Genomic DNA, 288,358 nt, shown 5'->3' with positions numbered 1-288,358 from the left:
GCAGCTTCTACTGGAGTTTCACTCTGTCCCTTGCAGCAACACATGTAACTCATCACAGAAATGGGCTCGATTCAGACCAGTCACCCATCTCATTGAAGTTAATCTGGCAAAACACAAGCAAAAAAAAAAAAAGGAGAATACGACCTTCACTCCACAGCTTGTGACAGCTCACTCACTGCTTATTTATTCTGCACTCCTTGCAAAAACACTCCACACATTCAATCACATCTCAAAGAAAGGGGTCAAAAGGCAAGTGTTTTTAAACTGTCTCGGTTAAAGAGTCCCTTCCCATTAAAGCTGTGCTGGTTGTGTCAGAGATAAAAGACAGTTTTCTATGAGGACTGACCACTCTGACAAATCAACAATAAATTTCTCAGAAATAGGCTCTGGCACATTCATTGCAGGGAAATGAATCTCCAGGCACCCTCCATGATTAACAGTGAACACTTCCTAATTCTGTGGATGACTTTGTGAAATGTATATGAAATTATCTAAAGCTTTCAGTGTTTATTTCATGATTAATTGTACTGCTTCTGGCCTGATCCCTGCAGTGGATGGCCAAAGATGAAGAAGTTTAAGGCAGTGATATGGGACACTTGTAGTGTAGAAAATAAATGATGAAAAAGAATTGTAAAGATATACTCTTTTGAGCTTGTAAAATTTCTGTTTTCAGTGATGTATATGGGAGATTTCAGAGTCTGTCAAGCACAGGGAGGAAGCAAACTGAACATGTTGGGAAAGATAATTTTCCTGCCAGAAAAGGGGAAAATCAACATTCAGATGTCCGTTTACTGAGGTGTTCATTGTTAGGATAAATACAGAATTTTGCCTTGAGAAGGACCTTTCTCTCCAAAACAAGCAATTTACATCTGGTTTGACTTCAGGCTAACGGAGTCCTAATCCCTGTCTGTCACTAGAAGGCTGATTTGCCTCAGCGAGGAGTTGTGAGTGCTTTTCACCAATTAATCTGAGATACATTCTTTCCATGTTTCCCCCTTTGCAGCTCCTTCCATACCACAAGCAGGCACACCTTGATCTCCTGCCTCTTGAAAGAAGGTCACTTGAAAAGTCTGGCAGTGCCCAGTGATTCATGATGTACACATGCCAGGTACATCCTCAAGGAAATACACAGTGAGGTCTCCTAAGGCCTTGGGACACTGTGATAATACGGATCCAAGTTCTTGCGAAACACAAAATAAGTCAATCAGCTCTATTAAAGTGCTTAACAATGTTCAGCATCTCTCAGCAGAGGTCTGGAAGGACCAAAACACTGGAGAATTAAGTTACACTGTTCTTGTAATTCCACATGGTCTTTTGGAGCCAGAAAACTGTATTTCAAAACTGTGGTTCTCTTTTTTTTTTTTTTGTTATGTATCAAGTAATAGCTTTTCCAGGTCTGTGCTTCAGTCCAAAAAAAGAAAAACAAAACCCAAAAAGACAGACATACAGAGAAAAAAGTATCTGTGGAATGATATCTACTTTACATTTAGTTTGATTTCTCAAACAGGTGAGGGGGATCTCAATACTTCAGAAAATAACATTTCTATATTATACCTCTGCAACCATAACTCGTCAAAGTTAGGTCAGCTGTTTTTCTGTCTAAAAAGTAATGGCCAGAAAAAAAAGAGCAAGCAAAGGAGCAATCGTGATTGTAATTCACTTCCACTGAACAACAGGGGAAATTAGCAATGCATACCTTGGCACTTAGCTGAACCAAGCTGCTTTTCCTTACTGACTCTTCTTTCAGACTTCCTGTCAAAATATTTCCTTGAAATACGTTCCTGGTGTGTGGAGGAGCTATTTATAATCTACAACACTTATTTTTGGATTAAATACATGTAGGTGGCTAGTTGCCATGAGAGCAAAGGGGGTGTTCAATGAATTACAAGAACTTGTATGAAATATTACCCTTGGGATAAAGCCTTTCCAAGCCGAGCAGCCTGCAGGAGCAATCAGACTGTCAGACATGGTGTCAGAGCAGGCACAGCACACAAACTGGCTGAGGGGTGCATCAGCATGGCCTCACCCCACCTCTGCTTTCTGCCTCTCCTTCTGAGGCATCCCTCCAGATCCTGTCCCAGCTTTCAGGCCAGCACTCAGGAGCAGCCAAGGAGCAGCTCAGGAGGGCTCCTGCTTATTCAGTACCTGCCTTGATTTTAGGCAGTGTGTCCATTGGCTGAGCTCAGCCCCATCACCAGCCAAGCACCTCTGCAGAGGAGAAGAAATGTTTGAGGATTCCCATGTGTGGCCTCTACAAGACAGCCCTGTCCTCTGTGCCATTCATTGCTGGCTTGCTGCCTTCTCCTCCAGGCATTTTTCCTCTCTGTCTTTTCACACACCCCTCCATCCCAAAATTCCCACTCCCTTCCTGAGTTGGCCTGAGTGCCTCCATGCCCTCAGCAGCACTGGTTTGGAGCTGGGGTGACAATCACCCAGCACAGCCCTGAGCTCCCACTCCAGGAGCTGATGGCATCAGCCACTCCACAGTGGACATGATTAATGTGTAACCCTGACAGCACCTTCCACCCTTAGTGATTCAGTCAGAATAGAAGGAAAAACATTTGTTGGCTAATGGTTAGATACACCAGCTGTGCTACTTGTGCTGCTCTCTAACAAAGGGTGGGTAATCATTAATAGCACAACATGCTGCTAAACTCAGCCCATATGTGGTTATTTTTCAATCACTTCTGATTGACTGCAGTCTCTAGCAATTTCAGTAAAATAATTTGGCATTCAGCATATGCCAGGCAATCCTATCTTATGCTGAGAAAACCCCTGGTATATTTAACATCCAGGTGCTGCCAAAGCTCTGGTGAGCCCTTCACAACTGAAATACAGTGAAATACATGTGCAAGCATGCCTTTCCTGACATGAAAGAAACATGACACTGGTGACAAATTATAGCTATATTGCTATCTACTCTCCTGGCCCAGTCAAAATCACTGCTCTGAATGTCCCAGATTGTTCCAGTCTGGAGTTTTTACAAGAATTGGGTCTCTTTTTGCTCTGTGGACAGTTATCTGCAGGCTGGCATTTAGCAGAAGGTTTGGGCTAACCTTTGGACCAAAAGATTGTGTGGATGTCACAGGAATATATTGTATCTCATACAAAACAGCCATCATTAGTGCAGCAAGATAGCAAATATTTCTAAGGATCAATAAACTAGATTCAATTCAATACCATTTCCCTCCCTCTATATTTATGTGTTCAAAGAAAAGCATTAAGGCTGAATAAGGTCAAAATACTGCAAAAAGCTCGTAAGGAGGAAATAACCAGCCAAATTTTAAAGATTCTGTTGATTCGAAAAAATGAACTTGAGCTGTAACTGAGTAGGGGAAGAGAAAAGCACAAGATGGTAATTTCCAGTAGTATCAGATGCCTGCTGGAGGCTCTGGGCTGCTGCCTGCTCCCATGGACATGGGTTGGGGTCACATCACATCAGTGAGAGCCTAAACCCTTGGCTGGTTACAGCCAAGCCAAGAAGGCTGAAGGGAGGGGCAAGACAAAAGGAAGGCTTCCAAGATACAGGCTCAACTGTATAACAACATAAAGCATAACACCCTGCCCTTGTGTGAGATCTGCTTTACAAGAACAACATTTCAGTAGAGTTTACTAGGTGTTAATTTGCTAGCAAATTACAAGAACATGTAACCTAAAGCTTCCTTATTAAAAAAAATTTTGATCCATGCAAATGCCTCAGTTGTACATATCTGTCTGAGCTGGAGAGAGCACAGCCAGAGCAGAGGAGAGAAAGGGAAATACCAGAAAGTTGTGCATGACAAAATTTCTGCATGAGGATGAAATACACAGGCTTAACTGGACACAATGGCAGTGGAACACTGCTCATTGTATTCAAGTATTTCTGAGGACAACAAGCCATGCAAATAAAGGGAAATATGTCTTCAAAGTCTTTTCTGTCACCACAGCAAACAAAATTTGGAATAAGAGATGAAAGCAATAAATTAGGGCTGAATGCTACATAAATGATTTCTTTTCCCTTCCACAACTCTATAAAAATATCCGTTTACCAACTGTGAATTCTTAAGGTACATTCTCCCAGCACCCTGCCTACTTCTTTGGAACCCCAAATATGAAAATCCCTATGGCAGTACTATCCTTTCTTTTGCCCCTTCAGCCAGTGGGGGTTGCCAATGAGCTGCTGGTGGCATCTGGCCTCATGAGCAGGTGGATCCCCAAGGGAAGTGAGCGTCTGCTCAGGCCTGTAAGGGAACTGCTGCACAGCCCCATGGCAAAGAAACCATCCCATGGAAAACCATCTCCTCTAGAGGATCTCCTCCTCTGCTCCAAAGCAGTTGCTTGTGACTGTGGACCAGAGGTGGGAATGGCCTCCTACCCCACACAGCTCATTCCACATCACCATATTCCAGTAGCTCAGCTTTCCACCCAAACCCCTTTTCACTCCCCCACCCATCACCATAAACACTTCAATCCCTCAAGTGCAGCAGTGGGAAGGAGACCTCTGCTTTCAGCAGCATTCACAGCCCATCAGCTTCGGACAAAGACCAAAACGGAACCAAAAGTTCTGCCAACTTTCTGACCCAGCTTGCTTTCTGGCTGTGAGGTGTGGTTGGCTCTGCTTCAGAAAGGCTCCAATGACAAAAACTACAAGGTCTTTCCCACAGTGTCTTTCTCACACCCAGAGGCATCCCAAGTTTTGCAGAAGCTCTCCTCATCTTTTCCTCACACTCATAGTTTTTTACTGACCCGTCCCATTGGTGCATTGCTGTGAAGGACCAGCTGCCAGAAACAAACAGCTGAGAAAAACATGATGACTTAATCTCACCACACGTGGATTTTAACAGCATTCCGTCCTGTAAATGCAATGGGAAAGGAGAATATACAAAGGAGAGGTGAAGACCCCATTACAGGCACTGCAGCCCCAAAGCCAGGAGTAGCTCAGATAATGTGAAAAACATGATCAAGACAAGATGAGCAAGTAGATGGGCTGTATGAACAAATTTCTGTACAAAAGGAGCACAGAGTTAAACTGGTGTGAGTTTAGTTTTAGCCTAGCTGCCTGAGGAAGGACACTGTCCAGGCCAAGAACAGCCAAGGGCTATGCTTGGGACTCCAACCTAGTAAGACAGTCATTTATAATTCATTCATCAACTTGTGAGAATTAGCAAGTGCCCATAGTGCTGCTGACACTTCTACAATGTGTGGGCGAGCACCAAGCACACAGGATGTGGTAAGAGCCAGCAGCTGTGTGTGAATCCAGAAGAGGCTGTTGAGAAGTGAATATTTTGGGTTGTAAGCATAAGTTTTGATGACTTTTGCTGAATAGAGATTTTGCTGCTGTCTGCAGTGACTCTTACACTTCACACATCTGCTGAGGGAAAAAGTGGATTTATACGAATGGGAAAACTAAGCCTGATTGCAGGAGAGGTTTTTGTATTACCTCAGGAATAGCACAGTTGGGTAGGAGGAGCAAGGACAATATACCAAGGGAGCAACAGCACTCACAGGTAGGAAAACATAGATGTTTAAACTCCATTGCATTAAATTAGGATTGGATTAAAACCTATGATCCAAAGCTTGCTACAAATGAGCTGTTAAACTGTGAAAAGGGATGGGCAGATAGGTAACATCACATTTTATTTTGTTGAGATGAAGACTTCCAAAATAATTCCTGCTGCCTTATCTCTGCAATGGATACAGAAAAGCTATTTCTCTCACCTTTCACTGTCCCTTTCACACTGGAAAAATCCCCTGGCTCTTCCTCCTGAACTAGCTTAACATCTTACTAACTGCTGTTTGTGTTGTACAAGTCCTTTAGGACAGACCTAGAAAACCTAATTACTAAACCAGCTACTGCATTTGAACAGCAGCACTGTGCTTGCTGGAATCAGCTCAGAGGAAGACCAACCTAAAAGCAATTTGAGATCCTGTTTTAAAGTTCATCTTGGGCCAAATGCATTAAACCCTAACTGATAGCTTCCTTTACAAACAATCAGTTTAAATGACTTCCTCTGACCTCCTGTTGGCAGCTGACATTTCATTCAAAATGATCAAAGTTATGTGAGATTTAACAGAATTTCATTCCTAGTGGAATTTCGGTGCTCAAGTGAAAAATTGAATTTCCCAGTTGTGTGCACACCATCCGACACAGGGACAGAGAGCTCATTTGGGTGTAGGAGGATAAATCACTCCTAAAACAACATTGTGACCATTGGGTATGCAGGGCCTAAGCCATAATGACCTTGGGTGCAAATCAATTAGGACCAGGGGTGATCCTCAGCCAGGATTACCCAACTGCAAAGCTTGAGGAAGTTGGGAAGAAATATATATGTGCAATATTGCCAGAAGCCTTTTGTCCTAGGGTTCAGCCTAGGGTTTGGGCAAGTAGGCTGGTAGGAAGAGGTCATGCCTGAGCAGTTGTCTCAGCTCACTCTTTACTGGAAACCTTGCACACACTGACAAATTGCAGTCCACACTTCTTTTTCACTGGTCCTCTTACTGCAGAGAAGAAAACCCTCCCTTTTGAACCATAACCCTTTTGTACATGCCTTTCCTAGGGCAGAGAACAGTTTTCTTTACTATATATAACTTCCCTGTGCATATTTCCAGAGTGACTTTTTTACTGCCGGCAGTTATTTCTTTGAAGGCTGTGCAGGATTTTGTTTCCCCAGAGGAACAAGCCCATAGCAGTGACCAGTCCTGGGTCTATAACATTAACCAGTGATGCAGTCTATTGAACACAGAAAAACAGAATGATCTCCAAATACTTGTGAAAGTTTCCCTCATTTTGTTAGACTCATTTGCACCCACAGAGGCCATCCTAATGCATAGTTAACCTTAGCACAATGTCATCTGTTTTTCTTAAAGAAAAGGATTTCGATAAATATATGAACTTTTTATGTCAGAGAGTTTGAATGGGAATTTGACTTTTCAAGTCTTAAGGGAGTTAAGCAAGTTAGTCTCATAGCTAGACCATTTACCCAGTTGGGCCATTTCAAAAATGCCTATTTCTGTAACTGTTGTGTTTTCATGCAGTCATACCCTTCCCACACTCCTTTACTTAAGCCTGAGATGTGAACCATAAGAGATGAGATGCAGGCAGTTTTTTAAGAGCATCTTCAGTTTATGCTTTCTGGATATCAGATATGCACATAGGACTGCCATTGATTAAAAGCAGCAGGAAAGAGAAGTTACTATTCTGCACTGCTCCTGGGGTCATCAAGGGGAAGACAAGAGGCTTAAGAATCTGCAAGCTGGCTGGACAGTTGGACTATGCTATGCATTTCAAAATCCACAGGGCTGCTGAGTGACACTCTAAGGAGACAAGTTAGTGAAAAATCATCAGTTTAAATTGATCAAGGAACAATTCAAAAAGTGAGGCCATTCCCTGGGTGGTGCAGAGTTGATGAAAAAAAACCACTGAAGCACCGCTTCAGCCACAGGGCTTCTTCTACCCCAAGATCTTTCTTAGTGCATGGCTGAGCACACACACAACAGCCCCTGTGCACTCTGGATGCTCCTGGGATGGTGGAGCAGCAGCAAGCTGCACCCAGAGCACAGCTTGTGTCAGGGACACATGGACAGGCATTGAGCAGAAAGAGCTCAGGGGAGCTGAATACAGGTCCAGTGAGACAAAGAGAGTGTGCAGGTGTGTTCAGGGCAGCTCCACAAAGAGCTGAATAGTGCAGGGGCAGAGCCAGAGCTGCAGCTGCAGAGGCAAGGGAAGGCACTCCTCACTGTTAATCATCTACCATTTTTCCTGATCAGCTACAGAAGCAGCAATCACTTTCTTATACAGACCTCAGGCAGAACCATGGTTCCCTCTCTGTGGGATTTCCAGGCAGGATCCTGGAGGGCTACCTTGAATACCAGCTGTTCTGCAGACTCTGGCCAGCTCGTGGCTCTTGAGGCTCAGGCTTCAACATGGCTAAACCATTGGCAGCAAAAAGAAATCTGTTTGCTCAGTAGAAGCATTGGTGGGAGCAGTTATTGTTTCCACACCTAGAAGAAATCATGGCAAAATGCATCAGGAAGGGTGTTGAAGAGGGAATTCTCAGCAGAGGAGTGAGAGATCATCCTGAAAAACTCCTTTTGTTCAGAGTGCCACAGGCTGCATTCATTTATTCTCTTTTACTACTAAGAGAGGTCAAGCTACAGCCAAAGGAAGACCTCTCTGAAACTGGAATGCAAAATTGTTGAAATTCTGTCTTAAGAAGCACCATTAAGTTTAATGACACAGACTCAAGAATGTTTCAAGTTATATGCCAGTAAAATACAAATGTGTCCCTTTACTTACTTGCTGACTCCCGTGGCAGACTAGAGCAGGGATATGAAACACTGCAGCACCTCAAATAGTCAGAAAATAGCCAATTCTGCATAGATTCTCTCCAGCAATATACTTTAAATACACTTTTCCACATGGCAACTGGAAAAGTTTTAACTTCTCTCTGAATCTAATAGGAGCCAAGCTTACCCTTACACTTTCGTTACTGTCAGTAAAGCCATTAGATGGCAGTACACCCCAAATTATTCTTCACAATGCCACAGTGTTTTGTTGGGGCTACAACACACTTACCATGTGTTGACAGAGTCATTGTGAACATCACAAACATTTAGCATGAAACATAATGTCCTTTTGTCCAGATAACTGCAAATAGAATGTGAATGCTAAAAAATCAACAAACAAAAACAACCAACTAAACACAAGGAAAGGAAAGAGCAGAAAAGAAGAATTTGATCAGAGAAGCATGTTTATGACAGGAGCTGTGCCCTTCAGTCTGAAAATGGAATGTAGAAAACATCCAAGCTTAAAAAAACCCAACAAACAAAAACCCCACAGTCAAGCCAAACCAATATAGAATAGCCCAGCTACCAGAGGTATTTGTAGGTATTGCCACAGAGTCTTGGACAACCAGTTACATATCAGGACACCTATTCCTTGAAGAAGCTCTCTAGCATCCCCTCTAGCACAGGATGAAGGGGTGAGCAAGCAGAATCAGGTCCTGCCCCACAGCCAGAGCCAGTCTCTGTGCAGACAGCATCCCAGCACCGCTCCCACGGGAACCCCCAGGACTGCTGCCTCGCACACATCTGTGCTTCAGGCACATTTCATCACCAGCTACTCCAATGTAAATTACAAGGATGTTTATTGCATTGCAGGGAGGAAGAATTTGACCAGCAGATTTATACCACAGTGCTGTCATAATTCTGTGGGAGGTCACCACAAGTTAAGCAGTCTGCCTTCTTAACCTATCCTTACAAAATGCACAGTGGCGTTCATCACATTTTATGTCCATAAAAATCCCCTAAGGAGTTACTAATCACAGTAAAAATGTTCTCATCCTGCCAGGCTATGAAAAGTCACTGCTAAATGTAGATTTGGTTTAGGATGTCCAGAATCTAGAAGAAAGAGACCCTTGGTCTGTTCCTGGTGCCACTGCCTCTGGGGTCATTTCAAAACTATTACTGTCAGAGAGGGAAAGGACATGGGAGAGATGACAGGGTCTTTCTGCTACTTTCCAACAGGATACACACAGACATTTCCTTGATGAGCTGTTTCACCACTAAAAACTGTAGTTTTAATTAATCTGAAATTATTCCTAAGTTTAAGCTGAATTTTCCATTTCACTGTTGAGCCTAACAGTTCATATGTACAGATATAAAGAAAGAAAGAAAAAAAAGTAATACTTTAGGTATCAATATTGAAAACACAAGCAACTAAAATTCACTGTGCTAGAGAAAGAATACTTCTCAGTGGGAGATTGGAGTCCTAGTTCTTGAAAGCCTCATCCCTGCTTTTATTAAAAATGCCTTCCTTGTCCCATATCCCAGATTCAGACTGAGCAGCTATTCACTTCTAAAATCTTCTTATAGAGTACCAATTGTTTATGATATCTCTACTTATATTAATCTGAAGGGAGGCTGAAAGACCTCCTTATGACAACTGACAAACTGGAGTCTTATCAGCACAACCAGCCACCAGCAACAGGACTTGACCCAACGTCTTTACTGGCACTGTGTAATGGCAAAATTTTCAGTACAGTCTGCCCCTTTTGGTTCTTCCCCAGGTGCACAGGAGACAGGCCATGCTTTCACACACATTGAAAAAAAAATCAGTGTGAATAATTCACTGATACACAAGGTCCATGTGGTTTATTATTGCATTAATTACTGTAATAATGTAGGGAGCCTTTGCATTTGAGACTACATACAAAAATACAATAGAAACAATGTGTCACATATATTAGGATCTCTATTATTGTAAAGGTATCAACCCTATAAAATACAGGAGGCGTTTAATAATGTACTCCTTTGCTATTAATTTAATCAGACTTTTGAAAGCACATCTACTTTGTGTCATTCCGTAACCCTGACATCCTGAGCTACATTCATCCATGTAAGTCGGGACTTTATTGCTATGTCCTTTTATTCAACATTTTCTTACCTCTTTTAAATCACAAATCTCTGAGCAAAAGCTATGTGACCAGCATCTTGAGATGCAATCCAAAGGCCAGGAAAGTCTCCATCTTGAGCTGGCTTCTAGGGGTAGATGCACTGAAAGTCAGATTTCATAAAAATATCTGCTTACACTTTGATATTTTCATACTTGGAACTGTGTCTCATTTTAAACTTAACCTCATTAATTAACCCTGCAAGGGGTGAAAATTCTCAGGGGCTAAGGAAGAAGGCAGGGATTTGAGCAGAGACTGTGCCAGAGATGCTGGACAAGATCTAGGCATGAAAGAGAATTTAAAAAAAGATAAACAGATTTAAAAAAAATTTTAAAAGGGTAGTGTTTGGAAGGAACAGTTGATGAAAGCGGATTTCTGAGTGCTATGAAACCTTTGAAATTCAACGGAATTTTTGTGGCAATGTCACAAAAATTTCTGGGCTGCAGAGAGCTGAAAGCTCTCCTTTGGGCTCATCTAAGGAGAGCTGCACTGACTAGTGCCATACAAGGAAGGGAACAGAACTCACTGCAAGAGGTCCCCAGGAGGCACTGACAGCATCCCACCCAGCAGCTCCACGCTGAGCTCCATCCTGCAGAAGGATTAGCTCTGAAGGAAGTTGGGAGGAATCAACCCAGCACTTGAACTTTGTTACAGCCTCACCACGGCTAGGGCAGAAGAGGGCTGTACGTTGTGTGGCCTGCTTCCACTGAATCACAGGGCTGAAATCAAGTCTCATCTGCTGCCCCATGGGTGCTGTGTGCCAGGCAGGATACACAAGAATTGCACAGTACCAAGCCAGCATGCAAAAAATTCGGTAAAGCAAACACTGAAGGATCAGACTTATTTTTACATCTTAAGCCATCTCCAAACAAACAGCAAAAGCAGGAAGCTGGGGGGATTTGCATTTCCCATGCTAGGTTCCCTTCTCTCCTTCTAGCACAACATTTTACATGTAGGGATGACAGACCTTATCCCCTGCACTAGCCCTGGGCAGAGCAGCAGCAAGAGCACACATTTCCACAGCAGAGTCAGGAAACATATAAATCAGCTGAAATGTCACTGGCCAGAAAGCTGGGAGCCCAGTGCACAGAAACCACCTTTTATTTTTCACCCCAGCAGGAAAACATTTAGTTTTGAGATTGAAGATGATCTGGCTGGACAGTTCTCTCCTCTGCCTGTAGCTGACATAACCTTAAACCATTATTGTATCAATGATGAACTCACCCTGCCAACACAGTGTCCTTGTAGGACCATCACCAAGAACCACGTCCATGTTTGGGCTTGTGACAAAAGCTGATCCAGGAGATTCCTCAAGAGCATGGAAGAGAACTTCCTGACACATCTGCTGAGTGAGCCTACCTGGAGTGGTGACCCACTAGACCTGCTGTTTGCAAACAGAGAAGGACTGGTGGAGATGTGGTGGTCAGAGGCCATTTTAAGCACAGTGACAATGAAATGACAGTTTTCGATTCTTAGTGAAATAAGGAAGGAGATCAACAAAAATTCTAGCCTGGGCTTCCAGAAGGCAGACTGGGGCCAGTTCAGAACACTGGTTTAGAGAATTCCTTGGGAAACAATCATTAATAAGAAAGGGATTCAGGAAGACTGGACATGCTTAAAGAAAGAAATCATGAAGGCACAGGAGCAAGCTACCTCCATGTGCAGAAAGAATAGCCATCAGGGAAGAAGACTGAACTGAACTTTTTTTTGCAGGAACTCAGGGAAAAAAGAGGATTTATGACCTTTGGAAAAAGGGGCAGGCAGCACAGGAAGAGTGCAAGAATATTGATAGGTCATGTGCAAAGAAAATTAGAAAGCCAAAATCTCAACTAGAACTCAATCTGGTTTCTGCTGTAAAAAATTAAGAAGTGTTTTATAAATACATTAACAACAAAAAGAGGGCCAAGGAAAATCTTTATTCTTGATTGGATCTGGAGCAGGAGCATTTGATCAAGAAGAGGAAAAGGCTGAGGTACTTAATGCCTTATTTGCCTCAGTCTTTATCAGAAGAACCAGTGATCCTCAAGGCAACCAGCCCTCTGAGCTGGTAGAGTGGGACCACAATTAAGCCCCTGCAATCCAGGAGGAGGGAGGTACTTATCTGCTGAGCCACTTAGACACTCACAAGTCTATGGGACTGCATGGGATTCATCCAAGGGTACCGAGGAAGCTGGTGGGAGAGCTCACTAAGCCACTCTCCATTATTTATTATCAGTCCTGGCTGGGCAGGGAGGGTCTGGAGCACAAGACTGATGAGTAGAGGCTGAGGGAGCTGGCAGGAGGGAGTAGGTGTGTGGGAATCAGCCTCTTCTCCCAGGGAACAAGTGACAGGAGAAGAAAACAAAGCCTTGAGCTGCACCAGGGGAGGTGGAAGTTGGGCATCAGGAAGAATTTCTCCACATAAAAAGTTGTTAAATGTTGGAATGGGCTGCCCAGGGAGGTGGTGAAGTCACCATTCCTGGGGGTGTTCAAGAAACCACTGCATGTGGCACTCAGTGCCATGGTCTACTTGACAAGGTGGTGTTCAGTCAAAGGCTGGACTCAATGATCTTAGAGGTCTGTTCCAAACTAAATGATTCTGCAATTCTGTAATCTGCCTTCTCCTCCTCCTGCCCTCCAGGAACTGCAGATACCTAATACAATCCCAGGACGTCATTCCCACTTCACAACCCTGCACACAAGGAGCCAGTTGCCTCCTTTTCTGAGCTCCTGATGGCAACTGCAGAGCAGGAGGGAAGGCAGAGCCTGTGCTGCAAAAGCACGGACACATTTCATACCCAGCCCAACCTCAGCTTTGCCCTGTGGCTCATGTCCAGCTGCTCACCAAAGCTCAGCTCTGTTCCAGAAAAAAGGCAATGCTGAGACCTGCTGCAGAGCCTTGACACCTTGGAAATGCTGGTGTGGGTAGGGAGGCCAAGGGATGCTTGAATTTGGCACATTCCCTGATTGAGTGCTGCCAAGAATGCTTCTAAGGTCTTCCTGCTGGCAATTAAAGCTGTTAATTCACACTCAGGAACTACCTGTGGAAATATGGCATGAAGCCCATCTTTTCCTGAAAGTAAATCTCCTGTCTAGCAAGGGTCTCCCTGGCAAAAGCTGAAACTGTTGACATATAGGAAATGAAGCCAGGCTTGGATTTAAGTGCTTTTCTTTCTTTTTCCTCTATTTTTTTAACGTAATAATAACAACAGTATTTCAAATATATGCATTCATTTGGAAATTTTTAAGCTTAACACACACTACCCGGCTCTCTGAGATTTCTACATCTGGACACTCAGGACAGAGTCAGGCCTTGTGAACAGTGTTGACATGGATCCCTGCAATATAATGTACCAGGTGACTGCTTAGAGCACCAAGAAGACCAAGGGAATGATTGGCTTTAGTTGCTAGTGAGCTTGTTCCTGATCTTGCCTAGTGCTTTTGAAATGAGATGAATATCGCAGACCCGCTTGCATTGAAGGCAACAGTGATTATGTGTTCCCTCATTTATTGCCAGGAAGTATCTGAATAACAAACACGTAGAAAGTATGCGTGAAAAAGCAAATACAGCATTAAAAGCTATCAGCTTATTACTTGAGAATGGACAATAGGATATCCACTCGCAATACCTTCCAATAATAACATTAAGCTGAGGTCAAGATTTTTGGATCTCAGCTATATTGGCATTTATTCCTGCAAGGAAGAAGGGGGAAAAAAATGTTAAGTGAGGTTCCCACAGACCTTAAAAAGCAGAAACATCTGTTGCTGTTATGAGCAGCTCAGATGCTGAGTTCAGCAGGAGAAAGTCCAGCAGTTAGGCCAGGTCTCCGCTTACCACCACATGCCTCTGTGCTCAATGGGAAATGATCAGAGACAGTTTCAAGGGATATATCAATAATTCAAAACAGCCAAAACTAGCATAAACAAATAAGAATTAGCACTCTCCTCTTTCTCCCGCCAGCAAGACTGGAAGATGTTACTGATGCCTTAAATGTGCAGTCTCAAGCACTGTTGTCAGAGCTGTCCCCAGCTGATGGGTTGCTCCACATAGTGCATTTATTTCATTTTTTAACAAACAGGTTTGATATGAAACACTGAGCAGAAATTCCAAAGTGAGTCTTGTTCTCAGCAATACAATCTTCTGTGGGGCAGGGGAAAATGATGAGTTCTCATAGACTCAGTTTTTCTGTTTGAGAAATTAAACCCCATTTCAGTGATCCATTATTTGCTCTTTCTGAACAGATCTTCATATCTTGGGTTTATGATTTTCAGCTTACACAATAAACATATCTTCTAATATTAGGTAACATGCAAATGTCAGAGATGCTGTTTTGATAGTGTACTTATGCAAACTGTGCTCTATGAAACTCTCTTTTCTAAGCAAAACCTTTTGGCAAACAGCTCTCAGCATTTGCCCAGCAAGTAGCATGGGTAAACATTCACAAAGGCAACACTGCTTCTACTTGGAAAACACCGAACTGCATCAAGGCTGTAGCAACCATGAGTCCAGACGGAAAATGCTGATGACTTGGCATTTTGTACTGCCTAATCTCTTAAATATTGCATGTGGAAGCGTCAAAGAAATAAAATCTTGTCAAAGGAAAGAACTTCTGTATGCCAGATTTCTATGTAAAAACAGATTCCCAGATAGAGTTCCTTATTTTGCTTCACATTCTTATATAAAAAACCCTCCAGTGCTGTGCACAGTTCAAAAGCAAGGGGAAATGAAGTCAAGACCTCTGGACTTGAAGGAGTGAATCTTGGCCCTGCTTTTTCCACACTCATGTGCTGGCATGGACCTGGAGATTTGCCTCCTTGTGACTGCCAGCACAAGAAACCCTTGCCCAATTTCCAGGGAGAATGGACTTAGGAGACTGGAAGAAGTGGAGTTTAAAGGAGCACAGTCTTTGGGGCATGGATTTATTCCTTAATTTAGTTATGGATGTAATGAAAATACAGAGGGCAGTAAGCAGGCAGATTTTTTGTTTTATTAACACATTGAAGGAAAGGACTTGAAGATAAGAAAACGGTGACCTGCAGTTAAGATTCGTGCCATAACATTTATGAAGACATGGGGTTAAAGACAGACATGCCAAGAAATAGAGCTACCAGATATGCAGTTTGACAGTTTGACACGTATTTCTTTTGGCAACAATGATATGGTAAGAAAAAAACCTCTTTCCTCATTCCCTCCCCTCCCTTTTATTCAGTTGTTAAAGAGCTCCTTGCACGAACAGCAGCTCACACACATCACCACACACAGCACATAGTGTGGTATAATACAGTACCAGCATATCTAAGGGCATCAGAGGCCAGAACTGAGGAGGCAGCAGCAGGCAAGGGCTGATTCAGCCACTGCTGCAGATAATCCAAGGTCATAAAAAAATTGGTTGGGGCTTCATCTTTAGGTCTTTTCCAGAAAGAAACTTTCACATTATACTGAGCCTGAGGTAATTTAAAGAAAATATGTCCTATGCCTGCCTACAGACCTGACCTTCTGACAGCATGATCTCTTGCAGGACCCTCCATCTCCACCTGGTCCATGGCTGAAGAACAGAGGATATGTTCAGTTTTGCAGAACACCTTCAAAAGAGCAACTCCAAGAGAGCAGCCCACCTACACTCCTGTGCTCAGCACTGCTTGACAACTCTGTCTTTTCACAGCTTTGAAAGACAGTGAAGACTCACAGGTTCTGCCAAGTGGTCTGGAGGCACTTATGTTCACACAGCTTGGGACTAGCCCTCTCTGAAGCAGATTGACGTGTTGATTTCTAGCAGTTGCTTTCCTCTGGGAAACATACAGGGTTCCCCTTCCTCTAAACCAACAGGTTGGGGTAGTTTGGAGTGGGAAGAGAAAGGGATAAAAAGGAGGGTCACTTAAACATCTGAATTAGTGTCAGGACTGTCTTGTACCCCACCAGTGTGCTGTTTTTTACTGTAAGTAGGGTTGTATATTGCATGCCTCCCTAGCAGTACTGAGTCAGCAGTGTCCTGGGGGAATCAGGCACAGCATCACCAGCTGGGCAAGGGAGGGGATTGTCCTGTTCTGCTCTGCTCTGGGGCAGCCTCACCTTGAGTGCTGGGGGAGTTTTGGGTGCCACAGTGTAAGAAAGACATTAAACCATCAGAGAACATCTGTAGCAAGGCCAGGAGGATGGTGAAGTGCCTTAAGGGGAAGCTGTGTGAGGAGTGGCTGAGGTCATTTGGTCTGTTCAACCTGGACAAGAGGAGACTGAGGGGAGACCTCCTTGCAGTTACAGCTTCCTCACAAGGGGAAGAGGAGGGGCAGACACTGATCTCTTCTCTGTGGTGACAGTGACAGGACCTGAGGGAACGGCCTGAAGTTGTGTCAGGGAGGTTTAGGTTGGATATCAGGGAAAGGTTCTTCACCCAGAGGGTGGTTGGGCACTGGAACAGGCTGCCCAGGGAAGGGATCACAGCACCAGCCAGAGAGAGCTCAGGAAGTGTTTGGACAATGCTCTCATGCACATGGTGTGACACTTGGGGTGTCCTGTACAGGTGCAGGACAGCCCCAAATAACAACCTAAACCTCTTCTGACACAGCTTCATGTTGTAAAAGCAACATTTTCTGTACACATATGTGGCAATCCCAGAAGAGAATTGACTAAGAAATGGGAAGCCACTGCCTAGAGATCTCAGCCCAATATTGTTCCCAGGAAACGACTCTATTCTAGGAAAAAACTTCGATCAGAGACCAAAGTGGAAAGCAAAATTCTCCCACCCTTTCCCCAACTCCCACTGCACCAGGGAGCCTTGCCTTGTCTGAAATTAGCAACACATAGGGTCAGAAGTCCTGGATAAATTAGAAGTCTTTACTTGATGTGATGTAGATACAGTAACAGTGGTCTCTTCTGGCAGGGTCTCTGCAATCTGATCAATACAGTATCTTCTGTCCTTTCCCTTTCAGTGGGGAATGGAGACATGAAGGAATGGGGTACTTCCATCTTGTTCTTTAGTGTGTGGACAGCAGACACATTCACAAGCTACTGTAGCCTCCATACAGGTATGAGTGAAACCAGAAAAAAAAACCAACAAAAGACCAAACAAAGAACAAAACAAAAATGCAAAAACCCCAAACCAAACAAACAAAAGGCAAACCAAACCAAAACCCCCAAAGAAACAAACAAAAACCCCAAAACAAACAAACAAACAAAAAACTAACTAAAAAAACCCAAACCCCAAGATCCAACCACGAAGCAAGGAACAAGCAAGCACAACAAAAGTAGCATCTTAACTGTTTATGAGCTGATCATGTGAGAATCATTGCAGTCAAGCTGATAAACTGAAGGCTGCAGATTAACCAGCTAATGAGCTAAGAGATGAAACTTAAGGAACTTCTCAGGATTGTCTTGCTCAATGCTTCCAACTTCCACTTACTCAGCTTAGCAGATTTAGCGTTTCTCAAAGTCTCTCCTCCTGGAGGCAATGATTTGAAATGGGAAGAGCAGGATGAAATGCTCTAAGATATTCCATCTGTTTTAATTTCAGAGAGACACCAGATATTGTGATCTGAGCACTACCAGATGGGAACTCTCTCAAAAAAAGTACTTTTTGCCTGTCAGGAAATGCTGACTTGTTAAAATTTAAACCCATCACAGAACTCTAAAAGTTTTGATGGAAATTCTCAGATCCAGATTAGAATCATTGGTCATCAGATAAAGGGGATTCCAAAAGCAAGTAATTGAGAAAAATTGCTTTGAGGCATGCATCTATGGTTTTGTGTTTACACAACCAGTAAGATCAAGATCCACCAGGACATGTAATTCACTTGAGTTCATCAAAAAAGGCAAAGGAAGAACTCTAGCCTGTTCACCTTTCTGGGCTGGGGCTATTTTTCCAGATTAGGCTTTGGGGAAGTCTGAAGATAGCAGATAATGTTTATTTTTGAACAGAGCCTAACACACTGGGGCTGTGACTGGAACTCAACAGGAGAAAAATAAAGTATGGGCACTTTTACATAACTAGTTTCACTTTAAGAAAACCTCACTTCTGTCATTTCCCTCCTTGACTTCCTCTAACGTTCACCCACTGCCAAAATTTCTTACTTCTGGCAAGTGTCAAAGCATTTTCCAGGCAAACTTGCTGACATACCAATTGTGTTCCATTTTGAATTCCTCTGGTTGTTTCAATAGAGATGATTACCACTTGATCTAGGCCTCTTTCTCTAGCTAATTTTCTCCCCTATGAAAATGCATATCCTGGCTTTCTCTGTCAGAACAAAGGTCACTGGAAAAGAAGGGGAGAAATTAAAAAAAAACCAGGAAAAAAAAGAACTTCACAGACATTAGTCACCATCCAACATTTAACACACACAGCCTTGCCAAGCCAGAAAATGACAAAAAATTAGAGTACAGGTCAGAAGACAGAAAAGGGATATTCCTTCCCCTTTTGGGGCCACATTTTGTAACACCAGTATGATTAAGTGGTATAGTATTTCCTGGTTAGCAGAACACTCAGAGCAATAGTCTTGCAGGACTGTGTTGAAAAATCATTCTTACAAGTTTTATAATTTGCCAGGTACTGGGAAGAGACATGTTTCTGTAGTTGAAAGTAGTGTTGGGCATCCCATTCTTGAATAGACTGTAATAATTTTTTGTGTGGTGGTTGGTATCTCAGAGGTGGAAGTAGCCATTTTGGTGAAAAAAAATTCCCTTTAAGTCCCAGCTTGCCAAAGAGGTTCTCAACCAAAACCAACATTACATATGAGCACCACAGGGAGCACAAACACTCCCACAATGATGTTGTCAGCAGCAGTCAGCATTTTTATAGCACTGGTGTCCAGACACACTTACACACACAAAGAGGTCTAGCATCAATTTAAATGGCACCAGCATTACTCTCACATCAAGTATTGCTTAGAAAACCTGTGTGAAAAGCATGATGTAATGACCAGCACATAGACTGAAATTTGAAATTTCGGCAGGTTGACAAAGTGGCATCAAGAAAATGAGAATTACCTTTGTGTGTGTGTGTGCTGAAAGGATCAGGGCAAAAAAAAGGTGGCTCTCATGAGTTCGTCATCTCTAAATGCAGAGTTATGCCTTTTTTGCCAACTGAAATAACTAATAACACCATATTTGTGCTGAACAGCCATGATAAAGCTTGAGAGGATAGAAAGAGTGGGTATAAAGGAACTGGCCAGATACAGCAAGGAATACTTGGCTATAGAAAGTCTTAGGAATCTTTGTGCAAGTGGAAAGAAAAAGGCCAAAATTAAAATAGACATGCATTCACAGTTTTATGAAATCAGTACAGAAAATGCTCTTCTCCCACTGCCAAAAAAAAGGAATCTTGTCTGGGTACTGGCAGACAGATCTCCAGAAGATCCTCATTCACTTCAGTTGAACAGACTTCAAGCACACAACACACATATAGCTGCAATCCAACAGTCATGCCAGTCCTTTAAATCCACAGCACCTAGTATAAACCAGACTACTTTAAAATAAACCATTACACCCTGGAGACACAGTCAAAGGCACACAGCTGCCATGGGAGTGCTCTTGCCTTGCCAGCAAGAGGGATCTCATTTCATTCTCATGAATTTGATTTTTACATGAAAATAGCTTTTGCACATACACATGCAGAACTCTGAACAGTTTCATGTTGATTTCTTGTTTTAAACAAATTTATTCTGTACTCATACAGTAGAATGGCTGCTGTGTTTTTTCAAGTTTTTATGAAATCTTTCAGCATCATGTATGTTAATCTGTACACTATGCAGATTGTCACTGATAAATCAGACATTAGAATCAAACATTTTGCTCATATAAATGTGGCAATTACTGCCATGGAGATGGCAGAAATTGTGAAGGAGACAGATGTCACTCATTACACACATTTCCTTTCACAGAACTTCATTATTGCTTTGTACCCTGCAGACAGGTTTGGCAACATCTCCCAGTCATTGTGGTTTGTCCATGCACAAAACCTGTGAGAAATTAGTTATTTCAGATTATCTCATTATGTAGAACTTTAAGATCAGAACAAAAATAACTCCTAGACTACAACTGCTATTCCATATGGGAAAGATTTCTCAATACAAACCCACCACAATTTTCCCTTCTCCCTCCTTCAGTTTTGTTCTTATTTGAGGCACTAAGCTTGATCCATGCCCAAGCTATGGAGCAGTCCCAAATGATGGAATCAAAACTGTCTCTCTCCCCCTGAAGTCAAGATGGGTGCAGAGATCATTTAAGAAGTTATATCATGATCACCCTAACCTTAGTATAGCTGGACCAAATCCCCTGAAGAATTCTCCATCTGCAATTGGTTGTGCTTGTAATGACCATCAAATCAATATCAAAGTGCTCATCAGTGACAGCAAGTCAATCTTTGACTCTGTCTCCTGACACAAATTAATAACAATGATATGAAAAAAGCCCAATGATTATTGGAGGAGGGAATAACAAAGTCTGGCTTTTGGCAGTGTAGAGTTTAATCACTTCCCTCCTACAGCTACCTGTATATAATTTATCACCACAATAACTTGGTGAGACAATGAATTATTGGTGTTCTTCTTTGGAGGTGTAAATTAGAAAAAAATATTAAATGACCCAACCAGTGCTGTACCAAACTCTTTGACAGATCCAGGTATTTAATATCTTTCCAGCCCTTATGCACAATGATAAAACTATTTCTGAATAAGAAAAAATGTTTTTAAGACTCAAAACATTTCCCTGAGTTTTTGACAACATTTTCAGATTTCAATGTATCAGAAAAATTCTTAGGAATCTAGATTATTCTATGTAGGAGAGTGGGTTTGCATTCGATATTCCTAAGATCTAAGATCATACTTGTAGAAGAAAAATTGAAGAGCAGAGATATTTAACCCAAAGGGAATTGTCCATAGGCAGGGAAGTGGAAAAAGTTGCACCTTTTCATGGAGAAGCCACATTGCACAGGGCTGAAAATGCTGCATCACATAAAGACAAGACATGCCACTCCTCCTAGCAGTTGTTGCAGGTTTCTTCTTTTTTCCTGTGTGCTGTAACTGAGGTTTAAATCAGACATCAGCCTTTTTGTTTACTTCTTAATTGAAAAACAAAATTATCAGAATGATAAAGTCATGCTTTTTAAATTATGAAGTGGTGAAAGGCCTTGTGAAAGACAAAGTGGGAACTTTATGTCTCTGGCAGCTCCCGTTCTCCCACTCAGGGGACTCATATCTTAAGTTCAGATTCCCCACTGTGAGGACAGGGCATGGTCAGGGAGCACCCACAATATCTTCAAGGCAAAGGTTCACTTTCAGGCACTCATATCTGCAAAAGAGCAAAAACCCCTTTGCATGTTATGCAAAATAAGCCACAGGCATCAGTGTCTGGAGACGTGTGTCTGTGACACATCCCACTAAGACAACAACCATTAGAGTTATTCAGATGAATATTTAGAATATCCATCAGGTGGATGAGAAAACTACCAGTGTCTGTCTCTTAGTGAGAAAGTTCAAACTTTTCGCAGTGAAACTCTCCCAGTCTTTCCAAAGCACAGCACAGCCTGGATGATTTGTCACCACGTCCTGACACACAGGAAACAGCTTACATGACAGCTTCCACAGCTCTCTCTTTCACTCATGAACAGACACATCTGTAAGCTGCTGGTTAACTAAGAGGTCAGTGCCTCTGCGTTCCAGATGTGCATTTAGAAACGCAGCCGACCTGACAGCCCAGGCTCTGTGAGTGTCTGATACAGAGGCTTTTGGAAGCTGTTCACTCTGCTTGTGAAAGCATGAGAAGACAGTGTGGGAACTACTCAGAATCTCAGATTTATTACAACTTGATATCCCCCAGTCAGAGAATATCCTCTAGAAAACACACATGTTCCTCTCTTGCGCTCACCAAGGCCTCCTACACAAGCAGAAATTAAAGCAGGGCATCCCAATCTGCTTTCTAATGAAGCCACAACCTTTCTGTGTTACCACAAATATAGCCTATAATTGAACTCCCTGTTGTGATTTCCTCAAAAAGATTATAGCAACACCAAGAAAAAAGCATGGGTCATTAAATTCCACACATTTATGCACAAACCACAAGAACATCTCTCTCTTTTTGGGAGACAAGCTCTGATGTAGGCCTAAGACTATCCTCTAGAAACCACATTCTTTTTTGTCCCCACCAACTACCCCTATAGAAGCAGAAAAAGAAATATAATGCAAAAAAAGAAGAATGTTTTTCAAAAAAGAGAAAAGAAGAAAAGAAGACCATGATAGTCACTCCTATCAGCCATCTACTAGTTCAATGAATGACCCAAGATCAACCTCTTGAAATAGCCACACAACAGCACACAAAATGTTCCCCTCACAAAAATGTGCTTGAAAGGAAAACATGCGGTGGAAGAGTCATTAAACCTGAATAAACTGACCCAGAGTTCAATAAACAAGCTTTAAGACATTGGTGATAAGAAGTGAAAACATCCAGTACAAACATGAATATCACTGCACAGCAAAACCCCTGAGCTGCATGTACACAGCTCCCTAGAACACAGAAGCACAGTGTCTGTTCTTCCAAATATTTGCCATTTATTCCCACTTATCTATTGTTCAGGTACAACACACTTATGTCATAGGGATAGTCTGACACATACATTTAGTGTTTGGCTCATGTTCCTGATTATACAAAGATTTTGATTACAGACTTACGCTGCTGCACTCCAATCAAGTTCTCTCATTAACTCTTGTTGGTATTAATCAGTGCTGAACATCCTTAAGCAGAGACCACATATAGTGCATTTTCAACTTTTATCTCCTGGGAGAAATAGAAGTTTTTACAGCAGCTGCTTTCTAGTAAGTCTAACAGCTGAGATCATACAGCAGTGTCCAGAGTTCAGGCGCTGAATGGACACAGCCCCAGAGAGGACACAGGAACATCACACAGAGATGAGTGGCAGAGCTAAGGCAGAGCATTTCCAGGGAGACATGGGTGCTGATGTTCCCATCAAGGCTTCTGGGTCTGTATTTTTAACCCCCTTCTGTTTTTCCTTTGTCATCCATTGCTCCATACAGACTTATTTTTCTTTATCTTTGGAAAGGAAAGAGGTCCTGAAGGATGAGCCAGGCAAAGCTGCAAGAATAAGGGATCTTTCTGCTCCAAAGCACAAGCATGAGTTAAACAACACAGCAGGCACTTACACCTGCTGCCATTAATCTGTGACCACAAAAATTAGGTGTGGGTGGTGTCTTGCACAGCTCAGCCCATTCCTGAGCAATGTTTCCAATTCATTTAACAAATTGAAGTAATTCAGTAAGGCTGATAGTCACAGGGAGGGAGGAGAAACACCAGTTCAGACTCCCTTTGTGGGTTTTTGCAGTGGCCTGTACCTGTGACCTAGAAGAGCAAGGGGAAGAGGGTGAAGAATTCCATTCCCAATACCTCAGATGGTCACTGCTGCATGTTATGGCCAGAGAACAATGGTGGTAGGGTTTGGCTCTCTTGATGCTTCCTCAAATGACTTGATACAGCAACTTCCCAACAGCCAAGACCATGCATTGAGCTTCATCCTGTTGTCCAAAGTGAATCCTGAAGGCTGAATTTGAAATCTCTCCTTTACACAAATCTCAATCTCTCCACAGTGACTGGAGACAATTTTTGCCCCAAAGGAGAGGATCCAGCACACATTAGGTGTCTGTTAGGCTGGACCACAATATGAAGACATTTTGAGAGGCAGAAGCTAGACACAGACCTCTTCACTGACACAATGTGATGGCTGTCATGGGGAAAAGGAGTCTCACATGGAGGTGACAGGGGGCAACAACTTTTCCTGCAGGACACCAGTTCCCTAATCCACCTGCACAGCACTTAGATATTATTCCTCTGTTAGTCTAAATGTGATTTGTCTAGGTCTGACTAGCTCAGTGTCTCATTTGACACATGCCTTTATAGATACCAAGGCAGAGGCAGACACCATTTCAGGAGGGTTTCTGTGACATCTTGCTATTACTCACTTCCACACTGAGGATGTCCTCACTTTCTGCCTGCTTTTCCTTGTACTTCTGAGGATTTTCCATGCTTCCATTTCCTTTTTAAGCAGCAGCTCTGTGGCAGACTCCTGGCAGAGCACGTGTTGCCCTGCGTGCCCTGCAGAGCCCAGCCCAGCATCAGCTGCTGCCTCTCCAGTCTCGCTTTTTGTCTGATGCCTCACAAGGTGAAATCCCATTACTTCCTTCAGCTTTTTCTTCCTTCTCCTCCCTCCAGGTGCATATTTTTGCGTTGTGTTTTATTGCTTTCCCGGGCACTACCCACCGCAACCAGTTGTCCTACACATTAAGATAGCCCAGGAGCATTACATTACGTTCAAAAAACCAGGAAAGCTCTTAGCTCTCCCGGTGCTCCTTGGCTGATCATCAACAACGCTGAAGAGATCGGGCGGCACTTTTTTCTCCTCTTTCTTGCAGTAACAGCACCACCTTTTGGTTCCCGAGGCGATGCTGTGATTTCACATCAGCAGCTCTGATGTCTCTGCAGAATGCTGACGGATTCCCAAAAAGACACCTTGTGTGCCTTAACTTTGCTCATATTTCATCTGCAGTGCTGTTGCCTGGAGAGGAGAGGATCCCACAAGCCACTGAAGTGAGTAGTCATCCCCTCACCCAACTGCACATCACCTGAGTACTTCTTCTAACTCTATGGCTTTTCAGATAAGATAGCTGGGTAGCAAGGAATTCCATCTCCACCCAGCTCTGAGCTCAACAAAGCAAGGTAGTGCCACAGCTCACAGCACACAGACATTTCCATCCCTGAACGTGGATAAACATACTAATCCTTTGACCCTTCCCTAACTGGCCTCTAAATATGAAGTAATCAAATGCAAAGGAATAGTGCTTATAAACCCAGCTGATGGAAACAATCAAGACATAATCATCTGTCTGGGGCTGGTGGTGCATTTCAGAGAAAAAGAAACACTGGGGAATTTTGGGGGGCAAAGGAGTAAGAATCTGACACACTAGAAGGGATATGACAACAGATACATATTTAAAGGCTCAAATGCAATGTTCAGTCATGCTTGAATAAGGGCCTGAAACCTTGGGTGTTCACCTCCTTTATTGGTGACATCAGTCCTACAGCTACAACTCTAAAACTGCCATGGTTTGAAGTAACTACTCTAACACAGCCTTTAATCACCCACCAAATTCCCCTTTCCCTTCCATCTCTGATAAATCAATCTGATTTTATTGATGTGATTCCCACCAGATGGGCTCTGATCTTCCTGCCTGCCTTCAGGGCTAGCAACAGCAGCAGAGGTGAGGATCTCCTAATCAGGGATAAAGCAGAACAGATGCACCTCTTTAATGGTGCAAATTCAATCCAGTTCCAGAATGGAAAGTGTTTTGCTCAGAATTCAGCAGAATCTGCTTTATTTCAGGGATTAACCTTTCCTTTACACTCTGTTATAAATCCCCTTTGGGAATGCCTGTGACACCAGAACTAAACCATTTCTTATAGATCAATAAATAAATGCACCTGCAGATGTCTGAGGATGCAGAGCAGCTTACTACTGTTCCTGAACTCTGAGATTAAAAACAATTATATGTTGACTCATTTTTCCTTGGACTATGACTGTGTGTCTTGATCACCGCAGTGGAAGAAAGTGAAGTAGTCAGGCATATTTAAAGATACACTCACAACTATCTACATTCTGATTTATAATGTGTTCCAGTATCTTTGCATTTCACTTAATATTTTAAATCAAATTAATGATCATTTGCAACACCTTTCAAAGTCAAAGCATAAGTATGGAGTGACTTTGCTTAACTACTTCTCTTAAGTGACTAATTTGCTTAACTACTTCTCTTAAGTGACTAATCACTTAAAGATTAGTCTAATATGACTTATTTTGTGTTACTTTTCTCTTGTGAAGCTCAGGACACTGATTCCAGAGGAGTGACACTAAAGATAAAACACCAGGGAATGCAGATACCATCATAAACTTAATGTCTTCATTGCCTCAGCTCAAATACTGTCAGTCTCAATGAAACTGGTAAAAGATAAAATGTCCTGTACACTTTTATTTTCCCCAATTCAGTCCTTCTAGGAGTCTGTTCCAAAGCATTTCTCAGTGGTTTTTCAGGGTCATAATCTGGCTAATCAACAGCCATCTCTGGAATGAAAACTTGGCTGAAAGGAGCATATTAGCCTTCTTGTCAGTGTATCTAATCTGAATCCAAATGAAAAACAAATATTCAAATACTGGAAAAATGTTTGTCTGTTAAAACAATCTAGATGACCACAACATAGGAAGGAAATAGCAAAGAGTTCAGGTATACACAATAAATTTGAGGCAGCTTTTTTTCTGGTCTCTCCCACCTACATAGCTGTACCTTGACAGGAAATTTCTAAATATCCTGCACTGCTAAACAGCTGCTCCAGAAGAAAGAAACACAGCTTTTGCAAAGGCCGTTGTTAAAGCTTGTCAAAAGTTTTCCTTTTCCTTTACTTGCAGCCTGGTCCCAAACTCTTTGAGCTGACATTAAATACTTTAGGCTTTCCTATAGATGCAAGCCCTAGTTTTCAAACAGTTCTCCTATTAAAAAACAGAGGAGAAGAGCAATTTGTCCTTCATTTAGGCACCTAATGAAGGATTTGAGTCCTGATCATAGAATCACAGAATGGTTGGAAGGAACCTCACAGATCATCTGGTTCCAACCCCACTGCTATGGACAGGGACAATTTTCACTAGACCAGGTTGCTCAGAGCCCCATCCAGCTTGGCCCCAGGGTTGGGGCATCCACAGCTTCTTTGACAAACATAATCTGTGCTGGACTTCAGACCAGCTTGTTCTGGGTCAGAGGAAATCCTTAGTAAGTTTTAATCTTATTACAGTACAACTTGGGAGTATATGGGGGTGTATTTTGCACACAAACCCTGCCGGATTTGAATCTTTTTCTGCTGATAGCTCATTTTTGCCAGCAGCTAGCTGCTTGACAACCTCTTGTGCTGATTGACCTCCTGGTTGTTCCAGCTGGAGCTAGCAGAGACCATCCAGCCCCAAAGCAGTTTAATGTGTTTTGTCCTCCTAACTTAGTGAATAGAGTTCATTTAAAGCAGATCTGGAATACTGATTGTTCTAATTCACCTGCAGTAGAAGTGAGGCTAATAACAACTCACTTTAATGCCCTGGAGATATCTTTGATAAGACACCTACTGTCACACAGTCATCAGCAGTTTGTTTTTAACTTGCCGTGGGAAGTACAACATGATCATGAGAAGGGAAAGCAACCCCTGAATGAAAATAGAAAACCAGCCAGGCTAATAATGAAACTAGCATGAAAATGTTAATAGGTAGACTAACTATCCATTAGGAGCAAACAACTCCCCTAGCAATAAGAAGCTCAAATGTACATTATTCTATAATTTTATGTCAAGTAGTTGTTTTAGCAGTGGGAAAAAAATTAAGATCTTCCCATAAGAAACTGGAAGTGTCAGTCTTCTAATAAACAGAGTTATTCTGAATGTTGGCAATGGTCTCTCTTTGCCCTGCCCTGCTCCACCCATGCTGGTGACACTGCTGGGGTGTTTGTTGGACACCACCAGCAGAAATACAGAGAGTAAGTGACAGGCTGGCATATTCTGACATAAGATTTCCTGTAATTTTTTTCTCCTGAGAGCTCCTTTTGATTTCCCTCAAAAGCCCATCCCCATCTTCCTGTCTCAGAGCAGCTCACGCGCACAGCAGAGGGAGCCAAGCCACCAGAAAATATCTCATGGCTGAGAAATGGGGTAAAACAACATCAGTTCACAGCCCTTTATCTCCGATTACTCACTACAGAAGTTCTACTGTGGTAAGATCCTCTCTTCCAACCCAAACACCTCCTGAATACACAGCTGACAATCAGGAGAGCATATGCAGTGTCTCTGATGGCATCTCTCTGATTCTGCCTTTTTTCAGGGATTTTTTTTTTAGGAGTTCTTCTACTTTAGATTTTCTTTTTACTGATTTTTTCTTTCACCAGCATGTTTTGTTCTATATGTTGTATATAAAGCCCAGTATTTTACGGCACTGCAGCAACATTCAAAACTTTCTCTTTCTGTGTTCACTCTATCCAACCCCAGGTTCCCATTATCTGGCAGCAAGCCATGGATCTCCCCTGTGAACCTGTCCACACATAGTGCTGACACTATCCTAGCCTTGGCCACACCTCTCAGAGAAGGGAATTCCACATCATAAACCGGCAATCATTGGGTAGGATGATTTGTGGAACAGCATTATTACTGCTACACTGCAAGAAATTGCTGGATAATGTTGCAGCAGTGAAAAATAATGACATGGCAGATTAATTAAAAGATGGGCAATTATGAAGTAGTAGACATGGGAGCAAAAAAAAAATCGCATCAGAAAAAAATCAGCATCCTACTCAGATGGCCAAGCCACTTCCCCAGACAATTATCTTCTCTTTGATCCTGCACAGTACTTCCTAGAAATGCCAAGTTCACTTATATGGTGAATATGAGTGTCACAGCCTCCAGAAAACTGTGAAAACACAGAAGGCATAACCCTCTGCTGTCACTGCCATCTCTAACACCACCAAATCCACTGCTGAGCAGAGTCATTCCTATCTGAGCCTGGCTGAATGTCCCCATCAGCAGTCAGTGGTGAAGACCACAAAGAGTCCTTAAACCCAACAATCCAACCTGAAGAGCCACATGCTTTATTAAAGGCCTGCAGAAGTACATCTTGCACACCATGCATTGCCCAAGTGGTGCTGGCCTTGACATACACATGTGTATAAGGACCTCCAGCCCAAAGGCCACCTACAGCAGGACAGCACCTTTATGACTTGTTAGTTTGGGTCCCAGAACCCACATTTGTCAGGATAAAAAATTAACATTTATGTACCCCATGTCAAATCAAGTTGGTTTTGTATCAGAATAGTTTGGGATGATGAACATTTCTTAGCTAGTATGAGAATGGACATCCTGTCTTTTCCACCTCCACCTCTTAAATTTTAAACCACAAAGGAGCACAGAATCACATAATCATGGAAAAGTTTGGATTTAAAGGTTATGAGCAGGGTCATCTTCAACTCAATGAGGTGGGACAGAGCCCCATCCAGCCTTACTTTGAGTGTTTCCAGGGATGGGGCATCTAGCAACTCTCTGAGCAACCTGTTCCATCTCATGTTTCACTATTCTCATTGTAAAACACTTCTTGCTTTTAACAATCTGAATCTACCCTCTTTTAGTTTAAAACCATTACCCCTTGTCCTATCGCAACAGGTCCTATTAAAATAATCTGTTCCTGTCTTTCTTATTAAATATTAATAATTGAAAGGCCACAATAAGTTCTTCCTGAAGCCTTTTCATTTCCAGGCTGAACAATCCAACTCTCTCAGCCATGCTCCATCCCCCCCATCTTTGTGTTTCTCCTCTGGACTCACTCCAGCAGGTCCATGTCCCTCCCACGCAGGGACCCCAGAGCTGATGCAGTGCTCCAGGTGGGTCTCACCAGAGCAGAGCAGAGGGGCAGAATCCCCTCCCTCCCCTGCTGCCCACAGGGCTCTGGATGCAGCCCAGGACACGTTTGGCTCTCTGGGCTGTGAGTGCCATGGCCAGATCATGTCCAGCCTCTCACCCACAGCACCCCAAGTCCTTCTGGGCAGAGTTGCTCTGATCTGTTCATGCCCAGCCTGTGCTGATACTGGGGGTTGCCCTGATGCAGGTACAGCTCCAGCACATTGAACACAGGCCTTGTTGAACCTCATGAGATTCCCATGGGCCACTCCTTGAGCTTGTCCAGGTCCCTCTGGATGCCATCCTGTCCTTCAGGTGTGTCAAAAAACCACTCAGCTTGGTGTCACCTGCAAACTTGCTGAGGTTGCAGATGTTCCCACTGTCCATGGCATTAATGAATAGTCCTGGTCCCAGTACAGACCCCTGAGGGTGACAAGTGATGAGTAACCACTTGTCACTGATCTCCATCTGAACATTTAGCCATTGAACAACACACTCTGAATGCAATCATCCAGGCAATTTCTTTTCCACCAAATAGTCCACCCACCAAATCCATCCCTCTCCAATTTAGAGAAGGATGTTGTCAGAGACCATGTCAAAAGCTTTACAGAAGTCCAGACAAATGAAATCTGAAACCCTTCCCTCATCCACTGATGTGGTCACTCCATCATAGAAGAGCACTGGGTTGGTCAGGCCAGACCTGCCCTTGGTGAAGCTGTGCTGGTTGTCTCAAATCACCTCCCTGTCCTCCATGTGCCTTAGCAGAGCTTCTAGGAGGATCTGTTCCATGATATTCCCAGGCACAGAGGGGAGGCTGACAGGTTGGTAGTCACCAAACTGCTCCTTTCTACCCCTTTTAATATGCTTGCCATCAGGGATGCTATAAGGAGCTTTAAACAGTAAGGAGTTTTAATAATTCTTCAGCTCTAAAATACAATTAAGGACTCAACAATGTGGTCTTGATGCAGCAGGGAAGAAACCGCAGAACTTCCACAATTTATGGGCAAGGGAACTGAATCACAGACACAGCGCAATATTTTCCTGAGAAATGTTAGTCTTGCCCTTAGATGTCCTGAATTTGAACTCACTTTGCTATAAATATAACAACAATGCTCCACAATGCTGTTAGAGGACAGAAATAGACTCTCAAGTCCACAAAATAGCCCAGCCATTACAGTCTTTCCCTTTAAAACACCTGTGTTTTCAGATTTGTATGTTGTAGATGGTACCGAGGTGTGTCCAGTAGGTGTCATTTCTCTCCACCCTTGCTTCCTTTACTAAAGCTTAACGGGAGTCAGAGGTATCCTTGCTTTCCTGTTTTGGAGACAAAGCTATGGCATGTGCAGAAATGATGTGTTTGACCTTCAGGCTGAACAGAAATGCTCAGAACTGGTTTAATGCCTGATTATGTCTGGATTGAACTAAAGACCTGGACAGACAGGTCCAGATTATGCTTAAAGTCCAGTTCAGCAAGGTTTGGCACTCTGAAATAAGGATTCTCCTCTATGACCTTGTCCTTTCCAGTTCTACATATCCTCAGCCATGTTGAGTCACAGCAAACCTTTTTGGTGCCTTTCCCTGTTCTGCTGAGGTATGAGATACACAGACCATCCATGGGCACTTCTGGTGAAACATTTCTTACCTCCTTCCCTTGCTACAAAGAAAACCATAAAGCACTGAAAGATAAACTTCTGCACAGGGTAATTAGGCCATGGCTGCTGGGAATGGAGTGAAACCAGCCAAAGATGGTTTCCTGTCTGTCAAATATGCCATTTCTGTATTGCACAGACCTCTGCAGCAGGACTTTAAGCACTAATTTCCACCATCATCCAGCATCAGGTCAACAACCCCAACAAGCAAAATCTGGCATGGCTCACTGAGGGCAAGTGTAAGACATTTGAATAATTTTACAATTTTTTGGTAGCTTTTATTAATTGTCCCCTTTATCTCTGTACAGGGAACTTCAATCCCACAGGACAGTTGAAGAAAACACATGCTTCCCCAGGAGCATTTTAGAGCCCAGTCTGGCACTGGCTGCTATCAAAACATTCTAGACTGAGGCACTCAACACTGGTTGGAGATGCTGGAGCTCCAGCCAGACACGAGTCTAGGTTTGCCCTTTTGGCTGACCTGATGGTAACCTCTGCCAGAGGGTCACAGCAGCCTTTGCTGCTCCCTGATCCCAAGGGAGGACACCCACAGACACGTGGGAATGGACACCACGTGCAGGAGAACTCCTTGCTGTCTCCCATGAGGCTCGCAGGTGGCACAAAGCCCAGACACAAAATTAAATCAGCAGCAGAGCTGCAGCTGTGTGGGGCCAGGAGAACTGAGCCCATCTGCTTCTCGTGGGTGGCTGGGGCCAGAGCTGGGGCTTGGGACCCCACTGGGACTGTGCCAAGGCACATGTGCCTGGCATCTTCCTCCTCTCAGTCCCTGACCTGCTTTGAACACCACAGCTACGAAAACTTCACCCTGATGCTGTGAATGACTCGAGTAAGGTCAAATGACCCAAAAAGGGCCATTTTGCACCTCCTGTCCTCTCTGGTCAAGTCAGAAAATTCATCCCTAGCTGAGTGAGCTGCAAACTACAACCACACATCTAAAATTTCGACTCAGGCACCTTCATGATGTTGAAACAGAACTTGCAGCAGTGTTGCTTTCATGCAAAACAAAACCAGCTGTCTCCAGCTCCCCACAGCTGTTCTCAGCTTCTCTACAAAGATAAGGTATCCAAAGCAAAAATTTCATTTGTGTTGCACAATAACTGAAATTATTTCTCTTATTGAGGATATCTAAATAAAATTAATGCCCTCTTCCATGAACCCACACTAGCCATGAGCCATCAGTGCAGGCTAGACAACTGGGAATTGGCCAGAAAATATAATTTTGATAGACTTAACTAGTTTCTCTGGTCATGAAGTATCCCTAAATACAACATTCTACTCTAAAATCTGTTTTTCAAATTCAAATAATTGAAGCCTGCTGCTGTTCCTTTCTTCTCTTGCAGAGATAACACACAGCTGTTTGCAAACTGCTGACCGGAATTTTTGTTTGGCTGTCTAATAGGACGGTGCTGTGCCTGCCTCCAAACTGAAGGAATTTGTGCTACACTGTGAATTTCGAAAATATAATATCAAATTATGCATCAGGAAATACTTCTGTGAAGGGGCAAGCTGAGCCTGAAGACCTCACACAGTCACTCAGTTTTCCAAGGTGGGATTCAGCCCCTCAAGTGATGTTGCCCAGACTCCAAGAGAGGTGCTAAGTTTCTGAAGGAACCTGCTGCTTTCTCACAGCTGGCTTGGAGCCCCTTCTTTCAGAGCACCTTTTTCCTCAGTAACTGCCATTGAGTAAAAGCCTGGGCCCTGAGGCAGGCAAGCCTCACCTATAGATGCTCCTTGCTTTTTCAACCGGACAGCAATGATAAAGCAAGATAAGAGACTCTTGGAGAGGTCCAAAGGCAAGTGCTTCTTTTCAGCAGCTCATTGAGTCAGATAAAATCCTGACAAGGTCTTCTTAACAGACTGCACTGATCTTTGATTGCAGCACACAATAACCACGGAAAGGAACTGCTCAGCCCACTGCGCCCAAAGGGACCTGTTACTGCAGCTGATCAGAGAAAATAGTTTTATCACCAGGCAGACAGGGCTGAACTACAAGGTGAAGAAAACCTCAGACATCAGCAACCACATTTAAATCAAAAAGATACCTACTATGGGAAGGCTTCAAGGTGAGGTCTGAGGTTTTTCACAAAGTTAAAAATAGAGAAGATTAATGTACTGGGCTTTGGGGACCTTTCAATATATGTATTTACACAAGTGTGACATAACAGGGTGACCCATTTCACTGTGTTTTAAAGCAGGGGCTTTTTCAGGATTAAGCCTTTCAACCAGCAAGTAATGTCTGAAAGGCTCGTCACAGAGTCCAAGAATTTCAATATTTATTTTCTCTCAGCCTTGAAAGAGTGTGCACTTTTTTTGTGTTTTTTGACCACAAAACTTAGTAATTTAGGGTTTGGTTTGTAAAATGAGGGTGACTGGATACACAACTCAAGCAAAGCTGGAAAATGGACACAAATTTCACAGAGCTCAGGGCTGTTTCAGGGGATGACTCACAGCTCTGCTGGGTGACTTCTGGCTGGCAGTGATGTGCTCACTCATGCGGAATAATAAATTAACTCCCTCTTGAAATGATGCAATACCTGTTTTCTAGGTTTTACAGTCTTCCTCTGAATTATCTACCACAAAGCTTTCATTCTCACAGGATTTTCAGAATGCTTGGGATTTTGTTTCCATTATTTTTTCTCTCTGCAGAACAGCCCTGTGTTTCCACTCCAAGAACACAGAACAGCCTGCCTTCCTAGGAGCTAGCCTGGGAAAATCTTTGGTAACAGCTTCCTGCTGTTGCTTTGAGCTCTGTGCACCTCCTACAGGTTTTGCTTTATGGACTGTAGGGGAGTAAGAGACCATTCAGGTTTTCATGTTTCTGTTACTCCTTCCATGGACATATGATCCCAACACACACAAACATGGCACTTTTATCCTTTACCATCTCTTGTACTTTTCCTTTCCTCCTTCATCCCAAAGCAGCTTAAAAGGCTCTGGAAACTTCAAAACTTCCACCAGAACCACCCTACCCTACCTGCTGCCATCTTCACAGCATCTTTCACACCCACATGCCCCAGGGGCAGCATAGCACTGGAGGTCATACATGGCATATAAACACATTTCTCAGAATTGAACTGGAAAACATCCTCAGTAAGCACCTGTTCTCCATCCCTTTTGAGAGCTGGGAAGGCATTTTGGAGGACTGTGATTAAGTTAGAAAGAGGCCACTTGACTCCCTTCTTCCATTTGGAGACAATATAAAGGTGTCTAAAAAAAGGCTGTGTTTGCAAACTTGTTGCATCAACATCACTGTATCAGCATCTGTCTATGCAAAGTCTGACCATCTTCCTCTGAAAATCAAGTTAATTCTGTCTCGTGTTCATTTCCCCTTTTTAAAAAATAATTTTTTCCATTTCAGCCTGACTGACCATTATTATGGCCTGGCTAGTACAAGGAAGGAAACTGATTAAATGAGTTTTACCATGCAGAGGCCAAAAGAGAGAATTTTAAAGCAGCTTCCAAAGTGCTCCTTGCTATGGCAGTGCCTTTGCTGTCCTGGATCAAACAGTTGAATAGGTTGTTCAAAGTCATGAGAGCATCTTCCTCAAACACAGGGTCAAATATGGACCATGAGTCATTTCAGGTCCTCTTCGAGTAAACCTGAATATCAGGCTTTTCAGGCCTCCTCAGTGAGCAAATAAATGAAATTTTGCCAAAAGCTGTCATCTGCTGTTCCCCCATCCTGGGGCACAGTACAAATGTTTTTTGCAGATATCTGAGCAATCCTGCAATGCAAAATGCTGAGGTTTAAAAAGGTAGTATATAAATATGTTTTCTCCAAAAAGAGAGGGAAAACGTGAAAGGAAAAGAAGAAAAAGAAAGAAAGAAAGAAAGAAAGAAAGAAAGAAAGAAAGAAAGAAAGAAAGAAAGAAAGAAAGAAAGAAAGAAAGAAAGAAAGAAAGAAAGAAAGAAAGAAAGAAAGAAAGAAAGAAAGAAAGAAAGAAAAAGAAAGAAAGAAAGAAAGAGAAAGAAAGAAAGAAAGAAAGAAAGAAAGAAAGAAAGAAAGAAAGAAAGAAAGAAAGAAAGAAAGAAAGAAAGAAAGAAAGAAAGAAAAAGAAAGAAAGAAAGAAAGAAAGAAAGAAAGAAAGAAAGAAAGAAAGAAAGAAAGAAAGAAAGAAAGAAAGAAAGAAAGAAAGAAAGAAAGAAAGAAAGAAAGGAAAGAAAGAAAGGAAGAAAGAAAAAGAAAGAGAAAGAGAAAGAAAGAGAAAGAAGAAAAAAAAAAAAAACTAAGGAAGGGAGAAAGAAGCGGGGTAAAAAGGAAGAACAGAAAAAATCAACCTGGCTCTGTAGTGAAGCCTATTTATTGGGAGCTCATGAAACTGCAAAACAGAGTCAGACACCACTGAGAGTTCCTGTGATTATTTCACTTTCCTGTGGCGGGTGGCAGAAGCCACCGCAGAGGGGAATCCACTTCTCTGAGCAAGCAGCAGTGGTTTTCACCCCACCACTCTGGGGACACAAACACACAGACAGAGGAGTGGGACCTCTCACTGCATCTTCACTCCAGTGCCTGTTATCCCAGAAACACGGATGGGGATTTGAGGCATCAGCAACCCAACAGCAGATGTTGCAAGAGGGACACATTTATGTGGTCATGCAGGTGACCCACTGGAGCAGCTCTTTGAGCATATGCAGCAGTATTTTAAGTCCAAGGGACAATTGATGCCAGTGTTAAACTGGCTAGTTGGGTTTGTGATACTGAGGCAACAAAGGAGAAGACAGTATATCCCATCCTCTGCTCATGCTTGTCACAATGCCATGAGCCTGGCTCCATTCCCAGCTCTGTGGGCCAGAGATAAGAACTTAGGGAAGGGGTACAATTATTTATCTGATTATTATGTCCTTCCCTGGGGTGGCCTCTCCTTCAATTTTTGTCCTCTGCACCAATGAAAAAAAAAGGAACTCCCATACACAGTTTGTACAAAAAATGCCAAAGGAATAAAGGAAAGAGAAAATATTACCTGTGGGGATTTCCACTGAGAGGCTGTGGTTAGTCTAAATCTCTGTGACACAATGGAGAGTAGAAAGGATCAACATTAAACAAAGACTAACCTTCCAGTGCACTACCTACCAATTTAATAATGAACAGAGCTTCTGAGCCCAGATAACAAGTGGCTACTTCTTTAGTCTTTGTAGGAGGGAGAGAGGCAAATATAATGATTCCCATAAGAAGTTCTTGGAGGCCTTTTCTTCTTTTCCTTTTTTCCCCCAGGTTTTACACTTTAAGACTCTCTGAGAACACAGTTTAATGGTCTTAATTGAGTGCAGCTTTCCCCACAGTCATGTTCATATGTATGCTTCCTCAATTATAAAGGTGTAAAGATTTTCACAGCTCCAAAACTATCTTTTAACAGGATCCTTTTTCCCCATCACTAACATGATCTTGGGCTAGTCTATACATAGAAGTAAGAATTCCTGATAATTCATTGCTAAACAATCAGAGAAACATGATAAAAAGGGATTGTGGAGAGGCCTCTTACCCTTTTTTCTCTAGCAGAGATTACTGAACTGTGGAAACATTAATTAAAACCAAAGTAAAGAAACATGAAGATATATTTTAGTTGCGCTGGATATTGGATGAAGCATATTTTAAACATGTAGCTTTAAGCTGTTCCATTTCCTCTGTTTCAGTAAATATAAGATGTGTATAGTCCATAATTACATAATTACAAGTTTTGATGACTGCTTTCCTCCTTTACAAAAAAGTTTTTCTCATTTTTGTTCTTAAAAAGACTCTCCCATCAGCTGATTTTCCATGCCAATGGACATAAATTAAACAGAATAACCAAACATCCTCAGAGACAGGACAGGCTTGGCCTAGGTTTATTTTTGTGAGCATATCTCATCATTCCTGGATTTCTGAAGTTTACTGCAGTTATCCAGCTCACGTGTCTTGCAAATGATGCAAATTAGGAATGAGTCATACTGGCAGAGCTAGAGAAAAACAATCAGGTAATAATTCAGAGCTGTGATAACCAAACTGAAGGTAAGTAACTCCTGTGCAGAATTTAGCCACACTGCCAAGCACCAGTGCCCAAGTCAAAAGTGCAAATGGGTTCAGAAGAAATTTTTTCTAGTAGGATATAGTATAGTTATATTTATTTAATATATAACTTTTAAATGTATCATCTGAATAAATGAGTCCTTATTTTTCTAGATTGCCAGAAACCAACAGAACAAAAGAAGAGAAATATTACTTCATGCCCATTCTGTTTTCAGTAGTCCAAGCATCTTCTTTCTCAGATATCCCATAGGCACCATTACAGACAAGTGTTTGAGCTGCCCTGTCTGGCAATGCTTAATGTGCTGTGCTGGCTCTCTTCAAAGCCCACAGCATGGGCTTAAACACTTTTCACCCACAGGAAAACACACAGACACAACTATCCCAGAGAACACTGCGACTTTGACCCTCAATTCCAGTAACATTACTGTCAAACACTCCTCGACTCACATCGAGAATTTTCTTCCATCACATTTCAGAGAATCACAGCATGGGTAAGGATACAAAGAAACACAGCAAGTCATCTGGTCCAACTTCCCTGCTCAAGCAGGACCATCCTAGAGCACAGCATTGCATTGAGAGGGTTCTTGACCATCTCCAGGGAGGGAGACTCCATAACCTCTCCGGGTATCTGTTCCAATGTGCAATCACCCCCACAGCAGTTATTCCTTGTGTTCAGGTGGAACTTCCTGTGCATCATTTTCTGTCCATTGTCTCTTGTCCTGTTGCTCAGCACCACTGAGCAGAGCCTGGTCCATCCTCTGACACCTCCCTGCAGACACTGACAGACATCAATGAGGTCTCTTCTCAGACATCTCTTCCCGAGGCTGAACATGCCCAGTTCCCTCAGCCTGTCCTCACAAGAGATGCTCCAGTCCCTTTATCACCTTTGTCACCCTCCACTGGATCTGCCCCAGGAGCTCCATGTCTCTCTTGCCCTGAGGAGCCCAGAACTGGACACAGCACTCCAGATGTGCCTCACCAGGGCTGAGCAGAGGGGCAGGCTCACCTCCCTTCACCTGCTGGGAATGCTCTTGCTGGTGCATCCCAGAATTCCATTGACCTTTCTGGCCACAAGGCACTGCTGGCTCAGGGACAGCTTGTTAATATCCTGGGGGATAAGGACCCCCAGGGCCTTACCTTTCTGCTTTCCAGCAGGTCACCCCCAGGCTTTACAGGTGCCAGGGGTTATTCCTCCCCAGGGACAGGACACTGCATTTGCCTTTGTTGAACTTCAGACAATTCTTCTCTGCCCAAGAAGAAGAATCATCTCTTCTTGGGCAGAGAATCAACACTTCGAGGTCCCTCTGAAGGGCTGCAGAGCCCTCTGAGGTGTTGGCCACTCTTCCCAGATTTGTGTCATCAGTGAAATCTGCTGAGGAGGTCACTGCCCCTTTCTCCAAATCACTGAGGAGTAAATTAAACAAGATGAGGCCCAGCATGGAACCTTGGGGGACACCTCTAGTGACAGGCCTCCAACTAGACCCTGTGCCACTGACTGATGACCCTTTGGGATCTGCCACTCAGCCAGATCTCAATCCATGTCACTGCCCACTCATCCAGCCCACACTTCCTGAGTTTGCCTACAAGGATGTTGTGAGACAGTGTCGAAAGCCTTGCCACTGGGTGTGACCACACCCTGCTTGTTGGTGGGGATGGAAGAGCAGCCAGATGCATCCAGCTGGAATGACCTTAGCTATTAAGAGAAAGGCACGAGAAAGTCTCTCTCTTCACGGCTGAGCGCACAGCACTTCAGCAGCAGGCTGCCTTGAGCACTCCCTCCAAAAAACTCTGATCTGAAATGCCTTAGAAGCAAACCCCTGGGACAGTGAAGGAGAGCCAAGCAGACGAAAAGAAAATAGCAGGTAGAAAATACCTTTTTTTTTGCCACAACTGCAATGCCTACTGGTTCTGCTTTAATGAAACCTCCCCTTTTAGTTGCTCTACAGACAGCACACCATATTCTGCTCCTGGGAAAAGTCTGTAACCACCAAGGTCTTGGTATCATGGAAGGTCACTGAACTTGAAATGAAGGCTCTATTTCCTGGCTGCCTATGGCTACATTTCTCAGCTCTCTTTTTCTTCCCATGCACACAGAAAGTGGGCTTACAACTTGTTGAATTTATAGGATCCTGTTCTGTTGAGAGGACATAAAAAGTAACTGAAAAATGAATCCACAAAATCATACCATGATTTGGGTTGGAAGGGACTTTAAGGATTGTTTTATTTCAAACCCCCTGCCATGGGACACCTTCCCCAGGTTGCTCAGAGCCCCATCCAACCTTGCCTTGAACACTTCCAGGCATGTGATATCCACAACTTCTCTGGGCAATGTGTGCCAGGGCCTCACCAGCCTCACAGTAAAGGATTCCTTCCTAATATCTATGCTAATTTCTTTTCTTTCAGTTTAAAGCCATTAACCCTTGCTTTATCACTAAATGCCCTTGCAAAAAGTCACTCTCCAGCTCTCTTGTACCCCTTTAGGTACTGGAAGGTGCTAGAAGATCTCCCCAGAGATTTCTCCAGATTGAAGAACCCCAACTCTCTCAGACTGTTTCCACAGGATCATCTTCCTCACCTCTCTGGGTTTATTCCAACAGGTCCAGGTCCTTATTATGGTGGGGGTCCCAAATCTGGACTCAATACTCCAGGTGGGATCACATTAGAATGAATACAGGAAATCACAGATAAGGGTGTTTGCCATCTTTCTCTAGTAATGAACCCTGCAAATGAAATGAGAAGTTCATTTGCAGCTCTGCCTTGAAGGATTTCAGCTTACAGGTCACTTTGCCTATGCATCTGTGAAAAAATTTGATCTTCCTTTAAAGTCTGGTAAGTGTCAGGTGAAATGTGCAATTTTGGTGATTGCTCCAACTACATGTATACCTCACATTTCCAAACATTACTATAAATAACCTGTAAATTAATGGTGTAATTTGATCACACATTAATGAAGTAAGTAATATCAATTAAGTGTCATGAATAACCCTCACCTCAGATATCTTACAACCTAGGATAACTACACCAAAAATAACAGCAACAACAACAGCAAATTGAAGCTATGGTTACTATTTACCAGATGTGCTTAAATTCAATTTTTTTCCTTGATATTTTTTATTTGGTTTGTTGTTAGGACATCATTTAGAAGGAAGAGACAACTGCTGTTCAAAACCCAGAAGCATTACAATTAATAAAAAGTTTTTAAAAGTGAAGGAAGGAAAAACTGGGGACAGGAAGAAAATCAGAAACAGGGCCTGTGAAGAATACCATGGATAGATGCAGTGATTATCAGAGATGCCAATACTAGATTCAGTGCATTGCTTATTGTACATGCTTTGTCATTTGGGGGATAAATTCATAAAGAGGGTTTCTAGAGATTCTTACTCATTCCCCAAAATGTTACCCAGAACTGCAATGGGTCATTTACTGGTGGTTCTTGTGAGCCATTTTACATGTAAAATATGAAGACATTTTTAACTGAGGCTTTAAAAAGCCTGACAAGGTATTTTACTTGTTGTTTTGGTGCATGATGTAGTTTTCTGATTTTTGGCAATCACTGAGATACCACAAAAAAGGTGGTTTTCATAGTGACTCAACCCTGGGCCAAAACTGAAAGTTCATGTTGTTTAATTTGAGTAAGCATCCAAACTTCTGTGGGCTTTTCTGTCCTGAGCCTTCTGGGTTTTTAGACCTGACACCATCACTGCCAATTTTATTGGCCAGATATGCAATTCTGTGAGCCTGTGAACTCCTGGCTGGAGACCCAGATGCCACCATTGCTAGATACACTGTGATTTCTGCCTGATGTGGCCTCTGCTGGGCAGCAGGAACATGAAACTCCGGGTGTAATAATTACACTGACAGTCCTGAGGCCAACTGGTCCCACACTCTGTGCTTCTGCACAACTTCCCAGTCACCTGCCCTGCAGAGCACAGAGTCACCCCAACAGGAACACCTCCCATGGGGTCACCATGGGCATCCCAGCAACCACAGGGTAAGCCAGGATGCCCTGGGGTAGCAGAGCCAGACAACCCCAGCAGGAGGTGAAGCACACCACTGGGATGCAAACCACTGGCTCCCAAAATGCCCTTGCATGGGGTGTGGGGTTTTTTGGGCAGCCTGCCCCAAGTGCCCCACAGAGTGGGCTGCTAACTTTTTCTTCCTCTCTGCCATGCTCAGTGGGACACTATAGCCCTCTTGGCATGGGACATCCTACCCAGAATCTGCTCTCTGGTGCACCTCCTGGGTCACTTGCTCCTCAGGGCACCCTGATATTTTGCTGATGTCTCCAGAGCATCTCTCAGTGACACCCCTGCCAGCAGCACTGTGGTCCAGACAAGGAAAGTACAGGTAACACCTTGTGAGCTTGTCACTGAGTACTTTGTCAGGGTTCTGTTGAGTCTGTGTTGAAAAACTGTCCTCAGCCTCCCCCAGAGCTGCAAGGAGGTGGTCAGCAGCTGGTGCCTGTCCAGGTAGGCTTCGTCACCTCTCACCCCTTCCCCAAGGTTCTCTGTCACCTCCTCAGCACAGCATTACCCTCACCTCTCCCTCTCCATCACCATGCTCTGCCATAAGCACAGGCACAGCCTGGTCACAGCAGCCCTTCCCCTGCCAGCCACCTGAAAACACCTGAAAATAAAATTGCTCTATGTTAAAACCAAAGCAACACATGGAACAAAGAAACACATAAAACATGAAATGAAAACCTTAAAACAACCAACCAACCAAAAACACAGACCAACAAAAAAACCCAACAAAAGCAACCTTGACTTCCTGTGCCTTTGCAGATTGAGAGCTCCTTCCAGAGCTGCAGCCCGTGTGCATTTTCCCCCAGCTGCACATTTTGCCCACCACAAGATGATGCAATTGGCAGGGAGGATGTCATCATAACCACAAAACATGATGTAACCCAAGATGCTGTCACGTGAAGTCGACTCCTACACCTGTGCCTGTGGGACACAACCCCCACAGTTGGTCAGAGCCACCCCTTCTGCTTCCTCCCTCTGGGCATCCACACTCCTCCACTCCTCTCCTGCCCATGTGGAGCAGGTGGGGATGGTGACAGCCCTGCTGAGGGGCACAGGGCACACACACAGCACCCAGACCCATGAGGGAGGCATGGAACAGCTGACATGGGGCCTTCCCATAACACATAGGGTCCAGAGAATAGAACATGTTTTAAAGCGCAAAAAATACTTTGTTGTTAAGTGCAACCTCTTTTTTTCTGTTTCCCCTATTTACTTCTCCTTTATTCTCCTTGGAGCCAGTCGGTGCATCTGCAGAGAGGTCTCTGGTGAGGAAGAACACGGTGTCCTTACCCTTGAAAGGAGACTTGGTATTTCTCACTTTTTTGTTTGTACTGTTAATGCCAAAGGTCAACCTCACAGCTTTCCCTCTCACATCAGTAACCAACATCCCTCAGCAGCACAACCACAGCCAAAAGTGTTTGTGCTGTGGGGAGACACACCTCGCCCAACACAAGGCTGTGGATACATGGGAGAAGCCTTTCCCCATGTTCAGAGCCAGCACGGGTATCAAAAATCAATTTTGTACTCGTTTTGCATTCCCTGATTTAACCTGGAAATAAACAAAGCGGAATGTCCAGTGTGGGGGTCACTTAGCAAAGGGGGGATTATGAGCTGCAGTTGATGGTGCTGCATGGATCTGCTCCCCACAGCAGAGCAGGGCTCTCCTGAAGCCAAGAAATGGATGGATCCAGTGGTTAAGTCAGCATGGTAACAGGCATTCAGGGAGCACAGCACTCCTGTCTGTGTCTGACCACCCTGTCCAAACACTTCCAGCATCTCCTGCTCTTCTCTGGGGGCTGCTCATACTCACAGAGAAAGCACTGGAAGCCCAAAGGGAGTCCTTTTTGACAGGAAGGGACAAGCTTCCTTCCATTTCTGTGCAAGGTCATTGCCACCAACACATTTTTTCTTGCAGCCCTTCGTGCCTAAAGCTCATGGGGCTTATCTGCAGAGCAGCTGTGGGGAACTTCCCATCTCCTGGGAGGATTTGTCTCCAGTTCAGAAGAGGCAGCAAAAGTCAGCTCCTTCTTCTTCTCTGTGTGTTTCTGAAAATGAAAAGTAAGAAAGGAAATGAGCTCATTTCAGCGTTATCAGACACAAAGTTTTAAAGTGAAACTACCTCACAACAAGGGATGTTGTCAGCACTCTCATACTAAACTGGTGTCAGACTAGTGATGAGTCAAGTCGTCCCTCTGCCTTCACAGTTGGTTGTCACCCTGACAGCTTTCACCAGACTCAGGTTCAGCCTGTGCCACTTCTCAGCCAGCACAGCCCACAAAGGGACCTCTTGTGTAGAGGTTTCACCCTGACACAATGCAGCATGCAGATCCTGAAATGGAAATGGTCCAGCCTCCCCCAGCAATGTTCTGGTGGCTGGAGGCAGGTGGAATTTACCACAATGCCCTAAAATGGATACATATTGGCAATATTTGTGTGTGCATGTGAGGGGTAGAGGAACAACCTGCTGCCATCGTCCTTCCTTCTCCTGAGGTCTGGACTGTGATGATCCACTCACAATGAAGTCTCATTCTTTTGTGCTTTTTTTTTCCTAAACAGACATTCTGAAGTGAAATCTAAAACCCATTCTCTTTTTTTCCTCTGATATAGCAAAGACATGGCCCCAGGATCCCCAGACAAACACACCTAATTGCTCATTCACATAAATCACTGGCAATTCAAATTGTAGAGGAGATCCTTTCCTTATTACATTGAACATACCACCTTCCTTTTTCAAATGTATAGTTCTAATCTTTAGAGTGAATAAAATACCAAAACACTTTTTAAAGCCCTGAAAGGTTCAAGGGGGAATGTTTCACAAAAGATACTGTATTCCACCTTGGTTCAGTCCCTGCATTCTCTTATTAAATCTTTTAACCTTTTGCTCTATGTTCTGAGAATCACAGAATCATAGAAAGGCTTGAGTTGGAAAGGACCTTAAAGATCTTGTTCCAAGGCCCCTGCCATGCAGCGGGACACCTTCCACCAGATCAGGTTGCTCAGAGCCCCATCCAACCTGGTCTTTAACACTTCCAGGGATGTGGCATCCACAGCTTCTCTGGAGAACCCAGGCCAGTGCCTCACCACCCTCACAGTAAAGAATTTCTTCCTGGTATCTCATCTAAACCCACTCTCTTTCAGTTTGAAAGCATTCTGCCTTGTCCTGTCACTACATGCCCTTGTAAAAATCTCTCTCTGTTGTTCTTGTTAGCTCCCTTCAGCTACTAGAAGGCCACAGTTAGGTCACTCCTAAACCTTCTCTGCTCCAGGCTGAACAATTCCATCTCTCTCAGCCTTTCCTCATAGGGGAGGCTCCATTTAAAACCTTTTCCACTTTAAGTCTATTTTGTGGGATTTAGGGGCACTAAGTGATTCTTTATCCAAACAGAGATTGTTCAAACAAGGCATTTCCAAAACCCAGCTCAAAGAAATCATTGTTCACAATAGTCTGAAAATCCCCCACCCATGCAAAATAGCACCTGTCCCATCTGGAGAGAATTGGAAAGGTACAGGGGAGGCACTGCAGCACGGAGGCACTGGCTCTGTGCAAGACTGGGAATGCCAGGTCACCATGCTGGTGTCCAGAAAAGCTTGCTTGGATTCTCTAATTCTCCTGTTAAACTTCACTGATTCTCAACAAGTCACCAATAATGAGCCCTGCAGTGGTTACCAGGCTGCTGCCTCAGCTGCAAGGCAGTGGCATGCCAGCAAAGCAGCAACTGTCTCACAAATGGGATTTCCCTTTTTTTTTCAACCCTACGCCTGCTGCATTGACTATACACAAAAATTATGACAAAGTGCGGGGGAGGCACAGGAAACAAGGGAACGGGGAAAACAAGGGAGACAGAACCTAAAAAAGATCTGGCAGAGCAGCAAGCAACGAAGAATTTCAGAAATGGAGCACATTCACATTCTCAGCAAAGATAGCAAGACAGAAAACAGCCGTAGTCACCATCCAAGGGAGGACCTCTGTACAAACCCAGCAGTAATGGTGCAGCTGTGCTAACACTATGCCTGGCGTTTGCACAGACACCTACACACATGGAGGAGAGCTCTTAGCAAATACCAGCCTGACAAACAGTGATCAACACCAATATTTGCTTTACTAACTCCCACTTCTGGACAGCAGTTGCAAAGACTGCCTTTTATGAGGGTGTTGTCAAATTCATGGGTGCCAAAACCCACTTAAAAAAACTACATAGTGAATCTTTCCTTCTCACAACCTTTTTAGAGATCTCTAGAAAGTGTTGGTGGCTGCCAAGGTGCTGAAATGGGAATGACCTTACAAGGACCCACCTGCTTTGCTTTCTGCTTTCACACAAAATTCAGCTTGCCAGATAATGTCCTCCACCTAATTTAGAATTGGTCACAGCCTAAGATCAGAAAAATTGTGTCAACTGAGGCTCCTCACAATTACTCCTTTTATTAAAAAACACACAGTCAATATAAACTCACTTACACTCCAGCTATATCAAGGAGTGTCTCTGCAATTCAGCCCCATCCTCAATCAAAAGTTACTGCTCTCAGCATAAGAACTGCCTGGCCCATTCTGGCTTGGACAGGCACCAGAGTAGACACATGTGAGTCATCTTTCAGCAGCATTTTGTGAGCAATAAATTAGTGCTGCCTGCTTCACACAGAGGTGGTCACAGAGGAGAAAGTGTGTGTTCATTCCTCTACCAGTGACAGAGCACTGTAATATGTGATCAACCATGCAGTACACCTTTTGCTAAGAAAATTATGTGTTTGAGTTCCAAGGGAAGCAGGCAACAAAGAAGAGCATAGGAGGGAGAGTCTCAGAATTAATTGTAGTGCAATTGTAAGTAACATTTAAACAGCAGATGAGGTCTGTGCAAGTCAGGCTATATCCCAGTAGTGGGTGGGCAGCTCTCCTTAGTTTCTTTTCCTGGGTGGTGTGGGATCATATTGTCAAATCAAAGTCAAATTAGCTGGAGTATTTCACTTAACTACTGAAAGCTGCATTAACTTTTCCCTCACCACAGTGGAGGTGTCAGCAGCACAGCAGTAGCTGCTGGAGGTCAAAGCTTTACTGCAGTTGCCACCAGAATATTGTTAACCCAGAACAAGGCATTTCCTTGAGAAGTGAGGTTGAGATTAATGCTTAAGGCTGGAGGATTTAGGAAGCTTTACTTTTAATGGTGTGAGAGATCCCTGGAGGGAAGTTGCCAGAGAAGAGCAAACCAGAGAATTAGAATGATTTAACAAGTATTGAAAAAATACCCAACCAAAAAAAAAAAAAACCAAAAAAGCCCACCACAGAAATCAAGGAAAAAATCCCTTATCCACGGCTCTCCTCACCCTCTCTCAGCATGGCCCATGGCCATACACCACTGCACTTTCCTGAAATGACCTTGGTTTGTGCTCCTGACAATAGAGCCAAATTTCCTGCTCGGGTGCAGAGACACACAAAGATCAACAGGAACTGTCGACTCTGCAGTCTGCAGAAACGGGAAAAGGGAGACAGAAAAACAAACAGCTTCTCAGTTAACACAAGAGCTGTCAACACCAGTCTTGAAAAGATGAGAAGATAAACTTCAATGAGGAAGCAGTACCAGAGATTTTTTTTAAGAACTTAGAGGGAGGCACAGAAACAGCTTGAAAATGATGCAGCACAAATAACTGAGTTAAGAGCAAAACCACCTAGTTTCCTTTCTCTCCCACTCTTGATTTCGTTTTTGCAACATTCGATTTCCTTTCAGCAAGCCTGCCCACTGTTGTTATGTGTGGTGAGAATATGTCACATGCTGTCTTTCAATGACATGTTCCTGATAAAACCAAATCACCCAGACACCGGTGAAGCTTGGAGCACATTATCTCAAGATTATTTTCTCTTCTCAGCTGTGTAATTGCAGTAACTTTAAATGCCATTAAACAGAAATAAACTGGAAGCCTTCTCCTGATGGGTAGTTCTCCTTTGGCTGCTGCTTTGCTCCCTGCCATAGCTATGCCCACCTGGGGACCCATGGTCATGTTCAGCCTGGCCACAGCCAGAAACAGCTTTTGTGGCTGCTCTGGCAGAGCAGCTTCCCAGGGGCTTGTGCTTCCCACAGACACACTTCTTTATTTAGGGGAATTGAAACAAGAAAACGTCAGAGCTCACTGGTGTCTTTTGAAACCACAATGGACTTCTTTTCGCTCGGCCCCTGTTGCGCAATCCTAAAATTAGCAGCAGCCCCACCGAGTGCTGTTCCCGCCAAAATGAGCTGTGATTTACACATCAGTAACTTCCTTGCACACCAGTGACACCCTGTGAGGATGTGGGACAGATCTAGAGCCCGAGTCAGCTCCCCTCTAAACAACACTGGGTCACAGCAATAAAAACCTGCAAGGATATGGGCCAGATCTGGAACTTGAGTCCACTCCCCTCTAAACAGTGTTTTTAAAAAACAGTTTTAGTGTCTCTCTGCACTCCACCACTGCACTCAGACACGTGGCTCTGACTGCAGGAACGGGGAGACAAGCACTTCAGGAGGTCTGGCTCACAGGCTGGTCTATTAACCCATTTTGCACACTAAAGTGGGCCCTTCACCCCATTTTTATTACCTTTATCACAACTTAAAAATAAAGAAAATAAATTAATGCCTGCAACTCGACTATCCCACTGGTTTGTGCCCAGCTGCCCTGATAGCAAAGAATCTCCTCTCCTACATACACCCAAAAGAAGGGCCCATCTCTTTTTGTGGCTGCAGGGGTATAGAGAGAAGCTGCCTTTAAAGCTTATCTGCCTTCAGGGTGAGGAAGTGTTGCTGAGAGGGACAGGATTGAGGTTAATTTGGTTTTGGCCTCACTGGAGGAAGAGTAATTTAAATAATTTGCCCCAGTATTTGATCTGTCTCCAGATTGACAAAGGAGAAAAAGCCGCAGGTCATACCTGGCTCTGTCTGAACAAGCATCATAAATGAGCAGAGTCATGCACATGTGCCAGCAGTGCAAGGGACCAGTGTGATCTTATGGCTTGAGTTTGTGGGCATTTTCCCTGCACTGGGTACTGCTGAGCACTGAGAGCAGGAGGGGCATGTGGAGGTCTCAGTAAGGGCCCCAGCCCCCTGTGCTGACATTCTGGAGAGGCTGCAGTGATTTGTGGAGCACCTGGCAAGCTGTGGCTATGAGATGCAGCCCTGGGCACCACATGCTGCAGACCACCATGCCTCCTCCACAAGGGACAGCACGTCATGCAGACATCCTCCTGACCTGCTTACCTGCCTTGCCACCATCCAAAACCCAACAAACCTGTTTTGAAGAAATAGTTTCTTATGTAACAGGAATGACGTGGTCAAAGGCCAGCTCTGCCTGAACGGGGCTGAGTTACTAACAGGGGTGTTCAGACAGTTGAAGAGACCCTAAACACATCAGGTCAAGGAAATAAGCCTACATGCCATGCAGGTTATATACCAGCTGAGAGACTAAGGCAATTCATTCTCAAAAACACCAGAAACCTCTCTGTGGCCAACCGAAGCTGCTCTGACACCAGGTCACAATCTGGCAGGGTGCTAGCAGAGTTGTGCTAACAGAGCCAGTTTACTGTTTTGGGAACGGCCTTGCAAAAGCTTCATCCAGCTGTAGCTTTCATTTAGTCATGTCACCCTGAGAAATGCCCTATCCATGAGCTGGCACCTCTGCCCCTCCCATGTGCCAGCCCTGCAGCACCACTGTGCCAGCTGCCCTCTGCCAGGCGCCAACAGGGCTGAGGTTTCCTGCAAAGCCAGAGAAACCAGCCGTGTTTCCGGTGTGCCATCATTCTGGGAAATAGCAGGGGAAAGGTATCTGTGCTGAGCTGGTGAATGTTTTCCCTTTCAACATAACTTCAAAGTCACCAGCATTTCTAGACACTTGATTTCAGAGGCTCCTACCCCATAGAACGGAGCTTTTCAACATCCTGTTGTGGGTCTGTATTACACTTATGACATCTTAAGTTGTGTTTTGATGGGAAAGGTAGTAATTTAGAGACTTTCAGCCACAAGTCAGTTCTTTGTTATGTCTGACCCATCTGTGCTTTCTTTTACATCAAGCAGTTTTCATTTTCCCCTAAAAGCAGAAGTCCATGTCATGTGTCACAACATGAAATATCAACTCTTCCAGAGACAGGAGGCAGATGAGTGAACCACATATTGCTGGCAGCCCCTCTAACATTGTGCAACAATCACAAAGACATGAGGGTGACTTTGCTCCAGCTCTTTTTTCTTGCAAAAAGCACCATCTAAAATTACAGCAAGCACAGGTAAGCATGCCCTGGTGTGTGTCAACCAGAGCCATGCCTTGCAGGCACCTCACTGCCACAGGGAGGATCCAGCAGTGGGAGGGTGACCCCAAGTTGCAAAATCGTACATGAGTATGGGCTAGGTTGTTTCCCCATGGTTGGTTTGAGGGCAAGGTCACCACCAACTTGAACAGAAAGAAAGCTTAGAGAATTGGGGTTGCTCAGCCTGAGGGTTCTTTATTTCAGTACTTGAAGGAGGCCTATATTAAGATTGGGACAGACTTTAGAAGGGCCTTTTGCAACAGGACAAAGGGTAATTTAAACTATGCGTGTATGGATTAGATTGGCTACAAGAAAGAAGGTTTTTACAAGCATGGTGAAATACTGGCTCAGGTTGCCCAGAGAGGTGGTGGATGTTCCATCCTTGGAAGCATCCAAGATCAGGTTGGATGGGACTTAGAGCAACCTAATCTATTTGAAGATCTTTCTGTCTTTGTGAAATACGCAGGGGCTGGTCGAGAGGACCATTAAGAGGTCCCCTCCAAATCAAACTATTCTGTGCTTTGGAGATAATAACACCCCCTATCCCCTTCTTCTGCTTGTCCAAGCACTCTCCATCCTTCCACCTCCTCCTCACCATGATCGCAACCCTGTCCACCTCTCCTGGACCACCACGACGACCAGCATAGCCCACCCTCCCATCTCTTTGCCTAGAGCAAGCCCACCTCTCCCCTCTGCCTCTTCTTGCCCAGATGATGCAAACACCACCCTTTCATCTCCGCTGGCCCACCACAAGCCCACCCCACGCCTCCATCCCCGTTACCCTAAGCACCCCCATCCCTCCAGCTCGTCTGCCCTGCGCACAGCCCATCCTCCCGCCCGCTCCTGCCCCGCGCACAGGACCAGCCCCGCTCCAGGGAGCGAGCGGTTTTTGACTGTCCTGACGCCGACGCGAGCTGGGATTTTGACTGTCCTGACGCCGACGCGAGCTGGGTTTTTTACTGTCCCGGCCCAACGCGAGCTGCCCGGGCACGCCACCGCCTGCCCGCCTGGCGAGGGGGCGGGATCCCCGCGCCTTTCGCTACGTCAGGACCGGGAAACCCCCGCCGGGCTCCGACGGCTCTTTTAGGGCTGCGCTCCGCCCCGTGTCGGCAGAACGCCGCTGACACCGACCGGAGCGGAACCTGGGTGCTCCGTCCTGCGCCGACCCGAGCCGCGCCGAGCCAAAGTTGGGCGCTCCGTGCCGCGCCGCGCCAAAGTTGGGCGCTCCGTGCCGCGCCGAGCCGAGCCTGGGCGCTCCGTGCCGCGCCGCGCCGAAGTTGGGCGCTCCGTGCCTCTCCCGCCGCCGCGATGATGCCAGGTCGGACACTGCGCAAAGCCGCGCCGCCCGCCGCTCCTGCAGGTACCGCAGCGTGAAGGGAGCGGGGGAGGGGACAGGACAGGACGGGACGGGACAGCGACAGCCACACAGCGTCCTGCGCTCGGCGCTGCTGCCCGGCTCCAGCACCGCCGCGGGGGCAGCGCCTGGCGAGGCTGCGGTCTGCCCTGAGGAGGTGAGAGCGGCAGAGCTGCTGCTCCCAGCGACTGGGGGCAGAAAGGGTGCGGGGTGGGGGGTGCTTCGTGTTGAGGAAAAAGTAAAAGAAATTGGACAAAAAGTACGGTATGGTGGGGATCTCATTAATGCGACAACCACGTCTGTCCGCAGGGAGCGATGCGGCGGCGGAGTGCGCCCTGGAACTGTCCCGCATCGGCGACAGGTGGGACCTGCGGCAGAGGATCCTGAACCTCCTCGCCAAGTTGTTCTGCCCGGAAATGTGGACTGCCCGCGGACACGGCGAGCGGAACTGCAGGGGAGGAAGACCTTGGCTTTGCGGGTTTGGAAGAAGAGGCTCCACAGACTCTGGGAGATGAAGAAACCTCAAATCTCGCTGCGTTGTATTTAGCTGCCCGTGGCCGCGGGAGGATGGATATCACATGATTGTTTGAAGAATGTCACAGCAATACTGGCGTATGAATGCCAGGTGGGAATAAAAGATAACAACGGGCAGAGTCCTTAAACCGTGCAGTGGTGACTTGGGGCGAGCTGGTGACATGGGGAGACTTGGGGCAAGACCGAACTTGCCCTTCACCACCGTCTGAGAAGACTTTCAGGACCCTGGTTTCCCCAGTCGCCCTCTGGTCCTCATGTCCCATAGCCAAGTTTCACCGAGGAGCTCCAGCCACCTTCAGGATGAAGTAAAAAATAAGTGTCAGTAAAAAAAAAAAGTGTCAATGTGTTTGAATTTGGGATTACACACCACACAGGAAAAGCCAGTCGCTGGGTTTTGGACTGCTCCTCTTTTCTAAAACATGGATCCTGCTGGACAGGGATCTGGTGATGGGAGTTATAATTTGTTAAAGAAAACCACTATCTCTATTGAAAGGTTATTTGTTACAGGATGTTGCTTTACAGACTAAAAGTTGTAATTCTAGTTCTAGTCTATATTCTAAATATATAGTATAAGTTTATATATATATGTATATATGTATACATAAAAGATAAATGTGTGCATTGCTAGTGTATGTCATGAGTATTTAACAGAACAGTTAATTGAAAGCTGTTTAGTCTCAAAACAAAGTATGAAATATGTTCAAAACATGACAAAACTTAATATAAAAAGGTATTATATAAACTAAAAAAAGCATATTTTCTGATGATAAAGGAAATTAATCTTGCTTCAGAGAGGGAAGCATACTTTGGCATTATATAAGATATATATCTGAATATATATTACACAAACACAGATATTGAGGTAATTGTGGTGGAAGGATTCTTTCAATATTACAAAGAATTTCTTGATAACAGTACAATCCTGCTGTGTCTTTATAAGCAAAAAAATAACTTCAATAGAAGTAGATCTTAAAGTTGAATCTCAAGTCTTGTTGACAATGTTATTTATTCAAAGAAAGCAACTACCTCTCTTTGAAGAAATAATATCAATAGAATTGAATGTTACAGCCGGTACAAGAAAGTAGCCTTAGATTTTCGAATGTTTAATTGTACTTAGAGGCAAATGTTCTTCCCTTGTACTTTACTTCCATTTCATTTCATGGCCTCCTTGTTTCAGTTCCAGAATGGTGAACCTGCTGCAGCACATCCACGGGATGGTGATGCACCTTCACCTCTGAGGGGTTATATGGGAATAACCCATCTCACTGAGGAGTTATTACCCTTGGCTGGCTTCAGACAAGCTGAATTAAATGTGTTGATTGCTGTCAAGGCAAACAGTAACTCTGCTAGTCAGTTCATGTCAGGTTCCATCCTAAACAGTATTTTTCATGGGTCCAAGTTAGCAAGAAAATGCCTGAAGCTGATCCTGTTTCATAGCTACCTCTAAGGTCACTGGTCAGAGTTCCTTCTCTTAACTAACCTTGAATGTAAGTATATTTGCATTTTATAAGGCTGTATAGTTGCAATTTCTGATATTTGTGTCTATTCAAATTACGTCTTATTCTGTAATGTGGGGGATTCTTGTCTGTATTTATAATTTATTTTTCAGTTATCTCTTTTTAATCTTTGCAAAATTGTCATTACATAACTCTGGCCACTCTCACAACCAGCCGTGTAGGGGCTGTTATATATTGACACTGACTTCTGTCACTGAGCAGAAGCTGACTGACTTTGCCTTCTTACCTCATGGAAGACTTAACACCATCCCAGTGGCATTACAGGGAGCTTTGCTGCTGGCTTGAGTCAATGCATGATTCCCTTCCCCTCTAAGCTAGCTAATTCCTTTCCAGTGAGAACATAACGTTTCAAGAATAGTTTTGTTATTTATCTTAGTACTGCAAGTGTGTTTTGCTGACATGTACACAGGTCAGTTTGTCAGGTACTAAAAACTAAATGCAAAGAGTTTCAGATAAGCAGAAGACCAGCTCCCAGGCTAGCACTGCATCCAGCTTAGCAAAATTTCATCAAAGGCAGGTCCAACTTCAGAAGAAGGGTTGCTGTTGTACATCCTGACTTGGTAGAGTCTTGGAGTCTTCATCAAGGGCACTAATCAATGACCATGCCTGTCTGAAACTCTCAGGAAAATTCAGCATTAAAATTCCCATTAGTAGCTGAAAAGTATTGAATAAAACTCTTCTGCTCAAAATATGCTACTTTGAAATTCAACAGGAAACAAGGTGTGGATTTGTAGAGCCCACACAGTTCTTCAGGCTGTAGCACATATGACTACTATGAAAAAAAGTATACTCATAAATGCATTCTCATGGGGATATCCAAGTTTAGTGTTAGCACAGTGTTTTTCTGTCTAGATATGCAAAGGCTGTTTGCTCTTTTTGAAATGTTTTAGGTTTTTGTGTGCATTGTTAAGACTGGTAGTGTTCAACAGGAACTCAGGAAAAATACATAGCTGCAAGTGGTCAGTGCCAGTATATGACCAAGCACTTGCTGATGTCCACCCTAGATTTGTTTTGTTGCTTCTGCAAAGGATCTGCTTTATGACTTTATCAACGTGAGTTTGTTTTCCGTAAGGCCTGTTCTGGATGCAGGCCAGATGTATTGCTGTATGCCTCACGCATGTATGTCTTGAATTCCTGCTAAGATAATAAATACAAAGTGTTTACGAGAAGAGTGAGTCACAAACGTTGCTACAACTCGGGTTTTCTTATGTGGATCCTGAACACATGATTGTATTATGCAAATTCCTTCCATGCTTCCATGTCAGCAGGGCAAAAGCACCAGGGCAAAAGCACCAGAGTGCCAGCAGGTATGCTTTGGGAGATTAGCTTTGCCTTCTGCCTTTAAGAGGAACAAGACATAAACCATGACCTTGAACTCCAAAATGAGACACCTAGTATTTTTTAACTACTGCCTGCAGAATAGTTGGGTGGTATCAGGGGTCCATTACTTCTACCAGGAAAGGAATTTCTCTGGGGATCAGCAAAGGATAGACATCCAAGTTAAGGGTTTTGTCTAAGATGCAGGCAGAAAGGGATACAGCATTTTGTCACTCAGATTTTTACTTTCTCCAAAGTTTGAAGCTGGAGTTCTGACGCTGCTTATCACAAGGGAATAGCAGAGGGATAGTGCAGAGCACATTCTTATTCCCTAAAGCTGGGACCCAAAGATGTGTCTGTGCAGAGGAGAGCCTGAGGTCCTCACCTGCTATGCCAAGCACATCAGCAGGCTCCCCACAGACTCACTGTGCTGCTTTCCCCAGCTTCACAGGCAGCAAGCACCATGCCTGTGACACATATTCCCACTGCAAGGACGACTAAGAGCTTCTGGGCTGAAGGCTCTTGTTTCTAATAACCAGAAAAAAAACCCAAGAGATGCAACTCCCTGTTCTTTCCCACTTAGTCACCAGCAGAAGCTTGGAAGATTTTTATTTCAGAGGGCATCAGTGAAGTGGTCCTGAGAAGGCCCATAAATCTGGTGAAAAGTGCTACTGTAGGTGCTGCACAGAGGTCTGGTTTTGCAAAACTTCACCAACAAATTATACTTGTGCGACTCATCAGACTTGTGAAAACATCCAGACACTCTCACCTGATTCCCACTGAGTCTGGCCCCTCTCCAACCCTCCAGAGCAGTGTTCAGTCACCTACATAGCATGAGGCTTGTGACCTGCTCCTCCCTAAAGGGCAGGGGGAAAAAAATAATATCACCGGAGCACGGCAATTGCAATCGGAATGCACTTGACTCACCCACAAGCACCCAATATCAGAAAAACAAAACAAACCCACCTGTCAAAGCAAACTGACTGAGTTTCCACCCACAAAAGCTCTCCATTTACCACAGCACCTGCCTGGACAACAAGTACAGCCCTGGGTTGTGTTGGCACTGTGGTCCCCAGGTGAAAACCAGCCTGGAGTCCTTGGCCAGCTCATGCCTTCACACCTGAGACCGGATGCACAAGCAGGATTTCCCAAAGAAATTGCCAGAAAAGGAGATACTTCCTGCCTCATCCGCTCATGGGATGTTTTTACAAATCAACTGAGAAACAATGTCTCATATGCTGCTGATTATTTTTAGCACACGCTGCTGGATGGGACTAAATTTTGTCACTTTCCTCCCATCAGCACAAGAGGGTGTGAGAGCATGGTGTGCATCCATGGAGGCGTAAGGAGGGTGGACAGGAAGGGCTGGGGATATGATATGCTGCCTTTCAGTCTGGCAGGGTTTCCCCTGAAGCAGGTGACTATCTGATGGTGGGACTGTCAGTGAGCAATAGTCCCAAAAGCTGTCACAGCTGTAAACAAGGGTCCTCACCCAAGTGCGTCAGGACATTGTCTGGCCCGCGTAACAAACAGGCCACACCAAGGCTGCCCTGCCTTCTCATGCATGGGCTCTTTGCAATGCAGATCTCACCAGCCCTCTAAAGCACGGGAGTTGGTGTCACTCCTTCAGCAACAGGAGACATCCCATGGAATGCCAGTGACCACAAATAAGATGGTTTCAGCCATTTCACCTTTTTGGTGGCTTTGGTGTCATTCCCTCACCCCCATGGAAGGATGGTGGCAGTGCCACGAGGCTCAGAGGCTCAGATCCTCCATGCCATGGTCATCACTTGAAGGGGCAAGGCACCCTTTTGTAGCAGACAGGCCAGCTTGAAAATCTCAGAAAACACATTTACTTTCAGCAGCACTGAATAAAGCCAATTACAGGATGCTGGCACCTCCTCCCCTCAGCTCCTGTGTCCTAGTTGGGGTCACAGTCCCCTACTGCCTGGCAGAAATTAAAATTAAAATTAAGGGCATCATTCTGCTTCCACCTTCCCCTTTCTGCTCCTGACAGGGATGGGATGAAGCTGTGACAAAGGCAGGAGGCCACAGTCATGTCTGCCCTGCTTAGGAGCAGAAATTAGGGAGGCAACTTTTGACAAGGGCAGCTGGACATTGGATATTCCCCAGCAGCACTACACCACATCAAGGAAATGGCAGGTAGAGAAAAATACAAGGAATTTCAGCACCAGGTAACTTGTTTGCTCAGTGCAACAGTATCAGACTAATTCAGCTGCACAGACGGGGGAGGCCTGTGCATGTGGAACTATCAGTGGAAAGGCAAAAAGTTCTGGGTTTAGTATTGACTAACTTCAGAAAATACCCTGACTGACAGAAAACACCCTTCTAGTCACAACTTTACACACTATGGGATGGAAGGGCAACCACTTGTTTTAGGGAACAATGTTTATTTGCATCAAATAGTCTTTCTTATGTTCATTAAAAGTGAGGGTTTTTAAAAAGGAAAACAATTATTGCAATCATCATTAATTTGTGAAGTCTTTTAGCTGGGTCAAGGGCTTTAATAAACATTGCTGCATTAAAGAGGAAGTCATGACTGGCTTTTCCTATGAACAGAGTCCAAAATGGGCTTTTGCTAAAGTCTGATGGAGACAGTCTGGTTTCATCCATGCTCCTGACAAGGAGAAACCTTAGCCTCACCTACCAGAAGTGATGGGGAGCAGTCCTAGATAATGCAGATCATTTGCTTCCCAAGCATCTGTTGTTACAAGGCTCTGAACACAGGAAGGAGGTGCTGCAAAAGCAGTTCCACAACCCAGTATTGCATAGAAAGGAAAAAAAACCAACATCCAAATGCTGGGCCAAAAATCTCCCAACACCAGGCAAGGTGAGGGCCAGGGACTGGCAGTGCACGGGCAGCAGGGTGGACATGTCACCCCTGCAGCCATGGCTGGCTGACCCTGCACGGCCGTGGACACCAGGAAGTGCAGCCCAGGGCCACGGCCTGGGAACGCTTTACTTCCTCTTGTCACTGCAGTGATGTGCTGCCCTGTGGCATCACTTCCTGCACTCATGGGCGTCATATCCACCCACCAGCTGCTCTGCCCCTGCCCAGCCACCAGCTGCTCTGCCCCTGCCCAGCCACCAGCTCCAGGGTGGCCTGTGGGAACCTCCTCCCCAGGGGCTCTCCTTCACACCATCCCTGACTGGCAACAGTGACCATTAGCCTCAGGTCAAATGTGGTTAAGTGGCACTTTTGATACACTCCTGGAAACAGAGATGAAGGAACAGACACACGAGAATCACAGATGCTATTCAGATAGCATTGAGTGGCACTAACAGGGAAGAGGAGGGCAGGAAAGCTGTAAAAAAAAAGAGAAATTAAATGGGACTTTTTAGGTAGAATCACATTTCAAGTTCCTCATTTGCCTGTGCCCTAAGGCTTTCACAACTGAGAGAAGTAAAGATTTTCTTCTACTTTACATTTTGGTGGATAAATGAAGTCACATGCACTAATCCATTTACAGATTAAGTTCATTGTGTCTCCTTGCTTTTGTATTCCTCTTTACTTAGCTACTGATGGTGGCAATTAAGATTTCAATTAAAGATATTCAAGACTAATCTTAAAAGAGCCAGGTTGCTTCGAGGTTTGAGCCCTGCTGACCCCAGCTCAGGCCACGCTTTAAGAGAAATCATAAGGACAGACAGGAAGATGGGTACAGGCAAGTCAATGAAAGAGGGCAGAAAGAGGGCTGGCCCAGCACTGGTGACAGCAGGGAGAGCGGAAACACAGAGGAAATCTTCATGACTGATAATATCTTCCTCCTTTCCCCCTGCAGCTCTGGGAGATGCCAGGCTCCAGCTGGGGACAGATGTGCTGAACCAAGCTCAAGGGGACTGCACGCACCACCCCATACCTGCCTGTCCATCTCCTTCCCACTGAACTGGTTTTACACCTTGCAGAGTCTCACTGCACAACAGCCCAGACTCTGCAGCATCCCCCCTCATCATGGCTGTGTGCAAGGAGACAAGGATGGGGGAAAAAAAGGCCCCAGGAAGATCAAAGACAGATACCACAAAACTCCTCCTCTTCCCCTGCAGCCCAGGACAGGGTCCCCGCGCCCACTGGGCAGGCTGGGAGCCAGCCACACTGGCCTTTCCCACAGGATGAGTCAGCGGAAGCTGTGGCTTCACCCCTCCTGATGAGGTACTTGCTCGCTCGCACCCTCCTAGTGGGGCACCCAGAGAAGGAAACCGAAACCAAAGGAAACGCAGTGGCTTCTGGGGCACCAACCTGGGGATGAGTGAAACGCCCTCTGTACCACTGGTACTGGATGGGAGAGCAAATGCCTTCCTTTCTCTCACAAAACCCCCACCTGGTCCTTTCAGGTAGCACAGTGCACAGGGAAAATAGTGAGGTTTTCTGGGCCTGGCACAGGACACAGTTCCACGAGCACACCAAGGTAAGGTCAGGATTGTGCTGTGCCGTGTGGGAGTGCTGCTGCAAGTGCCCAACCCAGCACTCAAACACAGAGCAAGGCATGAGCCTGCCGTGTAGATATAAACACTCAAACTCTCCAGCCCCTTTCTCAGCTCAGCCTTCCCTGCAGCCACCAGCTGACATGTCTGCGTGCTGCCAGGCAGCATGGGATTTTGGGTGCCTCTTGCACTGCCCACGTCACAGCAGCTGAGTGGAAAGCTTCTTGGGCTGGCTCATCCTTCCATGAGGAAGGCTTGCTTTGACCTGCTGTGCTGTGACTGTGAAGTCACCTGTGTCTAAAAGAGTGGCCCACTTGATGCAAAGCTTCCCAGTTTGGAGGCTGTGGTCTCCCCCTTATGAACTCCACTTCAGCCCCACTCCATCCACAGAGGATGTATCCAGCCCAGCCTGCTCTACCAGCTCGCTGTGGCTTTCAAAGGAATTTCATCCCCAGAGTAGGTGGGAAACTAGAGCAAATACCAGGTTAGGACTAGTTGTATAAAATCATTCTGTAGACACACAATCCATTCCCTTACAGCCCAGGGTTTGGGCAGAAGGTACAGTTTATAGGCAATATGCTCCAGGGACTGCTGCTTTGATGAAAACTTCACATTTTCCTAGCACAGGGACAGGAAAAAACAAGATACTGAAGCAGGCTCTATAAAACACCTTGTACCACTTCTTAAACACTTTAGTCCTCTTCACACTGAACGGCAGATCTTAACAGGCCACTATTTCACTTCTACCTTAGATGCACACCTGTGCAGCATTTACACAAAGTCTTTGACTGCTCCCCCTGGCATCCTTGTCCCTGTGATGCCAGCTCCAGCTGTGAACCAAAGAGACTCTGGCATAGCAGAATTAAATATCTAGAGGAGTACTAAGGATACCATTTATTTTCAAAATCACTAAAAAACCCAAGCAAAACAGTTTATGGTGATACAGATTCACATAGAAGAGACAAAAAATCAAAAAATGTACAATCTATTTCATGTTATTGCACTGACTTTTTTATAATATACAAGGCATATTAAACAGTTTTCATTAAAAGAAGTTTTATTTATATAAATAAAAGTGTCAATATACAATATCATACAATAAGTGTATCAGACTAACACACAAAATCTACCTACAGTGGGATCCCCATTTTTCTCATGAGCTAGTCTACTCTTCATCAATATTTTCACTTGTACATTTACATAATCTAAACATAGAAGCAGGTAAACATTCCCATCTGGGAACACTTCCTTCAGAATTTGACAAGAACCACTGCAGAACATTAACCAGGGTTAATTTTAAGTGAGGGTCATTAGGAAATATGAATCACTTAACAATTTCTTAATACTTATCTGTCCTTCTATAATTTTTTTTTAGTGAGAAAATGATCAAATGTTTTTCCCTCCCTAATCTAGAGTTTTCAATACAGATGCAGTCCCTACAGAAGCTGGAAAGAGCTTCCAGGTACAAAAGGCTGCAGAATATGCAATGGCAGCATCTCACTGCTCTAGTATCCCTGATGTGTACCTTCAGCTGCCCCAGGCCTGGATGCACCAAAGCCCTCTCCTAAATCTTCTCCTTCTAGGAGCAAATCTGCCTTGTCTGGAATGCCTTCAGCTCCCTGGTGAAGAAGTGCAGAATTTCATCTTGATTTTTTGGTCTTCTAAGATGCAGCTGCCAAGTCTCGGGGGAGTCACTGCTCTCCTAGAGCTTGGCCAACACTCCAGCAGGGTGAAGAATCACCATGGGGACTGATATGCAAACAGCAAGGCCAAAACCAGTCGTGATCCTACTGAATAATGATGAACTAATGCAACACCCTCCATCATTTTAGTGCGACCAGGCTCTCAGAAAAATAACATTTACTTTGCCAGCTGTGAAACCAAAAGTTTACTACATCTGCTTGGTCTACCCATCTTGTCTGTAATAAAGCAGACACCAATACTGCATAAATCCTGGAGCTTTTTCAGGGAATGTCATCCCAAGAGAGATGTCAGGAAATGCTACTGTAATCCTACCAATATCAGTGAAGATGTTGTTCTTTCAAAAGGAAAAAAAAAATATATTTTGAGGAACAGAAACAATCAGGGTTAAATACAATTCTTTTGCTTGCTCTAATGTTAGTAGAGAAGTGTTATCATTCTACTCATAGTAACTATTATCAGATTTAAAACATTAAACCTATCTTTTAAATTATAGCCACTACTGAATCACACACAAAAATCCCCATTTCTGTTTGCTGTTACTCAGCCAACACTTATCTACGTGCATGTAAAATAAAATACTGAACAGTATCTGATTACTGAAAAAAAAGCCTTCTAAATCACTCACAATGAACAGTACCTGCAAATAAGCATCTGAAAATATCCACCACGTATCATCTAAAGACACCTCAAATTAATTTTAATTTACAAAATGAAGACTTTACCTTTGAGCTCACACTGGTTTAGGAGTGAGGGAGACATATGCCTCCCTGCGATGGAACCTCCGGAATTTTAGACTGTGGACTGAAACAAAATGCCATTTCCTAAAACACAACTGTGATTTACCACATTAAAGTAGCAAAAAGTCAGTACTGCACTTGCACGTATTATACGTATACAGGTATGCATTCACTACGCTGCATTAAATTCCACATGCATTTTATGTATCTATTATACACTCTATTACAGTCGGATTTTGGTCATTCCTGAACAAGGCCTCACCATTCAATTGTCATTGCCAAATTGTCTCCCTGTTTTTCAGCAAATATGCAGGGGTAACCTCTTCTATCCATCACAGGCCTGGAAATCTCACTGTGGTCCTCCAGCCCTAAGAGCCTCCTCCTGGAGCCTCTTCCACCATAGAGGTGACCAGAGGCATGGACCAGTCCCAACAGAGTGGCTGAGCTTTGGGTTCACAGGGAACCCAACTCTACAGTCATCTCACAGCACTGAACCTGAATTAGTTTCAGCAGAAATCCTGCAGGCAAAGGAGCTGTAGGACTACGTACAGTATTGCCTTTCCTGTAACCAAAAGCTACATCTCTCCCTGGATTCACATGCTAATGAGTCACTGAAAAAGAAACCTATTTATTAATTTTTAGGCAAACATTGCACAGCTTTTCTGTTTGTCTGGTCTCAGGTTGCCTCACAGAACTGAATTTCCTTCTGCTCATCATGAGGTGCAGTCTAATGAAGTTGTCACAGAAATGAACCCAAGCGAGTGCTCCACTAACCTGGAAGCAATTGCTTCAAGCACTGCTGAATAAATGTAAATAAACTGAACTACAGTAAGATCTTGGGGTAGGGCCAAGAGACAAGCCCAGACCTTTTTGTAACAGCTACGCAGTGTCTTGGCTCACTAAAAACAGAGGCAGCACTTCAGACTTGGACCGGTTCCAGGCCGAGAACTCTTCACCCTGGGCATGCTGGCTGCAAGCAGTCTCCAGCCTAATGTGATGAACAACCTGAGCACTGTGGAACAAACAACTTGTTCTCAGCTGATAAGGACACTGGCCCACTTCCTCCTGTATGTATTTTATGCTGTTTAGCTATCCCAGATGTAGGAAGAGAAATAACAGAGTCTAATCTCTTGCACCCATACACTCTCCTCCCAGCACAGCAGCCTAAGCAGCATGGCCTGCTACTGATACCTCCTTCTGTGAGTAGAGGTGAGAAAATCCAAACTAAGCTCCGTTGGCATTGCAACCCTTTCTCTTTTGCTGTACCCAACACTATGGTTTTTCTCATCTATACAAACAGTTTTCAGTTTCACCACCCAGAACCCTCAGTATCAGCCCAATCCTGACACAGTTGGGTGTACTTGCATCGTCTACACACATCCTCAACCCACTCTCACACAAGCAAAAATAAATACTAGACAGGAGAAAACAAAGACCAATTAAAAGCCACCACAAATATGGCCACCTCAGATTTAATCTGTTATAATCCCCATTTTTAGATCACCACTTTTCAGCTTGAGTCTTTCAAGTTGGGCAGCCTTAAACCTCTTGAAGGCAAATAAAAGCAGCCCAGCTTGCAGACGTTCTTAGCAGTCGCTGAAGTCTGTGGGATCTGTAAGTGCTCAGCACTTGAAATTATCCCCCTTCTAAAAATATATATATTTTAAAGGTGCCTAACATTAGAAGCCTAAATTTGAAAATTCAGACCCCAATTTTCATCGCCCCCATTTTAATCACAACTAACAACTCAGTATACACCTTGGTGGACAATCACGTATTATTTGGACATTATTTTCTTAGAGATTTTTACCACATTAACGGCAAGTGCTTTCAGATACAAGTTGCACCTAGAAGTAGATTCAGTTGTGGTGGATGCTGAGTTAATTCATTAGTTTTATGAGGATTTTTCAGCTTTGCAATAAAATGCTCGTATTTTAGGCATAGAAGTTGTGCAAAATTATACTCTTTTGTCATGCACTTTTAGCAAAACTGCACTTAGAAGAATAAAGTGAGATTGTTCCAGACATTCTCTTATTACAAGAAAAAAAAAAGGACCAGACCCTAAGGAAGTGTCCTTAAGTCTTATTACAGCTAAGTGATATAGTACAGTCTAAAACCCACCCTTGTCAACAGGATGGCAACCAACAGGTTCTACTACCAACACTCTGCAGATACTAAAAATATCAGGGACAGGCACAGTGTTATTTATGTCAGTCAAAATACTTTAAATCAAACCCAGGAGAGGTCTTGAAGTTTCAATAAAACTGCCACATAATACAAAATTGTCTCTAACTTTTGGCTTCCTTCATCCCCAATCATTAGGTGAGATTTTTGAAGCTCATCACACGCTTACTCAGTGGTTCTCCAAGGCTCTTAGCACCTCTCTGTAAAGCATTAAGACACTTCTGTGTGGCTTTATAAACAAAGACAGCTTTTAGACTGTTTTAAATTGTTTGTCTTAGCAAGTGTGATTAGATGTAGTGCTTCCATCATACTGCAGTTCTGTGTTTTCTGATTAGCAACTGAACAGGCCCCTCAGGCACAGATTTAATGATGTTCCAGGCATCGTAATGCATGAGCCCAAGTAATGACTTCCCACTAACAGCAAGAATTTCATCTCCAGTTTCTATGCTTCCAGACTGCTCTGCAGCACCACCTAGAAGTAAAAGGGGGGAAAAGTCACTGTTAAAAGAAAAAAAAGTGAATCTACAAAAATCTGCTTTCCACTGAGATAATGTAAACCATTTTTTCCAACTGCAACGATTTCAATACAAATCAATTATGTTCAGCTCAGCTCTTGCAACCTACCCCACACTGCATCTCACAGAAAAGGTTATTTTAACCAAGACAAAGCCTTGTTCTCAAAAAGATGTCTGGTTTTGAAGGGAACAACAGAAGTATATGAAATATGCTGAATATTATCTCTGTAGTTGTAAGAAAACCTGGTTGATAAAATAACCATTAAGGTTGTATGTGGCATGGATGTACTTTCTTGATTTTATCAAGGTAATAAGCAGATAATGCAGCAGATTTTAAACCTGGGATGAACAAGCCTAACACTGGTAGCAAACTTTGGACAAACACCATTAATAGAAAGCTTGTAGACAGAGGCACAGCCTTCACTGCTGATGAAAGAATGTTTTCTGTAATGATAATTAAACTAACATGAGCCATCACAGGGAGAGGAAAAGGACTGCATGTAAGGATGTAAATGAATGAGCTCAAAAATTAAACATGCCCTTTACCTTAAGAAGCACTTTCTAAAGAGGGGAAAGCAAACACACACACGCACAAGATCTGATAAGTAATTCAGTAAATACCTGCTTGATTTTTTTATCTTGATGAGGGAATTAACCACTGAAATATAATTCTGTAAAAATGCTCTGCACATGCAGTTACATCAAGAGTTTCAGCTGCCTTCAGAAAGTGCCTTATTTTTCACTAAACTGACACGTGACATATGAAAACCATAGCATTGTTCTGGGATTTGTTTTCTTTCTGTATATGGTTCATGTAAGTTTAACTACTTGCTGACAAAAAAAGCATCCAAGATTGGCAGTTTTTGAATACAAATATGACATATTCTTGGCAAAAGCTAATATTAATATATAAAAAGAAAAAAAATACGGTAAAATTAATAACAGGGCACAATGCAGGTTGGTGCTTCAGTACCACACTGATTATCTGCACTCTGCCTTTCTTAGAAAAGAGAGCTGGATAAGGCATGAATGTCTCAAGGCCACTATATAGATGATTGCTGCTATAATCTAATGTCTAGAATAGTGGACAGACCCATATTTAGTAAAGCAGATTGCTCCACAAACATTTACTAGCAGATGCAATCCCTAGCCATTCCCAGGAGTGTTTTTCTTTTAATGGCCACTTTGGCCTAGTAAGTGGTAATAAATGAGAGCCACAAAACCCACCCTTGCTTCAAAAACATGCTGAGTACAATAATTGAAATGTCTGTACAATGCACAGACAAAAGGAAAACTGGGGTTACATCCACTGCATGCATGTAGTACCTTTAAATATCCTTTTTACAAGCAAGGGCTTATCTCCAGCAATGGAAGCTTTTCCACCATCAAGACTGAATCCCAAGCCAGCAGAGGTTTTCAATAATTCAACACAGATGACATCGTTCATATCCAGGTTTGGATCTGCAATTGAATATATACAGCATTTTGTTATGTAGATAACAGTGAATTGCAAGTTGTGTTTGATTGGTTTTTGCTTTTGCTGCAGTGACAAGACAATTCAGAGTTACTGCAGTGACAAGACAATACAGAGTTTGAGTCAGTTACTCAAACTAGGACAGGCCACCAAGTTTCTCCACCAAGAATGTGTTCTATTGTAGCTGTGAATGGGAGGCAGTACAAAATGCATTTAAACACAGAGACATTTTCATTTTACATGTTCAACAAAAACCTGCCAAGGCACCTTCTTCCAGCAAAATTATACCTAGCAAATTTATACCTAGCAAAATACTCTAAACATCAACAAAGTAACTGAAAAGTTACAAAAATAGGGTGTGGAGAGCATTTCTTTTTCTTTCATTTGTTTGCTTTGCTCATTCAATGAGCCACATCTTTCTAAGCAACAGTAATAAATTAAATGTTACATTAAGCAAACATGTTCCATTCTCCTAAGCAAAAATCTGTAATCACTTACTGTGGTGCAAAATGGTTTCTGGTCTCCTATCTATGTATTAAATTATAATTAACTGTAGTTGTACCATGCCTCCTACATAGCAGATATTTCTGAAATGTCCTATTGCTGTAGCTGACATAAAATATGATTTTGCTTAGAAGGAAATAAATGTACAGTTTTGGAAAACAGGATCCTCTTTGCCTTGTGCGAATATAAAAATTATGCAGTCTGCATTATCACAAATTACTGCTTCTGTTATCTCAGACAACTTTACATGTTATCTAAAACATCTGGAGGTGTCCTTTGCCTCGAAGGGTGGAAAGATGCTCTGAATAAAGCAACAGTATGTTGTTTATGAGATAATGTTGCCCTCTAGTGCCTAGAACCAGCAGACATTCTGCATTTGTCAGGGTGCAGGATGCAGGGATTTGAGGGCAGAGAGGGATTCTGAAGTAATTACTTAGATTATATCCATAGGAGCAATTCCAGAAAGGCTGATCCATTAATTAACAGAGTGATTTCTCTTTTTTTTTTTTTTAAGCTGTGTTACAAAGTCGTATCATAAAACAATAGAAACTGCTACAGGAAAAAAAGAAAAAACCCTTTGAACAGTAATGATTACAGCCAACAGATTGAAAATAATTCAGTGGCAGCTCCGTGTCCTGTTTTCAGGGTGGATAGAGCCAAGTGCCTGGTGCTGCCCTGGAAGGCAGAGGAAGCCACCTTGACAACTCTCTCAGCAGAAAGCTGCAACTGTGGCTCAGTCCCTCCCCAGAACCCTGCAGCAGTGCAGCACTGAAGAAAGTAATCGCCTTCTCCCAAACAGCACCATCCAGACAGGTGCTGAAGGGCTTTGGGTCTTAAATCTACAAAAACATTCAGTGATCTCTATCACCCCAGATGCAACCTTTACACCAAAATGCTGTGTTGCTCCCAAACAGGAACCTAATATTCCACTGATACATTCCCACTTCAACCATTTATCTCTCCTTTACTATGGGATGGTGACTTCAATATGGTTTACTTCCATTTACTGCAATATAAAAATATTTTTTCTATGTTTTTAGTAGAAACTGTATGAATTCTGCTTTTACAAAGAACAAGCTCAGTCCCTATGCATAATCAACTGCAGGGCATGGAGTTTTCTTTAAGCTTTTTCTTTATTTTTAAAATTATTTCTGGTTGTTTTCTTTCTTGCATTGACTACTGTTTATTCTGGATCAGAAGAATATGCGGAATCACTTACCTAAGTAGCAACTGGATTAGGCCCTAAATGAAGTCTTCTAAGTTTGTGCCTAGTTACAATAATTTAAAAAAAAAAAAAACAAAACCAAAACCAACCAAACCCCAAACTGTATTTAGCTTCCAAAGAGAACAAATAAAATTTAAAGGTAATTTCATTTACTCCCTTCAATCACATAAGGCACAGACACTTTTAATCTAAAACACATGGACTTTTTTCCCTTCAGTCTGCTCTGCAAGGGAATCCTTCCAAACGTTCTTGGACAAAGATCATACCTGTTCCTATTTCCATGGAAACATCCTTTCCAGACCCCACACATTTTCTGCCAGTAGCTGATATCTCAAGTCTGGAGGAATTGTTTGTTTTGTCTTTTTCCTTCTGGATGACAATGACTGCATATTTGTACAGCCTTGCGTGATGCAGAGTATTCAGGACATCCCCATGGACTGAGCTTGCCAGAGATTTGCCATTGATTGACAGAACAAGATCTCCACGATGGATAGTCCCTTCTTGAGATGCCACTCCCTTTGAAAACACTCTGTGGACCTACAATAAAGGTTTTAACAAAGATTTAACCTCATGACCACACACAGCATTCTACAGGCCAAGGTGAACAGAGACACCCCATCAAAATTTGCAGCCAGTGCCCACTCCCTGGGTATCAGGCACACAGCATTTCATGGTCCAGTGAACACCCCTAAAATGGCAGGGCTGCAGCTGGGGATGGTGGAATTCAGAGGAAAAGATACTGTTACTGTATGGTCATTTCTAAGCCAAAGATAACCAAAACCCACTATGGAACGTAATGTCACAAATCATTTATGCTTTCACTAAACTCCTCAAAGGCCTTCAATTAACATATTTCAAGTGATGCAAAGATTAAATCTCCATCCATGCTACAGCAACCACCAAGAACACTGTGGTGTATGACACCCACTCCCCCAGTTCCCACTCACTAGGACATGCATCCTGTGCTGTTTTCAAATGCACATTTCTAAACATCTGTGCACAGAAAAGCTCTGACTTACTGCAGCTGTACAAGTATTAATTGTTCGCCTCAATCTGGCTGATCAAATATCATGCAAATAGATGGAAAGGGATGACTTAGCGGCATGAAATGCATTTTTCTGGAGAAAAAAATACTCTATTCAGGGTGGAATAAACTTTGAGAAAACTTCCAGCAAGTTTGGATGTGTGTCATTTACAGAAAGGAACTGACTAAAAGATTCAAGACCCAGTATTTAAGGATTTGCCTATTAGGCACTCTAATTTTAGTAGCCAGAATATGGTTTCCCATGGAGACAGTACTGAGTCTGCCAAGCAAATGTTCAAGGCAGCAAATCTGTGGACACAATTCTGCATGGCATAATCTTCAGGAATTCATCCTCATACTCAGACCAACAGCAAGGCATCAGAAGCCTTTTGGCTCCTGTTCCATCTCATTGTAGGGCCATGCTGAGATAGGCACCTGCTACAACCCTGCAGATCCAAGGAGATAAGTTTCCAGCCAGTCTAAGCAGGCATTCAAAGCTGGAATAACAGCCTCAGTAACAGATGTAGGCATGCAAATGCAAGCAGCAAGTGGAATACAGGGGTCACGTCCAAAAAATCTGTTGCCTTCCCTCAGTTGCTCAGCTGCTCAGTACCTTGAAGCTCACTAGGCATTTCTATTCCTGCACCCATGTGTGGATGAACAGCTCATCTAAGCAGCTCAGCACCCAGTGGAAACCCTAAACTAGCTGGGATCCAGAATCCCAGTAGATCACGAATATTAAAAAGATCCCTTTACACCCACTGAACAAAAAGACAATCAAGAAAGAGCAGGAGCTGACACTCCTTTGGTCTCATGGCTAACAGAATTCAGGAAAAGGACTTCATCAGTTACTCAGTCTGAGAGAGCTCTAGATATTATTTTTTAGGTAGAGTCCCAGTCTCTAGGTGAGGAACTCTCTAAGTCAGGGGTGGGTCACTGTTGAGCCTTCCTCTTGGTCAGAGCTGCCGCTGTTTGGGCCAGAGACAGGGAAAAACTTCCATAGTGAGAGAAGTAGATGCCTGCTCTCTAGACTTTGATCATATTCTAACTTAATGACAGTTTAATATATATTTATTTATACTGGTCTTATCTAAATGCAAAACCCAGAAGATTCCTGCAAGGGCATCCACAGGACCCAAAGCTGAGGACATACCCCTCTTCTAACCTCAGCATTTAATATATCTCTCTCTTTCAGGGCAGAATTTCAGTGCATATTTTGTGTTAAAGAAACGGTCACACAGGACACCAGTTTTCCTGGATTTTTCTGACTCACTGATATGTTTTTGAACAGTCACTTTTTACACACCAGTATCTTAATATGACACTATCTTTGGTTCAGAATGCTGCTTAAGACTTAAAAAAACCCCTAACCAGACAACAACCCTCATTTATTGATCACTCACAGGTCTTACTAACTCAAAATAAACTTGTGATGTGAAATCCATAATGTTTGCTGAGGTCTGCAACAACCAGTCTCAGGATCTGAAAAATCCTTCAAAAACTTTGCTGCACAGAGTTTCCTTTCAAGGGCTGGGAATGAAAGTCTCCCCTAAAGGGCTGTGTGCACTGCAGCTGCAGGCAGAATTTTATTTACATGTATAGGATTTAGATCAGGCCCATCCCATCCAGTAACAGATTTTTAAAGCCTGAAAGCATAACTGTTATCCATCTCCAATAATAAAAATTATGCTTCCCAGACACTCTGATTTCAGTAGCAGATGGTAAGCTGCTGCTTCTGAGAGACACTGTGAATGACTTGCAGTGAGTCTTGATAAACGAGCACTTGATCTAATCACCAGCCTGCTTTAAAGTGAGCTTTGTGGAAAAATGACTTGCAGCCATCACTTACTGTGACTGATTTCTGTTCCAAGTCTATTCCTCCAGCAACACTAAATCCCAGGCCAGCTCCTTCTTCTTTGTGCAAGACTACAAAGTACGTGTCTTCTTTGCTCTAGCAGAAAAATGGAGGTGTACCGGAAAGGGAAAAAGAAACATAAAACCAAAGATCAAGACCAAGTACCCATATAAATAACAAATTCCCAGTATCCACAGACTATGGCAGGTGACAAAAGACAGCTCAAGGAATTAAAACTGAGGTATTAAATACATTTCACTTCATGCTCACATTCACACACAGAATGAAGCAGCCATCTAGGAGAACTCAGGTGACAAGAAAGGTTTCTTCAGTCAATTCAAGGCTAGCTAGCAAAGTCAAAATCAGGATAGTGAAATGGCATTAAACCTTGGGCAGCCTAATTTTCACAGGCTGTAGGCAATTTTGCATTACCCAGCATTTTGCAGTCAAAATGCAATATTGTCCATACACCTTTCTGGACCTAGCACTGAACTCTTCAGGGAATTACTAACATTTTTGTTATCCAATTTCTTCCTCCTCTTGAAAGGGTTAGAGAGATGTAATGCAGGACAGTTGCATCGACTTCTTCTCAGCAGTGCTAGACAATCTTTCAAGGGGCAGTGGCTACATACTGAAGCTTGGGAAGGTCAGATGGGACAGCAGAAAAAACTTTCACTTGGGAGATGAAAGTAAGGAGCCTATTAGTGACCTAACAGGACAAAGCTGTGCTGTTGAAGAAATGGAAGCATCCAGGAAACAGATTGGTGCAGGTTTGCATCCAACAAGTCTGGCACTGTGTCACAAGACACCACAGTTTGTGGTGTGAGGGGAACTGTAGGAAGCAATGTGGTAGAGCCAGGGGCATAGTACCTATCTCTGGGGCAGAGCATCAGATGTGGGGAGTAGAGAGCAGGTTTCTCAGCTTTTCCCCAGGATATCCCATCTAACACCAGTTATTTCCAGAAACTGCCAATACTAAAATTAATAGCAAATCATTAGAAATCAATCTCTTAATCTATTTAGTATTAAATGATATATTTAGTTCATGAAACTCAACATATTAACTCAGCATTTGCCTTTTGTTTCAAAAAGCACAGGGAACCACAGATATTTTTTGGTTTTTGTGAAATAACAATCAAATTCTTGCTCTCACTGCACGTTTTTTGCCTCATAGTGTCTGTGGAAGACTCCCTATACACTAGAAGCATCCCTGCAACATACACAGGCAATGTCAGAAACTGATGCCACCCTGCTCCACATCACTGATCCATCAGCACTCAAGGAGAGAGGAGCACGAGGGCAGAACATCTTTGCCCACAGTTTTTTGTAGATGCTAGTACCCTGCTCACCTGTACTCATTTGAGAACAGCTTTACATTTGGCTACAAAGAATAAAATCAGTTACGGAACTAGGCTAACTCCTTTCCAAGTGCAGTGAGGGCAATGGAAACAGACACATATCTTTGACTGTTAAGTACTATAGCAACCCTTTTTCTTCAAGAGGTCAGGCTCTTTCCAACCCTTGATATCTCAATTTAATTTGCTTACACTGGTGAAAGAAAAAAGTCAGATGTTCAGATGTTAGAAGAGTTATCCAAGGATCATTTGTGAAGGGCCAGTCAACAACACAGTCTGGATACTGGTTTCCCATTCCCAAGGTACATTCCCTCCCTCCCCAGCTCTCAAAGCTACGCCTTGGCAGCACACATAATACTGGGCAGAGACCTCGCTACGGATGCTTACTGCTTTACTTGGATACACAAAAGACACTCCAGTAATCACTTCTGTTTAGACTGTAAGCCAAAGCTATCAGTCATAGAGACCTAGATAAAATGCCCAATTTTTTATAATTATTATTAGTAGCATTTAATAAATGCTAGCAGTAAATTCAGCACTGTTTGGAGTAAAGGATAGTGACAAACTCTTCCCAGGAAAGCTCTCAGTCCAAATCAGGCAGTCTGTCTCAGTTTTAAGCAACTGGATAACTATGAAGAACTGTTCTATTGTACATTCAAAATCCACCTTTTGAATAGCACAAAATTTTCCAGAGTATGTGCCACACTGGGCTTAAATATGGATAAGAAACTATGCAGACAAGAAGTGCATTCCAAAAAGCATTCAGTGTTATAAATATTTGAGCTCTCAGGCTTTGAGAAGTAGCATAAATAAATAATCTCTCCAAGACCCCATGCAAAATACTTTAGAGAACACTTAATTACCTCTGTCCAGTTGTGCAATCCAATCCTAATTTTATCAGTAAACCTAGCTAACCCTCTTGGCTCACCAAACTTTTGAGACTTGCATGCTTTAGCTATGCTGTCCCCTGGAAGGAGATAAAGCTGGATATTTTGGGGAGGTCCTTTCCCCCCCTCCAGCCTGTTCTATGTTTGAAATTGCAATCTTTGTGAACAAAACTCAAGAACACTCTAGATGCAGCCCAGCCAGCAGTTATGCAGACCAGATGGCAGCTTCCCTTCCAGCACTGTCATTATTTTATCAACTTCAATTCTGATTTAAAAAGGATGTGGATGTATCCCACAAACAGAAATACCAAAAACAGGGAAGTAATGTTCTGGCAGTCATTTCACTTTGGAAGCCTCCTTTAAACACCTAGATAATGAGGCAGATTATCTTGATGTAAAAACCAGTTTCCACAGAAGAGAACAAAAAGGTCACAGGAGTCTCCTAGAAACCATTCAGGAGCAGCATTCTGGTGTTCAAGACACCAGTTCAGCATTAAACAAAATAAATTTAATTTCTGGGATTGCAGCTTCTAGTAAAAGGCAGGAGGCACAGAAAGGAGCAGAGCTTCCCTTGCATGGTGGGGAAACTGAGTTTAACCTAGATGGCTGGTGGAAAGTTAAATTCTGATGTGCAGTTACTGGGCAGCCCAGATGGAGACATACTTTTCCACTTAAAATAGCTCTAGTTATTGTGACTCAAAACTGCTTTTGAATTCTTTTATACAAAAATCCATTCAAAATTATTACAGGCTTATAGCAGGCATTCAAAAACCAGCATCAGTAAAATTAACATCAACTGCAGTTGATGGTAATAACTCATCATGGGACTACTGGAGGAGCCCTGAGACAGTCTGGAAAAGATTTTCTCTGCTCTTATGAAAACCCTCAAAAATCCACCAATAACTCAGTTTTATCTTCTGGTTTTTACCTTTACTTGTGCTTTGACTTCTTGGAGCATAGCAGCAACATCACATTTTGGTACTATCACTGACAAAACAGATTGCAGTTTTTGCTGGTCCAGGCTTGAGATGAGCAGCTGATCCAAGCTGAAATAAACATAAAAAGACAGAAGAGGTCTATATTTCTCGACTTTGTAGAGATACATTTCAGATTTACCGCGCAAGTTGTATTAGGATAAATGACAAAGAAGGAATCTTGAAAGCTGCTAAGAAATGGTGTATGCTGGTAGAACAGGAAGAGGCAGAGATTATTTAAGAATAACTCTGAAAGGCAGTCCCTGTTCTGTTCCCCTCATCCTTCCCCAACAGTTTTAGAAACAGACATTAACAGGAGACAGCTACATCTGAAGACTGCTTCTGGCAGGACAAGAAGCTCGTTTGTCACCACAGGCTGTGCTGGCAGCCAGTGCTGTGCAGCCTCCCCTCCACCACTACTGCTGCGCTGTAACATGGCCAAAAACTGACCAAAACCAGCTAGAGGGGACACATAAAATGAGCCCAGCCATGCCAGGATGAAATGTTTCATCCTGTACTGGAGCCATGACACAGCAGCACGGCAGCTCCAAGGCACCAAGGGCACCCCAGACCGTGAGGGGATGGCAACGTGGGGCCGCAGCTGAAATGTGCTTTGGGGCAGACCTGTGGCACAGCGGAAGCTTTGCCTTGGCTAGGGATGAAGCAGTTGCTACATAGCAAAGCTGACACCAACCTTATAGACCAGCTGTTTGCCCTATCCAGAGAGCTGCCGTGGGGCACATCATCATCCGAGGCGGACCCCGGCGTCCCCGAGCCGCTGTCCCGGGGGCTGCAGACTCCCACTGCCATCGCTCCCGGCTCCGCAGGGCCGCCGCGGGCTGCGGGAGCTGCCCCGCCCTGGGCAGCCGTGCCAAGGGCTCTGCGGGGCGTGATTTCCAGCTCTGTCTTGAAGCAGGCGGGCTGCGGCGGCCCCGAGAAGCCCTCTCCGCACAGCTTGTCCAGGTCAGGCATGCTGAGGGCTCTCAGCTCCCGCAGCCGGGAGCGGGACAGCAGCGGCCGCCCCAGGCCCCGGCTGCGGCGCACCGGCGAGGCCGAGGAGGGGAAGGCGATGGCATCTGCCCCAGCGCTGTCCTCCTCACTCCTCTGGGGCTTGCCGTCCCCTTTGCCAGCCTTGGCCACACACACGGGCTCTGTGCCGGAGGGAGACTTGGCCGCGGCGTTGGCTGGGCTGGGGCTACCACCGTAGGAGCTCAAGCTGCGCCGCAGTGCCCACGGTGACTCGGCAGAGCTGGATGTGGTGGCCAGCCCACCGCACGACCTCCGGGCGAGGGGCAGCCTAGCAGCCGAGCATATATCGATGGCCTTCACAATGGGCCGGTCAAAATTTGCCAGGTTTTCAAAGGATTTGATCCTCTGTTTGACAGAGAAGGATGAAATTGGCTCATGTGGCCAGTTCAGCTCATAGTAATAGTAGTTCCTCCTGAAGCTTCTCAGTTTATCAGCAGTGGGGTAGCTGATGTCACTGGCTGAAGGGGATGTGTCATGGACCTTCTGGGTGCTTTTGGAGGCATATGCTTGCTCCTTTCCACTCTGGCTGTTTGGCAGATTTAGTTGAACCATCTTTAACATCCCTGTTGCTGCCTGTGAGTATTTCTCCTCTGCAGTCTGGCCATGGGTGCCTTGCACAGGGTGACCCTCTGCAACATGGCAGTCCTCTCTCAAGTGACCTGATAGCTGGGATGGCATTGAGTAGGTCCTTGTCACAGGTTTCGACAAGCCACAGAGGTGCTTGTCTCCAGCAGTATCTGCTTTTGAGAAATAGGGCATGGTCCCCATCTCCTCAGTCAGCCGAGGCACTTCCTCATTCACCTCTTCTGTTTTCTCCAGCAATGGCAGCCGCAAAAACGATGCTGTTGAGGAAGAGGCAGAGGAGGAGGAGGAAGGGGATGAAGAGGAGGAAAGCTTCACCTCAATGAAAGTCCGTTGGATCTCCTGCCCTTCCAGCTGCTCCTGCTGAACTGAGGGGGACCCCAATGAAGAAGAGCAGGCTCCAGCAGACGCTCCTACATTTTGCAGATCTAGTTGCCTAAGGTCATCTGCACTATAGATGCTCTTGATTGTGTTCAGGCCTGTTCCAGGGTTATCAGTCCTCCCTTTCACATATTCAACTTTTGGTATGCCCTGAGGTGGTAAAGTGACTATGGACTGACTGTCTCTGGCTCTGAAATCATCCACCTTAGCACTTTTACCCTGACACCCCATAGCCTGCATGGAAACTTGCTTCTCTTTTGGCTTTCCCCATGATAGCTCCCCACAGCCACATTTCATTTCACCACTCGTGGTTGGGCTGCTGCTGCCATTCAGGAGAGGCAGAAGTGAATCTTCAGAAATTACCAGAGATGGTTTATTTTCTAGCTCTGATTTCAGAGTCTTTGAGGCTGATGAAAAGCTTTTTCCAGGATCTGAGTTTGTAGGTGAATTACGGGACAATGGTGTTTTTTTCCCCAGGAGTTTGGGGGACAGCTGTGGAGAAACAGAAGCCCTTTTCTGATCAGCCCCATTGACTTTGGTAGGATTGATGCCAGAAGAATCTGAATTTGTCTTTGTTTTGCTTTTGATGGTGAATCCTTTTAGCTTTGGTCCTGCTTTAGACTTCTGATTATTTAAAAGCGTGTCCATTATACTTTTTTGTGCCATTCCTTTAGGCTCCTGACAGGATTTTTTCTGTGAGGATGGGCTGTGCGGTACTGCAGCTCCTTTGCAGTGATTTGTGCCTGAGCTTTGGACTTTTCCGTTTGAAGTCCGTCCTGAAGTCACAGAGTTAATTTTCTCATTTTTTCCTGGCAAGTCATGAGTTGCATTAGCCTTTGGATCTTTAGATCTAGTGGGAAAGGGTGACCTGAGTGATATTCCTCTTGTTGACAATGCATTCACATGATTGCTGTCTGCTTTAGACAAGTTGGACAAACCGTTGGTTTCTTTCTTCACCAAGCAATAATTAACAGCATGATTACAGTCATCAACCACTGTTTCACTTTCAGATTTGGATCTCTGCTCATCATGACATCCTTCTTTCTCAAACAAGTTGCTCTCCAAGACACTGACATTTCTAGCAGAGCAAAAGCTTGTCTTTTTGCAGTGCAGAGACCCTTTATCTTCAACGGATTCACAGCACTTCTTATGTTCATTGCTGTTCGCCAAATCCATCCGTTCTTCTGTATGTAAGGCACCATTGTTACAGAAAGAGTAAACTTCAGGGATAGTGGCTGAATTCTTCAGGATGTCTTTTTCTGGCAGGAAAACTGAGGAAGGAGGACACAAGGATGTAGACGATGTATCTGGACATTTTGAGGGACATGTAGCGGGACCACCATGATCTTCCAAACCTAGTTTGTTGATGCTTGTCTCCAGTGACCCACACATTGCACAGCCCTCATTTTGCAAAACTTTGCCATTGTAAGGGTGCAGCGGGGGCAGTGAGGATGACCTTGTTCCAGAGGTGAGATGCAGCTCTTGTGCGGGCTTTTGCGGCTCATCGTTCATGCAACAAATCTCAATTTGCTCCTCATCTGACTCTGTTACAGTGCAGCCTGCAGGGGCAGTAGCAGCAGCACATTGCCCAAGCAACACCTCACTAGCACTGTCAAAGGCTTCTGTGATGGACTCTGTGTCCGAGTGAGAATCCTCTGCAGCCCCATACATCGACTTTGGAAATGGGTCACTTCTCTTCCCTTCCAGAGATTTTGCTGCAGGCAGTTCATCCTCATTTAAACTGCTAAAATTCCTAGAATAGTTATTTAGAGAGTTTTTATTCACAGTAAAAAGTTTGCCTGTGTTAATGGAGTCCAACACAGACAGCCCCAAAACCCCTTGTGCATTAGCCCCACAATTCACAGTTTTTTCCAGCAGCTCCTCCTTGGCTGCTCGTGGCTCAGACCCGGGACAGCCTTCATCAGTGCCACAGCAGCACATGGTGGTGTACTCGTCACGGAGGGGACTTTCTGCGCGCGACGGGGTGCGCGAGGCCCTGCTCTCGGGGGCGCCCATCTGGCTGAGCAGGTCATCAATGTCGGTAACAGGGATGGCCGTGCACTCGTCGTCACGGCTGCCCTTCCTGGTACCTCTATGTATGTCCCTGCTGGTGGCATCAGGCGGCAGTGTTGCTCTCTCCACCGCGCAGCCGCCGCCAGCAGCTTGCAGACCTGCTCTTTCTCGCTTCCCAGCACTCTGTTCTTCCTCCGTTGTGAGGATGCTGTTGACATTGGCCTGATTTTGAGTGTCGACCCCTGGAGACAGGATGAGGTTTGTAAATCTGCTGACAGCTGCATCGTGATAAAAAAAAAAGAAGAAAAAAAGAAAAATCCTGTCAAATATAAGAAGTGACACAGAAAACACCAGGCTTTATTACAAAAATAGACACCCACACAGACTACATGTTTTCATTTTGCTCTGCACTCCTCCTCTTCTGTAATGATGTTTACAACAACTCAAATTAATCATAACCCTGTGTATTTGAGTAGTGCACAGAAGGGAGCAATCCACTTATCCAAGGTGAGCAGTCATGATCTGTTTAACTCTCATCTTTGAAATTGCAGCAGTCAAGCAGCCAACTACCAAAGTGTCAGCATGCGGAAAGTCACGCTGAGCAGCACTGCTTCTCATCACTTGTTTGATCACTGAAGACTCCAACAGAGACTCCAGAGAGCACAGAAAGCCCTGACATAGCAAAGGTGACCAGAAAACACAGTGACGGTGTGTGCATAAATAACTTGGCTCTGACCCCCTCAGCACTTCTGCAGGTGTTCAATGCGACACGCATGGGTGATGTTATACACACATTAAGCACATGGGCTTTACTGCATCTTTAGCACAGACCTCTCCTTGCTTCCAGTACATGTTTAATGCACTCCTGGACACTCCTGGAGCACACCAAGCTCCCTGTCACTGCTTCAGTGACACATTCCTGCTCACCCATTTCTCCACGTCTTCAATTTTCAGCACTTCACCCTCAGCACCAGATTCTACCTCTCTACACTGCTTCAGAGACATACATCTGCATTCAAGCTGCCTTCCAGAGGCCAATTACTATGAAATGGGGCCCAGAAAGTGTATGCAGAAGGAGAGATTGTTCACAGTGACAGCGTCCTTTCCTGTTCCTTCAAATGTGCCTGCACATCTCTGTACTTCTTGCAGGATTATCCACACCCACATCACTTAACTTAGGGATCCATGTTAAGAAGTGCTGATTCCTCCTGGAGTCAACAAGGGAAAAACACCTCAGCAGAGCAATCTGAAGCTGCCAGGTTACAATTTGTAGCACTTTCCTGCTTCAGCATGGTGGATCACACACTGGAGAGACCACCTTTTCTGCCAGTGGGACAGGGCAAGGGTGAAGCAGAAGTGCCTGACAAAGTAGTACCAATGTGTCCTTACCCCAATGCTATTGGTTTGAAAAGCCACAGAAATCTAAGGAAACAAGATTCTGCCAAGCCTAGAATTCCTTAAAGAACAACTGGAAGGTATTAATAGGCACACAAAGAAGATCATAAGCTAGAACAAAGCAAAATATTATGTTCTTCCTGAATTTGAAAAGTATGCTTTTCTTTTTCAAACACTCATTTCCACATCACATAATTTGTACAGTCTGTGGGGATTCATATATTGCTGTAGCTGCATAAATCAGCCCTGAATAGAAAGCAAGGAGGTATCAAGTATTTCAACTCACACTAGATAACTTTTTGTAATGAAACACGCAAATAAACATTTTTATAAGATTTTCATTTTCTTGCATTTTCTGTTTCATCTTCCTGCACTTTAGAGAATTCTGACATATAAAAGGGAAGGAAAGAAAGAACGAAAAGTGGCTTTTTGTGTCTTACTGTCCATTCATAAAAACATTACTAGAACTTCATAAAAACATTACTAGAACTTCAGATTTAAGAGAGAGATCTGATTATAAAGGGTCAATATATTTTATGAACAGGCACAGCAATAAAATGAGTTATCAGGACAAGGGTCACTGCCATTTTAGCTCCAGGACTGCATGAAATGACTCAGACCTCTACAAACGCTGGCAGGAGGGACCTACTTTATGTGGGACCTTTGAATGTCTCACACAGGAGTAGGTTTTCTCCCCTTATCATGGTGCTAGAGAGGACCCTGAAGCCTGGTTTGGTGACAAAGTGCTTTGCTTGGCTCACCAGTGTCCCCCCCAGTTCTTCTCTTAATCCATGTGGAAAGCTAGGACAGCAGAAGGTCAGACCCAGCTGATCAAAGGACATTTTGTTCACTGGTACCCAGAATAAATGGTACAAAAGCAAAACTGCTTTCTCACCTGATGCTGCCTTCTGGATCTCCAGGGTTACGGATGTGGGAAGACACTGCATAAGCAAGCAGATTTCCTCGTACGTCATCTTACTGACAGGGATGCTGTTGATGGTAGTTATCTCATCTCCAACAGCCATCTTGCCCATTGATCCCTGATGCAATAAGAGATTCAAGGAAATTATAAATACACATCAGAAGCCCTGCCACAGGGCAAAGATTGCAGGGAAGCAATTAATTGCTTATGAGCAACATCCCCTATTTAACGTCAGTGCAGAGCACAGGTACCACTGCTGTCAGTTTGCCAGCACATAAATTAAGAGCAGACTGTGCTTTTGCCAGGAGGAGAATTAAAGAACAATTTAAAACAGGAAGGTCAAAAGAGCTGCTGGTTTCTCTGAGAGACGAGTATCAGGATGGAGCCCTCTTAGTTAAATGAAATGGGATGGATCAGCCTTAGCTTCTTCAGGACTGGAACAATGTGTTTGTTTTTTATTTCCATGCATTAACTACTTCTCAGGTGGAACTCTCTTAAACCACTAAAACAGACACGAACTGAGCTCTTAAGGTAAACGTTTAAGTGTGACACTGCAAAATAAATCTGAGAAAAAGGCAGGGAAAAATCCCAAATCCCTAGATCTCACAGCCCCATTCAAACTGCTATGCCATGTCCTCTCTTATTCTAGTGGCCACTAATGAGATTAAAAATGCTACAGCCATGTTTGTACGCCAGAGTATTATTCTTCTTTCTGCACTTCTGCATCTAGCAATTCCACAACCAGCATGAAGCATGTGTCTGTACTGGAATGGGCATGTATGAGAAGCAGAAGAGCAAGGTGTTACTGGTACTGCCACGGCTCTTGGCAAACCCAGCCAGCACCTAAAGCCTCTTAATTTCAGATCCCTGTAATACAGAGGACACATGCATATAAAATAGTCAAGCATATATTTGTTACCACCATCATCGACCACCAGCATACACTTATTTTTTCTTCGCCCATAGTTAAAAAAATAAATACAAAAATTGCATTCCCTCAAAACTGCAATTGCAAGGGGGGATTAGACCATCTCAGCGGATCTGCCTCCTGCCTCCCTTAGTTTTGAATTACCCAGGGTGCACTTCCGAATCAAAAACATTTCATTTAGCAGCAGCCCCAGAACAACATGGGGTGAGATGTTTTGCCCTGCAAGCACAAACACCTCAGTTGCCCTTACTCTCAACAGACTACTTGCATAATAATAACAACAACAACAATAATAATAATAATAATAATACCCACAATGTGGAAGCACATCACAATAATAAATTACCATTTCTGCTGGTCCACCTGGCCGCATCCCTGTGACGACAACCTTTAAGGGCATGGCTTGGATTTCCAAATCCAGGCCAAATGACTCATGCTCATTGCGAACCAGAGTGACGACTTCAACCTGGCCCTGCCCAGCTGCATCAGGTGCTTCACACTTCTTGCTGTGAGGGAGCATCCTGGCAACAGGCTTGTTGTAAGAGCCATGCTCCTCCGTCCTGTGTCTCTGAAGGCTTCGGCACTCAGTGCTCATCATGCTTTTCACTCTGGTGACTGCCCTGTGCTCCAGTTTTGGCGATCTCTTGGATTCAAGTTGTGCTTCCCGGAGCTCCCTCAAACTCAGGCTGCCAAGACGAACTTCAGGCACACTTGAGTAATCAAATGCTATGATGGGGAAAAAAGGAGATTCAATTTGCTCCAGCGTGCTGTCTGCAGACTCCACAGAATTGCTGAAGACAGGGGAAGATGTCTCCATGCCACTGTATCTCGATGACTCACTGTCCTGGCTTTCATCATCAATTTCTACAGACGAGGTTGTAACAACTATGCCAGCGTCCTCCTGGCTCTTGGCCCTCTGGCTTCTGTGCAAGTGAGAACTTTCGTCGTCATCACTGGCATCACCATCATAGAAAACAACCCTCCTCTGTCTGTGAAAGGGGCTGCGCGCAGATTTGGGGCTGTCGCTGAGGATGCCAGGTCGGACAGACTCCATGTGCTTGTTGTGATGGCCAGATGACCTCCCACTAGCTGGAGAAGCCAAACCATTTGCTTTTGTCACTCCTGCATCTCTAGCAGCTAGGAAAAAAAGAAGTTATGTTTTAACTGTACTTATAGATGGTTTTTAACACCATGCATCTCACTACAGCAGAACACATGTGGCTCTGTTTGCAGAGGAAGCTTAACTCCTCTTCACAAAGACAAAAGAAGGCTTTTCATGTCCTTCCTCTAACTATAGTAAACATAAAGCGGGACTGCAGGTAGTACTACAGTTTATGGGTAATTCCCAAAGTCAGTTCATTGGCATATCTAGTTCTATTTTCTGTTTATTTCTAAATTATGACTATGACTCAGAGAAGAAAGGGATGCAAATTCAAATGTGTATTTTAATTTAAACAGCAGATTTTTCCCATTTTGCTTAAATCTAAGCTTAGGACTCCTGCCTTAACTTACAGTGAGTAAAAATTGCTTTCAGACTGAACACTGAAGCACACAACAATCAGCTTCAAACTAATGGCTAAGAAACCCAAGAACCTTTTCCACAACCTTCTTAGACAGAGCTGCATCTTACTTCGTAGGAAGTTATTTTGTTTTGCCTTATTTGATGGCTAGCTAGAAATGTAAAAATGCTTTTAAACATTAAATAATTTCCAACGAAAATAAGCTGTAGACAAAGAAATTACTTGGGAACCACAGGAAAGGGAGAACAAATAGATCAGGTGCATGTCAGTAAGGACACATAAGGTTCTTTCAGTCAATTACTATGGAGAGAAAGACACACATGCAAAATATCTGATGTAAAATTGCACATCAGTTTGTTTTTACACTGCTGTATGTAACATTTCAAAGTTTTTGAGACAGCTACGAACACTTTTCTGTAAATGTAATAAATAAGATGATCAGTCATTTGAAAAAAATACCAAAGCCCTGCAGTGCTGTCAATCTAGTTTCATCCGGACCAATCAAAGTCATTTTCACATTATCAGAACAGCATTTTGAACAGAATACCATGGAAACGGGCATTTCTGTAGATTGCTGAAATTCCTTCAATTTCCCAGAATTTCATGCGATCAGCACTGGCTTGCACTACACTGCCTGGCATTTCTTACCAGCACAGGGACCACCAGAGCTCTCCTGTACAGGAGCCCAGCACTCAGTGACTCTCCCCCATTACCCCAATGACCAGACACATCTGCATCACTTACTCAGGTTGCCAGAGAGGAGAGAGCCATCGTCCAACAAACTGTTCCTGTTCTTCTGACGGAGCTGCTCTTCATCACACGAGCCAGGCACAGCATCAGAGAAGGGGAGATGGCTCGTCCCATCGTGGGAGAAGTACTGGGAAAGCTCTGCCTCAGAGCTGACAGATCCCTGCTGAAGAGAAGTGAGCCTGGTGACCAGCTGTCATCCATGCTTGAAGTCCCTGTCTGCATGTGAGCACCACACACTCCACTCACATTGCTGGGTCAGTAAAGGAAGCTTAAAGCCAAATTTTAAAACAGAGGACTTTTTAGTATATTGAGAGCCAAACTGTTGAAACTGGATGGCTGAAACACTGCACATCAACACATTTTTAGCCAAGACAATAAATAAAAAAGAATTCCAAATCCCACGACTTTGCATGTGTGGTTCAGTGCAGAAACAAGGGACGAAAGCATTCACTTTCACAGTTCTCTTTATACACATTCTGCACTGAGAGAAGGGAAGGCTTTTTACCTCTGGACAGGCTGTCTATGGCTTCCTTCGCTTTCCCAGGAAAAAAAAAGAGATTTTTCCACTACAATGGCTATATAGAGGGACTTAGTCTCAGCTTTCTGCCCACAGGCTCAGGTCACTCTTGCTAACTTTGTGTCCCACAAGCAGTGGTGCCTTGGAGTGGCAGGAGGTGGGACCCCACAGCCTTCTCTGCCGTGCTCTGCACATCACTCCCAAAGGCTACAGTCACACAGACCAACAGGAGCTTGCTGCTGTCACAGATGTGTAACACAAGAAATAAACCCTTTTATGAAGCCCATGATGGGGAAGGAGCATAAAGGATGGTTTTGAACCCCTTGACCAAGTAAGAGCTTCAGTAAAAGCTGAATTTGAAGCAGACTGTATTTTTATTGCATCTAATCCTTTTACCCGGCTCGCTGGCTCCAAGAAGCGTTTCATAGTCCAGCTGAGGGGAGATGAGGTCTCTCCTTGTTTGGCCTTCACACTAGGAGATGGACTCTTTTGTACAGCTCCTGTTAAACACAGGTTAGACAGATGCCAAAAATTAAAGTTGTGGCCCATACAACCAAACAAGCTTCCCATTCACCTTCTGAGCTGGTGGCTACGTTTAATCCCACTTACTTATTACGTGAATTGCTTTCCTAAAGTGAGATTAATTTAATATTTCACAACCTCTCACCGTCAGGTCAGAAGGAATGTTACCACCAACACAAGTTACGCCAGCCAGGCCCTGCTGTGAACAAGAGTTGAGCAGAAGATGGTCTTCCCCACCTGTTGGAGCGTGCTGCTGACTAGGGGCAACCTCAAAAGACAAATTAGCAGCCACTGGCAAGGTCAGCTTCAAAGTAGGTCTCAACTGACACACACATAAAGGGGATCATAACAAAGCTAACATTTTTGCTTCAGTATCACCATACTGGTCACTCTGCCATTGCCAAGAGTTTGCTTTCATCTGCCAGATTTTAGGAAGTGCTAAGTATACAGTTCAAACACATCACAGAGATGCTAGAGCATATATTTTGACATGACTTAAAAGATTAAAATGGTGTTAAAACATATAGTCCAGCGCGCAGCACCCGGACATTTTCAAATGGTCACAATATTTTGTGGGATTTTTTGCCATTGATAAGAGCAAGCGTACACAGATGGAGTAGATCACTCCTGTTCTTTCCCTACTGGAACATTGTGCTTGCTCTCATCCTGAAAAAAATTGAGAGCAACCACCTCTTGACGACCCTACTTTCAGGTCATGGCAGCCTAGTGAAACAAAGGAAATAACATAAGCTGCAGAGCTAATCCATCTGAACTGGATGTTTATGCTAAAATTTCTGCTGTGGATGGAGTGATGAGACTGTTCTGCTGTTTTGAGGGCTCTCAAAACACTAATGTTGGGGAACTTCAGAGCATGGTCTTAACTGTTCCTGCATCTGGGAAAGGACACACACTAGAGAAGAGAGCATGTTGCTACCTGTGACGTGAGAGGAGCTGACATCCTTGCTCTCTCGGTGGGTAGTACGTGCAATTGCTTCATCCATCTCCTGCTCTGAAACCTGAAGTAGGGAGGAAGACAAAGCAAAAACAGGGTACATGAAATTACAAGAGTCTTACCACTTGTCACAAGTACATGATTCATTTTGCATAAGCCACTATTTTTAAAGATGCAATAAATAAGACCTAGCTGAGGGCTTCTAAGTCCTTGTCCCCTGACTCAGATTCTCTCAGTGCCACTTTCCTGCAGAAACCAGGAAGCAGAAGCCTGCCAGCTACAGAAAGACTGCATCCAAGTGCCACACAATACCAACAAATAAAACAATCCCAGACTAAAAGAAATCAAATGAAACTATTACAGCACAATTTTAACTCAATTAAGAGCTGTGTATTGATTTGTTGAGAAAATATGACTTTAAAATAGACAAAGGCTGCTTTGTACAAGCATACATCAGAAAATTAAGCTATTCTACACTTAACCTACCGGAAGAATACCAGACTTCCTATAATATTGGCTGTCTTCTTAATTTTCATTTCTCCTTGCTTTTAAAAAGAAAACCTAAATCAGTAATTGGTAATGAATGTTTCTCTGGTTTAAGAATAAATACTGGTTTACCATACTTGCTAATTTAGTCCTAAATTACTGCCATACACTTAATTCTTATTACTGGAAAACATGTAATTTTATACAGGAACAACTAGTCTGCAGGAATATATATTTAAGAACAGAAAGCAAATTAATTCTGTCAAAAATACTTTCTATGCACATTGCTTTAAGTGAATTAAAATTCAGCATAAATAGAGATTACAAACTTGAATCTTCCTGAACCATGAAGATTTGAGAGATTCTGAAGCAAACTCAGCAGTTTAAATACAGCATAAATGCCATATTCACTCAGAATAACAAGAAGAAAGAAAGTTTTGTGGTATTTCTTTTGGAAGTACATGAAAACACCAAAGCAAACATATTCAGCAGCAGAATGTACTACGGACCTTTTGTGTTATAAAATAAGAAATTAGGTATAAAAATGTTCAAAACAACATGAACCTTTGTAAAAACACATCTGGTTCCAGCCTGTGTCACGACTTTAGAGTAAACCAAAAGTCCCTGGGCTCCTGGGAGTTACTGCAGGGAGTTACTGCACGACAGGGACCAAGTCCTTAGACTGTGATCCATGGCCTTAACACAAACCTTTTGGTAAAAAACATCCCAGGAGTAAAACCAACTCCTGGGCACACTGCAGTATTTTTTTAAAGTTAACCGAAAATCCATGCTTCTGCAAACTCTGCCAACTTTGATGTTTAGCATCCTTTATGGCTCTGACAGTTCAAAATGGAAAGGGACAAGCTAATTCCTAACTCCCATCTGCACGCTGGGGTATTATTAAGAGCAAATAAAATAAAAATAAAATACCCACACTTATCTACAGATCCTCCAGTGCTTTCAGAAAATGGGTGACAGTAACATGACAATAAATATTGGTTCCCATATGGACACTCCTCCAGAGATCCAGCTATGAGAATTATGGATTCAATACTGCCTGGATTATGGATTCAATACTGGAAAAATGCTTTAGGGTCTCTCCAGCTCAACTTTTAGCTTTTCATACATTTCTTGGCAACGACTTTGTTGTCATCTTAAATACCACTTATGGAAAACTGTAATAGGAGCCACTTAATAGTTTCCCTCTGCCAGAGGGAGTAATAGCAAGCAATTAGCTTAACTCAGTTCATCCTTTCAGCAGACACCAGGTTAGGTCACTCATCAGCTTTCAAGACCCCACCACAGCAAGAAGGACAGATGAGAAAGGGCAGGCTCTACAGCATGGTGTTTTCATTTCATGCTCTTTACAGACTCTCCAAAAAGTCTGTCTGCCTTAATAATGCAACCACATTGAACCATTGTGTTGGTTCAGCACAGCACACAGACTCACCAGAAATACTGTTGCCTTAGGCTATAAGCCCAATTCTTACCCTCTCTGTGCTTACCTTTAAGAGAACCACAGCCTCTCTCTTTCTGGCAGCACAAGTCCTTCCAGCAAAGATAATAAACTCTGGCAAATAGACCCCTATTTGTTGATTGTGTATTTGATTTAGCAGAAAATACATGATTAATTACAAAATAAGAGACCTGAGTTCTCCGAGATATGACTTTATTAAGACCTCCATTTGTAGTTATGAGTTCAAAAGTCAGAGCTTTCTGGACCCACTAATGCAAATATTTTTACAGCTTCATTCCTGTTTAAACAGGAAGGTTTTGTACACTCATGAAATTCTTTGAAATATTGAAATAAAAGAAGCTGTTATTCCCTATAGCTTGGCTAATGTGCTTTCATCTTCTATCATCAATTTTTAAAAAATGCTTGAGAACACTTACTTTGTAAATACAGCCTTATTTCCAAATTGACCTTGCATGGATTCAGTAGCAGTACACTCCAAATTCTCACGTTTTAATTCCTGAAGGAAAACTTTGATCTTTGGATAGATTTTACTTTATTATAGTTGATCAATTCAAGCTGTTGATACTTACATTCCTGGCCCTAAATGATATTCTACTCAAAGACAAAGTTACTGCAAAATAACTTCTAGGAGGAAGACGTCTTGTGCTGTATTTTTGATGTGATTTCATCCAAGTACCAAGAAAGATGGGAACACTCCATTCAAGTAGTTCCAGGAAAACTGCATTTGATCAGTGGGTGACTAAGTGAAAAGCAGCAGGGACAGTCCAGCATCACTATGACTTACAAAACTGGGAAGCATCATTACAATCCTGACATCTTGCACAATACATGCCATAGAGAGAAAAAGCCATTTTCTTCCTTTTCTGCTTTTCCGACAGCAAGACTCAAATTACAGCGTCAAATGAAAACAACCCAGATACACTCACTCATTTTCTCCTCACCTTTGGGTTAGGATGACGACTAATGATTAGGCTGACCGGTCCTGGTCCACACTCACTCAGGATTGCGTAGGCTTCACTTAACGCCGCGTGACGCAGGCTCACAGAATCCGCCTCCAGAATCTGGTCACCCCGGCTGCAGAGAGACACAGAGTCACCTAATTGCATCCACCTTTCATGCAGAAAATGTGTACTATCAACTGATGACCAAGATTTTTCAAAGATGCATTTGTTCTGGAAAAGATGTGACTTTCCAAGAAGCCAGTCTTGCTGCTGCTCCCAGTGATGTGAATGGTTTAAGTCCTGTTGAGTTCGTAAGGGAGGTTCAGAGATCCCTTCTGCACTTACTGTCAGTGCAAAAATCTCTATTAAATCAACCAAGAAAACTGGCTACATTTGGACCAGAGTGAAAGCAAGCTTTAATTCCAGTTCTGCATTCAGATACTTATTGAGCAGAGAAGAGGAAAAATTAGATTCACATGGGCTATTCCTTCACACCATATTGAATTACTTAACAGAAACACTGATAAGAAATTCATTATTTAGATATGAATTTATGAAATGATTCCAGGAAAAAATTGAGCTTGGTAAGCCTGTATTTGCTAAAAATTAACATATAGAATCCATTAAAAAGGAAAAAGAAAAAGCAAAACAAAACTCTCCTGAAAGGAAAACACACTGTGTGATTTACAAGGGCATGTAGTGATAGGACAAGGAAGTTTGGCTTTAAACTGAAAGAGGGCAGGATCAGATGAGATTTTAGGAAGAAATTCTTTACAGTCGGGGTGGTGAGGCACTGAACAGGTTGCCCAGAGAAGCTCTGGAAGTGTTTGAGGCCAGGCTGGATGGAGCTTTGAGTAACCTGACCTAGTGGAAGGTTCCCTGCCCATGGCAGTGGGTTTGAAACAAGATGATCTTTAACATCTCTTCCAACCCAAACCATTCTATGACTGTATGATTGTTTAGTTTTGTTTTCCCACTTTCTTAAGTCTTGCTTATGGTGCTCAGACATCTGGAACTATTCAAAAGAAAATATAATCAGCTAGGGATATCATTAAAGCATTCTCCATAATTCCTGAAACATTTGTTTTGAATAGACACTCTCAAAGAATCTACTACTGCTGGCTTATGTTGAGCTACTTGTGACAATAACGTGTTTACACTATGAGTACACACACCTAAGACAATGTAACGACTGCAATTCAGTATCCTGCACTTCTAGTGCAGGCTCAAGAAAGCAAAGGTGACCTATCAGCTGTGCAATTATGCCACTGCTCTGCTCATCCTTCAGACTTACACAAATGGAGTCACACAGCCACATGACTGAGAGGGGGAGCTCAGATGCAGTGGAGCTGGATTCAAACCTCCCCTGGCATTGCAAAGCCAGCATTTGATTAACAATGTTTTCAAAAAATCAAAACCATCCTGTAAGTCTTGGCCTATGAAGCCATAAATCACTGATGGGACAACAGAAGCAACATCTCAAAGAAGCAAGCTAAAAATCTGGGAAGCATGCCTGGATATAATCAATCACGTAAACCTAATACACAATACAGCTGTTATATACAGACGTAACCAGCACTGCAATGTTTTCCAAAGGGGCCTACAGGAAAGCAAGTTACCATTAAATGCTGTCTCTTACAGACATTTCTATTTGATAGGAACTTCCAAGGGTTTTGGCAGCAATGCCACCATAAAATTATCTTCTTCCTCTATTCCAAGAAATCAAATTTCTCTATTGGAGTTTTCCTAGTGAGCAAAGGAAACAGAAGGCACTCTCTAGCAATGTGAAAGCAAGGCATTTGCTCAGCCTCTCTGCAGCAGTGCTCACACCACACATTCAAAGTGGATCACACAGTCCCAGCATGTCTTCAGAATAGACTCCCCTCAGGAGCCATGCTCCCAGTGCTCACCAGCATTTATGCAGGAACACATTATGCAGGAAGGTTTCCTCAATGGTTTTCAAAGACGAAACTTCCACAAGAGGAAAAGCAAGTAAGTTTCTGTCACTTGATACAAGGTAAAGCATAAGGGAACCCTGGGAATGACTGCTTCCTAAAGACATTTCAACTCCATGACAGAGTGAGTTGGACTGGTCAGCCTGCAGCAATCCTGCCAGACCGAGAATAAGGGCAGAAAAGCACTGCTGCAGCCACAGACACAGGCAGCTGCAAGAACATCTACCCCAGCTCTTTTTAGGAGAGTTTCAGGTGACTGAGCTTTTAGCAGAGCTCTGCAAATTTCCTCCCAGTCTGGGGTCTCTGGCTCCAGCTCTCACAAAAAAGCATGAGGCTGCACTTATTGCTGCTCCCCTTTTTCAAAGGGTGCTATTAGGCTCAGCTTTCTGTATGGAGAACTTTTTTAAAAGAACAACCAAACAACCCAGAACTTAATGATCACGCTGTTTCCAGAACAGAGAATAATGTTTCTTGGGTATTTAATATGACTTTGGAATGTCTTTATTTAAATGTTTTCTTTTTGGTGAACTCTTAGGTATAAATTTCCTCCCTGCTATGTCAACTGATTGGTGAAAACAAAGTCTCAATCGATTTTATTGTAAAACCACTCCAGCATGTTTCTGCTTTAACTAACCTTAATCTTCCATCCATTTTAGCCACTGATCCTGGGGCCAGGCTGTGAATGTATATCCCGGGAGAACTGTTTTCCAGTGTGAGACAACAGGCACCAATGCCAAGCCCAACCCCTGGCTCTGTGAAAAACAAGAAGTACAAAGAAACGTGGCAGATTGCAATCACACAGGACACACAAGTGTTTGTGTTCCCACATCTCATCTGAGCTCAGGGCTCATGCTATTGTTTCAGGGCTGGCCCTAGGTGCAGTCAGTCAGGAAGCCAAGTCCAACAAGTGGAAATCAGGATTGAAAATAGCTGATCCTGACTGTTTTTTGAGATTCATCACTCTCAGAAAATACTCTTTGCGCCGTGGGAACCTCCTGGAAATGTCACACAAGGTCTGATTTGGTCCCAGGCACAAAGGAGTAGGGGCAGCAATCCAATCAAGATGTCACTTAAAATGATAGCAGAAAACATGAGCACAGAAGATCCTGCCAATTGTATTGCTCTCTTTTGTTAAATACCTGTATGGCATTCCACAACAAAGAAGCACAAAGGAAGGCAAGGCATTATCTCTGGTTTAATGATCACCTCTCTCCACATTCACCTTTGCTCTCCTTCAGGTAACAACATCCCTAAAGTAGGAATTACTGGACATATTACATTCTCTCTCAAAATTTTGAATACAACCTTTCAAATCACTATAGTTTAAGTCTTAAAAATAGGCATATTTGTCTAGCACATATAACATATGCCTCAAGTTTATAATGAGCCATTATTAATAATGACAGCAACCCTTGCAGAGGAGTTCAAACAGGTCATCTAGGAACTTTTCAACACTGTGCAGCTTTGCCTTCCCCAGAAATGCCCTTTAAGAGAAGGGCATGGCCACTTAGGCTGCCAAGAGGCTGATTTACATTTTGCCTGGTATCTCACAGCCTCCCTCTTTCAGCAGCATGGACACTGACTGCAACTTGTAAGAGGTTCAAGGTCAAAGAGGCACAGGTGTGGGGGCACCAGAATAAGAGTCTCTAGCCTATTCCCAAAAGCTTCCCTAAGAAACCGTGATTCGTTCTCCCAGACCATTTTGATGGACCCTCACCTTTGTTAAGTGTCACGTCCATGACGATCCTGTCCTTGGGGCCAGGTCCTTTGCGGCTGGAGGAGGAGCCTTCGGGCTCCTCGAGGCCGGGGACGGGCACGCTGCCGCTGGCGCTGGAGCTGGGGGAGCTGGAGCGGCTCAGCAAGGTGGGGGTGACGCAGGGCGTGAGGCTGGGGCTGCGCAGCCGTGTGCGCACCGTCAGCGTCACCACACCCTTCTTGAGTTGCTGTGGACACAGCACAGAACTCCCATGAGGTGAACAACATTTGTCACAACACAGTAACTCTTGACAGTAACTTGACAGCGCAAAAGTATCAAGAGGGGGGTATAAGATGGCAATGAATGAAGAGGAGTGTGAATCTCTCCAGCGCTACATCCACGTTACCTTAAACCTCTGGATGGCCTCCTGATGGGTCAGTCCTTGTAGAGACTCTCCATTTACTTCTAGGATTTCATCCCCTGGTAAAAAGATACAAAAAAAAAAGAATATAGAGACTGTAAAGGTTTAAAATGTCTTCCCTGAACATGATGTGACCCACTACTATGAGGATTCCAGTTAACTATTCAATAAAAAGCCTTTTATTGTTCTCAATTTATTTTCACTTGTACTAATATCTCTACAAGTTACTAGTGATGAATTACCAGAGTAAAAAATTGTTCTTCAGCAGAGATCCTTAACTTGGTATTTCACAAACAGGCTGAAAATGCTACGGATTTTAACTAAAGTCTGAAAATAGATTATTATGACATGAAGTCCAAAGGTACTATAAAACTGCCTTTCTTTTCTAAGCATTAACAGGAGAAATGAGGAACTAAGTGAAACACTATAGCACATCACTTCAAAGACTGTTCAGAGAAAACTAACCTTGCATCCATGTGCAGAAAGCAAATGTGCTCCCTTACTAAATGCCTGCGGACAGAGAAGCATGTAGCCCACACACTGTGATAGCAAATGTCTTTTTCACCTCAAGGAACATGTCCTGTCAGATTTCTACCAGCTTCCAGGCTCTGGCTCTTACTACTTACACCCAGCTGTGTTATCTACCTTCATTTTATCAAAAGGAGGGTCAGCATGATTCAGATCCACTCCCTGCAATTATAATTGTGTCTGTGCAAAATTACATGGGGCAATATCATCAGCTAAGTCTAGCCCTCCTCTCCTTTCCTAACCTCAGTAAAGAAAAAAAAGAAGAGTTTGCAAGCTATGAATAGCCTGCAGATGATTGCTGGGTTTATGGGACAGCTGCTACTTATTGGCTTCCCACGGCAAGTGCACAACCTACATGATGCAGGGATGAGAGCTTCCCCCTGGCAGCAAGTGTGAGAGTTGGCACCAAACACAGCCTCAAATACAACAAGTGTGATAAGACATAGAGAGGGGAATGATGATATGAGAAGTAACACAGGAGCAGCTTGAGAGAAGTAATACAGGAGCAGCTTTTCATAGAAGCAAAGTAATAAAACCCCTGCAGAAGGGCTGTAAACCACCACTCCAAACTCATGGTCACTTTGTATTTTCAACAGTGTGTTAAGAGTCTGTGTGTCTGACACAGCACTCAGACCAAGGTGCAGCACACACAGAGCAGGCTATGCATTCAGCTCAGAGACCAAGACTGGAAAAGCAGTAATGAAATCTAGCTACATCTCCTTCTCTAACCAAGGTGATCTTACTGCCAATCCCATCCTTTTTTTTTTTTTTTTTCTGGTTATGACTCTTATTTGTCTTGTCAAAATAATACCAGGAAGCTCAGACAGCCTCTCCCAATCACGTCCCTGTATATAACTCCTTCTCAGGCCAGCATCTTTAAGCTGGATGTTGTTTGCTGTTTATATTTCCCTGCTGTCATTGACCCTCTCCAACTGAAAAATTGCAGCTTACTGTCTGGGCAAATAAAGTTCTTGAAAGAGAGAGGGGAAAACAAAGTGGCCACCACTATGCTGTAGTTTCTCCTTCTCAACATGCAATATAATCAAGTTAAATGCTATGAATGATCTTCCACAGGATGAACAAACAGGGTATGTTACATTTTCCATAGCCTCTTGCTGCTGGCCAGGTGCCTAATAGCTGTACTTGAATTTTCCTCCTGGACTGAAATAATATCCCATTGTGGTCCTTTATGTGAAGTTGGATTCTCTCTACCATACCTTCTTTAAGCCTTCCATCAGCAGCCGCTGCTCCATTTGGGAATATAGTCTTCACAAAAATTCCCATGCGTCCACGAGCAGAATCCTGACCTCCCACAATGCTGAATCCAAGACCCTACAGAAAAGACAGGAGAAGACACAGCTGGCACCTTACTTTATTATCACCTATGTGAGAAAGACTGCCAGTAATGTACAAGACAAGGGAAAGATGAAAACCTAAAACCTTCTGATGAATTGCACTGCCATCTTACTCTGTCCTTCCATTTCCTCATTTACTTTCACTCTATTAACAGCACACTTATCAGCCCAAAAAGCAGCAGCAGGCACCCTAAGCTGATATAGCAAAAATTCTACTTGGAGATTATTTTGGGTTTTTTCAAAAGGCTGGGTCAATGGCTTTCTCATTTTAAAAACAGCAACACATTCCTTTTAAATAAGCAGACAGTAGATTCCTACCCCTGAGATCTATATCCAGGATTAACTACAGGTTTCTCTTATGCCACAGATCCTACATTTCCTCAGGAAGAAGAAAAGCTTCAGAACATGACATAAGGTCAGTGCTGCAATGTCAGGAATGTAGCTGAAAGGGGAATGGCATGTGGGGGCTACCACTCACATGTACATTTTTAATTATTCTGGAGACATATATCATGTTGTATTTAAATAAATCTACATCAAGAGATTCCCCAGGGCTCCATCCATTATCTCTTACCCCTGCACTACCCCAGCTGGCTATGGGACCATCTTGCAAAGCTGATCAGAGAACTGATGAACACAGCAGAACAAACCTCTCCCCCTTCTGCTATTTCCCAGACAAATCACTTCCTTGACCCACAACCGTTTCCCATATTTCCCCTCTTGTTACTGCTGTACATGCATTTTAGAGAATAAAGAGAAAAGCCACTACCAGGTGGACAAGGGAAGTGGAAAACTGTTGTGCTTTAGTGATCTGAAGCCATGGACATTATTATTGCCTTGGGCAGTGCTCTCCAGCTGAGGGATGCTGCCAGGGCAAGCACTGTGTTTACAATCCAATACAACAATCAGATCTTCTGTTTCACTACGTGAATATACAGCAGGCCACCACAGTTACAACCTTCTAGTAATTTGATAAGACGTAACTGATTTCTGGAAAGGAAGCAACTCAGCTCCCTTGTGCAGCACAAAGTAACTCCACTAACTGTTCAACCCTGCACAATTATCAACTGCAAATCAACCTAAAGGAAGCAGGCAGCTCCTAGTACTCCCATGCCCAGACACAGTAGTTCTCCCCAAAGCTCCATGGGTGGGTTGGAAGAAATATGTCTGCAAAAGTACAGCAGTTCCTACACTAGCTCACCTTCCCAGACAAGCTCTGCCACTCCACAGCAGGAAGCCACTCCTTGCAGATCTACCTACAGATGAAAAACTAAAGGCAAACACTTGGCTCCCAGCCACCAACACCCCAACTCTGTAGAAAAATGTTTCAAGTCCCAGGTCTGCACAGGGACAATAAAGTGAGAGCTACTGCACAAACTGTACACGGTGCAATCCCAAACAGAGGAGATCACCCAAGATGTGGGTGGAAGGCACAAAAAATGGCAGCTACTTTAGGTGGCTCATGATCACTAGAGTCTACATTCTCCCAGCTGCTTCCTAAAACCTTGGAGCTAAGTGCAGAAAGGCAGGAGAGGGTGCTTATCCCAGGGGGAGAAATAATGTAATTTTATGAGAAAAACAGAGTTAAAAAATAAGTACATGAAAAATGAGGAAATATTTGCTTGTCATGAAAGAGCTGAAGCTCCTAAACCAAAGAAAGTTAAAGCAACTGTGAGTCAGTCTACCCACAGAACTCACTAACTCTTTGCTAAACATAACGCACGACAAGGAATTAGTTTTGCATTTGAGCTTGAAAGTCAATACAAGTCTTCTTAGTCCAAAACAAATCCATCTGATGACTTTAAAGAGAATTTCACAAAAGGACATGCATATTTTTAGCATATTTAAATGACAGTGCCAATAGTAGTGTGGATTTGATTAGGGAAAACAATATACACCTAGGTTAATGCTTATCTATTTTTCCTTAGCATTCAGGCAGCTGGTTTCTAGGAAGTGTGTAAACACATTATTGGGGGAGAGGACTTTTTGACCCATGGAATTCAGTGCTCTCAGAGAAGCAATCAGCCAGGAACCTGTCTTTGAGTTTAACGCTTAATTTGCAGTAATTTATCTTTTTAAAAAACGTATCCAGATTCCACAGAAGGAAAATATGCTTGTCTATAAATATACATCTGAACAGGTACTGTTCTGTAGCTGCACCGACTTTGCATAAACATACATATTTAGAGATCCATCATTAATATTTGATATCTCAGTAATGGTAATGGCAAGATGCACCATACCAAAATGAAAGCCACCCTGTGTCAAGTGCATGACACAAACATCGCGTCCTCTGTATTTTGCAGGTGTAACTTTGGCATTTATGTTTGGAAATGGGATTTGTTTATCTTTAGCATTATTAGTGGGTACCTTGAGTGCAGCTGGAAGTACAGGAGACACCTCTTAAATGCCAGCTCTTGCTACATGTGAGAAACATGCAGAAATCCTCACCTTGCCTTGCCCTTTCATCAGGACGATGTTGGAAATGATGGACGGCTGGGTCAGTCTCCATGGAGATTCCACTTGGGCAGCACTGAAGGAACGGGTAGATTTCTTCACGATGTGATAGTCCTAACATCAACAAACAAGGATAATTGCTCTGATTGCTTGGCACAGATACTGAGGGTGTCATACTGGGAAAATTGCATGTGTTGGGGAAGACGGATGCAACATCTTATAGATACACTCAGGGAAATGTTCAAGGGATGATATCCCAGATCACTACAGTCTAAGAGAACCTTGCCACAGTAATTTTCCCACATTTCGCACAGTGGAATCACTTTGAAATGTATCAGTCACAATTTAAATTAAAAGGATTAAAGGTAACCTCATGATATACTCAAGTCCTTATTTGCTTTAAAAAAAAAAAGGAGAAAGGAAAGGAGAAGGGAAAGGCCTACATTTTAAAATAATTAAAATAAAGAGCATTAGGACTTTTTTTTTTGTTAAAGTCCTCAGATCTCTAGAACTGCAGCTCTTAAGATGAACAACCTTAGGACCTTGTGGCCACAAGCAGTACTTCCCTTCACGATGCTCAAAGAAGTTCTCCACAGGTGGCCACCACATCCGATTTTGGTGTCCAGGCCTGGTTTCAGTCCCATGGTGTCCCCATGTGATCCTGTTTCATGACCCTTGCTCACTTCTATGAGCCCCAGACAGATGCCATAGGAGCACAGTGAGGTGCTCATGGCCAGTTCTGCCTTCCCACTCACCTGTCTGGCTCCTGCTGACTCCAGCTGCTGGGGCAGAGAGTGCTTTCTTCCACCCCGGGAATATTTCACTGCTATTTCATAATTTGATTCACCATTTTCCACTGTCAGCTCATCATCTTCTCCCACAGACTCCAAGCGGGATCCAGCACCTAGGGAAAACCACAGAAACACATCCTGCAAACATCTGAGAGCTGCCTTAGCCTCTCTCACCAGCAGGCAATAATCACCTCCTGCAAATCCCAACCTAAAACGCCTTAAAACAATGCTATGAACTTCCAAGCTAGGCAGTTAGAAACCAGTTTTGATCACACCCTACCAAGACCTTTTCCTGCTGTCAGTGATACTGAACCCGTCGTATTAAGGAAAAGCAGAAGAAAATTGAATCGGTAGCTCAGGGACAGGAAAGAAATTCATCTGTTCACACCCAATGGCACTTGCCAGTGCACTAAGCTCTCAAGCTTCATGTATTTAAAATTAAAAGACCTGACACTGCAGGAGTATTCATTTCTAGAGGTGTCATGTCACTTTGAGGGAATTTTTTCTGGAATGGAAGAAGTACAAATGTGCCCAAAAAATGCTATTTTCTTTCCTTGTGGCAACAAACCTAGCTGTCTTAAAGAGAGGAGTGCAGAGTTCACATAAGAAACAGAATTACTTGTCTTGAAGGACATCCTGTAATTAGCCACAGAGTATCCAGCTCCTCACACCAGGGTTCCTCCAATTCTCATTTTCTCCAAGGTGCCTGCAGAATCCCAAGTCACAGCAGCTCCTGCACATTTATCTTTGTCATTTCCCCACCACACAGGGGAGGGCCATTAACCCCTGTTTTACAGATGAAACCCTAAGGCAGCGGCCAAATTTGCACAAGTGGGATTTCATGACAAGACTTTAAGATTACTTTAAACCAGCCTTATGTTGGAGCTGCCACAGAGAGCAACAGCCCTGACTTCCTTTCATCCTCACTGCCCTATCTATACTCCAGGAACAAGGAGTCATGGGCTGAGATAGACACTCTGCAAACTTGCCCAGGAGAGCCCCAAACATGTTTTCTGTCACCTCCTCCTTGCCTTGAGGCTGCCCAAGCATCACTGCCAGTGCCAAGGAAGGAGGGAGCACAGAGCTGGGGCAGCTGCTTTTTTTTTTTTTTTTTCACTCAGCATGAAAGCAATTCTGCTGATGCATCCATACACAGAATTTGCACCCACTGCCCAGAGTGCAATTTAAACCTGCTCCCTGCTTCGGGGTCTGAAATTACCTTGGCTTTCAACTCCCCTTCCCCCAGCACCCAGGCTGCTGCTGCTGCACACAGACAGGATAGCAATCTTGGCAGGACCCAGCATGCTGGCATTCCTTCCCTCCCTGGCACCTACAACTAACCCTCTTCCATCACTTCTCCCTCCCTACACTTCTAGAAGAACATTTGTAATTCTGTGTTTTCTGCCTGTCTCCAAATGCATCTTCCCTTCTCTGCTGCAGTCCAGGCTGGAGGATGCTCCAGGCTCACCCACAGCCCAACGGTATCAGCACCCATGGGAACAGGGTCTGGATTCCCAGTGAGCCACCAACTTACAGCCTCAGGGGCTACCGGCAGAGGAGTTCCCTGGAGGATGCTAAAAATACCTCAGTAATTGGAAATTAAGGCAAACACAGGAGGGACAGAGCCTCAGAAAGCATTAGGGGTGAGAACATGATCAAGCCCTGCACAGAGGTTACCGTTAAGACTTTGGGACAAAGGAACAGAAAATCTGGTGATTAGTCACCATAATGGGCATTTTAAGCAGAGCTATCTTAAAATACACAGACAATGCAAATGGTCAAAAAAAAAAAAAAAGAGAAAGAAGGAAACAAACAACAAGAAAAGAAAGATGTTTCCACACTTTTGCATAATACTTTTGTTCCTACAATAGTTCAGCTCAGGAGGCTGAATGCAATTATCTTATAGATGGGATTTTCCTTCCAAAATAAACTAATATGATCTCGAAGGAATCCTATCTCACTTTTAGAGAGCTAAAATAAATACACAACATTAAAAAATCTACTATTGCCATCTTCTATCAGCTCAGCTTTACCTTGGGACCGACTTCTGTATTTCAGTATGCCACTTGCCAAAGCTGAACTCTGATTGTTTCCTTTGGACACTTCTGCACAAGCTGGATCTTGAGACTTCTCTGTTTCCATCACCTAAAAAAAAAAAAAAATTCTTGTCAACTAGACATGCTGATGAAACTAAGCTGATTTTCAATATGGGACACAAAATTCCATTGCATATCATCTTTGTTTCAAAAACATGTCATTGTATTAAGTCAGCATACATTTGCTGTAAGCAATTTTTAGTAATGCCTTTGGACACTACAGCCAGGCATCTTTTGCAAGACACCAGACAAATGCCCCCAGAATGCATCCAGCACTTGTGGCATCACACTCAGGTACTTCTGCACACATTTGAACAAAATTCTAGCTTTTATTTCCATTTGCGCTGCTCTGCAGGCTTCCAGAGACATTACATCTTTACAGAGAAAACCACTTTTAAAAAGCGTTATTTTATTGTGTCTGCTGAGCACCAGTGCAAAGCTTGATGATGAAAAACTTATTTAACAGAAAGTTATGACAGCTAAGCACTTAGAGAGCCTAGAAATATGTAATTTAAGTTTACAGCTGGAATCACAACCCCCCCACCCTGAATAAATGCACCAGGACAGGAGTCTGTTTACCGACTGCGTTTGCCCAGACGCCAAGTAACAAGGTAAGCAGCACGGCCACATGTCCTCTGCCTCCTGCTCTTGTGTGGTCAGGGAGAAGCAGAGCTGCCCATGGGCAGGCTCTGCCCAGCCCCTGCATTTTGGAAGGTGCTGGTGAACTGCTGGAAGTCAGTTTTAAAAAAACCCCGCCCAAGTAACCAAACACTTGACTGTAAAAGTAATTTCTGCTTCTGCTATTCAATCTTAGAAACGTCAGTCTTTCCCACAACCTGCCTCCCATCCCCCAGTCCCTCTTACACTCCAGCCAACAAAGCCAAAGTTTATCTTTTGTGCAGAGTCTAGACTTCATGATTTCAGTTTGAACAGTAGAAACTTCAGGAAAACATAAAACTGGCAGAAAACAGGAAGCTGGAATGGAAACTGCTTTTTATTCCTCCCCCTTCAACATGAACAGCTACACTTACTTTACACATAATTTGTACATCCTAGCTAGTAGCTGTTGATTTTTCAAGGCATTGCAGCAACTACTTCAGAGTCCACTGCTAGCATCAAATGCTTAGCAGCTCACAGCTCCACATAAACTTAGAACCATCTGATTCATTCATCAGTCTGAAAAAACCCACCGCTTATGATTTGGTCATCCTCATGAAAGACTCATTCCAGAAAACATGTAAGACATCATCAGATTCAAAAACCCACCCAAGAGAACCAAACCATCAGCAATTAGACCACAGCCTAAGTATAACAAACTCTCATTCCAAGAGACACCTGGGATATCCAGAAGACACCGGAAGCATATGGAAATGAGACAGGACCCCATGGAACTCACAAAGATATGTTGAAATTTACCATACAAGTGGAAAAACTCTTTGTGAAGTGAGGATGCCCCCATTGTAGAAGGGTAGAAGTCACTTGCACAGACACAGAAATCACATAGCTGGGGGTTTTACAGGTGTACAAACCAATTGGTGCACAAAACCAGTGCTATCTCTGTGGTGGGGAGATACATGAAGCACAGGGATGAAGAAAAACAAGACAAATGTCTCCTGAAAACAGCCACTTTTGCTGGCATGCTGTTTAACGATCATAACAGACAGGGATGGGTCCAATCTGACTTTGCTGGAGGTGAGCACAACACAGCTCAAGTCTGTAGCTGTAGAGTTTGGTTTCTGCAGTCTGCATGGACATGGGCAGTTATACCTGACAAGACCACACAGCTCCCAGCCCAAAGCTACACCACTTCCTCCAGCACAGAGGACGGGGAAAAATTACTTCATTTGTAGCAGTGCACAAAGAGATGCTGAAATCATCTCTGTCAAGGCAAATTTCCACCCTGAGCCCAGGCTCAAGGGTGATATATTCAGTACATCTTGTGCCTCAACTACATGAGGATTGAGTTTGGTTTGTTGCTGACATGTTGGGGTTTTTGCTGCTTTTAGTTTTGACTGTGTCATAGGAGAAAAGTACCAATGCATTCTGCAGCTACATACATTTTCATCTAGTGGGGTGGGAAGAAAAACAGGACGCAATTTCCACTGGTATTAAAACTGTGCACCCCATGCTGTCTTCCCCTCATGGCAATCCTGGAGCCTGTGAGCCTACAGACATCCAACCCCCATGTATGATCCACGGAAGGTCACATGTGTGCAAACACCAATGCTAGGGAAAGCCTCTAGACATTCTCAGCATCTTTCTGAAATTATATTTTATCCAACTAGGCTTCAGACTACAATTAGGAAGTAAAAACATTTAAATTATCTGTGTCTGTGGGGTTTTTTTTTTATTTTAGCAGAAGTATTTTTTCTGACACTAATTATAAACACACAAGGGAAGACACACTAACATTTGCAATGAGTAGATATTCTTTAAGTTGAGTTTGCCTAATGAACCACTAGGAGTTTTATCCTATTCAGAAAACACTTAGAAATCTGATCTACAAAGCTTGCAAGAACTCCCCAAAGGCGTGTGTCTGTAATCTTTGGCTCTCTCATAACTTAGACAAGAAGAAAAACCCAACTCCACCTTATCCTTCTGGCCGTGAACATATTGCTTTACTGTCTCGAGGTGGCTGCCCAGATTTAACCATGCCATTTTAATTTTCCTCACTTTCAAGGAAATGAAGCTTATTATTTCAGTCCTGTAGGTCTCTTATTAAACTAAACCAATAAATCCTGCCCAATGCCGTCCCAGCGTTAAGGACAAGGGGAGCTTTAACATGCACAGTAGTTTGAAAGGAGATCTAAAAATAGAGCCCATTTTGCCAGTTCATTAAGTAGCTCTGGGATCAAGTGACGGTGACATCTCAATTGATTTCAAAGGAAACGGCGCTATCAGGGACACATGGTTCTGGCACTGCACCAGAACGAACAACTGCCCTCGGAGTCCTCGCCTGGGCAAAGCTCCAGCGTGACCAGGCTCTTAATTAGGCGAGATGAGGAGCAGGATTATGACAGTCTGCATTGTTTAACCGCAAACAGCTTGGCAATCCCTGCCGATCTACAAAAACAAGACGGCACGCAGAGGTTGATACAATTTAATAAGCAAACTGCTTTTCTGCTGCCCTTGCAGAGCTCCTCAGCTGCTGCCTTTCCCATCAGCGAGCTCACCCGAGTCCCCACGGCACAGCCTGGCTGGCTCTGCCGAACAGCACTAGCAGCATGCAGGCCAGCTTATCCTGGTGGTTTGGGAATGAAGCAGTGAGAATCAGGCTGAGAAGTCTGCAGCAAATTCTGCTCTACCCGCACTGGCAAAGCGAGTCCACCAGCAAGACCACTGCCCTTTCTCAGAACAGCTATGTGAAAGAGGAATGGCTGTGTCCCAGCACAAACTCCATGGGAAAATTCCACATCTTCTCTCATCCCATTCACACTCTGTCCTGGTCTCTGGCCACCACAGTTTTTCCTAAGACAGCACTACCCAAACATTTAACCATGAACTGCCCCAACACCACTTGTCTGTGGGGAAGCCACCAATGGGACTCCACCAGGAGACAGCACAGACCCTTCAGAGCAATGTCCAGAACACCCAATGCAAAACTTCACCTGCTCCCTGTACAAAATCATTCTTCCTAGTCCCTCGAGACTAGCTGATGCTTTAAAGCCTTTAGCCTTTCAAAAAATTTTCAAGATTTTCTTCCAAGATCTGGCATAATTCTAGCTGTTTCAGTTATTTGTGCAATTACGTATTGCTTTATGGGGCACAGCATGCTTTAAGCCTTAAATGTATCTGCTAGGCAGGGAACTCAACATGTCTCTTTGCCTTGCACAGAAAGTAAAATACCTTCACTTTTAAATTAGCTCTTTTTCACTTTAATTGAATCCATCTCACAGATAAATTACAAACTGCAGCACTATAATTTACGAGAATTAACATTGCAAGTGATGCAGAGGACATGGATTTTCTGATCTTGGACAGCACCGAGTTTTCCATGCCTTACTGCTCTGTTTTAGGGCATGTACACGGCTGCACAGATCCTAGAAGGAGGCTGATGAGCTGGAACACGCTGCATCAGGGGCTGCAGCACCCAGGGGCATTTTTCCAAAACACAGCACATCCTAACAGCCAGGGAGCTCCCTCAACTGAACCACGGGACTCACAAAAAGTTCACATTAGATCCAGACTTAGCAATTTTTGATGCAAGCTAGAGGACTCCCCTCTTCCAAAGGGCACTGCATTGCTGCTCTCCCCCTCTCATGACACAAAAGCAGAGAACCACTTTCTCTGTGGCTCTGGGGAACCAGGGATGGAAGAAAAGAGAAGTAACATCACTTCCATGTCAGCACTGATTCAGTGCCTTAAATTGGCACCCCAAAAAAAACCAATGTCCTGGTTTCTCCCCCGGTGCCAAGCTGACAGGGCAGACAGCAGTTTCACACATTCACCAGGGAGGCCCCAGGAGGACTCAAATTTGGCCTGTATTTAGCAGCACTGGTGACACAATGCATCCACTACCTTCCTTAGCAGCTTGCCTGGGAATTACCTGTGCTGGTACCACCAGGAGCAGCTCGTACTTCCTCCTGCCCAGCCAAAGGAGACAGGAACCCAAGGCCCCCTTTACTTAATTTTAAAGAAAGTGTTGAAAAACTCTTGGTGCAGCAAAAGATCAGGAAATCTGATAAACAGTCAAGAACTGGAGCTGCCCAGCTTTCTGAATAGGTGGAAATGCCAAATAAATAAAACAAAAGCTTTTAAAGTGTTCTCTAAGAATGTCTAGTCTTCCACTTTACCAAATGCCTGCACTCAAAACCAACCCTAAGCCTTCAGTATAATGCAGTAGTTGCTAAAGAGGGAATTACTATTCACTTCAAGAGGCACAAAACCCCAACAGTTGTTTTTGTGTCTCTTTCAAAATCTACAGAGTAGTCACACACAAACCTGCACATGAAACAAAACCTGGCATTCATCACCACAAAGCCAACAGCAATATCTGCCCATGCACACTCTGTAAGAAATGTACAATGGCTGATCTGAGCTACTTTCATCTTCCAGAACATTCTATTTATTTTTTAAAGACTCTCCAAAACCTTCTTGAATGTGTTTGATACCAGGAGCAACAATGTGTTGACCACTGTTAGAGGATGCTGGCAGGTTCTTGATGTAGCAGGATCCCAGCTGGGCTGGCCCAAATGAGTCACTGGGCAGAGCTGAAGTCAAGCAAAACAGAGTCCATTTTCAGATTTCCAAAGAGTCACTAAAATTATTAATAATGTTTTGAAGAGAAAAAACTTCCAGAAAATATCCTCTTAAATAGGAAGAAATGCAGGAAATGGCTAACACAGCCAAGTTTTCCAAGAAACACATATCACAGACAACACATGCCTTGGAAACGGTAAGATGCTCCCAGCTAAACAGTTCCCAATCCTTTTTGGACCAGATTACTCTTCTTCTGCAGTATATTATGATTGTCACTAGAAACAGCTTTTGAGTGAAAGGAAATCAAATGCACACAAACAGATTCCCTGCTGTTCTCTTTTTTATGCTGTATCCTTTTTTCCCCCAGAACATCAAAAAAAGCAGGACACATGCTTTCCATGCAGTTTAGTCACTGCCCACGAGATGTCTCTATGTGCTGCAGAGAGATCCCAGAAGACCAGTCTTAGAAAACAGCAGAGGCCTAAAGGATTCCATGATCCGGTGACAAACATGGAACTCAAGTAGTATGAAAGCTCATTCAGCTACTCCATTATTTTGTTTAATACATGCTCAGTTCGTGGCTTAGCACAAATCTGGAGCATTCACATCATGACAAACAATAAATTGCTTATGTTATTTTTCTTTCTTTTTTTTTAAATGACAATCTTCTAATTCCCAGTGAGGGACAAAACATGCAATAATCACTCCTCAAAATAAACAACCCTCCTGAGAATGAAACAAGACCTTCTTAATACTGACATCAACCAACAGCTGCAGAGAGCATTCCCATGACGCCACTGGTGGGAGCTTTGGATCTCAGCTCCAAAATGGCATTTTATACCATCCTAAGTATACAAAAAGATATGGAATATGTAGGAATTAAGTGTCTTTCACACCTGCATATTCAAGGATCTGAAGCCTCAAACATTCTAGAGGCTGCATGACACATCTCAAATGAGTTTTACCCAATCCCAACCAAGACTGGACTGTGTACATGCTCAAAAATTTGCAGATGTGGTGCTGCGACATTCACTAACTCTAAAATTCTAGAGCCTGTATCATCCTTCTGCTAATGTATGTGAATTGCATGGCTGTGACAGCATTTCTCTTGTTCCAGTGCCATGAGGGTGTTATTTTTAGCTTGTTAAAGGCAGTTCATCTCCTTCAAAACTGGGCAGTTATCCAAACAGCCAAAGGAGAGACAGGCTGTACTGTATCTGATACTTTATGGGAAAAGCCCTCATTCACAAAAACAAAGACCATGCAGAACCTGTACCGTAGATAAACTTGTGTTTCTATGACTCTGCTGACTCGGCTTTCAAATATATCACACGGGAAGAGCAAATATGTAATGCTGGGCCTTGTCTACACTGTTATTTATGGTCAAGTCAGAAAGGTTATCTTCCACCAGCCCAAGCAGCAGGAGGTATTTCACATATTGTAGACTGAATCACATCTGCAGAAAACCCTTCCAGTACTGGCCCCCGGGTAAAAGAGCTTTCTCTGGTCTTGCCTTTAAGATGGAGGCAGTGGAAAGAGGCCCCAAAGGGCTGGGAGCCAGGCACAGGGTACGACTGAGTGCTCTGAGGAGCTCCCTCCTGATGTGAAGAACACATTCATGTTAATGTCTCCTTGACAGGTGAACTTTACAATGTGTGAAAAACAGTAATTCAGTGACACTGTGCCCCTGGGGGCCTTTCAGCACTACTCCTTCTCCCCCACCTCATGCAAAGCATGCCAACACCTTCCCCCAGCCCTGACCAGTGCCACAGCACCAGCATCAGCCCATCACTGAGCAAGCCCCCCTGCAACTGCTTATTTTAATGTGACAGGGCTTCTAGAAACAGCACACACCGTGTGAACAAGATTTGGTCCCCAAGCACTTTGCCATTTCCTCTTGCCCAAATTCCTAAGTGTATTTACCCTGAAAACTTGCTTCTGGAGTCACTGTAGAACCCAGCATGTCTCATCAGCCACAGCATGAGTGAAGGGCACTGCTTGGGCACAGACCCATGGATAAGCTGGACAAGCCTGTACCTCAGAAAGGTACAGTACAGCCAGACTTCAACAAATTCAGCATTTACAGCTGAGCAGCAGCTCTGAGCCATACCAAGGTGCAGCTGGACCCTGCCCTTGCCTGCCCCTTCCAAGGGTGATGTGGCACAGGGCAGGATCTGTAAACATTGCCAGCCCTGACCACGAAAAGGAACAGTACTATTGAACCCTTCCCAGGATACAGCCAAGCCCCACATCAGGCTCTTCAATTTCTTCCCCTTCCCCCCACCCTAAGTAAAGCATTTCATTGCTAAGCAAATTTCTGCCAGGAAAATCTTTCTCTTGCTTTTCTCCCAGCCATACAGTGCTGTTTGCAGAGTGAGCCGTGTTTCTGCAGCCTGTGTAGAGAGTGCAATGGGAACAAACACACCAGTACTCCAAGTAACGAGGGCCCCTCCCCACGCTCTGCACACATTTAATTGTTGAGTTATGCTTCCTGTTCCTTCTCAATGCTAATGCTTTCTCTGAAATTCTCTCTCAGTGTTTCCAGTAGAACTTTTGACCCCAAGACTGTTTTTAAAGTTATGGCATTGTTATTCTCTTCTTCATTATGCTTGCATGGCTACAGGTAATTATGTATGGATTCCCTGGTACGACGGAAAGGCTGATGGTGGAAAACAACTAGTCAGTCCTACAGCACAGAAAAAAACCATAAAATCAGGGAAAGAGAAGAGTTAAACAAATGCATTTCTTCACATTCACCAAACATGTTTATTTATCCCCTTTCAGGTACACGTCTTGCATGAAAACCACAAGTGGGTTTTGGCAGGGATCAGGTAACCCGGATCACGCAAGGAGCCTTTACAGGGAGACATCCTGTTTCTGTTGCTGGTAGGAGGGTGAAGACCTTGCTGGGTCACAGCCGTTTTTGCGTGCAATGCACCCAGTGCTGACGTGAAGGCACAAATCACACACTTCAGGTCATCTCAAAATGGTTAAATATGAGCAGAAAGGGCCTGATGGCTCACAGCAGAGGATCATGCAGCTGGGCTGCCACAGACTGTGTCCCCAGTGCTTGCCTGCATGATAAGCTTGGGCATGGGGAGACAAATTCCCTTCCCAGTGCCCCAGCAAAAGGCAGAGATAAGGATGACCTCCTTTTCTCTCTTGTACAGTTCTATTCTGCATGGAACAGACTCAGCTCAGGGTCCTGCCTCCAGCATCACATACCAGGGGAGAACACAAGATTTAAGTACAGAGGAGCAGTCCCCAGCCTTCCATTCCTGCCTCCAGCAAATAGAGATCCAAAATTTCCAAGGCAGACACCCTCTTGCTGTGTTTACTAACTTGTTAGACTGTCAGGCCATTAATATGAAGCTGGTCACTGAAACGGAACATTTAAAAAATACTCAGACCATCAGATATTTAACCACACAAAGGCAAATAACTTTTGAAGCAACAAAGAATGGCACATGCTTCTGTCTAGGGACCAAAAGTGCCCCAAATTCATTGGACACTTTCCAAATTCTTGGCAGATGAGCTTTCCGTTTAGAGTCCACTTCCCAGGTTGCTCCACCACCCAGCCACCAGCGACAGATTCAATTTCAAACAACAGAAACACTAGTAAAAGTGAATTAGAATTCAAAATAAATTATCCAAGGCAAATACTATCATATTATCCTATTTCACACTTGGAAATAAATAGTGACATTTTAGAACAGCAGTGTCAACTGCACATGGCAAAATATGGATTGGGGTGAAGGAGTTTAAATGTCTCAGGACCATTTAGGACAATACAACCCTCTGACCCAGTGTTTCATGTCTGAAGTTAAGGAACATTTTGGCCAAACTCCTTCTGAAAGAAATGTACTTTATGGATATTAATGTAATCCTTTTTCTGCACAAGTCTTAATAAAGTTAGAACTTTAAAGCATGCTTACTGTTAAACAGGCTTTTACATAAGGAGACTGTAAAAGCAGAATGACAATTAAATTTTATTATGTGATTTTTATTAATTAAACTTAACAAGTAGACTTTCAAATAAGACTTAAAGTGATATTTCTCTTAAATTAGAGTTTTCAAGTGTAACTGAACTCTTCTGCTGTGTCCTGGGAAAGCTGGCTAGCTCAGACTCCATTTCCATTTCCATTCTGCTGGAGCAGAACTTTAAAAGAGGTGGAAACATCTTGCTCACGGAGAAATCTTTTAACCTCCACTCTCTAGAAAACATTGTTTTCATTTTTATTATTTTTTCCACAGAATTTTAAAGTAAGCCAGGTCGGAAGAGACCTTGGTTGGGTGTCCCATTTCAAAACAGTGATAACTTACATCAGTTTCCTCAAGAACCTGGTCCAGCTGAGTTCTAAGTAGCTACAAGGAAGAAGATTTGAATACATACCTTCATTCCAACTGATTGTTTTTCATGCCTGGTTCAGCCTTTAGGCAATCAAGTGCTAAAGCAGCAAGTCCATCAGGTCTGTTAATCATGGTTCTGAATACTCAGTAGTCAACTATATTCACAGAGAAGTTAATGAAATAACATCTTTGACAAACGTAGGAGCTCCTGCAAATTTTTTAGTTAATCATGGCTCTGAATACTCAGTAGTCAACTATATTCACAGAGAAGTTAATGAAATAACATCTTTGACAAACGTAGGAGCTCCTGCAAATTTTGTAGTATCTTCTACACTTGTTTAAGAATTAGATAGACATTGTTGTGGGTCAGAAAAGGGACAGTGAAGCCTCAGCTGCCAATAAAACACTCTGAATTACTCACTATGACATAACCACCCAGCACCTGACAGCATCCCTTTAAGTCCCTGCAGAGTAAACAAGAAAATCCATTAACCTCTTGTCAGAGGTGAGAAAGGTAACTCCTGGACAGAGCTGAGTTGAGAATCAGCCTCACATCTAAGACACCTGACTCTTAAGACTGAGATCACAGTCTCAGCTGGTCCAGACCTTGAGTACCACCCAGCCTGGAAGTCTAATACAATTATATTTGCACTGATTAAAAATAGTCCAGCTTAGTTCCTGCTTTAATCCTCAGTCACACTGTCATCCCTTATCTACAGTATAGATATAATGGAATATATGTGAGAGAAAGAGAAGACACATCAAAAGCATGAGAGCAGCAAAGAGCAGTGATCTCCAAAGCAATTTTGCAATAATGTATATACTATACATTTATATATATTTAAAAATAAAATCTTGTGATGCTTTGAGCTCATACTAGAATTGAAATCAGCTTTTAAGCTTTGCTATGAAAAATCTCCCCCATCCTGCCAGGTGGTAAAAAGCCACATGAATTTTATCTTTTCTATACATTTAGTTTCCTCTGTCCTGGCTGGTGATATGCAGTATTTGCACAGCCTGGTTCAGCTCAGGCTGCCCTGATCTGATGAGGATGGATGAGAATGAAGGTAAAGCTGAGAGGTTTACACTGTACAGACTGCCCACCCCAGGCTGCAGAGAGCCCTGTCTGCACTCCAAGGTTGACACAGCAATTGCAAAGGGAACACAAACAGAATGTGTGCTTTGGATCAGAAAAGCAATGATTTCATCTGTGGATCAAGCAAAAACAGAAGAGGTCCTGCGAGTCACCAATAACTTATTACATTCCTTTAAATTACATCCTTTCAACAAAAGAAATTAATAGAAGAAGAAAAAGACAATGACAAAAATCCTGCTGCTACTCTTCTAAAGTGTTTATTGTATCCAGATTTCTGTGATTTCCCCTCAACCTTCCAATGATGTATTCTGAAAGCACAGAGCCATTGGCATCAGGAGCCAGAGTGCCAGACAGGCAGGCAAACCCAACTGGCTCTGAGTCAGTGGCTACCACCACTGCCAGCTGGGGTGGCACTGGATCTGGCATTGGGGCTCTAAGCTCAGGTCTGAGCTGAAGGGTTCTGGGAGGCTCATGCAGCTGTGTCCTCATAGTCATGCACCTCAACCATCTTGAGCTTCCCTGAGCATTATGTTAATCTGGAAAGGAAACATTTGATAAAAAAGAGCCATCACTGGCAACCAGGCAGAGCTTTGCTGGAAAAGACCTGAGTAAACTAAGTGACAAATATCCCCTAGTGTGTGCTGAAAGAGTCACTGGAATGACAGGGTGCTTAATCCTGAAGCCACACATAATTAAATTTTGTCAAAATTAATTTTTATATTTAAGTGCTGATGAGACATAGCCTTATGAAAAATCACCAGAACTGGAAACATGATATGTAGAAGAATTTGAAGTATTTTGATAGTCTAAAGAATGCTTAGATGCCCACTAAAGTTAGCACACAAACACTACACCAACATCAGCGTGCTAAGCATTCCCCATTTATTTGTTTTCCCCTTCCTTCCCCCCAAAAGGCACTCTGGCACATAGAAGAGAAGACAGTGCAGAAATAACAAAATTTGTCAGAGTACTGAGATGTGTGAGAGTGAGAATTGTTATAAACATTGACTCAAAGTAAGTCAGAGATGAGAAGCAGGTAGGAAGTGAACACCAGCATCAGCCAGACTACAGCATGAGATTCATCCCGGGGAGCAACCTTTTTGCTCAGGTGTAAATGTAAAAATATAAAATCAAAACAAATCACCAAACCAGTATCACAGCTGAGCCATCCAAAGGTTTACCAGACTTATTTTAACTGTCACAGAAAACGAGGTGGGGGGGTGAGGGGGTGGGGAGGACAAGACAAGAAGGGAAGTAAGAAATATATAAAAACTTCAAGTGAATCCACCTGCCTTCCCTTGCTGGAAAACCAGTCTGCAAGCTCTTTAGATTAGGAACATCATTTTATTCTTTATCTATACAATACAAGAGAGGCCCAGAAGACCTATGAAGTTTCACAGAGCTGCTACATTACAAATAAATAACAATAACCCACTTAATCTCTTCTTAATGCAGCCCTGAAGGGAATGCAAGCGAGATTATCAACCGGCAGCATTTATTCAGCGGAACTTGGACCATGGTTCACAGCCAGAAATTCCTATCCCTCCTCCGAAGTGTCTGTTGGCTTTAGCAGGGCAAACACAGACTTCAAGACTTGGATCATAAACTGTTAAAGAAGTTTTGTTACAAAAGGAAAGGAAAAAAGAGCATGTAACTACGTAAGCACGGCGAGAGACTTTGCATCAGATGCAACAAAAGCAGTGGAGGTGGGTGGAAAACAATTGAAGAGAAAAACAAAACCACGATTGCAACATAGGCTGGAGGCCTCGAGTGCTCCTGCTCCCTGTGCCACTGCCTTGCTCCAGCGCAGAGATGGCAGGGCTGTGGTAAATGCCATCCCCATTCCAGCTTCTCACCCACATCCCGTGCAGAGAAGGGCTGGGTGGGATGGGATTGCCTTGTCCTGAGGACTTGCTCCATGTCAGGCAGATGTGAAGAATGTGACAGATGCAAATAGGCATCAAGAGAGAGAGAAAGAGAGTAAAAATGTCACACCAAAACCACACTTACAGCGACCAGTTTTTCAGGAGACACATTCACTGCTTTCATGTCTTCTTCTTCTGGCTCTTCATTTTCCTTATTGTCAGTGCAAGAGACAGAGTCTTGGACTGAGCAAGTGCTAAGCAAATCTGGCAAACTGGTAGATGGATACTTCAGAAGATCCCCTTCAGAAGATTCCTACCCGAGAGACAACATAATATATTACATCACATGCAGAAAAACACCACTGTCACAGTAAAACTGCTCCATCTCACCTGCCCAGTGAGCTCCCTCGGAATCCTGCCCTTGTTACACACTTCCATGTGCTCAAACTTTTAATGGTCTGGTTATAAAAAGCAGGCTTGGTTTGAAAGTGCATATACAGTAAACATAGGCCAATACACGTTTGAAAGATTTATATTTCATAAAGGAGAATTTAAAATAAGTGCTTCTCCAGCAGCCTATTCCGCCCCACTTTGAGTTTATTAAACATCACTGCAAGTGGACTGAGGATTTACAGACCTCATTACTCATTCCATTGCATCCCAAATCACACCCCGTGCTCCTGTTCCCTCCCAGTGGATGCTCACTTCACGTGTTTATCTACCTACACAAATAAGAATGATACACTGACAACCCTACTTAGGAGAGTAAAATGAAAACTGGCCCACCAATCCTCTGCCAACTCAGTCCTGATGCTCCAGCATCTGCTTCCCATCTTTGCCATCTCTTCTGGCAGGCCAGCATGTGCATCAGCCAAAAGCAGTGCCCAGACAGACTCACTGCTTTCGGAACTGATTCTGCGTTACTGAGCACTCACCAAGCCAAAAGGCAAAGCTGCATTCCTACACTAACAAATAATGCCCAGAGAGAGCTGCTGGGGAACACTTCACCTATCTACCCCTTTTCTGGAGCTGCCAAAAACATAGCACAGGCTGTATTCCCTATTGCTTGCCTTTCCAAGTCCCCTTTCGAGGGACATGAAAACTGTCCAAGTGCACAGAGCACAAGAAAAGCAGATTCACAGCCTGATCAAGAAAGTAAAGTTTTATGCACTAAGCTTATGCATGATGATTATTTTGATGAGGTCACCATATGAACAAGCACTTTATTTTTAAGGAGAAATACATACAGTCTACTGCCTTGGGTTTTGGCAGAGTCCAGCTGTTTAAAGGAAACACAAAATGTACCTAATTCAGATCGAAGTGTGGTGTTTCCAGAATAAACACTGGTGGTGTTAACTCCAGACTATGACCCCAAAGAAGGTCTGCAATGAACTTCAATGTCTGACGGAAATGTTAGAGAAGTTACAGGCCTTTTACTTTGAAAATAGTGGAATAGACCCTCTTCTTGAAAAACATGTGCATTCAGCATTCTGGGAAACATATCCAGAGCATCCTGACATTAAAGCCACAGAAACCTGAATTGGGATGGCTGGGGAAATCTGAAGGTGAAGCTAAGAAAAAATTTAAAAATACCGACACAGTGGCTTGATGGCACCCTGGAAATGCAAATACATGAGTGGTCTGTTTGGCCAAGATGTTCCTGTCACCACATCAAAGGCCCTGGTGACCCACACCCTGCAGGCAGGTCCTATTTTGAGACCCCTGGGTGCTTTTGGGCATTGATTGACCATCCACCAAACACCTGGGGCAACCCAAGTCAGAGGCAGCAGGATGTGATCCATGGAGAAAAGCAAACAGGGGTGGGCAGGATTTTCTTAAACAAAGAACAAAAATATTATGTAATATCCCCTCAACCTCTTCTGCCATCAAGGCAGAACGAAGAGTCCAACTGATAAATGAGTTCCACTCTCATTTCCCTGAAATTTCATGTTCCTTTATCTGAAAGAGCTCCACTCCACGCTATTAACAAGGACAAAGTAAGGAAGTCGAGCCAAGAGATCATCATTGAGAGATCTCAGGCACACAGGACAGAGATGAGAGGTACACAGGCTGTTGAGGCAGGAAGCAGAAGAGGCTCAGAACAGCCTGCTTTACTTAGCATGTAATTTTAAGAAAAAAATTTTGGCCAAAACTTAGGTAATGTCTGCGTGAATAAATACTCATCTGCACACTGACTGACAGTGACAGTACAAGCAAATCATTAATTCAGTCTATACTGTGCTGATTGGCCACAGATTTATAGCAGCTACTGATACATTTCCCCTTGCTGTGTATTAAATTTAGTGGAGCAAACATGCGTATGTGATTCCCTATCGAAAATACGCTCTTTTCATGCAGCACTTGCACAAACATTTGTGAATGTACATTTGTGAGACCACCCAGGAGACATCTGTACCTTGCTAGAGACCACCAGCTGCACCAGGCCAGCGGCCGAGCGAAGGAGGGCCACGGCGTCCTGGTGGGAGAGCCCCACCAGCGACTGCCCGTTGATCATGAGGAGCTCGTCACCAGCCATCAGCCTGCCATCCCTGCAGAAACAGAGCAGGAACATGGAGCTGCAGGGTGGTCCTCCCACAGCAGGGGCGTGTGGTGGGATGTGGAGGCATGGACAACACGTGATCTTGCTAAGCTAAGCTTGCACTGATCAGTGCGGTGTTATTTTCTTAAAAAAGGGGCTCAGAAAGGTGCTGACAGGAAATCATTGTCACAGTCGGGGCATTTCACCCTCTTTGCAGGGCTGAGACCCCAAAAGTCTTCTCTGTGACCCACTGGCTTAGGTCACGGAACAGCAAGCCCCATCACCACCCCATTAGGAGCAGGAGCAGGGCTGGCAATGAGTACCCTGGGATGCACAACCGATCCCATGGGAAAGACACATCTTTCATAAAGGGACTTGGAGGGAAAGCCCTACAAGCCATCAGGCTCCTTGGTTTTCTCTCTACCACCAACGAAGTGTTTGATCTGTCTAAAGTTTGGACTAAACCTGCTAGAAAAAGCTTCATTGATCAAACACAAAAATAAATTTTTAAGCTAAAAATGCCATATTCTCACCCTCACACAATGGGAGGGCAAAACTCCTACACTTTTCTTGTGAACCTGGCTAACAGCAATGGCCATGGATATTCCATCACACCCACCACCACGAAGGCACCACTGTCACCTCACCTGTGTGCAGAGCCGCCTTCCTCCACGTGGGTGATGATGATGCTGTGAGGAGATCGCTTCGAGCCTCTACCTCCTGTGATCTGGATTCCCAGCCCGTCCGTGCCCTTCAGGATGTGCATCTTCCATATGCGGCAACCTTCTCGCTGAGAGAAAATGTGCAGAAAGTCCTTCAATTTGGATTTGGAACACCAAGAGAGAGCTGGGAGGATGCGGGAGGGAGCTATTTAGCACCTTGCTGCCCATCACCACACACCTGTACAGCCCAAGCTATACTGGCGTTTCTGCTGAGCTTTGCTATGTTAGCTGTGGTCCAAGCAAAGGAGGCAGAAAGGAGGAGGCAGCACAGAGCAGAGTCAGCACGGAGAAGTTTCCTTGCAGGGATGTTTGCAGCTTTCCTGAGCCACGCAGAGGCACTGCTCCCAATGCCCTGATCCTTCCTGAAGCAACCAGCGGCCTCAAACCCCTTCGCCAAAACTCGAGGAGGAGCCGTGCAGGGCTGCAGAGGAGCAAGATGTGGTTCAAGGAGGACCTTGAACATCAGGTAGTACAGCTGCTATTGCAGCAGGGACCAGACTGCAGTGCTTCCCTCTCCAGAGGGGTTTGCAGGATTTGAGACATAGGAAAGAAAACACCAACTTCAAATTATCAGTTGCCAATCAAGTATTTCTTACCGGGCAGCTGTCGTACAGATTGTAAATAATAAATTTACCCACTGTGGAGAATAATTTTCAGTATGAGCAAGGTAATAAGCAATGTTCAGGACATCTTTATTGGTTTTGGTTATTTTTAATTGTTATAATGATTTATCCAAAAAGCGGTTTACAAACTCCAGAGCAATATGAAATGCAAAACAAAAAGTAGATCCCATGAGTCCTACTGGCAGGACTGGGCACAAGGAAACACAGGTGTGACAGTATCAGCAGAGCAAGAAAGGAAAGAGAAAAACAAGCAAGCAAGACAAGTAAGGCGGTTGCCAGGACGCTCTCAGAGAGGGGAAAACCAGGATTACAGAATTATGAAAAACCCTTGAAAGTTTTCAAGCTTGCAAGCCAGCAAAATGCACAATTTGGAGGCAATTTTTAAGCCATGTGTTGTAGTCACCAGGCACCAGGTCAGCTATTTCTGACTGGGTGTGTTATGCACACAAGTAACATTCTCACAGTACCCAAACACCCAAGTAGCAAAGATGATTAAAATTTCATGGCAAACTGTGAAGAGCATGCACAAATTGCTGCTTGTTTCTGAGAAGGAGAACTGCTAAATATATCGGCAAACCCAAGGGTTGTGGCAGCAACCTGCAGATTTTAGGCCAATGTTGTTTATCAGAGTATTAAATGAAGAAAATGTTTTTGGTTTTTTTTTCACTTGATCACTGAAACTTTTGAGTATTTCAGATATAGGGACAAAGAAGTCAGTATCTACAATATCTTAAAAACAAAGTGAGAAATAACAAGAATAATTATCAATACTAACATTATTAATGGGAATGTTAACATGAATATTAGTAACAACAACTATAATATTAATGAACCCCAGCGCTTAGACCACAGGTAGGAGAAACAGAAAAAACAAACTGGGTTCCTTAAGAGGTTACCCAAAAGTTTGAGCCTGAAAACATACACCTGTGGGTTGTGAACTTGAAAGCCTTGTAGATGGGCAGCATCCCAGGAGGTTTAACTGGGATCCTCAATACCTTGATAAAAGCCCAATCTCCTGCTGAGTAACAGGACATGTCAGGACAGAGGATACTTTAAAATAAATTAGAGTGACACATGAGACACTGTGTTAAATGCAGGGGCAAGAGTCAACTATATTTATCTAGTTAAAAAACAGAACTGAGCTGCAGCATGAAAATGCTCCAGAGAAGTTTTATTGCTATGAAGTGCCTTGCACACATAATGAAGACAGTACAACAGAGAAATACAATGTCTCTGCCTCTCCCAACCAAGCCCAGACTGAACGGATGACCATCCATTCTCCTCACAAAATGCCGCTTTGAATGTCCCGTTGTTAAACCCAGCTTGGAAGCAGACCTTTCAATAAAGTTTAACAATGCAGTCATAAAATTGCCTTTAATGACTTGCAAAAGCTTCTTGGAACGTAAGTTACCCCAAGGCCCATGATGTGCAGTGCCTGGCTTGCACTTCTCAGCACTCCTTACTATCACACATTTCATTACAAAAAAAATCCCAAATTTATTCTTAACTGATCCATTCTCAAATATTCATATACAGAGCCCTTAGTAAGAGCAAATGGCAAGACTCTGCTGCTCGTGTTGCAAGCACCCATCTCCTTCCCTTTGAATGCCCACTAAAACCAAAAGTCCTTGCAAAGTAATCAAAAGCACTTGCAAAGTAAAGCACTACGCAGTCCAAAAGTGGGCAGAAGAACACATCCACAATAGAAACAGCAAAACCCTCTGGCACATGCCCAAACATGTATTTCTTTCACTCCTTTTCAAATGCCCCTGTCACCAACTCCTGTGTAAGAAAAGGCTGTCCCTTCAGTCCTTGGTCAGCTGCAGGCATTTCACTGGGAATAAACAACTTAGCGTCGTCGACTGGAAATCAGAACCCCTCACTGTTCTTTCCCTTTTCTTCATAAAACATTCATAGCTCTTCACTTAACCACGCGCTGAAAGCAAACGCCCCCCACCAATACACAAGTACCTCTGAGGGATGTCACTCCGAGATTTTGAAAGCTATGAATTAAAGAGCAGACTGCCAGCCTTTGCTTGAGGCCTCTGGAGAAAGGGGGTGTACAGCAGAACCCCCTTTCCCTCCCCATTAAGCTGCCATCTCCTTTGTACAGAGCAGCATGGGATACATCACAGCTGGCTAAAAATGCTGCTGTTTTGAATGTGCATCTTATGTGAGTCCATCACTGGAAAGCCTTAACAGTAAAGCTCTGTGCCAATTCCAAGGATTTCTAAATGCCTTTAAATTTTACTTAAAGATGGTTTTGTTGAGTCTTTGGAGACTCCCAGGTTCAACTACACAAAGCTCAAATGCTTAAAAAAATAAGAAAAGAAAAAAAGAAGTAGTAATGAATGTGTTTATTTTTGAAAAATTCTTGAAGCATCATATTTTCAAGCTTTCCTTCACGAACAAAAGGACTACAAGCTCACTTAGGCTTTAAATGAAAGCTAGGATTCTGGTGCATTCACTCCACTCCAGAGACTTAAAATACCCAAAGGAAACTCCAAGTGTAGTTAGATTTGGCATTTTGCAGGTATGATGTCACTGCCCTTGGAGCCTGCTTAATCCCTGCCCAGAGGACGAGTTTAAATGCTGACCGGTCTTCTTTGATCGGCTGCGCGATTCCGGTTGCTGCTCGGCTGCTGTCAGTTCCATGTTTCTATTAACATCTGAATTTTCCCATCCTCTCAGAATAATTTTCACAGCTTCACTTACAAGTAACTCAGAACAACCTCGCCCCAGCTTTGTTCACCAGTGACACAAGAAATCTGCACACATGCGCTCACAGCTCTCAGTGCAAAAGCACCTCAAGCACAATCACAGATGTGCTCATGCCAGTCCAGTCTCAAACTCCAGAAATCCTCATCAAGGATGGAGAGTGAGACATTACCAGCTCCCCCTGAAGCCAGGGATCAGGTGATATCCAATCTTGGTTACTCCTTAGGAGATAAAATATACCCCTCAACCAAAGGCAGGTCACAAGCACTATGTGCAGCACTTGAGAACAGGCTGACGACATAAAATGGGATGAATACTTGTATATGACAATCCAAAAAATGTCATGCAATTCACCTGAGATTTTGCCAAGACGGGCACTCAGAAAGACACCCATGCTTGCTTTGAGAGTTTCAAAGGAATAAGAAGCAAAAATTTATTGTTAGAGACTTGAACCAACCTTAACTTTGCCCAGACCCACCCCATGGACTTTGCTTGTAATCCCAGGCAGCAGCAGCCCTGCCTGCATGGATTCCTCCCAACAAAGGATTTCATAGACATGACGAACCAACATTTGTCAGCCAGTCTCAGAGGAGAAGATGAGATTGGGTCATCTCTTGAAATCCCTTCCAGACTTGCATTTTTTTACTTCCCTCACACAGCAAACAGAAACACAAATGGTCAAGTCAGGCTGCAGCTGGACTAATGGCTAGTTTCTGTTCTCTGCAGTTACATCACGCTTAGTGATTCAACTTTCCTCCCAGCTTGGCTCTTTCAGGCAGGCAGCCCTTTGGACCAGATTTTTCAACTTGAATCTGATCAACTTCAAAGCGCCTAGGTTACCAATAATTAAAATATTTTAAAAGACAGTATGAATATTCTACTTGGATTAATTGCAAAGCGGGGGGCCCAAGGGGGAAGGGTCATCGTATGCAACAGACCGCAAGTGAGACTAGAGAATACAACTGGCAGCGCTCAGTGGGTCCCCACAGGCCATTTTTCTCCACCATGAAGCCATTGTACATCAGGCAGCCTCTGCTGAGAGCAAGCCTACATCTGGAATAAACTAAGAGTGCTGCAGATCAGAAAGGGAGTGCACTGCCAGCGCAACATGGGGAAGCTCGCCTTCCGCCTGCTCCGAGTGCACACCATCAAACGCTCCATTTCATAAGCACATCATTAATAAAACAAAAAGGAACGTTTTTTCTCCGAGTGTCGAGGAAAATAAATAAATAAATGAGTGAAAGACATTGGAGTCATTCTTTCCCCCCACTTCTCCTTCACTAGCTAATTGCTGGGGATTTTAAAGGGGTTTGACTTATTTTGGCTGTGCCGTGTTCAAAAAGCCGCAAATCTGTATATACAAGAGAAGAAAATATTGCTTTGAAATCTTTAAGAAAAGACAACTTGGCAGGAGCAAGGTGTAAACAAATGGAAAACAGAAACACCGTAAGTAGTTAAAAAGCCAGACAGTAAAATGCAAAATGTAAAATAGTTGTCTATGAAAAAGCACTTTCTGTCACAGCAGCAATTCAGACAAACCTGATGTAAATATGTAACAATTTTGAAACAAAAACAGAGATAAGCCCTGGTAAGAATACCAATAACCATGTGAGGTCTGTATGCTCACACTGACTGACTGACACCGACCTGAATGCAGCCCACGGGATGTCTTCCTCCCTCTGCAATTCAACGTGGGTTTTTACTGTCTGTCTACAGGGACCAGTTCCCATTTACAACCTTCACAGGGCTTCCCATTAGGAGCAGCATAAGCAAACTGCAAAATCTTCCTTACCAGCCAGGAAGCTGTTCTGGAAATGCGACACTTAAGAGAAAGTTCCAAGTTCTATGCATTATAAAAATTTACTTCAATAAGCTTCACAGCAGCTGGCAACCAGCGTGCTGATCTGAAAACCTGCACAAAATGCCCCAAACAAAAATGCATGACATTCAGACCTGTAGTGCAACATTTTCTTATGAACAGAGAGAACACTGGGATGGCCATAGCACCACATACCACTGCCCAGCATCCTTCACCAATGTGGGGTAAATAAAAAGCACTACTCCCCAGCTCCCTGCCCCACCTTGGATCACATCATGCCTCCTCCCACTATCCCCATTCCCCAGCAGGCATGTGAGACAGACAGATAGGTAGCTGGGGAATTAATTTGCACCATCACACACCAGGTGAACAGCAGCTTGAACACATCAGTCTCAAGATACAGTCAAAAGCCATCACTCTTCACATCACAGATATTAATGTGAATGACTCAGAACCAGAAAATCATGCCAAAATCTGATTTTTGCAGATTCTTAACAAAGCAATCATTTCATTAGTGGATAATGAGTGTATTTTTTGTCTGATCTTAGCCAGGTTATTTTTAAAGCTGATCTGACAGCAGGAGTCCTGCTTTCATCTACTACCCTGGGCTTTGTTTTCATTGTTGCACAAGCAAGCTAAACAACTCCAAGATAAATCAAAAGCAGGGGAGAAAAAAAAAATCCTAAATTTCTTTATTAAAAAAATATTCCAAGACAGGAGTTTTTGTCCATCCTTGCTGCCTGTGAAAGTGTCTTAACACTGAACCACTGGAAGCCTTTGGCTTCTACCTCTGGATGATGCAAGCCATACAGTGTGTGTCTCTTACACTACTTAAAAGGGGGGGAAATCCCCACACCCAACAGGAATCACACAGCATTGACTATATGAACTCTCCGTGTCCTCAAAGTAGGAGCCAGGAGCACAGACACAACTGTGATTGTGTTCAAGTGTTGGTTCCTGATCTCACAAGTCCCCTTGTTTGGACAAACAGCCGCCAGACACTTGGCATCTTTTCACTGAAATGTGAGTACTTTCCCCATGAAAAGAGAAGTGTCCTAGGGGATGAAGCCTGGGGAACAGTAAAAAGCAAAAACATACCCTCCCCCAAAGACAAACACATAATTAAAACAGACAAAACAGGGAGCACAGCAGAGTGGATGAAAATTCCACGACTTAAAGCAAGACTGTCGCCCAGGGATCCATCTCCTGAGACAGACTGCTTGTTGACATCATTTCCTTGGCAAGGGCTTTAAACATTTTATCAGCCAGTGCAAGCACCTGAACTATACCATCACCCCTTACAAAAATCTGCTGGAGTCATTTGTCATCCTGAGCCATCACCATCTGGACTGCACCTCTCTGAGCTGCTCCACTCTTGCCATCAACTGAATCCTTATTGTGAGATCAGATGAAGGATTTTCCCAACTGCCTCTGACTCTGAGGGGTTTCTGCCTGGCAATTGCCCCTGAGGAGCCCAGGCTTTTAAGGGTTATAGGTGTTTGCACTCAGTATACTGAGTACCTCACCCAGTCTCATTCTCTCACTGGGCTATTGTGAATGGCTGGTTGTTAGTGTGAAGGTTCTCAGAAAACACTGCTGCAGCCTGCAGTAGATTAAAGCCCAGCCTAGAGTAGGTCACCATACTCCAGTGTCAGCTAAATTGGGGTCTTTCATAAGGACTGGTGTTACATCTGTCCCCAACAGGAATCTTGTGGATTTGCTCAGTGCTTTCAGCACTCTGCCTCAAAAATTAAGTGTATGTAGCTTTACAATTCCAATGAATGCCTGAAACATTACAGCACCTAAGCAAAGAGCATACTCTATTTTTAGGCATGTCCACTTGGTTTCAACTACTCACACTTAATGATTAAAACATAAAACGGTGTGAACTGACATTTCAGCTAAAGGTAGTCATTTGCATTTCACTTGTGGGTTTGCTGTATCTTTAATATGGCACACAAAATATTAAAAAAAAAAAAAAAGCCAAACACCAACTTACTTTCTGTGTAGGTGGGAAATGCTTTCATAGTGGTGTTCTCACCTATAGTTTGTGATAGCTGAGTGTGGCTGAGACCTCCTGCAACATAACCTCGAACATTCCTGTGCTGCCTTTTGGGGTAGCTCATTTCCAAGAGTGAGGACCTCGTTTCAAGGTGACACAGCAAAACCAACACATTGTAACTTATCCATTTCCAGACTATCTCTACATCCTTGGAAAAGTCAGTGCAAAAACAAGATAAAAGGACAGGCTGCTACTCAAAATCTACAGCACCACAGCTGCAGCTATCACTTAAATCACAGCAAAGGCAGGCAGAACCTTAAGTCAGTTGAAAAAATCTGGCAGTAAGTGACTTAACCCCAGAAAACTGTGACAATTGCTGTTTTATGGCAAGGTGGAATATAACTGGCAGCGAAAAATATTAACTGTAATTCCACTGCTAGTTACTTCAAAGCACTTCCTAAAACCCCAAGCAAAAACAAGGCCAAGTTTTGTCAGTACTGTACATCTACAATTAAAGGACAGCCCTTGTCCCTAAGAGAGTTTACCACCCAAAACAGACAACAAAAAGGGAAGACATGCTTATCACAGTGCACATTAAAACTTCAAGACAGCAGATAGCCCCAGGATCCATGTTAATGAAAGTTGGAAGAAAATACAACAGATAAAAAGACTTTAAGAACTGAATCAGATTGTGAGGAAGGCCTTTACATGACTAAAAGTATCTACATTAACACCTAAAACCAGTGTTATTTATGTCTAAACCATGCATCATAAGAATCCCATAAATGCCTTGTTGAAATGGTAATTACTGCTTAGGTTGCCAAAAAAAATTGATGTAAAGCAACTTAGCTTCAGTAGCTTCACTGGACTACCTTGCTTATAGCAAGCTTTTCATTTTGGTACAGCAAAAGGGTGAATTTTTTTTTTCCCATCAAGTTTAACAAAATAGTAAAATGCTTAAAGCCATTACATTATCTCAAGCCTCATGTTTTCATTCCTGTAATGTGCTATTAGCCTTCCTCTTCTGCTTGGCAAGATAAGAAACATTTTCCACTAACCAAAAGTCAAGGTAATGCTGGCATTTACCAACACTAATTGGCAAGTACTGCTATAGAAAGGCTGTCAGCCTTCCCTAACTGCAAAGTAAAATGCAATTCAAATGCATTCATCCCCACCCGAGATGAGCCATGTCAGTAAGAAAGCAATAATGGGCGCAAAGAATGAAGAAAGCTGCTGATAAAATGTATGCTCCATGCAGCTGGAGCAGTATAAAAGCAAGTTCTGGCTGGTTCTCTACATACACACACGTCTGTGTTTTGTACAGGCTCACACGTTGGGACAGGGTTGAGGTCCATGCAAGCTGGGATCAGCTGGGCTGTAAGAGCAAAGCTGGCTAGGCAGGCACACTGCTCTGGTGGCTGCGACCAGAGTAACAGGGTTAACAGCAGGGAGCCAAGATCCTGAAGCAGTGCTATAACCCTAACTTCCCCAAAAACCTCCAGAAGGCAAGGCATTAGCATTCCCCTGCCTTTCCCTTTCTCTCCTTGTGTTAATAGAGGGTATGCTGACTTCAAAACAGCATCAGACACAGTTTGCAGGACCACCAGGTGCTGATCTGTTTCCATCCTGGAAAGGCATCCCACCACAGCCCCACACCACAGTGCCACCACCACCCTGAACTCCTCCCATGTCACCAATCTCCACCACTGGAGAAATACTGAAATGCACAGCCCCAGTCCCTCTAACCTGCCTCCCATCACTATTAAAGCACTTTTGCTCTGCCCAATGTCCTTGACACAGTTTCCACCAGTCACTGATAAATTTTGATCTGGATTTCAAGCCCTTAATAATTTGGATGCTTACAAAGGAGCAAAAGGATTCAAGGGCATTCTAGGGGTGTCTTGGTTTTGCTTTTAACAGTTGGGGCTTTCAGAGCATCCTGCGGGGGCTGGAGGATGCCAAGGTGGCCACTCTGTTCTGGTACAACTCATCTTTGGCCAAGCTTCCTCTGGCTTCATCAATGAAAGCCTCTCATCATGCCAGCCAGACCTGGATCAGTTTAAGTCCCCGTTGACAACGAGACTCCCACTCCTCACACTCCTAATCTGGTCTTTGCAAACCTCAGTCCTGCTTCTGATCCCTGCCCATGCCAGCTGTATCTGGCCATCTCTGGGAACTCCTTCGGGGCTGAACAGCTACAGTAGCGGTCCACAGATCTTCCAAAAACACCATGACAGAAACTGAGAACAAAATTGAGGGATTCTGTCCTACCAATCAACACAGTGAAACCACAGGACTGGTATATTGTAAGGAAATCTCACAGTGCCCTTTTCTTTATCATTTTTAGTGGATTCCAGCAACACCTTCCTATACTCCTCTTCCATCTGTGCTTGTATTATTACCTGCCTGCAAAATGACACCCTGTCTCAGTCCACTGAATAAAAGAAGTAAACTTTGGTATCTGTTTAAGCTCTCCAATCTTCCCAGGATGTGATGGATCATTACTCCAGCTCAGACACTGCCTAATCTTAAATCACTGCCCTTGACTCCCACTGCTGCCAGCCTGGGTCCTCTCCAAGGCCAGGACTGTTTTCCAGATCTTAGAGATCTTCCTGTCTTGCAGATACAGCTTTGCTGCTTTGAATCCTCACATTTTTAAAAGGCATTGAGGTTCAGCCTAAAAATATTGCAGCACAACTTAACCACCTGTAAACATTAAATGCTGCCTGCTAATTGACAGGTACAATATTTACTGAGGGTTACATACCAGCAGACAGTCTAGCAGATTTGTTTATACATAGTGATAGCAATGCCAAGTGCAGGGAGAGACAGATCAAGATCTGAGAGATGAAAGCAAGCCTGAAGAAGGGGACTGGCACATGCACACAAACCAGAAACACAGGAATCTCCTGGCAGGTTCACTTGACAAACAATATTCATCTCGACCGTCATTTCATGATCCAGCATTGCTGTTACGAGCAGCATGCACAGAGAAAATGGGAGAGAAAATGGCAGAACAGCCCCATGCTTGTGGGAAAAGCACCCTGAAAGCAAAAGGCACTGAAATGACATGTGGATGCCTCAAAAGCCCTCCCAGCACAACATCCCCTAGGCACTGGCCATAAGCTTGCCACTAGGATCAGCACAGCAGTGGCTGAAGACACACAGATTAACCTAACCTCCTATACCCTATTTTGGTTACAACTTCAAACTAACTTTCTACAGAGAGATTAAAAAAAGGTCTTTTCCTGGACTCCATAATTCAGTTTCAGTAAAGCTCCAATCTGCCTCCTGGGGTGGGAAAAGAGCAGTGGGGAGGACCAACAAGATCCTCCCACATCCATGCTGGTCGCCGAGCAGCTTCTCAGAGCCTTTCCTCCCACCTGCAGCCAGCCTCTAGTCTGCCACAGGCTGGCTCTCCCCCCTAAAAGCAGATATAGTGCTCCCCAAGGGCTGACAGCCCTGGATATTTCATTAGGCAACATATGGAGGAGAAGGCAAGCATAGGGCAGGCAGTGGGGATGGAGCTGCTTTCCCCATGGAGAAGGTGCCCTGCCAATGCACCCTGTCCCTGCTCGGGAGGAGATAACTCATCCTGCGGCTATGGGAGGTATGGCTCACACTTTGATGCCTGGAAGGAGGCTGCAACTTCTGACAGGACATCCTGGATGCCGTTTTCAAAAGGCTCCTGACACTGCTGGATCTCACATGCCTATGTGCCAGGTCACGCTTTGAAAATGGAGCTGGAAGTGAGATCTGAGGCTCCCAAGTACGTTTATTCCTTACCGTTTTTCTTTTTTTTTTTTTTAACAGGACACAAATAATTTTGAAAATTTTATTCATCGCTTCTATTCAATACTTATTAAGAAACTGAATTAAGCCACTCATTACTCTGATAGCAGCTACCCCACAGATGCTGTAAGCGATAGGCTTCTGTAAGGCCCCCCGATCTTTAAAAAGCAAAGGATGAGCTAGGCATGCTATTCAGGCTCCAGCTATTCACATTTCTCCTCATTCAAATGTCAAGAAAATGTAATTAGTACTGACACAGATGGAGGTCATATTTCTAAGCAAAATATTAAGGGGGGGAGGAAATTAAAAAAAAAAAAAAGAGAGAGAAGCAATTTTACTAAATGACACTACACCACAACCAAATAGATTATAGCTCTTGTATTTTTCCAGGGCCTCAGCTATGTTTTTACATTTTACAAAGCCATCTTGTATGTGCTTTGCATTAAAAATGTATTTACTGGTCACTTTTATACATATATGTTCTGAATTTAACAATTTACTCCTCAGATCAAAATGATTCAAAACATCAAGGTAGCACTAGCATGAGATGGCTCTGGATCAAGAGTTTCTTTTTTTATATATGTATAGTTTTGGCTTTCCACTTAAAAAAAAGTCTGATCAACTTCATTTATAACATGTGTTTAATTAGACATCTTCAGATTCAAGAAGTTTTTATATGGACCAGGGCTTTCAAAAAATCAAATTATTTATTTCTTTATTTTTAAGCTTCTAATGCTTTCTTTCAGAACAACTACAATAATGAGGCTTGCAAGAACAGTACACAAACACCCTACCCTTTCTGTTGCACCATAAAATCCAATGTGTTCCACTGATACAAAGAGCAAGTTTTTGCAATTACGCTTCTTGAAAAACCAAAACAGAGGGTTTTTTAAATTGCTTTTAGCTCCTACAATGTACTTTAAATTAAATTACTGTAACTTCTCAACCATGATCACCACTACCCTGGAGTAGTGCTGAGGAGCACTAATTCAGAGGGCACGTTTAAACCCATGTTTTTCTCAACAGAATTTAGTGATGAGATGTCCACTCAGAGCGCTTCGTTACCAGCTTTGAAGTCTTAAAACCAAAACCAGCTGCCGCAGCCAGCCCCAAGCCCAACAAAGCAGCCTTCATCTGTTTATACTATCAGTGCCTCTGGAAAGATTGGCAGACACTGCTTCTGGTGATAGATGCATACTGAAACCTGATCAAGGCTTGAGTTATTTTCCTCCATCCAGCAACGCTGCAATTCTAGACAGGCAAAAAACCCCAAGATCTCCATTAGGATGAAGAGAAAAGCAATGAAAGCCCCGATCCCACTGTCGTCCCAAACATTAACAAATTGTCCATCTCATCAACTCCGAGCAAAATCCACAATTACTTCCATGTGGTTCCCAGACACTGGCCAAATGAGTTTTGTAACACAAATACATGCAATGTGGTCTGGTGCATTAAAAGGGGAAGCTTCAATCCCAATGTTAACATGAGCTGTAAGGTGACATCAAGTCCAGGCAGAGCTAAAAATGAAGCCCCAAGGGACAAAATTACCATCTTCTACTGACACCTCCTGCTCCAGTGTTGTAGGGTCATCAGTTGTCTCAACAAAAAATTCTGAGGCCAACCCTGACAGGTCAAGAGATGGAAGGACGTTCCCCTCCATCAGAGATGGAGTATGACAGAGGTTTCCAACAATTACTATTCAGCTCTCAAATCCTCCCGCCCCCTCTCCCTGTTTTAGACCCCATCCCACAGCCGGGTGCCCTGACAGCTTGTCTTGTCACCAACAGGCTCAGCCCAATGCTAGAGCACTGAAATCAGGGAATTGCTTGAAAAATCAACTTAATTTGCTTGCACACCTGCTGCTTTCTTCTCTAGAAGAACCAAAGCAAACATACCTGGGCAGCCTGGTCCCCAATGTCTGGCATGCCACCATCTGACAGCCGGCCCCGGTACGGTCCCCCGGTGCCCTGGTGCTGCTCTTCCCCATTGCTTTCTGCTTCAGAGGTCTCTGGCTGAGCAACCTCCACCTCCATCGGGGTGCAGTGCCCGTTCCCGTGCTCCGAGCCCAGCTTCTCCTTGCTGTCCTTGCTGCCCGGTGTCCTGGTGATGACCCCAAACTTCCTGGTCCTTTTCCCATTTTGAGCGGCTCTGTCTCCGGGCTCGGGGCTGGGCTTGGCTTTGGGGTCGCAGCTGTTGCTGTTGTTGCCGTTGGAGGGAGGCAGAGGGGCTTTGCGCTTGATGCGGCGCAACATGATCAGGTAGACGAAGCCGCCATTCCAGCACTGCTCGGCCAGGTAACTGCAAGGCAAGGGATGTGTGAGGATCACTGACCACTGACCTGCACCACCCACATCCCACACCAGCATCCCAACATACTGAGCCCCATGATGTTCGTGCACCGTCTCAGCCAGCTGATTACCTGGTGTGTGGACGTGTTAGGATAACTCAAGGCATTGGCAAACACTCTTTCCTCAGTATTGGAAGACAACACCATGAATCAGTAACAGCCCTAGCAGCCACCCAGGCTCATCCCACCACAGCATAACAGGACAGCTGGCAAATGCCACCCATTCCTACGACTCTGACCTCCATATCTGCAGTGCAGTAACATGGAAATGAGGAGTAAGCAAAACAAAGCAGAGAGTGTTTCCAGCAGAGTATTAAAATAAATAAATATTTTCTAAAAAAAATTTAAAACCAGGCAGGCTTCATTTGTGCAGCAGCCCATTTGTGCATCTGCATCTGAAATGAGCCTCCTTACTAAAACTAATCTTCTGCTTCAGCATTCATACATGCTTTGAAGGCCTCAGGGGAAACAAAAAGTCAGCCACTAGGGTAAAAAGGCACAGCACCTATTGCCCCAATACAGCAAAGCATGGCACTACAAGGCATCCCAGCTGCTTTAAAGGGACATGGAAACTAGGTGGGTTTCCTTCATAACAAGCACATTCTAACCAAAACTAGGGATCAAATCATCTCAGCTGTGCAAGGAGCAGCCCCCAGGTTCTCCTACTAGAGCAAAGCATCACCTCCCCTCCCAAAGTCTCTGGACATGCCTTGGAGGAATTAACATTTCTGCTTCAAACAAACCCTCTGTGACCTTACAGAAACTGCACCCATTGATGCAAAAGGAGAATCTAACTTCATGCCTCTTTTAGGAAAGGACATACCTCAACCCAAATTCTTGAAATATTTGGGTTCTGAGCCAAGGGTGTAACCAACTAAGAGTACAAACAAGCTGGAATTTGTACGTAGCAGGTTTGCATGTGCCCTTTCACACTAATTTAGGATCCAAAACTATATTGCATTTCTCACTAGTGAAGGAAGCAGGAATTTCCCAGAGCATCAAATAAGCCTCTGCTGCAGCTGCAATGAACTCTTCACTAATACTGAGCGGTTGCTGAACCTACAGCTTTTAGATGAGATGAGAAACTAGGTGTGGAGTTGAACCACAGAATCCTAAGAGAAAACAGCACAGCACTTAGGCTTGAGAGGAGGAACTACACAGGAGTCTGCCACCAAGTTTTTTTCCCTCCCTGCTACTTGTAGGCTAATTTTCCCTTTCCCTTTCTTAAAAGCTGTTTTGCCTTAAATAAAACCCTTCAAACTTAATCCTGCACAGAGGTGACTTAATGGCAAAACAGGAAGAGCAGCTATGATAACCCCTGAAGCAAAGGAGTGAGGAAAGTACTCACAACTACTCAAAGTAATCCAGACCAGCCTGGCAGTGGCTGGAAGTAACATAATGGGTGTGTGTTTCTGTCCAGGGACAAGAGCTGATATTTTCACTCCACTTCTTACCAAAGCTTTGATGTCCCCCACAGACAACACTGGCATTCAAATCACTTATATTTAATTAGGAAGACTGATGTTCAAATGAATACCACAACTAAATAACCTTAAAAGCAGCCCTGGAGCAACAGACGGGAAGGATAAGTATGCTGGATGTGTCAAAGTTCCCAATGAATATAAACCGAACTCTAACTCCCTGGACAGTCCTTTCAGTTTTCACCAGGCAATTCTTTTTTTTCCTCCCCCTTCCCCAGACATAAAGAATATTTAAATAAAGCCCTAAACCCATCTTTTCCAAACAGCTGAAAGCAGACAGCCAACAAGCCCCAGCGGCTGAGGAGTCTCTGCAGCAAAGGTCAACTGTCTGGGTGGCCACAAGGTGACACTTGGCTCTGGGAGACACATGAAGCTGGCAGGACCTGAAGGGTTAGCCTAAAAAAATACCCTGAACTAAGATGGAAGTATTTTTGATTATCAAGTTAAAAGAAAAATTCTTTTAATCAACTGAAAAGGGGCAGTTCTGTTCCAGAAACAATATGGGCTGCCTGTTTTTCACATTTATCTTTCAACTCAAATTTCAAGGCAGCCAGTAAAGTTGATTAAAATTCATTACTTTTGCTTGCAGCAATACCACTGCACTCTGATCCATCACACATAAGCCTGATAGTGCTGCTTCTCCTGGCACAAGGAAACAGGAAAGCAGCTCCTCTTCCCATAGTCATGTGTCTTACATGGGCACTGCTCATCCTGTCTTTACGCAGAGTTGAGTCTGCCTGACTTGTTTCTGTGCAGGTGCATCTATATGGGGCTTTTTTGAAACACCAATCTCCGAACTAATTACTGATGTATTTTTTTTAGTGCCAGCAACCAAGTGCATGCATATCAACTACTTGATTTAGGAAGTAAGGGGAACAAGAGGGAACTTAGCATATGTCCAAAGAAAGTAATTCTAGAGAGGCAAAAATAATTTACTATTTCACCTCCACTCATGGCACATTTATTCTGTTCATAAAGTGTAAAGCTGTAACGAAAAAAGAAGGGTTTTTTCCTATCCACTCTTCATACACAACCATCCCTCCAGTCTGGAGCAGGGTTACAGTGAGTGGTAATAGATGCAGCTGCACTGAAGTCAGCAGAGCTGTGCTGATTTACTCCATATGTTGAAATGGCCTGCATGTTCCAGGCATGCAGCCTGTAGTAACTCTTGGGTTTATGTCTTCTTGAGTACTTCTCAGCAGTTCAAAGAACACAGTAAGTTTCCATGAAAAAGAAAAGTATTCTCTGGGTCAGTGAGCAATTACCTTTGCATGGCAGTAAGTCACTGCATACACCAGATCACGTCAGGTATTTCCGGACAGGCTGAGTCCTGCTGGGACCAGTGATGCAGTAAGTGGCATCATTATCTCAAGAGTTTGTTTCAAACCAAAGGCCAGGAAAACCAGCCCTGATATAAAACTAAACTAATACCACAAGATAGGAGACAGGAGAGGAAAATAACATACTGAGAAATTGCGGTCATTTTATTGTATTGCCCGCCCAAGACAGGGATGATAGCTGAAGTGCCTGAGCCACCTGTAATTTCTGCTAAGTACATGCCACTTACTTAGCTGGCTTCTTTTTCCTTTGCCATTTCTTTTCTCTTTAAGTAAGAAGCCAAAAAGCACAGCAAGAAAGCACAGCAAGATCTCAACACTGTGCGAAGAACATGTAAGGTTGTATCAAATGAGTGAGAACCTTCAGATTTTAAATTGCTTGCTATCAATCCCAGAGCATCCCATGCCAGAAGGGAATAGCAGGATGGACACAATAAAATGTAATTATACAGTCTCTGGACAGCAGAAAACTACAAAAAGATAGACAGGCTCCCAAATCCTTCTTCTCAGGAGGTTTAATGTATGCAATGCAGACAAGCCTATTTTTTTAGATTTGGTCCCTGTAGAGTACTCACAGAGATTTTAGCAATCAATACACCAACAGTGTCTCCGGCAGGGCAGGATCAGAGCTGATGAGCATATGCAGCAGCTCTCAGCACAGATGTGGGGAATCAGCTGCAACCTCCCAGCTGTCACTTAGTTTGAACACAAACTTCAGCTTGGATGGAAAAGGTGCATGGAAAAACAAAATCCCTAATTCAGCTTTGATTGATCCAAATTTATTGAAAAATAAGACTCTGTTTCTTACTTTGGTTTGCAGGGGATGGAATAGGTTTTGGTGAAAGTCTTGGATCATATACACCAGCTAAGACACCTTGGGCAGATACTCCAGCTGCCACCAAATCACAACACATAACAAATCCTATTATCACTGATTTTAAGAATGCAAGAGATTTTACTAGCTGATCATACATATGTTAGTATCAGTTACCAAACCAAAACATTTTACCAGCAGAACACCCATCCACACTTTCTGTTTTTCCAGTCTTTGCAAGGTCATGTCAAATCTCCCTGGTACAGCTGGGAGTCCCCTCAAACACTGCAGCATCACCTCCACAAACAGGATCTAAAATAACTCACTGAAATACTGGCTTGGAAACATTCCCCACCGGCACGCTCAGAAGGAAGGACCACCCAACTGCTCCTGCTGCTTTGATGTCCTCCTGGCACCAATGCTGGTAAAACCCCAACCCATATAAAATGTAACCCTTAAGCAGTGGGGAAGACTTGTTCTTCTCTGTAGTAGAGAAACCACGAAAATGTTAATAATCCTTAAAACCAAAGGAAAATTGTTTTACACTCAAAACAGAGCTGGAAAGCTACCTCTTGCAAAGCTCAACCACAGGCTGGAAAATGCAACCTGTAGCTGGTATCACAGGGTGTTTAATACCCTTTTTGTATCAGAGCTATAAAGACAGAAACATACGTTCACTTCCTTGGGAGACTATTTTGAGTTATTCAGCCAAATCTCATTTCTCCCCTACACAGCTGAACTGACTGCTGTGATCATAAAGACTGATAAACTCACTGAGTTTATTCCAACTTCCTTGGCACACACGTGAAGTGTCAGACTCGGAAATAGTGTCTTAGACTTAGACAGTAATTTTTTTATTTTTATATATATATATATTTGAGTGTGTGCATATATAAATATAAAGGTTTACTGACTTGACAAGAGCATACTGTGACAAGCTCTCTGTCACATCCTATCTCACTTGAACAAATGCAGACAGCCACACTGAGCCATGGAAAAACCAAAGTAGATCCAGCAGCCGTAAGCATCTGGATCCACTTTAAGGTCAGAAATATTGAAGTATGTTTATTTTACACTAATAATACCATTTAGCATTTCTCCAGAAACCTTCATCCTGATAGATCAGAAAGTGCTTTGGAAATGATTCACACAGAGCATCACTGAGATTTGGCCAGCCAGCCCATTGTGTAGCTCATCAAGACATGGAGCAGAAACCTCAGTCAAGAAGACCACTTTCAGAGCCCCTGCCTAGCCCTCCTGGGACATTTGCAGGACAGACAGACCACTAACTTTTATGCTCCTCTCTGAAAGACTTTGGCATGGTAAAATGTCTTGAAATTCAATCTTCTTTAGGCTGGAAAGATGAAGGGCAGTGCAGATCCTTGCAGAACTAAAACCTCCAGCCCCAAGGGGGATTTTAAAAGCTAAACTTAACAAACCATTTCTCCATGACACCTGCAAATGAGCTAACTCGCTTTTCAGGTAAGGCAAATTAATGACTAACAGATAGTGACTGATGGAAGGGCACATGGATCCTGATGAAACCCTCACCTCACTGCCATCACTGTGCAAGAACACCCATCCCACTGAGGACTGATTTTGGCAAGCACCAATGGGAACTTTCCACAGATTGCCACATCTTCAGCCAGGAGTCAAGCCTGCCTTAATGCCTGCAGGCAAAGGGAAACACCGACCTACAAAGTCCTGGGTAAACCTTGCCACATCCAAGCTTGCAAGAGGTTCCACCTCCTCAGAGCTGCAAGGACACCCCATGACCAGCCTTCTCATCCGCCTCCTTGGGGGACTAAGCTCTCCAGCCATAATTTATCTTAGCAGAAAGCAATGGTGTTACTGCCTGTTGCTTCAACAAAGTCCCAGGCACAGAGCTGCAGCACACCAGGGATGAGCATGATCCAATATCTCATCACCAACAAGCCCTTTCCTGCCCCAGGCTCTGCAGGCAATGGCACACACAAGGGACACAATGTTCTCTGTCTCTCTTGATAAACATGAGGCAAGGCAGAAAGGGCAAAGAAAAAATCAGTCACAGAGCTCAGCTACTAATCACACCTAGGGAGTGTGTTTAAACAGCCTAGGGAGCACAGAAGGTGCTCCCATCTCCCATTTCAGGATGAGAAACCCTCAGCTTGTGGCCAAGGTTAAGCACCAATTCTCCAAGCCTCACAGAGGCTGCAGCTCTCTATGGCACACCAGGATTTTCTCGAGATAGTCAAACTGGCAGCTTTCTGAAAAAGAAAAAGTCTGAATCCATTATTTTTGTCTATGGCATGTTTTTCACAAATTTACAGCAAAGAATGCAACTAGACTTACTGAAATTTTGAAGAAAAAACAACTTTGGAAGTTAAATTTCAAGGTATATTTGGCAAGGCTGGCAGGAGGCCTTGGGCAAGACCTCCTCGCACACTGTGAAATCCTGAACTCTCAGGAGCAGTGAAAAGGGAGTGGAGAGAGGATGGATTGCTGCTGTACTTTCGTGGACTCCCTGCCTGCCTACAGCTTTTGCTGGAAGATGGAATTGCAACACAGGACCAAGGCAAAGCCTGGTGAGACACCTCACTCCACCTGGTATCAACGCAATGATGTGGCTTTGAATATGGGAAGACTGAATTCCTTTCCTCTTCCTGTGCTGCACATCCCTCACAGCACCCCAGGCAAGTCTTTCCATGGAAAGATAGGGCCAAGGACATGGCATCCCACAGAGTTGCTGCAAGGTCTGAGGTCAGGAAACCACTGGTTTTAAACATTGCAGTTTCACAATCACCTTACATCTGGGATCAGCCTATGCCAAACAGCATCACAGCTTTCCTCCCACCCCATGTCCTGCCTGCTCAGGAGCTGGCACAGTCATATGAGCAACAATACAAATGATCACAAGGAGGGAACCAATCCAGTTTAAAACTAACTCAGCCACAGCAAACTTTCAAAAACTCCGTCCTCAAGATGGGGATTTTAAACCCAGCCCAACACCCTCATCTGGTCCCAGTGGCACAGAGGTAGGGACAGAAGAAGACTGGAAGTGTCAGGGGACTATGCTTCTGCTCCCCCCAACAGCCCCCACCCACGCAGGGCTGAGAGACACATGTGGCAACAGCCCAGGGCAAGGGAGGTGCACACACCGTGCAGACAGGAGCTGTGTCTGGCTTTGGCTGAATGGCATTCACACCTCCCATTTCTAAAACCCAAAGGATAGGCACCCTCGCCGCAGACAAGGAAGCCCAGCTGAATCACTCTCCATCACAGGTGTGGAGAGAAGACAGGCTGCATCATTTCAATTATGCTGGCACAGCACAAAACCCACACACTTCTGCCCTGCGTGTTGTTGAGATGTTTCAGAAGCATATCCAGGGCTTTGACAGAGCAACAAGCAGAGCAGGGACTTCCAAAATACACTGCACACGGACAAAGGATGTGAATGGCCACACTGATCCCTCTCCCCTCCCAGAACAAACATATGAACAGGATGACCAGAGGAGCTGAATAGCTTCTCCACACCTAAGGAACCCCCAAAACTCTGATGGACATCCTAAACCTAACAGATTTTGCAACTGCAGACATTATAAAATCATCTGGGATTTGGTGACATATGGCTGTGCCAGCAGGGCAGAGCAATGACGGTGCATTCAGACTGCAGAGATTTTTTGACCCAAGCTTTACCGAGGTCCTGATCTTACCAAACATGCAACTCCTACATCTGCATTTACAAGCCACGGTAGACAGAAACACATGGAGCTTTTTGGGTTTGGGTCCTAGAGACAGATTAATGGGTGCTATGGAGACAAATTCTCTTTGTTCCTTGGTTAGTGGCAGAGTACACAAACAGAAGCGGTCTAATACAAACCATCCAGGCACTGAATGCTCCAATTTGTTAGTTCATAGATCTGCTGCAAATGGAGGTTTATCTGGATACAATGCCATGCTCACAAATACAATTTCCAGTTACAATATACTAAGCAATTTAAAGTGGCTAGTTATCCCTTTAAAAATTACAAAAAGTGGCCTTCTACCTTCGCTGTAGCAGGGCAAAATGATACCAAGTTTCACACAGGCACTCTCACCTGCTGTTACTCATGGGGTATTACTGCTGTTCAGATACAGTCTCTCCCACCACCATGACTTCCTTCAGAACACACACTCCTGGAAGCTCCAAACGTTGTCCTATGCAACTGCTCCCAGTCCCCAATGGCCCTCTGTGCAACTGCTGTCTCACTGAGCACTTAAGAGGCAGGTCGAGTTTTACACCTCTTCTATGCTTTTACCAAAGAATGCATCAATTTCCCTCCCTCTGGAAGCCCAGAGGTGGACATGCTCTTTCCAGGATGACATACAGTTCCTACCAAGACATAAGACTCACTCCATGCTGGAAAGCCCAAACAAGTTCATATTTGCAAAACACCCTGAGTGGGAAGTTTCCAGCTTCCTGAGTTGGAAAGGACCCACCAGGATCCTTGAGTGCAACTCCTGGTCGTGCACAGGACAATCCCAAGAATCACACCATTTGCCTGAGAGTACTGTCCAAAATAAACCACCCAATTGGAAAGCACAGATACCTCAGGTGAAGGAAGAAGGAAGAGGGCCAAAAGCCATCCACGTGTGACCCATGTACAAAATACATCCAGTGTGTGATGCTGCTGCCACTTCACCCTGAATTCTCAAATCTTGTCACTGTGTTTACACCTCACCACCCTATTTCCAGGGCTTCCTGCCTTTCCTCCACGCTATTTTAGGATCCCCCCTCTAAAACAACCTTTTTCTATGCATCCAGCTCACATCCTTCCCTCTTCCTCCCTGCAAATCTTTTATCTAATTCTGCCCCCGGTTTCAAATCACACCAGGAAGCACTGACAGCCAGGAATAGATTTAACCGGAGAGAAACGGTTTCTACACAAAATTGAATGAGGAGTTCAGCATGGAAGATATTCTTTACCTTAATCTGAGATTTTTGCACAGACACAGCTGCCAGGGAGGGTGCCACAAAAATTTCCACATGGGAATGTGACGACCCCCTGATGCCAAGCTTACTGGTGGGAGGGCTGCACAACCATAGGGTCTGAATCTGCCCCCAGCCAGCACTGCTACAAGAGCACAGGGAAGTGCTAGTGGCAGGTACAGCCTGTTCCTGGGAGGTGAGATCATCCCTTTGGGATAAAACTGCCTATTTTTCCCCATGCAGAAATTATCACAAATGCCCAAAAGGTAAGAGAACAAACACATCTCACTGAAATAGCTTTTATTCCAGCAGCAAAGTTTTACAATGCTATTTTAAATGGGGGGAGAAATAAAAATAATGAAACAAAACAAAGTAACAATCTCTGCAACATTGTTTTGGCAAATCACATTATTTAGGTTTTAACATTAGATGTAATTCCCAATATACCTCTTTCCACTGAGAAGTGAAGGTTTGGATGTCTGCAAGCGATGAAAATGAGAGCCAGAAAATTTAATCAAGTCTATTTTACAGCAGGAAGCTGTATGCTGGGTTAGAACAGACTTATTTCCAATGCTATTGCAGGCTCACTTGAGCTCCTGAGAGGAGCCCTATTAACAGAGAGAGGCCAGGCTTCAAATAACCCTGCAACTGCTGGGGGGCAGATAGGGAAGGAACAAATCCACAGCTCTCAGATTTATTTGAGGGGGCCAATTCTAGCAGCAAGGGCTACTTGCCTTCAGAAGACTGCTCAGCTTTGAGCATTTTCCAGGATTCTTCCTAATACTGAAAATGGCAGCTACTTCCATCAGCTGCTTCCCCCTTTCTGGAGGGAACAATGTCTGTTATTCCGCATTCCCAGATCTTACACTTTGACCATGAAGCTCACAAAGCCAGAAACATGTATTTGAAAAGAGAAATTCAAGCCTCTACTAACAGCAAAATAGAAGACTGAACCCTCTACTGGAGCAGGGCAAAAGTTGGAAAGGATGATCTGACAACACTGCAAGAAACCTTAACAGGTGGGAAAGAGCCTGAACTCATACAAATGCACCCCCACGTACATTACTTTTTGTGACTTCAGGATGGACAGGCCTGAGGAAGAAGGGAAAAGGAGTGAATTTTCCACAAGTGGTGAGACTCTCAACACGCCCAGGCAATGCCATGAGCCACCACTGCTGTGCTCACAGGCAGCCCAGACTCAGCCCTCCCTGCTAGCCATCAGCGTCTCTTTCACTTGCACCCACTCTCGCAAAGGATAATTTTGCTTTTTGAGGGCCATTGCCTGCGGGGACAGGAGGTTTATTTAGCTATTTAACATTGCTGTTTTGTTCCCTGTGGTGGGGATGGGCTGCATATACAGTAAATCCTGGGGATGAACTGCTTTCGGCTCTGACTATGGGCTTGCTGAACCGTGCTTCCCCTGCATGCTGTGACAGGTTTCCAACCATAATAACCCTGCACAAAGCACCATCTCTTGCTCAACAGTTTCCGTCAGTCACACCAAACCCTTTCTCTCTCCCACTGCCTAAACACATCTTTGATATTCCTGCCGTTTGGCCAGAATAAAGGACTTGCCCTCCCTAAAACAAGCAAGCCATGCTATACTCATTCAGTTTTACAATTCCCTGTGAGAACAAACATTTCCCAGTGAGCTGCCCAGTGACGGGGCTGAGGTTTCTTCTGTCCAGGCAAGCGCACTGCTTTGAATTCAGGCACTTCACTGATGGATGCTCAGGATTCCCAGGCGGAAGCAGATCACCAACCAACAATTTACCAACTTGCTGAGGCTGTCACCAACCCAGGTGAGATAATGACCCCTGCTTGGATGACAACCACCCCCACAATGACACCTCCACTGACACTGCACATTCCCAAAATCCAACGTTCAAGTAAATTTAGGAACTACAGCCAGGTCTCTGCAACAAAACAGCCTGCAAAAGCAGGAATTAGACTATGCCAGATAGACATGTGCCTATCTGCCTGTAGGGAGTTTGCCTCTTGGATCCTTGCATTATAAACCAGTTTCTAATTACATCTTCACTTTCTGTGTTTACCACAGTGAGTTTAAATGAAGCCAAAAAGGAGAAGAATTACGGAACACACATGGCAGTAGCCATAAACATTTCCTAACTTTCACTTGGTTTTGCAACACAAACAAGACAGACATGCCCTCCTTGGAGAGCCCATGGATTAGAGCTTGCAGATGACTTCAACTTCCCAACAAATGCTTTGCACACAGTGGAATTTCTGGATTTAATACAGATTTTGCAGGCTGTTGTAACCACTCTTCCAGCTACAAAACACATCAGCACCCCTCTGGCAGGCCACAATGGGGACTAAAATACCAGAAACTGCCTTGGGACAGTCTCCTCCAGCACCTGTGAAAGAGAAGATTATTTCAGCAGTCAGGAGCATGGATGGGACTCTGCTTTCTGCAGCTATTCATATAACTGGCTTTTCCCAGCAGCAAATCAATCTTCCCCAGCTGCTTCTGTAGCCAAAACTCATCAGGATTTGCCCCAAGTTGTAGCTTCATTAGATGCTGCCAAATATAACACAGGTGCAATTCAACTCGGAACATGAGAGCAGAGTGAAACACTTCTAAAAAAAAAAAATTAAAAGAAATGGAGAGAGCAAGCTCTCATGACTCATCCCATGTCAGGATGCCACCCCAAAACATTTCTGCCCCAACTTTTTTCTGCCCCACACCTCCATCAAACCATGGCAACAGGGAGGGTGTTCATTGATGTCTGCTCCTCCTGGACTCAGGAAGGACCTGCCTGCAGCCCTGACCTGGCCTCTGAGCAGGGAATGATCCAAAAGGCGACTGCAGGTGCGCCAGCCCAGAGACCAGTCAGGACCAAATCCATGACCACAGAAGGGCAGGCATCGCTGCACACCACCTCAGTGGAGAGGAGTCCCTGGCACAAACACTGTGACACCCTCCTGTCTAAGCAGGGGGGACAGTCCCATAGGAGAGGCATCACCAAGGATTGCAGAGCCCATCGGGGTTGCTGCCCAGCAGCTCCCAGCTTGTAGGAAATGCTTGGTGCTGTGGTACCAGTGGCACTGCAGGTGGAAATACCCCTGGGAGCCCAGTGAAGAGCTGTGCCAGATGGTGAGGAGGCGTAGCACCAGACCTGCTCACCTTGCACAGTGCACAAGGGAAGATGGCCAGGGGCATCCCTTCCCCTCCAGGTGCCAAACCCTGGGGCTATGAAGGGTCTGTTTTGCTGTCAGGGCACTGCTGGCACATGGAAAAGCCAGAGACAAAGGAATTAAGCATCCATCACTGTGCACTCTGGCTGTACTTCCCAATGCATCACACCATCAACTTAATCACCCAAAGCACCACAAAACAGGAATGACTGCCCTCCTTTTTTTTTCTTTTTTTAGATTTTATGATCCACCCAGAAATCTGCAGCTCTGGCACGAGACAGACCAGCACCACGTCACAAGAAATCCCCTGTAAGCCTTTTGATGACTTTCATGTATTATTCACTTACCGCAAATCCTTGCCATTAACAAACTGCACTAAGGGAATCCGAACTTTCAAAGCCACAAATCTCCTAATAACTATGGCCGCTTTATACATGCCTTAGGATTAGCCATGTCATCTGGTTAGAAACTCAAAGTTGCTCTTCATTATTGGATCCAACCTGCCTGCAAACAGAGAACAGACTGGTAATTCTGCCCCTGATTTCAATGATGCAGAGGCAGTCATTACATGACATTCTCCTCCTGGACACATCCAGCCCAGTGGCACACATTTATGCTGCTCTACTGTGCCAAAGACCCAGAAACCTCCCTCGAGCACACTGACACCAACCCTGGCAGACGGCGCTGGAGTAAACTTGACTCCAAGCACATTGAGGCTTCTCACTGGCTCCTAGTATGCAAACCGAAGGCAGTTTTACAACTATCTGCTCTCTAAATTAAGAATGCCTTTTAGTTGCTTTGAAAAATAAGAGCTTATTTAGTCAATACATCGGCTTCTTCAAAGGGCCTTCAAACTAATTAGCCATACTCAGTTACTATGAAAATACAGAGCTTACACTCAATACTCTTGATGATAACAGAGCTGGTGCTTTGGTACTGAAGCTATAGAATTAGCACAAACTTCATCAGATGTATTTTCCTATAGGCTCCAAATTATATTTCAAACTGAATATTTTCCTTTCCTGCGGTGGATGTGGGAATTCACTTAATTCATTTGTAAGTTCAAAGCAATAATGATTTCTGGCCCATGTGCAGATCAAGAGTTTGAATATTCAACAGTGACAGATAGCGTGAGGGGATGGAAGACAGACACACAAGAGAAGACACTGAAAACAAAAATAAAAGCTGCAGCAAAAAAAAAGTAAAGAGGGTAAAAAAAATAGTTGCTGTACTACAGATGAGCTGTACAGCTGTTCCAGTTCAACTTTCACAGGACAGAGAAGTGGGGATTGCTTAATTTAATGCAAACGGCACACTAGCCAGAGGCAAACCCTCCCTCATAGATGCAGATAGGCTGTCGAGCAAAACAAAGTTCACAAAGCCCCACAAGATATGCAAAGGGCAGAGAAGCAGACTGCAAGGCTCAAAAATTTTAATTCCAAGAGTTCCTGCCCATCCCTGCTTCTTAAAGAGCGGGTTTACTTGGCAGATAAGCCTTTGCTTCTCAAAAAAAAAAAAAAAAATCAAAAAAGTAAAGAAAGTCAAAGGCAACTGCATCATAGGAAAAGAAATTTTCTTTCCCCTTCTGACTTCCATTTATCTGCTTTGCATGCAAGTTTGCTTAGAGCAGAGACCAGCAGGCATGCATCCGAGGGCTCAGCACCACCGGCACTCCCTACAACCAAAATCCCCCTTCCTCTGCTGCTCCTCCTCCACAGCCTGCCCCACCCAAACCGCCCAGCTCTTCCAGCTCACTTCCCTCCCCAAGTGAATTGACACCTCTTGCTCCAAAGGTGCGACAAATCATAATTCTGAATTTCAGGGCAGAACCTGGCAGCAACTATAGGGGAGACAAAAAAAAAAAAAAAAAAGCAAGTTCTGACAGGGGGAGGGGTGGAACTAAAAATTACCATTACAAATCATCACAACAACTTTGTTATTAGTTTATAACATGTCATATAGCTGATTTCCTTCCCCTCCTCTTCCTACACTTTCACTGACTGTATTGATTGGACTTGTCAGCATGTTCTCACATAAGACTGAATTCAATTAAATGAAATACAACCAACAAGACAGCAGGTATTCGATGTTCGCTTAAAAAAATATCAAGTAGCAACACGTGGAGACAGCCAGTGTAACCTGAAAGGAGGATGCTCCATGATGTATTTAGTAACTGCTATCTGCACAGAAAAAGCCAGCAGCAGACTTTAACCAGCAACTCTCTGCAAGTGTCAGGACAGCAGCAGAGAACAACTACTGAATCTTGTTTCACACACCAGATTCAGAGTTTAATCTGAGCAGCAGCCACATAAATCCAGAGGGGCTCTATTAAAAACCAGTGCAGTGACTCATCCCATGGAGAAAAGCATAAATTCAAACTCTGGGCATCTATATATATTTCTTAAGAAACCCTTTTGTTTAGCAACAAGAATTTCTTTGTTGGACAAGCAGGGAGCTGGATCACATCCCTGTGGCAGGACATTTCTGCTCCTTTAGCAACACTGAAGGGCATTAAGACAGCCCACATGCAAAGCTGAGACTGCACATGTGTATGCCAAGCAACTCTGCCATGGGCACTTTTATACAGTGCTATTTTCAATCCTCACCAGGCAGTGCAACCCTACAGCAGCCCCAAGGCTGTCCTGTGCCCTCATCCACCCCCACCTCTTGCAGTAAAACCCTGACAAACCCTCACCCTCCCCAAAAGTCAGTGGGCATTTTGCCACCCGCCCTGCAAGACCAGGATTTCCTTCCTGGGGCACAGTGATGGCTCAGAGCCACGGCTGCTCCTTCACAGCCCTTCAAAGAGCTTTGCCAAGAAGAGCACAGTGCCTTTTTTTAGAGATACATCCCCGTTCACGGGGAGGCACAAGACTCTTTCCTGCCACCCAGGACAGGAGCCCTCATCCCCGACACCCAGCAGAGTCACAACTGCCCCAGGGACTTCCAGCTTCCACTTTCTTCTCACTTCCCTCTGCAGCAAGGAGGTTTTGGGTCCACCCCCTCCCTACCAGCCAAAATTAAAGCAAGTCAGCATAATACCAGATTCTTTGAAGACAGAAATATCTGACACCACCATCACTTTACCAAGGCCCTTGTGTTAAATGATAAAGTCAATTTGTGGATCCCATTTGTTGGTGTTTACTCAGATAAGAAGCACCAAAACACAGGGTCTCCGTTGGCTGTGCTCACGGAAGTCACACACATCAGATAATCTCAGCAAATTGCCCATGAGCACAAGAAGAGACACTTCAGCAACCACACACATCCCAGAAATAAGACCCACATCCATTTTAATCACCATTGTGCCCTGTTTCCATGACAATGATGACACCACCCCCATTATGCATTAGGACTGAGGTATCAAAAACAGGAAAACAGAAACAGGAAAACACCAAAACCAAAGGATGGGCACCTGTTGATTATCTCCTTTTTCTTTGGTGCTATCTTGGTGCCAAGGCGCTATTAACAGCCTCATCTGTTATATGCAAAATCTTAAAATTAGACTGCTACAGCCTTTACACTGAAAAATTGTAGCAGTTCCTCTTCCATGAACAATTTTTCTTTGTCTGGGATACTTGCTCTCACACTGATCAAATATAGAAATACATACACATGCAAAATTTCTCCAGTGTGCTGGGCAACTGATTTGGTTACCAGCAGTTCAGGTTCCAGGTCAAAGTCTGGCATCTGGATGATTAACGTAAAATCTAAAATATTACAGGATGTAAAGCTTGGCATTTAATGCAGGACAATGATGTAGATATTAATAAAGGTTATAGGATAGTTAAAATCAAGCAAAATAGTTATCCAAACCATTATAGTTATCACTATAAACTCCAAAAGTTTGATTAAATCTGATGTATTCTACTGGATTCTGCACCTTTCTTGTACCTACATAAAACACACATACTCCATGCAGCTAAACAGAAAGCCCCTTACTACCCTTGAAGGACTGAGCCATTACTAGCTCTGCCTTCTCATCATGCTGTTTGCAAATTCGTGTTTCATTTGACCAAGCAGAATCACCCTGCTACAGCTGTTACTGCATTGCTCATGTGAGACACAGCATGTTCCCAAAGCCAGAGCTGGCCTAGGCTGCCTGTGACGCCAGAAGGAAAGGGACAAGGGGCAGTGCTGTACTCACAAAGCCGTTCTTGTAGTGGCTATGACTAAAGTCCCTCACTTTGGGGAAGTTTCTGGCAAAGCCCCTACGGAAATGTGCCAGCTAACAGCAGAGCAAGATGCTGTCAGCTCTCCACAAACCCCTGGCCCTTGAAAATTTCAGCCTACCTCCCAGTTTAGATGTTAGCTTTTCCCCTCAATCTCCCCCAGATTTTAAAGTCTTTTTTTTTTTTTTTTTTGCAAGGGAAGAGAGGCACACTTTCTTCTTTCCCTCTCTAGTTCTAAACATATCAGCAGATGTCAGGGTTTCAAGGCAGCTCCTTGTTCAAGCAAGGAGAACGCAAAGCTAAAGCATGAGGCCAACTATTTGATCAATACTCTTTGATTTAATTAGCTTTGGACCATGCTGGAAGTTGATGCCTTGGAGGAGTTGCTACAGGCAAAATTCAGTTTGCAAGAGGGATTGCTTTCACCATCTGAGAAATTTAAAAAATAGGCTAGAAACCTTGGAGAGACTGAGGACAATTTACCACCTAGAGAGACTTGCCTTCTGCAAAGCAACAGTCATCTGACTTACTTAATAGTTGAACTCTTATAAAGAAAACATCTATCACACCAAAATTATTTCTATATTTTGTGTCATTTCATTTTCATTTTTTCAGCTTACCAACATTTTTCTTACCTTCCTTCTGTACCTCACTAAGTCAGTTCTTTGGGTAGGAAGCCAGTATTGCCCAGTAGCCTCTGGCACAAAACTTCCAGCTCTCTCCAAAATGGGTCACAAAAGCCATTTGCTGCACATAAAAGCTTGTCACCTCCTCCAAGTTATTAAATTTTATCTAAAAATCAAGACTTTGATGCATATATATGAAACAGAGCTGTGAACAGAGCACACTAGTATCTCACTAATATCTACGACATTTTAAGGTCTATTTACACTCACCAATATACATATATTAATCCTAACATATTGGATCCCGACCAGAAGCTAAAAGCCAGGACATGAGGCTTGAAGTAGCAGTCTGCATACAAGTCCAAACTTGGCAGCTTAAACTCATATATAATCATCATTACTCAAACTCAATGAAGGGAGGGCAGACCTTAAATCCCTATTAGATTTACTGACTTGCTGATTTACTCACTTTAGTAATTTCTTTCATAACTTCACTGATCCTGTCACAAAGAATTCAAAACTGAGGTCCTTAGCCTAAGGAAATGATGACTGCAGTTGAACACTTGCTTTATATCATTAATGACACCACCAAGATGGGTCAAGCACCCCTGCAGACTCAAGTGCCAGACCCTGCACTTCATCCCCAAATAAGCAGTGAAGCCGGCAGAAGTAACTGAGTGGAAGTCAGGAGCTGGCAAGTATCTCCCCACCCATCCCATCATACCCTTTTACACACTATTCAGTGTCAGCTAACATATCCTTGGCACCCACATCACAGTTTGCTCACTGCTGGTCAAAAATATGCATGACAGAGAGCAGTTAATGAGTTCAATGTGAAATAAATTAAATCAAATCACGACCTCACAGCACTGACAGTGCATTAATCTCTTACACCAAAGCTGTGCAAGGATACAGCTGCAAGGCCAGAGCTCTACAGGCACTTGCTGTGAATTCCCCCCATGCAGACACGGAGGGGAAGCCCAGCTTTTGGATGTGCTCCACTGTGCAGCAGCCAGGACCACACACAACCTGCATCCCTGAAACTCAGCTCCATCTTTCATCTTTGACACCATCTGAGAAGCACCAGGAGCAGACCTGCAGCTCCAACACCCAGGGCTGACCTTTAATCTTCTCACAGGAGGGCAGGCAAGGTGTGAGCACAGCACTGTGAACAGCTCTGGTCTCAAAGATGTGCAAAGATGAACAGATGCAAACGTGTGATAGAAAAAAAGCAGGGACATCTGCAGTTCTGCCAGGGTTCTGACTACCAGCTCTCCTTCCAAGTGATCAAGGGGAAAACCTCCAGATCCCACTTGCAGCATGAAGTGTTGTTACTGGAATACCTGCCAGTTTTACTCAGACCAAAGTTTTCAGTGTTTGGAAAAGGAGAAGCTCTTAAGCACCTCCAGCTCATCAGACCAGGGCTAATGTAGGTAGGCTGTAGAATAGCTGGGCTCTGCCCTCACCAAACCCAACAGCAGGAGAGCTCTGCCAGGCAACCAAGAATGACTGCAGGCAGACAGGAGACCCACCATAGCCACTGCTGCCTAAACCTGCCTGTAAAAGAACAAACTAGGAAAAAGATCAATCACCTTTTATTTTCAGGGTCACACATCATCTTTACTGCCAAGCAGGTGGTAAGGTCAAATTACAAGTAGGGAAAAGGCAGTTAAAGGAAAGGAAAAGAAGGAGAGATACCCTCCCTAGTAACTAAATGAAGGCAATAGAAACAATATCTGATCCATAAAGTGAGAAATGTGACCACTGGGGGAATAGTGGGGGGCCAGGAATCACAGCCAACCTCTGAAGTCCAGAGAACGTGGGAAAACCCAACTATTTCAAACTTGCCTAACACATAAGAATTGCTTTTGTCTGCATTAAAAGCTGCACTGCTTTCACCACCAACGTGACCGGCAGTTACAAAAGGAGAAATCTCAACAACAAAATGCTGAACTATGCCATGCCAAAGGCTGCTGTCCCACGCCAGCAATATTCAGAGCTGGACCACGCTGCCCACTCAAAGCCACAGCCACTGCCTGCAGGACAGAACAAAAGCTGTGTCACTACCCAGTATGCAGAAAAAGAGACAATAGCTCCCACAAAAAGCCATGCAAAGCTTTTTAGTGAGATTTCTGGTCTGGGATCTGAACTGATCCACCCCTTAAAGCTTTAATCAGCTGTGCAGTCAGTTGGCATACCCCCATTTTAGTATCTACCCTTTAAATTATCCATCTGAGCACTCTTCCCTAGCCCCAGGAAGAATGGCACTGACCCCACGCTCTGTCCCATATCTGTACAGAACACCAAAACGTTTTGGTACAACATATGATGTCTGTATGGGAAATCAGCAGAAACTGTCCTCATCTCATGTCTGGGGGCTTTTCTGTATGCCTGTTTTTTTCACTCCACAAGCCTCTTCACAGCCTTGCTAGTGGCCAAGAAAGCGGCTTGACCACAGCAGCTGGGCAGGATGAGTCAGGGCACATTAATGTCTTTTAACCCCTTTGCACCTGTGCACTGAGAGTGTTGGCTGCTCAGCTGAACACAGATGGGATTAGCTCTCTCCCATGAAGGAAAACTCATGCATTCCCAATAAGGTCAAACCTTCCTAATTCTCAACACCCTTCAGCAAGGTTTAAGGTTTAAAAAAAAAAAAAAAAAGAGAGAGAGAGATTGAGACAGAAAAGCCCCAAACACAAAGTAGACTTTCCAAATCACTGACAAAGACATGCAGCCATCAGAGCACAAAACATGTTGTGATAGCGCAGCACATAATATGATATAAATCAAGCACACACCAGAGCCTCAGCCAGCTCTATGCTTTGCAGAGCCCGCAACTTTTGAATTCAATAAAATAATAAGCACCCTGACCTTAATGCAGCCATCAAGGCTAAATAAAGCCAAGCACAGTTGTGCTCCTTTGATCAGTCTTTTCATAAAGGCAGTATAAACACTATTGCTGCTTTTCCATATCCTAAGAAGCTTTTACATTTGGAAAGTGTTACAGGGGCACACCAGGAAAATAAGTAGTGTTTTGTTTCTTTTTCCTTTTGGGCTTTTTTTTTTGTCGTTGTTGTTGCTTTTCAAACTGTAGAGAGAAAAGTTAAACAATCAACTCCCAGTGATCCAAACAATGTGTTTACATAAGGGTTTACAAAATGAAAAAGCAAGTTAGTCCACATTCAGATATCCTGTGGTCCTGCCAAGTGTCTCAACAGACTAATGTCCTCTGAGACAGACTTGAGCTATAACGTTTCTGGCCAAAGCATTTGAATTTTAAAAGCCAAATACAAAGAGAGAGAACCACAGCCAGCTGCGCAGCAGTGATCCCAGGTCTGAAGCAAACTGCAGGGTTCTGTTTCCTTGGGTCAGTGCTGCTGCTTCCTTGCCAGCATTAGGAAGGCAAGGATGGACCTGACCATTCCTGTAGCCTCAAGGATTTTAGCAGCCTGCTTCATTACCTGGTCCTCATTAGCTCAAAAAGCATCCTGCATGTCCCTGTGGCTGTCAGCCAGACAGGATTCCCATGCTAACCTGGTCCCCTGGCCACGTTCAGCACAGCCTCTGCAAACTTTTGGCAACTCCAGCTTCTCTAGAAATGCCAACCCCCAGTGGTGCCAGTCAGCTTAGGTCCTCGAGCCAAGCTGCTTTCTTTCCACATAGTCTTTCCACAGGTTTTCACAACGCCCCAGTAATTCAATTAGCACTGGGGAAAAATTAGTAAGGCATTCAACTTTTAGTTTTGCATCTCAAAACCAAATGTGGCCGTGTGTGTGCTTTAGCCAAGTGTTATAGCCTGGGTCTCACACTGCTGTGCAGTAGCATGACCCAGCTTTATCTCATTTAACTAATTTCTGATAATTAGTGAAAAAATATTTCCTTCCATAACAATTAATATTACAGTCATTACCCTTCCAACTGATGCAGGCATGCTCCGGAAAGAAGGTGTTATCATGAAGGTGGTATTTTAAAATACCACTGTGTACAGAAATCAATTTTAATCACAAAATGGAGATGTTTTACACTTATGATGACTAAATACATTGGCCCTTACCAGGGAGTATGGAAGCCTGTGACACTGCTCTGTATTTCTATCCAAGTCAAACACAGGCTACTCAGAGACCCAATGGAGCACAACAGTGAAATATCTCCAGATGCTGCAATATCATTGATCTTTAGAAAGTTGGATAAATAATACAAATAATTCTGGGTAAATCACGCAAAAAGAGCAAGGAAACAAATCTGAGTTTCCACATCTCAGGTACCTGAGTTCTCTGTCTACTGAGGCTAACTTGACAGCACATCAAGGGTTTGAAAGGAACATTTGAATCCTTTCCTGACCCAACAGCTTAAGGTAGCATCAAGGGAGTATGGAATTATTATTTCCTCTCATTTTTCAAAAGCCTCTGTGTTTCCATATTCTCCATCTCATTTTCTTGCTTCTCCACCCCAGCCACAAGTCCCCTGCGCCCAGCAACCACCCAGAGGCAGCCTGACCTCCCCTCCACCTGCAAAAGATACCTCCAAGCCTCGACAAGGATAGAAGGAGAGATCTTTTTACATGAAATGTGAGGGTCAAAAACACAAGGACAGAAAAAATAACCTACAAAGTATATGAAGCCCCCAGTCCCAGACCAGAGGGGCTACATTGCTGGGAGTAGTCCTGTACAACTACAGCTCAGCCACCAGTTTAGCTGAGAAAACTTCTCTCAGGAGCAAAATTTCAGAGATGCACAGCCCTGAGAGCTGTCTGTCATGCCTTTTGGGAGCTCACTTCACCCTCTGCATGTGGGGAATCATCCTTTCAGAATGCAAGTCCCAAGAGTTTTTTTTCCCTAAGAGCGATTTTTCCATTGTCAGTCTTTAACAATGCTATTTTTTAAAAAAAATTTATTTTTTTACAAAAGCTTTATAATCCTCTGCTTTTTCATCTGAGTGGAAACCACTATATGACAGCTTTAAACTTTTTTTTCTTTAAACCCAGCACTCCCTTCTCAGCTATAATAATCCTATTGGAAAGATCAGTTTGCAAGTCCTTGCCTCCAGGCAGCCACATCACAGCAGCGATTACAGACCCAAAAATCCAATCAAAACCCCTCATCTTTTAGCTCAATGGCCATGACTTTAATTGCATGACAATAACAACAAGAAAATTAAGTGACAATTTGAAGTTATAAACTGCTCCCAACCCACGCCATTAATTTTGGCTCCAGGGTCCTTGAACTCCGAGGATGGCACATCTGAAAGCACCAAAACAGCTTTGACATCAGTGTCCCATTTTTAAACTCTCCCAGGCACACTGGCTTCTGAGACCTTTTGGACTTTTGATCACCCTCTGGCTCAGCCTGGCTTTTCCTCCTCCCTCCAATTTTATCCACAACGGCAAACGTTTAGTAACTACAGAGGCACATTCAAGTTCTTGCATTTCCTTTATAGACGATACAAACAGTGCCTGTATAACTAAAATGGTAGACTTTTAGCTCTAAAATTAGACCTAAATTTTACCTCCAATTCTGGGAAATCAGAACTCAAGACTTTTTTGTGGGGAATAAAAAGATAGCAAGTTAACAGTTCCTGAACTAAAGCTAGATTGTTTTTTTCCTCAACAAAAATCAGGGGCATGTATTATTTATATTTCAAGGACAATGCAGTCAACACAATTTTGCAACGGATGAAAAACACAAACCCCCTCCTTTTTTAAAAACTGCAGTGAAGTCAGAGGAATTGCCACCATCCAGAACAAATCAATGACACACCCTGAAATCAGGCAGTTCCAAGAGCAGAGCTTCGGTCAGTCTGCTGGGATCACAGGGGAAAGCTGCAAAGTTCAGCTCAGGATCCCATTAGTCGCAGCTATGCTTCAGGTCTGCTTTTCTCTTGCAGAAAATACAGGGTAGAAAAAAGCCCCTGTGGAGTTCCCTGTCTACTCCCTCCTTCACGGTGCATTCCAACCCCAGAAATTTTCACTTCTATAACCCAAATAATCTCCTGTCAGTGCAGTGTCATTTCTAGAAGCACCTGGCACAGTGGTGTTCCCTGCATCCCCAGGTTTCCCCTGACTGGATGGCCATGGTAGCTGCAAGCTGTACACCCAGCCTGCAAAAGCCCTGAAATCCCTTTTGGTGGGAAGCAAAAGCTAATCCCCAGCATCCAAACCCTTAAAATTACAGTTTGACAAAGATTTTTTTTTTTTTTAAAGATTCACACTAAGGTTTTTCCTCACAGAAAACAGTTAATAAACAGAAAGGGAAAAGAAAACATTCCTTTGAAAAAAAAAAGTAAAATTCTGGAAAGGAACAGCATGAGATACTGAGGCAGTTGTTTGAAAGCTCTCTCCCAATATACATAATTCAGGAGCCAACTCTTACTTTAACAGTACTGCCCATTTGGAAAAACATCCCAAAACCAAGGGAATTTCTTTTCTTTCTTATTTTTACATCTTTCTTTGTTCAAAATTCTGATTTTTTTTTTCCTTTCCTAGACAAGAAATCTCACTCTGCATCATTGACCCGACCTCATTCTAACTACATGGCAGACAGCTGCCTGCCTTGCTGGATCTCTTCCAGACATCACAACAGACAGCACCAGCACCACTCCCTGCACACACCCCCTCTCCAGCAATTTGTTTTGCTAATTATTAATCTGTCTTCAGAACAGACAGTAATCAATGTGACATAATAAACATACATAAACCCTGTATATCACAGCCTTTTGTCAAACTGATGTGGTAAAAAGGCCCCCTGATGACACAAACGGGAGCTGGGAACATGATGATACAGAGATCTTGGATGCAGTTCTGGTGCAGGCTGGAGTGTCCAAGCTGGCTTTGCACACTCCAACCACATGTGTATGGACTTGCCCACAGCATCACTTGTTCTGCTCCCTCAGGCCACAGCTTAGCAAGAAAGTAAATCTAATCCTGAGTCCCATAAAATAAGCATAAAATTGTGCCAACCACACTGTGCAAGGGGTCAAGTTACTACAGCTAGAGAACCCAAGTCTTCATTTTTAAGTGTCATAAAGCAATCCAAATATTGCATTGGCTTTTATTGCACATCTCCATTTAAGTAGTCTCTTGTGTACATCTTCATGTCTTTCACACAGCAAATTCAAATTTAATTGAAAATGGAACTAGTAAACAACTATTAGAATCTAGTTCCAAAAGCAGCTTCCTTGAGGAGATGCTACAGGTACAGAGAAGGAGACAGTTCAGAAGTCCTGAACAAGAACAACATCCAAATGGGAAGAGATGTCTGTATTCCTTTATCCATGAAGTGAAGCATTATCTGTAGTGCCTTCAAATTTTGTTTGGTACATCAAAGTCATCAAGTATTGCAGTACAAAGCTCCAGAAGACTTCAAGTTCCTCAGCGCAGCTCCTTGTCACATCATCATCCCTTACACCTACACTTAGAAACTGCAAAGCACCCTTCAGGTAAGATGCAACGGCTGATTTAAAAGCTTTTACCATCAAACAAAGCACATGCAATGAATACAGAAGTGAGGAAGCAATTAGTATTGCTGAATAGATGTTGCTGAAACCTCCAGCTTTTTATTTGATTGTCAAATTGGGTCTAGGCAGTTTCAGTCAAAACATCTTTGTGCTTGTACTCTAAATATCAACTACATGTAACTAAATCTAACACTTAAAAAAGCCCTCTCTGTACTTTGAACTAAAAGTATAATCACAGTGCATCTGGCATTTAAATAAAATAACCATTAGCAGAGGAAACACACAGCATAAAAGTACCAGGTCAAGGAAAGACAGACGAATACAGAGAATCAGCATGGGATTGGATTTAATGTCATGTTTACTAGGGATCTGCTGTGTTGAGAAATGTAGAGGACTTCCTCTGGCAGGCTGAGTTACAAGATTAAAAATGCTGGCTATGACTAAAAAAGGGAGATTTAATTATCTGGCTTAATTGGACAAGGAGGAAAACCAGCTACAACTTCAAGAAAGCAGCAGACTAAGAGCAGCTAGGACTCCTACAGAGCTCTTAAGGCTTGAAGGGTTTTTTGTATTTCCCATTAAAACACGCAGGTATCTATTTGTTAAGTAAAGCAACAGAAAGAAGCACTGGAATTTAAAAGGAGAAACACATTACTTGAGATGAATTGGAGTAAACCATACTAAGACTAGAGATTAGCATGAATTAGCCTCTACTGTCAGCAAGTCCTGGCAACACTCTGACCCACCATCAGCAAAAAACTGTAGAATTTCAAGTTATATTCACAATTATTAGCAAAATCACATACAGAACTGGCATCGGTAGACACAAACCAATCATGGCAAAGCTACCCTCCTCAAAGCAGACATCATGCCCAAACCTACCACTGACTCATGAAATGCCCTGCAGCAGGTTGTCTGAGGGCTTTGTGCCTCAATAAAGTAAGAACAATACTTTTGTGCCTTCATACTAATTGCCACTTTAGATCTATAGATGAAAAACACTATGGAAGTGATTAGTAATAAATCATATCATGATATTCACAGCCCAAAATTCACTTTCCTCATCACTCAGCAGTGAATAAGAGCACTTTCCGCTTAAGTGTAATCCAATTTGTTGGGTCTATTTTCACAACAGCCACACTTACTTTCACAGTCAGGTAGGGTTTCCATGTCCTTCTCATCAATGCACACCATGCAAACAATCCCGTGCCCTGGGTCCCCCATAGGGACATAACTGAGAGCCCAGGCTGTTTCAGGTTTCATCAGTCCCTGCACTGGGATGCAATATCATTGTACATCCCACACAGATGTGAGCTCCCCCGTGGCCCCAGAGCCCTGAGGAGATAAGAAACAAACAAGTATTTCACCAGCAAACTGGGCTCAACTCTCAGCCCTTATTAATCCACATGCTAAACTGGATTACCTAAAGCTGGATGCATCCCTCTGCTCCACACAGGTCACTAGCATTAGCCCTGTCATGGAGAAACCTGTGATGGGATTACAGTGACTGCCTGAAGCCACTCAGCAAATCCATGGCAGAGCTGAGAGCAGAAGCAAGATTAGGACAACTGGAATCAATGCCACCATGGTGCTGTGCCTATAGGCTTTTGCTCTCCCATGCATGTGCCACTGCCAGGGCACACACAGCTGCTCCATCAGCCACCCAGGAACATGATGCAATTAAAAACAGCAGGCTCCACAGGGATGTGGAAGAGTCTATAGTGCTGGAGGTTTTCAAGGTGTGACCATGCAGGGTGCTAGATAAACTCATCTAGGCTCATATTCCCATGAAATGTTGGACCAGATGATCCCTGAAGGTCCCTTCCAGATTGGGCTATTGTATGAAAAGGCAACCTGGGAGTGTAGTATAAATGGGTTTTTTTCAACAGCACTGGTCCCTTTCAACAGCACTGTTTGACCATCCACACATGCCAACACTGGCATCAGCACAAGGGCAGGGTGGGAAAGCATCGCTACAACCAAGGGAAGGGAGGAAAAACACGATATTCCTGTTTTCCTCTAGAAGGGTTCTCTGGAGTCTCCAGGAAGAACACCATGTGCTAATCCGTACCCAAGTTTCAAACAGTAAGTGTGCTAAGAGGCCTGAACATTGCTTTTGCCAAACAACTGCTCCCCCACTTGTTGTGCTGCTTGCAGAGATGAATCACTGCCTCACGAAAGCTGTAATTTACTGGGACATCAGCCGGCTCTTCGTGGTAGGCAGGTGAAACTGATGCCTCCCCACTTAATTGCCTGTTTTTCTTCAAACTCAAACCCGGTTGACTAGTAGCATCTCACAAGGATTTACCAAACCCAACAGACTGATTTGGTAACTCCTTACCTTGCTTAGACACTGCCCATTGAAAAACAAGACACCTCTGGAGGAGTTCCTTAAATTCAAAAGCTTTGTTTTGCTTCCTTCCCCAAATGATCCCAACGAGCCAATTCCCAAGAAATAAGATCTTGTCTTTACCAAAGGTCTCAAATGTGGGCTGAGAAAGCATGAGTCAGATCAGATGCAGTGAAGCATCAACAGCTAATTAATAGGATGCATCTAGACTTCCTCTCAGAAAAAAATCACCAAAGATAAAAAGCAAAATCTACACCATGAAAGTGAAAACATTTGGATTATGACTTTAACAAGGTACTTCCACGCAATTGTCCATGAGCAAGTGCCCCAGTCCCAGAGCCCCAACCCCAGCAAAGCCAGATGTGACCTCTTCTAACCACTTTTCAATTATTTTTTAAAATTAAAGAGTGGCCACGAGAGCTCACCTGCACACAGTGCCTGTTGTGCATACGTGTATGACTGGCCGGCACACCCAGAGATGACATGACTGATCAGACCTGTGGGGAATTAGGTCTAAGAACATGCAGTTCACAAGTCACTACAGCATGTCCAGGCATGAGATCAGCACTGAGCTTCCTACACCAGGCGGGAGGGCAGTGGCACCAAGCACGTGCAAAGCAGCTGAGATGCCCTGAAAAACACAGCCTGAATCCAGGCCATGTGGGTAAGTCACAATGTGGAGCACACTCGGTGCTAGGGCAGGACAGAGCTCTGGGCTGGCAGAGCACATAAGCCCTTCTTGGTGCTTACAGACATTTTAATGTGACTCTCACTCAAACTAAGCAGTTCCCAGGGGAAGGGGAGCAGGGGACACTATGTCTTATTTCCTAGATTGTAAAGGAGATCAAAAGCACTTCCTTGGTTTAATTTCTGCATCTCATTAATCCACCATGAATAATCGGGTGCTGCGATGCTGAGAGCCACGCAGATGGATATCTGAGCTGCTTATGGAATTGGGACTGAGAGCAAAATCCCATCCCAAAGCTTTGACTAAGCGATTGTACATTTCAAACATCACTCAAGAAGGTCTATGGCTACTTTTTGTACACAAGGTCAGACTAAATAGAAACAACTGCCCTTCAGACCCAACAGTCTCTCTTTTTGCATACCCTATAATTTCTATTCCTTTCTCCATAAATTTTCCTGTTTCCGCTACTGGTTCAGACAGTAGAAATAATCAGGATATTTAGGACAATTCAGCTTAGATCAGCTAATTCATTGTATCCTCTGGGCTAGAGGAATAACTAAAGACTAGAAAATTCAGAGATGTCATTTGTCAAAGGCACTTTGAGTGAATTTATTGTATAGATACAATGAGCTTATCGGGTGTTTCCCAATGGAGAGGCTATGAGCGGAGATCCATTTTCCTATTTCAATACAATGCCATTTAATGTAAGTATATAAAGTGTCTGTGTCACATCATCACACATTTAGCAAAGGAAATTAAGGACACAAAGGAGAGAGAAGGCATGAATTCACCAAATGCAATGCTGTCCAGACAGTAGGAAACACTGAAAATACTGTCTCGTGCATTTGGAGCTGAGCCTTTCTGAATAAATTAGCATTCAGCCAGTGAGGACACATGGAAGGAAACTTTGCAAAGTGCCAAAAACGACTTGCCTAAAAAGAATTCAGTAAATAGATTCCAGTGTCTGACAAGTGTAAGCTGCACCAAGTATTATCAGTGAGCAGTACCTCTTAACCACGTGGACTGATTTGCTAAATGGCAGCTCCTACCAGCTGAAGTCCAAGAAAGATAATCTGAAGGGTCCCCACAAGGCGAGACAGGAATGATCACAATGACAGATGCTGCACAAGCAGGGTACTCAGAAGTCATTGCATGAACCGTATCAATGTGTTATTTATTTTTACAGACTCGTTCCAGATTGTATTTCTGGCACAAGGGGTAAGATCAAGAGCATTTCTCTCAAGAAACCAAGCTAATGAGGATAATTAACGCAACTCCTAAATATATAAACTGTGCAGATAACGAGTCTCATTTGAATTTTGCTTTTCTAGCAAAAAAGCAGATGGATTGATCTGACCTGTTTCATGACACTTTTGATTTGCCAAAAAAAAGACACTCTCCCTTTAGCTAAGGAGCCATAATCAGGCCAAAAGTCCTCTCCAGTGCTTTGAGGACATTTTAGGCTCCACTTTAGCTTACTCCTTGACTTCTGCTTCTTCTGCCAAGCAGCTGGCAGCTGGGGGAGAAGGGGACCTCCCTCTGCTCTTGCTGGCAGCAGCATCTACACTGTGTGCCCAGCCCAGGTCCCACAGAAACACAGGTTCCATCCCTTGAATAAAGAAGCAATGTAATGGGACTTGGATTCAAAATTTTGGATTAAGGCCAAGTTAGCACTTCAGCTGTGAGGTCTTCAGCATGCAGGAGTTCAAAAGACCAGCAGATACTAGACAACCACATAATGCAGGGAAAAATGAATAATGCAGTATTTCCTTTCTCTCCATGGATGAAAAAAATATCTGGGAAAATAATATAGTACTTATGATCAATAAGGCTTCAATTTTAATCAATTTTTCCATAGGCTAAGGACCAAATAAATGTTATTCGAACAGGGCTCCTCTCATGGGACCAATAAGGAATCATGGAATCAATTAGGTTGAAAAAGCCCTCTGAGTCCAACCATTATCCCAGGACTGCCAAGCCCACCACTAAACCATATCCCTGAGTGCCACATCTACACGTCTTTCAAACACCTCCATGATGCTGACTCCACCATTTCCCTGGACAGCCTGTGTTTGACAACTCTTTTGGTGAAGAACTTTTTTCCCTAATATGCAATCTAAACCTCCTCTGGAACATCTTGGGGCTGCTTCCTCTTGTCCTGTCACTTGTTACTTGAGATAAGAGACCAACCCCCACCTGGCTACACCCTTCTCTCTGTCAGGTGTAGACAGGAATCACGTCTCCCCTGAGCCTCCCTTTCTCCAATTTAAACACCCCTACCTCACTCAGCCACTTCTTATCAGCGTTGGGCTCCAGACCCTTCAGCAGCCCCACTTCAGAAATGCTGCAGCAAGAAAGGAGAGAAGCAGCCAAATTGTCACAGATTGAATGATTTTTGATTACGATGACTCCCTTCAACTGGCAACTGTTAATCAGGTTTCGGAGTCCACCCTCAGGAGCTATTCACCTAAACCTTGCCTACCTGCACCCACACATATTTTCTGAGTCCTTTCTCATGAGTATTTGCTAAGTGGCCCAGCATCCTCCGACACACTATTACGGTGTCTGCAAATTTTCCTCTGGTCATCACCCACCAACCTCTCCCCAGCTTCCCGTCGTGGTCACCAAGCTCCCACACACCAAATGTTGGCCATCCCTACAAGTCACCCACAGCATGCAGGTCTTCCAACATGCAGGAGAGAAAGCGATGAGGGGGAGGCATGCCTGTGTTACTGCTCATGTCTTCCAGTCAGACCAATCCATCCTGCTGCAAATATAAAGGATTTACAGCACCCAAAGGAATATCACATCCTGCGCCAAAACTGCACTGAACCCCCTGACCGCCAAGAAAATATCCAAAAGCCTCCTCTGCTAACAAATTTTGGCATCTGATGGGAGGCAGCAAATGGCATGCTCCCAAAGTCTCTTCTCTCTGTTCTCATTGCTTTTTAAAAAGGCATCCATACAGTCAAATTAATATGGATTATATTTAAACGGTTCTTAAAATGCTTTCAGTGCACACAGAAGATAGAATCTATCATGTGGAATCCCTGACATTTAAAAGATGTATTAAACAGAACAATATAGACTGCAATGGTCTTTATGATACAGACAATAATTCTGTCCAGAGGTCCCAGCAAGGCAAGGGATCCCTGTCAAGTTCACACCTGGCATGCACATGGGTCTGATCTTTGCACACAAACCTATGGCTGCATCTACAAAGCAGATACATATCCATGCATGCCTGGAGAAGCACATGCTGGCAAGAGACAGGAGCCATGCTACATTAAATGTACTGCTTGCACTTAGCAGCTGTCATAGCAGATCTTTAATCACTTAGAAGAGGTCATGTATTTTCTTCAGTTTACACCCCTAATATTAAAATTAATCAAGATGCAACTATTTTGAATGGGGATTCCTAGAGTTGGCTGCCCCAGCCTAGGTTTGGGGCCACAACCTCAGGTGGTCAGGCCCAAAGCAGGTAAAAACCCAGTCTTTAACCCACTCTCATTGCCAGGGCACACATTTTCATCTTTTCTCCTTGCTGACAGATAAGAGGACTGCTGTAGCTGCCTAGTCTGAACTTGGTCCTGCCTGCAAAATTTGGGTTGAATGAAGGAGCAGACCAAAGCTCAGTATCATCACCAGCCAGGGTACCAGACACCACAGGATCACAGACACCTTCTGGTGCAAAAATCTCTCAAGCAGTAGAGCTGCCTTGAGAGCCCAGATTGAGTCAGCCCTATTTAAGGTCCCAGCAGCCTTTATTCATTTTTCTCCCATCTGCCAGCCAAAGACAGCAACTGGCCTATCCCTGTGGGGTTTTTTCCATTCCCCTCCTCTCCCAATGTATTAAATGCTTTTCATCATTTTTCCTCCTATGCCATTTTTCCACCTATTTCAAGTCCTGCTCTCTGCCCATTTCTTACATGATGCCCAGAAGTTGGAAATCTACAGTGCCTTCTCAAAGATGACACTTCCACAAACAATGACATCCCAGTCATTTCCTGTCTGGAGTTCTCTGGCGCATCCTGTTTATTCTATATCTCTCTTGTTTACACAGCAAACTCTTCAGAATAAGGACTTTCCATATTTTGTGTAGCATACTGCTGGAAACATGACTGGAGCTATTCACTTCAAGGTTTTCAAGGCCAAGAAAAGATCATTGCAATTATCTAGACTGACCTCTGGCCTACCACACAACAAATTTATTCAAGAGACTTCTGCATTAAGCTGCTGACAGTCCTCATAAAGGTATACCGCTAATGGATGATGATCACCACACCATTTTTTATTTTGTATTTTCCCCAGTTTTGCTGCATAGTCAGTGTTTCCCTCCTTCACTCTCAAATCTTTCTAGTACCTCCAGCAATTAACCCATGGACAAATTTTAGGAGACATTTTAAAATACGCATGGGCCTTATTTCTATGATGTCTGCACTATAACCATTGTCATTAATTACTTACTATACTTTTCATTTTCCTGGTTTATATTTAATGTGCTTTTGCTGAGATAAGATATAGAAAAAAAACATAACTTCATTACAAATGATAGACTTACAATCTTGCTTGCAAGAAGGTACATCTGTAAAAGATTAAAGAACTGAAATGATCTGAGAACAAGGTAAAGAGAGAGAATAAACTGATGGCGTTGCAGGCATGTAAGGTATTTTTGTGTTAAAAATGTATGTACAAAAAACCTTTCATACACTCTGAATACCTGTATTAACTTTAATGTTCAACATGCTATAAAATGATCATCTTCAGAAGAAAAAAACAGTATTAAATTCCTTTGAGCCAAGTATTAAAAGCATTCTTAAAGCAAACAGACACAAGAAGAATGCTCAAAAGATCTGTTTTTCATCTGCCTAAAATACGTACTGGCTTCAGCTAAAAGCCAATCAATCAATATGCAAAGAATTTTAAAAAAGTTCTAGCCAGTTATAAATATTTTTTTAACTACAATCATCTGGCAGTGGAGCACCACTGACCTAACTTCATGAGCATCTGTCAGCTGGTGATGGTCATGGTGCTGTCAGGAGAAGAAAACAGAGACATTTTGCTCATTTAACTGAGAAGACTAGAAGTGACCCACCACAAATCACAGCAAGTGGCACAGTCTGGAGGGGAAAAATACCCAAAACAAATGTACAAGGAAACCAAAGAAAGTCTGTCCAGCTCAGTACACCCAGAGTTCTGGGACACTGCAAGGCACCAAAAGCCTTTGAGTATGAAGAGCAATCGTCACCACTAGGTGGTTATCCATCAGATTCTAATTTAATTATTTCTCCTAAAAAAATTATATTATATTGTACTGTATTATATTATCCCACCCATAGCTGAAGTTTCTATGAACATGGCATCATACAAGGCATTATACAAGAATGACAAAAGCGCTTCTCCAGTTTTCTTTTAATTGCCATGGCAACTCTGTTTATTTGGATTTAAGCATCATCCTGGGATGTTCATAATGCCAACAGGACAACACAGAGAGACAGAACGGGAAAGGGAGAGTCAGGGAGACACTCACATGGCTAACTCTTGTCCAAACCAAGTAATTCAAAACCCCGCAAGCAACAGCTGTAGTGAAAAATACAGAGGGATTAAGAACCAAACAGAAACAAGAATTTCTTACCATTTGCATTTTTTGTAGAGGTGTCAGTCCTCTCACAACTCCAGCAGCTTGGAAAAGAGAGAGAGCTCTACCAACCTGCCCAGGTACCCTTCTGCATCTTCACCTGTCTGCAAGCGTGGGGTTTTTAAATTGTGGCTTTTAAGTTGTGGCATCATGTAGCCTGCTCTGGACATGGGCTTTCAGGCTTGTGGAGGGCACACCAGTTAACTGAAGATCCACTGCACCCCCCCTAACAATTGTGCTTTCTACAGTGCTTATAAACAAGAATGATTCAACAGCTTTACCAGACACTAGCAGTACCTGTAGCACACTTAAATTCCATTTCCCTGCGAGGTTAGGCTAAAACAATGTAAGCAACACTCAAGACTACCGCAAAACTCATGTAGCAGCACTTAAATTGCTACTACCTGAACCGATTTTAGCTCAGGATGCTCTGTTTGTGGGTTTGCTGAATAGACAGAAGTCCACAGCAGTACCACCCTGTAATTTCACAAGGTATCTACAAGTACCTGCAAACCCTAGCAAGCACAAATTAAAGTGCACAAAGAATCACAGAACATATCAACTTGGAAGGGGCTCATATGGATCACCAAGTCCTGCTTCCCACAGAACTGCCTCAATTTTAACTAAACCAAGCTGCTCCTTGAACTCTGAGAGACATGGTGTCGTGACCACTTCCCTGAGGAGCCTGCTCAAGAGATCAACCACAAAGGAGGCAGAATTACCAATTTCCACCAGATTTATGACTCAGCAATGCAATGAAAAAGAAAAAAGGAGGAAAATAACCCAAAACAAAAAAAACCCACGACCAACCAAAAAGCCCCCAACAAACCAACAAACAAACAAAAAAAACCTGCAAACAATAGGAAAAGAAAGAAGCAACCTAATTTACAGTCCTGCCATGCTTAAAATGAAGAACTGAGCAATTGTTTTCAGACACAATGGGCAATTGTTGAAAGAAATCAAGAGAAGATCCTGCAATCCATCTCGGAGAGTGTCCAACAGCCTGGAAAATGGTCTGTCACTTCATCCATCAGGAATTTCTACCACCCAACTGGCTATGACCCTGGCTGGCAGGGAGCAGGACTGACGTCTGTCGGATTCTGAGAATCAAATAGTTTTACCCTCCTAAACACAGATCAATTTACCTTCACATTTCCCAAAATTACCAATACAAGGAGACTGTTTTCAGTCAAATACTCTGCAGGCAAAGAAAGTTTGTCCAGCACAAAGAATTGGCAAAGATTAGCTGATTGCCCCAGGCACGATTTTTCCTCCTGAACCAGGGGCTGGCTACTACCCTAGCTTCAACCTCTCCAAGCTTTTGATGAAGGAAGGATGTTTGTTCCTCCCACACTGATGACTTTTATTACCTTGGAAGAGCTGAAGAAATATTTTGTATGCACCAGCAATCACACGCACCAGATGGGGAACAGGGCAGAGCTATGGTGGGGTCCAGCCTGCGGTGAGCACACTCTCAAACAGCCTCTGCATTAGGACTCACACATCCTAAGTTTAGATGCCACCATATAAACCACACAGGTGCTATCCCCACCCACACACCAAAGAGAGAAAATAGTTTATTCCAGTGACCCTTATTCTCTCAGTGCAGCCAAAAGGAGTCTGGGTAGTCTCCAAGCAAGGCAACAAACATGGGAAGTACTGAACCTGAAATTACAGCAGCCCATGGGGACAACAGAATCACCATTACCCCAGGAAGATCAGAAACCACAGAGGAGTTCCAGCTCAGCCTCCCAGTGTACCCAGGGGCACAAAACCCATTGTCACAACTGCAATGTCTTGCTTGCTTAAGTGCCCACACAGAACCAGTTCTGTTAGGACTTCATGGAGAGACGAGTCAGACAGGCCAAACGCAAATGTCTAAAAACAGCAGCAGGGTGGGGATTATTTTTTTAATTACTTTGGAACTCAAGTTCTGCAGCAGCCTTTCTGACATAAAAAGTTTTCCTCAGCAAGCAATATGCTTGAAAGGGTCCACAGAAGTAATATAAAAATGCTACAGGTGCATAAAAAAATACCATTAGCTGCCAAAGTGACTTTTTTGTGACTGGTCAGGCTTGGACTAAGCAGCAAATTGCTGTAGTCCTTTCTAAAGAAGCAATCACCTCTGACAGCATCTATGAAACAATGTACAGAGGTCAGAACTCTGTACTGCATGGACAGCCACTTCTCCAAAGAACGACCCCAAAAATTTTGAATGGCATATTTCGTTTTCGTCCCATCTCTGAAGAACATGGTTATTTAATCTCACATTTAACCCTCTGCACCAACATTTGTACGGTTTCTTTTGCCGCGCTGGAATCTGCACATAATGTGATCTGGCTCAGCGCTCACAGTGCTCCAGGGATCAATTACCATTTTATACATCAGTGTTTCATTACTGAGCCATGAATGTCCTCCAGCCAATCAGACCCTCAGCTCCACGCTCCAAGACTCTAATCTTTGAAAATTAGGTATTTGGCAAGATACACTGTAAGAAAGAAAAATTGCTGGACTCATGCTGGTTTGAATATATCCAGCCTCCATTCACAAATACTGCCATTGCAGTGGCCACTAGATGTTTTCAGTGATGTGATTAAAAAGGAAGCGATGATAATTGTGGAGTGGAAATGCACTCTCATCTGTCACTTCTCTTGGAAAATAATGAGCTCTCTTCCTTGTTATGTTCACTGCAATATATCTTCAGAAAAGTCTTATAGAGATTAATGCTCAATTGCTCTAAATGAGCTTAGCTTTATTTATTCTAGGAGAAGATCTGGTCCCAAAGTCCCAATAAGCCATTACTTCACTATCCTCATTAAAGGAAAATCCTATATGGTAGCTAAGACAGGACTTTGGCCCTGTGTCTCCCCTGTAAATGCAGCAATGGAGATTTGGCATGCTTTGTATCAACAAGCAATGCCTAAGTGCGTACTTTAAATGAGGCTAAGATACACGACAGCAAACACTATAAATCTTCACATAATAAGGCAAACTTGACATTTCTGCTGCTCATCTTCAGCTTTGCTGCCTCCTCCCCATGTGCTGCCACAGGATTGGGAACCTCATTGAGCTGGTGACATGGGAAACTCATGGGCAGCACAGTAAACACTTGAAAGAGTTAATTCCTGAGCAGAAGCTCTGTAGGGGAAACTTTGGGGAACAGAGGCACCACATGCCCAGACATACTGCCTGGGTCCTTGCTGGACTGGAGGTACCAGGAGAGGAACTTTGTCACCATGAGGAAAAACTTAGGGAAAACGCAAGTGTGCTCTTAAAAACCACTGCAATTCCAGTCATCTGTTTTGAAACTGCAAGTGCTGTAAAGTGACAACACACAAGCCACAACCACATGTTGGAGAGTTTGTTTTAAATCACGAGGTGAAAATAAGAATCCATTATAACTCTGTTTAACATTCCCGGGCTGGTATGCAGCTGTGCAACCCACGCAACGCCACAGCTGTGGTAGTGAGGTCCCAAAAATGTGTTCCAATAGATAGGAGAAAACACCAGAACCAAAAATTAGGACAGTGCCAAAAGTCTCAGATAGACAGCTGCAATCATCCCCAGCTGGCTTTTCCTTTTCTATCACTACTAACACACCAGGTGAATCCAGGCGGTAGGACAAAAACTGGCTCATGTTTGGAAAAGTATTTTTTGCACAAGTTTCACAGTTCAGCAGATCTAAGGATCAAAGTGTCTTATACTGGCCACCCAAAGTACAAACATTCCCTTAAATAACCCCTGTTGAGAATTGGGGCTTTCCACATCTTTGTGGAAAGTAATTGGACTTCAAGCATAAAATTTTTTAACTAAGTGATAAAACCCCTCTGTAATGTGACTTAAAGGGATCAGCCCCTACAAAGGTTCTGAGAGCCATTAAAAAAAAAAAAAAAACAATTCACTGAACAACTGATACACAACTGACTAAATACTAATCACCAAGTCACATGACATTTCCATTACTTTAACAGAGATCCTGTGAACCCAGAGCTGGCATTCTGATGAGCAAATATGTGCAGAACAGCAGCAGGAAACAGATGTCAGGCACTGTAAAAATATGAATTTTAAAATCCTACCTTTAGATTATTCTTTAACAGAAGAACATCTGTTTGTGTACAGACAGCTCCTTCAGATACTAATCCAAGGACAAAACTCCAAATTGTCTCTTCAAGTACACACACACAGAGCAAGTTGTCACACATGGCTTTTTGTGGCTGGACAGCAAATGCTGTTAATTTTCAAACTAGTGTAGTCCAGACTCTCACTGCCTCAGCAGAACATCTCACAGATGCCACCAAGTTCCTAATCCCCCTCCAGGCCCAGGAATGGCCTGTTTGCCTTTTTATGTGCTAGAATTCTCCAGGTGTGCTTTAAAGCCACTGAACAAAGGAAACAGAACAATTAAGAGTGGGTTTGTAGTACTTCACCTTCCTCAAATGCTGATTTTAGTGAATATCATGCAAGTACAAACTTTTCTCTCTAAGACACATATTCACAAAATGTATAAAGCTAACGCCCTAGATCTGTTGTGCTCTCCATTAATAATTTAGATTACTGGCCATTTTAGACATATACAACATATGCTTCAAAATTTAGCCTGTTTTTCCCTCCTCCATTCTATAATGACCCATTTGTGTGTTTCATGTTTTCAGAAACGGCTGTGCTGCTTGCTTAAAGCCCTGGGAGACCACAGTAATCCTCTCCCAACTGGAACGGGGCTACTATGAGGCCTACGGAGATGATCTATTCTGGTCTTTTGGCACTAGCCATAAAGGAAGAGATAGATTAAGGTTTTCAAGACCATTTCTGCCAGAGACACACTCAAATAAGCAAGTGAGACAGTGACAATTCTATTTCAGTAATGCCTTCAATGCTTAGAGGTGACACAACTGATATTTTCAGCTCTGGTCATACCTACAGTTAATAAGAGTATAAATTAAAAATGCCATTCCCACTTTACATTCAGATCATTGGTTTTGTGTATCTATTATTTTTCTGGGCTTGTTTTGGTTTTTTTTAAGATGAAAAAACCTTCTCCAGGAACTGTTAAGTGTTGATAATAACAGATGAGAACACAAAGCCATTTCTCACTGTCCAAGAGGAAATATTTAACATCACAGCCCTGACACATGTATGCTTGTTGCCAACACCCTGCACACACAGCGCCTGCCTGCCTGTGGATCACCCACCAGCCCAGCTCCACAATCCATCCTGTTTACTATTTAGGAACAGGGTTAAAGCCAAACCAGGCTCCACCTCCCAAGAGCCAGAAGAAGGGCAGCTTGCACAGATGTTGAAATTCTGGTGAGAAAAACAAACTATAAACAGATTTCCTAAAAGATCTGCCTTGGGACAGTCTTATCTGGCAATTCCACTAATTCCCTTGATAGCAAAAGTAGGGGACTGTGAATGAAATCTGCAGACAACAGATAGCTGGGAAAGTCTGTCAACTCAGAAGATGGGCAGAAGTGTATTCAGAATATTTGAGGACTAAAACAACTGACAGGAGGTACAGCTTGTAATAAAGCCAAGTGCAGTCATGCACTTTAGGATTAAAGAAATATGTTCTGCAGCTTGAAAGCTCAACAATTGGAAGTGATGTAGAAAGGGAAAGATTTTGATGGTTTAGTGGCTCATGGCAAGAGTGTAAAAAAGCCAGATGTTGCTCGAGGTCTCAGTGATGAATGGGAAAATATGCAAGACACTTGTAAGTTAGTAAGTTCTCAGCTGGAACAATGTGCAATTTCAGGTTACAGAGTTCAAGAAAGGTTATGTGACACTGGACTAGTGCAAGGAAAGGTCAGGAGGATGACCTCTCCCATGAGACAAAAAGGCAATGGCTTTGATACTAGAGTAAAATGAAGGCTATCTTTGGGTGGGGGAGAAGGAAAGACACAGCAGTACAAACCACCTATGAAGAGACTTAGGCTGGAACTTGAAAGGAGGATTGCAAAAATAAACAAACAGCCAGTAGTTAGGAGACTGACTGTTCAGCACCTGCAACTCTGCAGGATGGTTGTCAGAGACAGCCAAAAACATTGTCAGCCATGAAGGAGGTCCAAAGTCAGTCTTGACAATATCACCATCTACAGCCCAGTGAGCCCACCAAACAAGGTTCAGGAGCTGCACTGCTACCCCAGAACATCCCAGACCTTCCCCCACCTGCCACCAGGTCTTGGGCTGTCACCACAGAGACTTAGTGCTTAAGAGCATGGAGAGTCCACACCCATGACACAGAGCCAGTAGAAGCTACTTTATCTTCCCAAATCCCTACACAGTTAAAAAGGGGGTGACTTCTCCCCAGAAAACTTGAGGCTATGCCCAAATCAAGTCAAAAGAAGACAACAAAGGGAGGCTGGTGAAAAGCACAGCAGGCCACTTCGAAATGACTGGGTTAGAAGAGAAACACTTCTAAAGGAAAGGAGGCGGTTGGTGGCTGAAGGATTTAGAAACCATCACTGTGATAGCAAAAGACTCACCCTCATGGCTGAACTCCCCCAATATTCCCCAACACTGCCCAGCAAAATTCACACTGCAGGCAGGTTCAAACAAGGGCAGTTGACTATCTTGCTACTCCAAATTAATCTCCATTTCAAAGGAAAACCATGAAGTTAAAAAGGGGACAAGGGTGAGAGAAGGAAAACACAGAGGCTAATTAATGTCAATCAGTATAAAAACCCATGACTGATGGTTTTGACATTACCCTTCCAGACAGTGTTCCTGCAGACACTCCAGCGAACATGAGGCGAGTGCGAGAGTGCCGTACCAGAATCGGTATTAGGCAGGAGGTGCCTGGAAATCCACACAACACAAAAGCATCTTGCTCAAGTATTTATACACCAATACCTTTTCCATATGTTGCATATAGAGACCTGTGGATGTTTATGCCTTCCATACCATCCCAACAGCAAAGGATTAAAACGTCTCTGTAGCAGGACAGAAATTAGACTCCACATTACTGCCATTAATTACTGCTGCTGCCACAGGAGACATGCAAAGAACTACCCCTATGAGCTATTCTTCTGTGAATTTACCATCCCACTGCCACCTTAGACCTAGAAAAGATACAAGCAGAACTACTAGTTCATTTCAGACTTTTTTTCCTACAACCAAACACTTTGTTCACAGAGGGACTTCAACTGTACATGTTTTTGCAGTTGCTGTACTCAAGCTTCAAACCTTACAACAAAATGTAAGGTGCTTTTAGGTCATCTAAACTCTCTATCCATGAGAAGAAAATGAGTCATTAGTCAATTACATAGTCTATACAAACAGAAATTACCAATTTCCCTCTATTCTTTGGATCACAATCCGTTGCTTTCACTGTGCTGCATCTTTGGGACTGGCACACCTGACACCCCCTTCATTAGGCAGAATTCTGAAAGTAATCATTGCAACACCAAAGATAACAATTTCCTACTCTTAACCAAGCACTGCTAGGAGGTTTTGCTAAGCAATGGGATCACAGAGTGGAAACTATTCTTATATTGTAGCTTTTGAGATCTAAATTAAATTATTATCATTTTTTTAAGTGTCCTTAGAACTATAAGCGTGTGTTCCCACAACCCCCAAGTGCTCTCTTGCAATTCACCTGAAACACACAACCGCTTTTGGCCAATTCTACATCGTTTTTAAAGGGCAGCTGAGCTCACGCAAAACAATATGAAATTATTTTTCCCTGTTTCTCCAGAAGTGCCCTGGCTGCTCAAGCCAGCTGCTGCACTTTTGAGGGCAGCTGCACTCTCTTAAATTTTAGTTTTAATGGCAAAACTAACTTTTCAACCATGAAAAGTTCAGCTTTCTGCATCCCCAGCAGCTGTTTCTGGAAGGTGGCTCAAGCACCATGGCTGAGTGGCGGCTTCTTTAGAAGTTTCTTTGCTGGGGGATAACCTCAGAGACCATCTTGGCTGGTCTAAACTTCTGCTTTAAAAGCTGTACTAGAAGGCACCTCATGGTTTTTAAGTAAAAGCAACACTTTAAAAGGATTGCAGCAGCTGGACATGAGAAGAGATGAGACACTATCTATCCTTATCCAAAGTTTAAAACTGAGCCCACAGCTAGGAAAGAACAGCCACATTTTTACAGATTGCTGTAAATCACAAAAAATTTAAGTCCAGCTGGAGAGTGAGTACCCTGAAAAGAGGTTTCCCTTTGAAGCCACATAACTTCTGAGCTCCCTTGGAAAAGCCCAGCAATACCTCAAGCAGACAGACAATGGTGCTGCATGGACACACACATGCTCTGTCCACCCACCTATCTCAGTTTACTTCCTCTGATAGAAGGCACTTTTCAGAGCTTCTCCACTTTCTCTCAGAGATGTGTCCACCACCCTAGAGGAGTGTCCCATTCCCAAGCCGTTCCTCACTCTTTACTCCCTACTCTGCTATTCAGACACCAGCATGGGGAATTCAGCAGGGCAGCACACTTTTAAGTCTTGCATCACTGTTGGGTCTTGTTAAGTAGGTGCCGCCTAGCAAAAGCATTTTACTTTTTTCACCTTTATTTCATTAACAACATAAAAAAGCTGAGGTGATTTCATGCAGAAAGCATTTCCATATCTTTCACAGCCTTCTTTGCAGGAGATGTACAGGAAATAACTTCCCTTTGCTGAAGAAAGCAACTTTCCCCAATTTGTTATCAGTTGGCTCATCATCAACCAAGAAACAGAGAATTTATACCGGAGATGCCACTTAGTCAATAAACAAATCTGTTTTGTACTCAACCCCAAAAAGACTGTATCAGCTCAGCATGTCACACTTATCCCTAGGTCACTGGTCAAGACCCATAGAATCAAGACATCACTTTCAATAAACATTTTCACATTAAAGAATCTGGGAAAGAGCCAGGAACTTCAGCCAATCAGATGAATATACAATACAAGCCAAGCAGTCCCCTATGGTTATCCTGTCTCTGGAAAGTGGCCTCTTAGTAAGTCATTTACATCTCACGCTCATTCATATTTTAAAAAGGTCTTTTAAAAGCTGTTTCCTACATGTCAGTGTGTTTAAGGATCTCAATAACTTTTTGCTTTGGTTGCTGCATCCCCCCTTTCAGCTTTGACCTAAAAGAGCACCAGAACTATAACTGGATCAACCCACATCGCAAAATATCCTGCCCCAAAAGAGGAAGGTCAGTGTTCAAAGACAAAGGTCTTTTGCCTGGTATCGTTAGCTGACTGCAAGATAATCTGTGAACAAACAGCTCATACGGCTGACCCCACCAGAGCATTCTTGACCATCCTTAAAGACAAGAACTTGAAAACAAGCTTCCTTCCTGTTCAGTAGGGCAAGATTCCTGTTCCTCTCTGCAACTCCTGTGTCAGCAATGCAAACTCTGCCCTTGCTGCTTTCCCAGTTCACCAGCAGCTGCAGTGATTTGCAGATACATTCCCTGTCTATTTTGTATATACTCACAGTAGTACTTGGAAGTCACAACACAGTTTCTTGAGACAAAAGGTCAAATTCTGCAAATTACTGCAAATCTTCAGCTCTGGCAGAATTCATCTGCAGCCAAGAGCTTCCCCATGCTGTAGATAGTACTTGTGGGACAAAGTAAGATGTTGTGGGACCAACCAAGTGTACTACACCAGTGTGGATCTAAACCTCCTGAAAGCAACACTGGCAGCAATGCCAACAGCCTTTCCCTTGCAGTGTTTGACTTAGTATCAGATTTACATTAGATTTACATAACATTATCTTTAGTCAATCACTTACTGTCAGGAGAAGAGTTGTATATGAAACAACAAAACATCACACAGGTATGACATGCCCCAAAGACAGCACACCTGGGCCAGCTCACTCCAGCACAGGGCTAAGCAAATACAGCCTCACTGCATCCTACGCAGGTCCAGGGGTAGCAGAGCTACCTTCTCCTAAGGCCTTAGTGATCTCCTTGACCTGAGCTGACACAACAGAGAGTGCTGTCGTCACCTCCCCACAAACACAAGTCCTGCAGATCGGCCTCTGAGAGATCAGATGGACTGAGATTGTGTCCTCAAGTCAGAGAGTTTCTACACACCCCAGTCCCTTACAACTCTGGAAAATAAACCAGGGCCTGTGCCAGGTTTTGGCTCATGTGACTTCAACCACTGATCACTATCAACATTCACAAAGCACTCTGCAGAAAAGACAACATTTTCCCTGAATCCTGGACTAAGCTCTTAGTCATTTACTATATTTTGGCCTACAATAATAGAATTCCACTGTGTATTTTAGCTGAATATATTATCCCTCATTAGCAGTCTCAGGCTGTTACAAGTCTTTAGCCTAGCAAAACACTGAGTGCAACTACTCCACAAGTGGCAGCATTCCCATGATGAGCAAAATGTTTCTTGTTCATCAGGTAGAGCGGAGGTACCAAATCCTGCTCCACAAGTTGTGAACCATCTCACAGGCAGTGCAGGCTCTGCTGCAAACCCAACCTCTCCACTAGAGTGACAGGTACCATGGGGCAAGGTCTGGGGGAGGAGGAGGAGGAAGAGGGAAGAAGAAAAATTACCAGATTGAAGAAATGTGTCTCAGCCCACAGTGAACAAAAGCATGTGTCTGAGTCCACGTGTGAAGTCAGGGCATATTCAGGTAACTCAAACCTAACTAGGATCCTTGCAGCCAGCATTTTCAGCCAGCATTCCTCAGGGGCAGCTGCCTTTCTGCAGTCCTTTGCAAATACACAGTACCCGCAGCAGCATCCATTTCTACCCATATGTGTCAAACAGGCTACCACCTCAGTTCCCTGCAATCACCGCTCTACCAAGACTGTGGACCTTAAATTAACTTACAAAACCAGCCAGAGAGAAGATAACTTGACTGTTGTATCCCAGGGCTAGAGGGAGAGAGGAGAAAAAAAACCTAACACCCAAACCAGCCAACAACTCTTCACACCAAACGAGCAATTTTATTAAGGAAATAACATCTGAACAAGGCATGCTGCACACACACACGTTCTGCAGCTGGAATCTCTTGAGCTGATGCATCTCTTCATGATACATAAGTCAGAAAATAATACAGCTCAGCCTCTGAGGGCCAGTGGTAGTGGCTCTGTGATCCTATCAGGCACAAAGCTTGGCAAAAATCTAGGCACAGACATCAGAAGATGTACAGAGCTAATCTGCTGAGAATCATCTTTTTTCCCCCTGCAAGGGGCTCTGTAGACAAAAAATTATTTCAGAGAGTCACCAATATTCAGCCTCAAGTGAAGGGTTCTGGATGACCACAGAGAAGCTGTGCGCAACCACAACCCATGGGAGCTACCCCCTTCCCTCTGTCCCCCTGCTGCCAGATTGTTCATTTTAGGAGGAATGTCTCTGCATGCAAAGAGATATTTCTCTGTAGGGCAGAGAAAACTGCTGTCCATAGGCAGGGTTATAAACACCTCTATTGAGAGTGCCAGACAAACAAAAAAAAACATAGGCAGCACCCAGACCACACCATGCTGTCTTTGTCAGTTCTTACCCCAAGCCTACATGATTTATCATACCTTAGGCAATAACAGTGAAGCACTATATGGCACTGACATACTGCTTGGTACTTGCAGGAATACAGAGCACATCTATACAGAAACAAAAGAGATCTTCCCAATTTCACATAGCTGACCAGCCCTAGGAAGTTATACCTTATTGCTTTGCTACACCCACCAGCACCTCAAAGATTAAACATCAGTGACAGAAGAGCTCAACACCTTCCCCTTTCAGTTTGGGGTACAGTGGGTGGATACAGAAATCTGGCTGCCACAAGTAGGACAAACACCTTGGTTCTACAGTCTGGCTAAGGCTCTTTCCCTCCTGTCTGTGGCCTTTGAAGAAGTTGTTCTCTACCAAAGAGATAGCAAACAAAAGATGCTCCACAAAGGAAAGTTCCTGCCATCCCACTGTACTTGCAGAATAGGATTCCCTCTGCTCACACAAAAAGTCAGTCATAGTCATACATCTGCTAAATCACAGCAAGATCCTTCCACAGCGCCACAGGTTTTCTATTTCAAGTGGATTAATAATTTGCAGGCAAGACACTTTCCTGACCATGCAGAAAAATCATGACATAAAGGATATATCATTAACACATTTCTACTAAAAGATCACACACAGAGATGTATCAGGCAAGATGACTAACCCTTCTGTTGAGAGCAGATCCATGAGAGGAATGAAATTCTAAATTATGATTTTCTAAATATCAAGATAATATTTAGTCACTAAGTAAAAATTCTTTCCAAGACATACGAAGCAGCATAAGAGACATGCTCCCTTTTCTGGAAATAAAAGTGAGAACCTAATTTCCAGCTTCCAGGAGACTGGAAGGACCCGGGTGCAACAGATCCCAAGATCACACAGTTCAAGATGAAGAAAAAGCCTTCATCATCCTTCTCACCCACTTTTTACCTACACCATCCAGAGCCTTCCCATCCCTCCATACCTTCTCAGTGAAGGGGGAATCCTCTTTTTGAGCCAGGAGATGGAGCCAAAGGGACACTCCCTACTGGGAAAAAAGGGTGAGATGCAGGGATAAAGAAATTGGGATAGAGAACCTCACTTTCTACTGTCAAGGGTGTTTGTTACTATCAGTCTATTGCTATCAGTCAGCGTGAAACAGCAATTCACAGGTGCTGTACAATATAAGGGGTAGCTATGTAACTCACAAAACAGCTCTAAAAAAGTTGAGACACCACCCACCTGAGCTAGCAAACACTAATTACTCTTCTTATTCCACAGTTTAAGATTATCTCAGAATTCAAAACTCAGGACATACAAATTTCTAAGAAACATGCTGACTAGGACTTTCAGGCATCAAAAGTACTGTCAGGAGAGAGATGAATTAACCTTTATCATCAGAACTGCTGCTTTTCAGAAACTAGTGCATGATATTTCTGAACTGCACAGGGTCCAGTTCAGATTGTGGATGCATTCACAAACCCCAGAGTTCTGTGAGCCGAATGTGCACACAGAGAGCGCACTGTTGTGCAACACAATACTTAAGAGGCTTCCCATCTGCACTCCATTTCAAAGCATATTTTATTTGTTGGCTTCATTTAGAAGGTCCCCCAGTTCCGCCGAGAGGACCCTGCCAAAACCCAGCTGAGCAGAAGCGCTGAATTTGTATCACCACAATTTGTATCATCGTAACTATGAAATACGAATGAAGTACAGCTCTGCCCTACATGTACCAACCACACTAAACACCAACAGACTTTTGTTTGCTCGAGGATTAGGAGATATTTAAGGAACATGATGGCTGTAGCACTTGAACGCCACCAAAAGCTCTCCTAACTGAAAGCCAGGAATCATGATAGATTTAGGAAGTAATAATTCAGCTCTATTTTTTGCATCCAGTTGAAAGACTATATTTTCCTTATTAAAAGCCTTCAGTAAGCAGGCTTGCCAAGAGAAGCTCCTCTGCAAGGCTTTCAGCAGCGCTTTCATTTTAAAAATCTGGTGTTCGTGTGTCTTACAGGAAAGCATTTTGTGCCTGGAGTTGTAAAAATTTTCTCCAAACGAACTGTTTAGTGGTTTTGAACCGAGTCCTGTCCCCACGGGAACGCGTACCCTCCTGCCAGATCCCAAATGAAGTTTCTCCCCAGCCCCGAGCCCGGGGCCCCAGGCAAGGGTTGGGGGGCGTCCCGCAGCCCGCGGGTCACCGCAGCTCCCGCCGCCCGCACGGACCCTCCGGACCCCGGCAGCAGTAGCCCAGTCCCCCCGGGCCACCGCACACCCGCCCTGCTCCGGCCGCCGGCACAACTTGCGGCTCCGCGCTCCTCTCCGCCTCGCCCCGCGTCCTTCCGCCGGGCTCAGCTTCCCCGCTACAGCCGGCGACACGGCGGGTCCCCGCAGCCCACCCCCCGCAGCCGCTGATCCGCTTCATCACCTGCCGGCGCCGAGCCGGTGCGCGCCGGCGGCGGTGGCTGTGCTGCTGCCTGTGCCGGTGCCGGTGGCTGTGCCTGTGCCGGTGGCTGTGCCGGTGCCGGTGCCTGCTGCCGGTGCCTGCTGCCCGTGCCTGCTGCCGGTGCCGGTGGCTGCCGCTGCTGGCAGTGCTGCCGCCGCTCCCGCTGCCGCTGCTGCCGGCGGGGAGGCACCTTCGGCGGCGGCGCCACCGCCTCCCGGGCGCGGGGCGCGGCTGCAGGCGGCCACGCACGGCCCCGCGCCGCCGCCCCGCCCCGCCCCGCCCGCCGCGCAGGTGGAGCGGTGACCCCGGGGCACAGGGACCCCCGCCCGCCGCCTGGGGACACAGCCGGGCCCTCGCCCCTGGCGCCCACCCCTCCCGGAGCTCCAGCCGCCCCCGGCGCAGGGATGTGCCAGGCAGCCGTGCGCTGCCTTCGGGCACCTTCACAGGTCGCTTTCCGGCGGGACCTGCTCTAGACACGGTGCTTTTCACACTTGCTCCACCCAAAGCAGGCTCCTGTTGAGAGCCGTCCTGCGTAAGCGCCCCCCCCTCCGTTGAAAATGTTTCTCACTCGCGGCATCCAAATTAAAATCCCCACTGCTGCCTCCACACAACTGTCAGGAGCTGTTCCCTTCCCCGGAGCCTGGCCTGATGTGCCAAAGCCAAGTGTCTTTATCACAGGCTGTCATTTAACATCTCACGGCCATTTTCCAGGTGTGTGGCAGCCGGTTCCCGGCAGACCTAACAGCAGCCAATATTGCGTTTTCTACTTCTGCCATCTAACTATGCAGCTGCGGTCACAGCCATCTCCTGATGACAGAAGTTTTGGCCATGTACAGGGAGAAAACCCACCGCTATAACTGGGGGGGAGGGGGGGGAAAGTATAACTATATTTGCCCAAGGAGTGAGCAGATCACGCTGTAATCAAGATGGACAGGGATTAAATTCTTCCGCTGTCCCATGCTGTATTCAAGCCATCTTTTAACAGCTTAGCTTTGCTCACAGCAGTTCTGGCTCCCAGAAGTACTACCCTGCACAGAAATAACCGTTCCTCCTGTTTTTCAAGATTTTCAGAGTGATTTTCAGCTTTCCACAAGTTTAGAGGGAGACAGGCGTTCAGCAGACAGAAGAGTCTCTGAACTGTGTTCCTTGGAGCAAAATGCATGGCCTGATGTCAGTGCCTCAGCTCCCAGCGAGCACAGGCAGTTAATTAGGTGCCAAAATGAAACACATCGATAGTTAACATACCTAGAGGTAACCCAAAGGGAAGCTTTCAATCTTTGGGATGTGCCTCTTTCTGGGGCTCAACACTGCTAACCAGGAAATGCCTCCCTTCCCACCATGATTCATGGCCTGACATCTCCTGAGGGAAAAAAAAAAACAACAACCAAACTCATGAGCCCCTTCATATAAAAAGCAGAGATCAGATTTTGAGCACGGTGAGAGGAGGTTGTGATGGCTGCATCCATCCTCTGAGCAGCAGAGGGGCTGGGAAGTTCATCCAGGACATGGACAGCAAATTCCATAGCCTCTGCTCAAGAGGAGAGAAATGCTCACCAGCATTATTTTCCTAGGAAAATAAGTAGCTTCCAGACGACTCCTGCCCAAGGCCTCCCCATCACCTCTTCTTTAAATGTATTCCTCTGTGCAAAACAGAATCAAAAATTCAGGATATTAATGTAGGAGGAGAGGTTGTCCCCACCCTAAAACTGTTTGTGTTTTGCCCATGACCTGGTTATTATAATAATACAAAAGGGTTTTGGAGCAGGAATCACACCCTGGGATGCCTCCTTTGGTCTCCCCGACTATTTAGACTGTAGTCAGAAGAGTCCATAGCAGTTATTCTGCACAATCTCCTATCATACTGGAAGTCCAGAAGGATCCAGCAAATGTTTATCCTATGGGCCACAACATATAACCCAATTTCCTATTCAAATGCAAAGTAAAATGCAAAATCCTGCCTGGTAAAATCTTGGCAGAAGCAGCCATAGAGAGTGAGAAGGTGGTTTCTCCTCCCAACTGGCCTGAGGACACACAGTGGAGAGGAAAATGGCATGTGGGGTTCCCATGGGACAAGGAGACAGATGAGCTGCTCAGGCTGAGGCAGGACTGAAGTGCCCTGGAAGAGAGCACAGAAACAGGCTCTTGGGCATCAGGAAAGTCTAGAACTATCAGGCACCTCCCAGCTTGGTGACAGCTGTGCAGGGCTTTTCTAGGTCTATTTAGGAGCCAACATCCCACTGAAATTTGGGGGATTGGGCCCTAAATCTTCTTAGCTTTTATTTTAAAGAATATTGATAGCATTTACATATTTTATGCACATACACACAGCTGTGCATTTCAAAGTAATCTGTTGTGCTATAAGCCAAAACAGGATTTGAGTCATACGGTTCTATAAAGATAAAGCATTGATTTATCTAAAGAAATCTGTCTAAAGAAAATTGGCTTCATACATATGCAAGGAGAACTACTTAGCACAGATCATCCTCTTCTGCCCCCTGAGTTGGGCATCAAATTAATTTCTAGCTTGAATTTCAGGGGTACAAAACGAAAAATTAAGAAAATTAAGGATGGTGGACTGATGAAACCATTTCCCAAGGCAGTCAAAAGAAGGCTACAGAAAAAGCCACTTCAGTGCTTAGCTAATAAAGGTGAAGTTGGATCCCATGACACAGCACAGGGGCAATGCTGCATGGCATTTTTGGGACTGCTGTTATTTTTGGTTCTTTCCTTATCATTGTCTACATAAAAATACACTCTTGATTCTCATTCAGAAAAATAACAAGTAACACAAATCACTTCAGGGCCACATTTGTACAAACTAAATGTCACTAAAATCCGTTTCACTAATGTCTGAGTATGAGAAGTTAACAGTTCAAGGACGCAACTGAGGAAAGTTCTTAAGTATTAGCTCTGTTCCTAAGTACCTTAAACTGCACCATATTTAAGCCTTGCCTTATCTCAATCATTACCTGCAGAAGCTGGAAGCACCAGAAATATTTGTTTTTTACAACAGACACAGACATTTGCATTCTATCAACACTTCTGTGTCCTGGGCACCAGATGTCTGCCATCCCTGACACACAACACACAGAGATTAAGTTAATTATATGGTACATGTTCCCAGGATCCAAGACCTTTGTGGATGTGATGGGCATCAAAATGAACATGCATATTTAAACAAAATTCCTTTAAAAACACAATAAGCATCCCGGACCACATATAAGCTGGGGCAACAACATAATGTTCCATTTTTTCTGAAAACAAAACTACAAACTTCAGGACTTAGCCAGAAACCACAAAAATTACAGAGAAGATGGTTAATACTGCATAGGCATCCAGCATGCCAGGGCAGAGTCAAGGATTGCAAAGGCCACACTCTGCTCCCAGCTGTGACAGTGTAAATATAAAAATCCCTTCCCTGACCTCTGTGTGGATCTCCTCACAGTTCACTCAGCCAATTTGTGGTATTCAGGACACTGAGTTCCCTGAGCCTCTGCAAACACCACCTCCAGAAAGCCATTACTGTACCACGTTCTGTTACGCTATGAGAGGACTGCGCAGAGAAAACCTCTCCCTTTCCATTTCTTCTGCACACAAGCACAACAAAAGTAGTTTGGGTTGGTTTTCTTTAAAAAATGCAAGTCTAATAGCTCCAACACACAACTACTATAAACAGCCCTGGAGAGCTGAATACCACAGCCCACAGCCAGCATGCCCCTAGAGCCACCCAGAGCTCATCTGGGAGTTAGACCCTCATCTTTTTGTGCTGACTGCAAGTTCATGGGGTGTACAGAACAATTCCAACGACCAAAAAAATTCCAAACAGCTCCAGGTTTGGCTGAAAACATCCCAGTCCTTAATGTTTAGTGAGGTTTTATGTGCAAATTGCAGGCAGACAGGCCTTTACAAGACCTAAACTAGAATTATTTGTAAACACTTACTTATTCCTGCTGCCATACAAAGAGTAGGAAATTAGACGGTTTTTTCACTGACTTTTGGGAGACATTCTGATGCCCTATTTCTATGTGAAAGCAAGCTTTTAATCTGTGCTCCTTACTTACATGGGGTACAGTCATACATGTTTTCTACAACAGAAGGCATGGATTTTTAGGTAAAATATGGAAAACGATCCATGGGAAACTGCATTGAGAGCTGTTGGGAAATTGAACCTCTCAATTTTATTTTTCTGTTCACTTGCCCATAGTATTATTTTTATAGTACTCAAAATACAGTCAGTAGTTTGTAATGAAAACCCAGACATAGGGTCTTTGTCATAGAGGGCTGACACTGTGACTTCCTACATTAAGGCTAATTGTTATATAAAGTGTTATTTAAGATCACTAGTCTCCAGTAGACTATTTTCCTTTTCTTTTTTCCTTGTAGTTTCCTTGCAGTGGGGTAAGGTAAGATTGACTGTATTGATAACCCCCTCCCACTGCTCCCCACAAGTCCTTTTGTGGAGTACTGTCTTCAAAATATGCTCCATTAGCCAAAGGTTGAGCTCTGAGGGCAGAGAGTTGTTTGTGAAATATTTATATTTAGTAAGCAATCATATTAGAGCTGATTTTATGCATATGCAGTTTATTTATAAGCTGGTAATTTAAAAAATCAATTATATATATTTAAAAAATACTCACTTGTAGAGAATATTCCATGAAACTCCAAACCATGATGCAATGCATCTACATTATATAGCTCTGACCTCACTTTTAAATTATTTTTGTTATGTGCTCGTAGAATTTATTTAGAGTTCACCTCAAATTGGGATAAAGCCTTCTCACCCACCAGTTCTCTAATTCAGGTAACTTTGTAGTGCCAGAACAATACAATATCACATAGTTAAGAACAGTGGTGATTTAATTTAAAATACAAAGCAGTAGCTCCAGATTGGAGGGCAGAAACAGATATAAGGAAATGTACTAGCATTGCTGAAGTAAAAGAGAGAGCAGTAAGCCAGAAATCACACAACCTTTAGGCAATTTGCCTTATCTGCTAGATTTAACTCCAGCAATAGTTATTAGAATGAAAAAACCATCAAGCTGTCTGTCACATCTGAATCCCTATTTACTGTATGCATTTTTCTCAGTAATGTCTTCTGTTTTAGTTTTAATTTCTGTTCACCTAATACATTCACTTCTTCACAGTGTATGGCCCAGTTCTGAGACTCTACACAGAGCATGCATTTGCTCAAAACAATCTGTTATCACTGAGTGGTTTTTTCCCAGGGTGGAAACACTTATCTAAGCTTGTTTTTAGAAATTAAAACTTGCAGGACAAATTTAGAATTACATTACCCTTCAAAACCAAATAAAAAGTGAAAGCCAAGTTTTACCTTGCCTTGAATTCAAAGACTCTCAGCAAGACCTTCATCCACTACACAGTCAGACATTTTCCCCCAGATACACTTTCAAGCACCAAAGAAAAAAATACTTAACAAATACATAGTATAGTACATTACATACTTACCTTTAGATCTCCATTTAAATTCCATTCTTTCTCTCCCCAAGGTGATGGCACTTTCTTCTGCTCTTAAACTTTCACCCATATTGCGCAATTAAGACAAACTTTTTTTTTCAGCATTGAAGACTATGTTCTGATTTTTCCTTACCCTGTGATGTCCAAAGGTTACCACTTCACAAAGTATCCTAAGGACATTTTTACTACCAAGAAATATTTTGACAACAAGAACTATTTTTAACTCCACCAAGCTCTGCTGAGTGTAAAATGTTGCACAGGGTGCTCAGCAGCCTAGGGGAATGCAGCTATCGATGGAGTTTGTTTGCTTTGCACAAGAACAGCAACCTGAATCTTCTCTGTACACACAGAACATGATGTACATCTCATTATAAACCCAAAAGGTCGACAGAGAAGGAAAAATGTATCTCAGACCCACCAACCCCAAACTGGAGGTAGCAAGGTGCTACTGCAGGTTGGAAGGATTCTACACTCCTGTGATGGTTCAGGTCTCATACTCAGATTTCCAAAGCTACCAGAGGAAATTAATTTGGACAAGACAGCAACTGCCCCATCAAGATATTGCTGGCAATCTGCTCCAGGATGGTGCCTCCAGGTGCTCGCCCTGCCTTCCCTCACTTGCAGTGCTGGAAGTGATTTAGCTATGACACAAAATGAAACATGAGCACACATCCCAGAAAAAGCACAAGGCAGAATAAGATAAAGAAAAGAGAGGGAAGGGCCATGGTGAGGAAAGCTGGTGCCAGTTCCCAGCCCCAGTCACTACCTCGACGGCAGGATGATGCTGGGCCACGGGTAGCAAGGCCAGCCCTCTGCCAAAGACGGCTGCCGGGAGCACACCGACACTCAAACACATCTCAAGGTGACTAACACAAGTTCTGGCACAGTGTGTTTTCAGAGCAGACCAGGGAACAGAGTGTTTTATTCCCTTGCAAGCACCCAGCAGGATGCCTAGGCTCTACTTGCACTGCCAGCACCCCAGCTGCAGGACTTGTGTAGCAGGTAGGGCTCCACAAGCTCTCAGTACAGGGATTAACTTTCTCAAGTTCCCAATTCATTGCCCATATGTGCCTGCTCACTAGGATTTCCTATCAAAGCAACACTTTCCCCTTCTCCTTAACTACAAAAATAATGTAGGTTACAACAGAGACTGCCCCCTCCAGCAACCTGTGGTCCACCCTGAGGTCATTTTATATTACTCTCCCCAGAGACCTAGACAGGGCTGCAGAGATTGTTCCAAATGTGGCTTTCATTTTATGCTAGAATAGCCTCCATTAATATAATATGCTGTGATCCTTATGATATTTCAAGTGGAAGCCCAGATCTTGTTTGCTTTTTAAACATCACAAACCATCCTGCATTTCATACTTCCCAGCACATATCAGAACGTGCCATCCATTCACCAGTTATTAATGTTTCAAGAGTCTTCCTTAAAACACACATAAAATTTAGGGGGGATTTTGTTCCAGGAGTCTTCTGACCATTCTGTGCAGTCAGAGAGAGTAGCTTTATTTCACAGACTGGGTTTAATATACAGAAACATACTGCATCTGTTTCCAAATATTTTCTTTCAAAAACCGTTATGAAAACTGGTGCCAGAATGTGCTCATTCCTCTTTAAGGAGGAAACCTAATTTGGGTTTCTTGATCCAGATCATCTTAACACCCAGGCTCAATTTTGCTTGCTAAAGCAATCTACAGGCTCCAACTAATACAGATTTAATCTGCAAGGCTTCCTGCTTGGGTTGAATGGGTACAGCATGTCTTTGTTACAAGATCCACACCATGTATCAGCTGCATCTGGTTTATCATTGCAGATACTGTGCCTATGGGCTCCATGGGCAGGATCCTTCTCGGATTTCTCATCCTTTTGGATTTTTCCCTAGGCTATATCTTAATTTTGTTGGATTGAAGATTTATAACTGGTCCTCACTTTGTGTTATTTGAGTTTTGGACCAATCTGTGGTAGCTGACCATATATGAGAACACATCCTGCAGGTTCAATTCTCCTTTTACATGGTCACAAACCAGGAGTCACCTCTTTACTTAATCTATCTGCCCTGCCATAATGCTTATACATGAAAATCAGGAACCACTCCTCTATCTCCTGACATTTGGGATTCACCTCCTTCCCCCTCAGTGATTATGTATCCATTTTACAAGGGATGAAAAATAGTTTTGCCTTTTGATTGTGTGCAGAAAGAAGGGGTATTCCAAACAACAAATGCTCTTCTGTGGTTTCAGGTCTTCATTTGGTAAGGCTCCAAGCCTTCCTCCTAAGTCAGGAGCAGATTTTGCCATCAATTGAAAGAAAAAACCCAAGCTTCAGTAACAATATAGGAACATTTTCATCAACTGGCACAATCTAAAGGTTAAAAGTTCCAATATACAGGCAACCTGGGGAAAAATAAGAGCAATGCTAAGTTTAAAACTTATATATTCAATCAAGCTACTTCTCCAGGGCACAATTTCCAGGCTATTTTGATGAATGCTGCTGAAAGAGCATGTGGCAAAACACAACCAAAAATGAAACTCTCAGCCCAACCTCACATTCACCTTTTTGTCCTATTCCATGCACCAAATTCCCAGTAAAGGAGCCTGGGGAACCCAAGACACAGTGTTCCTTGGAGTACATGAGTGACAGCACAAATCTCCTCCCTGTGTCTGCCTCTGAAACTCCCACACCACTCCTGCACATCTCCCATGGGCTCCTTGACCGGCAAACTGGGGACCACAGAGCAAGGGGGACATGTGAAGTGACCATGAGAGAGGGTAACACTTGAGAGCTGGGGCAGGGGAATGGTCCCAGTGTTACTAGTCTGCTCCCAGTATGTGTCAGCCATGCAATGAATCAATATAGTTATATTTAGTCCTGTTTTTCTCTTTCTCACACATTTATCTTTGGTACTGGTTCCTCCTCAGCTTCCCAAGAAGCCTGTTTATACTTGCAAGGAAGTTCTCACAAAGTAAGAGTTGTGTTGAACAGGAAACTATTTAATCACATTTTCCCCAATAAAGCCATTAAAGTGGCCCCTTTTTCCTCAATAAACCCCCATCCAAAGACTTTAGCCCTATGAGACTTTTTCACTGTTTCAGCTCTAAAAGATAATGCAGTAAGGTATAATATGCAAAGTTGTATAAATTGGAGCAAGCACTCCAACCAGAAAACTGGCAGCTCCAGCACTCTTGGCTTTGGACCTTTTCAGCTCACCACAAATCTCAAATACCGTATCTGGAAATCAGACTTTAGCTGTGTGTTGGCTGGATCACCATGACAAAAACAAGGCTCAGGGTTTTTTTATTTTGTTTTGGTTTTTTTCACAAAGCCAGCACTAGGCGTAGGAAAAGACAGGGTTTTGGCTTCAAGGCCTCGGAAAAACAGAATTCAGTTTTTCCATTCTGTCATTATTCTAGGAAAACTCTACAGGTAAATAAGTCTCACTTTTGTACACTGATGCCTCTTTGGAGACTCTTGGAAAGACTGGATAATAGCTAAATTCATAACCAGGCAGGTATCTCCTAAGCTAGGGCTTATTTGTATTGCCCAAATGTACTTCTGCAGAAACAGGCATTTCAAAGAATTTTAGCCCTTATGAAGGTACTCTGACTTTATAACCCTCCAACAGACAAGCAGGTACCTAGAAAAAAATGCTCTGCCATAAAATCCAGCATTTAATAAAGTGCTTTTCCCCCTGAGAGCTCAAGCACCTGCAGAAAGTGAGCTGCTGTCATCACCTCCCTGTCACCAGGGCCATGAGTTGTTCACAGTGTGGGGGAAATGCTTGACCAGGACCCAACACTTCTTAAGTCCACACGTGCTATCCATTAGGCTGTAAGACCCCGACAGGAGGTAGATTCATAGCTCTAAGTCATCTACAGTTTATGCAAACATAACTTACAAGCCAATGATTTAAAATAGAAGCATGCAGAAGAGAAATGGAAGGTAAAGGTGGAACCAGCATGGGCTTACTGCAGAGAGCAGCATGAGCTACAAGCAAATAGCAAATGCCACTAAAATGTGAAGAAGTCAAAACTTTACATGGAATTTAAACTAATTCTTTACATTGGGTTCATGCTGGATTCTTACACCAGCTTATGACTCCATATACAGCATGGTATATGACATTTTTAATCTAGAGGAGATCTTGACTTGTTTTCGCAAAGTCACGCATGATTCCCCTGATGTAGGACATGGACCGTGGGTCCCAGGTGTGCTGCTCTGCATGTTGAAGATTGTTGCGGTTTTGGAGGATGTTACAGCAGACTTTACTCTAGAGCTTCTCTACCCAGCCCGGTTCAGCACTTCAGTGCTCTAAACTCTCTGTCTCAGGGCTGGACACTGCGCTCTCACCGGCCGGGGAGCCATAAGGCTAGCTCTGGTTTGTTTGTTTTTACAACTAGCGGTGATAAAGGAGGCGAGGAGGGTTTATGCGTTGTGTTCATGGAAGATGTTTATTTGCATGGTGCAGCAGAGGCCAATGACCTCCCCGAGGCAGAGATGCCTCGAGGGCGAAGGCCTCACATGCACAGCCACATGTGGAGCATAAACACACGTGGAGCATAGACAGCAAGATGGCGGAGGGTAAGGGGTTTTATAGGGAAACAGAGAGGGGCAGGGACAGCACACAGGCTCAGTGACCTCTGGGTACAGGGGAGGTACAGGGGCGGAGTTAGGAGTACAGGAACTAATAGGGGAAACCCGAGGGAGTGGCCAGGGCCACGTGGGGTTAGGGTACAGGAACCAATAGGGAAAACTGGGGGCGTGGCTAGGACTATGTGGGGTGGGGAAGGCAGGACAATAGGTGACAAGTACAGTCGTTAAGAAAGGGGTGTGGGGAACTTGCAGCTATTATCACAATAGAAGATTACATAAAAAGGGAGACTATTGCTTCTCATATTCTTTAATACTATTATTGATACTATCACTAAATGAGAGAATATCCCTGAGGCTGGGAAAACCTCAGGGAGTGTGGGAGCTAACACCTGGACTCAGGATTCATTTCCTTGGTTGTTAGAGCTGGCTGAATGATTTTAACAGATAATGATATCTAATTTAATTACATATTAGACAAAACACTTCTGATTATTATTCAGCGAGCCAGGATTAATGAATTTCTAAGTTCTTTTTCTGTCCTAAATTTTTTCTACCCTCTTGTCGTTTACCCCTTTTGTTTAGAAGCTCATCTGAAATCTACCTGACTGAAGAGAGATGTTTACTTCTCTATTAACTTGCATGATTTTTTTCTTAATGATGATGCTCCTTAAATTCATTTCCACAGTTTATAATTTGTTTGTCAGGTCATCAAGAAAGCATTTAAATCATAGAATCATTCTAATAAAGCACTGATATTCCACCTTTCTCATCCACTATTTAAAATAGAGTCCATTTAAAGACAGAGCCCTGTAGCAAACCCCTGTTGATTTAGAATTCCACACACCAGCCTTTAACTTCTAATCCATTTGGCATCTGTACACCTTTTTTTAACTATTATTTCTTTCTCCACAGCATAACTAGTGAACTACTGAAATCCAATTTATTTCAGCCACATTGTTCATCTTCATGAAACTGGATAACTAAATAATTTTGTGCTCTGCTGTATGTACCACTTACTTTCCAAATGCAGGCCATGATAGAAAAACAGGTCAGGGAGTAGCCTATTTTGTGTCTTGCTGGGACAGATACGCAGTGGCAGGAGGAAATCTGGAAGGCAAACTGGAATGGGAAGGCATTCCAGTGAAGCCCACAGTGTTATGGAATTGTCAGAAACATCAGGCATAGCAGCAAGAGAGCTGCACTGCAGAGCACTCACCAGCAAGGAAGGCAGAGAGGGCAAGGAGAAGACAAAGTTGAGAGCCTTGGTGGCTCCTTCAGTACCTGCAGCCATGCAAGCGTGACTTTCCCTGGGCTACCCACATACAGAGACCCCAGCTCAGGGTGAACCAACCTCCCCACACACCTACAGCCCCAAACATAGCTCCTTCCAGACAGGTAAAGAATAATCCCCCTGTGATTAGGCATTAAGCTGTCAGCTAATTTAAAGAGAGTGAGATCTAAACACAAGCCCTAAATGAAGGTGGTGATGATTATAAGGTTCAAACACGAAGCTTCTCATGCAGCAGGAGAAATGAAACTAAGAATATTTTGTTTCCTCCAAATTTCTGAATCTTTTTCCCAGGAACTTAACATTTGCAAACTGTTTATCATACTTCTTTAAAGACATGGTTTAAGAAAAGGTCCTGCCTGGCCAGCAGCAGTAATTAAAAAGCAATTCTCACCTATTTAAGTTTTTAAAACCTACAGGAGACCTCAGATTTTTCTCAGAGTTGCTATTACTCAAAAGTAGATGGCAAATCTTGCTTTGCTACCTAATGCCTGCTGGCTTCGAAGCCAATGCAAATACTGCTTTTTTATTCACAGGCCATTGTTTTCAAATAAGGCACTTTTGGGAATAAGTGTTTTACTTCAATTAATTTTGTTTCCTGTTTGGGGAAAAACAAACAAACAGGTTTATTCTTTTAGAGAACCTGAAAACTGCAGATTGCCCATTTCTATTATGGAAAAAGATATTTTATCATGAAAGTTAACCCACAAATTCAGTAAATGTATGGGATTTGCAAGATAATCCAATAAGGCCATTATGATGATTCTCCAAAGGACTAGCAGAAAGAAAAGGAGACAAAATTGTGAAAGGATTTCCCTAAACCCATCTTCATGTTGCAATGTCAAGAGCAAATGTTTCTTTTGGTAATGTCAGTTTGGGAGAGGGAAGTAAGACAATGATATAGGTGACAAAACGAAATTTATACTCATGGAAATGTGTTTCAAATCCTACATCTGAGCTTTAAGGAAAACAAAATAGCCTTTACGTATACTTACCATTTTTATACTACAGTGACTAAAAATATCCCTTTAAATTAAATTACTAAGGTCCAGAGTGGCCACATTTGATTGATACTAATTTTAGCAGCTGTTTATGTGGACAAATAATTTGAAAATTGTGCTGTTACTAACATGCATCAAACAAGCAATACAGTTAGTGAGACCCAGGCATAAATCCATAAATTCTTAGGGAAATAAATAATAACACAATACCTTCCTGTTTCCTAGATCTTATGTACCACTTTTAGACGTGGTATTTAGATTTATCCTCTGCTCTGAAGTTCCAGCTACCAACAAACTATAGCAACTGGTAACTTCATTCTTAAAGGACTGGTTTATAATAATTTTAAAATTGTCACATAAGGGGAAACTGCTGGGAGTCCTTGAAGCTGCACAGGTAGAGAAGAGAGTCAAGTCTTCATCAGCAGTTCCCTCTTCATATTCCAGAACAGCCAAATCTACCCAAAATGCACAATGTATTTCTTGCTTCTTAAAGGGATTAGCTACTCCACTCTACAAGCCCAAAAATCAGACTATATTACATATATACACATCTTAAAAGCATGTAAAGAAAAAAATTTCACTGCTGTCTTGCAAACTGCTAGACAAGACAGGCTAAAATTCCCGGTTGACAGAGCCCAAAAATTGCTTAAAATATTTATATGACATTGCCCTCTAGAGGAAACTGAGAAAAATCTGCTTTAGTAGAACTCTTCCACAGATGAAAACATGAAGTGTTGTTTTCAGCAGAACAATTAGTGTTTGTTAGAAACCATTTTCAGTGAGAACATCACACACTGGTTTGGCTCCATTTGTCATCCATGAGTTTTCAAGAAGGAATTCCCCAACCTCTAGCCTAGGGCTCTGTATTCAGATAGATGGTACCACAAAGTTTACTAGTTACCATGTGCCTGTGTGTTTCTCTTTGCTATCAAAATAAAAATAGCCTATAAAAATTTTAGGCTATAAAAAATTGGCAAGCATTTAGTAATTATTCCTTAACATGGCAAAAACAGGCACTGGTCAAAGTGCATGAGGATGGGAAGGAAGACTTCTCTGACTTCTGTTTCATCAAAGTAATATCTACCTCTCTTTTCTCACATTCTTGTTAGGGAGGCTTCAATTGCATGAGCTTCTTGAGTCTTGGGTGCTCTAGGGTGAAGTTTGCTGCTAATAATTGCATTTGCCTTTCTCTTGTCTTATTTTGGTAGGTGCAAGTATTTTTGAACTGCCCCAAACCTTCTGGCAGTGCCTGCCAACTTATTTTTGCCCTGTTACTGGTCTGTTAAAAGTGTTTTCCTTTGGAGGGTCAGGTGACCTTGCTGAACATCATACATTTTACCCAGAGAAAGCAGCAAGTACAGTGAGTGATACTGCGAAATCTGCGGTTGATACATATGCCCTGACCCTCTTAGCCCACATCTGATTAAAAGGAGACAGAAAAATAAGTTTCAAGGATCATGTGATACTGCTCAGAGCTGGAGGCAAGTGTCACATCAGCTAAAAAAAGCAATGAATTTTCCATGTTAAAAAAAAAAAAACCCATCACAAAAGCCATCCACTGCAACAGCTGTCTCTGTGGTTATATACCTGACCTTTGCTGATCTCACCTAGGTTTATTGTATTTATCCTCTCACTTAAGCCCATAGATGGCAGGTTCAAGCTGACAAACCATCTCTCTGAGGATGATGTTGAGCCTCTGCCTGTGGAACCATCTCCTGCTCATCATTTCTCAACCCTCCCTGCTCCTTTCCAGTCCAGGTCTGATTCCCAGTGACAGAGGATAAGCAGATTTTAAGCTGACATCACTGTTAATGCCTTTAGCTCTGGAAGGTCACAGTTCAGCTCTAGTACATCTTCCAGGACAGCAACCATCACACACAGAGGTTGGCAAGAAGGTATGATCATGGCCTCCTTGCAGAGCAGCCCCAAGACACATTTGAGAATGAGAATGCTGCTCACATAGGCTAGTGCTGTGAGAAAAATATTTAAATGAGGGCTGAAGAAGCTGTGCCTTCTGAGCATTCATGGCACATCTGTCCATGCAGGTGGGAAAGGACAATCTCACAGGAGGTTGGGAGTCCAGGAAACTCTCCCAGGAGGCTGGCTCCAGTCACCTCCTCCTCTTGCAGCAGCTCAGAGCTTCTGTGTCAAGAAAATCAGTCTTAGCCCATAGCCTGCTTTGTGCAAAACTCTGGACTTACAGAATTTGAAGAGAAATTCACATTTACAGTTTAGAGGACACTGTGAATGACTGCATATTGCAAACTGGTGTGTAAGGGCACAAGCATTATAGAAAGAGTAGGAATAATGGGCACGGAATGTTCCTTGCTTCTGTTTCTGAACATCTGTATTTTTAATTATTGATGACTAAAACACTGTTCTGTGCTAGCAAACGCACTGCTGGAGAGGCTGTGAAAATAACTGATGCTGTGGCTGAAGGCCTCACCTGTTCTTGGCTGAGTGGTGGAAAAAAGTGAACCTATTTCGCACATTCCAGCAGTTTGCCAATTAGCTAAGTTCTGCTGCACCCTGGCTGTACTTGCAGATGACCTGAGAGCATGGGATGCTTGCTGTGTGTCAGGCTGAAAATCCCACTCAGGATGTAAAGAGGATCCTGCTGGTACTTTGGCATTAGGCTAAATGACAAGGCACAAGGCTGACTCACCAAAACAGGTTGTTCCCACAGTGGATGAGCAGGCAGGGAACAGCAGGGAGGGCAGAGCTCCCTCCCAAATACTGGGCTTATTCTCTTGTAATTACAGCATGGTCAGAACAGCAAATTAAATGCAGAGGCACAGCCATACATTGGGCAGCAAGGTACAGCTTTCTAATCAGAACTTTCACAGCTCATTAAAACAAAAACAAAGCATAGAAAAACCCCTCTCTATAACATCTGAAGTTTTTACATCTCCTAAGGCAACACCACCAATCTCTGTCCAAGTCTTTTCAAGCCCGATGCAATGCCTCTGAAAAGCAAACATGCAGAGGCAGGGTTGGGAGCAATTTTGGCAGACAACCCTGGGGATGTTGCCTAGTTATACATGTATGCTCCTGGGGATCATGCTTTCTAGAGAGAGGCCAGCTCTCTTGTTCAGTGCCAACAGTATGTAGAAGGCAGTGACGGGCATATTGCTCCCTAAATTTTTGGACAAATATGCACACACATAGAGGATGTGAGCTATTTAAGTCAGTGGTAGTATTTCCATCATTTTTAATGGGGTTTAGATAAAACTCATCTGAGGAAGAAGATAAGATGCAAATTTGAGGAGGATGAGGGGTTTGGAAAGTCTGTTGCGGAGGTAGTTGTAGTGATGGGATGTTGCAAATGACCACTGCTACAAGGGAATGAGTTTTGCCTCCACAGGGGCTTGGCATGGGGGGACTGAGAGGGATGGCAGGAAACAGAGGGTGAGGAGGAGAAACTGAGTGAAGACACACTCAGATTAATAAAGCAAAGAGGACAAACAAGCTAAATGATCTCTGCTGAGTCTGGGGATTAGTGACCTTCTATTTAAGACTTTGGCTCTTAAGAGAGGATTTGGAATAAAGCTCATTTCTTCAAAGCAATTTATTTCTCAACACGTGTGGCTAAGTCTGCTCATACCTTTCCAGGAGACAAAAAAGAAGGGAAGAAAAACATCTCTTTCTTACTTTCTTAGTCCTGCTATATTTTAAGGGAGGGGAGAAGAGGAAGGAATTTATATCCACTATCAAGTAGGGGATTTATATCCACTATCACTGCAAAATACAGCAGCCATGCTTCAGAGGCGACTGCATGCTCCTGACTTCAGGAACACAGTGAGACTTAGGCTGTGCCTTGCAAATGTTAGGCATCCATAAGTTTTCTCTCATTTTGCATGGGTTGAGCACACATTTACTGTGAGCTGTATCCCAGTTCACAGCAGCTCAACTGGAGGAGAAAACACTCAGCCAAAATCCCTACGTGCTGCTTATTTTCCATCCTCAGGACTCGCACACCAGGCAGCTCAGAGGGCACGTCAGCACAGGCTTCTCATCCTTGCCCATGATAACAAGCCCCAGGTCTCAGCCTCTGTGCCCTGATCCGTCACTTAGCAGCATGAAGATTGGTAATATGATATAAAAAAGCAAACTAATTCAATTCCACAACATGTCGGGGGTATTTTTTAGGTCAGTTATGAGAACTCTATCCACTGACTTTGGAGGCTGCAATCCTCAGGACCACTTGTATTTGTTTTTCGCTCTGTAGTCAGTGTTGTTAATATTTTAACAAGGAGCTTCCACAGAAATGTTTGCCCCTTGGCCAAGGGCAAAAGGACTGGATAAATTTCCATCTGTTTTCCTATTAAAACAAAAATATTTTCTTATGGACATAACTAAGAGAAGGCCCTACTAACACCAGGCAAAGCAGCTGCTTATACTGAGCAGCACTTTGTGTTGGCAGCACTTTTGCTTTAGGAAGGAGGTGAGGAAACACAGTAAAACAGAGCAATCGATCCATGCAACCTGATGTGCCTGGGAGGTGGGGGTGCAGTGAGACAAAGCTCTCTGTGATGACCAGGGATTGTTTCCTTGGGGTGATTTTTCTGTAATAAAAAGGATGTATATTGGAGATTGCAATACCAAGCAGAAGATAAATCCCAAAAACTTCAATGAAACACAGTCCCATCATAGGCACAGAAACCCGAACCATCCTGTGCCACCATAACACAGGCACTCATACACCCCAAAACCCAACCCTACTGAGGAATGGATTTGTTACCCAAAATGTGCCCTGAGGGCTGTAGCTGATGCCCTGAGGGACTGCAGCCCTTGATCCTGGTTCCCACAGTGTCCCATCCCCACACATCAGTCAGGGCACATGGAAGCATTTTGAACACACTGCTGCATAAGATCGTGGAGCAAAATCTTGTGGATGCTCCAGACACAACTGCAGCTGCCAGGGCAGGGGCACAGCAGTCATGGCGAGGACAGCCATCCTTGTCAGGCAGTGACAGTGTCAACACAGCACGGCAGGAAGTGGTGCCCCATGGAAAATGCAAAACTGGAGCACTTGAATATCAAAGAGCGACCACGTTTGGAGGGGAAGGATGTTCCTCCCAGCAAGAAAGTACTTCTACTGCAGGAGCAAAGCAGTTTATTTTAAAAAATAATTCCATTCAAATTTCTGAGGAAAGGGGATCTCAATAAAAAAGTGCCCTGAAAAGTGTGCTCTTCAGAAACAATAGTTTTCAAACCACACTCAGATTTTTGAGCTGCTCATCTCAGACACAGCAAAGATTTCACCACTCCCAGCCCCACAGCACATGCACTGCTCTGCAGGCACAGGTCTGGTCCTTGTCTGCAGAACTCACAACAAAGAAACAAAGATCACCCTCCTGAAGACCCCTGCTAGGGCAGAATCTGTCTGTAATTGAAACCAGGAACTGCATGATGTGTTTCCAGCACCAGTAACAATTTTTTTGACAAAGAAACTCAATATTTCACCATAGCATAGCCCAGGACTGTTACTGTTACTGACTACCACAGCAGGCAGCACGAAGTTCTATGCACATTTTGAGACCTATAATTTCGTTAGACATTTTGAACTGTCATCTGTAATCAGCTGATAGCACTTACAGAGAAGCAGGACTGTGTTTAGAACGTCCTTACATCACATATCTACTAATGGCACTGACCTTCGAGGAGGGACAGGGTGTTACCTTCGTAGTTCCAGCTATCCTAGAGGCATGGAACATGTGGTGTGCGGCAGCAGCAACCATTCCGGAAAGACCTTGGCTCTGCTGAAAACCCTCAACTTCAGGTAAAGTTAAAGCTTTGCCTTCAGTAGTGGCACTTGAAGCTCCCTCTCCATTACAGTCCTGATTCCAAAAGGTCTTTCTCAGCATCTTTGAAAATAAATTAATTTCCCTGACATTTGGCATGCTGTTTCTTGTGCTGAGGAGGAGTCTTAGCAACTTCCCCCAGCACACTGGCTGAAGAGCAGAGACTGAGAAAGCACTGAACAAAGGTATGGCTGTCAAAATATTTCTCTCTTCATTTTTTGGAAGCAGCTCCAGTTTGTGGATTAAAAAGAAGCCAGCCACTTCCCTGACTGTGTTCCCACATATGGCAATGTTTGGTATTTTTTGGCAATGAGAAAGATGATATTTTGGAGGAGTGGTTGGGTTTTCTCAATGACAAAATTATAATAATATCTCGTGTTTCTACCACACTGTCATCACTGGTAATGTATCTTACTCTGCTTTCTTCAAGAACAGTTTGAATTTGGAAATCTACTTAGCACTGATTTTAAAGATTAAATGTATATGGTAACTGTGTCCAAGTACTGTAGATATGCGTGATGAAATTCATAATCAAATATTTCAAACTGAATTATATTAATGACAAAATAATTTTTTTACAATCCTCCTAGGACTTGCTTGATGACGCCCCATTCAGTTATGCTCAAGAAATGAAGGATTCATCTGTCATCTGCAGAAATACTAGCAGCCTCCCTCCAGTAAGTGAGTAATAGTCTAAAATGAGTAGAGTAGTTCCAAAATACATAGGAAGTTGTTGTCTGGGGGAACATAATCCACATATTTTGGAGACATAGTTGTGTAGACAGAAGATAAATAAATAGGCAGAGTTTTGACTAACCTTTATTCAGTACTCCAATACAGCTCATTTCCCTGCAATTGTGTTTGATAGACACACACAATTTGCTAACTCCAAAGAGAGCAATAATTTTCCCTCAATCACTAACATCACCAAAAATGACACCACCTACATTATTCCTCTCTAATGTAATAATATCCTGTTAGGCAAAGAGCTTTGATGATTTTATTACTGCATAATGTTTCTCTAAATGAAAAGAAAGGAAAAAAATAAAAGAAACAAGTTCAGCAATAATCAACCTGTCTCTGCTGTGTACATGGAAATCAGGTGGAATTTAAATAAATAACTTTTCTTTAAAGAAGTCAAATTCTAACAAGGAGAGACAGATGAGTGGTACTCACAGCTGGCTCCTCCAAAAAGCATTGTGCTCCTCTTACTCACTGTGTCTGACCTCACCACCACTCCGAGACCTGAGGACCTGTAGGCAGACACCAGGCAGGTGCCAAAATGCCAGTCTGTCCAGGGCTGCCCAATCTGTTGCAGCTCCAGTCACCTGCCCCTGTGTTCTCTGGAGGCTGACCATGTCCATAGGACAGCCAGCAGAATGGACTTTGTGCCCTCACCTCTCCTCTTTTGTTGTCTGGTGTATTGGTTTAGCCCCTTGGAACAGGGAGAGTTTGTATGGCAGGTTGGAACTAGAGGTGAGGTTACATGAAGCCCAGGGTGGGACCACTTCTGCAAACTCTGCTGAAGAGGTGGGAAATGGCAGAGTTGTGAGACCCTCAAATCCTCCACTGTTAAGAGAATAGATTGGAAGATTCAGTGTGAAAAACTCCTTCATCTGGCACGATGGGGCTGCCCTAGAACACTTGGCAGGTGAGGAATAAACACAGTAAAAAATAAAGCAGTGGTTTTTCTTTCCCAATTCAGCCTGGTGCTGCAGGAGATAAGGCAGTATTTTAATTTCACTGACCATGCGCAGGCTCCACTAATTACATCACACCACAAATCACAGCACTCACAGCCCCTTGTATCAATCTGGAAGTGTTTCTCATTCAGCCAGCATATAATTAGGCAATCAGAAATCGAGTCAGGATTACTATTTAGTGTGCTGGGCTGCCCCAACAACACCTTGAAAAACTAAGGAGAAACCAACTTCCACCATAGCAGCAATATGGAAATACTCTAGGAAAGCTTCTTCTTGGAAGCAGTCTTCCCAGAAGGCAAGTTGGTATTGTCTTTCAGCCTATTATAAAGCTAGACAGAATTATTCTGATCACCCCAATAGAGAAAGCTACTGAAAAACTCTCACAGAATCCTCAAACATTCCAGATGAACAATGTGGGAACACGGCGTTGGAGATGCCAGCCAGCTCCCTGATAGGCAAAAGCCAGCACTCCAAACTGGGAACATCCTCAAGGTCACAAACTGTCATCCATCAACATTGCCCTTGTCAAATAGCAGTCAACAGTAAGTTAGACAAGGATGCTTTGGATGCTGAAAATAAATCAGGTTTTGACTAAGAAATGTCCTAAATTTTGGCCTAAATTGAATGCAGAATATTCTAAAACAGGATTTTAAGAACAACACTGGCTCCACACTACCAAAACTCTGCCTTTGTAATGGACAAAAAAAGTAAGGAAAAATGAGCACTTGGTTCCCATTAGCTGCAGTCACAGCTTGCTGGTTTAATAACAGAGCTTTCCAAAAGGAACAAGCCCTAAATTAAGCCTTCAGGAACAGGACAAAAAGGACAGATATCCAAATGTTTAGGACTTTATTGGCTATTATTTCTCATTTTGCATTATCAATAAGATAATATTATTGCTGGCCACTGCAAGTCACTGCAGGCCCTTGGATTTAAGAACAGTGACATCTATCAAAGGGGAAAAAGAAAACTGTTTTTGCCACAAACACTCTCAAATTTGGAGGTGCCACTGTCTGATACTGCCACAGTACAAGTATTTATACAGTCATTGAACTACAGGCTAGGAGTTAAGAGAGGGTTGTTTTCATACCTGTAAAACCACAGAAGGTTGAGTTGCCCAGCACCCACAGATTGAGGAGTCACTGCTTTTATTCTTCCATGTGACAAGATTGGGAGTGATGGTCAGCGCAAACTCCTGCCACGTTCACTGCCTGTTGGGATCACTTCACTAGCACTTGGCTTCCAAAACTGTCCATCCCCAAGACAGATTCCCTTTTGGCAAGGAGGGGAGGATTTCATGCCCTCAGGTACCTTGTAACCTGAGGTATGAATGAACATTTATGTCCTCACCTACATAGGAGAAAACTTTTGCCTTTGCAAAGGGTAATGTGAGAAAGTCTGCCAGCCCACAAAGAGCAAAACTGGGACAATAACTGATTTTACAGCATGGAACAGCTGAATTAAAAAAACACCAGAAGAATAATCTATATCGTTGCAAGAACCTTAATTTTTTATTTGAACTCTTAAAGATTTCAAGTTTTCTGGGTCAGAAGACACCAGAAGAGAGCAAATGCATTAAAATCAAAGGGAATTTATTAAAATGAAGTTGTTCCAAACTGGAAAACACAAAAATGTCTTGCTTTGAGAAAGTCTCAGAACACATTTAGCTGTCAAAAAAGCTTCCCTGAACTCCAGCAATTCAACAAAAATAAGAAGCACCTGTAAAAATATCTTCCAGTGATGTAGCGACTGTGTTCATTTTTGCTTAAGGAAACAGTTTTACAGAAATCCAGGAAGACTCCTGTTTTAGTGCAGCCCCTCTGGTGATTATGACATACAATTTTTTGACCCAGTGACCCCTGAAAATTTTCAAGTGGAAGTGTAAGTAGCACATGTGGACTAATTATCAGTTTGCTTTTGTTACATATTTTCCACAAGACCTTAAGAACAAACCCAGGACTCTCCCAGGGGCTGGAAAGTACGTCAAAAAGACGTCAAAACCTCTGCTCCTGGACTTCCATCAGTACCAACTGTGACTTGCAACACATGGCAGCAGAGGTGGCTGCTGGTGGCGGCTCTTCCATCCTTACCTTGCTCCGGTGACGTCCACACCAACCATCAGCTGTCCATTTAGAGAAAGTATCTCATCTTTCAGGCGCACTCTCCCACACTTCCCAGCAGGGCTGTTCTTCTTCAAGTCTGTCACCCAGATGCACCCAACATCGAGCACCGGCCCCTTGTGCGCCTTCCTCTTCTTCCCTCCCCGACGCTTCTCCCCATAGTCCCCCAATGCAGGGATATTCCCAAAGCTCAAGCCTAGGACCTCATTTTTCCGCATCTCCTGGGCCAGGTACATGGTGCAGATCTCTGTATCCAAAGTCGCGCAGCTCCCTGGCTGCAGGTTGCTCTCGTCCACAGAGAAGTTGAGCTGGATGTACTCGCTCAGCTTCTGGACGGCCGAGCGGCAGAGCTGCTGCTCGGCTCCGTCGGCGCCCTCCCGACGGCTGTTCTGCAGCCACTGGCACAGGAGGGGGAGGAAGACCCCCGCGTTGTCCTGCGTGATGGGCATCGCTGTCCCTGGGCATCCCCTCACGCCATCAGCTCCTGCCCCACTCGGCTCCCTGCTCGCCCGCCGTGGCTCCCCACAGCCCCTGGGGACATGCTGGAGTGGGGCTGCAGGTCCGAAGCAAGCTCCATCAAATCTCAAGGAGATTTCTGGGGTGTTCCAGCTGACCAAGAGCACAGTCAAGGCAGGATGTTAGGCACGAAGAGGCTACAGCCGGCCCTACGAATAGGCTGGGAGATGAAGTGCTTGGGAGCGTCTGCGGCTCTCCAGATCCGCCTGCCGCCGGGGTCCCTGCTCCTTCGGGAACAAAGCGTCCTTCCCACCGCGATCACCACAGCGTCTCGTCCTGCAAGGGGAAAACAGCGTGGTTAGAGCTGCCAAAAAACCACGGCAGGCCCCAGCCAGCCCCAGCCCAGCAGCCCAAGGCCGGCTCGCACGGCCCGGCCGCTCTCCTTCTGCGGTTTACCACTTGAGGGCACCAGCTGCTCTCCTCAGCAAGGGAATAAAAGGTCACCATTAGCTCCTGACCTTCCCGCTGAAACGGGAATTGCGGAGCCCAGGGGATGCTCCTGCCGCAGCTCCGGGGCTCTCACCGAAGCTAGGAGACTTTCCTGCCAAACCCGCTCCAAGGGCCGCCGGAGGGGCACCGGCCTCGCCAGCGCCTGAAGCTGGCAGCTCTGCCATCCATGCCAGGGATTTGGGCTGGGAAAGGCTTAAACCGATCTCTTCCCGGACTTAGCTCCCCACCAAGGTGCACGAGTGATGGGCAGCAGCAAGCACGAAAGGTGAGGACACCAGTAGGGTTCCTCCCTTAGTGGCAACAGTGGCTCACAGCCACCCTGGGGGCAAAGCATTTACGGGAGGTGACTATCCAGGTCTCTGGGAAAAGACTTGGGCAGGTGAATTCCCCAAATTTCCTGCAGTTTGGAGAGGGAGGCACACAGGCAGAGAGGAGGCAGCAGGAGCTGGGGGTTAGCAGGCAAGAGGGCGAGACACGGGGTTTTTTTTGCTAAGATCATTAGGATCCATGAAACAAGAAAAAACTGTGATGCAAGTCAAGTCTGGTCGACCAGATTCTTTCAGGGATTTATTTTCCAGCAGTGGATGCTGCTCAGTGAGCTGTGCACCAGGAAAGCTGAAGAAAGCAGCAGCTTTGAGCTTGCAGCCTGCAGGTCTGCTCTTGCAGATGTGTATCGAAGTCTTGTGTTAGGTAGAAGGGTTGTAGAAAGCGCTTGTAACGCCAAAAGAATGAGTGTAGAGGGAGGCTCTTGCAAAACACTGCCACCCAGAAGCTGTATCCAAACTTTTGTCACCACCCTGGCTGTGGGGCACGACCTAGACAGACAGGAGTGACCCCAATAAAGCTCAGGCAGGGACAACAACAGGCCAGGGCCACATGTGATGCTCCTATAGGAGGACACCAGCATCTTCACCAACAGAGTGATGTTACACCAGCTGCTCAACAGGGATAGACATCAGCTTGGGAAAGGAGGAACTGGTCCACTGCTTTGTGAGTGGGATTTCTGAGTCAGGCTCAGGGTAGGAAAAACAGGGAAGAAAAGGGAAAGGATAAAGACAGAAACTGCCCAGGTACAGATCTAAAATAACAGGTGATAATACAGACACGGATTGACCAGGAGACAAGGTCAAATCCTCTGAACATCTTAGCTATATAATGCCACACTGGTGAATATGTGGGGTTTTTTTGACACAAAATTTAAGTGTTATTTAAGATCTCAGATTTAAGACAAGAGCAATTATTTAACTGACATAACTAGAACTTGCTGTAGTAAGGCCTAGATCTGGAATACTGATCTGAAGATGCACAGCTTATTCGTGGACCAACAAAGAAAAAGTAGGGGCAGAATCTCTTGGCATACCCAGCATGATGCATATATTTGCTCTGAGGTCCAGAACACAGCGGGAGGAAGAACTGCTGAATTATCTGGTTAATAAAAAAGGGAAAAAGTACAAAACAAAGCAAACATAGGGGAGGGTGCAACAGACCCTAAACCAAGAAGGTGGTAAGAGCTGACTCAATGGTAATGGGTTAGTACAAGCATGAGATATCTGCTAGGAAAGGAAAGCAGAAGGAGACAGAAGGTCCTGTTGCCTTCAGAGCAACATTCTCACATAACGGATGGGTCAAGTAATCACCAGGGAAGTGCCTTCAGAGAGGGATGTGCTGGGGGTAAGAAGGTGGAAAGAAACTCATGTGACAATGCCTGTAAAACCAAGGGATTGGGAAGAGCAAAATAGAAATGTCTGGCTTCAGTACATTTAAAAAAAAACCTGCTAGGAGAGAATACATGCAGAAGAGTTTAAAGGAAAAAGAAATCAAGGTGAGCTGTAGTTTCTAGAAGAAGCAATATTTTGTGCTTAAAAGGCACAGGCACAATAGCATCTCAATGCAGAAGGATCAGAAGACTTGGCAGCATCACGAGCTTTTCATTTTCCTCAAAGACAAGAAGAAAGAACACTAAAAGGTTACTGAGCAGGAGTTAAAAAAAATAGTGTGAACACATAGGCAAAAATAATAGAAACATCAGGGCATGAAAATTAAATGAAACTTGCAGAAGATAAAAAAGTTACCCTTTATATGCATATTAATACCAAGAAGACAGTCTAGGAAAATGCTGCTCACAGAGAAAGTTATTGAAAAATGACACTGAAAGAGGCAACACTGGTTTGATTTTTGCTTTAGTCCTTGTTAAAATTACCAGCTATGCACAGGGGATTAGTACACAGGGCAACACAGTATCACTACAGAGGTATCCTACTCTCTTCTCTCCCTGTTCCAGGGTGAGATCAGTCCTCCGTCCAGGTATTTGTACTCCAGCAGAGTGGGACAAACCACCATTTCAATTCCCGACAAAACCAGCTAAAACCATCTCAAATATCTCTGTGTTGGTCACTTGTGAAAACTCAAACAGGTAAGGGGCCAGAATCAAGGACAACAGCAAATGCAGTAGCTGTCTTCAAGGGCAGAAAGAGAAGGAGTAGAAGAATGCTGCATCAATCAATCCAGCTTCAATCATCTTAAAAACTCCGAATCAAATGAAGAAACAGACTGCATGTATGTGGAAGTGAAAAAAAATATAAGCAGCTGCAGACACAGGAAAGACAAGAAGAAAATAATGTAAAATCAAACTAATTTCTTTTCATAATGGAGAAGTTGTTGGATGTCATTTATCGGGGCTTTATTATAGCTTTTGTCACCGTCTCAAACAACTTTCTCATAAATATACTAGGGAAATATGATTAAATGAGACTACTATAAATCCATACCCAGGGAGTAGTTATTAATGACATTCTGTGAAAACAGAAGGACACTGTAAGTGGAGCTCTGCTGGATCTATGTAGTCTAGTTCTGCTCAGCACATTCATTAGTGACCTGGACAATGAAAGCGAATACACATATTAAATCTGCAGATTACACAAAGCTGGGAGTGTCTGCAGACACACTGGAGAACGGGATTAGCATCTAAAATACCTTGGCAAAAATCAGAAAACATACTCTAAAAATTAGGGTAAAGTTCATCAAGAACAAATGCAGAGTACTACAAAAGGAAAATCTCACTTAGATAGCGTTGGCTATGTGGCAAATCTCTGGCAAGAGATGCAGCATTTCACAGAATCACAGAATGGATGGGGTTAGGAAGGAATGTGGTCCCAAATGCCCCTGCCATGGGTAGGGACATCTTCCACTAGACCAGATTGCTCAGAGACCCATCTGGCTTGTCTTTGAGCATTTCCAGAGCTTATAGGGAATAATTTCTATCAAGAAAGTCTTGCTGTTGGGGAAAAAAGGGGTCATTGTCCCAGAATGTGCCAACAGGGATAAAGCTGACAAGGCACATGAAGTATCTCTGTAGCCTCACCCAAGGCTGGGAAGGTCTCAGCAGCAAAACTGCCCTGTTGGAGCAGAGTTCTGACATGACTTGCTGGTCTTCAAAGTCTGACTTCCTAGGAAATACTCAAAGAATTAGGGCCTGCTGGTCTGAAAAAAAGAAAGTATTGCAGATGGAGTGTGAGAGCACAAGCTAAAGGTCCTCATGTACTTTAAAATGCCCCACAGTGACCAGGAGGAGGAGTCTGTTCCTCTTGCCCATAATGGAGGATGTGAATCACATCCAGGTAGGTTTAGGTTAGTGGTTAGGTAACGCCCAGAAGGATGAAGAATATCAAAACACTGGGGAACACCATCTCAGGTGCTGGAGTCTCCATCATCCATAGTCTCTGCAGAGGGTCAGACATCTGCCATGAACAATGACTAGAGCCAATCTCTCTTGGGTTCTGGGAGAGAGTAGATCTCTCCATTTCAATCCCTCTTACTTTTACTTCCTTCAACATCATTTTCTTAGTGAGAGTACTGTGAGTGGTCATTTAATGGGCAACATCCTGTGAGTTATGACAATGACACCCTTGTGACAATGGCACCCTATGCTTTAACAGCAAACATTGGTAAAGCTCTCAGTAACCATACAGGGTTTAGAACCATTCAAGCTCTACAGAAGATGGGACCAGATCATTCTTTAAGGCCCTTTTTGCCTAATAATTTAAGAAGTTTTGCTCTTAGCTATTTACCAATTTTGACATTGCGTAGACATGTTATGGGCTGTCCTTTGCAAACAATCCCCAAATCAAAAGCATTGCCTCGGTTTCCAGCCTGGAGATCTTGGGGCTCCTTGAAAGCAGCTCAAAGTTTTAGCTCAAGTCTCCAAATCTCCTCTGCACTGGCAAAGGGCACTGATGTTGACTTCAGCTCCAATCCTGCAGTTAGCCGGCTGGAGTGTTCAAAGGCATCTGCATTCCACGCAAAACTCATCCATCATTCATTTAGCAGCATTGCTGGAGGGCTCTCCCCCTCCATGCACACACATCCCTCCAGAGATGGAGGATGACAGCCCCCTCCACGCCGCCAGAGGCAGGCAGCCTTCAAAACCCCATTCCTTCTCCCCACAGGAAAAGCTGTGGGCATCGATACGCTGCGGGTTGCCTGTCTACGCCCCTGAGCTTGCTGCAGAGCCACGGCAGACACTTAAATTAATCATGTAGATAATTATACAGTACTTTCAAGGGATTTGATATTCTCAAACAAAACCTTCTGGCTTTGGAAAAATTACTTCAGAAAAGCATAAATAGGAAATACTCCTTCCAGATGCAACAGACAGCATAGCACTGAGCTGAACGCCTCTGTGCTGGCAAGAAGAGCAGCTCAGGTGTCCAATGCCAATGGAAGCAAAAAATAGAAAGGTGGGAAGCTGTTCATCAAGGGAAAAAATAGACCTGCCTGATAAAAATGGAAACCTCAACGCTAAGAAGAAATTTATTTTTACTCTTGACTTCCACAAAATAGACTCAAGACCCACATGAGAAAATTTACTGGAGTCACCACCACCTTGCTCACTTTCTGTAGGTGACAGGTCTGCCAGACCACCCCACCTGCCTCACATAGAGTACAGACCTATGTACAAAGTACTCTAATTTTATGCCCATTGTGTAATTGCCTAGAATTGCCTGGAGTAAAACATGACAGATTTGGAAATGGGCAGCCCTGCAGGCCCTAAGTCCCATGTCCTCAGAAAAGGAGTCCCTGTTCCTGGGGACAACTTTTCACCAGAGAAATTTTGTCGTGGTTGCTCTGAATCCCTCTGAGGGTACTGATTCACACTCTCTGGTAATTAAATTTCCCATCTTACCTAGATCTCACTAAGTGTGGTCTGTTGAGACTTTTTCATTAACAGTTTCAAGGATAAAGTGAACTAAGACTGTACAGATATGATGTTTGCAGGCATAGAAGATCTCAACTAGGAAGATACTGCAGTGGGAAATGTCAATTAATACACTGAGTGTGATATGGAAACAATATTAGTCCTGTTCAAATAGAAGGATCGTGATGGTGCAGAGACAGCGTGACCACTCAGTTTGAGGAGGACTCACAAAGGGGCTCAACCTTTCATGGGATTTCATGTTAGAAAGTCTCACCATGCTAAGTACTGGTTTTAGGGCTCAGGCTTACCCCCCACTGCTGTGGAAGCCCATGGACTGAACCCAGAGCCAACTCACAGCACAAGACAGGCATCCTCCTTTGCAAGAAAGGAAGCTTTTGGGCCAGATGCTCTCAGAGAATCCAAAAGATGCTGCTGCAAAAACCTTGAAAAAAGTATGGTTCCCTCTCAGCCAGCAGTCCCAACAGCCAAGTACCACTCCTTTCCATCCAACCACGAAACAGTCAGCCACTTTGCTTGGCTGCAGCCCAGCTGCATGCCTCTTCCCAAAGGTGTGTCACCACCACCCGGTGAGCAGAGCTGTCTTGTCCCCTTCCTTGTGCCACTAGATACAAAGATCCCCCTGGGCATCATCAAATCCAGACCCCAGCTATCACAGCAACTTTTTCGTGCTCTAATCAATAAAACTCATCAAATTTCAAATAGAAGTAAAGAACACCTACATCTCTGGTATTTTGCTGGAAAGCTGCCCCAACACACCACATAGTTGGAAATGGTCTGTATTCCAGCTTAAATGTATTCATAATCAGTTTATACCTGCAGACATGCAGCTTCTACAGCTCTCTGTGCTTCTTAGTGTTTATCAGCTCTTCTCACCTTCATCCCTGGAGTATTTACAGCTGCAAAAATCAGCTTTTACCTGCCCTTGTTCCACCCAGCACGCCCACATAAGATGTGCTCTCAAAGGCTGAAATACCACCCACGTAAATAAACTGGCTATCTTCATCTCCATTTCTCAGTGAAAGTTTTTAGTTACGGCTCAGGAAGTAACACACTTTCTTCCTTCATCTCCAGCCTTTTGGTTCAAAAAACCAAGTTAAACATATGTGAGGTAGGTGAAGAGCAGCTGCTTCTTTGAGGTTTTCTTAAGGCAGCAAAAAAGCTGTCTTAAATGATTGTTTGTGGAAAAATAAAATATTTTCTCCAAGTAAGTTGAGGCTGGAACTGTCAGAAAGCATATGTGGATGTTCATAAGCAATAAGCTTTTTTCTTTTCTGACAAACTAAGCTTTTTCTTCCTCTGTTGTCCTCAAAGGAATGATGTAAAGAGCTCCAATACTCACTTTCTTGTAGGAGGAAACAGAAATATAGAGGGTCATTAAAATGTCCCATTACCAATTTTTAAAAGGTGATTTGTGCAAATGGCCAAGACCCAGTCCACCAGGATAACCCCTTTGGCATTTCCAGCCTGGCCTAAACTGCCAGAAAAACATACATACAGTTATTCCAAAAATTGTTTTCATCCCCTGAGTGAGATCACTTTATAATTGCTTTAAAGGTTATGTTTGACATATACTGTTAATCTTTTTATATATAGATGAAGGCATTGTACTTGTTTTTCTAAAGTCATCTGGGCATTTCAGCACCAGAGAAATAAATCCACTGCCAGCAAAAGACATTCATTTACTAATTTCTACTCAAATGTAGCTTACATTTCTTCTACTTATTAGTTCGAAACTAATAGCAAAAATAAAACCACAACACATACCCCCCCCCAAAAAAAAAAAAAAAAAAAAAAAACCCAACAATGGGAAAAAGACGTATTGGAACTGAATTGAGGTTTTTTCCCTAAAAGACACAGTATTGCTGAAAGAAGATTTTGCTGTAATGGACTTGAGGTCTGAAATCCTTCAGGACAGCAGCAAATCTGTTTTATTCTGGATTACCCAGTGGTACGAATCAGATCCGGGCACACAGTTATGTTTCTGCTGAATTAGCCAGTGTGTACATTTACAGGTCAGCTTTATTCCAGCCATAGGAGTGCTTCTGATATTTGACCTGGCAATAAAAATTTAAATCTTACGCTGGGAGGCTTTGAGAGATTTTGAACAAATTTGAATTGACAGCAAGTTTTATAGCACTCAGCATTTTTTATTTCATGGCCTCAATGCTTTTAATACAGCTGTAGGAGCCCTAAAGCTGGATTTTCTGCACAGTCAAACCACAGCCTCAGGTTTGACCTCCACACAAGTAACCAACAGGAATACCAGAATATTAAAACTGGGATTTTTGTTCTTTAACATCAGCTGAATCCTCATCTGATCTTGTCCCCATGGGTTCAATTTCTGGCGAAAGGAGTAGAACAGACACTCTTGGGAGGAAACAGTTATCTGGCCTCTTATAGATCTTTATTTTCAGACTAGATGCCTGACATCTTTCAAGTGCACTTTCTGCTCCATTGCCTGAAAAATGTGTGGCCAAGTAAAATAGAGGTATCTGAATCTGATCAGATGGAACCTGCTTTAATCCAGTTAAACTGGCACAGAAAAAACTCTAATGTAGCACAGCAAAATAAAGTCAGTGGTGAAACCATATCAATTCATGCAGACAAGTTCCCTGCAATGCTTTCTTAACTGCTTTGATTTTCAAGTATTTATGTTCACTATATTAAAGATCAAAAGACCTGTGCAAACATCTAGACTTACTAAATCAAACCTAGTAATTGCCAGGACATTTACAGTATCAGCCCAAGCACACCCTGAAAACAAAGAACAGTTCACCAAGAGGACACCAAAACAGCCAAGCGTAGAAATGCAAAATTCTTGCAAGAAACATTACACTCTAAATGAGTTAGGTAAAAACCTAAGCATATACTTGGATTTGTTTTGAAAACCTCACCATCCAATGCCTCTCTACAGGAGTTATTTATTTCCAGGCGCTCTCATAGTATCTAAAACACTGGCAGTTAGTAAAATCTCTCCTTGAGGAAATGAGACTGTGCCCATTTTTATAAATAGGGAATGGAGCTACAAAAAGTATGTATCCATACAGCCTCATCTGAAGCTTTCCTGTAGCCACAGGGCCACTGGAAAATTTTGTAAGCACTATATATGCCCCCCATACTAGGCACCATGTGGCGCACCATGTCCCACCAGAGGATGGGGGAGAGCAAGGCTCTCCTAATTCCTTCTACCCTTGCTCCAGATCATCTGAGAGTCAGGTGACAGCACTGGATCACTCTCAGTCCAGGGACAGTGTGAAGTCTACAGCAGCTTCCACCACCAGTATGACCTCTAAGGCCATAGAGCATGTCCTTGTTAGCAGCACTGCTCAGGAGGAGCTGCCTCACTTCTCACAAAACCAAACAGTGCCTCTTGGTAGAAGCTGCTTATTCCTTCTAGAGCCCTGACGCCATCCACCTCCTCCTTCCTCTTTATGACCATACAACATAAGCAAGCTCATAAAAAGAGATACATTTCCAAAACACACTGTGTGAAATTATACCAGAAATGAGGGATCGTGATATCCCAGACAGTATTTCCACTGGACCAGGAACATAGTGGGATTTTAATGTTATTACTTAAAATGACATGAACAGGTGAAAGCTGAAAAACACATCTGCTCTATGTCAGCAGGTAACAGTAAAGCTCTGAACCATGGTGTTGACCAAAGGCTCCATCTCCCATTCCAGGTCAGGCAGCACAAGCCCTTCCTTCACTGCATGTCCCTAAAGTCTTGACGATGTTCAAGAGGCTGGTGTCCTTTGGGGACACAACTATGATATGTTTTGGGATAGTAAGCAATCATACAGGCAGCCCTTCTCTGAAAGCAGGGAAAGCCAAAGCCAGTTGTCTCGCAGATGGCAATAAAATGCTGAGCCAGGGACTGAGATGATGCAGCTTCCCAGTTTTAGGTCTTTCGTGTATTAAACAACTAGGTTGTTTGACCTGCTTGGCTTGGTAAGGAAGCCTCCCAAGCGCACTTTTCAACATGCCAAAACTGCTGTGTTGCAAGAGGAGATTTGGAGACAGACACAGTGAGCTTTTAGACTGGAGAGACAGCAAGGCTCAAACCACTGGGCTGCATTTTCCACCATCCTTCAGATGAATTAAAAAGAGACAGAAGAGGAGGAAGCATCTGTCTGGCCATCCATTATTAATGAGAGGATCAAATCTAAAACTCTTTCTGATACTGATACAGAAGCTCTTTGGTACGATCAAATTATTCTTTTTCGTCCTCACCCTCTTTATAACAAACTGTCTCCAGCAGCCAACTTCTGCTCCAAGTCCAGGTCAGGTGGGAAAATGAAGAAGCTTTCCAATTTCTAAGTGACTTTCTAATTCTTTCAAATATTCTCTTACACTCAATGTACTTTTGCGTATTGAAGGAAGATAGACTTGCTTTTTTGTGTTCATTTAAACCAGAATGAAACAACTTATTTCAGACAACACTTAAAATTACCTAATTCTCACACGATCTGGTGTCCCAGACTATATCAAAGCAAACGTCCTTAGCTGTCAGATAATTAAAACTACTTATCTACCTATAAGCCCTTAAAAACTGCTCAATTCGATAGCAGAACAAAAAAAGCTTGCTTAAGGAACCAAGTTATTGAAAGCTTGTTCAACAATGAAAGAACAATATTAAAAGAGTTTCTTGCAGAATGATACCCATCCAGTTCTGCAATCATTCAGCCTCCTCTGTACACCAACATGCCTAATCATCCTTTGGATCTCTTCCACTTGCTGACCAGTCCAGAGCTGATGCTGGGAAGCACCGTTATGAGTTTTCAGAGTACTCAGAATTAGTTTCTGACGTAATTTATAGAAGTAAAAATCTGGAGTAACATAATTAAAATCAGTGATGCTTTTCTGGATTTACTCTACAGTTGTGCAACCACAGAGGAAATCTAATTTTAAGTATGCAGATTCCAAGAAACATCCCTTTCCCAAGTTTGAAAATAGCACAGCTCTATCACACACACACACACACACACACACACACACACATACATGCATTTTCACACAGAAAACTAATCACAACTACAGCCATATAACATAAGTAACAGAGTTAGACTTCAAATTCACATTTAGGCACCTAAATAAGTGACCCAGTTTTTAAAGGTCCTCACTAATGTCACCTACTCCTGTATGAATTTGAAGTAAGCACCTATTTACCTATACTTTGATTACCAAAACCCCAAATTTCTCAATTGCAAGGCTTCCTGAGGGACTGGGCTTCCATTTAATGTTTTGAACACTCCTACAGAAGTTTACTGTACACTCCAGTTCTTTCTGAAAACAACATTTACATTAAAATAGGGACAAAAATAGCCTTTGTAGATCTGTAATTATTTTTAAATGCTTCCACTCTTCTCAAGATCTTCCTGTGGGAAAGATCTCTGCAACAATTATTCATAAAACAAGAAAATGTAAATAACGTGTTAAATTTGGACTGCATTGTCTGCAGGAGTCATGCATCTAGTATTACAAACCAACCACAAACATCTCATGTTCCAATATTGTGATTCTATATTAAACAAACAAATGTCCCCAACAAATTGTTTAAATTACGTTTTGATAAGCACTAAGAAAACCAACAGCTTACAGCACTGCAAACTGCAATACACTTGGAAGGTGGACTAATGGCATTTCCCTGCGTTACCGGAAAGGCCAAAAATTTAAGTAAATAAATAAATAAATAGCTTTCTATTTTCTCATAAGTGTGAAGACTAACAAAATAATAATAATAACAATAGCAACAACAACAACAGTACCAGATTTAACAAGACGTATTTCTACATCACTATTCCCAAAATCCATTAATCATCGTTAATTTGACCTGAGCACTGGAAACAATTAACAGCCTACAGTGAATTCTCCCAAGCAACTGTGCCAAGTGGCGCTTAGGAAGGGACTTTCAGAGAAGATCCTTCCCATCTTGGCTTTGGCAGATCCCGTAACGCTGCTCACTTACTCATAATCACCAATGCTCTCTTTCACTTCTCAGTGAGCTTGGAAGTGAAAAACCTAAGGATTTTCAGATAACAGTTTACATCTCTACCACCAATATCTGCCTGCAGGCAACAATTGCATTTCCTTTCAACACAGCAAAGTTACTTCACTCCTTCTCCATGAAGGGTTGTTCCAGCTGTGTGAAGCACTTTGACACATCGGCAGAGCTGTTTTCTTCCATACAGCTCTGACAGGCAAGAGCACCCATGAAGCTGACTGTTCATCACCTCCTTAAGGAGTGCATCTCCAAAACCATTGACATTGCTTCAACCGCAGCCAACAGCAGGATTTCCACAGATGGAGGGTCAGTCTCTGCACTCTGCAGTTTTAATTTAGTTCCTATTACTGCTCTCAAGTCAATGAAGATATTTTTGAGGCACAAAAGGTTCATCTGTGACCTATGAAGGACACAAACCACTGAACCATAACCCTGTCATTGCTGCCTCTGTCCTCTTAACCTCCAGCTGAACTACAGCAGCCTCCCAAAGATACATGCCAGACTGAATTTTTCTTTCCCAAATTGAAGGTTAACCCTGCTGGTAGAAACTTGCTGGAAGCAGTGAGCTGTCACCTCTCAGAGAAAAGATGCTGACCACAGCATCCATGTCTTTCATAGAATCATAGAATCATTTAGGTTGGAAAAGACCTCCAAGGTCACCAAGTCCAACCTTTGACCAAACACCACCATGTCAACTAAACGATAGCATAAATGCCAGGTTGTTATATCCTGAACACTGGCAGTGATGGTGACTCCCTAGGCAGCCCGTTCCAATGCTTAACCACCTTTTCAGTGAAAAAATTCTTCTTGACAACCTGAATGTCCCTTGGTCCAGCTTGAGGCCATTTCCTCTCATCCTGTCACTTGTTCCCTGGGAGAAGAGACGAATCCCCATGTGGCTACACCCTCCTTTCAGGGAGTTGTAAAGAGAGATAAGATGACCCCAAGCCTCCTTTGCTCCAGGATAAAGAGCCCCAGCTCCCTCAGCTGCTCCTCACAGAACCTGTGCTCCAGACTCTTCACCAGCTCCACTGCCCTTCTCTGGTCACACTTCAGCACCTCAGTGTCTCTCCTGTAGAGAGGGGCCCAAAATTGAGCAGGATTTGAGGTGTGGCCTCACCAGTGCCAAATACAGTGGGACAGTCACTGCCCTGGTCCTGCTGGCCACACCATTGCTGACACATTCAGGATGTCCTTGGCCTTCTTGCCCACCTGGGCATGCATTGGCTCATGCTCAGCACTGTTGATCAGCACCCCCAGGTCCCTTCCCCCTGGGCAGCTTTCCAGTCACTCTGCCCCAGCCTGGAGCTGCCTGGAGTTGCTGTGACCCCAGGGCAGGACCAGCACTTGGCCTGATTGAACCTCACACAGTTGGCCTTGGCCCATGGATGCAGCCTGTGCAGATCCCTCTGCAGAGCCTTCCTGCCCTCCAGCAGATCAACACTCCCACCCACCTTAGTGCCATCTGCAAACTGACTGTGGGTGTACTTGATCCCCTTGTCCAGGTCATCGATTAAGATACCACACAGGACTTGCCCCAGTACTGACCACAGCAGCAATGCCTTTCTGCAGCCAGACCTCTTGGAACATGGATTTGGAAGCCTTCCAGGCCTCTTCTCACCTTTTCTCAGGCAATGTGTGGTCATGGTTTTGGAGGCAGCTGAATTTTAAGGCTGTTTCACACAAGCAAGCCCAGGATGATACTCTGGTTCCAGAAATAACTAGACAGGGTAATCACTGCAGTCTTTGGTCTAGCTCCTCTCAAACATAGTTTTTTTGCCTGAGTGAAAATGATCTGTGAAGAAAAAGGAGGGCAGAGTGCAGCAAGATATGGAGCAAGCTCAGCTTCCTAGAGTGCGAGGCGGGTTTTATATTGCTTTGGCAATTGTGAACTCTTTGCCCAGCCAGCAGAGCCTGTGCTCTCAGGGTAACTCCAGGAGATGCTTGTCTTCCTGGAAGTCTCCACACAAGGTTCATCAGAGTCCAGACACTGCAACCCAGATACACATAGTCTTCATTGACTTCACTCCTCAGGAACCCTGTCACCACCATGTATTGGCCAAGAGACTAATTTCCTACACATTCACACCGCATGCAATCTCACTAAATCTGCACCAAGTCTGGGGCAAAGGTTTCAATCACAGAAGTTGCTGTCATGGTAATTTTTGTGTATCTCTTTGGTGCTTTAAAATACTTCAATATGCTGAATTGAGCCCCAATTAAAAATACATAAATAAATGTTACAGTCTATAAATAATGATTCAATGCTTCACCTAATCATTTGCTTTTATGCAGTCATCATCTCTGCAAAGACAAGAAGGAAAGCCTGCAGAGCAAAATCTTGCCTTCAGGCATTTTAAATATTCAAGTTTCTGAGTTAATGCTCTTACTGGGCTGAAGGAACAAAAGACTAAGTCCATTCAGAGCAAACACACACAATAATATTTACTATCCCAAACAGTATTGGTGTATTAATCACACACTGGACTTAAAGAAATATCACATGCACTTTCATGTATTATGTTGTAGAGATGTGTGTAGCTACAGATCATATCTAAAATAAGCCAGTCAGGCTTTCAGAGACATGCCAGACTAAGAACATGCAACAAGCTGACTCCTCCACATAAGCTCTCATCATAATCATTCTCTGTAATAGGATATAACCACTAAAAGAAAAAGACACAAAACAGAACCACCACACCCCCCTGTTTTTTCCCCAAATCTACCATTAAGCTCAAGCTTTAAAGTGAGCCTTATTTAAACCAAACAGACTTTTTAAAACTAAATTTAGTGCTACTACAATATTGGACTCAAATATTATAAATTAAATACACATTTGGGGATTTTTTTTTAAAGAGAAAGGCAAGTGCAGCATAGGCAAAAATCCAGTTATTGAAAACTAAAGTATTAATACTTCAAACACTTAAGCAACGATGTGATATTGCTCATATCAACAGTCTTGCAATGGCTCTGTTTTATCATGTCCTTAGAAACATACTTGAGATCAGGAGCTGAAATGTGTATCTGTTGTCACCAGAATATTCCCAAAGACCATATGCTCAATATTCAGCACGCATTTCAGTACTAGAAAATCCAACCCAACTCTTAGTATTTGAAAACACTTTCAGCTTTGAATGCATCACAGCATCCCAAGCAACATACTAAGATGCTGGCTGCGAAAGAGAGGTATTTGATAGCCATATCACCGCACTATGTAGCTATGAAAAAAAGTCAGTTTTACTGATGACTAATGTTTTACTATGAACAACCTGCAGGCAGGGAAGACTCAGAGCCAACAAGAAAAACAACAGAGAAAAGGAAATACTCCAAAATTGGAGAAAGAGCCACCCTTCCCAAGCAGGAAAGCTCATGAGGAGTTGCCAGCAAGCATTGTCAACCCAGCAGCCAGGAAAGCCAGAGTATGACAAAGTGTTATTCTTTCCACCCAGCGCCAGACAAATCAGGTACAACCTTCCCTGCTTTGCTAGTCCCACATTATCCTGTTCTGGCAACAAGCAAGCATGGACCTGATTAAATGACATCTCTTTTGCAATAGATGCTTGTATGGTCTGATTTGGGAATGGGTGGATAGAGGAGGAGCAGAGTGTCACACACAAATTTAAAAAGACCCCATAAAACCTGAGCAATCCCCTCCACCCAAATGAAAAAAGGAGGAGAGGTGACAACCCCCGAAATCACCTTCACACTGATGGCAGTGAGTGGCAGAAGAGGATTTCCTCTGCTGAACCTGATCTTCCCTTAGAGGTGCCAATGGAGGGTGTAGCAGCCTCTGTCCCTCACCAGATTATTCAGTCATCTTCAAAGATCTTCCTGAGCTGGCCCTAAGCCAGTAGAAATTGTGGAGGCATTTCCCCAAGGTCAGAGGCCAGAGCACTGCAGAGACCCTGCACTGTCCCTGCTCTCCCAGGCACCCCAGGAAAACCTACAGCCTCCAAAGATCAAACTGCCTCAGAGCTCCACCCACGTGCTAAACCAGGACTAAAACATCTCAAACTCAAGCTCAAACTAATGATGTGGTGGCACCAAGAAACCATACGGCAAGAGCAGCTTTATCAGCAGCCGCAAAATGAGCTGGGCTGATGCCTCCAGTGCCAACCTCAGGAGGGCAAGGTCCTCTTCTGTCTATCTTCACCTATTTTTTTTCCATTAATTCTACTAAAACATGCAAGACTCCTTCAGATTACTGCATTTCTTCATACTTTGGCTACAATTTAGATGATACCCAGGGCAGGAGCCATCCTACAGCTGTGCTGCATGGAGTGAGGCAGAGACTTACCACAATCCAAACTTCACCCCTGAAATGATTTCACAGGAAAATGGGCTGAATGAGACTATAAAAGACAAATCAGAAATTATAATTACAATTTACAATTAGAACAGGATCATATTTCCTGGAAAAGGATATTCTTTAATTTTTTTTTTTTTTTTTTACCAGAGCCACCAGAGCCCTTGTATGAACTCCTGTTGTTACAATGCATAGAAATTCATTCAATTATCTTTGTATCATCTGGAAAACAATAACACAGCGGCCTTGTAACTCTGGGCTTTGTCAGGTGAACCAATTTGGTATCATAGCATTTATTTAACATATTATAGTACAATAGTTTGTAACTTTGGTTTCACTTTCTTTGTTCTGTCCCACGATGAAACACTGAGTAAGTATGTATATGTCAGCATGGCACTTTGTTTCTAAAAGCTGATTAAAAATGGATTCTTTAAAAAGGAAATGTATGGAAGTGACTTTGGAGGCCTAGATTTCAAGCTTCTTTAATTTTTTTTTTTGACATCTGTTTGCTGAGCACATATAATTTCTCCCTTGAATTATTTAAATGTCCCAGTGCTTTTTTTCATAAAAGGAAAACTGAAGCCAGATGCCCAGCCTCAAGATGGAAAACTTTAAAAATACAATAGAATCAGTAAAAATTTGAATTTGCATCCACTGGGAAAACCCAGTATTTTAAAGAGACATATTCACTGGAATATCATATTTAAACCCCTGTAGAGCTCTGAAAGTTCCAGAGAACTATACCAAGAAATCTCCAAATATTTTCTTTTCTTTTGCCTTTTTTTCCTACTTTCAGGCTTAAAAGAGTTTGGGTGTCCAATACTGTTCTGGTAGGTGAGGCTGATGACCACACATCCTTGTCCTGCCAGTCCTTTCCCCAATGGAAAAAGCTTGATGTGCATTGCAGGAGCCAAGCCTGAAAAGGAGATATTGCCTCTTGTGAGGAGCAATGTCTCACAGGAATTGCCACTGCAGGCTTTCCCACAAGGAATAGCCAATTTATGGACTCTCTATTCCCCACAGACAAAACACACAGAAATTTTGCCCTGCTTCTACAGAAAGCCTGAAAGTGCAAACCGTAACAGGAATCCATTAAGGAAAGAAGCAGAATTAAATGGGATTTCTTAAAGCCATAATCTGCCAAGAGATATTTTGGATTACTTTATTTTTAATAGACTTGATACACCAGGTAATAATATTTTTCAAAGAAAAAAATAAGCCCTTGTTTAACTCATCTCACCTACACATCCCTGGGGTTTCCAGCCTTGCAGTTCCCCTTGGGATAGGCAGGTTGATCACAACTTCTCTTCCCTCATTGGAACACTGTATTTTTATACTTGCATTTTGAAATGCTAATCTTTAGTTAAAAATTAATTGTTCTTAGGAAAAAAAAAAAAAAATGAGATGCAAGCAAGCTTTCTGGTCTGTCGTATGAGAGGGATAAATATAAAGCAGAGCAGTTTCCAAAACAGAAGTACAACACTTGGAAAGGAAAAGGGAAGAAAATGCTGAAAATAAGGTTGCTCAGAAATATGGCCTTGCCGTTCATGATTTTAAGACAGACGGAGGTGTGTGAGATTTAGTTTCTGCCTCATGATTCCTGTGGCCAAAGCTCATCAGGGCACCAATTCACCCCAGGGGCTTTAACCAGCCCCTCAGGGCAGCAGAGACTTGCAGGAGTGTAAATTCTTTCCCTCAGACCTCAACTTGGGAGTGCAGGACAACAAACAAGGGACTACAGATGGGCACAGCTGAAAGCAGCTCCAATGCACTCAGGCAAAACACTGAAATGCACCTTAATGAAGATCAAGCGATCGGTCACCAGTCTGCCTCTGCTTCAGACACCTCGGGAGTGTGAGCTGTGATGCTAATGTTTACATTTAAGGCAGCAAAGGCTTTGGAGAGCAGAGCTTTCTTTGAGAGATCAGACAGAAATCCAGACAGGCTGCCCTTTTCAACTGGCATGCAGTGAATCAAGAGCAGGACCATGCCCTCAGAGAGGGGTTTTGCTTTCTTCCTCCAGCAAAGAAGCTCCAGTCTTCCTCTCTCTCTCTCTCACACGTATCAGACACTGTCTTTCCAGACATCCTCTCCCTCCTCTGCCCTCTTCCACACTCTTTTCCTACCATCACTACTTTGGGATGCTGCAATCAAAACCTATCCTGTTCCACTTTCCATGACTGAAGAGCGTCACCAATCTGAATCAGAGCAGTGGTTTGGGAGACTGAAGGCAGGATTTTCACCCCCCTCAAAGGGTGTTTAGAAACCAAACCCCTCATACTAAAAGCAATGGTTTCTAAAAACCATGAGCAGCCTCAGCAAACTTCAGACTTACTTTGCAAGTTGCTAGAGTAGAAGCAAACCTCATCTGGCACCAAGAAGCAATTTTTTGTTTTTTGGAAGCTACGCAAAACATTTATTGTCATGAAGAGTGGTGAGAAAGTAGAAATTCAAAATCTGACAATCTAGCTAGAAAAAAAGTTCAGAGCCCAAGCCAGTCATCACGGCTGAGCAAGCTCCTTGCTGCATCTTTGGGAATGCATGATGTCCTCATATGCTCTCTCATCCCAAGGACTCAGAGAGCAGCTCTTTGTGGGGCAGGACCCCTTCACTGCTCCAGGGGATCAGCCAGGCTGGAGACCCATCCACAGAGGCATCAGTGCTTGTGAAAGGGAAGGCACAGGACCATGCTCTGGCAGTGAGCAGGGCAGGAGCCCCACAACAGCCTGGTTTTGACCTCCCGTTGATTGTCAGAGGCAATCATTGAGCCCCAGTTAGCACAGCTCTGCTGACCTGTACAAATTGTTACCCAATGCAAACCACTGTGTGCCTGAGCCTGGATTTCCCTCCAAACACAACATAATGGCTCACTCTCAAGTCACCTCTAATTTTTATTGCCAGCTACGAACTAGGTTTCATGCAGCTCTGTGAACTGTCTCTTGGGGATATTAGGTTTCAAGGTCTCACTAATCACCTTTCCACTGAAAAATTAGTTTAAAAAATCTTTAGTTTTACTTACATATATACCATTTGTTGAACAAGAGTGACTCAACAGTGCAAGGAAATCTCTCATTTACAGTTCTGTGTAAACATGTACAACCAGGTGCTGAAGAGTGAGACCTCAAAAGTCATCTCTGTCTTTGAGATAAGAGAAATCTTGGGCACTCATAAACAGAAAAATCTTTCTGAAGCACCAAACACAGAGCTTTTGTTCACACTCTAGTGAATTATAAAGTCTCACAAAGCCAAAGAATAAATGCTATTTTAACGTCACAGCAAACAGTTTCTTTTTGAAGCCTATGACCTGCTTAGGGTCAGGGCGTTCTAGTGCAGCTGTAAACGTGTTATCACGATTACTACACGTCTTCTTGGACTTACATTCAGCAGAAAAATATAAAATTAATCTCAAGACCTGCCAGCTTTAGACTACCCATTCTCTGAAGAGCCCTTAGGCAGAGAACTTGCTGCTAAGAAACCCAAAGGTCCGGAAAAAAATCAAAGCGACTTTTTGCAGCCATGGGGATTGGGACCTTATTCTGCTCTGGTTGTACATAATTTTTTAATGTCAAATATTCTTTGCATTAATGTGCTTTTCTGTCTTGGGCAAGGACAAAGGAAAGTAAGACTTCTGCTTTCCTGATTTTAACCTAGTATAACCATCTTCAAAGGCTGACTGCTCTTTTTCTGTCACAGAAAGCACACTAACCTAGTTTGGAAAATACCTCAATGGGCCTCTGCTCAACCTCCCTGCGTGAAATAGTTTTGGACAGAGATGGCACATCCCTGCAGATTCCTGCACAACAATCTCCACTGGTGTGGATTCCCCACTCTCTCTGGGTAAGTGACCCCAACCCTCAGGGTCAGAACTTTCTCCCCTAATATTTGAATTATTATCCCTCCTTTGCTGCAAGCCTATGTCCATGAGCCATTTTCCATCTGGTGTTTGAAGGGGAGGGGGCATAAGAGCTTGTGTCTTTCTCATCTTTAAAATTTGGAAAAAATCACAAGCACAGAGCAAAGGAGAGAGAGGACCAAAAGTTACAGACTGAGCAGAATTTCTGTGTTAGTTTTATTCTCACATTAGATGAATTTGTCATTTTTATTTTATTCTAAATGCTAATGTGTGGCAACACCAGCTGCCAATTTAGAGAGACATACTTGGCATGCCAAGATTTATGTCAAAAAGCTTCGCATCCCTTACTTAATTCTCCTGATAGTCACCAACCCCTTCAGAAAGACAGATTTACTTGACACTCTTTAAAAAACACTTACTTGATGAATGATGCTACCTCAAATCATGAGCCTCCCAAGCTCAAAGCTCTTTGTCTAATGAAAACTATTACTGCTTTTTAATAAGTTCTTCAGCATTTAAAAATAGCACTCCTAATTTCCTGCTCCACCGAGCACCACCTTGACTTCAAGTCAAATTATTCACAACCTCTTCTCCACCAGCCCTGGGGGATACAAGTCTTGCATTTTGGGGCTAAGTACTTCTCTCAACAGCTGTGAGAAGCTCTCTGGAGCAGGAAAGAGCAACTCACTCCTAACAGTATCAGACATCAAAGCTAAGCCACCCTTTTTCTCCTGCTATTTTAACCAACTCTATGTTGTAGAGTAACAAGAAGCAACACCAGCAGGATTTCTTTGAAGCAACTTATACCCAACTAAATTATATTGTGGGAGAGCAATAGCCCATGAAGGAGATTAACATTACCACACACGCAAGCTTTAGCAGTTTTAGCTTGCTCTAGTTCTCACCAGGCACATTGCTCTGAGGAAAACACCAGAGGCATAATATTCACAAACCCGGACAGAAGTGTGTTACTGTGCCACAGTGTCACAAACATTAGCAGTGACATTGAAAGAAGCTGTTTCATCCACAAAAACAATACGTGGGTGCTGCACAGAGCCCTCCAGAGGACATCAGATCTCCTTGCCAAGGAGTCACCTTCACAGGTGTCATCCCAAGGTCCAGGCATGCAAAGCTCCAAGAACTCAGAGCCTTCACATGGGTGGCAACTTCACTCTTCACCCCAGCACGAGCAGCACCAGGACCGACGGTACCCAGACGGCTCAAACATCACCAAAAACAATGATCTCTATATTCTACCTTGTGCTTCTTCAGAAGCTGTTACTAAATACCTCTTCCACTGCTTCCTGACTTGCGTCAGACCTCTAAACCCACTAAAGTTCTTTACATGCTTTTATAAATCACTTTTTGAGTTCCTTTGTTTTTTCTTCTTGACAGTTCAAGAATTTAAAATATTCTTACAGGTAGCTGAGTCTCTTAAAAGTCTGGTCCTTTCCCAAACTGCCTGACTTCCTGGAAAACTGACATTTATCAAATATTTTCACAAATCTCCCTGTTAATTGCTTCATTATAACATCCTTCTGTGATTATATTTTGTCTGTAAGACATAAAAAGAAACAGTGCACCCTAGTGTGACCTACTTTTCTATAAAACTAGAAAATATGTTTTTAAAAAACATGGGAGATAAATTCTGCACAATATCTGCCTTTTTAAGTTCAAACAGAATTTTTCTAAGGACTTGAAGGGAAACACTGTTTCTCTGAAAAAATGGTGTAACTGAGGGCTTGGTCAAATGGTCAATGAGAGCTTCCCAGCTTTCTCCTAATGGCCATCTTACACTATTTTTGATTCTACAGCCTATGCAGTAGGAGAAGAAACAAGTCAAGTAAAAGCTGTCTGCATTTTGGGAGTCAGCTATCCAACATCTCTGATAAGACTTTGTGCCCTGATCTGTGAAACAAATACCAGCAATTTCCTTCTCCACAAAATTTTTGATTGGACTATTGATGCACTAAGCTAATGCGAACCGCTTTGTCCCAAGCATGCAAGTTGTGCATCTTGAGGAAAAAGAATTGAAATACAAAGTCAGCGCCTGGTTTTCCATGTGGATAAAACTCTAGCTGGCTCCAAAAGAACTACTTGTAAAGGTTGTAAAGCAAAGGCAAAACAACATTCAGAAGACTCAGCAGGAAGAAAGCGCATGAACACAGTGGGAACATATAAAACATGAAAAGGTCCATTTGCAGTATGTAATGCTTGACTTTTGAAATACATTATAAAGTCCATTAGAAGCTTTTAATCCAAAAGTTTTAAAAAAATTACTCCATTACACTGAACTGCAGTGTTTGTCCAAAGCTCCCAGCAAAATCAATTGAAGTTTCTCCTTAATTTTTCCATTTGCAAGAAGAGACAGCCTTTATTCCACATGTGCATGTGACTTTCCTGTGCTAAGAACACAAGTTTTATAGAAACTCATTTCAAGCATTAAATTACTCTCTATAAAAGAAATATGGCACGAGGATGCCATTCCTACCACATGGCAGCTCTCCCCTTTGTTGTCTGTGTTACAAACCTTCCCTGAAGATAACTTCTGCTAAAAACAGTCTTGCTAGACACAGACTGTTGGAAAAAAAAAACCAACCAAACAAAAACAAACAAACAAAACCCAAAAAAATAAAAAAACTGTTGATATTTTCCTTCAGATTTTTTGACACTGTGTTTGTGTATAAATGCTTTTACATACACACAGAGAAACCAGACACAGGACAACCTATTTTTCCCATATAAAAACTATTAAGAGCTAACAATTCCAAAAAAAAGGTTAAAATTGTGAGTGTAGGGAAATTTTTTTTTCACTAGGCCTTCCTGGGAAATGACATGTGATAATAACAGGTATATGAATTCCTTAAGTAAACATCATGCTCTCTATCTTTTTGTGCTAACACTGCCTTGGCCTTATTATATGTGCAGGAGAATCTGGACTTTGGCCATAGAGCATTTTTGTACTGCCTTTCACCAGAACTTTCTGAAATCAATAGCATCCATACGCTCCAGCACACCCAGCTTGTTTCTCCAGGGATGGGAAAGAAGCCCAGATTAATACACACTTAATTCAATTAAGAGCTACACAGCGATAGCCTTCAGTAAATTTTAACCTCCTCTCCATGCATCGTTTACTAACCCACCATTAATTAAGCACAGTTATTGAAGTAGCATGTTTGCAATTGCTGTATTTTCAATGAATGAACAAAAGCTATTTATGGGGCACAACCGAACGGTGCCTGTTAATCTGCGGCGCAGGACCGAGCACAGATGCCCAGAGCCAGCTGGCATTTCATCAGCACAAACAGCAGTCCACAGACACACAGAGGCAGGTCGGCACAAACATCTTCTGCCCAGAAGGAAACACTGCACTGGAATACTTTAAATTCCTGCTTTGAACATTTACTGTGGAAAAACACACCACTGCCAGGTGCCTGCATACCCAGAGGATGCAGTAACCCCAGCTCACCAGCACAGCCCTTCTGCAGATCTAGCAGGTTGCAATCCATTGTCTTTATGAGTGCCTTTGAAACAGCTTGGCACAAAGTGCCATTAGATACTAGGAAATATTAAATACTGGTGTTATTACCACCTTCAAACATGTGTCTCTCATCAAACAAACCTCTGGAAAGAATCTGCTCTGGGTGGGAAGGCGACTGACAACTCCTCTGTACAAGCAGTGGCATGATGTCATGAAACACACGAGCCTGCAGAAGTGCACAGGGATACAGGATGTGCAGCCCACATCTTCCCACTGAATCATGTTCAGCACCCTCAGGTAAAAAGATTAAGATTCTTCAGACGAGGCAGCATAGGATTGACACTTCATGGGGTCTAAGGCAGCTGCAACACCCAGATTACCCACAGGCCTATCACAGTGCATTATCAAATTCAAACAAACCAGCCAAGTGACAGCAAAGGTAGAGAAACAAAGGATTTCTAACTTACACCACTAATCCAAAAATGTGCTAAAAATGCTTGAAAAGTCTAGCAATTAAAAAAAAAAAAAGGAGTTTTGCCTGTCTTTACAAATATAAAATGCTAAATGTTCATGCATGTGGTTTTTCACTCATGTGTAAATAAATATATGACCCAGCCCTCCTACATTGTTCTATCTGGGAATGTTTTTTGCATGAGTGGAACAACGGGAAATTTAGTTTAGACTTAGCTCACTAAATCAGCAAGAAAATTGACAGTCTTTCTCCTAGAAATATAGTGAACAGGGCATCTCAAGAGGCAATATGACACATTTGTCACACTGGTTTCAAATCTCTCACAGGGAGGGAATTATACCCTGGCCACCTGCCTTTTGGCTAGCTCCCATTAACATCTTCTATTTCTTATCAGATACTTGTTATGTTTGGCACAGGTGGCTCTGCAAGGCAGGTGAGGGCAAGACCTGGGCTGCAGCTCCCTGCTGCACCAAACACTGAGGCACAACAGAGAAGAAAGCCTTCAACACTGAAAGAACTGTCATAATTCTCTCCACTTGGGTGATGGTGCCCTCAAACTGGGAGAGACCTTGCATGGAAAGGAGGGAAATGGGTGACCAGTCTTGTCACAGGTTCAGCAGGCAGGAAGTGCTGATGATGAATGGCGACGTGCCTGCAGATTCTGCACCCTGAATTCCAGAGGGTGGTTTAGCGAACTGAGAGGCAGCTCTGGCCACAAAGTCACACCTTGCAATGGATAAACAGCTCACTGTTGAAATGGAGATCAGTGATGAGTCCTTCAGGGGCCTGTATCAGCACCAGGACTACCTAATACCTTCATCGGCAGCATGGACAGTGGGATCACCTGCACTCTCCAGTGCAAATTTCCAGGTGACACCAAGCTGAGTGGTGGTTTGACCCACCTGAAAGACAGGCAGGCACCCAGAGGGACCTGGACAAGCTCAAGGAGTGGTTCATAGGATCATCAAGAGGTTCAACAAGACCAAGTGCTGGTGCTGCACCTGGATCAGGGCAACCCCTGGTATCAGCACAGGCTAGGCATGAACAGATCAGAGCAACCCTGCCCAGAAGGACTTGGGGTGCTGTAGGTGAGAGGCTGGACATGCCCTGGCCATGACACTGACAGCCCAGAGAGCCAAACGTGTCCTGGGCTGCATCCAGAGCCCTGTGGGCAGCAGGGGAGGGAGGGAATTCTGCCCCTCTGCTCTGCTCTGGTGAGACCCACCTGGAGCACTGCATCAGCTCTGGGGTCCCTGCGTGGGAGGGACATGGACCTGCTGGAGTGAGTCCAGAGGAGGCCACCAGGATGATCAGAGGGATGGAGCACCTCTACTATGAGGACAGACTGAGGGTGTTGGGAGTGTTCAGCCTGAGAAAAAGACTCCAGGAAGAACTTATTGTGGCCTTTCAGTAAAGAGAAACTTGTAGGAAAGAAGGGGACAGATTTCTCAGTATGGCCAGTTGTGACAGGACAAGTGATAGAGATTTTAACTAAGAGTGTAGATTCAGACCAGATATAAGAAATCATTTTTTTGTGATGACAGTGGCACAGGTTGCCTGGACAGGTCATAGAGACCCTAGAGAGGGTGTCCCATTCCTGGAAACAGTCTAAGTCATGGGGCCCTGAGCAACTGGCTCTGGTGAAAGGTGTCCCTGCCCATAACAGGTGGGTTGGAGCTAGGTGGTCTGTAGAGATCGCTTCCAACCCAACCTGTCCCACAATTACATGATTTGCCAAAAACCAGCAGAAAGGCTGCTACATAGAACAGGACCACAATGTCTGTAGACACCCCCATCTTTGGGTGTCTGGTTGAACAAATGTGCATGGTTCAGAAGAAGATAGGTTAGATAAGAAGCACAAAAACTTTTCTCTTATTCCTTGTTTACAAGTTATGATGAAATCCTTCTCTTATTTTACTTCATGGTCAAAAAGAAGCACCATTCTGCTTTGCCAGCAGCATTAAAAATCTTCCACACATGTTCCAAACAGCGTTGTTACACAGCCCCTGTTCACTGAACACATTTGCAACTCAGGAGCAATTACTCGTGGAGCATATTGCAGTTTGGCCTGCTCATTTGTCTTCTAACAATTATTCTGCTTTTCAAAGAACAAACTCCTCCCCTCACAAGAGCAGATGGGGAAATGTCATCTCTCGTTCTTAGAGGAGCTTTGACCAATATTCTGACTTGGGCATTAAATAGAGCAGAAGTCTGCAGAGTTACCTATGCTTTATGGCATAAATTTTTTTATGCATGAGCTCTGCTGTCAACAATGTCAGCAGGAATATGCATGATGTTACACGCAGTGTTTGTCAGCTGGTCGCTTACTATGCAACAAGGGCCTGGGAGCAGCAGAGAGTGGAAAATCAGAGCCCTCTTCATTTAAATTTATAATCTGCAAAATCAGGACAACGAAGGAAAATACCAGAAATTGGCCCATGTAGTAAGATTTAGATGAAGATGAAGATGCTGAAGGTGCAGGAGCACTCAGGAGCAGTGGTGATGACTCAGCCTGTGAAAAAATGCAAGAGGCAGAGAGGCACACAACTGCAACAGCTGGAGGAATACACACAATGCTGAAAGCCAAGAGGCAGCAGAGCCTGACCCTGGAGCAGCAAAGGACAAAAGCAGCTGAGTGACAAGGAGTGCAGGGAAAGGGGCAGCTTGGGTGGCATTTCTGCTCAGGTAGGGCTGCAGGAAGAGGAGTGACAGTGGTGGGGAGTTGCTCCTGAGGACAGCCAAGGGGGTGTCCCCCCCTCTCCAAGGCAGGGTGTGAGGGATGCACTTGGCACCATTCACAGCATCACTGGAGATGACAGTGACAACGAGAGGACACACTAGCACTTCATTGTGGCCAACAGCTGGCAATGGCCACTGCACTCAGAGGCTGCAAACCAGCTTGCATTATAATCTCCTGGGTTTGCATGCTCGAAACATATCATATTTGGTCTCCAGAAAAAGATCTGTCACTGTATTTTTTAAAATTTTTGCTGAGGAGGAGGAGGTAAAAATAGTTTTCATGAAAAACTACTGACTTTTGTACTACAAGTGAAGATGAGTGGGAAAAGTATAGTTGCCAAAATAAAGAAATGTAACTGCATTTAACTGAACAAATTTCCCTTTAAACCTGGGATAGGCATTATCCTCCTCAAGGAAGCAGGTCAGTGAGAGTGGGGAAGGAGGATGCAAGCAGCTATGGGAGAGGTGAGCTCACTCACACCTGAAGAACACACCTGCACATAGCACAAAAAAAGTCTCCAAAGCCAAATATATCAGTAAAAACAAGTGTAAGAGTCTTAATTACATGATTCTCTAGGCTCACCATCAGGATGTACCAAATGCTTCCAAGATTAATCTGTTCTTTGTAACTAAGCCTACCAACACTGCTTAAGACTGTGTCTAACAGTAGATGGAAAGTGAGTGGAGAGGCCAGATTTAGCTCCAATAAACTGCTTATCTGCAGTTTTATCTCTTCCTAATTATTTGTTAAATATGTATGTTATAAACTCCATACATCAGAAGGCAAACAGTGGCATGCAGGCCACTGTTGTTACCTCTGAACTTTCCTATCCCATTTACAGTCTGGAGGGGTTTATTTGATTTTTACATCAAGCATCAGGGGTAAAACAAACAGCACACAGCAGTTAGTCAACCAAGTTTCAGTGCCTCTGATGGGACCCACAGCAGACATCTCAGTGATGTGCTTTGGCTCTCAAATCAGGCTACTGGGAGCATAACAGAACTGATAAAACACTGAGTAATTATGCATAACAATGGCTAAAAGATTCGGTTGCAGATGCAGCTGCTAACACATCTTTAAACTGTTGTCTTGTTGGCAAAACGAGAGCTTAGAAAAAGTAAAAATTACTGCAAATACCAGAAAGATTGCTCTGCACAGTGTTTCTTGCCTCCATGAGGGAATAAGCCCTAAGTGTTGGTATGGTTGGAGACCCTTCTTGAGTATATTTTCTTTCTCTTTTGAGTTGTTCTTGTAGCATAATTGTTCTCCTTTGCATACCCTAAGGGTCAATGTGAGGTTATGCTCCACCTTTCTGGAAGAGGTATCAGAAGCCTGGTTGGAAACTTGCCCTCTTTCTGACCTGTTATGAACTGTGAGTATTTACATATGCAACTATTCCTCCCCTTGTTTCCAGACCTTTATCCACGGATCTGCTTACAGGTTTCTCCTCTTAATCATACATTTCAAAAGAGATTTTATGTCACCAGTGATGCCTGTACTAGACTTGGATGCCTAAAATCCCTTCTTTTCCTCCTAAGTCAGAAGAGCTTTTTGGTTGTTTTCAGTAGCATACTGAGTACCTCTCCTGGTGTAAAGGAGGGGACAGATCTGCATAGCCTGGGGAGGACATGAATGTGCCACCAAACACCACAGGGCTGGGCTGCATCCTGCCACTGCACCTGAAATGCTGACAGCATCCAGGGCACACCACCAAAAGCTCTTGCAGCAGACAGAACAAGAGTCTGTACAGGGGGATTATAACCACTCACATCCCCAAAGAGTCTGGAGCACAAAAGGTATTCCTGTATCAGACAAGAATAGGAGACTCTGTAGGGAGGTTAGAGAGACAGACACAGACTTAATTTGAGAAGTTAAGCCATTTTATTCATGGAGCTGCTCTGCAGCCCTTGCAGTATTGACATGAGCAGACTGTAATTGCCAGGATTGTTTTCTGCTGAGTTCTCACTTTCCAAAAAGTCATTACCCAATCAGTATGGAAAGTCATTAGCTAATCCCCTTAGGATCACACTGTTAACAGAATTTGGTGGGCTGCCTGGACACTAGCTGAAAATATTATATATCAACACACAAATGAAGGAAACATCTTAAGGATTACTCAGCTGCACTGGGCAGAGCTCCTGCTCATAGGCTGGGTGCTTTTCTGTGCCAAATTCAAACCAATCAATTTCCCAACACAATTTTGAGAGAATTTCTGACCTGTCCTAAATTGTGCCAGTCTATAATCCCTGTAGTTGCTCCTGCACTTCAAACAGTGTGCTCCCTTTGCCAGCAAAAAGAGCTGCAGAGGTGGCTCTGCATTGGTGGAGAAGGTGACCATCAGTGGGCAGCCCAGAGCATGTTGGGTGCCAGAGCTGCCCTCTCTCTGACTGCCAGAGAACAACTTACAGAGCATCTATGCTCATTCAGCAGAAGCAACAATATGCTCACTCTTGATCCAAATTAAAATTGTGTTGCAAGATAAACCAGGCATGTGCAAAACCCGGATTAACTGAGGCAAAACCACAGGCTAAAGTAGAAAAACAACCTAAGGATTAAAGATTAGAGTGTAGGGAATTGGCTAAGGCACAAGGAAGACATAACAGGCAAGGGATATCAAGGACACCTGGATTTAGCAAAATCAGGGAAACTAGGAAAAGAGAAAATTGCAATTTGAGATGAGGATTTGCAAGGATTACTTCTTAAGAAAACAAATTCCAGGCAGAGTCCTGTGGTTTGGTGGGAGACTATTGCTGGCCAGGATGAAGGCAGCTGGATGCCAGCTTGACTAAACAAGTTTTCTAGAAGTAATGATTTAGTTAAGGCACATCCTGGTTTCAAATGCACAGCATCTCTGCTTTTTATTTACCAGTTATTTCTCCATTAAAAATGTGTCTTCTGATGAGAGACAGCCGCTTGCGATGACCAAAAACTGGTGGTTACCATGGGAGAGAAAATAAAATTCAATTCCCAGTAGGTCTGCAGATTCCAAGTACTTCCCTAAATGAGCTGCATGCATATGCAAAACATCCCTTGTGGGATCCTGACACAGAGGAAGGTGCACTGCTGCACAGGCAGGAATGTGATGGTGGTTTGATGACCATCTGCACCTGGTGGCATCCATAATATGGTGGTGATAGAAACAGGTAGAGGTAGAAGAACCAAAAAAAAAAAAAAAAGCCCACCCTGATTTATAAAGTAGAATTTCACTTTTCTAAAGAGATGGCAATGCAAAGCTAAGTAGGTGCACCAAGTGCCCCTTGGTAGATATTGCAGGTTTTCTGGTTTTATTATCCAGAGATCAGCTCTTACAGATAACAGAAGCCTTCACCCAAAACTCTGAGCACCCCAGTTGTTACGAAGCTTTCTCTCAGCATCTGTGGGCAGCAGAAATCCTCGCATACAAAGCACTTTGTCTCGGATGCTGATATCTTATTCTCTGCTTATAAGTCATTATACCAACTGTGTTGATTTCACAGGCACTTGTGTCAAGCCCAGGCAATGCCTACCAACCTTCTTCAACAATGTACTTCTTGTCTGCAACAAAGCACTTAAAATATTTTGCAGAAAAGTGGCTGAAGGAGGAAAAATAAAATCCCCTGCCTTTTACAGATGCACATCCTTAGGTAAGGCTCCACTTTGTTTTATCCAAAACAAAAAAACCTGTCTTAGCTGGAGGAGCGGATCCAGCCTGCACAATTTTGTGATGGCCAGACCCAGAGTCTTTGCTTTTCCTTGCATGGCTGCTCAGTGTTTCCACCCTGTTGGCACAGGCATCCACGAGGGATTGGCACTTCCTTCCACGCCAGAGCCCAAGCTCTCTCCACAGGGAGCAGGAGCAGCAGCCCAGGCAGGCATATGCCTGCACCGTATTTTTCATACCAGTAGCCCAAATTTTGGAGTGCCTAGCATGGGAAACTGACTGAGGAGCGAGGCCAGGCACCTACTGAGCTGGCTGCAGCCTGGCATCACACTTGCAATTAACTTTGGCTGCCTATAATCTGAAGGGAAGACACACCATGCCACATCACACGACACAAAAATCCCTCCAAGTGACACTGACTGCGCTTTTTATAAACTAAATACCAGTTTCCACTGCAATGCTTCTCCCAAGAAATAAAGCAGAGTGCAAAATAATGCTTGGAACATGCTGATTTTGTACATATTGAGAATCAGGACAGCTACATCACAATATTATGCTGAAGTGAAATATTAATTGCAGGTCTGTGGCACTACCTCCTTCCTTTGTGGGAAATATTAGTGATATAATCTGTATCTGTGGTATGGAAACTGTGATCTGCTGAAAAAATTTGGAACTATAATCTACTTTGTGTTTTCTTCCCCCCTGTTTTTTCATTGCTTTTAGGAGAAGACCCTCCCACACACTCAAATATTTAGCTGCAAGAAAATAGTCTGAAGTCATTCAAATCCACCAGGCAACTCCAGCTCTGGTTGCCCCCACATTTACAAAATTGCCCTGTGGTATTCTGGAAGATGCACAATATTTGCAGCAGGGTTTTGAGGTAGGAACGAAGAAAAAATGCCCATGATTCCCTAAATCTTTCCATTCTATATTTTGGAAGGAAGAAAGAAGAACTTAAGTTGCTGCTATATGAAAGGGAATTCTAATAATACTGTGTGTTAAAGAAGATTTTTTTTTTGCTTACATGTGTCCTCATATCTGGTAAAGTCATCTTTACAAAGAGGTTCAAAAAGAAACTTCTTAGAAATAAAGATAGCCATAACAGATTATAACCAGCATTTTTCCATGAATCATCTCCACTGCATACAGTAAGAAAGCTTCCCAGACAACCTAGTAGGTGACCAAGAGAAATAGATCAGATTTTAAATATTTTACTGCAGTGGTGGATGTCCCTCTGCAGAAATGTTCAAAGAAAAGAATGTGTGTATGCTAAGAAAGAGAGGTCTGAACACAGTAAGTCTTCAAAGCTTTGTAAGGTTGTAAAAAGGACAGCAGTCAATTGTGCTATGTGTCCATTGAGAGTAAACCAAAAATTAATCAGCTTAATTGCCAACAAGGAATATCTAGGCTACTCATTAGAAAAAAAACCTGCAAGGACAGGGCAGTGGAACAAGCTAGTAAAAGATGATTTTAGGTTTTTAAAAGAACAGGCAAAGTAAACTAGGACCCATCCATCAGGGATGGCCTAAGCATATTATTCTGTTCCAGGATGGGCACTTGGATTCCACAGCTCCCAGTATCCCTCTGGACCTGCATTTTGTTGACTTTCTGGTCCACACATCTCCCCACAGCAAAAACGGATACCCATCAGAAAACAGACACAAATTCCCACAACAGCTGAGAGCACTCCTGTGGAATGCTGAGTCCCCACTGAGAGCACAGACATATTTTTTTCTATGCTGACCCCAAAGCATTGTGCAGGAAAGCAGATATTCACAGAGTTGCCCTCAATACCCATCTAACAGCAGCTAGGCATGGGTAAAACAGACATCAGTGGAAGAAGAGTTTCATCTCTGATTTCAAGGGCAAAGCAAGGGCAAACCAAGCAAAACAGGGATCGTGTCATCCAGCCAGAGACAACTGTTCCCAAGTATCATCAGAGGCAAGAAAATCCATGAGTGAAACAGGACAGCCAGCCCCACTAGTGACCACGAGTGCCATTACCTTGGTTACAGACTCACAGGAAATTCAAATAATTTGCAGTAGAGATGCACTGGAGATGATGAGTCAGAGACCCGTCTGGTCACGGAGCTTCAAATGAAGAGAGAAGATGCCCTGGATTCCTACTGAGCTCCTGATGCACAACAGCACCAATTCAGAGTCCACAGGCAGCACGGATGTTTGGGATCCACCTAAGTTTCTGCAGTTTGTACAGCAGCAGATCTCACCAGAAGGGTGAGTATTTTCAAAGATATTTCCCTGAGGCAGAGGAAAACATCTGGCACCCTCCTACAAAGTGTTCCCTGCCACCCACACATGGACAGGACACCACATTGAGCTGTCCAAAACCTCAGTCTGTTTTTAACAGCTAAGGGAAAACATTTCCAGCAAAACGAAACTTAACCTAAATGTTTCTTTGCCAAGAGATGCCGCCTCCTTTCTGGTTACATTTATGGGGGGAGGAAACTCACGAGCTAGAAAAACAACTTAGTAAATCAGTGGCCACTACCCCCTCCCCCCCCCCAATAAAAAGATCTCAAATGAATCTAAGTTCTACCTTGTCTTGGTTTCTAATTGATCTAAAACTTACAAACCTCCCATGTGAAAATGCCAGCAAGGAAGCAGGACACCAACTGCCTCCCACCCCTGGGACACACGCTGGCCCAAGGCGACAGCAGCACAGCATTTTCAGCCAAACCCCAGGGAAGCCAGCTGTGAGAGTGAGCAGCCCTTCCCTGGAGAACCACAGAGCAGAACCCAACAACTCCCACTTGTAGACAGATTCTAAATTTCAGGGCTGAGCTCAGTAAGCCAGTGTTTAAAACAGAGACTTATTCTTTTCTTGCATCTGGGGAAAGTCAACTAATTCTCCAAGAGGAAAGAAAAGCTGAAATGTCTTTGAGGAGGTGATGGTTCTGGAGCACTGGCCAACTGATGAGGTTTGCCAGGGCCCAGCAGTATTTGCTCTCTGCAGTCTTTTATTGCATTCCCATCCCATAATCATAAATGCTGCATCTAACACCATATACCCAAATGCACACCATTATGGATTCCTGGGGTATAGATGGGGTTATTGGCCACTTGCTGCATTTCCTCTGTGTCCCTTCCCCAGGAAGCATATTTCTGGAGTTTGAGGATGTGGAGCTGAACCATTCCACCCCTCAAGTCCTACCCGCAACACCAACACCCTCTCTGGCCTCAGTGCCTCTCCATTAAGCCTCTTCTTTCAGTTTCACAGTTGGCACATACTTCCCACTAATATTTAAGGAAAATGAAGATAAACAATATGCAGTATAGCCCGGATATCTGCCAAAACAAAGATGCAGGACTGTAGCATTCAAAATCCTGCAGGCATCTTAATTCCAGTTGAGGGTTTCCAGGACCTGCCCTGGTCGTGGAAGGTGAGACTGGTTTGGAGAGTTACTTGACATACTGCATCCTGCCTTCCTGTACTACTTTTCTCTGAAAAGAGATATCTGAGTAGAGTTTAATTAAGCCCTTGTAAAGGACATAAGAAGCGCACACTTATGTAAGAAGCTTACAAATGAACAATCAAATTATTGGGGTTTTGGGTTTTAGATGACAATTGAAGATGAGTGGACAAGCATGAAAAGGAAGGGCAGTGCACAAGCCTGCTGTTCACACAGATGCATGATACCACCAGGCACATGGTACCACTGAGTGCTAACCACCCCATCAAACAATAGGACAAAAGCATAGCTATATCATAACATCAACAACAGGCAATCTTGTCATTCCCTTTAAATTCATGGTTTCATCCCTCAGACAGGGATCTCTGCATATCTGACTCCATAGATACAACCTGATATTGCAGATCTTCATTGCATTAATTCCCAGTTATTGAAAAGAAGGGATGTTATTAATTTTTACATCCATTCAATTTCATATGCTTTTCCCGACAAATACATCTAAGACAAAATAATTTAAAAATCACTGCAATTAGACCCTTTGTGATGGCTTCCATTTAAAAAAATAATAATGAAAGCCATGAAAGAGAGGCAGACATTAATTAATAAACACATTCACAAAGCAAACTCTAAACCTCTGACAAGACTTTGTCAGAAATACTCAACAGCCGTTAAGTTTCTGTTGAAAGCCCCACTAAGTCAGCTTGTAAATCAATTCCAGCTTTTCCTCTGTGACTCAAAAAAGTCTTAGGTACTTTCAGAAATTACAGAATTTGAAAAGGGGGAAGGGCAGGCCGAGGCTACAAAGCAGAGGAGTCTCACACCAGATTTCCTTGGAGCTATTATGGTGTCTATCATCATTTAACTTAAAAACCCTACACAATATAGGCCAGCTCAACAATAATCATCGTCATCATCAGTCCATTTGTAGGAAAGGTGCTTGTCAAAGCAAAAGTAAAAGGACAGCAGTTTGCTCATGGCTAGAAACAAGCCTTTTAAAGTCTAACAAGGGTCAACCCAGGACCACTCTGTGAGCTGCTCTTTTCCCATCTGTTTTTTTGTTCAGCCTGATCAGCTGGTGGTGGCTCCTCCAGATTAGTATTTTGTTTAGATAAACTGAACATCACACCTCAGGACACAACATTTCAGCCATCAAGGGCCACACTGAGGGCTCGATGATGGAGTTGAAGCAGGAGCAGAGCCTGGCTGCCTCCAGCAGCCCCATCCCCGAGCATGCAGAAGCAAGGCAAGTTCTAATGAGCCAAAATTATACAGTGATACCCCTCCAATGCTGGCAGACACTGATGAGGCACACAGAGACTTCAGAGAGGGAAGGGAGTATTTTATAGGAGATATTTTTAAGTTAGCGAGAAAACAAGTTTCTCTTTTACTTACATTACACGCAAATATTCAGTTCCACTCCGTCTCACTTTCCCTTTTTGTGTTAGTAACGTTTCTGTAGATGCTCTCTCCAGTTAAAAACAACATACTTAATTGCCTCATTGCACGCTCAGCTTTTAAAGCCAACAGTTCTTTGTATCAAGGCAGAAAGTACAGTTCTACAACCACAGTTAAATAAATTACTTGAGAAATCATCCAGCTGAAATAGGTTTTCCACGATTACGATAAATTATAGATGTGATTTGTTGGCATATTAGTTACAGATGCATGTGTACCAGTCTGCTGGCCAAAACATTCCAAGATCAAAGGAGAAGTTGAAAGTGGACAAGATTATTTATTGTCTTGATGAATACCACACTCAAGAAGTCATCATCAGAGCCGTGGGCTGTACAAGTACAGAACAAACAGATACTGTCCTCAAAAACTGAGTGCTGAAGCAGAGACCATGAAACAGATCCAGGTACAAGTCAAGGATGAATTAATACATCAACACCTCACTTTTTAATTTCACTGTATTAAAAAAGTATACTTAAATCTCTTGCACTTCATCATGCTGCCTCTGTCATCATGTAACCATTATGTAAGGCAGTATAATTAAAAATAAACTTTTCACTCCCCAGCAGCAGTTATGCAATAACTTTTAATTAACTAAGATCCTTCATGTTCAAGAGAACATTTAAGGAGTTTAAGTTATAACTCAATGCCCTTCCTCATAGCTTCATATTCAAATAATCTAACAGAAACTATCTGCATTTTTCTTCTCATCGCTCCAGTACAAAGATGGTTTGTCAGGTTTTATTTGGTTTTATCTGCTTGCAAGATGCTGTCTCGGGGTCCTAAAAATGCAGGGACATATTTTGTGCAATCTGTCAGCAACTGTCTTCAGATGCAAGGCTACAGGGAGCTGATGAGCTCTTTTCTTATCAGAATGAGTCACAAAAATGGATTATCCACTCTTAATCCTCCTCACACTGCAAATTTCTTTATTTGTTTTGTATAGTAAAAATAAAATAGAAGTTAAAATTGGCCTGATGAAACCATGTAAGAACAGTTTTCTCTTGGAACACTCTGGCAGAAGAGAACGGCAGTCTGCTGTTTTAGAGAGCCACGGAGCTTCCAGCACCCACTCAATCCTTCTCCAGAAGCAAACATCTCCCAAATTCCAGTACCCATTCCAGCCCTGTGGATGGTTTGCCCCATTACTTTGGGTTTTGGTCACATCCTGTTCCCCCCCATGATGTTCAGTAGCTGTGTTTTGGGGGTTCTTTATGGTTTTTTTGAAAAGTCATCTTCTCTCCACAAACAAAACAAACAAGAAATCACTTAACCTGCTTTCTTCACAAAACCATAAAAGTATTTTTTACCATAAAAGTCTTACTAATCTGCATTCGCTTGAAATGCAAATATTTTTCACAAAATTGTTCTGCTAATTTTCATGAAAGCCAGCACCTCACAGGATCACAACCCCCTCACTGAAACTCTCTTTCAGTTAAATCTCAAAAGAACAAAACCTGAGCTTGGGTAACCTCCCTTCCATTTGGAATGGGGATTTAGGAAGAGAAGTGTGAGTTTTGCTGCTGTTTGCTAATCCCAACAGAGAGAAAAAGGAATCCAAACTGCCTGAAAGCTCATCCCTGAAAATAATGTGATTTTCCTATAGGATTTAAAAAAATGCATCTCTTCATAGATTTGAGCTTAAAGAGTGAAAAAAGAGGAAAAAAAGAGGTCTTCATACTTCTAACATATGGTCCATGGCCAACTTTTAGTGCAAAGCTGCCCCATCAGGCAGCAAGCTGATGGACAGAATGGAAACCAGGGCTCCTTCTTTATGGTTATTTCCTTGCTTATTGGATTTGGATTTTTAGCTTCACTCTGAAATGCTGCCATGCTACATCGAGTACGCAGTAGCTGGCATCACTTTAAAGGCCCCGGCAGAGCTCAGTCAGCAAACCAGATTAGTTACACCATGCAGGAAGGAGGGCTTGTGTGTTTTGGGGAGCGACAGGGAAGCAGGAAGACATCCCGTTGCGGTGGTGAAAGCGGCGCTGGTGGAGGGAGAGGGAGGGGAGGAAAACAAGGCTGCTCTGCAATTTGACTTTCATCTCAGACAGCGTGCTCCACTTAACTGCATAAGGCCATTACGCACGGATACGACTCGAACGTCCTGGGAGACTCTGGCAGACTGTGCTGCATGTGAACAGCCTCGCTGCCAGAGCCAAAGTTGGTGTCTTGTCATGCCACATCAAATCCAGGTTAGTGAGCGCTGTCAAGGCTGTGGAGCAGTGCAATCAGTGTCTGCATCAGCGCAGGCAGCGTCCTCCCGGTGACACGCAAAGGCAGCGGTGGCAGAGCACCTGAGCGAGCTCAGAGGGCAGAGCACGGCTGGGTAACATCCCTTGGCTCCAGAAAACATCCTGCCTCTCAAGGTTTCATCTTCCACCCACATGAAGGAGGCTTCACCCACTGCCACATGCCTGTGCTGCACCTAATTTGCCAGTCACTTTGAAGAGGGTTTGGGGCCAAGTGCTTCCTGTAAATTACTCCTCTCTCTGCAAAACCCGCTTAATGGAATTAAAGAAGGATCCATTTGGCCCATGGAGTACGTGAAGTGCAGAATTAGATTTTATCTCAGTCCATTACAGAGAGTTCCAAAATGGAGACAAATTTTCAGTCATAGGCTGATAAAAGTTATTACAAAAAATACAATGCAAAAGCATGAAAGAGCTTTTTTCCTTCTACAAACCATTTTAAAATATACGGTTTATTCAAAGCATGTACATCATAAAGAATTATAAATGACAGCTACAGAGGAACTGGATAAGGAGAAAACTTTAATTATTTTAAAATTTTCTTTTCCAGTTTTTCAGATAGACAAGAAAAATCATTAAAGCAGAATCACAGAGATTACTCTGTAAGGGAAAAAAAAAACCTGACATGCAACCTGAGACACCAAAGTTAAACATATTTGACAATCTTCTATTCATTAAAATATACATTTGGCTAAATCCCCTTGGGCTTAAGAATTTCCAAAATGTAGACTAATGTGTCCCGGGCTGCATCCAGAGCTCCATGGGCAGCAGGGGAGGGAGAGGATTCTGCCCCTCTGCTCTGCTCTGCTCTGCTCAGGTGAGACCCACCTGGAGCACTGTATCAGCTCTGGATCAGTCCCTGCACAGGAGGGACATGGACCTCCTGGAGTGAGTCCAGAGGAGGTCACCAGGATGATCAGAGGGATGGAGGATCTCTCCTTAGAGGAAAAGCTGAGAGTTGGGATTGTTCAGTCTAGAAAAGAGAAGGATTCAGACCTAACTGTGACCTTCCAATACATGAAGGGATCTGACAAGAAAGCTGGAGGGGGACTATTTACAATGACCTGGAATGCCAGGACAAGGGGAAATGGGTTCAAACTGAAAGAGAAGATTTAGTTTAGATTAGGTTTTAGGAAAATATCCTACAGTGGGAGTGGTGAGGCTCTGGCACAGGTTGGCCAGAGAATCTGTGGATGCCCCATCCTTGGAAGTGCTCAAGGCCAGGCTGGATGAGGCTCTGAGCAACCTAGTCTAGGGAAAGGTGTTCCTGCCCATGCCAGGGGGTTGCAATGAGATGATTTTTAAGGTCCCTTCATCCCCAAGCCAAACCAATATATGATCCTATGATCTATAACATGGAGTTAAGGTACCATCTTTTCCCCTCTATCCTGTCAGTTTTTAATTTTTTTTTAATATTTCAGTGCTTTTCCCATTAAAAAAAGAAGAGGAAGTTATTATTCTGGACCTACCCCTTAGAAACTCTGCTTCCTCAGCAGTCAGATTTTTGCTTAGGGCGCAACTCCTTTCCTTTTACATGCTTTTACACAAAAAGCATGTAAAAGGATAAAAACATATTAAGTCATGTTCTGGTCACAAACCACTATTTCCCTTTCAGCCATGAGCCTCTTATCTTTGCCTGTGTCACCTCTGACAACCCTCTTGATGCCCTCACTGACCATCACTCAGGGCTGTGTGACAATACTTGCTGCATGCCTGTCACCTCTGGCTTACACCTTCTCTGCCTCCCCAGGAAGAGACGTATACAGTGCACAGATCATAAAGATGGTTTTTCACAATCATAGTATTATTTTAGCATGACATGCACACAGAGTGCCATCTTGGGGCAACCTGCTACTAAGTTATCCAGATATTTCGTCACTGTACGAACTACAGACTGGATTAATTTCAGCTCAGTTCTGCTGTCTTTATTATAAATCTGAATGCATGTGTGAGCTGCACAAAAAGAAAGGTGGCTTTTTCAAGGAACAATTCAATGGATTTTTCTATTCATCAGTCTGAAGGCTGCCTGAGCTGCCCAAAGCACCACCAGTTTTCATGCACTGAATGCAAGAGCAAAAGCTCTAACAGCATTTGGGTTTGGTCAGATGACCACACATACATACAGCTGTATACTGATTAAATTAATAAAACCACAGAAAACACAGCCAGCAAGAAACCTAGCCTGCCCCAAAGAAGTCAGGGGAAAACATATACACAGCTGATTCTTGGAGAAATCACTAAAAATTAAAGTGCTGTATTACTGGCAGAAGAGCTGAGCTGGTCCTACTATTCTCTTCCTGCTGTGGAGGCAGTGCAAAGCACCTGGTCTCAGGGCTTGGCTCTGCTTGAGTCCATCCAGGATCAGCCAAAAGCAATGCCATGTCTTACTTCTGATATTCAGCCTTAGCCCCACAAACTCTCAAACCAATGTCTGCGAAACACACAAACCCCACTGATAATCCCTCAGGTGGAGCAATACAGTGGTACACAGGGGTTTCCAAGACCTGTGCCTAACCCACAGGAGAGCAACAATCCAAAAATGACCACACAACATCAGCATCACACAGACTTCTTAGGCAGCAGAGAAGAAATGCTCTGAGTAAATGAAGAACTGCGTTGTAGTAACACTTCCACCCTTCTTACAATAATTTAATACCAACAGGAAAAAATACCAGCCCTTTCTATAAATATACTTAAAGTATTACTACCATGTGTGTGGAGAAGGGTTTTTGCACTTTCTTTCACTGCAGAACTTAAATCCTGGCAGGATCTCAAGTGAAAGATGAAGCCGGGGGTCTGCTGCAGAGCTGTGTGTGCACCACAAACCACCAGGCGCCCTGGCGCAGCCCAGCCCCGTCAGCAGCTCTGCTCCAGAGGGCCAGGACCAAAATAACCCCGTGGGAAAACTTCCAGAGCCATTACCTACCCACTCTAACAAATACAACTCACACTAATTTTCAGAAGTTGCCTGTTTTATTCACTGAATAACAAACATGCAAGAGGAAACCAGCAATGGAATTTAGAAGAAAGAGGTTCAGTGTTTAACCCCCATGAAGATGTATGAGGAGACAAGGGACAGGCAACAGGAGAGGTTACAAAAATAAAAATACACAATCTATAGAACACATATTAAAGCACTTCTTGCTTTAATGTGCAAGGTTGGCCTCTCCTACACAGCAGAACTTGCACACAACTGTCCATCCAGAGAGCCTGAACAGCAAAGCCCTCATATGGGAAATGCCCTAGGTTGGAGCAAGGTGGCTTCTACTTGCCAGCCATCTGGCAGACCCAAAAGTCCATCTTTCTGAGCCCTTCCTTACAGGACTGAGTGCTTGGACCTAAAGAAGCATTTAGGAGAAGGAGGGATGGGCTATGAACAGTCTCTGCATCATGACCACAAACCAAACAACAGAGTGCAGAAGGATGAGACAATGAATGTTATCAGAAGGGCAGCTACAAGGAATCCCCATCTGGGTGACCTCCTGCCCACATGATTGGACTTACCAGCCATGAAAAAGTCATAAGTATGGCAAATGAAACACAAGCTGGTGTCTGCTGTGCTTGAAGGGTCAGCAAGGGTCAGTCAAAGGCAGTTTTGCTGCCACAGCTACACACCAGCTTTATAATGCAGATCCTCTCATACCCCAAAGCATGTCTGCACAGGTAGATTCAACCCAGTCAAAGCAAATTTGGATGCAAACCAAAATCACTCTTCTTGGTTAATGGGACATGGAAGGAAATAAAATCAATTTGTAATAAAAGTTCCAAAACCCCAGCTTTGTCAGGAAATCGTGAACAGCACCTCATGAGGTCCTTAGTTTCCTCCTACACCACCTGAGATCCTTCAACCAGGCAGGAAACCACGAAATACCAACAAAAACAGTGAAAACAAATGTTCTCATGCTTTTTCTGGAGCCCTTTGCAGTAAGAAGCAGGGCCAGTGCCAGGCAGAGAGAATGGATACTGGCAGCCATGTGGTAAATCATTCCCCAGCCCAGACACCAGCTTTTTGGAGAGGGAAGTTTCTGCAGCCTGCAAAGAGAAAGTCAGGCCCCAGGCTTGCGTCATCCCACCCCTGAGTCATCCCACCACGCAGATCCTCTCCCCTGCCATCACTCCTTGGCCTGGCTCATGTATTTATTAGTGCAGAGCTGCAATCACCCCCGTGCAGTCAGAGAAAAGCCAGCATCCCCACCCACACAGAGAGAAAAGAGCCACACTCACTCCAAATTCAGCACCTGAACATGAAACTGGAACCCCAGGACACAAAGGATAGGTGGGGAGGGCTGTCCTCAGGCTCCTCAAGGAATTCAGGCAGGGGATGCAGCCTGAGATACAGGATGACAGAAAGGGGACGGGAGTGGGGATGGAGCAGCGGTGGGGGATGGATAATCTCTGCCTGGCTCGTGCCTGTGACCAGGTTATGTCAGGTGCTATTAAGGCACGAAGTGTGAGCACGCGTGTCTGAAACCCCACTGCAGACTGCTCCAGCAGCCCTGAAACGGAACCTCCTTTAAAAAAGAGAAGGACTAGAGAAACAAAAACAGATTTAAAAACAACAGCACACCCTACGCAGCTGTTAAGAGAGAAAAACATGCACCCAAATGTGCCCAGGGGAGCAAACCAAGCAGACCTACACCTCCAAAAGCACCCTCCTCCCCTGGGCTGAGTGCTGCTGCTGCCGTTTCGTCTGCTCAGCTCCACCGCCCGTCCATGTCCCCCCAAGGCAGAGCTGCAGCCGCCGGGGAGCTCTGCCGTGCCTTCAAAGAGCCTAAACTGGGTCAGCAGAACGGAGAGAAAAAACCTGATTAAAGCATGAAGAAAGCAAGCAGACCTGCTGGCTGAGAGACAGCAGAAGGCAGGGAAAGGCACTCACAGGCTCTGCATCTCCTTGGAGGCACAGAAAGACAAGGGCTGTTGGTCCCAACCTGCCACAACTGCAGGGAGGGAAATATTTCTCAAATCTGTAAGGGGATGCAGGCAACAGAAACACATTTGGGGATGGGGGAGTATAAGTAGATAACTGTGTGCCTCTGTCCCCCATGCAGCATTCTGCCTAGGGCCACTCTCACCCACATTTCCAGTCAATTTATTCTGACTTAAACCAAATGAAACAATTTAAATCCATGCAAATCTAAAACCCTTCATGAGCCTTATGGCTACGGTTTGTACTGTCCTTCCTTGTGCCTGAATAAACCCAGAGATGTCGGAGAAAAAGCCCCAACAGCTGCCAAACTCAAGCAGCATCTTTTGGATGCAATTAAAAATGCTAAACAGGATAAACAGGAGACCATGAGGAAGAAGCTTTGTTTCTCTGATGGAGACTTCTGACCTTAAAATAAAACAAGCCAAAACCACTTCTGTGTTCGTAGGTGAAGCACAGCAAAGGGGTTTGGGGGCTGCCAAGTTCCAGGAATGAGGTGGACCCTTAAGAAACACATGACTGCCAGATCTACAATTGGGGTACGTTTGAAAGGAAAAGAGAGTTTTGCAAACCATGGAATTCAGGGCAGCTGAGAGCTCTTGCAGTGACCAAGGCTTTGCTGATGTCCAAATGAGGTGATGGTGGATAACAGAGATGCTGTTACCCCCTGGTACCACCAAAACCTCCAGAACCGTGCACCCCTTTCCCTGAAACCTGGCATAAATCTCACCTCGCTCTGGAAAACACCTCCAAGCCACATCTCCGAAAAGACAAACAGGTTTTTCTCCACATATTCCTGGTAAACCAGCTCCAGATCCCTGTGTGGAGCTGCACACCCACCCCTGTGGTCTGCAGGCCCACACAAAGCCATCGCACCCTCATCCTGACCGCTGGCTCCAGGGTGGGCTCTGTGTTTGCTTAACGACTTCCAATGAAAATATCAGCTTAAGAAATCACAGCAGCACAGGATGGGTGGGGAGAACATTCCCCGAGAGAAAGAATCCGAGCTCTGCAATTGCACATATCATATCTAGATATTGTTGTAAAGACCTCTGTCTGCAGAATGAATAGGAGATTTGATCTAGCACGTAAATAAAAATCAGAAATCTCTCCTGTCAACCATGAAAAAGGCTATCAATAATTCATTTTAACAAAAAAGGAGATCAAAGAAAAATGCTGTGTTAGTTTGACATTTTGATATGTTGGTTCAGGATTCTTCTTTAATGTAATATGTAACAAACAGCACAGTTCATCTATAAATGCCAGACACGCTTGTAAATTGTTGAATGTAGCAGGTTCTATTAATATTCACTTAGACTTTCTAAATTAATTCACTTTCACTGCCTTTACATCACTTTTACTGCTTCAACCCAGCAGTTGTAGGTCAAGTGGAGCTCTCAGAAATGCTACACAGAGTTTCCAAAGATAAAGTTTCAAATTTGTAACCACATTTCCATTTATTTCTTCATGTTACCCACCACATAGCCTAATGTCCAACCCAACTTGTTTGACTATTACATACTTGCTGTGAATTGCTTCTGAAAATTGTACAGTCAAGAGCCAGAATGAGGTGCTTGTGTCCTAAATCAACTGTCTGAGCAAGTTCACTCTCATATATTGTGGTTTGATTTCACTTACAATTTCCTTATGGGCATTTGGTGGAGTGGATGAAGTACATTATACTTCAGAAAGCAAAGGCTTGCAATCCACAGATTTCAGGGTTATGTTGCAAGAGGTGTTTATTGCAGTGGAGAGCTGTTGGCAAATTTAACATATATTGCTCAAGCTCAGTCTGTATTCCCTTTGGTGTGCAGAAGACACGAGGGGACTCACATCTTCTAAATTTAAGTAGGGTAGGGCACATTTCTCGCAAGATAGAATCCCCTCTAAAATACAGAAAATGGTCAACTCTCTGTGACTGATCTGTTCCAAGGTCAAGTAGAAAAGTAAATACTACAGTTGTTACATCACTTTGATTAAGGATTCTCTTTAAAGCACATTTTTCAGCAACATTCAGGCAGTTCTTTCAAAAACTATTTCACTAGAGTAAAGTCCTTGATGGTAACAACCTTTGTTAGAGGCTGACACAGCATGTGCTGTCTTTGGAGGGAAAGCAGTGGTCACTCATGTCCTGAGCAAGGCTGGATAACACAGACTCTTGGATACAGACTGTATCTGTAAATATGACTATTCATGTAGATCCATGGCTTTTCTACGTATTGTAGCTTTTAAATTACTATTTACATTGGCTGGTCTATCTAGAAGAGAGCTGTAGTTTGCTGGAGTTACCGAATGTGATGACAGTCCAGATGGTAAAGCTGTTTCTTGATCCAGATGATAAAGTTGTATCATCCTTGTTACATCCAGTCCATTGTGAACAAGAAGAGCCAAAATTATTAATTTTTTTTTTTTACCACCAAATGTTTTCAGCATGCCATGATAGCTGCATCTACTGTAATCCAATGGCATTGTCATATCCCCGAAAACAGCTCTCACAGAACTGTGCATTTCCTGCCAGACTGCTTTTAGCCATGAGGCAACCAGGAGGGTCATCCTCCCTTCCAGGGAGTGAACTGCCAGGGGAAAGCCTTTTCCTCATACACTTCAACCCCAGAAGCTCCCATCCCCATGAACTCTCATCCCCAACAAATCCAATCCCCAAAACTCCACGCACACAGTGTCCCTTGGTTCAGCTCTATTTGTAGGGAAGCAGCTCCAAGAACAAGGTCTTAGGGCCACCCACATCTCTGTGTCTGCCTGACTGTCTCTTGGGCATCCCTCAGACCATGCAGGTGTTGCAGCATATTGAGGAGAGCAAGTCCTGGCCATGCTTGCAGATGATATCCCTGGTCCCAAAGGTGGCCTTGGGTCTTCCCTTAATCACATGTGGAATATGCACAGGGAGTAGAAGAAAAATGTTCAAGCTAAAGACAGCTCTTGAGTCCTCCTTAGTCTTGTTTTGGCACATCCCAGTAAATTTGTTAAATCACTTAGATACTTTTGAAAATTTTAGTCACTATTGGAATAATCCCCCAAAAATCCCAAAAGAATCTCAAAAAAGCCACTGCCCCTCACTCAAAGGGCTACAGTGTGAACTACAAACCTCTGAAACCTGTTAAAAAAGCCACTCCAGAGCAGGAGGTAAGGAATGGCCACAGCCAGCGACAGACTGACAGGCAGCAGGGTTCCATCTGGCAGCACAAATTTTAGTTCTGATTACAAAAAACACAGCCCAGAGGCGCAGCAGCTGGACAAGGATCTGGCAGCTCAGACTGCAACCCCCCACTAACCTGACCCCTCCCAGCTCTTGGGATAGGGGTCTGCAGCAGGTACCCTGCCCTGGTCCCAGGAACACCACAAAATAGAGAACAGGAGCACTGAGCTGAATTTGTGGGGGTTTAAACCACAAGACACAACTTTACATAAGCCTGGCAACTCTCAGATCTTCACTTGTATCATGAAATCAGGAATGGGGGGCAAAGGCTTTCCTGACATGCAGTACGAGCACAAACATGTTATTATTTGAAAGGCTGTACAAAGGTTAAGTCTTTAATCCCCTTAATCCAGACGACAAACAAACAAAACCCCAAGAATGGGATCCTGGAGCATAGCTGAGTGCTGCCAGGTCTCTCACAGGGGCTCTCTATTCACATTGCTGAAGCCAGTTATGAGCCTCCAGCTAAAAAGTTGCTGCAAAGAAAATAGATGCAGGCATGGCTTTATTCCCAGTTCCTTAAAGCTTATCACGGGCAATTTGGCAGGCTGGGCTCATGTTTCAGTGAGCAGGGTTTAATCCTCAGGTCAGTGGTACCAGGGTTACTGGATTTCCAGGTCTGGCTGCTGTTGCCCTCCTACTGACTCTCGAGTGCAGTGACTCCTCTTACTTGTTGCTTGTGCACAGGGAAAATGCAGATTCTGCTGAATAAAATCAAGAGTGGTCAAGGCAGGGGAGGAACCAGACAGTGACACAGAGCAGCATCAGAAGATGAACTGCAGAGTGTTTGGGGCTGAGGAGAGCTCCTCTTCTGATGCAACTTACAGAAAAAATTCTCGTCAGTGCAATGCATGCCAGCATTTGCAGCGCTCCCAAACCATGACACTGAGCAGGCACTCAAAGGGTTAAACGGATTTAGGACCTGACCTGGGTTTATAGAATACTGGGAGAATACTTCCACTTATTTCAGCAGGAATTGGGTCAGCTGCAACCATGCATCCTAAATGAACTGCAGGAAGAGTGTCGCTAATTTCAGTAGTAGTATTCATGCAATTCAAAGTAGATGTGTGGTTATTTACCTTGCTGAATCAAGCCTACAGGAAAGGTCTAAGCCACTGGTATAAGCAGCACATTTAAAATAGCACTATCCTTTCTGCCATACAACTCATCACAAGCTGCTGAGCTACCAAAGATGAGGTGCAAGAGATTGCAATTAAAAAACACATTTCCTCTCAAAGTCTTTCTCCTCTTTTCTCTATCTGTCTTATCAAGTATGAGCCATTCAGTGCAGAGTCTGTCAGTTTCAAGAGAATAATTGGAGCACATGATCTAAAAGGCTACAACTTCAGCAGTACATAGATAAGCCAGCAGAAGAGTTAAAGGCATTGGTGCAGCCCTCAACGTGAATTTATAACAGTGTTTTTGGAACCAAAAGGGCCCATTTCTCCTCATTTTGGATACTCTCCAGGTTGCTGCAACAGCTCCCTACGCCTCTCTCCACTTTGCTACAAGCTGAGTTGGACCCAATCTCTCACTCTGGGCAGAGGTCAGAGCAGTCCCTCTGAGCAGTGAAGCTGGAGGGCTGCAAGATGTCCTCTGGCTGCAGAGCAGTCACTCTGGTGAGTATCAAGCACACCAGATCCACATCAACAATTCTAACGGTGGTACAGGTGTCACTGCAGTCCTGCTCACTGCATCCCCACCGCAGCCACAGCAGCAGGTCACAGACAGAAAGGAAAATGCAAAAGGCAATTGGATGATGCAGACCCAAATTCTGTGATGCAGCCTCCAAATCTCAGCACACAGGGGGAGAAAAAGGAGAACACAAAGGCTCCTACCACAGCTCTTACCACAGCTGATGAGACCAACACTAATCAGATTCAAAGGGATGTGCAATGGCACAGGCAGGTCCTACTCTGCACAAATCCTGCCTCTGGTCTCAGCACATTCTGCTAAACCATGTTTTACCCATTTGAGATTATATGTGCAGTGAAAGGAAAAACTAGGTGGGAGAAGGGAAAGAAAAAGACACAGCATAGATTCCCATTTGTAACTGGGCCCTGAAGTACTGTTAGAGCAAGGCTCCCTCTGCCATGAGGATGGCAAGTGTCTGATCTCGTTTTGTAAAACTGCAAAGGTCACTGCAAAATTACATCTCACTTCTGATTTCATTTGAAAAGAAAAAACTCCATGGCTCATTCAGATCATTTGGGAACAGTCAGCTCTTTCCTACCTCCCAGCACAGAAGTCCCATCTGCCCAGATTTTCAGCCCACTTTCACCGAGCCCAACGGTTGTGTTTCAAGATTCATTATAAAGCCGAAAGAAAAGGGGCAGCCTGTACTGTACAGCCCAGAAAGGGTGAAAAGGACTGAGAAGGGCAATAAAACCCCTTATTTTCGTGGACACCTCTCATGTTATACACATCAGGCTGCCAGGCTCCCTGCCTGCATGAGTGCTGACAGCCTTTCCATCCCTGACAGTTCACAAGGTCGTGGTCCCTGCTGACATTTCATTCCACTTACCACCCTAGTTTTCTTAGTCCTACCAATTCCAGCTATGATCTCACAGCCAGGAGCTCAAGAATATGACAATTAAAGATTAATATTATAAATGCATGGAAAGTCAAAAAAAATCCTTTTTTTTTTTTTAATTGTCATGCCAGACCAATTCATTTTTAAACCTTACCCTTGTGCTTCAAGACACCAGGGCAAGAGTGTCACTCTTCCCGAGCAGACTGCAAATGCTTTCTTCCTTTCAGCTAGTTTTGTGGGCTTATATATTTTTCTTTATTTAATTATTCACTGTGACACATGAAACATTAAGCAGCTTCTTTCTATGAAGAAATAAGTGCTCTTTCCCAACGACAACATGCTAAGTATCCTTAACAGCAGGAATAAGGAAATGAGTTGACTAGAACAAAGGGGGAAAGGGCAGGGAAAATGAGAGAAGCTCAGAGCAACTAGAATTAACAAACAAAAAAAACCTCCGAGACTTCATTTCTAGGAAAACAGTCACAATGAGCTGATCTGGGAAATAAAAGCAAAAAGAAACAGACTTTTGAAGTGCAAAACTGTTTTGTGATATGGCTTCTGGGCTACAATTCTTCTCTTTCTCAACACTGGTGACGATGGGTCAGTGAGAAAGAAGCCACAGATGCAATGTTACAATGTGTAACAGTTGTGTTTCTGAATGGTGCTAAACCCCTGATAGCTGTGAGAAATGTCTGTTCTTCCAAAGAACAGAAAGTTAAAGGCTGAAGTCATTAACAAAAGCCATTCCAAGCCACAATTTCTCCCGTGAAAGCAGGACTGCAAACACAACTTTCAGTGTATGCTCTACTCGTTTAATGCCTTTTGCAGCAGCAGCAGCAAGAAATGGTCTCATCAGGTTACAGAGCACTGTGACCTCCTGAGAGCACCCCTCACCACTGCACAGCCAGCTCGCCATCGATCCAGGATGGGACAAACCTGGTGACCTTGACACCTCTGCAGGCTTTGACGAAACTCCTCACTCTGCCCTTGAAAGCCTGGCTAGGATTGTGTGGGCGAACGGATTTTTCCTGATTCTAGTGTTTATTTGTTGGGTCACAGAGGTAAAATTATCTCTGTTTGATTACTTAAAGCTGTTGGCTGTGGAGATAATCTGTGCATTAGCAGCTGTACGGTGGGTGGTTAGCAGTTCTGAATCTGTAGTAGGAAGCAAAGAAGTAATTTTGCACAGCACTTTAAAACAGAAAACTGAGCACACAGGACAAAAAGCCCATCACGGCCCCATGCAGAAGTTGCTTTATGCAAGGAGAAACCCTCTCATTTTCTGGTGAGGAGGAGGGTGAGTGTCCAGCCGTGTCCTCCCGAATTCCCCCACCTCCCATGGTGACACCCATGGAGAAAGAACACCTCGAGCAAACACCAAACGGAGCCTTAACTCCTGCAATTGCAACATCTGTCTCTTTATGCTTTCACAAAAGGAGACTGATTACCACTAGCACAGCTTAAAACAGCAGGTCTCAGCAACTTTGTTTAAGAGCCACAAACTTGCTATCACGAAGTTAAATCCCATTAGCCTTGGGAGGAAGTGGGGCTTAAACCTCCCACCTGGGCACAACTTCTCTGGGAAAAGTGGAACAATGCTCCTGTGCACTGTGGATAAATATTTAGAGTAACAAACACTACTGGAAACAAAACTCGCCATCTGCTAATCCACCAAGCAGCTACTCCTTGCCCACTTGTGTCTGTGGGAGAGCCATAGCCATACTGCCCCTTCCCAAGGCAGTATAACTTTAGTTTGCACATTTTCTTCTGAGGATTTGCAGTTTTCCTCCTCTTACCTTCACTTTGTCTGCAGCTGCTGAGATTTAGTGGGGGCAGTTCTGGGCAGATTTCAGGCTGGAAGATTTATAAAGAGCAGACATCAAAACCAAAGAGCAGAAAACTGATAGAAGATAGCAAGGGATGTGAAACTTCCCAGGGATAGGAATAACAAGAAGCAGAAGTGCATACTTGTTATATTAAAAATCTGCATATGAAAGGAGACAGGAGCATCCTCACACAGCACAGACCTGCTCTGTGCTGTCTCTTCACTTTGGCCTGAGACAAAGCAGAGACACACAGCTTATGCTAAGTTTGAACTATCACCTATAGGGGGTTTCTGGTTGTTTGGGATTTTTTTGGGGTGGGAGGGGGTAGCAGTTTTGCCAGCATGCTATATGCAAGTGCCTTACTGTGGTACAGACACGTGCATACTCCACACAGCCACAACTGTACCAAAGATCTGTAGGCACAATTGATAATATCTGGAACACATTAAAAAATTAGAATGTATAGTTCCCTCAGCAGCTGTACTACTTTTCTCTCAGTCTTTACTAATTAACATACATTGAGGAACTACCAACAATCACAGACCCAAGGTCGTGTTTAGCTTCCTTTCTAAACAAGGCACAGAAAAGTACCTTCAGCATTGACAATGCTGCAGTCTCAAATGTCACAGAACCAAAACTTCAAAGAGTTTCTTTGCCATAAGCCCCCCATTTTCTTTTTTTTATCTTTTTTTTTTTTAATCTCATAAATTAATCAAATATGGCATATTTGTGGATTGGACCACCACCTCTCTTTTTCCAACCTCACCTATTAAAATCCTGCCTGACTTTGGGGGCAAAACTGAAGTAAATTCACCCCTGTGTATTTTATAATGCAAATTATCACACTGAAAAATGCACATCAAGGAAGGCAGTGAACAGACAGCTGATTTTTGTGAAAGGAGTGGGAATGGAGGACAGGGAGGACAGGGAGGCAAGAAACTGCTCAAGTTTGCAGATCCCAAAGGCAAGCATTAAAATCCATTTTGAGGCAGTCCCAATGTTTCCAATGCCATCCTTCCTGCATTTTAAAAGATATCTCCATTGTGCCATCAATTTTTATATCTTTTAGCAAATAATTTAAGATAGCTTTATCTGCTCATTACCTTAAAGAGTTAAAAGTTGCATGGTCTATATAGTCTTAGGATGAGAAAAGGGACAGACAAGGCGAATGTTTTATTTACCCTTTAAAACTGGATGTGGAAAGATTTATAAATGGATTAATTTTAATTAGTGTCCTCATTTTATTAAAAAAAAAAAAAAACTAAAAAGTGTGCCTTAAAATTAATTCGTTGCTACCCTGAGTATTAACAAATATGTCAAGTCTTTGCTTCTTTTAAAGCCCCTTTGTTGCTTAGAGTTTTTTTATTATATATCAAAAGCAGCCTCTGATGAGGCTAATTTTCAAAATGCATGCTGGAATGAAGCATGAGACAAATATTTTTCTTGATTTTTAACAAGGCAAGCCCGATAAACATTATTCTCTGGTTGTCCCACAACCTTTGCATCCCATCTCACAGCAGGGTGGAGGCAGGTCCTCCCTCCAAACTCATCCCGAAGAACCTCTTTGCTGTTTGGGAATTTAAAACTAGGCATCCACCCCAGAGCAGAAGCATTTGAACAATGGCTTTAACATTTGTGTCTCCTTGAACCATTTCTCTAGTGGCTGCAGAAATTACATTCCTCGCAGATAAAGCCCAGGTGTGGTACCTGGGAAGGTTTTCAAAAGACCACATGAGAGTCTTGACATTTGTGCTGTAGTTCATTAGGGCGCCAAGCAAAATGGAATCACCTAAACACAGCAAGGCCAAAACTAATGGCTTTGTTTTTCTGTGGTTCAAGAATCCAGACCCTGCCTACCTGAGTTTCTTCTGCAGATGCCAGGCCCACAGAGACCAGAGAGGCCAACCCTCAGCCTTCATCCCCCCCTTCTCTGCACTGACTTGGGACAAGCACAGAGAGGTGTCTGCCTCAGAGGCTTTACCTACAGCACAGAGCAGGTGACAAGGTCTCGAGCCATTTGACATCTCCAGGATACCAAACCTCAGCCACCTCATACACAAGTTCACTTGCAATATTCACTTGTAGTGTTTTGATATTTTAGGACTGTCTCTGACAGTGTCCCCTCTCCTAAACACACAGTCCCACGAGCAAGCTCTCTCATCTGAGCTGCTTCTTCCTGTGTAAGCTCGATGAGAATCAACCTTCCCCTACCACCCACACCCACCAGCACCCACCACCGAAGCTCTCCTCAACTCCCACCTGGTCACTGCAGCCTCTTCCCTCCACACAGTCTGACCTGCCTCCTCTACAGCCAGCACCACAATTGGATTAATTAATTTTTAAAATGAACACCACTCAACTCCTGTTTTTTTTTTCTTCTTTAGCTCCTTGCTGCAAGTATCTTCCAGTGCTGAACTTGACCTGTGCTTTGACTCTGCACAGGAAGAGGGCTTGACCCCTCAGTCACAGCAGCCCTTTCCTCAGTCGAGCTGGTGGAATTATTTCCTGTGTTGGAAAGGGCTGGAGAGAAGCTCTCACCAAACAATCCTACAGCTCTGATGCCTCCACTGCCACATGCTGCCTGTGCCCACATCATATGGAGGGGACCAGCACAGGACACAGTGCCCACACCTACACAAACCAGGGTATGTGGTTCTCCCAGAGAGAGGACAGGACCTCTCACTACCACCATGTTCTACTCATTGTCTTCTTCTCTTCCACATTTCTCCTGTGAGCACCCTGCCCTCTCTGTGCTGCCTGAACATGTGAATATGACTGCTTTCTACCCCCTGGCAACCTGACTTCAGGCTCCTGCTCCCATTCTGATAGTCCAAGAAGGCATGAAATTAAACCCCTGGCTGTTCTGGAGGGAGTATTGCTGTTGTAGCAGCCCCAACACAACCCGCCTGTGCATTTTAGGGTATCACAGCTGTGAATGATCATCTTGTGAAGGATGAAGTCTGGCACTTTCCTGTGCTCCAGCCAAACAAAAGGGAGGAGGAAGAGAGAGAAGTGACACTTTCCCCTCCACTTGATGAAAGCAAAATCTGATGGAGGCAGGGGGGTGAAAACAGTCTGGGCGCTAAGCCCCTTATTAATTAATGCATGTTTTGAAAAAAGAAATGCAACAGTGCACTCATTTCGGCTGGTTTCTAGGAGCTTTTGTGACCTTAATAATTCATGTTTATGCAAGCTGCTTATAATGTTAAGCAGTTGGGTTTTGTAGATTTTGTCCATTGCATTTAACTGAGATGACTACATCTAGCTGTGAAACGAGGTTGGTCGTAATGCTCACAGGGAAGCTTTAAAAAAAAATTACTGTTTTCAGAAGGGCAAACAAAATTCACAGCTTTGTCTGAAATAATTTTCCATCCATTACTAATACACACAATGTAAGAAACAGCAAATAATTTTCTTTCCCAGATTTTTCTGTTTGCTTTGCTTTTCATGTTTTGGCAGCATTTCCAACACCATTTAATTGTTTCTCAAGCACATAATCAGGGTCTCCTGCCTGTTTTGCCTTTCTTCATAGCAACAGGAGTGTGAAGAGGGGATTACAAATACCCAAGTGATCAGGAAAACTAAGCAGCAGGTGGAACTCATATTTTGGATATCAGTTTGGCCTCCTGCAAGGCAGAGCAATAAGTAGCAAGAGTGCTGCGAGCATGGGGAGAGGGTTTATTCTTCCAGGCTTGTGCCTGTCACCTATGGACACAAAACTCCTCTAGGACATCACTTCAGACAGTGGCCTAGACTGAGCAGTAGCTCATACCTGACCCACCAGGTAGCCAGAAGAAAGCATGACAGCAGCCAGAATAAGCAGCAGCTTACTCTCCTGAATGTTATTTGTCCTTCCCAACGTACCAGATATGACTATTCCTACACACTCTTCACTGAAACAAGCAGTGAAAAAATCTGGATTCACTTTTTATCAACACAAGATAGGCTACTTTTCTCACTATCTCTTCAAAATTTGGCCACATTTAAGGGAAACTGAGAACCTGTTCTTTCCTGAGCAGCTTCAACAAGGAGACAGGGACGTGGTTGTAAAGGGTCACCTCTCTGAAATGCTGGCAAGCCTGTGCACATCCCTGCCAGGTATGTATAAACTGGAAGCTCTTCCATAAAGACTCTTAGTTGGTTTTTAACCAGACTTTATTTAAACAAGTTCTTATTTGAGAGAAGCTGTGTTCATTTAAACTGAAATCACAGTTTGCTCCTCAATGCAAACTGCCAAAGGCACCTCCCAGCAAACAGAAAGTTCCTGAGTGCAGTAGAGGAAGAGCAAACTGTCCCTGCAGAGCCAACAGTATCATGAAATAAATGGAAGTGGGAGCTGAAAGAAAAAGATGACTGTAAAAGACATGGGGTTTTGTCTCAGGTTTGCTCTGGCTTTAGAAGGAATGGGCCCCAATTCAGCTTTCTCCCCTCCCTGTAAAATAAGGGATGTCTACTCTTAACACAATCTACACCCACATTGACTCTCAGAGCCTACACAAGGGCCTTGAAACACCAACCACTTTCAGCAGTCAGTGCAGCCAGGCAAACTCCAGGCAATTACCAAAACGAAACCAGGTGATTTTACAGCAAGTATTAGGTCTTCCATAGAAAAACTCAAGTTCAGTTTTGAAAGACTAACAGTTCATTACAAACAAAAAACTAACAACTAAATCAGTTTTAGCAGCTTACAGTAGTTTTTGAAACAGCCACCTCCCTCCCACCCACAACAAAGAACAATGGATCTAGGCAGATACCTACGAGTATGAGCCCATGGCAGTATCATTGCCATTAGATAATGTCTACTGTCTCAACTATCTAATAGTACATAAAGTTCAAAATATATTTCCTTGTGTACTTACATGACTCAGACTGATAGCTGGTACCTCAATGAGTTTGTACCTAATCCAAGCTCCATCAAATTTAAAACAATCCCTTACCCCAAGGTAGGATTATCCCAAATGAACGCTGAAGAGAGATACTAAAAGATGTCATACCAAACCTTCCAAACAACAACACTTCCTGCCTCCCATCAGAGAGCTTACCCTTGAGCTACCATCCCATCTATAGCAGGTATTAAAATGCTACAGATAAAATAATTAATCTCAAAGCAGGCTGTCTCCAGTCAAGGCTTCCTACCCACAGCTCCATTTCTCCAAAGTCTCTGTATGCACTGAAAAGCGATTCCATTAGAGGACCACTCCAAACAAGAAGTACCAATTCTAAAGTTTCCCTGTGTTTCTCAAGCTGAGCTACCACTTCTGATGCTTGCCCAAATCCACAAAAGAGTCATGTAGGACATACTGGTCTTCACACTGACAAACCTGAAAAAATAGTTCATTCAGGAAACTTGCAGCTGTGACATCTAAATCTTTCCCTACCTCGCAACCCAAGATGCACATGACAAGAGGGCAGCTGGCCCCTCTTTGGCTGTGTACAGCCAGTGATTTCACATCTATCAGACTGGAGCACTCAGGCTGCATCCATGCTGGGAGCACCACAGCCAGAGGACTCTGACAATGAATGTTCTTTTCTGCAGCTGTAACTACAAGCCATTACCTTTCACGCATTACCTTTAAAAGTAAATAAATGTACAAGTACCAAATGATTTAGTGGAATGTTCTGCAGACAAACAATCCTATCTACCCCCAAGAATCAAAATTAATTGGAGAAGGAAGAATCTTTTAATTGATACAGCTCTATATTGTAAAATGGCACTTGAGTGACAGGCAATTACACTTCAGGCAATTTCTATTATATAGTGTCTAACAGAACAGATACAACAGGAAGGGCGGAAAAAAGCAAGCCTAAATACCACAAGAAATAAAATTTGTGTGCACTGTCTGTGTGATCAATGCAAACACAACCACAAAGGTTTGCATCACAATAGTGCAGTAAATAACCACCTCACAGCTGAGACATTTACAGGCACATTAGTAAATATACTTTCACGTCTCACAGAGAGGATGGCAATCTATTCAATGACCCAAACAAGACATCTTGCAATCACAAGTTGTGCTTTAATTAGGAAGGATCATCCTGAAAGTAAAGCACAGGTAACCCAGCAGGTCCTTTCCACCCTACACGTCCAGGAGCTGTGATTCACCACACTTCAGGCTACTCACTGCACAGAGGTCTAAACCCTTTGTTGAGTAAGTGGACATGGCCTGAAAGACAAGGCTGCAGGCCAAGCTGAGCCCATCACACCCTGCTCTCCAGAGCCCCACACCTCTCAGCAGCCATAGTGCACCAGAGGAATAACTGTGCCTTTTGGAATGGTGCCACTCATTTGTTCACTGCACTTATTTATTTCCAGCTGAGCTACAGGACAGATTTCCCATGCAGAAACACTTGTAGCTTTATTCAGAAGATAAAGAGGAGGATGTCTTTTACTCCATAAGAGGCAGGAGACGGATTCCTGATGGAATAAGATGTGCCACATGTCATCTTGCAGCCCAAGCCCCATCATAGCAATGAAGACAACTCTGATCAACTCCTCACCCCCAAGAGGTGAAGGATCCAAATACAACCCATATGGAGGAAGGTTGCTCAGGGGTACAGAAGAATAAAGGGTGGGGAAGATAATTAAAGGAAGGGGAATATAATCTCTGCTGCTGAGAGACCAGGAAGAAAACTGAAAACTGGCCTGAATTCAGCATATTTGTGTTCTCAGACAAACAAGGTGACCATGTTCCCAGGAGAAACACCTGTGAGGAGGGCTTGGAAACTGGAAATTGGCACTGAAGATCTGGGATGACCACGAGATAGGTATTCACCACTCGTGAAAGTCCTTCAAACCCAGGCACACTGAGAGAACAGGTAAGAGCATAAGTACAGGATTAATATTTTAAAGATGAACAGCTGGTTAAAGTTTAAAACCTGTCCCACTTGTCATCTGAAATCCTTCATGAAGGGAACTGAGTTCAGATGAGACAGGGACTTTAGTCTTTAACATGAGGTCAGTTGCCATCAAAGCTCCTGCCAGCCCTGATTAAAGCTGATGGGCTAACAGCCAGGCACTACAATGAGCAGAGGTGGCTGCCAGGGGTCCCATCCACCTCCTCCCCGGCACAGGGGACACAAAGGAGCTGCACCATGTGCATCAGAGCATTAGGGTGGTATTGAGTAAGCAAAGCCTTTGGGGTTTGTGTTTCACTACACACTTTGGACAGAAGCTTTCTCAAAACCCATGGATTCTGAAGTCTCTTTTCGATCTTTGTATTGAGAAATAAATACCCCAACAGATCTTGATCATCAGTTTTCACTGGCAACCTCTCTTCCCAGAGTTCTCAAGTGGATGGACAGCAGGATGGAGACTGTGGGGGAACAAAGTGTCTCCCACTCTAAGTAGAGATCAGGTCTATGACCACCAGAATACATAACATACATAATGTACCACCACATATATAACATATATAAATCCATGGGACCCTGTGAGATACATCCCAGAGTCCTGAGAGAATTGGCTGATGTAGTTTGCAAGACATTCTCCATGATATTTGAAAAGCCATGGTAGTCAGGTGAAATCCCAGGTGACTGGAAAAGAGGAAACATTGTACCCATCTTTTTAAAGGGTAGAAAAGAGGACCCTGGGAACTACCTGTCACTCTGCCCTCTGTGCCTGGGAAGATGACAGAACAGATCCTCCTAGAAGCTCTGCTAAGGCACATGGAGACAGGGAGGTGATTCAGGACAACCAGCATGGTTTCACCAAGAGTAGGTCCTGCCTGACCAAACTAGGGACTTTCTATGATGGAAGGAAAAGGGCTACAGATGTCATTTATCTGGACTTTGGTAAAGTCTTTGACATGATCCTCCACAACATCCTTCTCATCAAATTTGAGAGAGATGGATTTGATGAGTAGACTATTAGATGGATAAGAAACTAGTTGGAACGTCACATCCAGAGAGTAGTGGTCAGTGGCTCAGAGACCTGATGGACATCAGTGACAAGTGGTGTCCCTCAGGGGTCTGAACTGGGACCATTGTGATTTAATATCTTCATTAATGACACAGGCAAAGGGATCAGCTGCACCCTCAGCAAGTTTGCAGGTGACACCGAGCTGAGTGGTTTTTTGACACACCTGAAGGACAGGATGGCACCCAGAGGGATGTGGACAAGCTCGAGGAGTGGCCCATGGGAATTTCACGAGGTTCAAAAAAGGTCTAGTGCTGGAGCTGTACCTGGGTCAGGGCAACCCCCAGTATCAGCACAGGCTGGGCATGAACAGATCAGAGCAGCCCTGCCCAGAAGGACTTGGGGTGCTGTGGGTGAGAGGCTGGACATGCCCTGGCCATGGCACTCACTGCCCAGAGAGCCAAACGTGTCCTGGGCTGCATCCAGAGCCCTGTGGGCAGCAGGGGAGGGAGGGAATTCTGCCCCTCTGCTCTGCTCTGGTGAGACCCACCTGGAGCACTGCATCAGCTCTGGGGTCCCTGCATGGGAGGGACATGGATCTGCTGGAGTGAGTCCAGAGGAGGCCACTGAGATAATCAGAGGGCTGGAGCACCTCTCCTACAAGGAAAGGCTGAGAGAATTGGGATTGTTCAGCCTGGGAAAGAAAAGGTTTTGGGGTGAGACCTAATCATGGCTTTTCAGTACCTGAACGGAGCCTGCAAGAAAGATAGAGAGAGACTTTTTACAAGATCTTGTAGTGACAGGACAAGGGGGAATGGCTTCAAACTGAAAGAGAGCAGGTTTAGATAGGTATTAGGAAGACATTCTTCACTGTGAGGTTGGCAAGGCACTAGAACAGGCTGCCCAGAGAAGCTGTGTTCAAGGCCAGGCTGGATGGAGCTGGGAGCAACCAGATCTAGTGGAAGAAGTCCCTGTCCATGGCAGGCAGGTTGGAACTATATGACCTTTAAGGTTCCTTCCACTCCAGGCCATTCTATGCTACTATGATCAGCACATCCAGTAAAATACACAGCTCAGTACTAAAGCTAGACTTTCCCCACACTACTGGGCAGCTGCTTTCGCCCTGTAAGCAGAGAGAGAAGCAGCAGAGTGTTCCCTCAGCCAGATCACAATTACTGATTTATACAAGTGTTGTATTTGCATACAGCTGGAGGAGTGGAAAAACCCTGCTCCAGCAGGAAACAAGCTGTCTTTTACCCATCTGGGAAGATGAGAGCATTGCTAAACTTACAGATGACATGCAACTGGATGGTGGCACGAGTAAGAGGATACCTAGTGAAGCCCAAAGTATTTACAGAAGACCAAGCAGCTGGGCTGCTTTGTAACACCAGGAGGCAAAAGCAGGATGTTTTCCCTGGAAGGCAACAGTGAACACAGTGGGTTTGGCATCTGTTTCAGGAGGTCCTACCTCTGTCAAAATTCTGGACAAAGCCTGTTTGTCTGAGACTTTGCAAAGAGTGCAGCGAGCATCAAAGCTCTCCTTCGTTTTGTAGGTCAGGAAGGCTTTAGGTTTGGCAGGGTGTCAGCTCACATGTATTCTGTAAAGTGCACTTTAATTTTTCATTGTAGCAGCACCTACAGACTTTGATTGAAATAAATAATGAACCAATTTGTATCATGAGTCTAGGAATCACTCTCTTCTGGTCCCCATCATGGAGAGGATTTTCTTCCCAGTGACAAGTGTTAATGCATTTATGCCCTAGTTTCCCACAGTGGGTGTCACTATTGAAGTGTCAGGAAGGAAGGTTAGAGCCGCTTTTTCAGACTGTTCCTGTCAGCCTCAGCAGTCCAGTTTGGATGAAAACATCCCGGCAGAACACAGCCTGAAAGAAAGCTGGATTTTAAACAGCACAGCAAAAGTCTTTGTGTTGTATATGATTAAAATGTAACATTGAATAGGTCTTTTTCCCAGTCTGAGTCAGGGAGGACAGCTCCACTGTGTAAAAATTACAGGGTTTTTTTGCAGAATGACAGGAGTTTCACAAGTCTTTAAATGTAGTTTAGAGACCATTTTGCATGGTTTTCTCATTTTTCAATGCTGCTCCTTCTGACAAGTCCCCCAGCACAAATCCTGACAGGTACCTTTCCAGTTGTGAGAGCTGAGAGGGGACAGCTGGCCATCCACCATAGTGGGACCTCAAAGCAGTGCCTACCTTCACTTCTCACACAGCAAAAATGGCCAGAACCGAAGCCCAGTGGGATCCAGACACTGTTTGATTTGAACCATTCTGTGTGATTCATGCTAATTTTAATAAACACAGTTATTTGGGGAGGGGAAAATCAATTATCAAAAGCAGCCTTACTGTAATTTCAAAGTTTTACCAAATTACTTTAATACATTTCCATTTAGAGAGAAATTTAGATTAAGTGCACACAGTAAGCACTGTAACCCACCCAACTAACTAACCCCCTTTGCAAGCTAACACTGCAGAGGAAGTGAATAAAATGCTGGCCAGATCAAACAATAATGGAATTAAAGCACAACAGCATGGCTTACAGCAATGCTCTAGCAGCATCCTCAGGAGGCTGCACTGAAGAGAAGGTGCCATTAAGCAGGTACAACAGGAGAAGTATTAGATTGCAGCATTAGAGCTGCTCCCACCTCCCTTGCAGAGCTTTACAATGTCACACCGAGGCAGCAGCTTCAGTGTGCTCATACTAGATTAGGAGCCCTTTTTAGATAGAAAAGGATAATTATTTTCTCCTGGAGAGTACCCATAAATTAATTTTATTCACCCAGACCACCTTTGTCGTTGCTGGAAGCTGCTGCTGAAGGACCACAGACTCTGCCCTAGATGACACCACATCGCATGCAAATCTCCAGCTCAGAGCAGTGGTAACTGCACAAGATATAATGTCTTGTGACATGGTGAAGGTCAGATTAGACTATTTGACCTTCAGGCTAAATTTATCAATTCAGTGAAATATATTAATAACACAGTTTTTAATTAAGACAACATAATAGAAAGAGCAATACTGCTTGGTCCATAGCAGATCTGTATTAAAGTACAATATTCATTTAATCACTTTTGTACATGATCTAGTTAAAATTAGCCAGGAGAGCTGTTCCTGTAACACATGGGTAATACAAGCAGAAAGCTGAGACTCACCAAAGTGAAGCCACTGCACTTCATTACAACCACAGCAGCCTCAGCAGGGCCAGACATGCCAGTGGGGAGTAACACAAGAGAGAACGCTCGAGGATCATACATGCTACAATTCACAGACCTTAAGGAACAAAATGCAGTTCATTACCCTGGTATTGTTTTGACAGAAACAAACCCCAAATTACTCATTTTCTGCTGCTATTTTCACTCCATCAGCAGTTGGGTACGCCTGAGTCGGCACTGGACACACTGCCCAGCGTGGCGTAAGGCAGTGCCAGGCTTTCCCAGGCTCTGTGCAAGACCCAGCTGTCACAGGGACAAGGGGGCAAACCCAGAAAAACACTCTTTTCTACTCCTTCTCTGCATACATTAATCTACGTGCTTATTCCTGTTTACATTATGAGGTGTATGTCATAAAAGAGCTTACAGGATGTGTATTGGAGCCAAGTTAATATTGCTGTTGGACCCTCAGCCTCTGTATTTCCTGACACAATATTGCCCAGCTAAAACTACTTTTTTTTTTTTTTTAATTTTATAATTCTGCATTTGTCTAATGGAGTTAATTAGTGGTTTGAACCCATTTCAGGTAAGAAAGTTACACAGAGCACCCACAAACACCTGCAGGAAACCCAGCAAGAGAACAAGTCATATACCAGAGACAATAATAACATTCAGAAATATTAGTTAGTATAAAAATGTGTACAAATACAGTAAAGAAGCTACTTTTGGCAATAACATTCAGAACAGTTCAGAAATACGCCTGCATTTTAAGACTTTTTCACATATTACTGTGGCAAAACCCAGAGCTTTTCTTTTAGGGCAGCTCAACTGTCCTTTCAGGAGACAAAGTGTGCTGTGTACAAGAACTGTAATTTTTTTTAAGTGGGTTTTTTCCACAGATGTCATCACTTGGATTTTAAAGGCAGGAAGCATTTCCCAATGCTTGTGCAGATGAGCTAAGGCAGATGGACCTCATATTAAAGTCTTCCCTACCTCCCAACACAAGCATGCACTCATGCACCCAGCCAAAATCCTGCCCAGAGATGTTTCCTATTTCACAAAGCTACTGAAAAGCCAACAAAACACCCATGGCAATACCATGAAGACATGCAATACCTTTTAAATGTGACCCTTACAACATCAAGGTTTGATGTCACCAGCATTGCCAAACAAGCCCTGCAGTAGATACCTGCCGCACGAGATAGCTGCAGCTCTCTGCATTCCTAGGAAATCCTTTGCAATACTACTTGGACTCTGACCTTCTCTCCCTCCTTCAACACATTTGAGAGAATCAGTGTCTTGATTTCTGCTCTGGGAATTCTGAGCATCCCTGGCTGAGCCCAGCCCTGCTGTGCCCCTGGCAGAGCTGCTGGCAGCTGCCTTTGCCAGCTCAGGAGCTGGTAAACCAGACTAAATATCTACTCACACATCAAGTTTTTTAGACTAGCACTCCCCTGTCAACATTTCAAAGGGAGCACAGGAAAGACCTCACGTCTTGAAAACTGAAATACTTAAGAAAAAAAAAACAACAACAACCAAAAAAATCAGACAGAAAGAAAAAAAAAGAAAAAAAATCCTTCCCACTTCTGTAAAATGTTAGTGAGTTTTATAAAGGTTTAAAAAAATAGGTTTCCTTCAGGGTAGGCACTGAATAATTTTAAAGAAAAAAGACTTCAAAGACACATTTTCCATTCTATTTGCATTCAGGCATTTTGTTTTTCTGAAAATTATTAACTCAGTAATATCACAGCTATTCTTCCATGTGCTGTGAGCTTTGGCTATCCAGAAGATAATCTGTCGACTGCAAAGACCCACACAAGCGAGGGAGAAGGTGCTCTACAGAAGTTTGTGAGTCATCCCAAGAGATTAGCACAACATTTGCAAGGACATGCATCCCAGACATGAAAGTGAGAGTTGCAGAGGGTGTACAGGCATTGCAGTTTGCCTTAAAATGAAGACACAAGGACCTGGACTGAAGAGGTTGAGAGCTCTGATCACACCTGCTCACAGCCACTCTGGCTGCCCCTCTGCCAGGAGTAAAACGAAGCCCAAGCCCTGATGTGTCCACTATGAAAAAGGGGCTGATGTAGGGACAGTGCTTGAACCGGTTGCCACTGCACTGGCCAGAGCACACCAGCATCTTGTGTAAATCCCCCACAAACTCTGACAGCCCCCAGGGACGAGGGAGTGAAGGCAGTTCTGGGGTGATTCCTCTCCCAAGGCTTCACCGCGCTCTCTCCCAGCCAGAAGCAGAGAAGATTTGACAGCCCGTTGAGAGAAATTCATGAGCGTTGCCGTTCATTAAAAGGATACCGAGGGAAAGCACTGAGGTTAACGGGATGGGCTATATTAAGCCCATTTACAGCTTTATGGCACCTTCAAAGGGGCATCAGAGCTTTTTACAGCCACGTAGAATGGTCAGATAGTTACAAACTGAGACAGTTTTAAGAGAGTACCCCAGGCCACCCGAAGGAGAGGCAGCACAGTTAACTTCAGAGTTTGAGGTCAGCTCTTGATGTTTTCCTCTTACATATCTCATCCACAACTGCTCCTGGGCTTACAACACTGCATATATCACAGCCTGCTTTGTGCTAACAGGAGTATTTAATGACACAGAGAACTACCTTCTGATGATTAGGGGGGGGGGGGAAAATCAGGCACATGCTTCATGCTGTCTGATTTTATTAAACTGCTGCTTACAGGGAAGGGGGATGGTTACTGTTTTTTCTGCAACGGCAACCCCTCTTCCTCATATCCCAGGTCCTGCTGCACTGCAAGACACCAACAGGCACTGTCACAACATGACCTAATCCACGGCGCGGGGAGATAGGACAAAGTGTCACAGCAGACGATGGAGCTGCCCCTCGCCCTCCAGGCAGACACGCCGGGATCAGCAGAGCAAGGGCTGGTCAGAGACCCCACAGGCACCCCCAGATCAGGGGCTATGGCCCACTGACCCCCCAGAGGAGTGAAACGCCACCAACCCTGGCAGGACGGACCCTATCAACACCTGCCCCATTGACCTGCAGAGCGATGGACCCCGCTGGCCCCTGGACTCCTGCAACCCACCAGCCTCCCGGGGATGGAGCCCCCAAGATGACGGGGTACGCACCCCCCTGAGCCCCTGCAGAGGAGATGTGACCCTCAGCTCCCCTGGGGATGGAGCCCCAGGGATCACGGGGGAGGCACACGCAGAGGGGGTGCTGCCCCGCACAAACAACTCTGGGTAAGATGAAGAGCCTCAGCCCCGGGCTGGGGAGATGCACCCTGCCCTCCCGCAGAACACGGAGCCCCCACGGAACTAGGGGAGGCACCCACGACCCCCGGGAGATGTAGCCCCGGTGGCAAGAGCGAGAGGGCTGCAGCTCACCGTCCGCCGGGCAGCGAAGCCCCGGTGCCGATGGCGGGGCGGGATGACCACAGCGACCGCCGGGCGATGCAGCCCCGCGTCCCGCTGCGGCAGCGCGGGGGGAGCGCAGCGCCCAGCCCAGCCCAGCCCAGCCCAGCCCCGCGGGAAAGAAGCCGCCGGCGGGGCAGCCCCAGCCCAGCCCCAGCCCCAGCCCTAGCCCCAGCCCCAGCCCAGCCCGGCCATCCCCGCCCGCACCGCGCTCCCCACTCACCTCGGAGGCACCGCGGCGCCCCGACACCTGCCCGGCGAGCCCGGGGCAGGCTTACCCGGCCCAGCGCCGCTCCCGCCGCCTGGTTCGCCCGGCCGGCCGGCGGAGCGCGGGGGAGGCCCGGCGGGGCGGGAGCGGGGATCCCGGGAGGGGCGGCCCGACGGGGCGGGCGGGGCTCTGCGCTCCCTCCGCGGGACACCTGGGGCGGGCAGGGCTGGGGACCGACCGAGCCGCGGGAGCTGCGGGGAGCTGCGGCCCCCGCCGAGCAGGCGCTGTGCTCTGCCGGGGTGTTAGTGTTTTCGGGCACATCGGGATTTTTTCAAGTCCTGCAAACGTTTTCCTTGTATCGCTTTTATCTTCGGCTCTCGCTCAGCGGGCACTGCTAGTCCCAAGGATGATTTAAATGAACAGTGAATTACTCTTTTTTTTTTTTTTTTCCCCAAATCTAAACGGATCCTTTCTAATTTTTTAATAAAGTTCTTTCTTTTTTCTTTTTTTTTTCTTTTTTTTTACTAGAAACCTTAAGATTGCTGAGATGAAACTGCATTCTAAAATGTTTAGTTGCTTTTTTAGGTTCACTTTCCTAGGCACTGCAAATGGGAATGATCAGTGACTCTGTTTTCTTTCAAGCCAGAATCCTTTCCTGACCCATGCCCCTGTACAAGGCTCAGGGACTGTGTTTTCAGCACTGCTGCTCTAAAATTAAATCTATTAAAAAAATTAAAGAAGCGAGAGAATTCAGATCAAATTCAGATCAACCAAAGTGTCTCTAAAGTATTGTCTTTATTAAAGACTCTGTCAGGTAATCACATTACAATTTGGCCCAGATGCTGTGCCTATCACTTCTTTGAAGATGATTGCTCATGATGGCAATGTCTGGGCTGATAACTAAATCAAGCTCAACGTTCAGAGCAGAGGGTTATCTGGAGGCACTTGTTGCAGTGACAGGCTCGGCACGAGGTACCAGGCAGTGCCTTAGGACTCTTCAGCGCTGGGAGGATGCTGTGAGCTGAGCTGAATTGTTCTGTGAAAGCATAATGCTTCCATGCAAACAGAACAGTACTGCAGAGCACACCCCCGACCACCCTCCGTGCAGGGCAGGGAGGTTTGCCAGGTGGCAGTGAGGCCACAGCATGTGATGAGACAGAAATCCAACCCCTTTCACACTCATGAGCTCCAGGATGAGGTGCAAAAAACCAGGTGTGTGATCCCTGCTGGTGACCTTGTTTCCATGAGGGAATTCCAGGCACATGGAGCAAGCCATAAAGGCAGGACTGGCAGGAGAGTTGCTCCCAGCTCCTGCTCCCAGAGAGTGGAGTTTTTTCCACCAGCACCACTGGCAAACACACTGACACCTCACCAGACCCCGTTAACCTGCAGCACTCAGGAGGACCATGTCCATCCTGGATTTCCCCTGCATCTTCACACTGAGGTGTGGGCCTGTGAGGTGGCTCCCTGCAGGGCCAGGGTTAATCCAGCAGGATTCAATGAAATGTCAGTGACAACTGATTGGAGGGTGCAACAAGTTCTGCAACCACTCAAGACACCGTGTGGCTAATGTTGCCCTGTGCTCCTGCCAGACAAAGTCTCAGGGTACCAAGGCCTCTCAAACACCTCTGCAATATCCATCTAATTCAGGCCCCATTCATGACTTTCCTCTCCTGTTTATAGGAACCTGCCTTTGAATGGTGCTCTCTTCATTATTTATCTACATGAAAACAGACGTGCTTGCAAGTCCTTCCTCTGTGCTGCCAGGCAGCTCACTGGAAATGGTGCTGGCTCATAACAGCAAGATGGATGATGGGGTGAAGCAGTTTAACTCTGAGAATTACACCCTTTGATTTTCTAGTTCAAAACTGTGATTATTTCCTGGTGGGATGTGAAAAATTCCCAAAGGGTCCACAGCACCCAGAGTGCTGAGCCCTTACTTCAGAGTACAACTCTTCCTTGTGATCAAATCTGCTGGCAAGTAATATCCAATAGCCATGTAAATACTATGATTAACTTCAGCATCAACAGGGTATGTATCCATGCACTTCTGATTACCCATTATCTTAATTTTTTGTAGGTCCACAAGTCCAGCCTGTTTGTACAGCTCACTGTTAAGGCAAGAGAGCAGATTATACCTGAATCACCTCTTACTCAAATCAGAGCAATTCTGTTCATTTCAGGGATTACACCAACACTGAAGTGGCATGGAAAGGGACTGCTTTGGCTTTCTTGCCTCCCATATAACAATACCACTTAAATCTCTCTAAAGTCAGCTGTGTCCATTTTCCCCATTTTCTGCATCAGTTGCAAGATAGCAGTATAAAGCACTGAAGGTTGGGTGCTCCTGCTGCAGAGCATTTGGCCTCTGGCAGGATTACATGCTGGAGTGTACAGTAAACAATGTCTTTTACTAAGTTTTCACATGCAGCTGTTGGCATTCAGTTTTGTGATGTAAATCAATTGCTGCTTATATCTTCTGATTTCAGGCTGCAAGATGGAAAAGATACTGTGCTCTACATGTTGGGTTTATTCTGCAGATCTCCATGGAAAGGTCAGCTTTATCTACAACCAGAATCAGTCATTCTGAAGGCTGACATCAATATTTTACATTCCCCCGTTACATATCTGAGAAATACTAATTTTTCTACTGCTCTTCCTGAAGGTTATGCACCTCTTATGCAATATGAGTATCAAAATCTTCATTAAATGAGAGTTTGGAGTATGGATGTCCCAACACTGTAATACAGGAATTGAAGTACTTGTATTTTGCAACCTGCTCAGATGTTGATAGCATCAATAGCATTCTGTGTTTTTCTCAGACACCAGCTGAGTAGAGATTAAATATATCCCTTAGTGCCTTTCATACTTCACCTTCCAGAGAGTGTCCAAAAATCTCATTTTATATTGCTTTAGATAAGGGAAGAATGCTGAAACTAAAACAGTTATCTGAACCCCAGAGGAACCTCGAAGAGGTTCTGGACCCCAAGGAAAAAGGGAGAAACCAGAAAGCAGAGAGAAAGATCAGATTAGGCCAATAGAATAAAATTCAGCTTTTGAGATCCGAATGCTCCTGAGATCATATAATCTTGTGCGGCTGTATCAGAGGGACTGAACTTCAGTAGCATATTTTCAGAAACATGGAGTACTTTCAGAGTTGCTACACAGCAGAATTTTGTCATCCTAACAGTGTTTTTTCCCAGTGCCATCTTCAGCAATCTGTAATGTTGTCACATTTTCCAAGAGCAAGCAGGATATTTTGCCCTGACCCATGCCACCCTGGCAGTGTCCATCTTCTGCTGATCTCTGGGGATGGCTGGACAGCATCCAGCATTTCAGGCATATCTGCTGAGCTATGACCTGCCCTCAGCTCTCTCTGAAGTCCCCAGATGTTGGGGGTTACATTTTTCTGAAGTTTTCCTGTAGCTGATTTGATGGGTCTTTTTTAGTGGCTTGGGGACAGACTGTCTAGCAGTAGGTACAGAATAAAGTGTAAATGAAAAAGCACAAGATTGGCATTTCCAGGTAGGGTGTACATAATGCTGCCACCACTGACAGCAAAAAGTGGGGCAATAAGTATCTGGGACTGATTAACCTGAATTATGACTTTCCTCTAGCAGCTTCCAAATTTCAGGCTGTGATTTAAAAAACGCAGTGTGAGTCCTGACACACCGTGAGCTCCACTAGCAAGACTTGTGCTTTGCTGTGTTTATGGAACAAAACTGGTACCCTTCATCTTTATTATGGTATAATAATCTTCTTTCTCATCTTATATCTGCCCTTTACACAGACTCCCCCATGGATATAGCTGGTATAAAATAGACCAAGGACAAGCCACCACTGGCTGTGCTATTATAAATTCCATTCACAAGGAGGCTAAAATGAACTATTCTACATGGAAAAATTAACCAGCATGATTACAGTAATAACGTAGAGTTATCATGGTCCTCAGGTGGGCACACTGTTCCAATTTTATTTGGAAATAATTACTTCAAAAGCAGAGCAATTTTTCCAGGACACTGTTTTACTTTGAAGGAGTGCATCCGTGCTGCTTCCACTGCAGCAGCAGCGACAGTGATTTTCTTTGCATAAGCAAAGCCCAGGAGAGGGAACACATTACATATGTCTCCTCCATAATGCACTGCAGTAAATATGAGACTAAAAGGGCTGAAAAAGAGAAATCTTGGAAGTTGGATAGAGCCTTGCTCAGAAAGTGAGCAGTCACGCCAGGCTTGGAGCCACAGTCACAATTTGGCTCTGTACAGCCTTGTGCCATTTGTAATAGTGACACTCCACTGTGCTCCAGCTTTAATTTGGATTATCAGCCGCAAACGGGAGCAGCAATAATGAAAAAAACAGTGATTCTGATCCAATGTTTTTTCACTCCTTTCTGAAACACTATTGCATCTTTACAGCAAGGCAGAAAATCAAGCTAAGAGCTGTGAGTCCATCAGCAGGGATTTCTCTCCATTTATGTCTCTCCTGAATTTTCATAGACTAACCACAAGCCTAACTGGTGTGGGGGTGCGGCGGCCCGATGCTGCGGATCCCGAGTCCCCGAGGCCGGCGGTCGGCGTAATCCACGGGGACGCTGCCGAGGATGCCATCGCCTGGGACTCGGAGGAGGCCGGGCCGTAAACCACTCTCTCCCTCCCCTGGAAAGTTTTCCTAAGCTTATTGGTTTAAGGTTTGCTTCCCCGCCCCTATCACCGCCCCCGCTGCTTGCCCACACTAGAATGTTCTAATGCCGGGCTTTCCCCATGAGTTGCTTGTAATCCCCTCCCTACTTATATTTCATTTGCTCCCCCGCTTGTCCCTCATGTTGTCCCGGAGCCCCGTTGGCTCCGCCCCTGCTGTTCCTCCCCGGGAAACCCCGTATTTCCCCCTAAAAAACCCTTCCCTTTGTTCTCTCGGCGTGGTGTGGCCGCGACCCCAGCCCCGCCGGGTTCTGCGCCCGGCAGCTGCGTGGACCGCCCCACCCGAGAGCCCCCAGTGTGCCTCCCCCGCGCCGCTTCTCCTTGAATAAACTGCACACTGGTGACTCTCAACTCGTAGCACTCTCTTTATCACGGGAAGCGACCAGCGACTCCACGGCGTTCCTGCCCGGCAGGCCCCCGCCTCCGCCGCGTGGTCCCCGCCGCTCCAAAGGAGCGACCCTGGGACCACCGAGGCTGACTGCAGCCGCCTCTGGACAGAGCCGAACAGCCGGGAGGGCTGAGAGCTTGGGCCAGGTGAGGCCCCCGAGGTCTCCCGAAGCCCCGGAAGCTCGTTGGGGCCAGGCGGCCGGACCCCCTCCGGACCCTTTTACAACTTCAAGTGGCGCCGTCAACGTGACCCTCCGAACCTGCCTTCGCTCCTTGGAAGGGAAGAGTGGAGATCTGTTGTTCCGCCACCCGGCGAGTTGCAGCACCCTCCCTGGATTACATCGAGAGGTGCTCCTCGCCGGCACCGCCAGCCCCGTGAGCCCCGTGAACCGACCACGCCGCTTTGTGTTCGGGTGAGTTGGTAGGGAAAGGGGTTCCCTAGCTTGCCCTCTTTTCATTTAATTTTTCGTTCGGATCGGTCGGGTGAGAGTTTGGTTCGGCTAACCTTTATCTCGGGTGGAAAAGATGGGAGTTAACCTAACCAAAGAGCAACGAGAATTTTATGTTTCCGTTAAAACCTCCCTCCGAGTAGCGAAATTTTCTTTTCCCTCCCCGCTCCTAAAACGCTTTGTTAAATTTATTTTTGCCGAATTTCCCGATGTTTCTCCCCAAGATGCTAATTCCATCGATTTTTGGCGTGGGGTCCGCTCGCGCATGAACCAGCTTTTGTCCCGGGGGGACAAGCGAGTGGACCAGTTTTTCGGGATTTTAACGCAGATTTTCCACGCTTTCCGTCCCTCCCTTCGGAGCGCGGGAGTCCCTGCTAACCCTTCCCCGTCTGCCCGTTCCTCAACTAACCCCAGCCCCTGTCCTTCTCGAGGCGACCGCGGCGGCTCAGAACGTCCGCGGACACGGAGTTCTCATCTAGTCTCCGGCGCCCCCGCGGTCACTTCGTCCCCTGCCTGGGAGGGAGAACGCGCGACCCTCTCGGGCACCCCCGGTTCTGTCTCTCCTAACCCCTCTTCCCGAGTTGATTCGTCCCTGGTAGTCCCCCGCAATCCCCGCCGTGGTTCCTTTTGTCTCCCCGGAGAGCCACGAAGGAGCGGCGGCTGGCACCGGGATGGCGCCTGCCGCGTGGCTTTCCCATCCCCCATCCCTTCTCCCTATAATCCTCCCCTTCCCGCTGCTTCTTCGGCTTTCCCGCCGAGCCCCTTCCCTGATCCCTCCCCCTGGGCGGCCTATCCATCACCGTGCGGGCACACCCCCTCCCTCGGACCCTCCGCCCCTGCGCCCAACCCCTTTATCCCTACCCCGCCTACCTCCCCTTTCCCACCGAAACCCCACCTCTTCCTCGACTCCTCCCTGGGACCTTCGTCAGTCGCCCCTCCCGATGTTCCGCCCCTTCCTAACCCCTCCCCGGAGGCGGGTCTTCCCGGTTCCCACGGCTACCCTTCCGGCGTCCGCCGGAAGGACGCCATCTTGGATCCCCTTTCCCACGATGACCGGAAGGAGGCCATCATTGTTGGTCCTCCAACGGTCCCTGACCGGAAGGAGGCCATCTTTGTTGGTCCTCCAACGGTCCCTGACCGGAAGGAGGCCATCTTGGATGGGTCCTCCGGCTTGGCTGGGAAAGGTTGTCACCTAGATCCGGAACCGGGGAGCCTCCAGGCCCCCTTCGCCGCACCAGTCCGCGTTTCGGGGCAACGCGATCACCCACGGTGGGAGCCCTTTGATAGGGCCGCGCTCAAAGACCTGGCCAAAACGCAAAAGGAGTTTGGCCGGGACTCGAACTATTTCAGAGCAGTCCTTCACGCCACTCTCACCGGCGTCCCTCTAGTTCCCTCCGACATCAAATTAGTAATGTCTTGTCTACTGTCCCCCGTTGAATACCAGGAGTGGGAGGACGAGTGGAAAAGGCAGATCAGGGGGCTAGAGCGACTGCTTCCTGGGCACGGCACTCCAAACGGCCCCACCTTCGAGTTGTTGTTGGGTGAGGGGGATTATTCTAAACCCCAGACGCAAGCCCGAGAGATACCCATAGACGTTCTAGTGTCTCTCGCTGGTGCAGCGGAGAGGGTACTGCTTGGTATCCCTCCGGTGGATGCCCCTACCATCCCCTACTTGGAGATATTCCAAGGGCCTGACGAGGCCTTCCCTAGTTTTGTTGATAAATTAAAACAGGCCATCGATCGTCAGGTCCCCGACCACACCATCAGGGAGCAGCTGCTTGTGGACGGGGCAATCACCAGATCCAACACCATCTGCAAAGAAATCATATTGTCCCTACCACATGACCCACGGCCGACCATCGCCCAGATGGTCAGTGCCTGTCGGCGCCTGGCTGCTGTCAAGGCGCTGAATGCTAACACCTCTCAGGCACTGGCCATCCGAAACACCTATGCCACCTGCAACCGGTGTGGCAAAAGAGGACACTTCGCCGCAGACTGCCCCACGCCGGTCGAGGAAATTTCCAAGTTCTCCCGCTCTCCTGCTCCTGCCCCTGCCCGCGCCCAGCGCCCTTCCCCCATGTCCCTAACTGACCCTTCCTCGTTTCCACCTCCCTTCCCTGCTGGCCAGGGAAACTGAGAGCGCAGCGTGAGATGCCGGCCTCACGCTGCCAACAGCCACCGGCCGGCCTCGACCCCACGGATTTCCAGCAGGCGTGGGTCGATGATGACTGTATCATACCCGGATGTGACTCTTTTCTTGTTAGACTCAAATGTGACTTTCCTGACGCTCTTGTCCTTGCCATTTCAGATGCGGACGCCGGACCCAAAGGGATTGCCATCATCCCTTCCTTGATCAGAGTGGATGCAGAGGGGTTCTTTCCACTCCAGGTTGAAGTTGCTGACCCCCCTCTTATCCTCTCTAGGAATCAGGTCGTGGCCAGGATCAAGGTCATCCCGTTCCACGCTATCCTCACGGAACGACCGCTGGTTGCCTGGTCCGAGGCGGTTGGTAAGGACAGGCCAATGCTTACTTGTGGCCTTTCCCAGAAGGGAAGCAACATCTCCCTTACTGGCATGATTGACACTGGTGTGGATGTCACGGTCATCTCCTCGGCGAGTTGGCCGTCGGCATGGGCCAAGGAGCCTGTGGCTCAGTCGTTGAAAGGTGTGGGAGGATATACTCCTGCAGAGCGGAGTTCCATCCCCGTTCTAATTGAAGGCCCCGAGGGTCGCATCGCCACCGTGCGGCCATTCATCATCAACTCGGGATTCAACCTGTGGGGGAGAGACACTATGTCCCAATGGGGTGCCCGAGTCGAATTGGCTCCGGCTCGGGATTTTTTGATTGGGGTCACTGGTGAGCGCCCGACCCAGCCATTGAATTGGCTCACTAATAAACCTGTCTGGGTCGACCAGTGGCCTTTGCCTATACACAATTTAAGAGCGCTCGAAGAGCTCGTTGAGGAGCAACTGGAGAAGGGGCACATCGTGCCCTCGACCAGTCCATGGAACTCGCCCGTCTTAGTTATCAAGAAGGCGGGAGGGACCAAATGGAGGCTCCTCCATGACCTCAGAAAAATAAACGAAGTCATTGAGGACATGGGGCCTCTCCAGCCCGGGTTGCCATCACCTTCAATGCTCCCGCGGGACTGGAAGATTGCAGTGGTGGACATAAAGGACTGCTTCTTCCAGATCCCCCTGCACCCAGACGATGCGCCCAGGTTCGCCTTTTCAGTTCCCTCCACCAACAGGGAACGCCCAATGCGCCGCTATCACTGGCGAGTGCTCCCGCAAGGGATGAAAAACTCCCCCCCCATTTGCCAGTGGTATGTGGACAGCATTCTCGCACCAGTGCGAGAGGTCACGGGTGAGTCAATCATTGTCCATTATATGGATGATGTATTGGTCTGTTCGCCAACCGAAGCCATCTTGCGGACAGCACTCTCTAGAGTCGTGGGGGCCCTAGAGAGCGAAGGGTTTGAGATCCAACCCTCCAAGGTCCAGGTGACGGCGCCGTGGAGATACCTGGGAGCAAAAATTGAGGAGCAAACAATAACACCTTTGCCGATCAAAATTATTGACAATCCATCTAACCTGCAGGAAATGCACCAGCTCTGTGGTGCCATCAACTGGATTCGGCCCCTGATCGGCATCTCCTCGGAAGACCTGGTCCCGCTGTTTTCCCTCCTGTGTGGAGATCGCGACCTGACCTCCCCAAGGACATTGACCCCGGAAGCGCGGGAATCCATCAGAAAGGTACAGAACGCCCTGAAAACATGTCGCGTTCATCGATGTGACCCCAAATTGCCCTTTAATTTGGCCATCCTAGGTAAAATGCCGCACCTGCACGGGCTCATCTTTCAATGGGACCTGAAAGACATGGAGAACCGACTGCTCATTATTGAGTGGGTCTTCCTGCCTATCTCGTCCCCCAAAGTTTTAGTTTCGCCACTGGACAAGGCGGCGCAGCTTGTTAGACGAGCGAGGTCCCGCCTGTCCACCCTAGCAGGACGTGAGTTCGCATACATCCACGTTCCATTCGACGCAAAATCATTCGAATTTGCCTTGCTAAAGAGTGAGGAGATGCAGCTAGCACTTGAATCGTTTCCCGGCCAGGTTGTTACCTGGTTTCCAAAACATAAGATATTTGCAATATCTGAACTAAAAATTGTTCTTGACCGGGTCCAAAGTCGGAAACCCCTCAGTGCTCCGACACTTTTCACTGACGGCTCGGGCACATCAGGAAAATCGGTGATTGCCTGGTGGAACCCCTCGACAGAGCGGTGGGATTGCGATGTCGAGATCGTTTCTGGGTCCGCCCAGGTGGCCGAGCTCGCAGCCGCCGTCAGAGCATTTGAGTGCTTTCCGGGACCCTTCAATCTGGTTACTGATTCGGCCTATGTAGCGGGGATCGTTTCAAGGGCTGAGGACAGTTGGCTGTCCGGCTCCTCCAACCCAAAAATTAATTGCTTGGTCAAGAGGCTCAAGACAGCCATTTCCCACCGTGACCAACCCTTCTACGTGATGCATGTGCGTTCACACACTGACCTTCCGGGTCCAATCACGGAAGGGAATAGGGTGGCAGACGCGCTCGCTGCGCCCGTGCATGTTGCCAACGTGCCTGATCGATTCCAGCAGGCATCGCTGAGCCATGCACTCTTTCACCAAAATGTCCCGGCCTTGAGGCGAATGTTTGAGTTAACAGTGGACCAAGCCAAGGCCATCGTGGCGGCCTGTCCCCATTGTCAACCCCTCCAGATTACATCCATGGGGTCTGGAATCAACCCCAGAGGGCTTAATAGTGGGGAGCTTTGGCAGTCAGATGTCACGCACGTGCCTGAATTTGGCCGACTAAAATATGTACATGTGAGCGTAGACACCTTTTCAGGCGCGATCTTTGCCACCGCACATTCGGGGGAAAAGGCGAAGGATGCGATTTCGCACTTCCTGCAGGCCTTCGCCGTCCTGGGTATTCCTAAAGAGGTTAAGACGGACAACGGTCCGTGTTACACCTCTGGACCAGTGAGGAAATTTTTCCTCCAGTGGGGCATTTCCCACACCACCGGGATTCCCCACTCAGCCACGGGTCAGGCCCTGGTGGAAAGGGCCCATCGGTCCCTCAAGAGGGTGCTTCAGCAGCAAAAAGGGGGACCAGAAACAGAGACCCCGGCAAATCGGCTCGCCAGGGCTCTTTTTACTCTAAATTTTCTCAATTGCTCCGATAAGGAGCCAGACCCCCCGGTGGTTCGCCACTTTGCCAACCACACGCGAGCCAAGCTGAAGGAGCGCCCCCTTGTCCTGATCAAGGAACCGGACTCCCTAAAGATCGTTGGTCCCTTCCCACTTATCATCTGGGGGCGTGGCTATTGCTGCGTCTCCACCTCTGAAGGGCCACGATGGGTCCCAGCTAAATTTGTCAAGCCTTTCCTAAAAGCAGGGCCACTCTCCCCGAGACCGGAGCCAAAGGACGTGACATCGGCCCACTGGCGCCGCAAGAAGAAGGCGGAGACTCCACCTTCCTCACCTCGCCGCCTCCGACCCCACGCTCGCAAGCAGAGCGTCTGAGTCACCAAGAGTCCATCCCGCAGTTCCCTGAGCCAGCCTCCCACTTTCCTTCCCCCTCTTCCCTATGGCCTTTCCGTCCTCCCTCCTCCTCCTACCCCAACACGTGTTTCTTATGTTAATGCTGTTTTGTTTATCTCCACATTCAGTGGCCAAGATGCGCACCGTCACCCTCGCGCACCTTTTCCTCCTCCTCTTGACCATCGTCCCAGTCCAACCGTGGGTTGTGAGGCAGCCTAGCTCCAACGTCTGGGTGACTTCAGCCCGTGCCATGAACAAGGAGCAAATGTGTATCCGTTGATTTTTTGCTCCTTGCGCATGGACATGGCTGTCAACAGTTTGAGGGGCTCTGCTGCTTCAACCTATCCTCCAGGAGCCGTAGCATCCACCAGAAGCTGCAGGATATGGACGCCCTGATAAGAAACATCACCTTCGAGAGCAGCCTCTGGTTTGAAAGCACCTTGGATGGCGTCCGTCATGCTGTGAACTCCACACTTTCCACCGTCGGAGGATGGGCCCACAAAGCACTGAAAGGACTGGGACTGCCCGAATGGGGAGCCACGCTTTTAAAAGACTGCATTATTGTTTTATTTGCTATTGCTTTAATTGCTGCTTCATTTGCATTGATTAAGAAATATTTAGTTAAGCATATTCGCTCCTTATTTAGTAAAGAAGGGGGTGGTGTGGGGGTGCGGCGGCCCGATGCTGCGGATCCCGAGTCCCCGAGGCCGGCGGTCGGCGTAATCCACGGGGACGCTGCCGAGGATGCCATCGCCTGGGACTCGGAGGAGGCCGGGCCGTAAACCACTCTCTCCCTCCCCTGGAAAGTTTTCCTAAGCTTATTGGTTTAAGGTTTGCTTCCCCGCCCCTATCACTGCCCCCGCTGCTTGCCCACACTAGAATGTTCTACTGCCGGGCTTTCCCCATGAGTTGCTTGTAATCCCCTCCCTACTTATATTTCATTTGCTCCCCCGCTTGTCCCTCATGTTGTCCCGGAGCCCCGTTGGCTCCGCCCCTGCTGTTCCTCCCCGGGAAACCCCGTATTTCCCCCTAAAAACCCCTTCCCTTGGTTCTCTCGGCGTGGTGTGGCCGCGACCCCAGCCCCGCCGGGTTCTGCGCCCGGCAGCTGCGTGGACCGCCCCACCCGAGAGCCCCCAGTGTGCCTCCCCGCGCCGCTTCTCCTTGAATAAACTGCACACTGGTGACTCTCAACTCGTAGCACTCTCTTTATCACGGGAAGCGACCAGCGACTCCACGGCGTTCCTGCCCGGGAGGCACCCGCCTCCGCCGCGTGGTCCCTGCCGCTCCAAAGGAGCGACCCTGGGAACACCGAGGCTGACTGCAGCCGCCTCTGGACAGAGCCGAACAGCCGGGAGGGCTGAGAGCTTGGGCCAGGTGAGGCCCCCGAGGTCTCCCGAAGCCCCGGAGCTCGTTGGGGCCAGGCGGCCGGACCCCCCCGCCGGACCCCTTTACAACTTCAAACTAGGATGTAAAGTTCCCCAGATGCCATGGGTTTCTCCCAGAGCACAAAAGTGATCAACCCTTAAGAAGTATTTAGTTTAAGTTAGCATGAAACAGAAGCATAACTGCCTCCAACATACGGGGTGGAGGGGTAAAGGCAGGAAGGAAAAAGACCATTATCAACAAGTTCTAAAATTTAAAATGAGAAAATATACACTTAGATACATTTATTATATATTGTTTGTGCGTATCACACGTTAAATATTCATTTGCTGCAAAAGTCTAAGATGTGTGCTGTATATAAATAATATAACAGACCAAAGTCAAGAGTCAAAAAGTCTCAGATTCAAACACTCAGCTACAACTCTTCATAGAAATATTCATTTTCCAAGCTCCTGGGGGTAAAAGCTTTAGATTATTTTGGATACATCAGACACAGTTCTCTAAAGACCCTCTTCCATGGAATTCCAAGATCAACACCTGTTTCAATTTCAGTGATATAAGATATCAGAGGACAAATTCACCCACTGGATGAACTTGACTGCAGACAAGAGACCAAAGAAATAGATATATAAATTCTGAGGTTAAAATAAATCAGTCATTAAACATATTGGAGCTTCTCATCAGGGTAAGACTTTTTGCTAATTTCTCTAGCAAATTAGTCATCCCCCTCTTTATACTGTCCAGTGTTTATCAAGTCTGCTCTGACTTTGTGTTTGTTTTGCTTTGATTTCTATTATTAGGTAATCAATCCCTCCCTTTGCCTACGGCACTGCCTCTGTGTATCTTAGAATACATTAGATTTCATTGTTAAATATGTGGTCACATATATAGAGTCATTTACCATTTCAAAAGCACCTTCCTCAATTTGAACTTCATCTTTGCACAAAAATCTTTATCTGCTCATACCTGTAGGAGAAGGCAGAACGTTTTATTTACAATAGTGGAGTGCGTGCTGTCTCGACAGGATGATAAGAAAAGCACTGATTGAACCCTTTCTGCACAGAACAGGCACCAAGGAGTTATCAAATAACTGTGCAATAGATACCAAGCCTTGCTTAAACATTGCCAAAGCAATCTGCCAGCAGGGAATGTCCACAGCCTTAACGCACGAATAGCAGAGGCAGCGCCCAGGCAGTATCACATTAATCAAGGGCTGTGCAAAGAGAAGTGTTTTAAGAGATTAGGGAGCTCTGGAGAAGCACTGCCCCAAGGCTACCCAGCTGCCAGCACTCCCCTGGTCCTGGGTGCTGGCACTGCTCCTGCTTTCCCTCTGCTTTATCCAGCACAGGCTACAGTCCACCAGAACCAAAGGGATCAACCTGATTTCACAACACAATCAACCAGTCTGATGTCCTCTCCTTGCAGGAAGCACTTGCCACAGACAAATCCCTTAAACAGTCTACTCGTTGTTCAATAAAATGCTTTTCACACATGTTCATCATTATAATCCTTTGCAGTCAGATAGTACCATTCATCTGATGAGCTCAGCCTACAAATTTAGCTTGAATCTGGTCTGACATCTGCCTCCAAGTATGCTTTGATTTGAAAAATCACGTTAAAACTCAACCTAGAATTGTCTCTGCCTGTGCATGTGGGTCTCTGTGTGCCTGGACACATGGATAGAAATTCCTAATATTTCAGTGCTGTTTGAAAGAGTGCTGAGCACTGCAGGCCATCTGCCAGTAACTATTTTTCTAAACTTGGAAAAAATAAGAAAGGAAGAGATATTTTAAAGCTTTTGCTCATAACAGCAGTGATTTTTCTGGAAATTCAAGCAGCTCTGAAAGGGACTTACCATTTCCAAAGGCAGCTCTCACTCAACAGGTTTTTGAGTTCTCCATAACTTGATGTCTCCATATTCCACCATGTCAAATAAGGACAAAAAATTACATCTTCATCTATCCAGGGTCCATATGGCAGGTGTCTGTCCAAGACATTTGGAATCTCAGATGTGAAATGTTGAAGAATGGAAAAATCATCCTGCTAAATGAGGGAAAGGCAGAAATTAGGTGCACTGTGAGAATGTCTTAGTGGATCGTGAAGGTCTCTGTAATATTGCATAGAGACATTCAGTATTTAGGAGTGATTTTTTAGTTTAATCTGTCAGTTTTTAACAGTATAATATATGCAGCATCCTTTTTTTATTACTGTTTTTTATTCCTGCATGTTTATCCCCAAATTGTGTTTGTTACAGTTAGAAATCCTTCATCACAATATTTTTCTGGGAAAACAAACAAAATGAAAAACAACCAGAAGCACAAGCCTATCACTAACTGCCTGGGCTGCAGTTCATATTTCTATATCAGATTCCCATTGCATAGCCATAGGAGCCTTTTCTGAACATCTTTTCACTGAGGCATTTGCACTGTAACATTTGTTTTTGTATTTCTTCTAGTTAATTGTTAAAAACAAACAAACAAACAAACAAAATCCCCAAAAATAAACATGGTGGGGGTGGGGAAGAGAGAGATCCAAGGCAAGTAAAATACTAACTGGCTAATGGAAAAAACTGCACACTTGAATTCTGTAGTCCTCAGAGCCTGGGATGTGGAGACTTGTGAAGCAGCAAAAATCTCTCATAAGAGCTCCCAGATCTTCCTTCAGTGGTCATTTCTAGCAATCAATATTTGGTTTCCCTTTCTTTTGGTAAAACATATTGTTATTCAGCTTGAACTACCCGGGGTCTAGAACTCTGCAAAAGTTAATAAAAAAGGTTTTCTACACAGTTCTATTTTTGTATCATATCCAAAGCACTGCAAGCCAGAGCTGTTACTTCAAATAAATGTTTTTCTGTGCCATTGAAACACAGGTGCATTGTAACAAGCATAAGAAATCCAGAGGACCTGTGAATCAAATAAATCACCAGAAATCCTGATAGAAAGGAAAAGACAAAGAGACAGACCTAGAAAATTAAACTGCTACACTCCTCTGAAGGACTGCAATTTACAGTGATAAAAAATGTCCTTGCAAATAACATAATCAGAAAACTTTCAGGAGATGAAATGTCAAATACTAATGCAATATTGCTAAATATCCCCCATATAAATCCCATTTCAGTGACATTAAAGAGTCAGAAGGCAGAGAATTAGCATCCAGGGAAGGGAGGAGTGAAGATATGCCTGAAGACAGAAGAGTCCAGGTGTGGGCCAGAATCAGCAGCTCATTAGGCTCCCCAGCCTGGTGAATTCCCTCATGGAAGTGAATCAGCACAAAAGCTGTTTATACTCCTTCTTCTTTCTGAGAGTGGGAAATGAATGAGCCTTCTCCTTATGAATTTGTCAGGTTTAATGGAAGGCCTAGTCTGATTTTGAGTTAATTTGCTTGGAGCAAAGACATCTAAGTGCCATAAACACCATGAGTATCAAAGGGGTCTAAGTGACACTTGTGTGATCCAAGTGGCTGTTATGCAGGCAGCCAAAGGCTTTTGCATCAGCTTATTTATTTATTTTTTTAAGACTCCCTTGCCAATGTCACTCTGAACAAGTGCCTGGTGCCAAAGTGGTGCAGGGACACCCAGGTGCAAACCCATCACACCCCATCTGCTCAACGCAGCTCAGCAAGCAGCTGCTCCACTCCTTTAGGGAGCTGCAGCACCACAAATCTGCCCACAGGAGAGGAAAAAGTAACACAGCAATGGGTTGGTAACTCCCAAGTTATATCCCATGTACCCAGTTTGCAAGCTGGGAATGGGGCAGAGGCACAAGGAGCCTCCTACCCCTCACTTTGTCACCCAGTTGGAGGCAAGCAGAGAAATAGTCCCCATCAGGTCCTCATGGCAAGGCAGCACCTACAGGCTGTGGAAGCCTCTGTGGTCTTGTGTGACAGCCTGGGCTCTGCCAAGTCTTTGTCTTGCAAGCCAGGCAGGTTCCTGCCTGCATGGAGGCCACTGGACTGTGGACCATGTCTGGGTACACATACAACTTTGAAAATTATATTGATAACAGTCTTTTTGAGGTTGTAATTACAAGGCTGGTGGAAGGTCTTTGAGCAAAGGCCATTTCTGATGGTGCCAGATTACATACTGGCAGACCCACTTGTGACATCTTCCATCAGTCACTTTGATATTTCACCCCAGCCCAATCTGCAAAGTGCCATAGTCCTCCTTCCCATCCTGGCCTGGCCTGGCATCCTGTCTGCTGTGGGACATCTGTGTGACTGGGGGTGCTGAGCACACATCTCTGCCCAGCCTATCTCATCCATTCCCTGTACAGTCATTCCTGCCTGTAGCCATCTGGATGGTGGTGGAGCAAACAATCATGGCCCTAGGACTGTGATTCACCAGCTTAGATCAACAAGGTATAGTGATGAGGAGAGCTGGCATTTGTTCACAGAATTACAGAATCATTAAGGTTGGAAAAGACCCCCAACATCATCAAAGGCAACCTTGGACAAACACAACCATGCCAAACAAACTCTAGCACCAAGTGCCATATCCAGCTTTCAAAAGTTACTGAGTTGCCAACATCTGCCTAGGAGATTGAGATGGCTTTTCCACTCTGTATTTCTGCATGATGCCCAGGCCTCAGTGATCCCAGTCCAAGGCTAGGAGTCTGCTGTGGACCACCACCCTGACTGAAATGCCAAACTGACTGCAATTCAGAACTCTTGCTCAGCTGCGACGAAAAAGTGAGACTTTTGCAGAGAAAAATCTCATTGAGAGCAACACCAAAGCTATTGCTGTGGGCAGAACCCTGCTGTGGTAGGTACCAGGCTACCCAGAACAGCTGAAGTGGAGGAGCCCACATCTGCTTCACTTTTCTCTACAGCTGAGCTCTCTGTAATGAAAAAAGGAAGAATATGCCAGGTTGCTTCTTAGACAGAGAACTTCAAGAGGAATTCACTGCTCAACAGCTGAGCTCTGCCCATCCTCTGTTTCTCCTGGCAGCTCTTTGAGCTGCTGTAGCTCTTTGTAGACTAAGTGGGGACTGTGAAGCCCTGACAAAGGAGAGGGAGCCAGTGGGATATTTCTATTTCTGGAATTGCCCATTAGAGAAGCTATTCTGTGCTACGCAGCATGCCAGCACACTTTAAAAAATAAATAGGAACAAGAATATTAGCAGAGGAAGCATATGTGCCCCTAAGACCATGACTCATCGGGTTAAATCAACCAGCTGAGGTCAGTGCTTCTATTTATCAGCTTTTAGTTGCGAGAATGGCAATGGGGACAGTGATTCTATTACTTAAATTTTACATGCTGTGAAAAATACTGCAGTGATTAATGTCTGTAACGGGGAGATAGATGTGCTGCTTTTAGAATCTAGGAGCTATTTCAAGGTCAAGAGTTTTAGTTTTCTTCCCAAAGTGGGTTTTCAACCAGTAAAGGGAACTTCCCACAGATTTCAGTGTCTGTATTTATGGGCAATAAAAGCATTTTGTGTTCTCATCATCATCCAAAACCAGCTGAACCACAGCTTGATGAGAAAAGCCCCACTAATTGCACTTCCACAGTCACCCATCCTCTGTGAACAGTGGGACCATGAAAGCATTGACTGTAAGCAGATGACAGAAATGAGGCTATTTTGACAAATACAGAAAACATTTCAGTGTTGTGCTGTTGGAATTCTTTCTGGTGCCCCAGAATTTGGCTATGAAGCATCCTCCTCCTTAGCCAGTCTGTACCCTGGTCATTTATACTATCAGTGTGGGGGAATTTGGGCTGGATGCTGCAGGGAGGGTGTCCCTCATCCTCAGTTTGCTCATGCACATTGAAGCTCGGGCTCAAACAGCTGGTGGGAAACCACCTCTCTGAGGAAGGTCCAATTCTGCTGCCAGGACTCTGCACACGGAGCATTATGATAGGTGCAAACAGCCTTACATTCCTGCTGTCTTATATGTGAGCTGTTACCATTCTCACTGCGAAATTATTCCATTCCGGTCCTTAGTGGCAATTAAAAAACAAAAATCAGAGATATTGCTGATGATGGGAGGACAGAACACCCAGAATTCTGTAGACATGTCTAGGTATCATGTAATTGTGCAGGAGGAGAGACGCCCTGCTCTCTTCCCTTTCACCGTGAAAGCACAGCACGATGACAGGGCAAGGCCAGAGCTGGAGAGTAACTGCATCATCTCCAGTTATCTCCGTTTCCCAGCAGAGCAGCAGAGGTAAGTTAAAACCGAGTGACTCACTGCTCTGATTCACATCCCGCTGCCGCTGCCCTTCATCCCTGCCGCCCGGGATTCGGCACATCTGCCCCGGGATGCACAGGCTGCTCCAGCAGGGCAGCTCACCCCGGGCTGGTGTGGCAGGCAGGGACTGCGGCACAGCCCGGTCTCTGTGGGTCAGAACGCAGAGCAGGAGCCCAGGGAAGGCCCAGCCCGGTCTCTGTGGGTCAGAACGCAGAGCAGGAGCCCAGGGAAGCCCCAGCCCGGTCTCTGTGGGTCAGAACCCAGAGCAGGAGCCCAGGGAAGCCCCAGCCCGGTCTCTGTGGGTCAGAACGCAGAGCAGGAGCCCAGGGAAGCCCCAGCCCGGTCTCTGTGGGTCAGAACGCAGAGCAGGAGCCCAGGGAAGGCCCAGCCCGGTCTCTGTGGGTCAGAACGCAGAGCAGGAGCCCAGGGAAGGCCCAGCCCGGTCTCTGTGGGTCAGAACGCAGAGCAGGAGCCCAGGGAAGGCCCAGCCCGGTCTCTGTGGGTCAGAACGCAGAGCAGGAGCCCAGGGAAGCCCCAGCCCGGCAGCTGAGCGCACACGGAGCAGCTGGAGGCAGCCAGCCCCCCTGGCCCTGGGCAAAGGCTGGGAAAACACCGATGGCAGGCAGACCACAGGCATCTGCAGGCTCACCCACGGCAGGGACAGCACAGGCACGGGGCGAAAGGCTGGGCCACACACGCCTGGAGTTTCCCAGCTGAAGGGTCTGTTAGGTTATTCGCCAGCCCCTCCGGGCATTTGGGATGATGCTCCCGTGTCTCCCTTGCCGGGCAGCCTCCTCACTCGTGCCCTGCTCCTGCAGGCAGACAGGCTCCGGAGACAAACCCCATCCCTCCAGCGCTGCCCAGCCCTGCGCTGGGCTGTCTGCTGCTGGAGGCTCTCCGCAGCCAGACACAGACACAGAACGCTCAAAATTTCCGTGGTAATTACAGGCAAACCGTGGTGCCGGTTGGGCCTGTGCTGTCATTGCCAGCAGCAAAGATAAAACCTCTGTTCAGGCTTTCAAAGCTGTTTAGATGATAACTCAGCTCAGCTCAGCACTCTCTGCTGCAGCATCCGTCTTTCAGCAGTGTCAGCTGGTGTCCGTGCAGGGTTTCATGCAGTGCTACCTGCTCCCCCATTCCTCACCCCATTCCTCAGGTTTTCTGTTTGTTGAATATATTTTTCTTCTTTTTTTTTTTTTTTTTTGAGGCCGACTTCCATAGGAGATACTTTGGTAAGATTTTCTCCCTTAAAGGCCTCACCAGACACTGCTTCCAAGGTTCATACTCATGAATTTCATTATTTCTGATGGAAACTGCATGCACCCCAGGTCCCTGAAGCATTGAGAGGAGGTGATTTAACTACTAATGTCAGACTGATAATTCTGTACCTGGGTTTGGAGGCATCCTCTACGGCCAGCTCCCCACTAAGTGCTTGCTGTGTTGAATTTTTCATGGCTAAGACATCTATGACTAAGGCATCCAGAAAGATTATTCTTTTTAAATACAGGTTAGCTACTCTTTTATTTGATTTGTGTGGGTGTTATTTCACTCAGCGCTTCAGTGTCTTGTGACCCACTTACAGGCTGAAACAGGCTCCAGTGAACTTTCATGCCTTTATATTCCTGTTGCTCTTAGCTTACAAAAAAAAAACCCAAACCCCAAACCAACCTCTGAGGCAACTACCATTGAGGTTTAAATCAGAAATGGCTCTTCTGTGTTAAGGACTCTAAAAGCATTCTATCAATTCAGCTCGTGTCTGGGAGGGTAAAGTGGGGTCTCAGCAGGTCTCGGGGTGATGGGCTTTCCTAGAAGGATAACTAGTGACAGAGACTGTCCAGAGCTTTTGTTAGCCCTTGGAAAAACTTATGTCCCACATCCAAGAGGGTCACAGTCCCAGGGCATCCCCAGATTTACACGTGGTGGTTGGGGTAAGCCTACTGCAAGGGCTCAGGTGCTTCTCACCTACCTCCAAACCCTCCTCCAGGCAGGAGAGAGCACTGGGAGAGCTTCCAAGATCCCTTTGGAAGGAGTATAAAAGAAAAGGAAAAGAAAGCCTACTTGTACCCCAAAACAACAGTGCCCTTGTGGGGAGCTCTGTTGGTGCCTAGCACTTTATTTTACTGGTGTGACTGTGCCAGGGGAATGTGCATGCTCTTCTGTACTGACATGTTCTTAAGGAGTTTAAGCAGCTCAGTCTCTCTTTGAAGAAGTTGTGAATTGACTTAATTACAATGCCATTGCATCTTCAGAGGCAAAATATCTCAATATAATGGCTGGAAGTTAAATTCAGGATACTTCTCTTAGAAATGTAGAGCCCTTGCACAGTATCAGCACAATGACCTCATCCAAATAAAGTTGGTGAAGCATGAAAAAGAAGTGTAAGGCTCTCAGTCTCCTGACATCTCCTTACATCATGGCAGGATGTTTTACCAGAAAATCTGATTTAGCCAAAACCCATGATACATAGTGGGAAACAGATAGGGCTTTTGGTCAGGAGATAGGACTAGATTTACTGACAGTCTCTCCTCACCTTCAAAGTCACCTTCATTAACAGCCACAGCAAAAGCTTCTGCAGCTTCAAGGAGAAGCTAATCCATCTCAGAGCAAGCCAAGTGATGATGTAGATATGTAGATATATCTCTGATTCTTCACAGTTTGGAATTCTTGGCTTGTGTGGAATACTGTGCATTTTAGTTTGGTTTGGGTGTTTTAGGAACCATGCAATATAGCAGGTCATGAAGGAAAGCTAACAAGAAAGCAAAGTGGCTCATTTAGAGAAAACACAGAGGAGATACTAAAAATTGTCCCTTCAGTCCTAGAAGTAAGAGGCACCTAATGTGCATTTTATGTGAAAACTCGAGCAGTCTAGCTCATGCATTAGAGAGCTCAGCAACTTAAATATTAGGTGCTTACTGAAACACAGACATGGTCTGTCCTCTGATTACAGCTGGTGACCTCACAGCCACATAAACAGAGGCAGCAAGGACAAGAATTGAACCAGTAAAACATTTTTTACAGTTACTTATAATCAAAGGCAACAAGAATTGTCATGATGTAGCATTTTTACAATCACACAGAACAAACTGCCTTCCAAAGGAAAAAAATGCTTTCAGAGCCATGGACTTGCCTGGGCACTGGGGTCAGTCTGTGCTTTCAGTGAGTTCAGTTTAAATCTCTACCCCTTCCTTTCAATTCCATCCTGTCTCTGGCACATCCCACAGTGTACCCAGAGATCCAGTTTCCAGTGGCTGCTGTAAATCATTTGTAATGATAACATGGAGCACCTGTTTTAGAACTTCCTTTTTCCAAAGATTCAGAGAGGCTGGTTGACATTCCCTGTGGCTTAAAGCAGGCAGCAAGACTGAAAGTGGTGGGTAGTTCCTAAAGAAATCTGGAACGCCTACATGCTTTTTAATTACAGGGCTATGTGCACACTTAATTTAATTAAAAAACAATTACCACAATTTATGATATGAGTACAACTCTTTAGCAAACTAGAATTCCAGCTGAGTTTGCTTTTCAACTCTTCTTTTTTGTTGTTGTTAGTTCTGTGAAAATGATCCTGGCTGACGTTTCTCCTTATGGTGAAAATAAGAGTTTGTTAGGGTAGGTGCTCTGGCTGTTGACTTCTGAAGTGGGATTAGCCTTTTTCTCTTCCTGAGGCAGGTTGGACAGAGGTGGCAATTCGTTTATTGGACTTTAATGACCTTGAATGGAGAAACAGGAGACAACAAGAACTTATGCTGAATACTATCCTGTAAATGAGAGAGTCTCTTACTGTGCAGAGCAGTACAGCAGGAGAGATCCCTGCAGGGAATACAAAGTCATGCTACACCACTAAATTCCTTGATATTCATTCACAGAAATGAATGTGCATTAATTAGAAAAGGCAAGTATTTCACCAGTGTAGATACGCTATCCTGCCTTTGAAAAAAGGAAGAGGTGTATGTATTTGCTGAAAATATCCCATAAATTAATGTTCTGCAAAATAGTTTCTTTCCTTCTTTTGTTTACCGGAACTATCCACAATGAGGATCTTCTTAATGTTTGAGTAGTGAAAATAACTATAAATAACATCCATGGACTTGCAGGATGTTGCAGAAGCTCAAAGAACTTCTCAGCTCATGCTATTCTGACAGCAGTGGGCAGAGATGCAGAGTTTTTCCTGCTCTCCACATCCCTCATGCCATGCTACAGGTACATCTGGTGCCTTCCTTGGGGTTTGCTGCCTGGATGAGACCCCCTGGTACATTATCTGCCTAATGTTGCCACCATCTCACAAAAGAAGTATTGATTCTGGCAGTTTGGCTGGCACTAACTCCAGTTTATCTGTCAAATTGGACACTGAAAATCTGCATCTAAATCCAGTCCCATGAAAGAACCGAGCAAGGTTTTTGGCTCATGTAAAATTTTGGGGCATTCAGGACAAAGCTGAATAACATTTTGAGGGCTGCATTTCTGCTGCTCAAAGAAAAGGAGAGCAGACCACCCTCTATTTCCCTGCTATTTGACCAGCCTTTTGAGCAGAAAGCTCGTTGGAGTATCCAACTCAGCAGCCACAGTCAAAGCAATGAAGCTGATCACAGGATTACAGAAATATTAGCTGAGAAGGACCTTTGGAGGTCATCCAGCTCAACCTCCCACTTGGAGCAGGGTTTTTGCCAACACTGGATCCGGTCAGCTGTGGCTTTGTCTAGACCAGTGCACAAGACCTCCAAGGATGGAGCTACCATAGTGCCTCTGGTTAGTCTGTTCCAGGGCTGTAGCTCCCTCCCAGGGAAGAAATTTTCCTGAAGTTCAATTTGAAACTCCAAAAATGCAGTTTGATGTTATCACCCACTGGTGTATTATCTGTTGCTACTGAGATGAGTTGATCCTGCTAGTCTTGTAACTCTCCCACTACGTAGTTTTGGACCCCTAGCCCTTCTCTTCCCTAGATTAAAATATCCCAGTTCTTTCTACCTGTCTCTGTAACCATGTCCCCCACTGCCAGGTTGATCCTGACTGCTCTTTGCTGGACTATTTCCTCAACACTCTTTCTGAACCAGGGCACCTCAAAGTACACTTCACATAGTATTGCTGATGTTGATAAGCTCTTCCACAGCTTCTTTCCCAGAAATTATGAGGCTGAAAGCCTCCTTGAAGCCAAGTACCCACTGTTACTCCCCGCCCAGTCCCCACAGCCAGGAATTTCATCACAGAAGGCAGTTTCATCAGTCAGGCCAAGCTGGACTTCACGAATCTTTGACCATTCCCTAGTGCCTTCCTGCCCTGTTACACGTTTGGAGTGGACTCAAGAGGCTGCACTTCCTGCAGGATTTGAGACAAGGCTGACTGTGCCCTGCTCTCCACCTCAAAGACAGGCACAACCCTGGCCCAGGCCCCAAGGCTTTCTCTGAGTCACCGTGGTTATTGCTAACTGAATCTGTCCATCACTCTCAGCTCCTTGGGGTGGATCCCATCCAGCTGTATGGATCTGTGCCTCCAGCCTCCCTGAGCAGTGCCTGATGCTGGCTGCCCACCTCCATCCCAGGCTGTTGGGGCACACCCTGAGCTCTGGGGCAGACAGAGAGGAGCACACATCAGCGTTTCCTCATCTCTCATGCCACTTGGTTGTCTCCTTCACTCACTTTCAGACCCACAGTGCTCACTGTGTTCCCTCATCTGGGAACAGCACACATGATGCTGCCTCGTGAGCCTGGTAGATCCCCAGGGCTGAGGGAGGGAAGCCCAGGGGCAAGAGGCTCCTAGCCTTGGAGAGGGGAAGAGCCTGGGAGCAGAGCAGCTCCCACGGCAGCCTTGACAGTTGGCTGCAGATCTGAGACAGGCAAGTGGCAAATCTGCAGGGTCCTGGGCAGCTCAGAGACATTGATGTGGGAGAGCTGGGACTCATTTGACTGTATAAGCAAAGAACTGAGGACCAAGCAGAACCAAACCTCATTCATTACTGCAACCCCACAGGGTTTCTGAACTCCTTTCTGTGCTGCTGATGAACTGAGCCTGCAAGACACACTAAGAGCATGATAGTCACCAAACTGCTTGTACCTCTAGTTATCTCCAAAGCAATTACCTTCAGAAGACATACTTCAATTAAGGCTGCTGCTTCTCTCTATCGCTGTGCAGAGAAATTGAAAATGTGCCAGACATTTCTGCTGTTTGTGGCTCAGAAATCCTTAACCCTTGTGCTGACTGTCAGACATATGTGATCTTGGCAGCAGGTCCTGTCCATTTCATCCAGATGAAAGAACTTAAAATTTTAAAAACGGATACTTCAGTACAATCAAAAGACAACTTTGTCTCCACTTCAAAGATAATGTTAAAAGTTGGTTCAAATGCCTGCAAATGCTGTGTGCAAATTTCTTTGCATATCAGTACTGCTTGTACATTCTAATGTTTTTGGTTGAGCGTCTCAGATTTGGATATATTAATATGTGTGCAAATATTCAGCTGGATCTCAAAAGGAAGCTCTCAATAGCTAGAGCCTAACATCAGGCAACATCCTTGCAGCAAGGCATCTACTAATGCAATGAATTTAGCTCCATTTCCTGTTTGCAATGAATCCAACAAACAGACTCCAGTCGTTACTATGTGTTTATAATCGCGTTTTATTTCAGGCCTGTTTTATTTGTACATATTCCAGCCTGAGGAAGGTCACACACACTCCCCTGTTTGAAGCAGAGCCGCTCGCCTGCAGGACGTGGTGTGTCCCAGGATGAGTGGGACCTTTGTGAGCAGTGGCTGCTCCCCTCCCCTGCAGCCCCAGACACATCTGCAGAGCACTGACCAGTGGGCACAAGCCAGACCTCTCACTGCACAGCTTCCCCACCTCCTCTGCTGTGCTCAAGAGAAAAATCCACAAAGGTTTCCTGGCACACAGAGCAACACTGCTGGGACAGCAGCTCCAGGGAAGGACATTCAGCTCTGCCATGGATATGACAGCTCATGGCCCATCTGGATGGAGACAGCTCACACATCACCTGAGAGGCACCAAGTGCTCCCAGCCTCTGGCCCATGGCCAGCTCCAGTTTCACTGGGGGTGAAGAGAAATGAAGCATGTATCCATGCAAGGTCTTCATTAGGAACACTGTGGAAGGTTATGGACTGGAGGAATCTCAAACCTTTCCAGGACAGAAAGTTCCCATGGACCAATTTTTGTTCAGGCAGCAGTGTGACTCCTCCACCAAGGACTCTGCTTACTGCCACTACTGAGGTGGGTTACTATAAGATTTCTGCTTGGAAAAATGATCTGTCTTTGATAAATTTCTCCTGCAACTTCTCTGAGAACACAAGGTCTGAGATTTTTAAAAGAGTGTAGAAGTTCTATTTATCTCTGCAAAACCACTACATGACTTAGCTAAATTGTGTTTTTCAGAAGTGTCTGAGGTCCTGAGGAGCTTAAGGAGTCAGAGCAGGATCTTAAAAGCTGGTTGAGACATGATTTGGCTTCACTTGAACAGTCAGGAAACAAAGAAGGACCTATAAAGACACCCTGGCAGTAGCAAAGAAAGCTTATAAACTGCCTGTTATTGCACTTTACGACCACCGAGTCTTCTCTAACACCTACCTTAAAGATCAATCCCAGGTCAAAGGGAGAAAAAGAATCCAAGATTTGAATAAACGTAAAAAAGAAAGGGGGCAACAGAACACAAATCCTGAAGGACTAGTACTTTAGATGATGGCAAACTATTTTGAGCGGACATCAGATGCACTAGATGAGAATTAACTGAATGATGAATTGGTAATCGAGTAAACAAATGAAAGACCAATATCTTTTAATACATTGTGCCAAGAAAATGGCTTATTTGACCACATTGTAACTACAGCTCTTTCTTCTCCCGCTTGTCCCTTTTAATCACATAATATACAAGTAAATAAACCTTGTAAATAATATGTGTCTACACCTTTGTAAAAATAAATAGCCAAATAAAGATGCTTCTTTGAGCTGCAACACAAACTCAACCCTTTTAACAAGCAGAGAGCCCAAAAGGGAAAATTAC

At 44.3% G+C, this 288,358-nt stretch overlaps 2 protein-coding genes across 4 annotated transcripts; one reads left to right on the top strand and one right to left on the bottom strand.

Moving 5' to 3' along the window:
- The first annotated feature begins 50,915 nt into the window (after positions 1-50,915).
- PMAIP1 (phorbol-12-myristate-13-acetate-induced protein 1) lies at positions 50,916-54,398 on the top strand. Its single transcript, XM_085042628.1, has 2 exons — positions 50,916-51,184; positions 51,488-54,398. The coding sequence occupies exons 1-2, from the start codon at positions 51,133-51,135 to the stop codon at positions 51,691-51,693; spliced, it is 258 nt and encodes an 85-aa protein (XP_084898754.1). The 5' UTR covers positions 50,916-51,132; the 3' UTR covers positions 51,694-54,398.
- Positions 54,399-59,868: 5,470 nt separating this feature from the next.
- On the bottom strand, positions 59,869-261,814 carry PDZD2 (PDZ domain containing 2). Of its 3 annotated transcripts, none has more exons than XM_085043523.1 (25): positions 261,689-261,814; positions 196,701-197,522; positions 127,762-128,164; positions 114,838-114,980; positions 114,068-114,200; positions 111,797-111,964; positions 99,079-99,190; positions 97,010-97,158; positions 96,249-96,368; positions 93,660-93,774; positions 91,900-91,973; positions 91,515-91,740; positions 90,432-90,549; positions 87,843-87,975; positions 84,921-85,002; positions 83,861-83,964; positions 82,942-83,110; positions 81,024-81,814; positions 79,723-79,867; positions 74,122-77,710; positions 73,382-73,499; positions 70,206-70,307; positions 67,599-67,869; positions 65,456-65,590; positions 59,869-64,086 (listed from the first exon to the last, which is right to left on the bottom strand). In XM_085043523.1, exons 2-25 carry the CDS (start codon positions 197,177-197,179, stop codon positions 63,920-63,922), a joined length of 8,046 nt encoding a protein of 2,681 aa, XP_084899649.1. In that variant the 5' UTR covers positions 197,180-197,522; positions 261,689-261,814; the 3' UTR covers positions 59,869-63,919. The 3 variants fall into 3 exon arrangements, with proteins under 3 accessions (XP_084899649.1, XP_084899650.1, XP_084899651.1); XM_085043524.1 differs by having other exon boundaries at positions 82,942-83,107; XM_085043525.1 differs by lacking the exons at positions 127,762-128,164; positions 196,701-197,522; positions 261,689-261,814 and adding an exon at positions 116,458-116,735.
- Between the last annotated feature and the right edge of the window lie 26,544 nt (positions 261,815-288,358).

Source organism: Lichenostomus cassidix, chromosome Z, assembly GCF_008360975.1.
Source record: "Lichenostomus cassidix isolate B80296 chromosome Z, HeHo_3.0, whole genome shotgun sequence".
Classification (NCBI taxonomy): Eukaryota; Metazoa; Chordata; class Aves; order Passeriformes; family Meliphagidae; genus Lichenostomus; species Lichenostomus cassidix.
The sequence above is the reverse complement of the archived record's forward strand: the minus strand, read 5'-3'. Positions and strand labels throughout refer to the sequence as shown.

Coding starts and splice junctions, on each gene's coding strand:
- PMAIP1 (XM_085042628.1), top strand. CDS start 51,133: ATGATGCCAGGTCGGACACTGCGCAAAGCCGCGCCGCCCGCCGCTCCT. Junction 51,185..51,487: donor GCCGCCCGCCGCTCCTGCAG/GTACCGCAGCGT, acceptor GTCTGTCCGCAG/GGAGCGATGCGGCGGCGGAG.
- PDZD2 (XM_085043523.1), bottom strand. CDS start 197,179: ATGCCCATCACGCAGGACAACGCGGGGGTCTTCCTCCCCCTCCTGTGC. Junction 83,965..84,920: donor CAGCTCCTCTCACGTCACAG/GTAGCAACATGC, acceptor TGTGTTTAACAG/GAGCTGTACAAAAGAGTCCA. Junction 70,308..73,381: donor AAGTCAAAGCACAAGTAAAG/GTAAAAACCAGA, acceptor TTTTTCTGCTAG/AGCAAAGAAGACACGTACTT.